We start from the raw sequence: 262,188 nt of genomic DNA, 5'->3' as shown, positions 1-262,188 counted from the left end.
TTTCTTTACTCATAATTCCTGTCGTACTTTTTTAATTTTATAAAACACTATTAGGCTTTGTTTTATTTTAAGTTACAGTGAAATTACCTTGACCAATGGTGGAAAAGGGAGGGGCGTAATTTCCCTCTTTGTTAGTATACCAAGTATAATCCATGAGAGACATACAGTTGGGCTGTTCTTCGTCTTGGATTACTTACGTTGTTTCCAGATCCACTGCGTAATAATATCTCGCGCTAAAGACTTTACCGTCGTCGCAAATAATCCCGATGTTATGAACGGGCGTGACGTCATAGTTCAAGGGCGCTCGCGGGCGTCCCTTGTACCAAATCTGAAACGCTAAAACAAGGGAAAAAAAACAAGCGATTGTTCATATAAATTGTATCACGTTTTCATGCCTGCTTTAACGAAATAAGACCGACACTGAATGTTGAAAAAAGCAAACACCCGCAGGGTAGTGACACCATCTCGTTTAATTTCTTTTGCAGTGTTCAAACGAAGATGCTGGAAAAAAACAAACAATAAAAAACATTCATCGATTGTTTGCCAATCTTTTTATCTTTATATTTATTTACTTTTAATTATTTATTTATTTATTTATTTATTTATTTACTATATATTTATATTTTTATTTTTATAACGTTTGACCTTTGACGTTGATTTTCAGATTTGACAGATGACATCAAGCAGATATGACGTCATCAGAATCTTTAAGGCTGAATGAGTTTAGCTCCAGAGCGGAAACGGAAGTGTCTTCTAGGAACTGATATGACGTCATAGGAAACGACGTAAGAACTGGGTCCTACGAGGAAATGGATTTTAAAATAAATTTCATTTACAATTGCAAAATGGTTTATAACCGTGTATTGCTTTCCCCGAGATTAAATATAGAGACCTCTGGAAGCAAAAGATGAAGCGTTACCACTTTGTTAGGCTTGCTGAAGAAAATATGAGAAGAAAAACGCTTTTTTTGATAAGTTTTTGCGCATTCTCGTGAAAAAAAGCGTTACAAAATCTGTCATTATTTTTTAATTTACGCGTGATGAATAGCCATAAATGAAACAATATCTCCTTTAAACATATAGTAAAATTCTTCTTAGAATCTATAACAATTATTTTGAAAACCGTCATTTAACCAAACTTTGAATGAAAAAGTAATTTTTAAGGTCAACCACGATTCCGGTATCCTACAGACGTACCTCATCAACGATATTGACGTTGAAAGTCCCGGTGATGACGTTGACGGGGTTGCCGTCAGTACACCGTATCGTTAACGTCAACGGCACGGCCTGGTCGTTGAAGTCGATGGCAGCTTCAGTCACGGTGCTAGAGATTTTGACTTCAAATTCTAGGAATTAAACAGCACAAAAAATCATTTGCTTGTGCGCATAACGAGAGTATTTCATCGAAAAAAGAGACATTAAAAAAATTACAAATAATCAAACTTGTCACACATACTTTCAATAGCTTATGAAAAACGAAGATTTTCAAAGATCGAAGCGTTTAATTGTTTCAATTACAGTATCATATTAAAAACAAATAATACTGGTATTATGTTTAATTCATGCACAGAGTATTAGCATCCTTAAAGTGATATAACTATTCTGACTTCCATTAAAGAGGAAATCGTCGTTCCGGATTAGCCCTTTTAGACTAGACAGGCTAATCAGGGGCGATTAATGCATCTAAAAAATAGGACAATACTTTAAGCACATGCCTAGTTGTTTCGTCAGACAAAAATTCACTTATTCTCCCTATCGAAACCTTTTTGGCGCTTCTATTTGGTAACGTACTCACGTCCCAAAAAAGCACAATGAAGTGACCGCTTAACAACACTACTAGAATTTATCAACTTTCAACAGCGATACTTTCGTAAATAGTAAATGGCTCCCAATAAGCAAGAGTTTTGTAAATTTATTATAGCTTAGTATCAGGAATATACTTGAGCATACTTAAGCCAATGATCTGACTCAACTTAGTGTTTTTCTTAATTAATGTATTATTTATTCATTCATTTTATTTTATTTATTTATTTAGTTATTTATTTATTAAGTATTGGTGTTCATAAAAGCTTTTTTGAGTTGCTAGTACGACTCAATCCTGAGTTTGCATAGAAATATGTGCGTATTCTTATCAAAGGGGGAAATCGCGTGATAGTGATGGCGAAGTCCATAGCGGCAAAAAATAAGTGTCTCGACAAGAACGTCGCCACTTTTACTATCAAGTGATTACCCCCTCTGTTATAGTTGGGATTATGAACGTCGCCACTTTTACTATCAAGTGATTACCCCCTCTGTTATAGCTGGGATTATGAACGTCGCCACTTTTACTATCAAGTGATTACCCCCTCTGTTATAGCTGGGATTATGAACGTCGTATCTTTTACTATCAAGTGATTATCTGTTTATCTGGGATTTGAGATTGTTCGTGAGCAGACCGACATTCTTCATACTCCGCTACGAGGAAACTTTATTCTTATCATTTTAGTTGTGCAAAAAAAGAGAAAAAAGCTTACATGCAAAACACGGAGCACTAATGTTTCTAATGATTATTCACCTGGTTGAGAAACATTCACCGGTGACGTCACATTTCTGATCTCATACACGGTGGTGGATGGTGACGTCACAGAACACGCCGTATCCGGGTCGGTAGTTGTAAACTTCCCGAGTAACATCTGTGTGACAGTGGAGTCAGAGACGTTAGGGGAACTTCCGGGGATCCCGGATACAAAACTCGGCGGCTGCCAAAACAGAAGGAGAATAAAAAAATCAATTTAACGGCCAGGCGTCCTTTTGGGGTTTTCGTTTGGTTAATATAAGCGCATTTATGTGAATATCTATTATTGAGGACTCTTGTACCGCGATGACTTCCGGTTCACATTTTGTTCCGGAATAACCACAAAGGCGGGAATATTTATTGTTGAGGCAACATTTGCCGGAATGATTTTTTAAAACCTTTTATTCAGAAATTCATATAAACATACACGGATTCATACTATTTATTAATATATCATAACAGTACCAATACATACTACAATAGAATATAGCATGTAATGAACAAAAGTACAATTGGTAGTTATATATTCGTGTAATCCTCATATACATTTCTTGAAAAAAAATGCACAGAAATGCAAGAAAAAAAGGATGAAAAGTTGCACGCAGAAAAAAACCTGGACAAAGAAACAAAACCATTTCGATTTACTCATCCTTAAATTTGTTTTCAGTGACAAATGTATAGTTTATATATATGATTTTTTGTTTTGTTATCATTTGGGTCTAGTATAACTACATTCATTTGAATATCTATTATTGAAGGCACATTAGCTGGGATGACTGTTTGGTATCGTTTGGTTTCGGTGTAACCACATTTACTTGAACATCTATTATTGAAGGCGTATATGCCGGAATGTTTGATCGGTTTACGGCTAATCCAGTTAATTTGCGCATGTTAGACAACCTACCGTATCAATCACTGGTTGTGTGAACGTCGCAGTGACGTCATTGTCGCCATCTGAGCAGTCGACGTTGATGACGTAAGGTCCGTTCGCTGCTCTTAGCGTTACCCCCGCCTTTACGTTAATTGTAAACCCTGAAAACGCTCTGGGATAACGGGGCTTAATGCATGTGCGTAAAGTGTCGTCCTATATTAGCATGTGCAGTCCAAACAAGCTAATCAGGGTCGACACCTTAGTTACAAAAGTTTAGGCAAAATGGCGGGCTAATCTGGGAAGACACTTTTACAATATGCATTTAACCCCCTTTTCCAAGCGCGCGTCCACACGCAGTGTTAAAAATGTTTTAATCTAAGAAAATTGCGTAAAAAAATCCTACTGCATCGACAAGAAACAACATTTATTTTATGCTTTCCGGTGGTTTATAGAGAAATATCAGTGCGTTAAACCTATAATTTCACTGTTTCAAACAGTAAATATTAACAGTGAAAACTATCGATAATTTTCACTGTTTACTGCGAAATGACGTCATTTTTTTTACAAAATGACGTCATTATCCCAGCGAAATTCATTAGTTAAACTCTTTAACAATGTATATAAACTTTAAAAAAAAAAGCATAAAATAAAAAGAAAATTTGTTGGATTCGGAGGAATATCGATTTTACTTCACTTGTGACCATAGAATGTTTTTTTTCACGAGTGGCGCACACTCGTGGCTGCGCCACTCGTGAAAATATTATTTTCTATGATCACTCGTGAATTAAAATCGATAATCCACCGAATCCAACAAATATCTTCTATTTAAATTAAACATTGAATAACAGATTTATTATAAGAAAGCATATGATTGCTTTTATTTTATTTTGTTCTTCGGTTTTTAGAAGACTGATCGACGTTTGCACGTATTTAACAGCAAACATATTTGTGGGTTTTTTAACCGATGTTCTTGATTTAAACTCACTTAATCCATAAATGTTCTGATTATTTGACACTCTTTTTTGGCAATTATCTCTATAAATGTTAGTTATTAGGGGTGATGCAGAAATCCAAGTAAAGACCCCTAAAGCACTAAGCGGACACTTAGCTGTACTGTATAATGCATGTGATGACGTCATCTTGTTAACATTTATAACGTCATTTAACGTTTACCTACAAGAACTAATCTTTACTAGAAGTAGATCTATAGATAATAATTTATTACTGCCCTTTTGCATTGCAATATATATCAGATCAGGCTTAAATAATAATATTATCTTTGGATATTCGAGCCAAGTATAATATTTTATAAAACAATAGGACAATAGCCTATTTTTCTGTGTATCATACATCCGTGAACACATTTTAAACAGATAATAAAATATAATCGCTAGAACGTTGATTTTTTAGGTAGAATATATATGTATTCATACCGTCATTAGCACTTGCGCTTTACATTTGTATGGTACGTTTTTTTTTCATGGCATTTGTGCTTAAAATATATTACATCTTAGTATCAAATAGTTGTTGTTTTTTGTTAAATTTGAATCGTTTTTACCTTTTTATTGAAACAGATGACTAAAAAGTTGATCCCTAGTATTATATTATTGATTATAAAACAACGCCTACTAGTAACTAACCGGATATAAAAATCATATCAGGCAACTTTAATATCAACATAACGATATGATTAAAAACGCTACTGTGATATCATACAGTAGAAAATGGCGCCTCGACGTGAACTGACTTAGCCAATGAAACATTAGTATCATATAAAACTTAAACTTCATGAGCCTCGTTCGTTGAAAACTAGGCTTAATGCATCTGCGTAGTGTCGTCCAGATTATCATGTGCAGTCGACACAGGCTAATCAGGGACGACATTTTCCGCTTAAGCTGGATTGTCGTGTAGAATCGACTTCATAAAAACAAAAACAACCTATAAAAGCGAAACGTGTCGTTCCTTTGTTGGCCTGGGTCCGCTCAGGGACGACATTCAGCGCATATGCATTAAACCCAGTTTTCAGGGACGACATTCAGCGCATATGCATTAAACACAGTTTCCCAAGAACGAGGATTAATGTTTTATTATTTTTTCCAGTTTATTACTTGATGCGACACCGGCAATCACTTCAAAAAGGGCGTTTTCCGGCACTCTTGCAGAGCAGTTAACGGCGTCGTCGCTATCGGTGACGCTGAACGTGTGAAGGGTCTCGGTGGCGTGCTTAAGACCGTCGAAAATGTTAGTTCCGGTCGCAGGCAGTGCGGTGAAAACCGGCGGCTGAAGTCAAATAATATAATCATTTCACAGGATATTACGTCATCACTTTGGAATAGTTTCTGTTACTAGTTGCCATTCGACACGGGTTTTCGGTGAATTTTAAGCGAGACAAAATTACACGTCAAGTCAATAATTGATATTAATATCCAAAGACCACATGCCCAATATATGAAACAAACATCTGGGAAAGCCGGAGCTTCCCAAGCAATCAGGAACGACACTTTCCGCCTATGCTAATATGGAATGACACTTTGCATTTAACCCGGTCTTCTCAGAGCGAGGCTCATTTTTTCAAACACAACGTTGTCAAACTCCAAAGCAAACAACATAAAAGGTGTGCCGGCAGGCTTACGCGCAATTGCGTGCATGGGTTCAAGTGAAAAACAATCGAGTCGAAGTGTCACTGTTTAAATAAACATATATAACGGTGTACAGCAGTTTTTGAAAGTGCATTTTAAACCATCAGGGCTGGTCGTTTTTCAAAGAGTTTTTAAATTTATACAAATAGTTTAGTGCTTTCCGAGCAATTCATCAGGATTCCCATACCCTATAATAACGTGAATTTAACTTACTGAGTCGACAATGTTGACGTTAAACGTCCCCGTGATGTCATTAAGAACGTTCCTGTCAGTGCACTTGATTGTTAACGTAAGGGAAACAGGCGGGTCCTTGAAGTCGATAGACGCCTGGGTAACGGCGTTACTGATCCACACTTCAAACTCTGTAAAACTATGGTTCTAGATTTCAGCCTTCACGCAATAATATTTCAAAGCGCAAAATGTCGTCTGAGCGTACGCGGAATGCACAGGCTTATCTGAGACGACCTTTTACGCAGATGCATTAAGCCCCGTTTTCCAAGAACGAAGCTCGTATGTGCTATGTTTACCTATGTGTCATGTTTACTTATGTGTTATGTTTAGTTATGTGTTATGTTAACTTATGCTTTATGTTTACATATGTGTTATGTTAACTTATGTGGTATGTGTACTTATGTGGAATGTTTACTTATGTGGTATGTTTGTTACGGCGCCTCCCTTAAAAAAACATTCAGCGAACCGCTCTGTGAAAATGGGGTTTAATGTGCGCAAAGTTTCTTCCCAGATAAGCCTGTGCAGTCTGCATAGGCTAATCCGGCAAACACTTTCCGCCTAAACTGGAATTTTTGCTAAGAAGAGACTTTTTTTAAACGAAAAATATCATAAAAGCGATAAGTGTCGTTTCTGATACATACTGCACAGGCTAATATGGGATGAAACTTTCCGCACATGCATTAAACCCCTTTCTCACAGAGCGCGGCCCATTTATTTTTTTCTAAATTGTTACCCGGTTTCTGGGGATCGGTCGGTGACGCCACTTTTCTGATCTCATAGACGGTTGTCACAGGTAACGTCACAGAACACGTGGTATCAGGGTCCGAAGTTGTGTCTGAGACGTCAGGGGAATTCCCAGGAATCCCAGATACAAATGTCGGCGGCTACTCGGAATAAAAGAAATAGAGGATATTTGGTGGATCTGGTAGAATATGGATTTTAATTCAGGCTTGATCACATAAACAAAACATGATCACGAGTGAATTTAAATCGATTTTCCAGCAAAGCAATTAAATTTTATTTTATGCTTACAAATGACTTTTATGGTATTTTACCTGGAGAATTACTCTAAAATAATGGCATCACGACATATAAACAATAACGTTATTTCACTGTTACTTTCACTGTTTTAAACAGTGCATTGTCAGTTTTAATTGACTGATATTTCTCTATAAACCACTGGAAAGCATAAAACCCTAAATGCAACATATGAATCACGCTCTGGGAAAATCCACTTAACGCACGTGCGTCGAGTGTCGTACAAGGCTAATCAAGGAAGACACTTTCCGCCTTTATTGTAATCTTCTTTAAAAATGCCGTCTCATCTGAGCAAAATTCCAGTTTGGGGCGAAAATGTAGTGCCCGATTAGCATGTGCGGACGGTAAAGGCTTATATGTGACGAAACTTTACGCACATGCATTAAATCACATTTTCCTAGATCTCGGCTCAAACATAAAACTTAGCGGGACCTAATTACAGCTCCACTAAGGAAATCGGCGGGTAGTAAAGTCAAGATATAAAGCGAATTTTAATATGAAACGTAAAACATTTTACTGATATGGCTGAATAGTGAGCGTCATTTAAAAAATAATTAATGTAATAAAGGGTATAAGACGCCAAAAAATAACTGTCTTGGCATGGACGTTGTCATCTTGACTATCACGTGATTACCTGCTCTGTATATGGTGGCTAAACATAAATCATAGTTTCATTTTATTGAGGCCTGAGAACAACTAGGTCCTGTTAATTTATAATATAGCTCATCTCCTGACAGTGTTGCGCATGAAATGTTTGTAAATCTTCATAACGTGTTTAAGGACTATCATATTTTCAGCTGGAAAAACATGCTCAGCAATGTAAGATATTTGTATTGTATTTTTGAAGATTTCGCGGAGAAAAAACAATATTTTTTGTAAATGTTCAAATTGGCATAACTTCACTAAAGTTTAACCAATTTTCAAATATGTTTCAGGTTTGTAATTCTTATGTAATTCTCTTAAATTTTATACCATTATCAATGGATACTCAATTTTGTTTTCGATACCACAACAACATTACGTACCTTATCAAGGACTGGCTGGGTAAACGTTGAACTGACGGCGGTTACGGCATCTGTGCAGTCAACGTTCATGACGTACGGACTGACAGCTGCAGCCAACGTCACTCCTGCTTTCACGCGGATACTGAACGCTGAAAAGAAAAGTGGTTTTATTTCATTTTCATTACAGACATTGTTTGTGAATATTATACGCATCATATATAGTAATCACGAATTTAACGAACTGTTTGAATCTGTGTTGAAAACGTTTGGCTTATATTTCAGTAGGAAAAGAGAGCATATTATTGCATACTGACATGGCAATCCAAGCAACTTTACATCACTAGACAAATGACTATAGAAAACACAACGGCGGCTCTGATCGACGTTTCTGTTAACTAGCAATTACTGTAAAATCATTTTTAAAGGTCAAATTCCGATTTTATAACGAAACCTTTAATAAATATCGATATCTAACCCGATTGGAATCATCTAGAGCAATGGCAAAAAATATTATGCTACTAAAAAAACGAAAATCTTGTTTTTCATAAACCGCTCGGGTATTTTTGCCACATTTTTGATAGAGACGTCATTTTTACACAACGCGCATGCCAAGGAAACTCATGAATTATCGTTGATTTCGTGGTTTGGTTACGAATATACGATTCCAGAGTCCGACTTATGTTTTTGTTTGGAAATTAAAAAGCCGCTCATTTTCATGTCGTTTTTTATACCACAAGAAATTTAATGCCGAAAATTTAAATTAGATAACTCTGTTAATAAAAAGCGATTAAAAGGTGGGGGGTTTTGTGAAACCATGAACCATGGCTAGTTGCGGCTACCACTTCAAAAGGTGGATTCCGGCGCTCGTATGGAGCACGTGACAACGTCGTCGCTGTCGGTGACGTTGAACGTATGGATGGTCGCCGCGGCCGCCTGCAAACCATCGTTGATGGAACTTCCGGTAGAGGGTAGTAAGGTATTCACTGGGGGCTGTAGTTAAACAATTAACTGTAATTTAATGGGCAATACGTATACGAGCCTTGCTCTGGGAAAACAGGGTTTAAAGCATCCGCGTCAATTGTCGTCACATATAAGCCTGCGCTATCCGCACTTACATATCAGAGATGATTACATTAATTCTCTTCTTAACGAGAATTATGTTTAGGCAGTAAGTAGCGTCCCTTTTAGCCTGTGCGAATTGCACAGTCTAATCTGGGAAAAGACTTCACAAACAAGCATTTAGTCCAGTTTCCCAGAACGATGCATATAATAAATAGAAGGGAAAGTGGACATCCTTGTGAAATTCCTTTTTTTACGTTAAAATATATCTTCTGACAAAATGACGATTGTTTGATAGTCATGACATTTGTTGATGATTTTGAAAGATAATATGGTTATTGTTCGTATAGATTTATTAAATGATTTTTTTTTCAAAGTGGCGAAATGAAGATTTAAAAATAAAATGAAAAAATAAACAAATTAAAAAAGCATTGATTCAAAAAATTCGTTTGCATACTATTCAAACAGGCAAGATATATCTCCCAACTTGATTAAAATAGTTAAAGTATATGTTTGTTTATTGATACAAGATATATCTCCCAACTTGATTAAAATAGTTAAAGTATATGTTTGTTTATTGATACAAGATATATCTCCCAACTTGATTAAAATGGTTAAAGTATATGTTTGTTTATTGATACAAGATATATCTCCCAACTTGATTAAAATAGTTAAAGTATATGTTTGTTTATTGATACAAGATATATCTCCGAACTTGATTAAAATAGTTAAAGTATATGTTGTTTATTGATACAAGATATATCTCCCAACTTGATTAAAATAGTTAAAGTATATGTTTGTTTATTGATACAAGATATATCTCCCAATTTGATTAAAATAGTTAAAGTATATGTTTGTTTATTGATACAAGATATATCTCCCAACTTGATTAAAATAGTTAAAGTATATGTTTGTTTATTGATACAAAAATTACAAAAAGTTTATATCGCTTTTAGTCGAAGCAAAACAATGTTTCACCGACATATGGTTTAAACTACGTTATACATGTAGTTTCACAAGTATTCGTGGTTCAGAAGTACAGAGTCAGTTTTTCCTTTATGTTCGATCCTTACGGCACGATCTTATTTGATCTCTTCCTTGTGTTTATGTTTTTAAACAGTTCAAGACCTTATAGTTTTGTTATTTATTCAATTTAATGATATTTTACGTTAATACAAAAATCTGTCAATAAGTCCATTAAAAATCTTAACAGAAATTTCATACCTATTAATTCATGCCTTTTACTTTTCATTTCTTAATTCATGTCGCTGATACTGTGCTCCGAAACGTTTCCGAAATTGCTCCTTTTACAAACCTACATTTGTCCAACTTTCAAAAGCATGAATTGTGTCCTTGACCTTTGACCTTGACACGTCACGTCTGTTATGTTAGTTTAAAATCCATTTATGTTAAATTACGTAGCGCCAATGAAAATGTTGTTGTTGTTTTTATAGAGTTGGTATTGAAAGGTATGCATAAATAGATATACATACGAACAATTTTCTTTTTAAAACAGTTTTATACAAACCTCGTCGACAATATTGACGTTAAACGTTCCCGTGATATCATTCGCGACGTATCCGTCAGTACATTTTATCGTTAACGGCAACGGAACGGTCTGGTCGTTGAAGTCGATAGATGCTTGAGTAACGGTGATTTTGATCCAAACTTCAAACTCTGTTAAACAAATATATGACGTCATACTATACACATATATGACACAACTCATAATGTACCAAAAAATTACGTCAAGCTGATCCACACTATTCACATATATGACGTTAACATGACTCATACTGAACACATACATGATGTCATATTGTACACATATATTACGTAATATTGTACACACTAATGACGTCATACTGCATTGTTAGACATAGCAAAAGAAGAAACTGTCAGATTAGATGGCCGTTTACAAGGAAATTTGAAAAGACTCAGTTGCGGCCGCGATTTAACCAAGCTTGTGATATTCGTGAGGAAACAATTACATACTAGAGTTGCGACACCTTAAGGGTTTCGCGGGATGGAATGAGTGGGAACTAAAAAAATGTGGGTTCGAAAATTTTTGGTAAGAAAATGTGGGAACACAAATTTTGGGTACTAAACAAATGTGGGTACGAACATTTTGGTTACGAAAAAAAATGTGGGTACGAAAATTGTGGGTACAATGGGTCAATGTTAAGGTTTTAGCATGGCGGACGCCGGACGGCGAAAAGACACGATACGACACGATGAGCTGGCTATGACAATACCTCAGGTATTCTCCGAAAACAGCCGAGCGCATATGCATAAGTCAGTGAGTAATACTCAACAAGACTATTGTCAAGCAAATTTGTCCCCTACCGGCTCCACCATTGTCAGAATTTATTTTATTTTTTATTTATTGCCATAGAAACCAGAATTTTTGACGTAGGAACAAAATGAAATCACGTGCATAATGTCCTTCTTGCCATCTATCCATGTTTCAAGTTTCATGAAAAAATATTAAGAACTTTTAAAGTTATCGCAGGATTCAGAAAAGTGTGAAAGACTGACTGACTGACGGACACACAGAGCACAAACCATAAATCCCCTCCGGTGAAACCGGTAGTGGACTAATAAAAGCTAGGCACGGCGTATAAAATCAGAACCACTGGGTCGAATCTGCTGAAACTTGGCCACATTATAGATTATAGTCCAAACAAGCTACAGAATGAGCGTTTTTGGACCTGACAGCGTAAAACATTAACCAATAATGGACAGCACAAAATGGGTCATTTTGTACAAAAAATGTAAACTTTGAGTGGCATTTAATGACCTTTAGACATCAGAAAGTTGCAAATTTTTAATATTCTGCACACTTCGACTTGTTTTTTTTTACAAATTTAGAAGCATTTATGCTTGGGATGTATATAAACCCTGTTATTCAGTGTCAAATTTGGCCAAAAATCACAATACAATCCCAAAAATGGCTAAGCAGCAATGCCCCTTTAACATTATTCCTTGTATTTAATCATAATGGCTCTGTATATCACACATGATAGGGCACTGCTGGGGCTTGAACCCAGAACTCATCTCACATTGTAAGATGCGTTTTTCAATTAAACTGGGCGTTAGTGAAAGTGAAAGTCTTTTTCCAGGTTTTCCCTGATTTCCAGGTTGGCTGGAAACCATGTTTAACTATGATAAAATGTTCTTTAGATGCCATGTGTATTAATATATAGGTCTATTTTTCTGAGATATTAATGAAAATGCCTTTGGGTATGTGGCGAATATTTAAAAAATCTGCAACTTGATATATGGTGCTAACACGGTAAAATTGTATGAGCCCAAATTATAATGGATGAATGCGTATTATGCGTATTATGCTTTTCTGCTAATACTATGACGACATGTTCATACAATGTCATTTTTATTAATATACATGTATATGCCAAATTTAATGAAAAAGACTTGAAAATGTGTGTCGCAAGATACCAAGTACGAAAAAAATCAGCATTTTTATGTAGGGTCATCACACGGTAAAATTATTTGTGCCCAAAATAATAATAGATGAATGCATATTAGGCTTCAATGTTGCTTATACTATGACTACTGGTTCATACGATGCCAATTTTATAAATATCTATGCCAAATTTAATGAAATAGACATGAAAATGTGTGTCGCCAGGTACCAAGTAAGAAAAAAATCAGCATTTTTATCTAGGGTCTTCACACGGTTAAATTATTTGTGCACAAATAATAATAGATGAATGCATATTAGGCTTCAATGTTGCTTATACTATGACTACTGGTTCATACGATGCCATTTTTGTAAATATCTATGCCAAATTTAATGAAATAGACTTGAAAATGTGTGTCGCCAGGTACCAAATAAGAAAAAAATCAGCATTTTTATATAGGGTCTTCACACAGTAAAATTATTTGTGCCCAATTAATAATAGATGAATGCATATTAGGCTTCAATGTTGCTTATACTATGACTACTGGTTCATACGATGCCAATTTTATAAATATCTATGCCAAATTTAATGAAATAGACTTGAAAATGTGTGTAGCCAGGTACCAAGTAAGAAAAAAATCAGCATTTTTATGTAGGGTCTCCACACAGTAAAATTATTTGTGCCCAAATAAGAATAGATGAATGCATATTAGGCTTCAATGTTGCTTATACTATGACTAATGGTTCATACGATACCATTTTTATAAATATCTATGCCAAATTTAATGAAATAGACTTGAAAATGTGATTCGCCAGGTACCAAGTAAGAAAAAAATCCGCATTTTTATGTAGGGTCTTCACACGGTAAAATTATTTGTTCCCAAATAATAATAGATGAATGCATATTAGGCTTCAATGTTGCTTATACTATGACTACTGGTTCATACGATGCCAGTTTTATAAATATCTATGCCAAATTTAATGAAATAGACTTGAAAATGTGTGTCGCCAGGTACCAAATAAGAAAAAAATCAGCATTTTTATGTAGGATCTTCACACGGTAAAATTGTTTGTGCCCAAATAATAATACATGTAGATGAATGCATATTAGGCTTCAATGTTGCTTATACTATGACTACTGGTTCATACGATGCCATTTTTTAAAATATCTATGCCAAATTTAATGAAAAAGACTTGAAAATGTGTGTCGCCAGGTACCAAGTAAGAAAAAAATCAGCATTTTTATGTAGCGTCTTCACACAGTAAAATTATTTGTGCCCAATTAATAATAGATGAATGCATTTTAGGCTTCAATGTTGCTTATACTATGACTACTGGTTCATACGATGCCATTTTTATAAATATCTATGCCAAATTTAATGAAAAAGACTTGAAAATGTGTGTCGCCAGGTACCAAGTAAGAAAAAAATCAGCATTTTTATGTAGGGTCTTCACACAGTAAAATTATTTGTGCCCAAATAATAATAGATAAATGCATATTAGGCTTCATTGCAGGGTTGGCATATTGACTGGTCAATTGAGTATTGACCGGGCCGGCGGTCAATACCTGGTTAAAACTGGTCAATACTGGTCATTACTGGTCGATTGAAAATTGTAGCATTTAAACATTACAAAGAATCCATTTTATATAAAATCAATAATTATTCTGTAATTGATAAACTTTTGTCTGAGTTATTTATTTTTAAAAAAATCTTTAAAGCTGTAAAAAGTTACTTCTTAATTATTTATGGAAACAGCCTCAAATACATAAGGACTAAGGCAATATCTTTATCTCAGTGTATCACATCTGTTACTAATTAGCCGGATTTTACATAAATTCCAGGTTGATAAACACAACAAGGTAAAGGTACCTTGTAGTCGGTGAGATATAATAGTAATACAGTTAGTAAGGCTCGTACCCTGGGTACTGTAAATATACTAAAACGTACGCGGAAATTTTAACACTTAATCGGTTGTTGTAGGCTATTTTGTAAAAATTAATTATGTTTACATTTATGTCAATTTTCTGTTAAATGGCATTTATATTATCAAAACTCATTGTTAAAATCAATAATGTGATTTAATTTTAAATCTTAAATTGTTCAAAGTCGCGTCATTGTATGACGTCGTCAAGTATAATATTTTCCGCGACATCGCAAGTTCACTTTTTACCGTCATAGATTTTTTTAAAGAAACATTATTTGGTTACCAAGGTCCGTTAAATGGGGAACACCATATTCGGTATTTATATTATGTTTTAACAATTAATTAATGCTGTGTAATAAATATTGTATAAGATATTTCGATATTTATTGAAAATGTTTCAAATTGTTATTTATGAAACCTCTTATTCTAATGAGTGTATGCTATTATATTATACTTTGAAAAGCATATCTGTTGTACTATAATCTTATTATTCATTTATTACTGTTAATTTCATTTATTGTAGAGAATCGTCAATGTTACATCTAGTCACCAATGCTTGTTGTCAGTGTTAGTCGTAAATGCTTGTGATCATTGTCGTCGATGTTAGTCGTCAATCCTTATCGTCATTATACATGAAGGAAATAAAAGCAGAAACAGAGACGTATTCTTGATTACTTGCTTATTCCTACGGCGTCCTCTCAACACTCATACTAAAAAGCATGTTGATGCAGATTTTTTAAAAGAGAAGTTTGTTTAAGGTAAACAATATTGTTTTACGTTAATCGGTAGCATGTTTAACGACATCGGATTTTTGGCGGATATAAAACTCGGATACAATCTAATATTTGCGGGTATGTTTAAGTTTATTTACCGTACCCAGGGTACATGTAACTAAAATTAAGAGTACCCGGGGTACATGTACCAGTAAGTAGTACCCGAGCCGAGAATGATCAATCGAGCCTCAGTAACTGAGTGATGGTATATGGGATAACATGCACTGAGGGTGAATATTTTTCACGAACAAGTAAATTGAAGGTGTTAGAGATGCATTGATCCATAAGATTTAAAAGGGTAATTAACCACGGGCTTATTAAAATTAAAATGATGACATTACATTGTACCAGCTGTTTATTGTTGTATACTGTAAGCTTGCAATATTTTAAATAATGTAAACAACTTACCTTGTATTAAGTTGGCACATTGTTCATACATGCCATAATTTGTTAGGTCCAAAGCGGGACATTCCATAAAAATTTGTCGGGACATTTGACCAAAAAGCGGGACACCTAAAACGATTTATCATTCCATCTTTACTGTAGTCAGTATAGTACTAACAAATACTCTTGATACTTTTATTCAAGACATAAAACATCTGATATGAAGCATGGAATCTAAAACATAACAATAACAGTTTTATAAAAATAATACAATAGCAAACAACGAGGATAATATTCATCTTTTAGAGTACAAATTCTGGAACATTACGACAACAATACTCATCTCATTATATTAAATTCAATGGCAAACATTAACGCAGGGGAGGCTATCCAGTACACTGAAAGTACGGGTTACAGTAAACTATCTACCGAACAGTTACATCAGTTACACACGGAATGCATGGCCGTACACATTTCCGAGGTAGGTTTTTGGTGCAAACCGTCTTTGTGTTCATTTTAACTCTCAACAACGCCTCAACCGTTTTTACACAAACAAAAACAAAAGGACAAAAGAAGTCTATGGATGCTTTACTCGAATTATTTATCTCTAATGTTAATAATCATATTTTGTTTTCTTCTTATATATACAGATTAAACTGAATTGTGAATTGTCAGGCGCTGTATTGGGGTAGTGTCAAACTGTCATGAATAACAACACGTTGTTTTTATTACAATAACACAAGACAATATGGGTACCACTTTTACTGTTTGTTGCGATGTTTTTTTAAGCATGTATCCATGGGCAGTTTGTTACTTGTCAATTGTCGCGGCTTAATTGGAGTAGGGTCAAACTGTCATGCATAGCACCTCGTTGTTTTTAGCTTAATTGGAGTAGGGTCAAACTGTCATGCATAGCACCTCGTTGTTTTTATTACAATTACACCCAATTACACTAGATAGGATGGGTATCACTTATTGGACTGTTTGTTGCGATTTTGGTATATTGCACATTCGGATTATCCCGCTATTTATGAACTGAACATTGAATGTAAAAGACTCATTAATGACGTAGCGTTAATTTTACAAAACAATTGTTTTGCAAACCGTTTCAAACAAATACAAAAATAAACACAATTTCAACATTTATTTCATTATAATACAACTATCGATAGCAATAAGCGACCACTATCTTGAAGACCACCATGGTGTGAATGCCTGATGAAATCAATAATTAGCCGATAAATCGCAGATAAGGTGTCATAAACAACACTGGTACACACGATAAGTAGAATCGGATTGTTAATTGGGGGCAATAAAGGGATTAGCGGGGGTAAGTGTTAGCGAAACAGAGCTTAAATAGCGAATTTTATTGGGAACCTATAGACCTTACATCGTTTTTTACGAATGTCGGGACAAATCGTCTCATATCGGGACGGCGGGACAAAGGGCCCAAAAGCGGGACTGTCCCGCCGAGATCGGGACGTATGGCATGTATGACATTGTTGTCAGGTGTAGAAACTTTTTATACTTATTTTTGTTAAGTTGCACTGGCTGAACCAAAAGAATTATGTAGTCGTTTCTAAATAATCACGAAACAACCTACTAATGCATATATGCTTGCCAGTAACTGAGTTTGTGCATTTCCATTCATTATATTATCGGCCTTGGCAAACAGCGTAGAATCAGATGAGACGCCGTGTGGTGTCTGCTATTTCGTTACGCTGAAGATTTCCATATCGGATTATCCGCGGGTGTTTTTCTGTCAAATGTTATGGTTTTTCAATAGATCGTATACTTATCTTCAAAACAGCGAATTAGCGTTCACTTTACATCATTTCTGATGATCTTATTTTGTAAATATTTTCTGAGTGTTAATTCCTACGTTGCTATGTCGTCAGCCATTCTGTTCTGTTCTGTGTTCTTCTTGAACCCCCTTTGTAGAGGAACCAAACAATCGTTTGTAGACAGTGAATAATCCTCCACCGAATATAAACACTATATTACACGTTCACACTATTCACTCCTAAAATCACACACCTTTCACTAGAAATAAGTCTATCCACTAATCGCGAATATATGCGACTTAGAACTGTACGCGCGATTTTTCATTAGTTGTTAAAATATTAAATGAGATAAAAATAAAAATAAATCATTAAATGAATTTACGGAAGGCCGGAGAGTGCTTCTGTACATACATTAGAATTGTATTGCCTTGAATAAAAATACCCAATAAACACTATTGCCAGTTTAATTAAGAATTATGCCCTTCTTTAGTTTGTTTTTTGTGTGTGTTTGGTACGGGGTGGTCGCTGGCTTGCATTGGTCACCAAGAGCAACTGACGTGTCCTGTCCAGACCGTACAACAACCGTCCACAATGCTTCTCAAACTCGTGAAATTCTGAAGACAAATGGGTTTTCAGGAAAGTCTTTAAAGTTGGCCAACTGTTGATGAGTATGTAGAGCTGTTCGTCTACGGGTAAAGTATTAAATGAAGTCTCTGTTATCGCCCCCCACTGTCGTTCTATGTCTACCATAATTGACTGTCTAACACTATGTAGGGCACTACACTTGAGCACAAAATGTTCTGCGGTTTCGTTCTCTTCACCACACATCTGACATGTTGGGTTTATGTCATACTGGTTAAAGTTCTTACGTTTTGTTTGGAGCATGTAAGTCCCTGTGAGTAACCGTACCTTTGTTTTTAACCGTTCTGACTCTCTGGCCGTATATTCCAATGAGAGCAAAGGGAGAATCTTACCAGGCACATACTTATCTTGTCTCAGGAAAAACAATGTAGAATATAAGGGTGTTAAACTGTCTATTTGATCACTCCAGTAGCTATGAACCGCCTTGAGTACACGTGTCTTCCATTTTCCCTTCTTGGGTGTGTTGTCAGCTAAGTCAGCAACAGTCCCCAACTCGTACTTCCACATTATATGCTGAACTTGTATGAACCAGGATGAGCTGTCAACTGATTTAAAGCTAATCTGACGTTCAAGTAGCGCCCACTCAATACTGTTTCTATCTTGCGAGCATATAGTATGTAAGAAGGTCAGTGCCTGTATGTGAATTTGTGCTTCGATCGGTAAAAGTCCGGATAGAAGATATACTGCCGCATTGGCTGTGTTGTCTGGTAGTCTAAGAATTTCTTTAACAAACTTTCTTTGGAATGCTTCGAGACAGTTTATAATGCGTTCAGGAGGTAATAACAGTTCCAATCCATATAAAAGCACGGGAAGAACATAAGATTTGTAAAGATGAATAATGGACAGTACATTTAGTCCCGCTTGCCCTTTGTAACCACTACCGAATATACTATATGCTTTCCTTCTTGCTTTTTTTAAATTTTCATCCACATTAGCTTTTTGGTTGTTCAGCATAGAGTCAGTTCGTATAATACCGAGATGTATAGCTCTTTGCACAGATGGAATTTCGTCATTGTTCATGAAGAGGGGAGTAGACACGCCCTTTTTACGTTGGTGACTAACATGGATATGCACGCTCTTGGTAGGCTGTAACAGGTATCGCTCCATATTGGCGAATTCTGCTGAAATGTTTAACAGTTCCTGCGCTACATTGGCCGTTTCGGCACATAAGCATATATCGTCCGCACAAGCACTGGCCGAACAGTTGACGTCACCAATAGTGGATCCCACCCTGGCTTCTTGTAGGCGATCAAGCAGCGGGTTAACGTAGACCTTGTATAGGTCGGTGCTCAGTACTCAACCCTGCCTAACGCCCTGCTGAACACTGAACTCAGCCGAGACACGCCCCTTCCACTTAACTGCACTAGTGGAGTCCCTATGGAAGCTATCGATTAGGGACCAATGTTTGTCGTATACTCCAATGTGACCCAGTCGTCGCATAAGGTGTTTGTGGTCTACTACATCAAACGCAGATCTCGCGTCCAGAAAGATCAAGTGCATTTCGGATCTATTGTCATGACATTCACGATACAGTTCTTCTACTATAAAAGCTGAATTTAGTGGTGAAGAGTTCTTAGTAAAGCCCCGTTGGAATATATTCTGGCTGCTCTTTATGTTTGGTGCTATCCTATCGCGCAGTATTGCTTCAATGACCTTGCCAATCACCGGTAGAATTGTTATGCCTCTATAGTTCCCTGAAACATTGGGTTCACCTTTGTTTTTGAAAATGGGAGTCACCACACCTCTCTTCAAAGCCGCAGGAAACAGTCCACTAGCAAATACATGGGATACAACCTTTAAAAGATACTCAAAGGTGCTGTCTTCACAGTTCCATAAATGTTCGACTGACATGTTGTAAACATCAGGCGCTTTACCAGTATTCAGACTTTTAACTGCTTTTTCAAGTTCAATTTTAGTTACAGGTTGGACGTATTGATTGCGGTTCATATTCACAGTCAGTTCGTATTCAATATTGACGATTTCATCATATACATTGTCGAAAAGTTCATTGGCAGCCTGTTGCCCAAGAGCTTCAAAATGATCATGAAAACCACATAAAATTTTATCTTCTTGGTACCGTTGGTTACCTACGTATAAATCAGTAATAAACCTGCCCTGCTTGTTACGTTGGCTATTCACTAGCTTATGAAATGTTCTAGAGTCATATTTCCTGCTTTCAATTATCTTCTGTTTTAGTTTTTAGTCTTTTTTCGCAATTGCCTGCCTAACACTGGATCGTAGTGCCCTCTTAGCCAAGTTCTTTTCAGTTAATAAACTACTCTCTCCACGCGGTCTATCCGCCCGCTTCCAAGCTTTGTATGCATTTTTCATGTTCATGACATTGTCTCTAATTTCTGGGTTCCACACCTTTAACTTAGGTTTAGAATTAAACGGTTTCCTTCTACTGGCAAGATTTGACGCAGATTCACTCATAAGCTCACAGAAATCTTTAACAACCTCCTCGACATTATCATCATCAATTTCAGTTTCTAGGGTTGCGAGACCGTCCTTGACCCTAATGGAATATACGTGTTTATCAATAGTTCTCCAGTTCACCCTAGTGCTTATTACGCTCTCTTCTGGCTTTATATTTAAAGTAAAATTACACAAAAGTTCAACCTTTATAGGATAGTGATCCGATGTATTTGTCCGCAGGTCATTAAGTACGACCTTTCTTGAAGTGATTAGCACTGATGGCACGTTGTACAGAAAAAAGTCTATCTCGGTGCACTCATTGCCTCGAGGGTCAAGGTATGTTTCCCCGGAATTCTCAAATTTAAGATCAAAGTCATTTACCAGTTCTTTCAAGTAATTAAGTCTTCTAGATCCATGAGCCCCTCCAAGATTTTCGTTAAAGTCGCCGCCCAAAAGGATATAATTGTCAGTGTTATATTTTAAAATGATTTCCCTTATCTGGTCCACACAATCGCAAAACTCGGTCACATTACCGCTCAACCCTCGACAGGGCATGTATACAGACACTATGACTAATCCCTTATTGTCCTTGAAGTTAGAAAGTTGCAGGCATTGAATTCTGTTTCCTCCGTCGTCAAGCACGGTCACTTTTGGATCAAGTTCTTTCTTCCATAAAACACCTACCCCGCCAAAACCTCGCGGAAGCTGTGTAGGCAATAATGGGTCATTGTAATCTGTACCTTTTCCAACAGAGTTTATGTTTTCGTGAACTTCACTTAAGAGATCAGTTTAAGACTGAAATAGTCAATGTTCTTGCACAAGTATAATATCGTTACGCTTAAAAATGTCCGCTATGGCGAGTGTACTAGTCACAATGTTCTTACAATTAAAAGAAGCTATCCCTAACGTTTTTGGAGACTCGCTACTAGGTTCAAAACTAACACTCGATTCCGACCGTTGCGCTATCTGGGAATGTTCCGATGTTTGACGTGGTACAAAAAAGGATGCTGATCAGGAAAGCTCCTTACACTAGTGCCCGCCGGTAGATACATCAACGGTTGACCATGGACATGTCCAGGCACTACTGACACACGTTCGCTATCACTGTCTATACTGTTGCGGTTCGGTACACTCTCTACTCTGTCGCTGTAGTGCATTGCTGTAGAAACCACACTTGTCGTTGACAACGTAACAGGGGGACAGCTGTTAATGTTCGTAAGGACCGGCGCAGCGCAAGCACTGGCGGCGGCTGTCGAAACCACCCTAGTCGTTGACCGTGTTACAGGGGGAACGCTGGTAATGTTCGTTATGTCTGGCATATCACAAACACTGGCGGCTGTCGAAACCACACTAGTCGTTGACCGAGTTACAGGGGGAACGCTGCTAATGATCATAAGGTCCGGCGTAGCACAAACACTGGCGGCGGCTGTCGAAACCACACTAGTCGATGACCTTGTTACAGGGGGAACGCTGTTAATGTTCGTTAGGTCCAGCATATCACAAACGCTGGCGGCTGTCGAAACCACACTAGTCGTTGACCGAGTTACAGGGGGAACGCTGCTAATGATCGTAAGGTCCGGCGTAGCACAAACTCTGGCGGCGGCTGTCGAGACCACACTAGTCGTTGACAGGGTTACAGGGGGAACGCTGTGAATGTTCGTAAGGACCGGCTTAGCACAAACACTGACGCCGGCTGTATGCACACCTATATCACTCGCGGCTTCTAGTACACGATTGCTTGAAACAATATGGCTCTTTTTGTGCCGAACAGGGATATTCTCGCACTCAGTATCATGCAAAAAATTGTCTTTAAATATAAACTGCTCAAGTTCATTTTCTATTTTGTCAAAAACAAAGTTAGTTAGTCTGTCTTGTAATTTAGTCAATCTAGCCTGTATCGTGCTATTAAAGCCAGTCTGCACTTTTTCTCGCGAAGACTCGTTAGGAATTGGATCGGCATCATGCCGCTTATCATTAACACATTCTCCCGCCTCAAGACGTTCAAGTCTCTTAGCAACCGTTTGCAGTGTAATTTGTAATTCTTCATTACGGGCTTCTAAACGTTTACAATAGGATTCTAATTTATTAAGGTCTTTAAGTTTTTCTTGGTTTTTAAGCTGGAGTATCTGAACCTCTTCTTCCTTTTTCTTTACTTTCAATTCACGTTCTCGTATATCACTCAACTTAGTTAAACAAGAACATTCTGCGCTGCTAACTTCAACACTCTGCACTAGCTTCTGCCTGGAGGTATCGTTACTACTTTTGCGCGACTCGACACTTACAGCACTAACAGTAGTGATTATCTCTGACTCTTGTAACTGACCACTGTCCATTTCATCGTGTAAGATATCGAGAGCCACCGTGCTCTCTGTTGCCTTGGTTACCTTTGGAATTTGTAAGCGCAAATTAGAGTCTGATTTAGATTTTGACATAAGTTTAGGTTGGTTCTTTTTGTCAATATGCGATGCAACACAGTATGTTTTTAAAGACGTTTGCTCATCAAGGCTAACACCAGTTTGTTCGCATTCATTTAGCGTTTTAGACGGTGTACTTGTGTCAGAAGTTTTACAAAATCTACAGCAAAACGACTCGTCGTGAGACGAAGCCAATTGTTCAATTTCATCTTTTTTAAGCTTTTGGCAATGATAATGGATCCAATGAGAACCTTTGGTACACAGCACACTATTTGTTTTGCATGCACGGTTACAACCTGGGCATTTATCAGAGTCTTCTCTACAGTTATTGATGGTTATCGCTGCACCAGCTGCAGACAGAGCATTTGTACTTTGTTTTGAAAGAAATTCGGTCAACTTTTCAACCAGCAGGTCATTAAACACTTTCAAATCTATATTGTTGCTTACGCACAGAAAGTCTACAATAGCATTTATATTTGGCATATCGTCTTCCAGAAATTCCATACAGTTTTTACCATTAAGGAGAAATCTACTTGTGGTTACATAAATGTTGAGCGTATACCTGACACCATCGGCTTTAATGACTCTATAGACCCTTTTGGTTCGATTGACTCCAGTATTGTCAAATGTGTCTGTGACTTTCACGTTACAATTTTGCTCAGACAGTTTATTAAAGTACTGAGAGAGTGCAATATCAATTAATTCAAACAGCACTGCGTCGGTTGAGAAGACTATATTGCCTTCACTGAGTTCGTATGATACGACATGAGCTCTTTGAGCGGCCTCAAGTTTGTTCCTTAGCAATTTGTCGATGTTCAGGGCATAGTTTTCAAACTTCTGTGTTTCTGCTTTCGGCAGAGGTTTCCTATTTCGAACTTCCAAGGCCATGCTTACCATACGACCACCCCTCACGTACCAATAATATGAATTAATCAAAGGATAAACAGTGATATTTTCAAGCTGGCTCTCACGACCTGCTATCAAGTGCAACAATGTTGCAATTAGAAAAAGATACACAATCATTAAGATAGCTTAAGAAGGGACAACAACAGTTTGCCTACAATAACCCATAGGGACGACAGTAAAGCTACTTGAAAAGTCGTAAAAGTGTCTAAATTTGAGGACACTAAACAGTGTTATTTCCACACCAGCACTCACGGCCTGTGACCACGTGCAATCGGTAAAAGTTACAAAATCATAAAAGCAGTTTACAAAACAACAAATTGTCTACAATAAAACATTGGGGCAGCGATAAAGCATCTTAGAATGTCATAATAGGGTCTGATTTGAGAACCCTAGGCAGTTTTCTTTTTTACACTGGCACTCACAATGCTGCAATCAGTTAAAGTTACAAGACCATTAGGATAGCTTGAAAAAAGAAAACAACAACAATGAATTGCCTTCAATAAAACATATGGATGATAATGAGGCTACTAAAATGTCATAAAAGGACTAAATTTAGACCCCTAGAAAATTTTCTTTTCACACCGGCACTCGCTACCTGCACCACGTGCAACAAAGTTATTCACAATAACAGTTTCAAAGACATAGAATAGCTTGGAAACTACGAACTATATACTAAAATGTCATAAGAGGGACTAGATTTAAGGACCATAGACAGTTTTCCTTTTCACAACGGCACTCGCGAACTGCACCACGTGCAACAAAGTTATTCACAATAAAAGTTGCAAAGTCATTAAAAAGCTTAAAAACTACGAATTATCTACAATAAAACATAAGCACGGCACTAAGACTACTAAAATTGTCATAACAGTGTCTATATTTAGGGTAAAAACAGTTTTAGAATGTCCAAAGTAAAAAAAAATCCAAGATGGCGGCCAATATCGATTTCCTTTGTCCACGTACACACGCAGTTATTTATCTACACCGAGCACACAAAAATTGGGAATTTGGGCAAATAACAAAAGTCCTGTCTTTCTCTTATAGCTGTTCCTAGTATTGCCGCATCTCCTCCACCCGAATAATAAGTTAAAAATCAGTTAAAAATTTAAAAATCTAAAAGCATAAAAAGCACGTCCTTCCACCACAACACCGCCACCAACCATTTTGACGGTTGGTTTGTTTACTTTCGGTTTCCACTACAAACGAAATTAATTGATTTGCTGCTCGCGTTTATTTATTGATTAAATAATAAATTATTAAACCCTAATAATGTAATTGTCTCAATATCATTTATATTCAAGATATTATCGGATAAATAGAATACCATTCTAATACCAGTGTGTACTTACATTTATCTCGGAAAGCCTAGCCGTGTAAACCTTTCTTCAACTCGTCGCACACAATACGTTGAATAACACATAGATTTATGTCATGTTTATTAAAAAACCACACTGTGCACAAAAGACATGCATGTGTACTTCCGATTGATATTCAAACACAATTATTACGTCTTTGTTTATCGATTAAACGCCTAACTTTATATTAAATTAATAACGCGTAACGTCAGTTTCTTTGTTTCGTAGCAAGATGGAAGCTAGCCTAAGCGCTTTTCATGACGTCATGCGCGCGTGCTCTTTCCCATAAAAAATATTTAAACGCAAAATACTCGAAAACTTGATTTTTCCCAGGTATAACGCCTACGCCAACAGGTAGATCGCATTCTTGCCATATACATGTCAAATTTCAGCAAAAGTTACCGACCAGTTTACAAGGCGCCCAAATCGCGACTATATGCCTCAACTTAATGAAACTTAGCCCCCTTTATCATTCGTTCGATTGAACGTCATCAATCATGACGTCCAATACATCACTCATTCCATATAATATAAAACGTTATCTGTGAAATGTCACGAATGTCGATGTTTAATTTGAAAGAATTGCCAGAATCAAAGCTCTGCTCTTTTACTAAAATGTGGTCGGGGATCGAACCCGGTACCGCGTCGCTATAAAAGCTAGCTCATAATGCAAGGCAGTATAAGTTCTTCTTATACCGAACCCTGCTACATTAAAATTGAAGGAGATATGTTTTATAATCTCACATACTAATGCAAAATAAATGCGATTAAAAGATGAATGAACGGACGGATCGACGATGAGACTTCTATTGGTTCAATTGCTTTGTCGGCTCAGTTACAATTTAGAAGTACCCTGTGTACTCTTAAGTACTCTTAAGTTCACTTAACTGTACCCCGTGTACAAAAAATACGCTTAAAGGCACCCGGTCATACCCTTAGGTACTTTCTTACTCAGTATGTATTTTCCGTACCACGGGTACTTTGTAGTATACTTATGAACATCCGGGTACTTTTAAGTACATATAGTTCCTGAACCGATGAACCGACAATGACCAATTGAACATTACTAAATGTACCCTTGTGGTGGTTCATGAGCCTTAAAATTGTAGGCGTTCACACTATGATCAATGATTTCTCTACCAGGTTGTTGAGGATTCGCCGGTGACGTCACTTTCCTGACCTCATATGCAGAGGCTACGGGTGACGTCACAGAGCAAGTTGTATCAGGGTCTGTAGTTGTGAATTTCCCGAGCAACGTCTGTGTGACAGTGGCGTCAGAGATGCTCGCAGAACTTCCGGGCATGCCGGAGACAAAAGTCGGCGGCTAAAGTGAAATACCAATGCAGTGGTAAACATAAACGTAATACATTATTGCGTGATAGAACGCTTCATTCATGATATAACAAAAGTCGGCGGCTAAAGTGAAATAGGTAACAGTTCACTTGTAAATAAACCCTTTGTTTGCGGGGGGGGGGGGGGTGGGGTTGGGGGTAACATAAAATTGGCTCACGTATTAATACAGGCTGGCTGTGTGAACGTGTGATTGACGGTGTTGACGCTGTCTGTACAATCCAGGTTGATGACGTGAGGTCCATCGGCGGCCGCTAACGTCGCCCCCGCTTTAACGCGGATATTGAACTCTGAAAACAAGCATAATTCGTCGGTCGGTTAAAAAAAATAACTCGCCGAAATAAGTAATTAAGAGCATTTGTTTGTTTACTGACTACTGGAGGAAAGGAGATTCTTACCGTAGCGGAGGGAGAAAGAAACTCGTGAAATGGTATACTTTAGACACTTGCTTGGTGAAATATGACCAGCCCTTTATCAAAAACGGGGCTTTTATGGAATTAAAAAAATAAATATTTAAGCTGAAAGTATCGTGGCTTATTAATCTATGCGAACTGCACAGGCTTATCAGAGAAGACAATTTACGCACATGCATTAAGCTCCGTTTTCCCAGAGCACGGCTCTTGAAGAGTTTAAGACAATTGGATCCTATCTAGATCTTACGAGAAAATTACTCCAGAAAACCAGATTTTAACTTGCAATCGTAACACGAGACTATGCGGTATTGACTTATAATTCATTTCAAATGTGTTTTACATATAAAGTAAAATTCATTTCTGTTTAGCCACTTTTGCAACATTGAAATTCGACGACAGACAACCTGGGCTAGTGGCGAGTACCACTTCAAAACGGGCGTTTTGCGGCGCTCTCACGGAGCAGTTTACGGCGTCATTGCTGTCTGTCACGCTGAACGTGTGGAGGATTGTGGCGACCGTCTGCAACCCGTCGTTGATAGCCGTTCCGATCGCCGGAAGTACTAATATCACCGGAGGCTAAAGTCGCCAAGAGAAAAACATGTGTAAAACCCGGCAAACCCCGTTGACTCTGCAACCTGTTACTGCATGTGCGTAAAGTGCAGTCTGCACAGGCTAATCAGGGACGACACTTTTCCACAAAATGAAGATTTTCGCGAAGAAGAGACTTCCGTTCAACGAAATGAAATCCACAAAAGCGGAAAGAGTCGTCCCTGAGTAGTATATGCGGATTGCACTGGCGAATATCCTTATGGGATGACACTTTACGCAGATGCACTGAACCCATAAAAACATCCAACATTGCTTTTTAAAACAGTTCCATACAAACCTCGTCGACAATATTGACGTTGAACGTTCCCGTGATGGCGGTGTTTCCATCCGTACACGTGATCGTCAACGGCAACGGAACCGCCTGGTCATTGAAGTCTATAGACGCTTGTGTAACGGCGGCACTGACCCACACTTAGAACTCAAGAATAAGACATGTTTGAAGGTAAAAAAAAATATATTGGTTGTTTAAAATTTATTTAAAATGGTGTGGTCTTTAAGGATCATGTTCACGATGTCACGCTTTTACAACAAAGCGTAACCTAGACTTTTGGAGTTAGGGCGGCGGATGTACACTCGACACGCTTCACTTGGTGACCGACGAACTTACAGTCGGAGTAAGATCGAATGCATGCGCTTAATCGCATACACCATTGAGACTTCTGTATCGAGCTTTTATCAAGCGTGCTCCACAAAATGACTTATTATTGAGAAGACTTAATCCGTTATTAAAAGACGCCATACCCGTCTTTTGAAGATCTGCCTGTGACGTCACGGGTCTGATCTCATACACTGACGTCAGCGATGACGTAATACTGCATGTCGTGTCGGGATCGGTAACGGTGAAGACACCGAGTGACGTCGCGGTGACGGTCGAGTCGGAAATAGACGGAGATGTGCCGGGAATTCCCGTAACGAACGTCGGAGGCTATAAAAAAATATAAAATACCATGATTTTTTTGTTACAGTAAAGACCTGTATTTTATTAGTAAAATCCGTGCAATATGTGATTATATAGATGGATGTTAAGCGTTCTACATAAAAACACAGTTAATGAAATATGAGGAGTATTTTAAAATGAATTGCTCAACTTTAAAAAATGAATTGCTAAAGTCAATGGTTAATATAAAACATGTATAGCATTCGTTTTCAAAATCTGAACTGTTAACTGAATGACATATAAATAAATAGATGATCAATAGTAGAAGTAGTATTTGTAGTAGTTGTTGTTGTTGTCGGTGTTGTCGTTGTTGTTATTGTTTTTGTTCTTGTATACAATTGATCAATTATAGTGTTCGATGTCTTTGACGTTCAAGTTCTTGACCAGTTGTGGAAGTCAATTTGACAAATGAAAAGCGACCGGCAAATTTCACTATACATTTTTCTGTCAGAAAGAAACTCTGTGTTAAATTCCAAAACATTTAATGTGTATACACGAAATACCGTGTCACCTAACAGAACAGGTGAAAAGATGTTTGTGTACAATAGTACCGCTGTGAACAAAATCAGCTTGAATGTGCAACATCGTTTGCTTAAAAATACAAGGATATGTTCAAAACCCATCAACACTCAAAATCAACGAATATTTCTTACAATATTTCGAAAAAAAAGTTAACACAAAAAAATTAAAGTTACATATAGCAATATCCTAAATTGCGAAATATGTGGTCGTTCTCATGATTACGACGCTGCCCGGAGCCAGTATCGAGTTCGCTGGTAAATATTCGGATATCGTGGCGTGAAATTAACATGGAATCTTTTGTCGCAAAAAAAGTAATAACGAGCATTTTGTATCTCATTAAATCTATGTTACCATACCATATATAGCGTTGAAAATTTCGCTATTGCTATAAGGAACACTGATTTCGTATGGTTTAACTTTATTTTACGAAATATTTTGCGAAATATTCGTTGAGTTTGAGTATTTATGTTACTATAAAAAAGGACATGTTAATTTTCAATTTTTGAGAAAAAAATGATCTTGAAAATACAGATGATTAAAATCACGTATGTATTAATTTTTGTGTCTAAAATATCAGGCTTTTAAAAAACAATATCACAATATAACGAATATGAAGATGTCACAGATTCGGATGGACAATATTTTTGTGAGCACTATAATATTGCGAGACAAATGAAGTACAATGATTATTATTTGTGATACATTAACCCATTTATGCGTATCGGACTCTCCCATCCTTCCAAATTGGATCAATTTATTTCCAAAATTAGGGATGTCTAGTATATTTATTTCTATAATTAGAATAGGTCTTACAAAAAATCATTTAAGCAAACAGCGCAGACCCTAGACGCCGCATCATGCGGCGTTTCATCTGGGTCAACGCTGTTTGCCAAGGCATTTTTTTCTACACGTTAGGCATAAATGGGTTAATGTTCGTTGATATTGTGGGTTTACCGATCCACGAATTTAACACAAAAACTTCGGAAAATGACCGACTTAATTTCAACATTTCTTCCTAAATTGAAAATCCACAAATTGACCTGCGTACGAAAATGTATTTTTAGGCAACAAAATATCATGGCCACAAATATAAAGAGAATATTATGTGAGTTTTGGATAAAGATCAAGTTTATCACGCGAGGCTTTGAACCATGTTAGCGCGAGGCGTGCCGAGCGCTACCATGGTTCGAGCCGAGCATGATAAACTTGATATTTATTCAAAACTCACATAATATTCTATTTATTATATTATTTCATCTCCTTTTCCATTAATAATTATAAAAACATCGCATTTTATGACGATTTTATCTTTTCGTAATTGACAAAAACGTATTCTCCATTTTTTGGAAAATCCCAAATCTGATCTAAAAATAGCGATAGTATAAAGCTTAAGTTTATAAGATCGTTGTTATAGTATCGTTTTTCATCTGGTTATAGGATAAAAATTATTTCGAAGTACCTTCTCAAGTAAGGGAGCAGTAAACGTTCTTTGAACAGTTAACCGCGTGATTGAGAACAAAGGAAGTCCACGAAAATTAGAGTAGACCGTATACTATGGACTTCGCAGTACTTCACAGATTAACGTGTCCAAGGAAAAGACATTTTTAAAACAAAATATCACGAAATTAATTCCGACAAATAAAATGGTTTGTATGGTACCTTATCAAGTAAGGGAACCGTGAACGTTTCGGTTATGATATTCGCCGGCGATCTGTCATCAACGCACTGAACGTTAACGAGGAGAGGTGACGTCGCCGCGTCCAACTTCACGCCGGCTTTCACCCAGATGGCAAATGTCGGCGCCGTGCCAGGAACCACGTTGAAGAAGCTGTCCTGTGGCGCCTGTGGCGTAAGGAGGCGATACCTGTACTTTTACACCTATTTATTGTTGCTCGAATGCATCGAGAATCTAACGGTTATTCAAACTCTATCGAGTCCGATTCCTGGTTAGATCCAGTACTTGGTGTCTTTTGGAGGATATAATGAGAACTCCTACATTGGGGATCGCACATATGAACGCCCTGTCGCTAGGCGGACACCATATCTATAACACCACGGCATTCTCACATAGAGGATAATTGGATGTATATTGGTTTCGGTTATTAATCGATTTTAAAGCACAATAAATAAGAAAGCTTCTTATTTGCACACATTACTGCGCCAATTGTGAAAAAACCGGTATTTATTTTTATGCAGTCATGAGTTGAACAAAAGAACACTATATCAACAAGTTTACTTTAAAGTTAATGCTTTTTCAAAGTTTTCTTACTGTCAAGTTCTTTTCCCATTTGCTTTTTTGTACTGGTATTTATATGTTTAGTCTCAATAGCAAAAGCTTTTTGTTGAAGTTTACATGTAAAAAAACACTTAAAAAACAAACAGCCCGTGGGCTTTTTTTCATTGTTTGTGTACTTGATGGGTGTATAAAAAGTAATAGTAATTATACAATTTACATACAAAATCTATTGTTGATATTTCCAGAATTTTACGATTATACTCAATATAACGATTTTTATATAGTAATCCCAGAAATTACTTACCTAAATTGAGCAAGTTATGAAACTCTGGTCGTTGGCGTCCGTGACGCTGAACGTGCGAAGTGACGCCCCGTCAGCAATCCGTCGGCACGCGCCGGCGACAGCGTAGCGGGAAGTCCGGTAAAAACCGGTTTCTAAAGCAATATGTAGGTTTATTGTGATCTTATAAATCTGGAAACTTTATTACCTGTTTGAAGCAATAGCGAAAACAGAAGAGTAACACATGACGTTCTAAAAATATGCAGGACCGCGACGTCAAACCATAGAATCATTTCTTTACAGGTTTTTAATAGAGAACGAATTTCATCTTCCAAGCTTCTGTGACATTTACATTTGACGTTTTTGCCTTAAAAATTAAGGGCGTCATATGTAACCAGCATACCCATTTTGATGATCGTAAGTCCAAGCGTTCTCTTGATATCAAATGGAAAAGAAATTGATTAGGGACCGACCGACCAACTTTGAATCATCAGGCGATTTATTGCATAAATTTATCTTACGGACGATTCTGGAAATAGTCCATGTATCACGATTGTTGAGATCTATCTAACCGAGAAATCCGGACAAAATCGATGTATCACTATTGCGACCGACCGACGTACTTTTCGAACAGTGGAATACCAATTACAACGGAATGAGTGCTAGAATGTATATTGAGAAAAATTATGACAGTGCAAAACACATGTTTTTTGTCAATAGTTTAAACGCTAAACGTTCACATCGACTTCAGTAAACAGTATTTACTAAATAATAAACGTTAAACGATTAACTTATTCGAAAACATGTTTTAACAAATGATTAAATCGTTTTTCAGTTATTCATTTTTATTATGCTTACGTCATCGGCTTTATTGATGGTCCTTGATGACGTCACAGTGTTGATAGAATCAGTGCACGTGACGGTGATCGTTTAACTCTTAGCAGAGTCTTAATCAAGCAGGGCAATCGTCTTGACGTCGAACCCTTTAAAAAAAGCACCTAATTAACCATGATGGCTTAGCAAAAGGTGTCACCGATATTTAAACCATTTTAGCATCTCTTTGACACTAGCATTAACAAAAATTCATCCACCTTCTCCTCATCATCATCAACATCCACCTCCTCCTCCTCCTCCTCCTACTCATCATTATCATCATCACTATAACATCATCATCATAAGCAGCAGCTGCTGCAGTATACTGATAATTATATTCCTACTCCTCATCAACAAAACCACTATAACAATCATCATGACCATATTAATGGATTCACCACTATCACAATCATCATCATCATTAAAATAACGTCACTAAACTTACGTATTACCGTCACCAAACTAACGTAACGACGTCTGCACATTAACGTAATGACGTCACCAAACTTACGTTGAGCTCCGGTAGCGGTATCCACCTTGGTGATGCCAAACTTTGCACTCTCCGGCGCGTTGATGGAACAGGAAATAGCGTCATCCTGGTCGGTAACGGTGAACTGATGTACGGAAGTGCCCACTGGCGATAGGTCACCCAGCGGACCGGAAGTACCGGCAAAATTGGTTAGAACGGGGGCCTTTAATGAAGATTTACTCTTTTTTTTCAATTTGAAAGTAAAGCATATGCCATATCTTAAGAATTATTTTTTATATAGAGAGGTAAAAAACAACTTGTGTAATGTATCCCATGATGTAGGCTATAATATCTAAGTCTACGCCCTTACAAACGGAATATATAGCTTATATCTATGTCCATAGTGTTTTCGCTCAGTTATATCCATTATTATTTTATTTTTGGAATCACTGTCACAACTTTAGAAAATCGTCAAATATATAAAAAGTTAGTTTTTTCAATGTTGTCCAAGCAATATCAGGCCATATTTTCTTAAAACAAACGCTTTTCTTTATTATACCGTTTGCTTCACATCGGGAACTATAATACACAACTTCTATGTCTAGAATCAAACGTTTCCTGTACCGCAATCCTCACGCCCCCCGCCCCGCCCTCCCCTTTCGCCCGCCACGCTTTGGCGATCCACAAATGTGAATTATTTCATATATCTGTCATTGCATTGGCCAAATGCAACCGTCCATAGCTTAGGGATGTATTGGACGCTGCTTTCCGGACACATCAACGGACCGACAGACCGAGCTACTCCGAAACACTGCGTTCATGCGGTCTTCCGATTGCGGTGCTCATGTAGGAGAGAATACCGGTGAATTCGATAAAGAAATGAGCCGCGCTGGGGTAAAACGGGGCTTAATGCATGTGCGTTAAGTGTCGCACCAGATTTATCTGTCTGGTCTGCAGAGGCTGATCAGGGACGACACTTTCCGCTTTAACAGGATTTGTTGATAAAAAAGAGAATTTCTTTAAAGCCTCTATAACGTTCAAAATCAAAGACGATTTCATAAAGTATTTCGTAAAATAAAGTTAACACCTAAGCAATCAGTGTTCCTTATAGCGATAGCCACAATTTCAACGCTAGATGTCATATGATAACATATATTTTTGTAGATAAAAAAATTGCTCGTTTTTATTTATTTGTGACACAATTAATTCCATTTTAATTTCCCGCAAACATATCTATTCATACGAAACACGAACACTAAAATGGTACCATGTTAGTGTTAATGTGTCGTATGAATACATATCGTTGCGGGAAACTAAAATGGAATTAAATATGCAAAACAATAATAAAAACGAGCATTTTGTGTCTACAAACATCTATTTTACCAGACCACATCTGGCGTTGAAATTTCGGCAATTGCCATTAGGAACACTGTTTTTTAATTGTTCAACTTTATGTTACGAAATATTGTACAAAATTTTCGTTGATTTTGAGTAATAATGGGGCTTTAAAAGTAAAATGCCGTACAAGCGGACTGCAGAGGCTAATCTCAGACGACACTGTACGCACTTGCATTAAGACCCGTTTTCCCAGAGCGCCGCTTAAATGTACACGTACCGCGTCCGAAATGTCCACCTTGTAACTGCTGGTGATTTGGTCCGTCCCGTCACTGCACGTGATCGTCATGGATTCTACAGCGGTGACGTCATGATTCAGCGTACTCGCTGACCCCGCCTTCAGCCAAAGTTCGTAGGCTGCAGATAAAACAAATTGCAAACTTTAACTAGTTGACAATAATACTGCAAGAACTAAAAATATAAATTATTGAATAAAATCAGAGTAATGTAATAAAAACGAAAATTATATGAAAATTATAATTATATAAATATAATAAGAAATAACACATATTTAACAAAAAAAATGAAGAAAATATAAATAATTCATTTAACATATTCAAATAAGTGCAAAAGTACATTTTTTTTAAATAAATTCAAAAAATGAAAACAGTGAAAACATAGTCAGCCTAAATATTTAAAGAAAATAAAAATAAAACTCACTATATGTATCAGTATGAACTATCCAAAGAGTTTGTTTATTGTTGGTCAGATGACTCGTTTAGAGAAAATAGAGCGTAATTCTTGTTCATTAAAAATAATCACATAGCAGCCTGTGCAGTCCGCACAGGCTTATTAGGGACGACACTTTCCGCCTTAATGGAAAGTTTCGTTTATAGGCATTTCCGAAACGAAACTCCAGTGCAGGCGGGGCGTACTTTTTTAAAGTTTTTTCTTATATTTGTAAATAATACGAACCTGATCCAACCGTTTTGATTTCAAACTTGGTGTTATCGACTGTGCACGTAATTGGGTTCGTGTCCGTGACGTCAAATGCATAGAGAGACCTAGCCGTTGTCGTGACGTCACTGATCGGGGTCAGGTGAACGGTCAGAAGAGAAACCGGAGCAAACACCGGGGCCCAGAGAGTAGAGGTCAATTAATTCAGAAAAATTCACTCATTAAGTAGTTGCATTACATAAACTCAACCAGAAACGATAAACGTTTTATATAATTTTCGAATCACTTTATTTATAGACTTCTTAAACCGCTAACAAAATGCTAAGTAGAAGATATCTGATACTTAAACATCTTAAGAGCAATTTATTAAATAAATACATTTATATGAGTATTGTCAAGTTGTTTAAGTAAATAATCGTTCACATTTGCCAAACTACTATAATTAGGTATACTTGCACTTATAATATGAAATCTTTAAATTGTATTAGATTTTGAATGTATGGCTTTCAATTATATCAAAAATATGTGATATATGTTTTCCTGTAGTTTATAGAGAAAAATATGCAATATAATTACTTATCTCGAACAGAAAAAAACTATTAATGAGACAAAAAGTGAATTCTTTCATTATTTTTTTACGATCAAATGACGGATGTATTATTCCCGCGAAGGTTTTAAGTTTAAACCTCTTAAAATGTTAATAAACTGTTAAAAAGAATTAAACAACAAGACAATAATTTTGTACATCCGCTTGTAGTGACATAGAAAATAAATATATTCACTCATTCATGAACATATTTTTTAATTAAATGGGACTGGGGATTTTTCTGAAATAATCACGTAATGACCTCAAAACGATATCATTTTAAAGAATAAAAAGTGAACATAAGCGAAAGTTTTCACTTTCATCAAAACAGTAGATTATCATATTAAAATCTCTGAGAATTTTTTCGATGCATTATTCCTTAAAAAGCATTAATAATATTAAGCAATAATTGAATTAATATTTCATATTTGGTTCACTGATATTCCCCAATAAATAAAAAGAAAAAATAAGGTAAGCTCGCACAATGTTTTACTCTGATAGATCTGGCATGCACCGAATTTAGCACCCACATAAGACTAGCTTATTATCGTCGACCAGGATTATAACTGAAATTAATCTTAAATCACAAGTCAACTTGTTTCGACGTCAGCGACACACTGTTCTTTACGTCACGCGAATTCTGACAGGTCACTGATGACGTAACACTTACTGTATTCGTAACGGTTACTGTAATTGTTCCGGTGGCGGTGTCGCCGCAGCGGTCGGTGGCAGTGATAGTCAGTGGATAACTTCCGGCACTCAAGGAGGCGCCGCTGCGAATATCATCTGAAAATTTGAATTCATATATATTGTTAAAGAATAAGGTATGGAGATAACCAGGGTTTTTCACTAGACAATGTCGTCTAGATTTTTTTATTTATTTGAAAACCCGTATCTATACATGTACTATGAACACTAAGTACTGGAGGACAACGGCATACACCTATGTACATAAAGTAGTTGCTACGTATGAAGAAGTTAAATACTGTTGAACAAGTTAAGTCATTGTAATGTTCACGTGCTGTCACTGTAAGTAACAAATGCCCCCAAAGAATTATTTTGACCCAAACGTGTGATATTGACCTTTTCTTTCTTGTTCTTTGAGATAGCAGCAAAGTTGTTGAATGCCATAATATAAATTCCTTCAAAGTTCATTAAGTTGGTTGGCAAAATTATGGATTAATAGTATAATGCATTGTTGTTGTTGTGTTTTTTTTTCCAATCAAAATCAAGTCTGGTAATCGGCCCCATTCCCAATGGAAAAAGGTATATTTTTTCGAAATAGGAGCTAAAAATTCCCAAAAGAAGGTTTGCAAAAAGAATTGATCTCAATATTTTGTCCATCTCTCATCCATATGAGCTCAACCTTAGTATATATAATACTGAAATCACTTATGTTCTCAATTATGAAGCATCTTTTAGCAAAACAATTACAACACTGATTCCCCAATTTAGGCAAAATGACGCAAATTTTCCCCATCCAAAGGGACACGGCCTTATTCCCAAAATGGTAAAGAAAAACACAGACTGTGTGTCAACTCTTGAAATCAAGAAAATTCATGTCCCACGTTCTCAAGAAAATTCATGTCCAACGATATCAAGAAAATTCATGTCCCACGAAATCAAGAAAAATCACGCCCCAAAAAATCAAGAAAAGTCATGTCCCACGAAATCAATAAAATTCATGTCCCACGAAATTAAGAAAATTCATGTCCCACAAATAATAATGAGTTTACAATATTCGAAGACCGGCTCATATCTATCATAGGCTGATCATATATTTCCTTGCTGAAAATAATCGTTTCAAGACGTACATCCCGTGGCAGTCTTAACCACCGAGAAAAGGGAACTTCCGGCAGTCTTCATGACGCTGAAACCGGAAGTAACCTCCACGAGATCGGTTGTGCCCGCATCCGTGACGTCAATGGTGAATATCGGCTGTGACGTCTTAGTGTCGCTGATTGTGACGCTATCGTCCACGATTACTGGATCCTCATCTGAATACGCATAATGAAATAAATGCGAGCTCATAACATAACTATTTACTGATAATACAAATTATTTTCGGTTTTGTTTTTGTTTATTGGTTTCTTCTTTGTATGTTTTTTCTTCTTTAAGACATACTCAGACTCGCAGCAATCGTATTGATTATATCGATAACGTCAATCACATCAAATCATATGAATCACTCAATCACACCAAACATAACAACCACATATATCACATCAATGGCCAAAAGAACTTTAAAAAAAGGACAAAGTGAGCGACGACCAAACCAAATGTTGATAGACGTACCCTTTTTTCAAACGATGTAAATATGTGAGAATCCCGTCGCTGGCGATATGCATAGACAACCGCTACTTACTGGCAGTCACAACCGCTCCGGCGGCGTAGGTATTGGCAGTATCCGGCGTCATCGCCCAGGGAACTTCCGTCCCAACGACCGGGGCCGCCAGCACCTGGTTCTGGGTGCTCGAACCCGCTGCGACGCTAGGAGGAATGAGCTCTGCACCGGATGTGTACCTGCGTAACAATAACAAATAGGGGGAATTCCACTTCGACCCGATTTCCCACGATTTGTCCCGATTTCCAATATTTTGAGGTCGGGGACATTCTTAGCTCAATCGGCAAAGGTCCTAACTCATTTGTAGTTAGTCGCGGGCCGATCGTAAGTTATTCCTTCAACTCGTGAGGTCCGGAAAAATCGTGGCCAGATTTTAATCGTGTTTAAAATTTGACCAAGACAGAATTTAATCGCAGTTGACTCGTAACAGCGTCGTAGTGCGTTCTTGGGCGTCGTGATAGATTCGTAGGTAATTCGTGACTCAATCGGGAAATCGGTGATCACGTGATCTGTCTACGAATCAGTTACGACTTTGTCAAGACTCTCAAGAGTTCACCCCGAGTGATTTGCGAGCCCGCTAAGATTCTCGCGATTTAGTTACGAAACAGTTACGATTTTGTTAAGAATGATTAAGAATTATTATTTTTCTATCATGTTTTTTGTCGAATAATGCGTAGGAATTAAATCACGAATGCGGAGAACGAGTGCTTTGATAACACGAATCTATACTCCTTACTGTCGGTTATTCGACAACAAGCCATCATATAAAAATATTATTCATATTCTAACACGATTCGGATTGATTTGGTTCAAGCTTTTGTACGTGAAGTATATTTTCCAATACTCTGCCCCTCTTAGTACAAAATTCACCATTTAGTGACGTCATTGAATTGTACAAACATATGACGTCGTTTTCATTCATAAATATTTTGCAAATTACATCACTTTCATTGAGAACAACACTAATAGAAACTAAATGAATACACGTGTATTAATTCTTTTAAAAAGCTGACATGCTATAAATGTTTTCTTAATTACGTTTCTTAAAATAAAAATTCTTTGCAGGCGTGGTCAAGCCACTTATCACTAAATATACAATTTGTTGTTTCATTACATTTATATACATGCTACATTTATTGCATTTCTTTTATAGCAGGATTTAGCACGTGCATTTTACTGCAATGTTTTCTTTATTTATTCGGAACTATTTTCGAAACATAAAGCTCCGCCCACAATTTATTGCAGAATAACCCACACTTGATTTCCTTCTATGTCAATAGAAAACAAGTCGCGTGCGGTGTTAGAATCAATATCAGTAGATATTGGCGCCGAATTAATGGGTGCGTTCGGTGAGGTCCTAGCTTAGTCGTGACCGATCTGCATCGTTCGTAGTACAGTCGCAGAAGATTCTTACACATCGTAGTGAAGTCGCGACCCTATTTGCAAGACTTCAACCGAACCCCACGATTCGTCGTAACTCAATCGTACCAGTGTCGTAACTGAATCGTAGACTGTCACGAGTCTTCCCGATTCAATAAATGTGATAAATCGTAGCGAATCTTGGGCTTGTTTTCGTGGTGGAATAGGGCCAAAAGACAGTCAACTGGTAACACTATTCACTTGTATGTATGTATTTATTTTGACCTTGCGGTCAAGGATAACCCATAAAAGTGCAAGCACTTATTTCCAATGGGGTCCTTTGGTTTTGCTGAAGAGACAGCAAGCAGAAGAGACAGTATTGGGATACAAGGAATCCGGGTGCGATACCCTAGCTCTTTGCGAATAGATACCTTGGTTCTTTTACGTGCTCAGTGTATAGCACCGATACACGCGAGAATTACCTGGGTATCATACCAGTACATCTCTAGTTGGGTGGGAAACACTTGAAGCATTTCTGAAATTTCCAGTGCCCCGGCCGGGATTTGAACCGGGGACATCTGGAATGGTAGACCAGAGTGTTACCACTCGACCACCGCACCACCACCACTTTTTACCGCGATAGCAGCACTAACATTCGCGGAAGGGCAGACCATCGGATACAATGTTTTCTATGAACCGGATGTGTATGAAGTGAATAGTGTTCATTTATTCACACACATATGAACTGTTTTATATATAGTATATAAATATAACAATCTTAAATCAAAAAACGGCCATGAACATGGAGTGATGTCACACATACCACCATATGACGTCATCGATTTCAACCTCTACTGTACCCGTCGACAAAGGAGTGTTTAGTCCGACGGCGGCTGAAAATAAGCGAATTTGTACATTTAAAATACAAAATAAAGAACGACAAACTATAAAGTAAATCATGTGGAAGTTCTTTATTTATTTTTTATGTTATTGCTGAGAATTTGTTCATTTTAAATACATTATTAGGACCGGAAAATTATTAAGAAAATCATGTGAACGTTCTTCGTTCTCTTCTGACAAACACTCAATATACATGTCTGATGTTCAATATTTTTCTGTGCCGTTTATGTAATCAGAATATCGGTGACTAAAATTGTGGCAACTGATTGTTTTAATTTATAACGAACATTTGTTAGGCGTAGGTGTATAACAGTGTACTTGTTCTATTCGTGAAAAAAATCAAAGTAAAACAAAATAATCGAAACGCCGAATGTCATTATTCCCTCTTTAATTTCAGTGTAAAGATATGCGGATTTTTTTTAATAACCTTCCGAGAATTAGCTTGTACTTTAGTGTGGAACTTGTTAAATAAAGTCAAGTTAAGTTTGTCTGATCTCCGTTACCTGTAAATGCTTGTTGCGCAATAAGTTCGTAACTTGATGTCGATGTCGGCCGCCATAGATGCATCGTGACGTCCCAAATTGACGTCACAAAGAATTTCCAGTTGTTGAGCGTTCCGCAGCAAGGCGACTTGGAAGACCCAATAAAAAATGTCAGCCCTAAAAGTGGAAAGAGTTCAGATAAAAAATTATGTGTTAATTTACGTGTTTGTTATCAATGACCGTTTACGTGTTTGTTATCAACGACCGTTTACGTGTTTGTTATCAATGACCGTTTACGTGTTTGGCATCAATGACCGTTAACGAGTTTGTTTTCAATGACCGTTTACTTGTTTGTTATCAATGACTGTTTACGTTTTGGTTATCATTGACTGTTTACGTGTTTGTTATCAATGACTGTTCACGTGTTTGTTATCAATGACCGTTTACGTGTTTGTCATCAATGACCGTTTACGTGTTTGGCATCAATGACCGTTTACGTGTATGTTATCAATTACATTGAGTTCACTTTGCCTATATAACAATAACGATAAAACGGAGGAAAATATGTCTAAAACGACCTACCGATACCAGTTCCGGTATTGGCAATGTGCGCTCCGGGGTTAGATGTCCCGATGTCGCCACATCCTTCTGTGAATGAGAAAACTTAGTGCTTTTAAACCTCGCAGCGCTTTGATAAACAAATAATGAAAGTTGTATCAATATTTGTTGGAGTACAGAAGTAGTCACTTAGTTACAGGAACAACAGCAACTTAATTTATATAATAAATTAATACTAATGGAAGTTTAAGTAAAAATGATGATGACCATCATCATCATAATCATAATCATCATCATCATCATCATCATCATCATCATCATCATCATCATCATCATCATCATCATCATCATCATCATCATCATCATCATCATCATCATCATCATCATCATCATCATCATCACAGTTATTTGTTTTTAAATTCAAATAAAAACAATTTACATTGAAGCTATTCCTAAAGTAAGAAGCAGTAGTAGTAGTAGTAGTTGTTGTTGTTTTTGATATTTCATGTAAAAGTAGTTCTTTCTGTTGCTGTTGTTGTTGTTCTAAAAGAAAATTTGTTTGCTGATGATGTCGTCGGTGTTTGTCAAGATGATGGAAGTGGTACCGATACAGTTACTATATTAATGTAATTATTAAGGTGGTGTTGTTGATGATAATGATGAAATTTGACGTCACAATAACAATTTATACTTATTACATGCACATAAAATTGTCTTCAGAATGAAAACACAACCGAAAAACCTTCTTCTTTCCAAAACCTGCATGCTTAGGTTCTTTGAACTTGTTTACAAATCCTTTAAGTCCCTCCCCCTTATAATATTTGTTCCCTTAAAGTCTTATTACTCTATCGAATGTTCCTTTGCTCGTGAAATAATTCCATTTGATGGATACGTTGTTTATTAATTGATAAAAGTTATGTAATTAAAAGTCCTGTATCTTTCTTGGTATAAAGCTCGTTTACTTCTCTACTATATTGCAACGCATGTAGAAAATCAGTTTATAACATTAGACGTCGATGACTTAAAACATTAGACGTAGATGATTTTAAAAAATAAACGTAGATGCGTATTTGCGAAATAAAATGTAACTGTTTACTAATACGCTATTTAATGTTGAACGTTCAAATTATTACAACTTATACAGCGGTGCATTTTAATCATATTAGAATTAAATTAAAATCAATCAATAAGAAAAGCCCACATCACTCTATCATCCATAAACTTGTTAATTTCTCATTGTTTACGTTTGACGCACGTCTTTAAACCTTTCATTTAAAAATCGCTCATATTTCATAGAATAAAACCTGATTCATTTTCAAATAGATGCTGTATACAAGCAATGTGGAGCCTTCTTACACTCAAAGTGAAAATCAATAACTGCAATAGAAAGTGTATTAATGGTTAAACTTATTATGATAATCTCTGATCCATTCAAAAGAAGTAGCATCAATACATGTTTATAATTGACACGACCAGACATTAAAATCATCGTAAACATTAAACATAAACAACCATTCATCAATGCTGTAAACAGATGGTTTAAATACGTAGACAGTCATAAATTGTGTTTACCTATTTTAATTACTTATGTGATCAATGAAATAAAATAAAATTGAATTAAATTAAATATGTTAATATGCTTTATACACTCATACATATGGACTGTGCTCCGTGAAAAAGCGGTTTAATGCATGTGCGTAAAGTGCCGTCCCAGATTAGCCTGTGCTGTTCGCATAGGCTTATCATTGACGACACTTTCCGCAAAATTTTGACTTTTGCTAAGAAGAGACTTTCTTGAAACGAAAATATCATGAAAGCGAAATGTCGTCCCTGATTAGCCTATGCGGACTGCACAGGCTGTTCTGGGACAACACTTTACGCACATGCATTGATCCCCGTGTTCACAGAGCAAAGCTCATCAAACCGAACGTGTCACAGTTTTGTTTGTTTGTTTGTTGTTAGATTTTCACTAATTTCTCTGTTTTCCACGATATGCATTCACGTCAAGGCGCTCACTTTACCAACTCTCACTTACCTTGGTTTGTTGGTTTAGCAGTTCTAACTGAACATACATTGGCCAGAAGCAACGGCCTTGGCGTTTAAAGATCGCTGTGTCGCAAAGGATATTGTGTCCGCCTAGCGATCGGGAGGTCACGGGTTTGATCCCCACTGTTTGAGCGTTGTTAAGTTCTCACCCATAGACAGCAAGTACTGGCTAGGCCCAGGCAACGGACTCAAGAGCGTTTCATATAAGCCTAAGACTTTCTATGCGATCGAGCTAAAAACATGGTTTTAAACTAATAGCTGCCTTATTTCAATGAGAGGTATGGGGAGGATGGCCGTAGAAAGGTTTAAATAACCAGCCCGCGCAATAGTAATGTGACCTGAGACCGGACCGAGGAACCGACTCGCGACTCTCATATTTGGTGCCAAGCACTCTACAAACTGCGCTAACCCGTCTTAGTAGGGACGAAACTTTCTCCCGGGGGTTGGTTCTCGGGAAATTCTTCCCATACCTCCAAATCAAGTAGGACATCAGTGCAGTTAGAACTGGTAAACCAGCTTACCAAGGGAAATTAGTCGCGTATGTTTTTCTTCCTGTCTGTGTTCGTCCGTCCGTACGATATGTAGCAAGTAGGGTACAATAATCATGTTACAATAATTCAATGTTCGAAGGGCAGGGGTCATAATTTTCGAAAACGTTTTAACGAAGCCTGATGCAGAATTGCACATGCGCATTTTTTTCATATAAGGTAAAGTGCATGCATGTATTATTGGTGTACCTTAAATAGTGTAGGAGTTATAATCGGCAATCGGCAAATTGTTTGTCTACGGACACACAGACGGTCAGACAGACAGACAGGAAGACGGACGGGCAAGGACAGGAAGTAAAACAGACATAAACACACACGAATATTGCGAATCCAGCATACCGTTATACTTTGGCTTGACTAAATCGATGGTTTTAATTAAATGTATAAGTATCCATTATTAGGCTGCAGCTTTGAATATTTTGAAATAGTTTACACAACTAAAGATAGACTTCAGGTGATCATAACATGCAACGTAGACGCTGTTTCGTGCGATTCGGAATAAAAACAAGAACACGCTTTTGTACCAATTCAGTTTTGTTTATTTTATATAAATATTAGATTGTGTTATTTTAATTTTAAACGTAAATAAAATATGAATTCATCGCAACAACTTTTTGTATAACATATAACATATTCAATACATATATACAAATATATTTACATAAACAACATATTAAATTATATATTCAAATATTAACATATTTAGCAACCATAAATAATAATAACAAAGGTACAACTTTGAACATTAAGCGATAAAAAGAATAATAAGAGCAGCGTTTTGGGAAAACTGGGTTTAATGCATGTTAACATGCAAATCAGGGACGACAGTCTCCGCTTTTATGGTATTTTTCGTTTAAAGAAAGTCTCTTCTTAGCGAGAATCCAGTTTGGGCGGAACATGTCGTCCCTGATAAGCCTGTGACTTATTAGATCTACCATAATTAACAAGCGTTGAAGCGAACACGTGTAAATATCGCTTGTCATTGATGTATGATATTAAATCGTTACGTATAACACACGAACTGTTTTATCAATACTTGTCATACATTCAAAAATGTGTGAATAGCATAACTTATACATCGATACCGCATTATTCGCATTTGTTCACACCAAAAATGTACGCTTAACAATTAAAACATTCACAGAAGACACACATGATGATTTTGGTACAAAATAAGTCGAATGAACAATATTACATTCAATACGGAAGCACACTGGCTATTTTCTCCCACAAAATCTAAACACATGTGTAATTGTATAAATTCCTCCAGACCTCTAAGTCAATAGATAGAACATTCGAATCAACGAAACGTATTTGTAACATCGTCACAACTAACGCATGCGTTTGTTCATTTCGTTGTCACAGACGAACAATTGATGCTTAGTCCATAGGGTATGCGAGCTTTTTCCGGATGCGACATCTGGATGCAAGCGCATTTTTTCGACGAGAGCCGGAAACCGCCAAATGTGATCACGAGATTACATGACGCTGCATCAATCCAGGAGGTCACTAGTTCTTTTATTGTCGGGACGTCGCCCGTTCCATACGCCGACGTTACGTGCTTCCGTCATTATAAACTCCTCGACGTCAATGCCGTAAAAAACTTCGATTTTGTCGAGGCTCATGCGCGAGGCGCCGTTGCTAGGCATGGTCTCCGTTGTTACGGCCGTCCGCGCATGCGCGCTGAGTGCCGCAGCGTCCAGTGGGCTTCCGAGGTAGTCCCGGTTGGCCAGCTCTAGGTTGCATTCCTCCGAGGTAGTCCCGGGTGGCCAGCTCTAGGTTGCATTCCTCCGAGGTAGTCCCGGGTGGCCAGCTCTAGGTTGCATTCCGGGAGAGCTGAAATGAAGACACAAACTCTTTGCTTACAGAATATACGTTATTTTATTAAGTCACTTTATACACCTTGCGAAATGTGTATTACTAAATTAAGTTTATTTGATCAGTAAGCTATTGCATGTTTCGGTGGGTTGTGTCTCATGAGTGGGTTGTGCGACAGTCCCGATGTCACAATCATAAACTATTATATTTATTATATGCATGTACCATATTATGGCCAAAAGCAACGTAACAAGCCATCAATCAAACAATGTTTTAATAACTCGATACAAAAAGGAGAATGTTTTAGAACAGCGCAAACACATAGCGCCATTAAGTTATTCGATAGTTAAAACCAATGAATACGGAAAATGATTTATCATCGTCAAACAAACGGGAAACCTGTCTTTTTTTTTCTATACTTTATTTGCACCAATGTTTGAATGTGAGTATATGTTGATAACTAATTTATGCCAACACGTATCTATGGATATGGGCCGTGCTCTGTGAAAAAGGGGTTTAATGCATGTGTGTAAAGTGTCGTCTCAGATTAGCCTTTGCAGTCCGCACAGGCTAATCAGGGACAACACTTTCCGCTTTTATGACATTTTTTGCCTCACAAAAGTCTCTTCTTAGCAAAAATCAAGTTTTAATGGAAGTTTCTCCCCTGGTTAGCCTGTGCGAACTGCCCAGGCCTATCTGGGACCCACATACATAAACCCCATTTTCGCAGAGCGCGGCTCATATATAATGAACACCACAGCGTACCTGTGGATATGTTATTAACACAACTATGAATCTATAGATATGTTGCCAACATGTACCTATAGATATGCAAATAAGGACAACACCTAAATATGTGTATATTTAATTATTTCCAGCACGTACCTCGGATGTGATTCAGCAGATGAAAGGTCGGAATGACAGACTGCGGGTCCGACGTGTGCAATTTCACGAACAGTGTGTTCATCGCCATGTTGTATTTCTCCTCTGTCACATGACCGCGGATTATTTTCTGCACCCATCCCATCGTCCAAGAGGGCTCCGTCATGCGCTCAATAATACGCTCCGCCCACTCCGGCCTGAAAGTAGTCCGTCGTTTTTTTTATTATAAATTCCCACATGGTCGACAAAACGACAAACATTCGAGGCATATTTTTTACTATTCCAACATATGAAATCCACGAAATTTCGTGTCCATGAAAAAGTTGTTTTTTTAACCACGAAATTTCTTTCCAACGAATGTAAATAATTAAACATGATTTAAAAAGACAGAGAACAAGCTTACCCATCATCGTCAATGAAGTCTTGCAAACTGATGTTCGTCCGTGCGTCTCTCACTACGGTCGGGTACAGAGCGCAGTACATGGAGAACCCTGGAGAAAACAACAGTAACAAATAAGTCCGGTCGGACTTTCGAGGTTTCAACAGTAGTAATATTACGGCGTTCAGCTCACTCTTTTCCTCGATTACCTGGTTTTCCAATGCTAAAATACTTAGTGATGCCAGTAAGGCTCGATTGGTCATTGTCGGCTCGGGCACTACTTACATATTCCCCGGGTATTCTTAAGTATATTTACATGAACCCCGGGTACGGTAAATATACTAAAAGGTTCCCCGGAAAATTAACGCTAAATCGGTCGTTCAGGGCTATTTTGTTGTACTTAATTATATTCACATTGTTGTCAATTTTCTGTTAAATGGCCTCTTTATAACCGAAACTCATACTCAAAAAGCATGTTGATGCAGTTTTTTTTAAAGAGAAGTTTGTTTAAGATAATCGGTAGCGCGTTTTACGACATCGGATTTCGGGCGGGAATACAACTCGGGTACAGTCTATTATGGGAGGCGGAAAACTACAACGGGCGAGGCATGGTCAGGGGTGATAACCCCAAAAAAAAGGTTAGTGTAAGGGTTAGGATTAGGGGTCGGGTTAGGGTTAGGGTTGGGTTCTCCCAATATGGGAGGCGGAAAACTACAACGGGCGAGGCATGGTCAGGGGTGATAACCCCAAAAAAAAGGTTAGTGTAAGGGTTAGGATTAGGGGTCGGGTTAGGGTTAGGGTTGGGTTTAGGCTAACCCAAACCCTAACCCGACCCCTAACACTAACCCAAACCCTAACCCTAACCCTCTAACCCCCCCTTGCGCAATACCATACCATGCCTCGCCCGTTGTAGTTTTCCGTCTCCCGTCTATTATCGACCGGGTACGATTGAGTATATTTACCGTACCCGTATGTAAGTATACTTATGAGTACCCGGGTTACATGCAAGTAGTACCCGCGCCCACAATGACCAAGCTAGCGCCAGTAAGCGATAACTACCCTGCGTGAATCAGAGGCAGGAGCAGAACATTGAAAGGTAATCGACCACATAACTATTTATTGTGTATATTAAAATTTAATCGGTATATCGTTCTCCTGTGTTTTTTGCGAATTACACAAGCTATAATATAGAGAACTTAATAAATATTCAATGATCAAATCAGTGCAAAATAAAGTTAAATATTATAGTTATGTTTTACTTTTTAATTTAATTTTTCTTTAGACTCAAAATAAAATTGAGGGTCAACGATATCCGGCCTAAGGTTTGTGAATGACGTCATTTTTAAGTGCTTGGTCACTTCTTATATTTATATACAGATACTTCTTTGTTAATAACCAATGGCATAAAGCAATATTTACCCAATTTCTTCCAATGTACAATAGTGTACAGTTCAGTCAGCACATTTTCCAAGTTATTCTTTACGATCATACAGTAAAACTTGTACGGATCCTCTCCTTTTGAAATGGCCTCGCAAATGACTGCAACCGCCAGGCTGTGAATCGGAAATCCCCGTAAATCTTCGTCGGTTATTCGGGGATCTTTCGTCACTTCTGGAAAAAAATACTTCGTGAACACTTGGGTGTAGTTTTATGCAGTTCAGCAACAGATCACGTGACTCTTGCGTCACTAAATTGACGCCATTTTTAAATAACGTCAATTATTGCAAAACGTCTAAAGTCAATCCATTATGTTTTGGTTTGCTTGGTCCGTAAAATAGTTTGAAACCTTTATCTTCATTTCTCTTCTTAATAACTGGACGTTTTACTGTCTTAAAAGAGGACAGTCTTTGTACTTCAACATTCAACCTGTTTGTGCTTTTCTCAACTCTGGAGTTACTTGCTTTTGACACTTTTGTAACCTCAGACAATGAAGTTACTCGCAAATAAGTAGTCTTTACTTTCGTGTTCTTGAATGTCGTTGCATTATATCTTGAGAAAATTGTAGATGTCTGAAAGATAAGGAGCGCTTATAGTAGTAGTCCAACAATGTATTTGAAGAATGCGGATAAATATAATTTTATTCAATTTAAGTGAACACAGCAAAATATAGTAATAGAGTAAATTGTCCATGACATTGCGCTTTGAAAACAATTAGTTTACAAAAATATTTACTTTTATTATATTATCATTGGCAATAGAACACTAAATAATGAACAATATATGCTATTAATATACCGCGCTGCCATTTCAAACATGTTGACATTATTTTTAATTTTCAAAGAGGCGTGCCTGACCCATGTGATATAATAAATGTGGGTCATATAGAATCTGTCGACATATTTCGCCTTCGTGCATCATGTGACGACGATATTAAACTAACATCTGTCGCAGTTATAGTACAATTGTTATTGCTATATATCCATAGTTGTGGTGAAGCTATATGCATCCTATTGTTAATTCGTTATTGTTTCTCATATTGCACTCGTAGTTCCGACATTCGTGCCGGAGGGTCTTATCATCAAATGCGTTAAAATAGCAGATATGCCCTTCTTCAAAGGGTGAACGTTGTTTGATATTGTCCGCAACATATAAAACCATTCTAAGAATTTGTGGAATGTGTCTAATTGTAAATAGTTTTATTGCATTGTTGAGTGCCGGCATGGAAATATCTGACATAGCTGTTCATTCATTAAAGGAAACTTTTCACAGATTGTGGCATGATTTATGGTTGTCATTAAATGCTGCTTTTTTAATAAATAGCTTAAGTACAAACAAGAATAAAATTAAAGAAAGAACAAAGGTAACCCACAACTGGGCTCAAACCATTGACCCTTGGTGTAAAAGTCTAGCGCTTTAACAGACAGACAGACAGACAGACAGACAGACAGACAGACAGACAGACAGACAGACAGACAGACAGACAGACAGACAGACAGTTTATTTAGACTTATACAAAAGTACATCGTCTTCATACACAAATATATACATTATTTTCTGCCACATAAATAGGTATTACAACATTACATTACATAACATAACATAGATGTTCATTTAAGAATACGAATATAAATAAGCATACTCAATTGCAAGACTACGTAAATTCCATCAAAGCGGTAATGAAATTTTTTAAACATAACATAACATAAATGGTCATTTAATAATATAAATAAACACAATCAATTGCAGGAATACATTAATTCCATCAAAGCGGTGTTTATAAATAAACATAATCAAGTGCAGGAATATGTAAATTCCAACAAAGCGGCAATGAATTTTTTAAACGTAACATAACATAAAAGGTCAATTAAGAATACAAAAATAAATAAACACAATCAATTGCAAGAATATGCAAATTTCATCAAAGCGGTAATGAAATTTTTAAACAATATTATTAAGAATTGTATTTCTTAAAGCAAGAGCTTCCTTCATATATTCACATACATTTGAGATAACTGATTTGTCACATGAAACTAATAACTTGTGGAATTTATATACAGATGGGTTTATATATAATTTACGGATTTTAAATGTTTTCCTTAAATCAGTGAAACATCGGCATATACATATAAAATGGTATTTATCTTCTAAATCCAAATCATTACAACATAAACAATGACGTTCATTTCGTTCGTGGTATGTTATTTTGGGCGTATCTTCCAGTTTGGATTCTCAAAGGATGTGCAGAGACTCTTAATCTTACAAAAAATAATTGCAGTTGTCTATAAAGTAAATCCAAATATGTTTCATATTCCAAACAGCTTTTAAAAACTTTATACATATATAAAACAGTACTATTATTCATTTTGGCGTACCATTCTTGTTTAAAATTGTCTACAACTCTACATTTGAACTCGCTAATAAAACTATTAACATGTACAACGTTTGGATTTTCAAAAACATAACCAAATCCAAAATTATTTAACATGTTCTTGATATTTGAGACCCAGTTTGTATAACCTTTATTACAATCGCTCAAGGCTTGTTTGTACACAGTGTTCATTATGATATTATCATTGTTCAGAACTTTAAACCAATATTTAATAATTTCAACAAACCTGTTTACATACAATGGATATCTACCCAATTCTCCGTAAACAGCAATATTACATGTATTTAGTTTGACTTGTAATAAGCGTTTGCAAAATTTTAAATGTATACGTTCTAAATCATCGGACTTCGTGAAACCCCATACTTCTGAAGCATAATTTAATATCGAACCCACAAAAGAGTCAAACAACTGGCAAAATATTTTCGGTTTTATGTCAAATTCGTTGCATTTAGACAATAATGTATTCATGGCCTTAAGGGCTTTACCAATCAAATGCTCGTGGTTTAGTTTAAAACTTCCAGTATAATTCAACACTGTGCCTAGATAGTTAAAGTTATCAACAACTTCAATAGCATTACCATTATATACCCATTTTTCGTTTTCTTTTAATCCCCCTCTCTTCCGAAATACCATTATTTTCGTTTTTTCAGTGTTAACATTTAACCCCCAAAATTGCAATATAAGTATAAATTATCTAAGTGAGTTTGAACTTCAGTCGGGGACTTGCCTAAAATAGCCATGTCATCAGCAAATAATAATCAGATCAACACAATATCATCTATATTCAGACCAGAGTTAATGCTATCTTGTAAGTAAAGTTCAAGGTCTTCAACAAATAAAGAAAACAAAATTGGCGACATTACCTCCCCTGTCCTCAGCCCAACAGCATAACTAAAATAATCTGAATAAGATGAGCATGATTTGACACGTGACTTAACATTTGCATACATATCTTTTACTATTCTAAGCAATTTACCTTGTATACCAGACTTAAACATTTTCAACCATAATGCATTGCGATAAATACTATCGAAACATTTTAACATATCGACGTATATAACATACAAACGTTTATTTTCATTTAAATAGTTTTGAACAATTGACATCAGTATAAAAATAGCATTTAACCACTCGGCCATCCTTCCTAACATAGTCTTTGACGTAGTAAATACTACATACTAGTATAAGCAATCCTTGTTATATCACAATATCTAACGATATCAACAGAACTCTCCAAATTATTCAATCGCTTCGCATTTGTAACGCTTGATTTTTTTTCAGTTTTTTTTCATCGTCAAGAGATGCATATAAAGGATTTTTCAGATCACGGTAAATGTCAGTATTACTGTTTCCTCGCAAATATTATGACTACAACAAAAAAAATGCAAATCTTATACATATTTTTTTTAGTTTGTCAATTTACCAAAAAATAGGAACCAGGAAATTAATGCATCTTTTTTTTAATTACTTTCATGCATTACTTTATTGTTTGTTTAAAATAGATAAACGTATAGTTTTTTTTATTTATGTATTTAATTTATAATTCATTAATCGCTTAATATTTTAACAAAAGTACTTACGATCGCATAAATCCGAACTGTTTTTATTCCGCCCACAGAATTCAATTCTCAATATCGACCAAAGGTATCTATATATTGATTTTAAAATCCAAATTTCAACTATAAAAATCGCAATACATACGAGACAGCCATGATTTTGACTGCCTTTAAGTATTTCATCGAAGTTAAATTTCAATATCACGCCATACATATCGTACTTATTCTATTTATATCTTAATTGGTATTTCTATCGTAATTCTACCACGATTTGTCCATATTGAAGAACATTTTTCTATTATACCGAGCAAGTCCACCTTTCGTATGATAACAAACGCCTATTGAGCAAAAGAGAGCGTGAAAATTTGAAACACAGGCCCGGTTGAATGGAATCTAAAACTTAAAAAGTCAGTTTTAAGTGATCACCGAAATTGGAACAAACTTGTCCCATTATTATATTGTGTTGCACTACGCCACACTTATGTTATACGTGTACTGTAAACTCGTTTATATTGGTAGGCGTGAAATTTAGCATTTTTCATGGACATGTAAAATCGTTTATTTTTGTTATGTGTGCTGTTTGTTCGGAGAAAAAAAAAACATGAGGGAATCGCGTCGTTCATTTCCTATTTATTTTTAATAAATGCGTGGATGATCGGTCAACCCTCGGAAACAACGAAAATTAATACTTTACGAATACTAATGATTTTACGATATTTCATTGTTTTCTGAAAAGTGCAAAATGGCGACAGCATCAAAGTTGTGTGACTAATGCGTGACATTTCGATGTAAATACTATGACAGGACTGCCTAACGGAATAGGCGTAATTACGGAGCTGAAACATGCAGGCGTGTTATCATAGTAGGTCAATTTACATAAGAAAGACCTATGTACAGAAAAAATATTATATACGTATATACTCGTGCTAGGACCATTGCGTTAACCAGCTCAAACAGGAAAGATAGTGTACGATCTATATACACACAGTATATTATCAGACAGTAAATATATTGCACTCTCTGTGAAAACTGGGTTAAATGCAATTGCGTTAAGTTAGCCGCACATGCTAATCAGGGGCGACACATTCCGTCTTAACTGAATTTTCTCTTACAAGACACTTCCTTTACAAGAAAAACACTGTAAATGCATGAAGTGTCGTTCTGGATTAGCCTGTGAAGTCCTACCTGGTCAATATTGGACGCGATTTTACGCATATGCATTAAGCCCCGTTTTCCCAATGCGCGATTTGTATGTTAGATTTATACTCGCTGTATGGTATCAGACAGTACATATAATTAGTTGCCTCAAACTAAACATGCGCAAGTGACATACGAACCAAATAGTCGAAATTAACTACTAATAAACATAATAATAATAATAATTATTATTATTATTTATTTAAAAAAATTATTATTATCATTACAATTATTATTATTATTATTATTTTATCATCATTATCATCATCATCATCATCATCATAGTTATTTAATTTTTATTATTGTTATTAACAGAAACAATCTTACCTCACCATTACGAAATCCAAATCTGTTACAGCATGGGCAAAAATTCAAAACATAAAATCTGGAAAGTTGCGTATGAAATAAATGAAACAGCTGGTTTCAGTATCGCTTTACTATGGTAAAAATAATCACGTATTTATCAGTGCATCAACTGTTCTGTAACTGTATCGCGTCAAAATGGTATTATTTGTTAAATATTGATAGTTGTCAGAATTTTTTAGTTAAAATACTTGTATGCATCTCGGAAAACAAATTATTTTCTCAACACCGAACTCTCAAGCATATAAGGGGACCAAGAAATTTTTGAGAAAATCATAGACGTGACTCGATGTTTTCACAGTTTAATTCAGACAGTGCAAACTTTCTTATTAATCCAATCGATTGCTTGACTTTTGATTTCTTTGATAAGTGTTGCATTAATACTACTACTACTACTACTACTACTACTACTACTACTAATAATAATAATAATGATAATAATAAAAATAACAGTTGTAATAATAATGATGATAATAATAATAATAATAATAATAATAATAAAATAAAAACAGGTTTTTTTCCCACTTTTTGGGAAGATAGCCCATGGCTTTGGAATTGGGAATTTTATCGGCATTTTCATGAAATTGGGAAAATAAATTCATTAGCCTTTTTTCCGCATGAAAAGTCCACTGATTAGGGAAATACTAAATTTGATATAACTCTTTATAATCATTCAAATTAAAAGAACAAAATCATATAATACTTTGTAAGATGTAATTGAATTGAAATTGAGATAAAATACGCATTAGACTTTTTTTTTTTTAAATAAAAATAATTTTTTTTTTTGGGGGGGGGGAAATTGGGAATTTTTTGCCACATTTTGGGAAAAGAGTATACTTTTTGGGATTGGGAACATAGCCGAATTTCGGCTATAAAATCGGGCCAAAAAAAACCCTGAAAAATAAATAATAATTATAATAATAATAATTATTATTATAAATAATGATAATAATAATAATAATAATGATAATAATAATAATAATAATAATAATAATAATAATAATAAGATAAAATAATAATAATAATTAGACACGCCCATGTCTCATCAAAGTATCTATCTATTTAATTCAACTATGTCAAATAATAAACTATAAATATAGTACTTGCTAAGACATTTTTTACACACATTGATTCACTATTTCAATCTTCAATGTTCTACTTTATTTACATAATTTTATACGAATTGGCTTTTAATACAAGTCATTGCCATCGTCACCGAAATCGTGATTGTAATTACTATCTTCGTGCCACGCCATTCTTTTGTGACCAACGTTATGTTCTTCAGACATCGCATCGTCATTGTTGACGTCATCAGCGACGTCTTCATTGTTGACGTCACTCTCAACGTCATTATTGAAGTCGTCCGCGACGCCACTCTCGACGTCCGTAACCGTAACGACATTACAAGTGCCGTCACGCTCCACAACAGCGTTGACGCCATCCACGACGTAACGCCCGACGCCCACATCTTCATACCCAGTGACGTCATTGGTAACGTCACAATCAACGACACCGGCTGTGGTTGAGTCAACGAAGTCAGCAGCGTTAGCGCATGTAGCTCCGATTATTCGCTTACGCTGCTTTCGTTTGTCTACCACAGAATAAAGCTGACCAAACGAAGCGGTCGTGGATTCCATGACGTCGTCGCCGTTTTCCGACGAGATTTCCTGCGACGCAACCATTCCTGAGCTACTCGGCGTCGGCGTCAAAGTATCGGTGACGTCAGCGTAGTCGTTCAACGAATAACGCAACTTGGAATAGTCGTCGTTTAGTGGTTTCTCCGTTTCTCCGATGATTACGTCGATGGATAACTTCGCGTAAGCTCTCGCCAGATCGTACGGATTTATTGGCGTTGACGATAACATGCTGATGTATCGTCGATGAAGCGACCGAGATTTCTCGACCTCTTTTATCGCGTACTTCGTTTGCGCCGCTTTGGCTAACCTATGTCGTACGAGAAACACGATAAGACAAACGCAGACGACAACAGCGACAACGCATGGTACGGTAATTTCAATAACCAAAATCAACGAATTATCGTTGTCGTCATTCTCCTTCGCTTGGGCTGTTGTCGATGGGAAAGTCGGCGGCGACGTGGGAAACTCGTGGAAAACACGTAACGTCAAAGGGACGCTGGCGTTCCTCTTCCGCTCGGACGATTCCGTTGCCTGAAATGCACAAGTTAATAAATAAGAGCAAAATCACTTTAGATATATTACTACTGCTACATCAACTACTGGTATACTGCCTCGATTGCTAATGATGCTATTGATGCTAATTATAATGATGATGATGATGATGATGATGATGATGATGATGATGATGATGATGATGATGATGGTGTTGGTGATGATGAGGGGGAGGAGGAGGAGGAGGAGGAGGAATCGGTGGAGGGGGAGGAGGAGGAGGATATACAGGATAATGAAGACTATAGTTGCGGAACATATATGGGCGCAGAATAAATAAAAAATAGCTTCAACTCAATTTAGACACCACTAATTCCTCTGAAGTTCTAACATCTGAATTACCAAGATTATCTTAATTTCATATTGCAATAAAGTTTGCATTGATGACGTTATAAGACAAAGTACATAATTTAGCCGCGCTCTGGGAAAACGGGGTTTAATGACTGCGCAGTCCGTACAGGCTATTAAAGGGCGACTCGGCTCTTATGGGATTATCGTTTAAAGAAATTCTCTTCTAAACTAAAATCCAGTCTAGGTGACAAGTGTCATCCCTGATTAGCCCGTGCGGACTGCGACACTTGGCGCATATTGCTCACATGAAACACCAATATCGCAAGTCAGATGATCACAATAAATGTTTTGTACCATTAATTTATAATTTTAATATTATTCTATATCAAATAAATTCATCCAATGGGCATTCTTCATATGTACTACGTGACCGTCCAATATATTCCGGTATTGCATCCAATAAGTCTGTATTTGTTCCATATTGGACAGTTGAGAAGTAGTGCACTATGCAATTGTTATATAACGATAAAAGCCGTTACCCAGAAAAAGTATCCGAATGTACAATAATCGATTCAAACAGGCGCTTTTATTGAAAAAAGCATACTAGATGCAATAAAAGCGTCTGTTTACTGGGATGCGTTTTGTTTATATGTTGTCATTAATATATGGAAGTGTATTAAGGTAAACATTACATCATTCGTGGTGAATATTTACATTATGAATGATGCTTATTCTAATATGTTTTATGACAATTCCAACCTGCTTGTTGTCTTTTTGTTTATACTTGATGATTGCTGCAACATTACATCATTCATGATAAAATTTTACATTATGCGTGATGTTTTTTCTAACATGTTTCATGAGAGTTCCAACATGCTTGTTCTCTATCGGTTATACTTGATGATTGTTGCAACATGCTTGGTGACTATCCAATGTTTGTGTGTTCATTGTTCCTGAAACCAGTCATAATCGGTTTTGCCACTAAGCGTCATTAACAACGGCAATAAGCAACAGGCAGTAAGCAGAATGCAACTATGCAGAATGCAAGTTACTAAATTATGACAACAGGTGGCGCGCATTTTTTTTACCTTATGTTGAATAAATTACTTTTCAGAAAAAAGCGAAAACATTTGAATCATATTGATTAGTAAACTGAATAAGCTGAATTAGTTCCCTTTGTTATATAATCTCCATTAAACTAAATACGTTTACTATTGCCATGAAGACCAGTAGGCCAACACAAAAGAATTGACTGCCGTGAATGTTTTTGATATGTGTAAGATGCAATTGGCACTCAAGAAATTATACATGTAATTTATTCAGGACATAACGGGGCTGATGTGTTGGAAGTGTGGCACATCCCTAGTCGGAATTTTCTCTTAACTTTGGAATTATTATCGTAACACGGCGACGCTTTCATTCAGCAAGCTCACGGATAGCGGAGCAGTCAAAATTATTAAAACGCTCTGCGGGCTTGATTTCACAGTTAAATAAAGAGTCTGACCATATAATCGACGAAGACATACATGCGTTTTCAATCTGACATAATTCGTCGCTCATTGTGCATGTATTTGTAAAGCGTCTGTACTTTCAGTTTCTATTAGGAACAGAACAGAACAGAACATATGTTTTATTTTGACTTGCACAATGTACATCGTCAGTATAACAAAAACCAAATCATGATTTAGATTCATGTCACGTTACTCATATAATACATAGTTTTAGAACATACGGTATACAATAAAGTACTTTACTTCATATAATATATTATTTCAGCACATACGGTGTGTAGCAAAGTACATACGGTATACCTGGTCTTTACTATAAAAATATAACATTTGAATATTTTAATCAAATAAATTGTGTTAGTTCAGAATTTTTAAGTTTCATTATTTAAGAGGATGAACTTACATTTAACAATGTGTTTCTTTTTTTTAATGCGTATTTAATAAAAATAGAAATTTTAATTAATTTAGTCTTGTTATCAATGCCCAACATTTCCGAAAATTTAAACATCCATGGGCGTTTGTAATAGTACTTTGGTACATATTTTTTGCGAATCTCATCTAAGAATGGACATATAAGCATGAAATGATATTCATCTTCAATATCTTGTGAATTTCAAAATAAACAGTAACGCTGATCCCTATCAATTCTATTTCTACAATATCTACTCGTTTGTATTCTTAGGGGGTGGACCGACAGTCTTAGTCTACAAAAGAACATTCTAAGGCTGCTTGGTAGTAAATCTAGGTATGATTCGTAGTTAAAAATGTTTTTAAAGAGGACATAATTAGTAAGAACATGTTTGTCTGCATGTTCTGGGACCATTCCTGAATGAAATTGTCTATGACACGTTGTTTGAAAATGATGATAAAAGATTTAAAATCGACATTGTCAGCATCTTCGAAGATCTAAGAGAAACCATAATTATTCAGCAATAACTTTACATTAGAAACCCAATTTGTAAAACCATTGTTACAATCTTCCTTGGCTTGCTCATAAACCTTTTTAATAATAATAGTATCCGTATGTATAATTTTACTCCAGTATTTAATAATTTTTAGATACCTAGAAATGAACAGAGGGTACCGACCTAATTCCCCATATACGCCCGCATTAGATGTATTAGTTTTAAGTTTTAAAATACGTTTGCAAAATTTAAGGTGAATTCTCTCTAGTTCTTTTGATTGTTTAAATCCCCATACCTCTGCTGAATAGTTAAGTATAGAACCAACAAATGAACCAAAGAGTTGGCACAATATCTTTGGCATCAGTTCGTACTTTTTACAATGTTGCAGTAGTATATTCAATGCCTTAATAGCTTTACCTGCAACCACCAATTCTTTCCCATCGAAGCTCCATTTTTCATTTGCTAACGGTCTGCCCAAAGACTTATCAATATCTTTGGTCTGCCCCTCGTTCTGAAAACCATAAAAAAAATTTCTGTGTTTACAATAAGTCCCCATGTTTTACAATATGAGTGCAAAAGATTTATATTGGTTTGTAATTCCTCGGGCGATTTCGCAAAAATTGCCATATCATCTGCAAAAAGTAAAACATTAACACAATATCGTCTATTAATACACCTGAATTAGGTTCATTTTGTAAATAAAGTTCAAGGTCATTAACAAAGAATGAAAACAAAATCGACAAGAGTACCTCACCTTGCCTCAGGCCAACTGCATATTCAAAAAAATCGGAATAGGTGCTACATGATTTTACACAAGATTTTACTTTCTGATACATATCTCTTATGATTCTTAACAATTTACCTTGAATTCCGGATTTGTACATTTTTAACCAAACGGCATTCCGGTAGATTGAGTCAAAGCATTTAAACATATCGACAAAAATAACATAAAGACGTTTATTTTGGTTAAGATATTTTTGAATGACCGACAAGAGTATAAAAACGGCATCAACTGTTGATCTTCCCTTCCGAAATCCGAACTGAGCGTCCGAAATACTATTATTTTCGTTACAAAAAGATTCAACGCGCTTGTTTATTACAGTTGTAAATAATTTAGCCAAACAGCTTACAAGTGTTACACCTCGGTAGTTACTAGCATTTTCCGTATCCCCCTTTTTTATGTATAGGTACAATTACCCCGTCGGTCCACTTATCGGGAAAATACCCAGAGTTTAAAAAAGCATTAAATATATCACACAAATGTGATCCTATGATATCAACGCTTTCCATGAAATACTCGTTAAGCAAATTATCATATCCACATGATTTGCGCGATTTCAAAAACATAACGGCATTTACAATTTCGTCAGTGGTGATTGGTTTATCAAGTTCCGGAAACGGGACATCACAGTTATTAAAATCATTTGTGCGACAAAATTGCTCAGCCTCGTCATTTGAGCATTGCGAAATATCATTACTTAGTGTAGAGAAATATTTAAAGAAATCATCATTAGAAATGTTGTTACTCTTTCTACTCTTATTGTTTTTAAAATGCTTCCAAAACTCTCGAGGTTTAGCGTGCTTTAATTTCTCTAACTCGCAAAGCTTATTATTTTCAAACAACCGTTTCTTTTTATTTATTAAAGATGTATAATTTGCTTTTTGTGCGCAAAGTAAATGCCTACTCTCTGTTGTTTTGCGCTTGTAAATATATATTTTTAGCTTGAACACATTCATTATCGAACCAGTCAGCATGCTTAACATGTGCTGCATCATTATAAGAAACATTCTTATGCGAGGAATGGTTTAAAAACAACGGATTGGCTACTTCACGTATAATTATTGTAAAAGAGTTATGCAGGGTATTTATATACTCCCTGTTTTGTAGATTACTACTATGACTACATGTCAAGTTATTAAGTTCGGTTAGTCGACTAATAATAGCACTTATGAATTTATCCCGTTTAGATACATCCCATTGTATTTTCACATAATTTTCACTTATCCCTTCCGGATAATCAAAATTGGCATGTAGCGAAAAACTAATTGGTGTATGGTCGCTATAAACGTTAAGATCTTCAACCGTAAAACTATTGATTCGTGAAAAATTGCTTTCTTTTGTGAGCAGATAATCAATTAGCGACGCGCCTTGTTGCGTTATAAATGTAAACTTGTCAGTGTCGGGCAATCTACCGTTAAGAATGCGTAAATTGACAAAGATCAATAAGTTTAACACCATGACTGTTTACAATATTATATCGGGTGAGCCCCGGTACAGTGGTTCATCTGGAATATAATCGTAATCATCAATGCAATCAGTCATTCTATCATGCATAATATAATCACATTTAGAGCCTACACGACTATTAAAATCTCCAACTATATAAACATATCACAATGAGTCGTATAAATTAATATCTGATTCTAAAACGTCAAATATATCAACATTAAAAATATTGTACGCTGGGGAATCTTCACCCCATACGTAAACACCACAAACATAAGCATCTTTGTCCATATGAAAAACATTTTTTTCAATTTAATCCATATAACAGTGTCCAAATAGTTACGAATAATTTCAACACCATTAGAAATATAATCTTTTATATAGATAACAGTTCCACCACTCGCGCGCTTCGCGTTTCGATGCTAGAATTTTCTGTAGAAATTAAACGATTTATAGCCGGGTATATCAACGACACTTGAGTCGGAAGTCCACGTTTCGTATAGAAAAATTATGTCATGTTTAGCAACACTATTAATAAAATCAACGCTGTCTCGTTTCAAAGCAGTAAGTCCATGTACGTTCCATTATAGTACGCGCAGCTCATCCCCGACGCACTCCTAGTCCCGAACTGGTTTCCCGTCGACAAACAGTGTGTCGTACGCAATCCATGCCTTTTTACCTTGGCTGCGGGCTTCCTTCATTCGTGGCACCAACTTTCTGCGTTTGTCGGACACTTCCTGTGGGAACTGCTCGTTCACGTAGAACGGGGTGCCCCTTGAGCTCGCTCCCCTGGTGTCGTACAAGCTCTCTCTCCTTAAACAGAGTAAACTTTGCCACAATACTCCTGGGTCTACTTTCACCTTCACGCTTAGGCCCCATTCTGTGCACTCTCTCCAATATTTGGTCACAGTGACCAATTTCTGGTCACAAGTGGAACGCCGCGGCTATATAAAGTGACCAAATTTTGGTATAAAAAAGTAAGATTAACATTAGCAATAGTAACTTTGGTATTGAACCATTGAATTTTGAGACATAAGTAATAGCTTATACTAAGTTCTTTTAAATATGGAGTAATTGAACTATTAAATCTAACTTTAACTACCGTATTACGTTTAGAGGGGCATCATTGAATTTTTGACATCCATTGTTTTCTATTATTTGACTACGCTACTTTGTCAAGACTGTTAAATCCGATGAATATTAAGTTTTATTGAATGTATCGGAAGTATGCATTTTGTTTATCAGTACTCAGTTATAACCGTTTATTGTGAATAAACCCGTTGAACATTTCGTATCGGAATTGCGTTGTGAATTTATAGTACCACGGAACGCACAATACTACAAAAACGAAAGAAGAGCTAAATGTCTAAAAAAAAAACTTAATTAATTAATTGGGGAAATTATTTGTGGATGCGGTGCCGTTTTATAAAAAATACACGGTTGACTAGAAGCCGATTCTTATCATCCGGGGATGACTAGAATCCGATTCATGTCACCCTGGGGTGACATAAACTTGATAAAGCCGATTGTAGTCACAAAGGGTGACTACCGTCGGCTTGAAGTCACCGCAGGGTGACATGAATCGGCTTTTAGTCACCCCCGGTTGACTTGTGGGCCTTTTCAGGTCGACAATGACACAATGAGCTCTAATTACATACATTCAATAACTGATACATGGGTTTCGCTGTTTTGATATATTCGGTTCTTAAATTTTGATACCTCACTGTCAATGGAAAACATCTTTTGTGTACATCATTGATTGGTTGTGAAATCATCAATTTTTTCTTCCTTTTTTACCAGTAAACAATCTAGTTTATATCAATATGGTACGTCGGCATTATTATTTATAAATCCGCAGTGAAATCTTTGTTTGATATATTATACATATGCCATTATTATTTGTGACCGGGTCGACTTTCTCCCGATTTGTTTAGTGTTTTATAACCCGTACTTATTATTTTAACATGATATTTTTGTGAGTGTAGTCACATGATCAAATCGGAGGAAAAAGCTGGCAGCCATTTGCCTGTTCTATAAAAAAAAACGAGTCCAAGTTCACTCTAGTGGTCAGTATTGGTTCTTGTGTTTGGATTTTATTGTATGTAATTGAAAAGGGTTGCAATGCATCGTTTTCTTTGTATTTCGTTTGAGGTTTGAACCAGAGGCGCTCGATGTCAATGACAATGTTTTGTTAAGGTTCATGTAAACATAGCTAAAGTAGGGTGTTCAGTCACTTTTTTTAAAGCGAATGGAATACATATTTTGTTTTAGATAATGAAACAACAGGGATAACAGATCAAAATACTTTTTATTTCATTGAAATCGGATAACCGGTTCAAAAGATATGCAACTTTAAAGTCTGCGGGTTTATACAAAATGTGTGACAAATTCTCTTATATAAGCATATATAGTACATGGCACCATTTTTTAATAAAATGTCATAAATTTAATTCATTTCTCAAAATAGGCACCTGGTAGTGTTTTAAAACTATGTAAATGTATACATTTTTGGAAAGGTTGTGACATTTCGCATTTTAATAAATTACTTTTAAGTTAATTTTGGCACGTGACAACAAAATGGCCGCCAAAATGGCTGCCAAGATGGCCGCAAAATAATACTGACACAACAATTAGGATGAGAACCAGGCACTTTAAACTAAACCTGTATACATTTTTCGAAAGGTCATGCTAGGAGGATTATGAAAAAATACTTAAATCGCTCATTTTGACATCTGGAAACAAAATGGCCGCCAAGATGGCCGCCGCCACATTATTCGTATATAAAATTTGAATTTGATCAAAGAAGTTTATACCTATATAAATGTATACATGTTTGTAAAGGTCATCTTATGGAGAGTAATAAGATGTGACTTCTTTGATCATTTTGACATGAGGAAACATAAAAATCAACATAATTCTTGTTGTCGTTCATTTTCAAATGACCCTGCAATGGATTCTGATTTATCAGTCAACACAAATTCAGATGCGGTCCTACTAAATACCACTAAGGACCACTAAGGACCGCTAAGGACCGCTAAGGACCACTAAGGACCGCTAAGGACCACTAAGGACCACTAAGGAGGTCCAAATGACCACTAAGGACTACTAAGGAGGTCCAAATGACCACTAAGAAGACATTTATGTCATTTGTAGTGATAAGGGGGTAATTAGGATATATATTTGTGTTTCTCTTGACCAGTTATTTAAAATAAAATTAAAAATTGTTGGTGGAAAAAATGTTATATTCTGAAAAACTGTTGTGTTAATAATTAAGTTTGTATTTCCTATTGTATAATTGAAATGTGATACTTTGAAGAAAAGAGTGATTCTGTGAGAATGACTTTCATTTTCAAACTGTGAAAACTATCAATTAGTTACCTTATTTAATCATGTTTAGAGAATGATCTTAATTTTCAAACTGTGAACAAATCAAACATTTTCATTCTTTAATCATGTTTACAGAAAATGAACTGTCGGTGTCATCAAAGGATGTTTATTTGTGGTATAAATTAAGCAATTAGGTAAGTATGTAATTATAAAATTATCACGGTCATTTTCAAATAAAAAATCAAAGGGAGGATAAAGACAAGGTTTTCACGGGTTATCGAGTAATCAAGGTAAGTGTTGTTGCTCAATTGTTAAAGTGTGTATATATGCTGGTGATTTTTTTGTATTGTATCATCTTTATGAAAACAAATCTGTGGAAATATATTTATATTCTATAACTGTTTCTAATCATTCAAAATGCCTTCAAGACCGCGAAAAAAAGCCAAAGGTGAAAGTTGGCCTTGTGCTGTGTGTAGTGTGAACTGTTCAATTGGATCTGTTCAATGTGACTCTTGCTCTAAATGGATACATGCCCAGTGTGAAGGATTAAATGAAAGTGACTTGCAATTTCTATCTGGAATATCATACATGTGTCGTATCTGTATCAGTGTTGAGGACAGAGATTCTTACAGTTACAACAGTGCTCTGTTCAGGCTGAGAGAGGTAAGTTACCTTATCAAACTGTTTTTATCTATGTACAAAGTTTATAAGATGAACAGTTTAGTGTTTATTATTTAATGTACAATGAGATCGGGTATCGGGTCCGTTCGCCCTAGTTACACGTTCGCCCTGGGTCCGTTCGCCCTGGGTTCGTTCGCCCTATATTATCATGTGCATATCGGGGTATGAACAGTTGATTGTTCACACATATAAGCAAATTTGAACCTTAAGTTTTCATTAATTAATATAGTAAGCAATCAGTGAAAATAACTGGCCTATGTTACAAACACGCTTACAAGTTAAAGAGCGCCGTTTTGATTTTTCACACATGTAAGCAAGTTTGTACCTTAGATTTCATCATTAATTAATATAATAAGCAATTAGGGAATATTACTGGCCTTTGTTACAAATACGCTTACAAGTTAAAGAGCTCCGTCTTTTATATTTCGGTAACACTTTTTTGTTTGATATGTTCGGAATAACCTAACTGTGAATTATCACGTTTGCGTTCTTGATTTGGTAAACAATTTAGATTGGAATTTGCTACTCGCTCTCTTAGCTTACTAAACTGTTTTATTATAGTACATCAATGTATTTTTCCATATGTTAGAATTTGTAGCTCACCTAGCACAAAAAGTATACCGATGTGGTTTTGTGAAAAATGGGCTTAATGCGTGATACGGACTGCGCAATTCCTTAAGTATTTCTAACAATATACAATAGTTATTCTAAACAATATGCAATAGTTATTTTAAACAATATGCACTAGTCATTTTAAACAATATGCAATAGTTACTTTAAAAAATATGCAATAATAATTATAAAATTTTGTTAATTGAAATTAAGTAAAATTTTATTAATTATGATTAATTAAAATTATTAAATAAGTTAAAATGGAAATTTAAATATTACAAATATGTACACAATATAAAGTGCATCATTCATTATTCTATATATAAGCTGTATATATTAAATTTATAAATTATTTGTACATTTATATGTGTAATATAGTCATTAAGATTATGAGATTTTGAGTGTAACTTCTTGCGTTGTTTATGGTTCTTTCATTCAGCAATATATAACCACCGTCTGTCGGATTATCTAAATTCTTGTATTCTTGTCGATCCCTGCATAGGCAAATAAATTAAAAATTCATATGAACATCATTATATCAAAAAAAACATCATCAATATTCAATTTACTAAACTGATCAACTTCCAATAATTCTCGCGTGTATTGCGCGGTGTGAAGTAGCAACCGGCCTTTATTGATCGGTGTCGATTAATTAAGAGATTATAGAGATAACGATCTGTGTTAATTGATTGATTGAGTGTCGTAATTACCTAATATAGTTAACATTGAGAACAATTACTAAATCATATAGAAATTAGTTATGTAGAATATGATTATTAAGTTGAAACTATTATCCTAAAGTGTATACTTAATATTGATGCATGCATAAATCATGTTTATAAAACAGAACTGTTATTATCATTTTTTTTAGAAATTATCTTTAATATGATTATTAGCGTATGATTAAGAAAATAAACATAAATTATGTAAATGAAACAAAGCGGTATATTTTAAATTGATGATTTTTTTTCAATAGATTTATGTTGCTGTCATTAATAATCCGTAATTAAAGAAAAATAAATTTTTTCATGTTTTTATTTTTTAAGCGTAAATTTAGACCGTATTACGAAAATTTAATAAAGACATACGTTTAGGAAATCTAGAGAACACAATTGCAACAATTTAAGTTTAAGGCTCACTATTTTTCATGTTGAACATTTCAATCGTGAATTAAGATGTTATTAAGAAAATTTATTATTATTTCAGGCAATAAACTTTGATTTGACATGAAAAACGTTATTTAAATAATAATATAAGAAAGTTGTAGACAAAAGCTGATATGTCCTTTTCAATAAAAAAGTATGACATCTTACACAGTTTTGCAAACGAATAACTCCTATACTTGTTCATTTAAATCACAAAATTCATTTCCGGCTAGATATTTTTGTATTAGCTTGAGAGCGATTTTTAAATACAAGATTCTGTGTGAAGGTGGATATTTAGAAATAAGATCCATTTTCGTATGACACTGCAAGTAGTCACTTTTTAATTCTAGCTTGCATTAGTTGCAATAATTTTATAAAGTGCGCGTGCTATTGAACGTTGAGTTAGGTGAGAGGTGCTGATATTATTATTCATCTTCTAAATAGTTTAGATTGCGTAAAGCGCACTTTCTTTCGATCCTGCTAATGATATGAAGTATTAATAGGCCAACTTCAGCATAAAGTGACATCGAATTTGTTGACAGTTTTACATTAAATAGTCTTTTACAGAACTTTCTGTGAATATTCGTTATATTCGCAGCGATATATAGAACAATTAGGTGGTATGCATATAACAACAACAACAACATCAACATTTATTAGCTTTTAAGCATACAATTGCTTTTTAGCCAAATGCATAATTTTACACAAGTGTGATGACACATGGATGATAATAATAATGAAAATTAGGTAATTATTACGAAAATTAGGTTATGGAAGAAGTTAATACAGATTTTACTAATTTATAAAATAATATATGTTCCTTTAACATCGATAATGACAGTTGTTAATAAAATAATGAGACAAAGAGTGCACTGTTCTACATAAGTAGTTTCACTTTAACGTTGATATAGAAAAATTTAAAAAAATATGACTTTAAATATGTTTTTCGAATATCTTTGTATAATGGACATATTAATAAGAAATGGTATTCACTTTCTACGACATTAAGATTACAAAATTTACATTTCCTGTTATCAAGAGAAATATTGTGATATCGACCTCGTTCTATTTCTAATCTTTGTGATGATAGGCGGAATTTAGTTAGTGCTATTTTAAATTGTTTTGTTGTAATTATATCCAGATATTGTTCTGTATTAAACGTATTCTTGATGCGGCAATATGTATTTAGTCTTGATGAATTGTTGATCTCACCAGTGTTGTTTGTAATGATCAAATAATCGTTGTTTTATTACAGTATACTATATTGATAACTGATACTGTTGCCACTGTTGCTACAGGTGTTATTAACAAGAATGCATCAATACACTCCAGGCCCATTGTTTGTATAACACCTTTATGACGCTGATTGGTGACACGCGTATTGGTTAGTGTATTGCATACGAATACGAATATACATACATACTAAGTGTTGTCTAACTTTGTGTATTGGACGAAGATTATAAGCTGAACGTTTTGATTTAGCTTTACTTTTCGGGTCTGAACTGGTCTTATAAAAACGTGTCTTTGTCTATTACAGGCGTCTGATGTTAGCCCTGACCATCTCCATGCAGTTTGTGTTCGGGAAAAAACTATGATGCCACCAAACTTACAACATCAAGAATCATTTGACAGATCACAACTAAGTGTCGACTTTACAGCACTTGCCATTCTTGAGTCTTGCCAGGATGATGTCCAGAATGATCACCATCCAATTCTTACCAGGGGTGATGGCAATTGCTTATTTAATGCACTGTCAATTAGTGTCTGTGGTAGTGAGCGTTTAACTGAAGAAATCCGTGTGCGCACATGTGTAGAAATGGTGTTGAACAAAGAGTATTATAATGCTCAGGAATATGCAAAAGACTTTTTCTTCGTGTCCGAATCGTATGACGACAGCTGTCGTCAGTGTGCTGCCCCTGGTCGTTGGACAAGTCCTTGGATAATACAGGCAGCATCAGATGCCTTGTGTAGAGATATATATTCCGTATATCCAAAAATGAATGGTAAATCTGACCAGACAGCAAAAATCCTTACTCGGGTATGTGTCTTCATTTTAATTGTCACACTTTTAAGCGAAAGTACATTTTTTAAACTAGTTGCTACTTTCTTTCTGAGAATAAAGCCCACTTGCGTATGCTATTTTTTATTAAAATCTTTTGCAAAAAATATGGTCTGTCACGTTAATGATTTACTGGTTTCTTTGGCGTTATTTCATTCCTGATTTCGAACGCTTAATAGTTGTTGCTTGTATAGCAATAGAATTAATTAGAACAATGGACTTATTTCTTTCACTTAAATACGTACATATTTTAGATTCTGTCTGTCTGTTTATTATCATTTCTGAATTTTATATCCTATTGCTATTGTATTGTTTTAATGTTGTTTGTGTTGATACATATATGATGCATTGAATTTTATTATTAAAAGTGATAAATATTTCAAGTTTTGTTAATAAAATCAGGGTTCATTTTACTCCAAAGTAATGAGCTAAATAGTTGTTGTGTTGTATACCAATATAATAAAATGGAACAATGGACTTCTTTTCACTTAATTAAGTAATTATTTCTGATTATTATATCCTATTGCTATTTTATTGTTTTAATTTTGTATGTGTTTATACATATATGATGCATTGAATTTTATTATTAAAAGTGATAAATATTTCCAGTTTTGTCCGTAAAATCAGGGTTCATTTTACTCCAAAGTGATAAGCTAAATAGTTGTTGTGTTGTATAGCATCTTTTTGCAGGCTAGAATTCTTAAATACCTCCTTAGTGGTCATTTGGACCTCCTTAGTGGTTCTTTAGAGGTCCTTAGTGGTACTTAGCGGTCCTTAGTGGTCCTTAGCGGTCCTTAGCGGTCCTTAGTGGTCCTTAGTGGTATTTAGTAGGACCCATTCAGATGATAGGTAGTCACCTAGACTCAGTTTTTTACTTTTGTTCTTCTTTAGTAATTTAACTTTTTCACAGCATTTTGAAATTTTTCTCCTTAGGCTATCCCTATTATTTGCGTTGAAGTTATATTTTTCTATGAGAATATTTGAACATTCCATATCGCTTTTACAATTCGCTCTCAACTGCATTAGTTTTTGTATCGTCAAATTTTTATCATTTTGAGGTTCCTCGAAGCATGGTTGTGCTTCTGCCATGGCTAATCTAAAATTGATAAATGTTCATCTGTAAAACTTTCATGCGATAATTAAAATTAAACAGAAAAAAAAATCGGTTACTTCATTATTTTTTAGGGGAAAGAATCAAGTGTCTTTATGATGATACTGTAATTACTACAATGCATCTTTTGATTTTCTTAAATTGTATTTACATAATTGTTGGTACAAGTAACAAGAGTGAAAACAAATTTCATTTTAGATTTAAATTAAGAAAAAATCCTGATTTTCGCTATGTAACATTCATGAAGAATAGTAATATTGGCCAGTGTGGGGGTCGAACCCACGTCTCCGCATTATTAATACGACACTCTAACCAACTGAGTTAACTGGCCGCATAATACATGAATCAATTTATTAGATTTTAAACGTTAAATGTTTCCCAGCAAAAATGAGAATATTTTCATTCACGATTATTAATTTATTAAACAATTTAAGGTAAAAAAACAGAACAAAATACAAACACAACAAACACAAACCTACCGTGTATGAATTCTGTGTATCCTTCTTGCAGCTCTCGAGTTTAAAATCAAACCGAATTCAACGTGGAAAAAACACCGTGAAACATGTGTAAAAACGGAAAGATTAATGCAAAGAAACATTTTTATTCTTGAAAAATGAACATTGAAAGCATGGCAAAATATACAGCATATAAGCAAGTCAAAATACAGATTGATTGTTGATATTATGCTATACTTAAACACTATCCGCAATCATGTCAGCTCTACTTTCACTTTCAGTATGTCCAAATTTCTATTACATTACATGGTTATAAAATAAGCTTTTTGCCAGTAAATTAGGTAGCACCGACATTATCAACACACAAGCAACAATAAAAAACACTTTATCCACACTGGCATACATCCGGAACAGTATCTGACGGTGACAATAATCTGTCATACCCTTTTTATTCGTCTCGAAGAATTGACAGTTACTTTATTAGTTTGTAAACAAACTACATAATGGATTTTTTTTTTAATCCGAGAATATTCGTCGAAATAAGGCAAGTTATAAATTTTGGGACATGATATTTACAACTTGTATGCGCATTAAATGTATTTAAAATCGTTACGATTCGGCCCAGTTAAATCGAAAATAAAGTTGCATTGTCAATACTGAAATAGCGCTGACGACATACGTCCGCCATGACATTACGCCGGGTGGGAAAATTTTCATACAGTGGTCTCATTTCGCCATGCTTCCGCTGATCATTTCAAGCGCAATTGGAATAATAACTATTGCAATCGATTCCTGAAAAGTTTACCTTTCTAATGATACCTGGCCGAAAAAGAAATTTACATGTTTTCTAGTCTAAATTCTCGACATTGTTTTTGTTTATGTTACATCTCTGCAGCCGCAGAACGCAGAAAATTCGGCCGACCACCATCATATAGATAATTTTGTAACGAATATTTTGATTGGATAATATCAACCAATCAAAAACGGAATCTCCGCGGAAAGCACTTATTAGCAAGGGTATCCTCCCGAAAAAGCACTGAATCGCGCGTCATCGACTCGCTCTCGATTCAATACTATTTTTGTCTCACTATTGACGTCACGTGACTGAACACCCTAGCTAAAGAAACTTAAGCGTACATGATTGTTACTGGTTGAGTCGTGGGTTCTGTTTGATTCGTGGGTAAAGAAATCGCCTGAAATCTCGCGATAGAATTTTCGCACATGATGCAGTTCGTTACGGAAAAATGTTTTGACACGGTCACCCTTTTTTTCCGATCAAAAATGCGTCCAAAACAAGTAAATAGTGTAATTCATCATAACTTGATAGATCGGTATGAAATATTTCCCCATTTATGTATTGTTCATATAGTGTTTTAAAGTAACACAAACTCGTTTATTTAGAAGTATTTACCATGCTACATCGTCTGTTGACATTTTTTCACAAGAAATTAACCTGTCCTGCAAGGTCAGTTTAAAGGCTATTTATAGTATGCAAATCTTGAAATTCTGGCAGCCAATCAGAACCCACGAATTAACCGGAAGCTTATTTTCATGATGGTTGTTTGACACTATCAACACAGTCGATTATTTTGATGATAAAAGACGATAAACATTTGGAAAAAAGCAACAAATCTTAAAGAAGAAAGGTTAATTATTATTTTCATAATGAGTCATGGTCATATATTTATAAAATATTTGTAATGTAACAACTTTATGAAAATTACCAACGACTCAACCAGACTATAGTATACAGTTTATATAGTATTGACAGACCTGTACGCTGAAGCTAACCCCGTATCGAAAGTCAACCAGAGTCGTAACATATTTATGTCATGCTATAAATCAAAGAAAGCTCATTTTCTTGGATACATTTTTACATATATTGGTGAATTAATATAAATTACTGCATCGGGGAATATCTTAAAGGATCAAATGTTTCGAATGCATCTTACAATAGAATAAAATAACTCTAATCAGTCTGAAATTCACAATTTTGACGCCATTGTCGCTTTGTCATGTGACGAGTTTTCATTTGGATACTTTCGGATCGACCTTGACATTTTATGCTGAAATGGTAAACAGACTTTCGTTTTCTGAAATCTATTATTTGTGATTAACAAATTAATCTGGTGGATTATAAGACTGATTTCATTGTGAATCAGGTACTTTAAAATAATATTCACGTTGAGTTTGTATTTACACTACAATTTGTTTACAAAACAAGCAAGAATAATCTTAAATACCGAAAAATGTCATTCTGAATTTGAAAACACCTGAGCACATGGTATGTTACTAAAAATAGAAATAACGTAATATGACCGTGAAATCTCGGGAGATTCGCATTTCAATGAATACGTTACATCGCTGTTTTTCTCGATATGTAAGAGCAAAATAGATAAATTTTAAATGTTTAAGATAGTATTTTGGGAAAGAATATATAATTTAAATGTGAAGAATGTCAATCTTTCCGATCAAGTGGTTGATTTGGACCAATAACTGCATTTAAAAGCTGTTTTGAACCGGTCTTTGTTAACTGTCAACTTTTCGGGAATTTCTGGTTGACTTTCCTAATGGGGTTGGTCCATAACTATAAAGTCATGCCAGTCAAAAATCATAAAAGCGACATTTAAAGTTATGGTAGCCAGAACTATGTAAACAGTAAAGTGTAAAAAGGCTTATTTTTCACATAGGAATAGTTCAATAAATATTATGGCAAATACTTCAATTTATATGTCAACGGGCATGTAAATACTTGTAGAACAGATAAGTAAATGCTAATAAAAAAAATATTATGCAAAATGTTGCTTTTGAAGAATTATACAGTGCATGCATGAAATTATCAAAATAACAAACGGAGTTAAATTGAACAAATTCCTTTGGTCAAAATATTGTATACACTTAATGTTAGGTACTACAAATGAAAAGTCCACACAACACACACCAACAATCCTAAAATATCCAAAAGAAAAACATCAAAGAATGTCAAAAGTTAACAAAATAATTGGGAAACTACTTTTAGTATGGTGGACTTTCCAGTGAACCTTTATTGTCAAATTTACTTATTTACTCGCAATACAGTACTCATTATAGTCACGAAATGACACTAATACAAAAAATAAACTATATTACCAAAAGGCATAAACGTGTATTGTTAATTTGAAATATATAAGACTCGGAAAGACGACTAATTTGCTACCTTAAAACAAATTACAACATGTTTATGTCACTGCTCGAACACCATACCTGTTCGTCAAACACGTGGGGCATAAAACATCCGGTTTAAAGGAAGCCTACATAACAATATTTTAATTAACGATCTAGGCATAATATTTATGGGATCGAAAAATTAATTATACAAATATTGGGCACACGTTACTCCTATAAATATGAGGTCGATTTACATCGACCTCATATCGTTTAACATTATTTTGCAATAGCATCGTTCCGACATGAATTCATGTCAGAAGCTTTAACGGCATCAAATTCATATAACAGCAGGGCTCGCACTGTCGTTCGCCATTTGAGCCATTTGCGAAAATATTGAGAAATTGGCTCAAGAAAATTCTGATTTGCGAAAATGTCAAAATCTTTCAAATCTTCATTGAAATTATCCGCCATTTAAATCCAGACTGGTTTTCTATAGTTTTCTCTTTGTTTCATTAAAAGTGTTCGCAAATTGAACAATAAACGAAAACCGTTCTGCACCAGAACATGAGACATCGGTTGACCTTTTTGTTATTGAAGTGCACGTGGTAGCTGGCCAATCAAAATTGAGTTCGCTCACACATAATATTGGGTCAATCATGCGTAGACACTTGAAATACACAGTTGATATTGTCGTCTGCCTACAATTTATCGGCCGATGGCAAACGTCGTATTTAAAGATAAACAAATGACAAGAGCAACAATAAATAATTTCTCAGCTGATCACTTTAGACCTGTCTACCGACTATCGATCTGAATTAAAGGATGATCATTAAATAATTAGTTCTATGTTGATGATGTTACACCTTTCTGACGATTATTGACGTTATCGTTTGAAATAAAAGGTGATAATTAAGTTGTTTTACCCAAAATCTATGCTATTGTAAAGAAAAATGTCAACCAAATGATATATTTATTACGTATTTGCTAGGCTACCAATTTTCATTTTCTGCAAACAAACGATATGCAAATTCTATTTCAAGTGCAGAACGCGTACAATTTTTCGGACTGTCGTTTTCGGATACACTATTTTTCGCAATCTCCACGCAAAGTTGTCGTTCCTTGCTCTCACATACAACTCTGCGAAATGCTCAGCTTGCCATTTTGTCTATAAAATAGGTGAAACCGAACAAACGCATTCAATGTATATTTGATTAGATATTTAAGATCGCATGCATTAAATTAAGAAATATGACTTTTAAATGTACGATAAATCGTGCAAAAACTTGTGAGTTTTAATGCAACTCTTTGGAACTAATTTATTGCCCATTTACGCAGATGAAATCATTCGACGCACTTCACAAATGTAAACAGTTGAACATATTTTTTTGAGTTACGTTAGGAATTGCTAGACGTGTGTATGTATGTTGGTTTCTTAACATAAAAAAAACATATCAATTTTATAATAATGAATTAAGACTGATATAAGATATCATGGTATGAGATGGTTTTCTTTAATGCAGTGAATGCAATGTAACCGTCGTGAAAGAGATTGTTTAGTATTCTGTAACCTCAATGATGAACGCTTAAAATGATCATGACATAAATGAGACGCTTTCATAACAATAGTTCGTTCTGAGCCCAACACAGAGGTGAATGTAATGTAACCATCGTGCAAGAGATTGTATTTTTCGCCGATTTAAATTTATTTTCGGAGTTCTTTATAGAAGAAATAGAATGCCGAATACACATGCGGTAATACAGACGATATGGTTTATATTATTTCGAATTGTATTCACTTGAAATTGCAATTGGAAAGACTATAATAAAGAACAATTTGTAAGTCTCTGGGTGGGGTATGGGGCTTTGCCCTTTATTCCTGTTGGGTTCCTGGTTCTAAGACCCCCGGCCTAATTTTCAGGATTTCAAATTCGGGACAACTTACTCCACTGTTAAGTGTACATGTAAAAATTAAATTATGTTAGTACTTTGAAAAGCACCATAATAATTACTTCTATATTGAAAACTGCATGTTATATTATATGTGATATGCCCTTGTTGTCATAAAAAGAAATATGAACAAGTTGATTATATATATTATTATTCTAACACCACTTTTCGCTCGCCGAAAAACGAAATTTGGTTGGCTCAAAGAAATTTTGGGCCAGCGCTAGCCCTGTAACAGCACAGAATAATCATGCAATAAATTATTAAACATAAAATATAAACATTATTTTACTAATTGCACTAGAAGAATGTTTATACAAACTTACAAGTAATGATAGTCCAGACCTTAAAACACTACCACTGTTCAAATTCCATATTGTTGCCATATAGCACTGTGTAAATTGAAAGTTGCATAATGTTACCTCATTGGTCGGTTATAAATACATTGTTTCTCTATATAAAGTATTCGATTTAGACGAAAATAATAATTTACGTGGAATGTCACATTAGTTTACCATTAAAACTTTGATCTTGCCGTGTGTGTTAATGGACGTTATTAATTATGTTATACTTATTTTTGTATTTCATTAAGAATTAGAACGTATAGCCCTTTTTGTTAACTGTTTTAAGCAAACGATTAGCGGCTTATTAAGTTAAGACACGCAAAATAGTTAAAGCGACACTTTCATTTAAAGGTTTAATGTGAACAATATTAAATGAAACCTTTTTTGGTATTAATGTATTTTATTGACATGTTAAATTCGATACTTAAATTAAAAAGGTGTTTAGTCTTTAAAAAGATGTCGCTGATATTGTTAATTTCAATAACTGTTAATATTCTCAATGTCGTATAAGAAATTGAATAGTGTCACTGAGTTGTATTCCCGCCTAAAATCCGATATCGTAAAACGCGCAACGGTTAAGAATAAGGTCTGAATACGTTTAAGTATTCAGATCTGAATATCAGCAGCTGTGCCAGCTGGGAAGCCCTGTATGGATTTAACAACCGCAAGCGAAACAACATCCTTTTTTTATGTCCCCCACTATAGTAGTGGGGACATATTGTTTTTGCCCTGTCTGTTGGTCTGTTTGCAATAACTTTTGCTAAATTGAAGATAGCAACTTCATATTTGGCTTGCATGTGTATCTCATAAAGCTGCACATTTTGAGTGGTGAAAGGTCAAGGTCATCCTTCAAGGTCAGAGGTCAAATATATATGGCCAAAATCACTCATTTTATGCATACTTTTGCAATATTGAAGATAGCAACTTGATATTTGGCATGCATGTGTATCTCATAGAGCTGCACATTTTGAGTGGTGAAAGGTCAAGGTCATCCTTCACAAGGTCAAGGTCATCCTTCAAGGTCAAACATCATATAGGGGGACATTGTGTTTCACAAACACATCTTGTTAAGTCTTGCACTTCGACTTCATGATCACAGAAATAACATTGAAATCCCCAAACCAAGATAATATTTGCATTTAGAGTAAGAAGTATGCACAAGAGTTAAATTGGTTGATAGAACGAGAAAGGGTAAGTTATCTTAAGGATTTAAGTATAGTGTATGTCCATTAATACAGTGTCGGAGACTTTTTTCGCTTTTAATGAACTATTCGATTATCAATATTATGTTTCGATGATTATTATGTCTCACTCATAATGAGCTTCTCCACCTTTATTCATGATTTAAATTTTGTTCATGTACGTTTATGTATGTTTTGTTTACTTGTGAGTGTGTGAGTGTGAGCATAGGGCTGGTGTGTATTTCTGCAATTTTGTTTTCTTTTTGTTGACTTCTTATGAAAATATGTTGTTCTCGTGGGCCCCATATGGCGTATTACAGCGTTTTTTATCCTTCTTTAACTAGTACCGGGGAACGGTACCTTTCCCAAAGCCTACAGGAGGCTTCCCAATTTTAGCACCGGACCTTTCCCAATCTCGATATCTACCGTTCCGAACGATTTTAGGTGCCGTTCCCAATAGCCAGTGCCTTTTATTTTCGCTGGAAATATCTTTTGATATTGTCGAGCCTTTCATTTTCGGCCATTTATTTTCGCCGGACATTGTTGCGTAGAAAGTAAACAAAACTTTTCAAATGGGGCGCAACTCTAACCACTGTGTAAAATGTGAATGGATTACATAACCGCGACGAGTGATCGATATTTCCCGTGAAAGAATTCCATCGCTAAGACCAGTCTTCCTTACATCAATAAACTTTCTCAACACTAATTTTTCGTTGACATTAAAAAAAAACATAACCGTATTGAGTTAAATGCGCATATTACTTCTATGTATAGTTTTTTAAGTGTCAAATCCGGACAGTAACTATTCGGATACGGATATAAACAAATAAAAGTTTAACATAAAATTAAAAATAATGAGACATGGGTGTAAAATCCTATAGTTATTTACAACATATACATAAGCATTTAATGGCAGATGATCTTTATATCTTATTTGATGATTTGAAAAAAAATCAAAACAAAATATAAGACTTACCTTTGCAAATTATTGTTAAAGCATTCCACTCTAAAAAACTCATTTTGGTTACGTGTGACTATTCTCACTGTCTATTGTTAAAAGATGTCAAACCAGTACAAAATCGATTGTTGTTGTTTTTGTTTAGTTTTTAAGTTTTTAATTTAACTCACATGAAACTTTGCAGGGCTTGTAAGACTTTTAAGGGCTAAAACAAAATTATTAATATTATTTTTTATGCAACCTCAGTGCTTATGCCTATCACTGGAAGATATTTTTTTCCAATTGACGGGCACATTCTAACTGAAGTGGCAATAACACAATTTTCACATGACATGATACGATAGTCATTATGTCAAAATATCATAACTGTACTGTTGTTTTTCTGTCAAAACCTAGAGTTTAAAATGCTTTGTGATGCAGAATATAGCCCCTAATGATAGATTACATGCATTTTAAAGGTTCCCAATTCATTGATTTCACGACTCGTTTTTTCCCAATTTGAAGATTTCACGACTCGAAAAATTCCCAATTGTAGGGGTACAGGTACCTTTCCGCTTTGGGGAAAAAAACGCTGTATTAGATCGAAATAAACACCTATCATATATTCTTTAAAAAAATGTTTTATTAACCCTTTCCTTGACAGGTACGCGTTTCTACGACCCTATCGATTCCCTGTCAAATACGCGTATCTACGCCTGTATCGATTCCATGTTATCTACGCATTTCTACTACCCTATCTATTACTTGATATATACGCGTTTTTACGCTGCACGATTTAATTTGCTATTTAAATGCTTAAAATGACGTTTTAAGTGTAACAGAAATGCATATACACCTGCGTTCATCATTTTTCTAAACTGTCGAGTAAACATCCGGTAATGTTGCTATTTAAAGTTCTGATGCAATTGGCGACCAATCAAGACGAGGGTTTACCATTTGACATGCGTAAATCACGTTCCGGGATGTGCGCGCTTTGGGCATTTCGTAATGTCCTAAAATAGCTGCTATTCTTGAACCGTATTTAATTTGGACATTTTCCGAAAACGTATTAATAACTGGGTTTAAATCGATTTCATTCTTATTGTTTGATTCCATTATATCGTAAATGTTTGTTTCCGAGATCATATACGAGAATTACATCGATATGTTAAATGGCAAGACTCAAATGTTTTTACAAACGACACGTGCTTATCTAAAGTTTGTGTTTCGTAATACACAGGATATTGGATTATCTGTGCTTGATTGGGCAATAAAACAAAGACGCAGTCGGCAGTCTTTAATATGCCTTTGAACTGACCAACATAATAATTAATAGCGCACGTGCTAATCTAACATTTAGGGATAAGAAACACGGGTTCTAGACACTTTGAATAAACATGTTTACCGGACGCAGCAGTAGTCTTCAGATGACGTTGGCGCGCGTGCCATGTTACCTCGGCGTTTTGTAATTTGGTACACGAATACACGGGTTTGTCGGCGACTTCCGGGTTATAAAGTTATATGTCGGCGATCAGATTATAAACTGGAGTATTTGATAATAAAGTAGCCGCTTAAAATTGGAATTTTGCAAATAAATACACGAACTGAAAACTTATTGAAGACGCCGACATTGCCGGATTTAGATCGGTAATAAAATGCAAAATGCAAATTAATTATATGAATATTCATGGCACATTATGCAACATCCAATTAAATTGTTACCGGTATCTATAAATGTTTATAAATCATTTGGTGAATTAATGTAATAGAAATACCAAGTATTGTACGAATTTTATAAGAAATAATACAATTGATTTTGAAAATGCACGAAGTTGTTTAAGAAACTCTGTGTTTTTCTATAGTTATTTATAAGAATTTACATGAATATTGAGGCTTGCAGAATGAATTTATAAACTAAAAAAATCTTCAAGAAAGAAGAATTGTAGTTTGGAAAGTAAGAAAAAAAATTAATATTCCAAAATATAATTATTTGTATTTGATTGAACACACCAACTTCGCAAAGTTTCTATTTGAGCTGGAAAGAGATTTGCATTTAAACCCAGTAAAACACACAATTGTCAACTTTGCATGACTATAATTGACCAATAGATTAAGGTAGAAACATACAGTTAACACCACAGGAAAGGAAATTTTATAAGCTTAAACTTTCATATGTGTATTTTTCAATAATATTTCAATTTTTATGAGAATATCAGGTTCAAAAGCAATGAGGGTCATAAAACAGCGTTTTTCCAATAATGCCCGTAAAGATGGGGTACTGATATTGATAAGATGGCTATCAGCCACTGGTCAGCAGGCAGCTAGGTCTTGTGGTAACTGGAGAGGCTTATATTGGCTAAATGGCTGTCAAGGAAAGTGTTAAAGGGGCCTTTTCACAGATTTTTGGCGTGTTTTGAAGTTTGTCATTAAATGCTTTATATTGATAAATATAAACATTAGATCTTAAAAGCTCCAGTAAACAATCAAGAATAAAATTTAAAAAAAGGGAAAAAAAAAAGTAGCCCTGGAGGCCTGGAGTAAAAACCAATTAGACCGCTCGGCCATCCTTCCAAATATATATAAGCGACCTATTTTAAGCTTTATATAAGCAATCTTCGTAGTTTTACAAAATTAAACGACAAAAACAGAATTCTCCAAATTATTCAATCGTTTGGCGTTGCAACACTTTATAATTTTCTGGTTTTTAAATCGCCAAAAGATGCATATAATGGCTATATTAGACCATGGTACAGGCTTTTTCCGCCCCATGCCACGGGTCCGAAATTCGGCCCCATTCCCAATGCAAATCTGGTAGTTTTTTTCCCAATTGAAAAAAAAATATTCCCAATTCCCAAAAAAAAAAAAAAAAAAAAAATTTTTTTTTTTTTTTTTACCTTAAAATATATAAGTTAACCTGATCCGGTGTAGAAAATAGAAAGTGTTGCATAATTTAAGAATCTGTTGCCTTGAATTTGTTTTAAAGACTGTAAAATATGTTATTATTATTTAAGACTTTCCTTATTTTCCTCAAAATCCGGCGCTTCGCACGATTTTTTTCAACTCAAAAAAGGCCAGGCCTTTTCCCCAAATTCAGATTAAAAAACCTGCAGTTATCTCACATGTTCATAATACTTTGTAAAATTTTAATAATAAGTTATCAAAATAGTCGTTATTTACCAGTTAACGGCTTCTTTGAAATATAAGAAACACTATTTACATGCGATAATTTTTCCCAATTGAGCCAATTTTGCGAATAATTTTTTTCCCAAAATGGGGGTTTTCACGACGCGAAATTCCCAAAATTTCAGTGTGTCGTTTTCCCAAAATGGAGCGGAAAAAGCCTGTGGTAAATGTTCAGTATAACTGTTTCCTCACAAAAAATCATAACTAAAATGAAAATTTGCGAATCTGAAACAACTTTTTTCAATTTTGTCAATTTACCAAAACGTAAAAAGATCCCTTTTAGTATTATGCCGTGTTTGCTGTCAAACACATTTTTATTAAAGAATACATTTCATAACGTTGCGCAACAATTAATGATGCATACAACTGGTAGTTTAAACACACACATAAAGGTTTCATTTAATTTAAGAGTACAGAAAGCTAAAAAGTGATGTGGTTTGTTGTACAACAACAATTGGTTATGTGTAACCTATTCAAAAAATAATTTCGTTCAAGATAATTCAATGTATTTCTATAAATGACAAACACACTTGGTGTTGTGTATATTTATTATGTCCCCCACTATAGTAGTGGGGGACATATTGTTTTTGCCCTGTCTGTCTGTTGGTCCGTTGGTCTGTTTGCGCCAACTTTAACATTTTGCAATATATTTTGCTATATTGAAGATAGCAACTTCATATTTGGCATGCATATGTATCTTATGAAGCTGCACATTTTGAGTGGTGAAAGGTCAAGGTCATCCTTCAAGGTCAGAGGTCAAATATATGTGGCCAAAATCGCTTATTTTATTAATACCTTTGCAATATTGAAGATAGCAACTTGATATTTGGCATGCATGTGTATCTCATGGAGCTGCACATTTTGAGTGGTGAAAGGTCAAGGTCATCCTTCAAGGTCAGAGGTCAAATATATGTGGCCCAAATCGCTTATTTTATAAATACTTTTGCAATATTGAAGATAGCAACTTGATATTTGGCATGCATGTGCATCTCATGGAGCTGCACATTTTACACAAGGCAGGGTCTTCCCCAGGCCATTTAAGCGCCCCTTGCCGGGGCGCTTGAATTTCGAAATTAGAGTCCCCGGGGCGCTTGAAATTTTCCGATCAGTGTATTCTTCAGTAAAAGAAAGTGGAGATTGTCAAAAAAAATCGAGGTTTCCCTATCAGTGTATCAATATTCCCTGTTTTAAAAGAGCACTCGGTACCTACTTTCACAAGTAATCGCCATAAACACCACATGGGGTAATGGATAATCCACTGATAAGAGAATTGCATGACGCGCGTATCGATTATTCTAGCCACATTACACGGTCATTTAAATGCTGACAAGGACGTATCTGGTAACTTTCCAGTCGTCAAACTGTGAAGTTCATCGTCCAATCGGTAACGCGAATGCTTATTAGGGCGGGGTTAACTATCGACCATTATTTTTGATTGACGTCGGGCATGACGTACGAGTTTATCGCAGCTTGATTAGCAAGAAGTCGTACCATTTGAGTAATATAAAACCGGTTATTAGTACAGTACAGAACATTAAAGACGGTTTCGGGCATCATCATCACACCTTTTTACTGTAAACAAGTGTTACCTATGACTCATAATACGAGAAATTAATTGCAAGTGGTAAACAATTAATTATTATAGCGAGTAAGTTGTGCAAATGACTCCCGGTTACAATTATGTGATAACAATTTATTTAATTCCAGTACATGTATATTTCAACATGTCCATTTATAGAACTGATTCACCTCGTTTTTCTGACATTTATTCGACACGTAATGCGCTTTAACAAATTTTCGTTGAATTAATAAAGCACACTTGTAAATGTTTCGTCCGATAATCGATAGTTAGAAGACTGATGATGGCAACCGGTCGTGATCCTCGTGGACAACGTGAATTTCATGCATAATTCCGTCAAAACATTTATTCGACTCGTAAAGTGTGTAAACAAATTATCGTTGAATTTATAACGCAACGGTTAATATTTGTTGAAATCTCAAATGAGAATAATTAAATTTGTAATCCGAAACTCATTACCGTAGGTCGATGTTAACGCGTTTTTAATCCGAAACACACTTCCGAATGTAAATGTTACCGCAACGTTAAATATTTTTGCTTCAAATTAGCAGTGCAAATTTATTTTGTGTCGAATCTTTTTTTCAATTAAAAAGAGCGCGAAAATTATGTAGCATGTACAACGTCGCGTCTATTGCATACAAATGGTGTGTATTGAGCGTTTTAACAAGCACGTGCTACCGTCGTTTTCCTATAGCAAATTGAGTTCAACTTAAACTTCAGTTTTTCTTGTTAAATCTTTGCTTATGCATAAAATTATCATTAATTAGACATAAATGTGAGCGATTACCTCTTAAATGTGTAAAAATTGTGCTTTTAAACCACTTATGTAAATTTTTAAAAATAAACGTACACACCACACGAAGTGTGTTTGTCGTTTATAGAATTACATTGAATTATCTTGAACGAAATTATTTTTTGAATAACAAACCACATCACTTTTGAGCTTTCTGTATTTTTTAATTAAATGAAACCTATATGTGTGTGTTAAAACTACCAGTTGTATCACGGAGTGTATATTGATAGGAGATGATTCGAGTATTTGACCCTTACTGTAGTAAATTCAATCTTATGCAAAAACTATTCATTCGATTTTATTGGTTTATACGTTATCTTGTTGCTTATTAATTCCTCTTTCAAAAAATATACGTGTTAGTATACTCCCGTTGCTATTAATGGATTTATAGCGAGATAAACACAAGAAATACACATTTTATGTTTTACGACAGCGCGTTTTACCGTGTTGTGGCTATCGATCTTGTACAATTAGCGTAAAGCGAAGCGCCGAGGTTATACATTTTGATGTACCCACTCACGTCTTTTGTTGAATTATAGTTTCATTTCTCGGCCGATTTTGACAAATTATATATCATTAGAAAGCTTACGTTCCGTAGTAAACAGATATATAAAGTATATATTAAGTGTTTCTTCTGATTTCGACAGCCCGGCGAGTTATAACTTTAACTTTTGCAAATATCATACCGTATTGGAGTTTTAGAATCTAGATTTACGGTTGACATGTTCGTACTTAATACCAATTTGTAGCGTTTATATTTGGAGTTCAGTTTTAAAAATTACATCTTGCTTAGGAGAATAGAATTCTGTATACGATAGAAAAAAATTGTTTAAAAAACGAAAGTAATTAAGGAATGAAGGCGGAAGAAAGTAGCGCGCGTTCCTAACGCACTGAACTGATGCTACGATCTTGGCGATTATGCTTTGGCTTAGAAACCGGCCATTGAATTTCCTTTGCCATGATTATTATATTTTTGATGGAATATATTGTGGTATTTTGTTCACGAAACATATCAATAAAGCTTATTATAAATAAATCTTAACAAATTAACGATTTCAGCTCTTGTTTATAACACAGAAAGGGTGATAACTTTATGATGAAACAGCTTTTATAGTGGATCCTCTCGATTTTATTCGGCTTTGCATGCATACTTGAAATAAAATGGGTGTCAAAAACATTCATCGTTTGCTGTTAATTATCAACGAGGGACTTATGTATAATTATATGAAATGTTATTTACCTTAAATTATCAATTTATTAAAGATTCTTGAATATCACGGTCGGTGTTACGCATTTCGTATTTTGACATTAGGGCATCATGTCCAACTATTCAAAATCATATTTTTTTTCACTGGGACGGTGACGGCTTAGATTTAGACAGGCAGACAGATAGTTTATTCAGACTTATACAACAGTACATCGTCTTCAACTCAAATATATAAATTATTTTTAGACGAATTGTTAGGTGATTACACATATAGCAGTGATGATTCTGAGAATGTTGCCATGTTTCTTATCCGTGTAATCTAGAGTCCGCGGTTTGAGCATTTTTATCGCGGTGTTCAATAAAAGATATCTCAATAATCTTGTTTATCGATAGATCTGTGGTTTTATTGCCCCTGTGTTCAGCACAAACCAATTATCTCTTTATGATCAGATACTGTGCCGACCAATACTAAATAGCACTATGGTGTCATACGCCACAGCAGGGACCTATACTTGTGATCATGGAGTCTTAGTGCAAGACTGAAAAAAGTATGTTGTTTCGCTTGCGGTTGTTAAAGCTAAAACGGGGCTTCCCAGCTGGCACAGCTGCAGATATTCGGATTTGAATACCTAAACTTATTCAGACCTTATTCTTAACCGTTGCGCGTTTTACAATATCGGATTTTAGGCGGGAATACAACTCAGTGAAACTATTCAATTTCTTATACAACATTAAGCATATTAACAGTTATTGAAATTAACAATATCAGCGACATCTTTTTAAAGACTAAACACCTTTTCAAGTATCGAATTTAACATGTCAATAAAATATATTAAGGCCCAAAAAAAAAATAGTCTTGGTTCAGGGAACCCGACCGACCCTATTTTTTGCCCCCGACCCTAACGATTTTTTGGTCCATGGAAAAAAATCTGATGGCGAAAATGCTAAAATCTCGTAAATTTCATTGAAAACAGCCACCATTTAAACCTGGATTGGTTTTCTATATTTTTCTCTTTGTTTCAATGAAAGTGTTCGCAATTTGAACAGTGAACAAAAACCGGTCTGCACCTGTATACGAGACATTGCTTGACCTTATTGTTATTGAAGTGCGCATGCTAGCTGGCCAATCAACATTGAGCTCGCTTACACATGAAATAACGTTGTTGAACTAGAAATGGCGCGGCAGAGGCCGACGCGTATCCCCACGCCGAATGTTTGACCTAGGTGTGCCCCAGGGTTGGTAATGGGGCCATGCATAGCTGAGATTGACCGTATTGTCATAAGAGAAGTTCATCATCAATTAGAAGTGAATTGGTGTAGAAATGAAGAAGTTATAGTAAAAGGCAATTTTGGGTGGGTGTGACACATGTGGGTATGGCGCCCGAGGGTTGGTAATTGTGCCATGCATAGTTGAGATTGACCGTATTGTCATAAGAGAAGTTCAGTATCAATTTTTTTAAGTGAATCTGTGTAGAAATGAAGAAATTATAGTAAAAGGCAATTTTGGGTGGGTGTGGTCTATGTGGGCGGGGCCCCAGGGTTGGTTATGGGGCCATGCATAGTTGAGATTGACCGTATTGTCATAAGAGAGGTTCAGTATCAATTTGAAGTGAATCGGTGTAGAAATAAAGAAATTATAGTAAAAGGCAATTTTTACTATAAAAAATAAAATAAAAATACCTTTGACCTTGAAGGATGACCTTGACCTTGACCTTTCACCACTCAAAATGTGCAGCTCCATGAGATACACATAGATGCACAATATCTTCAAAATTGCAAAAGTAATGGGCAATGTAAGTATTCTGACAGACGGACAGACAGACAGACTGACTGACGAACAGACAGACAGACAGACTGACGCACAGTTCAAAAACTATATGCTACCCTTCAGGGGAATAAAAAAGTTTTGGCGAATGTTTAAGTTTTCGGACAGACGGACAGATGCCATATATCTGACATTTGACCTTGAAGGATGACCTTGACCTTTCACCTTTCAAAATGTTTAGCTCCATGAGATACACATGCATGCCAAATATCAAGTTGCTATCTTCATTATTGAAAAAGTTAATGCCAATGTTAAAGTTTTCAGACTGACCGACAGACGCCATATATTTGACATTTGACTTTGAAGAATGACCTCGACCTTAAATCACTTTTCACCACTCAAAATGTTCAGCTCCATGACATGCACATGCATGCCAAATATCAAGTTGCTATCTTCAATATTGAAAGTTATGGCCAATGTTAAAGTTTTCTGACAGACAAACAGACCCAATATATTTGACATTCGACCTTGAAGGATGACCTTCACCTTCACCTTTCACCACTCAAAATGTGCAGCTCCATGAGTTACACATGCATGCCAATATCAAGTTGCTATGTTCAATAATGAACAAGAGCACCTTATAATGGGTTCGGCGCTCGGCTGCGGGTACATTATTGAATAAATGAAAGCTTGTAGGAATTTGTTTTTTGGAGGTCAAAGTGAACTTTACCTTTTACTGTATGACCCCAACATTTTTGTGGCGTGTAGAACTCAAGGTGCATGTACATATGAAGTTTCAAAGTTGTAGGTTAAAGCACTTTGATTTTAGAGCCAATGTTAAAAAAATTTACAAAATTTAAAGGTTTGCCGACGGCCGACGACACGACGATCTGGCTATGACAAAACCTCGGGATTTGTCCGAAAACAACAAAGCTAAAAATACGTTATATTTAACAAAAAAAGGCAAAGTGTGACGGAAAGACGGACGGACAGTCCGATCACTATATGCCCTTCTTCGCGGGCATAAAAAATATTTAGTAAATCTGGTTGTCGGTCCTTTTAAGTATGATAACTTACATACAATTTTGTCTGTTTGGGTTTCATGTCCTGGATGTAAATGAATGTTTTAGTTTAAATCAAGTACATTACAAGCAATAAACTGTTTGTTAGAAATACAGAAATGAAGACATAACATATTAACATTAGCATTTATTGTACATTTTTATACATCAATAAATCATTCTGATCGGATTTCAATCATTATTTTGTTTCCCTTTTTCTTCTGGTTCTTCTGTGACATCTGCAGTTGCATTATTATTCGCATCAGATGTATTGTTGTTAGGTTCTTCAGAAAATTGCACCAGCATCTCATCATCACAATCATCAAAGATATCGGTCTAAAAAACACATTATAATACACAATAATAGGAATGTTATTACACCAGGTTTGCCACAAAACAGATAAATGAAATGATGATGTATAAATGCTACAGAATTTCTGTATGACATGTCAATGTTTTCCCAACATGAATTGTTTAGTCCAATAGTAATTGTAGCAGATTAATAGTTTTTTTTTATTTTGAGAAAAATAAATAAAAATTGTAAGGGTATGAGGTATTTCACAGCATATAATAAAAATGTCATATATATACCTGGGTGTTCAATGATGTGCTCGTGCATGGCGATTCCCTTGCCTTTTTAGGTGAATACATTTGTACATAACAAGTATCCGGTACTTTCCTTTTTAGAGCATGCTTCATTTGCTGTTGTCTTATTTCATCTATTTGTTTATGCCTTTGTAGGCAATTTGCAACAGATTTAACATCTGTTGCCGCCCTGTCCAATAATGGTAGTATTTCCTGTGTTACAAAATTGCTACTAGCAGGAGGCAGTGACTTAATTAATTTTGTAAGTTTATAACCCATTGCGCAAAGATTAGTTTCCGCATTGTTCAATTTTGTAATGTTATTAGCATTCATTTGTGTATCTTAATAGCTTAGTGTCCAAGTTAGAAGTGACCAGTACACAAAGGAAAGGGTGGGAAATCACTGGTCAATTCTGACTGAACAATTACATAAACTGGACTGTTCCTCATGGACTTCATGTTTATTGGGCATTTGTTCCTCATGGATTTCATGATGTTTACCGGTCATCACTTGGAGGCCCATACATGAATAATATTAAATTTGGTGTTAATAGTATGGTGTAAAATTGTTATGTGTTAAGGCAAGGCCTCTATTTTACTTTTAATAAATGAAATTCTCATGGCATCTATTGTATAAAACAGTTTAAAAGCCACTGTGTAGGCTGAAAAATGTCTATCATTTAATCATGTTTGTGCAATTCCATTTTCGAACGATACTCTTTTAAATTGTTATACGTCGCGAGTAGACTGAACTCCATTTTGCAAAAACTGTTTTCCGCGACACACATTAACTGTGCATATTTGAAAACAAAATATGTTTTGGTTGTTTCTAAAATGTAGTCTTTATCATTGACAATAACTTTTAATTATTCCTATCAATCTATATGATGTCAGTCGTTTAATCGATCGCTATTTGACATTTTCATACTTACTTTTCACTTCACAAAGCCAAAGGTGCCGATTGCAACCGAATCAGCAAAGTAATACGAAACAAATTAGAAAAAAAAGAATGTTATTGGACAATTGACAATCGTCATCCAATGACATGGCTCATTTCAAAAATGCTTTGGCAGAATGTAGCAGTGTAATATACGGATATATTTATTGGGCTGCGGGGATTTCGGGCCGGGTAAGAAAGCCCTGCTGAAATGATAAAGGTTATATAAATGTTATAAAAGTGTTTGTACTCAAAGGATTATGCAAACCGGTAGCATATGAGATATCCTCTTGAACCTGAATGAAATGCCAACTTTACATTGACTGTATATAATTTGTAAAGAGGCTTCAGTATACAATGTTTAGTAAATTATCTTCAGGCTTTAATATGAAGTGCTATTGTAAACGATAAAATGGAGACCATTGAAAGCCAAAACTCACAAAGCCAAAGGCCCCATTTGCAACTGATTCAACAAAGTAATAAAAAAAAAAAAAAAAAAGTTATTGGACGATTGAGAAACGTCATCCAATGACATCGCTCGTTTCAAAAATGCTTTGGCATAATGTAGAAGTGTAATATGCGAATATATTTATTGGGCCGCGGGTATTTCGGGCCGCGTTAGAAAGCCCTAATGAAATGATAAAGCTTATATATAAATGTTAGAAAAGTGATCAAAATTTTTGTGTGTATGGAAAGGCCTTGTCCATATACACATGCATAGCAAATATGAAGGTTATATGTCAAGGGAAATAGAAGTTATGCGACATTTTCAAAACCTAAACGCAGATTTCGAAACCTAAACGCGGAACCCTAAGTTCAATGTGAAGGTCACAGGGGTAAAAATTAGTGTGCGTATGGAAAGGCCTTGTCCATATACACATGCATAGCAAATATGAAGGTTATATGTCAAGGGACATAGAAGTTATGAGGAATTTTCGAAACCTAAACGCAGATTTCGAAACCTAAACACGGACCCTAAGTTCAATGTGAAGGTCACAGGGGTCAAACATTTTGTGCGTATGGAAAGGCCTTGTCCATATACAAATGCATAGCAAATATGAAGGTTATATGTCAAAAGGGACATAGAAGTTATGAGGAATTTTCGAAACCTAAACGCAGATTTTTAAACGTTAACGCGGATCCTAAGTTCAACGTGAAGGTCACAGGGGTCAACATTTTGTGCGTATGGAAAGGCCTTGTCCATATACACATGCATAGCAAATATTAAGGTTATATGTCAAGGGACATAGAAGTTATGAAGAATTGTTTAAACCTAAACGCAAAGTGTGACGGAAGGACAGACAGACGGATGGACAGTCTGATCACTTTATGCCCTCCTTTGGGGGCATAAAAAGAAAATCAGTAGAAATGTGTGTAAAGCATTATATCAAGAAATAACCATATCATATATATATTTATTATCAAGATGTGTAATCACAAACGTCACATTCATTAGGTTTGTCTGTAGTGTTTATTCTCTATGTGCCTTCAAATATCCACTCCTTGTTTTCTCTGTATATGGCTGACTTGCCTATATTCATTAAATCCCTCACTTTACAATTTAAATAAAAAAAGTCTATGTTACAAAATAAAATGGTTTCATCTCAGTGTCTAGCTAAAAGACGGTCCAGGGACTTCTTTGTTTCCACTGATCGCACTTCTGTTCCTATCAGGGAATACGCCGTCATAGTGATTCCCATTGGTATGATGTAGATAAAACATACCATGGATTGGGAGACCATCAACTGCTGGATCCTGTGGATGAAGTTGAACCTTCTGGATTTCAATCCATTGCCAGTTTTGGGATCCTTGTGGGTACTGTTCTGTATATTCCCAAATGGAAGTGTCAAAGAATGTTGCCACTGCCAGAAGTTCAAGTTCCGTTCCCCATGTTCGTTGGCGGCGCATCTTCCCGATGTGGCGCTTTAACCCCTCTTGTCCCTCACCATGCCAGTCAACGAATGTATTTGGATGTGACTCCTCAAAATTGCAGATAACCTGCCGTAAACAAAGATGGTACTTTTCAGTCCCCAGTAGCTGTTTTGAAATGGCCCTAAAAAAACAGTTTCCATCTGGTTCTGTTGCATCAATAATACATGGACATGTTTTTTTGCGCAAATTCCTCAGATATCCCCTGTATCTTATGTCAAAGAGCTCTCTGTTCACTACTGGATCGTGAAAAACTGGAACACCAAATGCGTTGGCAACTAGTGAAGAGTCCTCATCAGTTGGCAGAGTGAAACCTGTTATCACTTGTGAGGTGATATCATGACCTGTTATCTCAAGGTCATCGGAGACTTCTGCAGTATGTCGAGTGAGGACTCTTATTGGCTGTTTAGTGTGGACCTTCTTCTTTTTCTCCCTTTCAGGCTTAATGAGAGTTGGTGTTTGAGACACAGTGTGTTTCTTGCTCCTCAACTTATGAAGATCATCCATGTCACCTGGAGTGGGTAAAACACAGAAAACAGCATTGTGGTCTGTAAAGTAGCATGGAAGTGTGCCACATTGAAGCATTGGCGAGGTGACATTTGTGTAGATGTGGTCTAAAATTGACCCACTTGTATATGTTGGATCAATGATCAGCTGGTGGATGTTGTTTTCAGTGAATACTTGCTTCAGTTGGATAATTTTGTCAGAAATGTCACTCTGCATATTGAAGTCACCAGTTATAACACACCTGCCACCCATATCCTGAACATACAGCACAAACTGTATCAACTCCTCCAGAAGCTGACTGAACTTTGTGTGTACTGGCCGATAGACAATGCCTAGGAATAGTTTGTTGTCAGATTTTGAAATTTCATAATACATTGTCTCACACTGGTGGATAGAGAACTGAGGCAGAGATGTTACATTCAGATCCTTTTTGATGTACAAACCTATACCACCTTTGTCATTACATTTTTCACAAGAATCATCTTTGCATGAATGGCCTTTATAACACTGTTTTCTGTCCCTTCTATGAAAGTTGAATCCTGGAAGGTCTACTGATAAGCTTGTGTCATTTGGTTTAAGCCATGTCTCAGTAACTGCGATAATGTCTGATGTCAAAAGAGCTTGGTTTGCTGATAGATCTTTGATGTGCATTGGGAGCGACCTTACATTAATATGGCTTACTTTAGTCCAGTTTTTGCTTGGTAGGCCTTCTAATGGTGACTGTACCACTTCTTTAGCTTTGTGGTACTTCATCCGTTCCATCTCACGTTTAACTTCAGAGTCTGCTAATACTTTTGACTTTTCAAAAGAATGAAGATGGAGTCCTTTCAGAGTTTTAGCTCTACTCATAGCAACATAGGCCTGGCCACATCTAAAGGTGCGCTCAAAGGAAACAACAATGTTGTCTAATGACAACCCTTGTACCTTGTGTATAGTTGTGGCAAAAGCAAGATTTAGAGGGAACTGCTTTCTGGTAACTTCTATGGCACCTTTCCCATCAAGATTGAAAGTTGCCTCTGCCTTTGTTATGCCAACTGCTCCAAAAATTGGAGTGGGGAAGGTCTTCATTGTATGTATTCCTACTACAGGATCATCAAATTTAACAAGGACACAAATAATTGGGCAAGTAGGGTCATTATTTTGGTGAACAAATCCAACAACTTCTCCCTGGGCTCCATTTACAAGTTTATCAGCCACATCTATATTCTTTAGCAACATGATCCTAGCCCCAACTGCCAGTTCAAGGGTTTCAGTTAAACCACCTGTGTCAGATACTGTTCTTTTTGCTGTGCTGACCTTTGCTTTCTGTGTACCCAGATCTCTTTTACTGTCAATGGCAGGTATCACCTTAACATCTTTGGTCATTTGCTTCAGTTTTTTCGCATTGTGTTTATCAACATCATCATTTGTTGCAAATACATGTAAAGCACCATGTGGGTAGTTTTCATCTTCACTTGCTATGATTCTTGACTGTAGTAACTTCTCATCTTCATGTGTCATATGGCTTTGGCCTAGTCGTACACGGTTTAACAGTTCAGCAAATAGTGCATCTCCTTTTTGTCGTTGAATTTCAGTTAGTTCTATAATTTCAAAATAGTCTTTCCATAGATGGTTAGGGTTCAACCTTGCATGTGGATCTGTTGGAGCTTCATAAACTGCCCTCTGTTTTACAGGTTTTAATTGGTAAAAATCCCCTACAGCTAGAACACAAATTCCACCAAACACTGTTTCTGGATTTGCAACTCCTTTTATTTGGTTCAGTCGTTTGTTTATCCAATGGAATAACTTATCACCAACCATAGAAATCTCATCAATGATGATGACTGTTAAATTTTCTAAAGCCTCTCGTAGCACTGCTAGTCTCTCATGACTGATTGGGGGGTCTTCTGCCATGTTACCTCGAGTAGGAAGAGCAAGTGCATGGTGAATTGTCATGCCATCAATGTTTGCAGCTGCTATCCCTGTAGGAGCAGTCAACAGAACAGTGGTTTTTTCTGGCGAATCACAAATTGGTCTTAGCTCCCTCTCAATCATACTGACCAGAGCTCTAATAAGATGACTCTTTCCTGTGCCTGCACCACCTGTTAAGAATGTGTAGAAGGGTGCATGAGTTGCAGCTTTCTTTGTGGCATGTACCTCGTCTCTGCACCACTTCAACACACTTTCAAAAAGTTGTCTTTGGCGTTCATTCAAGGATGATACAAGTCCAAAATATTCTTTGGTAGACAGCATCTTTGTTTGGTACTCAACACGAAATGACTCTTCAGTTTTCTGTCTTTTAGGTTTGCCTAACTCAGGAATGTTTTGAAGGGATCCTATAAATTCATCAGCTTCAACATCTTCTGAGAACTTTCCTTCCTTCTTATCTTCTTCTTCATGTTGTTGGCCTGATGCTAGCTCATCCCACAAATTTTCAGACAATTTGCCAATATTGTCCATGGCCATATCCAGTGCCTCAGCATTATGTTCAAACACTGTCTGGTTTTTGGAAACAGTTTCACTTACTGTTTCATGGAAATCTTTGAATGATTCTTTGTCACCTTTCAAATCTGTATCCTCATTGCGCCACGGGTAGTACAGCATCAGGAGGGAATGGTAATGTCTGTCAGGTGATTTCACTGCTGAGAATCTAGGCATTCGTAGAATTGCTCTTCTAGTCTTCCTCAGCATTATACCCATGTTGTTTTTCAACTTTATCTCCCCTTCTTCTCCACTATCAACCTCTGGTATCTCTAATATCTCATCTTCGTTGTTTTCATTCTTGTCTTCTGACTGTTTTTCAGATGAACCTTTCAGACAATACATTGTTGCAAAGTCTGCTAAACATATGTTTTCCATATGATTTGGCCGAGCTGCATACCTTTCAATCATGTTGCTTTCAAATATGTTTTCTGAGTCTGGTGGTAGGGCTTGTAGCTTTTTCAGTGACTTCAATATTCTGATCCTCTCATCTGGCAGTCCACTGTTGACGAAAACCGTAGCTCTGCTACTCCTCTTCAATGGCATTGAAGTAACTCTGTAAACCGCTTCCTGGGCACTAAGCTCTCGATGTGTAAGAAACACATTTCCCAGTTTCTTCAGTTGTTGTCGTATTGTGTCATCCTTTGTACACTCTTTTGATGCTGTCTTTAACAGTTCTCCCATCTGCCTTTCTCCTTTGCTGACATAAGACAGGATATACATTGCACAAGCATATGCATTGGTCACGTACTGCACATCATGGTTGGCTGACCAAATCTTCAATAAATCCGGATTGTAGTTATTGATTCGCGTCTCCCATGGGCACCTGCGCAACATGATTGTTGGATTTCTAGGGGCGACCTTCAGTTTCTGCATGTAGCTTTCTTTGCTCACATTGACTGCAGTAAGGATATCATCCAGTGTTCTGTTATTATCTTCAACAACAGCATCCTGTACAAGCTTGAGCACCTCAGCATTCTTTTCTCTCTGCTTGCATCTCACGTTGGGTTCAGTTTCATCATCTTCAGGTGGTCCTGCTATCATAGTCTCATCTGTAGGTGGCTTTGGAAAATGGTATCTACAATTACTGGTGTGAGACTTACAGGAGCTGGAGTGACTGTGAGTCTGCAAACTGTTTACCAGGTCATGCAGGGGAATATCATCTTTACATGGCAGTTCTGCTGTTACATATCTATCGATGAAGTCACATATATCTTTCTCTGTGTCTTTTCCAATCTTTGGAGCATCTTGGACCCAAAACAGGCAGTGAATATGTGGGCTACCACGTTGCTGAAACTCTGTTCGGTAGAAGAAATCTACTATTTTGCCTAATGGATGAGCATCAGTCAGAAGAACTTCTTTGAAGAATTTCTGTACTCTGAAGTCAAAATGTCTTGCTGCTGTTACTGGATTACGGCGTAACCACAAGCACTTCTGCTGCCAATCCATGTTCTCTACATCAGTGACACTCAATGTTACTCCATACTGCTTGGCAATAATCTGTATCGTTTCAGGCCATTTCAAATCTGCAGCTGAAAATGAGCAGAACCAGGTTGGAATGTCGAGTTGTCTCACCATTGCATTCAGGTCATGGAGTGTTTTCACCCAGTATGGATAGGACCCCCGAACATTTTGAAGAAACCTATATCCATCATTGTGTGCCAGGTCATCTTGTAAAGTGTCTGTGTGACAAAGGTAACCTGCTGTCAGCTTCTTTCCACCTGTACAATTGCCTTTTCTCATAGCAATGCTTATGTTATCTAGTATCTGTCTTGCTTCACAAAGGTATTGAGAGAAGAACAAATACTCGATATTCTGGGCAAATCTGGCATCAACATTAAGCATCCTCTGATTAAAATACCGCCTCATGGATAAGTTGACGACTCTTTGACAACTAAAACCAAACTTTCCAGATGGGAATAGTGTTGGGAAACCCAGAACCTCACATTCAGGGTCAGAAAAAAAACTGATTGGCTGCTGGCCTTCACCTGGAGCTAGAGAGTAGATCTCTTTGCCAGAATATGGGAGTGTTGACGGTTGGAGGCATGTATTGTAAGGAACACCTCGTAGTTTCATGATGTTATCTTCCTCATCTTCACTCTCGCTTTCTTCTCCTTTCTCAACATGTTCTGTATCATGTTTCAAATCAGCACAGTGATCATTGTCTTCATCTTCTGAGTCATTGGAATCACTGTCCTCACATGCATCAATGAGCTTTCTATCAAGTTCAGATGCTTGTTCTAACCAGGTGGTGTTGACAATGACATCTTCATATTTTTCATTATTATCTTTCAGGTATTGTAGTGCTGACATGACATTGGCTGGTCGTATCGACTGGTGCATTACATGACCTTTGTATTTTAATTTTCTCTTGAGTTTAATGCCAACCAAACCACAATCAGATGGCAGCCTGGGAAGCAGAGACATTACATCATCCAATGAAGATGGAACATTGACTGCTGGTCCTTTTATTCCCTTTTGACCCCCTCTGGGTAAGCTCACTATTTGCATAAATGGAATTCTCCTAGACAATAGACGTTCTTCCAATGGATTAAGGTCACACAAGTCAAATGGCTGTTCTTCAACAAGCAGATCATTCGCCTGTGCTTGTGAAGGCATTCTCCCTTGTTTTAGGGCTTTGTGACATGTGCTACATATCCACTCGCATATATCCTTGTAGCCACTAACAAAACCAGTCAAACACTGCTGAACAATTTGTCTATTTGTACCATATTTTGCATATTTATCACCTGGTACATGTACAACAGACTTTCTGTATAAAAGACGTTTACAGCAGGTGCACACAAACACTGGTCCTTGCTGTATTGATTTCTTGAATTGTGCACCAACATATGACATGTCACTTTTCAGTTCTTTCATTTGCACTTTCTTCTTTCCTTTTAGTTTTTGTTCTCGTAGTCTTTCATTACGTTTCTTTACTGGATCTGATCTATACAATTGTTTGCTTTTATTTTCTGCTACACTTTCTTTTTTTCTATAATCACTATCTGATCTTAGAGCTCTCTTTCGTTTAACATCTGCAACATTTTCTTTTTCTTTATTTACACTATCTGATCTTAGAGCTCTCTTTCGTTTAGCTTCTGCAACATTTTCTTTTTCTTTATGTACACTATCTGATCTTAGAGCTCTCTTTCGTTTAACATCTGCAACATTTTCTTTTTCTTTATTTACACTATCTGATCTTAGAGCTCTCTTTCGTTTAACATCTGCAACATTTTCTTTTTCTTTATTTACACTATCTGATCTTAGAGCTCTCTTTCGTTTAGCTTCTGCAATATTTTCTTTTTCTTTATGTACACTATCTGATCTTAGAGCTCTCTTTCGTTTAACATCTGCAACATTTTCTTTTTCTTTATTTACACTATCTGATCTTAGAGCTCTCTTTCGTTTAGCTTCTGCAACATTTTCTTTTTCTCTTTTTTCAGTGTCTAATCTTAAAACTCTTTTTCTGAAAGTGTCTGCTTCCTTCTCTTTCTTGTTTTTATTACTTTTTGATCTTGATAAACGTTTACGTTTAACATCAGCCTCATTGTCTTCTTTTTTTGTTTCACTCTGTGACCTCTGAGTTATTTTTCTTTCAGCTTCAGACCTTTTTATAGCATCAATATGATCTTCCTCCAAAGACAGCCTTTTCTCTTTTTCTTCTTTATACTTGGACAGTCTTTTGGCTTTCTGTTTCCAGTTAGTTATGGATTTCTTCTGTTTCTTTGGACCAGGATTTTGCTCCAAGCCCGCTCTGATGAGTAGTAATTCAATCAAAAGTCTGGCCATGGCTACTCAGGATCTGACCATGACCTTGACCTAGTGACATAAATATTGGTGTTGCATTTAAACCTCAACAAGTTGCATCTACATATCAACCCCTGTGAAACAGGGTCATGAACTTCATGAATTTATTCATGAAATTATTAATGAATCAATTCATGAACAAGATATTCATGAAAAGCAAAATTTAGGTTTCAAAAACATTTATAAATCATGAACTTATTCATGAACAAATTCATGAACTCAAAAAGGTTAATGAATATCTTGAAAATATTCATGAATAAATTCATGAACAAAATATTCACGAAACAAGAGATGTGTTTGTCAGAAACACAATTCCCCCTACTGCGCCGCTTTGAAAAAAAAGACCTTTAACCTTGAAGGATGACCTTGACCTTGAACTTTCACCACTCAAAATGTGCAGCTCCATGAGATGCACATGCATTTTTTTTTTTTTTTTTTTTTACCTTGGATTACCTTCACCTTACCCACTCAAAATGTGCAGCTTCATGAGATACACATGCATGCCAAATATCAAGTTGCTATCTTCAATATTGCAAAAGTTATGACCAACGTTAAAGTTTTCAGACAGACACACAGACGGACGGACAGACGGACGGTCCATATACACATGCATACCAAATATGAAGGTAATATCTCAAGGGACATAGAAGTTATGAGCATTTTTCAAATCCTAAACGTAGATTTCGAAACCTAAACGCAGACCCTTACTTCAAGGTCAATGTCACAGGGGTCAAAATTTGTGTGCGTATGGAAAGGTCCTGTCCATATACATGTACACATGCATACCAAATATGAAGGTTATATCTCAAGGGACATAGAAGTTATGAGCATTTTTCGAAACCTAAACGCAGATTTTTAAACCTAAACGCAGATTTTGAAACCTAAACGCAGACCCTTACTTCAAGGTCAAGGTCCCAGGGGTCCAAATTTGTGTGCGTATGGAAAGGCCTTGTCCATATACACATGCATACCAAATATGAAGGTTATATCTCAAGGGACATAGAAGTTATGACCATTTTTCGAAACCTAAACGCAAGTGTGACGGAATTTCAGAAGGACAGACGGACAGTGCGATCACTATATGCCACCCTACCGGGGGCATAAAAAGCAAAATGCATGTTTCATGAACGTCAGGAAGTTATTCATGAACATATTCATGAACTCTGAAACAAAAAAGTTCATGAACTTTATGAATTTGTTCATGAACAGGTTTCACAAAGATATATATAGAACTGTTAAAATACAAGTTGATTAATATTTAAACAGGACAGGGGTCGACAATTTTTATTTCAGCAACTTGCCCTGCAGGGCGAGTAGCTTAGAATTTCCACTTGCCCTGCTAAAATATGTTCATGCCGGGCAATTTATTGAAAAAATGCAATAAATCAGTAACTAATATGTTTAATTGTGATTTTCTATGGGTCATCAAATAGAACTGTTAGTGTTAACTCATGAACTTCAATAAAGTTTATAAACTGTAATAACACACTTTTAAATTGTTTGTTTTTCATTTTGTCCTCATGGTCACGATCATTATGATTACACTTAAGGAGCATTGGAGATTCCGAAAGGCATTTTGTTATAGTCAAACAAGCTTCTGTGTGTACAAAAAGGCGGTTTTCTCTTTGTCTTTTTCGTCCATTAAAACTTGCCAAAATCCGCTCTTTAAATCTAAAGATGTGAAGAATTTAGACGAATTAATTGGCAGTATTAAAAGACCGTATATCATACTGTATTATAGTATAGGACACATTCACAGAACATACCGGTATCAGCGCTTAACGGGAACATGACTAATTTTAGGGCAGTGTGCAATAATCAACATCTGGTTAATTTCGCAGATTAAACGTTGTTTTGTTTGGCAAAAATGTTTTAAAGCTTTAAATTGTAATCTTTTCGGCCAGAAATGCCACTCGCCATGCAGGATGAGCGCTGCCGGAATATTCACTCGTCAGGAGCCGATTTCTACTCGTAATTACGAGCGGGCAAGTGGATTTGTCGATCCCTGACAAACAATTGAACTATGATAATAACAGAAAAATATTATTTTATTCCCAGTTTAATATTTTCATTAACATATAAAAATATGATTGGAGGATCTTCATTTAAAAGAGGAAGACGAAGAATAACACCACAAACAGACATGGAGAAAGCCTGTCGGCCATTGCCGACGAACATTTAACAATGGACAAAATTGTCACAAAACCAGGTTTTCAATTTGAAAAACAAGATGTGTTTGTGAAACACTATGTCCACTTTTGAGCGATTTTGACCCATAAATTTGACCTTTGACCTTGAAGGATGACCTTGACCTTTGACCACTCAAAATGTGCAGCTCCATGAGATACACATGCATGCCAAATATCAAGTTGCTATCTTCAATATTGAAAAAGTTATGGCCAATGTTAAAGTTGGCGCAAACCAACAGACAGACCAACAGACAGACAGGGCAAAAACAATATGTCCCCCAGTATATACTGGTGGACATAACAAGTCTGATAAAGGGAGACAATTCAAAATGTGAATTGTTACCCCCCTTGTGTAAGATTCAATATATTTTTACTCATGGCGACCTTGATTTCATTTAGAAAAAAAACAAGACATGTGTTTGTCAGAAACACAATGCCCCCTACTGCGCCGCTTTGAAAAAAAAAATAAAAAAAAAATGACCTTTTACCTTGAAGGATAACCTTGACCTTTCACCACTCAAAATGTGCAGCTCCATGACATGCACATGCATTTTTTATTTATTTTTACCTTTGGCCTTGAAGGATGACCTTGACCTTTCACCACTCGAAATGTGCAGCTTCATGAGATACACATGCATGCCAAATATCAAGTTGCTATCTTCAATATTGATAAAGTTATGACCAACGTTAAAGTTTTCGGACAGACACACATACAGACAGATGGTCAAAATTTGTGTGCGTATGGAAAGGCCCTGTCCATATACACATGCATACCAAATATGAAGGTTATATCTCAAGGGATATAGAAGTTATGAGCATTTTTCGAAACCTAAACGCAGATTTTGAAACCTAATCGCAGACCCATACTTGAAGGTCAAGGTCACAGGGGTCAAAATTTGTGTCCGTATGGAAAAGCCTTGTCCATATACACATGCATACCAAATATGTAGGTTATATCTCAAGGGACATAGAAGTTATGAGCATTTTTCTTAACCTAAACACAGATTTTAAAACCTAAATGCAGACCCTTACTTCAAGGTCAAGGTCACAGGGGTCAAAATATTTGTGCGTATGGAAAGGCCTTGTCCATATACACATGCATACCAAATATGAAGGTTATATCTCAAGGGACATAGAAGTTATGAGCATTTTTCGAATCCTTAACGCAGATTTTGAAACCTTAACGCAGACCCATACTTCAAGGTCAAGGTCCCAGGGGTCAAAATTTGTGTGCGTATGGAAAGGCCTTGTCCATATACACATGCATACCAAATATGAAGGCTATATCTCAAGGGACATAGAAGTTATGAGCATTTTTCGAAACCTAAATGCAAAGTGTGACAGAATTTCAGAAGGACAGACGGATAGTGCGATCACTATATGCCACCCTACCGGGGGCATAAAAAGTATGATAAAGGGAGACCAACTCAACATGTGCATTGTTACTGATTGTTCAAAGTAACCCCCCTTGTTTCAAAATCAATCTATTTTTAGTCGTGGCGACCTTGACCTTGGAGATATTGACGTAATTATTTCGCGCAACACACCATCCAATGGTGGCGAACAAATGTGCAAAATGATTTTAAAATCTCACAATGAATGACATAGTTATGGCCCGGACAAGCTCATTTATGACCATTTTTTTCCTTTGAACTCAAAGTGTGACCTTGACCTTGGAGATATCGACGTAATTCTTTCAGGCGACACACCGTCTAATGATGGTGAACAAATGTGCCACATGATTTTAATATCTGACAATGAACGACAAAGTTATGGCCCAGACAAGCTTGTTCCGCCCGCCAGCCCACCCGCCCTCCGACTTTCGCCAATGTCATTACCAGCTTTTTCCTTTGGAAAACCTGGTTCACAAGAGCTGTCAGAGGACAGCGCGCTCAACTATTCGAGTGCTTGACAGTATAACTTAAGCCATCATTGAGAGGGGGGGGGTATAATGTGGGTGTGTGGTCATTTAATAGATGATCTTTCAAAAAAAAGGGAAAAAAAAAAAATGGGGGGGGGATTATGGGGTGGGGCAGGGGGGATGGTTTGGGTGGAGTGCATTGTGGTATGTCAGGTAAGTGTTGTTTTGTCAAAGTATGAATCAAATGTGATCATTAATAAAGAAGTTATGGCAATATAAGCAAAATGTTCAATTATTAGTATAAAAGGGGCCATAATTATGTCAAAATGCTTGATACAGTTGTCTGCTCTTGTTTATAGTTTGGGATCATGTTGGTAAAGAAGTATGCAAAATATGAAAGCAATATGTCAAAGGACATAGAAAATATTTGAGGTGGTACGCAAACTTTTACATAGATTTATCAATAATATGCATATTCTAAGTATCAAAGGGGCCATTATTCTTACAAAATGCTTGAGACAGTTGTCTGCTCTTGTTTATAGATTGGGGTCATGTTGGTAAAGAAGTATGCAAAATGTAAAAGCAATATGTCAAAAGGACATAAGAAATATTTGGGGTAGTACACACTGTAACATTTGCACGCTAACGCTAGCGGGAAACGGGAACGGCGATGCCGGGGTGAGTAGGATAGCTCCACTACATATATTTAATATATAATAGTCGAGCTAAAAATGATTTAACTGACATAACAAAATAATATTGAACGCAACAAGCCTAACGACTGAATAACGACCGATTGTGTCACGTAAACAAGAGCTGTCAGAGGACAGCACGCTCGACTATTCCGAGTGCTTGACAGCATAACGAAAGCCGTCATGGGGAAATTGTTCATATTCAATAAGGTCAAGGTAATATGGTCATATTCTAACTGAAAGAGGACCATAATTGAAACATTTTAATCACTTATGTTTTAAAGAAGTGGTACATTTTAGACAATTCAGAGTTCAGGTATATTTTCCATGTAATCTATTGAACATTTGTAAATACATAAAACAAACAAGGGCTGATTGTAAAACATGCATGCCCCCATATGGGCTGTCAGTTGTAGTGGCAGCCATTGTGTGAATACGTTTTTTGTAACCTTGACCTTTGACCTAGTGACCTGAAAATCAATAGGGGTCATCTGGCAGTCATGATCAATGTACCTATGAAGTTTCATGACCTAGGCCTAATTATTCTTGGGTTATCATCAGGAAACCAAATTTTCGGTTTCGAGTCTATGTGACCTTTGATCTAGTGACCTGAAAATTAATAGGGGTCATCTGCCATTCATGATCAATATACCTATAAAATTTCATGATCCTAGGCCTAAGCATTCTTGAGTTATCATCCGGAAACCATTTTACTGTTTCGAGTCACTGTGACCTTGACCTAGTGCCCTGAAAATCAATAGGGGTCATCTGCCAGTCATGATCAATGTTCCTATGAAGTTTCATGATCCTAGGCGTAAGCATTCTTGAGATATCATCCACAAACCATATTAGTATTTCGAGTCACTGTGACCTTGACCTTTGACCTAGTGACCTTAAAATCAATAGAGGTCATCTGCCCGTCATGATCAATGTACCTATGAAGTTTCATGATCCTAGGTGTAAGCATTCTTGAGTTATCATCTGGAAACCATTTTACTATTTAATTTAGAGTTACTGTGACCTTGACCTTGACCTAGTGATCTGAAAATCAATAGGGGTCATCTGCCAGTCATGATCAATGTACCTATGAAGTTTCATGATCCTAGGCCTTAGCATTCTTGAGTTATCATCCGGAAACCATTTTACGATTTCGAGTCACTGTGACCTTGAAGTTTCATGATCCTAGGCCTTAGCGTTCTTGAGTTATCATCCCGAAACCATCTGTCGGACGGACTGACCGACCGACCGACATGTGCAAAACAATATACCCCCTCTTCTTCGTAAGGGGGGGCATAACTAATAAGATAATATTTCAAGTTTGATAGCAATAGCTTTGGTGGGATGGTTGGCCACAGTCTTTCAAAAATAAAATAATAACAATAAATATGTGTTTTTTTAACCATGTTTCAAAAAAAAATCTTATTGGGTAGGGGGCGGGACGGAGAGGGTGAATAATGTGGGGGTGTGGTCATTTATTAGATGATCTTTCAAAAATAAGAAAAACAAGGGACAAAATTGTCACAAAACCAGGTTTTCATTGTGAAAAAAAAATCTGATAAAGGGAGAAAACTCAAACTGAACTTTTGAAATGACCAAACAAAATTAACCCCCTTTGTAATTTTTTTTTTTTTAAGTCTATTTTTAGTCGTGGCGACCTTGACATTGGAGATATTGACGTGATTCTTTCGTGGGACACACCGTCCCATGATGGTGAACAAATGTGCCAAATGATTTTAAAATCTCACAATGAATGACATAGTTATGGCCAGGACAAGCTCATTTATGGCCATTTTTGACCTTTGAACTCAAAGTGTGACCTTGACCTTGGAGATATCGACGTAATTATTTCGCGCGACACACCGTCCAATGATGGTGAACAAATGTGCCAAATGATTTTAAAATCTGACGATGAACGACATAGTTATGGCTCGGACAAGCTCATTTATGGCCATTTTTGACCTTTGAACTCAAAGTGTGACCTTGACCTTGGAGATATCGACGTAATTATTTCGCGCGACACACCGTCCAATGATGGTGAACAAATGTGCCAAATGATTTTAAAATCTGACAATGAACGACATAGTTATGGCCCGGACAAGCTTATTCCGCCAGCCCGCCAGCCAGCCAGCCAGCCAGCCAGCCAGCCAGCCAGCCAGCCCGCCAGCCAGCCAGCCAGCCAGCCCGCCCGCATTCGCCAATCTAATAACCAGTTTTTTCCTTCGGAAAACCTGGTTAAAAAGGGAAACAAAAATGGGAGATCTGGGGTGGGGCATGGTGAATGGTTTGGGTTGAGTCCATTGTGGTTTGTCAGGTAAGAGTTGTTTTGTCAAAGTATGATTAAACAAGGGACAAAATTGTCACAAAACCAGGTTTTCATTGTGAAAAAAAAATCTGATAAAGGGAGAAAACTCAAACTGAACTTTTGAAATGACCCAAAAAAATTAACCCCCTTTGTAATTTTTTTTTTTTTTTTAAATCTATTTTTAGTCGTGGCGACCTTGACATTGGAGATATTGACGTGATTCTTTCGTGTGACACACCGTCCCATGATGGTGAACAAATGTGCCAAATCATTGTAAAATCTCACAATGAATGATATAGTTATGGCCCAGACAAGCTCATTTATTGCAAATTTTGACCTTTGAACTCAAAGTGTGACCTTGACCTTGGAGATATCGACGTAATTATTTCGCGCGACACACCGTCCAATGATGGTGAACAAATGTGCCAAATGATTTTAAAATCTGACAATGAACGACATAGTTATGGCCCGGACAAGCTTATTCCGCCAGCCAGCCAGCCTGCCCGCATTCGCCAATCTAATAACCAGTTTTTTCCTTCGGAAAACCTGGTTAAAAACCTGGTTAAAAATGATCATAAATAAAGAAGTTATGGCAATTTTAGCCAAATTTAATAATTTGACCTTGAGAGTCAAGGTAATTCAAAGGTTAAGGTCAAATTCAACTTGCCAGGTACAGTACCCTCATGATAATATGAAAGTATTTGAAGTTTAAAAGCAATAGCCTTGATAATTTAGAAGTTAAGTGGATCTAAGCACAAAATTTAACAAAATAGTCACAAGTCAAAAAAAGGGCCATAATTACGTCAAAATGCCAAATAGAGTTATGCAACTTGTCTGGTACAGTCCCCTCATGATAGTTAGCGAATGATCCAATTCTGAAAGCAATAGCTATGATACTTAAGGAGTAAAAAGGACCAAAACACAAAACTTAACCAAATTTTCAATTTTCTAAATATAAAAGGGGCCATAATTATGTCAAAATGCCAGTCAGAGTTACATAACTAAGCCTGCACAGTCCCCATATTATAGTTAGTAAGTGTTGCAAGTATGAAAGCAATAGCTTTGCTACTTTAGGAACAAGAAACCGTCGGAAACGGGTGATGCTCCCCAAAGTTTTTTTTGTCACATTATTGCACTATATATTCAGATAAAAGGAAACGTCTTGAGGGGCATTACTTTGGACAAAATAGAACGATGGATGGTTAAGCAACTTAAAAATTTCATAGGGCCATAACTCTCTAAATAAATCATCTAACCAGAACCCACTTATAACATGCGCATCTCCTCAAGGTAGTTAAGCTTTCCATAAAGCTTCAATAAATTCCAGTCAGTAGTTGGGGAGAAATAGCCCTGACAAGAATTGCACTATATGTACAGTTTATAGAAAATTTCAAAAGGTCATAACTCTGTGAAAAATCATCCGACCATAACCGGCTGATAATATGCACATCTCCTGTTGGTAGTAAAGCTTCCCATAAAGTTTCATTGAATTCCCGTAATAAGTTGCTGAAAAATAGCTCTGACAGGAATTGCACTATATGTACAATGGAAAATTTCAAAGGGCTGTTACTCTGTGAAAAATCATCAGACCATAACCGGCTGATAAAATGCACATCTCCTGTTGGTAGTGAAGCTTCCCATAAAGTTTCATTGAATTCCCGTAATAAGTTCCTGAGAAATAGCTCAGACAAGAATTGCACTAAATGTACAATGGAAAATTCCAAAGGGCCATAAGTCTGTGAAAAATCATCCGACCAGAAACGGCTGGTAGTGAAGCTTACCATAAAGTTTCATTGAATTGTGGTCATTAGTTGCTGAAAAAATAGCCCGGACAAGAATTGCACTATATGTACAGTTAAATGAAAATTTAAAAGGGCCATTACTCTGTGAAAAATCATCCGACCAGAACTGGCTGATAATATGCACATCTCCTCTTGGTAGTTAAGCTTCCCATAAAGTTTCATTGAAGTCCGGTCATTAGTTGCTGAGAAATAGCCGGGACAAGAATTGCACTTTATGCACAGTTAATGGTAAATTTCAAAGGGCCATAACTCTGTGAAAAATCACCCGACCAGAACCCGCTGATAATATGCACATCTCCTCTTGGTAGTGAAGCTTCCCAAAAAGTTTCATTGAATTCCGGTCATAAGTTGCTGAGAAATAGCACGGACAAAAATCTGGATGGACACACACACACACACACGAAGCGGCGACTATATGCTTCCCCCAAATATTTTGGGGGAGCATAAAAAAGTGGACCTAAACACAAAACTTAAGCAAATTTTAAATTTTCTAAGTATAAAAAGGGGACAAAATTCTAACAAAATTCTTGATACAGTTGTCTGCTCTTGTTTATAGATTAGGATCATGTTGGTTAAGCAGTATGCAAAATATGAAAGCAATATGTCAAGGGACATGGAAAATATATGAGGTGGTACGGAAACTTTTAACATAGGTTCATCAATAATATGCATATTCTAAGTGGAACAAGATGTGTTTGTGAAACACTATGTCCACTTTTGAGCGATTTTGACCCATAAATTTGACCTTTGACCTTGAAGGATGACCTTGACCTTTGACCACTCAAAATGTGCAGCTCCATGAGATACACATGCATGCCAAATATCAAGTTGCTATCTTCAATATTGAAAAAGTTATGGCCAATGTTAAAGTTGGCGCAAACCAACAGACAGACCAACAGACCAACAGACAGGCAGACAGGGCAAAAACAATATGTCCCCCAGTATATACTGGTGGACATAAAAAGAGCCATAATTCTTACAAAATGCTTATTATAGTTGTCTGCTGTTGTTTATAGATTGGGGTCATGTTGGTAAAGAAGTATGCAAAATATAAAAGCAATATGTCAAGGGACATAGACAATATTTGAGGTGGTACGCAAACTTAATCATTCCAACGCTCACGGGCACGCTAACGCCGACGCAGGGGTGAGTAGGATAGCTCCACTATATATATTTCATATATAATAGTCGAGCTAAACATAGTTCCACATTAAACCGTTCCTTTTTGTAATTGTTATATTTTTGTTGCTAGAAAGTGGGAAAAAAATGCAACAGCAAAACAAAAACTCAATTGCATTTCATAATGTAGTTGAAAACAAGAGCACCGCCTTGCGGGTGCAGACCGCTCATCTATTTTCTTTTTAAAGGTGAAGGGACTCTCATTTTCAATCACAAAGGAGGGAGGGGTGGAGTGAAGAGCGGTGCATTGTGTGGGGGTGTGGACATTTATTACATTTTTTTCCAAAATTGCGAAAAAAAGGAAAAAAAAAAATCGGGGGGGGGGGTGGGGGGGGGGGGACTCTTGGGTGCGATGGTTGGACGGTATTTCAAACATAAAATAATAAAAATTAATATTTGTGTTTTTTAACCGTTTCATAAAAAAAATAAAAAAATAGGGGGGGGTGAGGGTGGGGGGGGGTATAGTGTGAGGGTGTGGTGGTAATTTGTGAGATGATCTTAAAAAAAAAAAAAAAATAGGGGGGGGGGGGATTTGGGTGGGGGGAGGGGGGGGGGTGGGGGGGGGATTCTTGGGTGCGATGGTTGGACGGTATTTCAAACATAAAATAATCAAAATAAATAGTTTTGTTTTTTAACCGTTTAAAAAAAAAATTGGGGAGGGGGTGGGGGGGGTATAGTGTGAGGGTGTGGTGGTCATTTGTGAGATGATCTTAAAAAAAAAAAAAAAAAAAAAAAAAAAAAAAATAGGGGGGGGGGGGTTGGGGGGGGGGGGGCACGGGCGATGGTTTGGGTGGAGTCTATTGTGGTATGTCAGGTAAGAGTAGTTTTGTCAAAGTATCAATCAAATCTAATCATAAATAAAGAAGTTATGGCAATTTTAGAGAAATTTAATAATTTGACCTTGAGAGTCAAGGTCATTCAAAGGTCAAGGTAAAATTCAACTTGCCAGGTACAGTAACCTCATGATAGCATGAAAGTATTTGAAGTTTGAAAGCAATAGCCTTGATACTTAAGAAGTAAAGTGGATCGAAACACAAAATTTAACCATATATTCAAAGTTACTAAGTCAAAAAAGGGCCATAATTCCGTAAAAATGACATCCAGAGTTATGCAACTTGTCCTTTTACTGTACCCTTATGATAGTTTGCGAGTGTTCCAAGTATGATAGCAATATCTATGATACTTTAGGGGTAAAGTGGACCAAAACACAAAACGTAACCAAACTTTCAATTTTCTAAGTATAAAGGGCCCATAATTCCGTCCAAATGCCAGTCAGAGTTACATAACTTTGCCTGCACAGTCCCCTTACGGTAGTTAGTAAGTGTTGCAAGTATGAAAGCAATAGCTTTGATACTTAAGGAATAAAATGGACCTTAACACAAAACTTAACCAAAATTTTCAATTTTCTAAGTATAAAAAGGGCACATAATTCTGTCAAAATGCACGCCAGAGTTATCTAACTTTGCGTGCCCAGTCCCCTCATGATAGTTAGTAAGTGTACCAAGTTTGAATGCAATAGCATTGATACTTTCTGAAAAAAGTGGACCTAAACGCAAAACTTAACCAAAATTTTCAATTTTCTAAGTATAAAAAGGGCACATAATTCAGTCAAAATGCATGCCAGAGTTATCTAACTTTGCCTGCCCAGTCCCCTCATGATAGTAAGTAAGTGTACCAAGTTTGAATGCAATAGCATTGATACTTTCTGAGAAAAGTGCACCTAAACGCAAAACTTAACCGGACGCCGACGCCGACGCCAAGGTGATGACAATAGCTCATAATTTTTTTTCAAAAAATAGATGAGCTAAAAATGGCGTGCACATTCAGTCTAAGTACACGGATATAAATGAAATTGATTAAAAAAGTGGGCAATAAATGTGAATTTTTTGCCTGGCAGTAATTTTACTCGCCACGGGCGATCGGCCGTGTGCTATGTTCGAAAACTGCAATATGATAACTACTACTTGCAATGTGACGAGTTACCGCATTTGCTTGTAGGTAATTATCAGCAGTTAAGTTACATATTACTTATTTGTTTGTCATATTTAATAATTGTTTAATTAGTCATGAACGTGATAACTCTAGCAGCAATGATGTATTTATATATATTATTACAGCATTTGTTTTGTTATTAATACTTACATGTTTCTGGTGTCCAATATAACTTGTTTTTTGAAGCTCTTCTATCCTTGGTAGCAGTCTATTTCGATATGCACTGAATAATTGGGCATTTGTTCCTCATGGACTTCATGATGTTTACTGGTCATCAATATGAGGCCCATACATATAATACATTTGGTGTAAAGAGAATGGTGTAAAATTGTTATCATGTGTTTTAATGTATAAAGTTAAGGCAGGGCCTCTATTTTACTTTTAATACATGAAATTCTCATGGGATCCATTAGACTGAAAAATGTCTGTCACTTGATTTTCATGGAGAGCATTGAAAGCCAAAACTCCCCTGATCAAGAAACATGTTTATCATGCTTTTGTTACATTCAATGTGAAAATAAACAAGAAATGTGTCCACAGGACACGGATGCCCCCAACTGTAACTTTGTCACTACATAAAAGTAGTGCCAAAAAATAGTTATTATTTAAATTATTTTATCTATTTGCTTCCTATCCAGTTGCCAATAGTTATTATTTAAATGACAGGAGTGTTTCTTTAAGGGGAAGTTGAAATTAAAGTTTGTTGTTGTTACTATTATTATAACTATTCAGTATACATATATTATTATTAATTTCTCATAACAAATTCAACACTGAACTGATAAACATATATGTTGGATGTTTAATACAGGATTAAAGTCTTAATGCAAAATTCAGATGTGCAGCAGTCTCTACAAATGGGTTCAGTAGCCTACACCCAGTTTGTTCCCTTGCTTGAAGGGACGTAATAAATGAATTGAGTTTTCTCCCTAGTTTCAAAGGAACGTAATAACTATTAAGTTTGTTCCCTTTGTTCCAATGGACGTAATAGAAATATTGATTTTTTTTTATCTGGCATGACCCATATTCGAACTTGGCCTAGATTTTGTCTAGATACAACTTCTGGGTTAGTTTGTTGAAGATCGAATGAAAACTATATGAATTAGAGAGCGGACACGAAGAGTGTGACGGACACACCATACTAAATCCTTAAAATGCACTAAGTGAACCCGTGACATAGTTTTTGACCTGACATGACCCATATTCAAACTTGACCTAGACACAACTTCTGACCAAATTTGGTGGAGACCGGATGAAAACTACTTCAATTTAGAGAGCGGACAGCATGCTAAATCCTTAAAATGCACTAAGTGACCCCATGACCTAGTTTTTGACCCGGCATTACCCATATTCAAACTTGACCTAGATATTGTCTGGATACAACTTCTGACCAAGTTTGGTAAAGATCGAATGAAAACTATTTGAATTAGAGAGCAGACACGAAAAGTGTGACAGACCAACAGCCTGACGGCCTGACAGCCTGACGGACAGTGCGAAAACTATTTACCCCCTTTTCTTCGAAAGGGGGCATAAAAATGGTTGTTAACCAGTCATTGTGAAAATAAAATAAATGGTTGTTAACCAGTCATTGTTTTCAATGTTAACATCACCACTAGATGTCTGGAAATCTGTACCTTGGATAAATATGTTTTACAACTCAAAATGTGCAGGTCAATGAGATACACATGCATTGCAAATATAAAGTTGCCATCTTCAGTATTAAAAAATATATGACCAAACTTTAACAAATGGTAAAGTTTAAGGAAAGAAAAAAAGAGATAATTGACCTTGGAGGATGACCTTGACTTTGACTATTCACCACTCAAATGACTATTCACCACTCAAAATGTGGAGCTCCATGAGATACACATGGATGGCAAATTAACAAGTTGCTATCTTCAATATTGCAAAAGTTATCAAACATTAAGCAAGGTTAAAGTTTTGGGACAGAATGACATAGAGGCCAAAAACAGTATACCCCCTTTTTCGAAGAAGAGGGGGCATTAATAGAAAAAAGAAATGAAACAAAAAATAATAACCTGTATATCAGCTACCATTAAATGTCCAAAAATCGGCGTCCATTAAAAGTATAAAAATGCGCGAGTTTGCTTTAAGTTGTAAAAAATTATTGTGACGATGCATGCTTAGCTTTTCAAAAACGTGGATGGCAAATGAACAACTTGCTATCTTCAATATTGCAAAAGTTATCAAACTTTAAGCAAGGTTAAAGTTTTGGGACAGAATGACAAAGAGGCCAAAAACAGTATACCCCCTTCTTCGACGAAGAGGGGGCGTTAATAGAAAAAAGAAATTAAACGAAAAATAATTACCTGTATATCAGCTTCCATTAAATGTCCAAAAATTGGCGTCCATTAAAAGTATAAAAATGCGCGAGTTTGCTTTAAGTTGCAAAAATAATTGTGACGATGCGTGCTTAGCTTTTCAAAAAGCGGATGGCAAATGAACAAGTTGCTATTTTCAATATTGCAAAAGTTATCAAACTTTAAGCAAGGTTAAATTTTTTGTACAGAATGACAGAGAGGCCAAAAACAGTATACCCCCTTCTTCGAAGAAGAGGGGGCATTAATAGAAAAAGAAATGAAACGAAAAATAATTACCTGTATATCAGCTACCATTAAATGTCCAAAAATCAGCGTCCATTAAAAGTATAAAAATGCGCGAGTTTGCTTTAAGTTGTAAAAAATTATTGTGAAGATGCGTGCTTAGCTTTTCAAAAAGCGTGGGGATAACATGAGATAAGTTTTTCAGAAACACAACGACCCCTAATGAGCCGGTTTGATATAAAAAAAATTATATCACTTTGGATTATATCATTTGGCAGGCACAGATCATTTTCACAAGGGAAATAATTTGATATTTCTTCCCTTGTGAAAATGATCTATACCTGCCAAATGATAAATAGAAATTATCTCCCTTTAAAGCTTGTTACTTCCCTTTACTTTGTTTTTTTAACTTTGACCTTGAAGGATGACCTTGACCTTTCATCACTCAAAATGTGCAGCTCCATGAGATACATATGTATGCCAAATATCAAGTTGCTATCTTTAATATTGCCAATATTAAAGTTTTCGGATGGACGGACAGATGGACAGACAGTTCAAATGCTATATGCCACCCTTCTGGGGGCATAAATATATGACAATGAATGACATTGTTATGACCCGGACAGGATGATTTATGGCCATATTTGACTTTTGACCTTGACCTTGGAGATATTGACGTTATTATTTCCAATGATGGGGAACAAATGTGCCAAATGATTTTACAATCCCACAATGAACGACATAGTTATGGCCCTGACAAGATCATTTATGGCTCCCCAGGGTTGGTAATAGTTGAGATTGACCATATTGTCATAAGAGAAGTTCAGTATCAATTTGAAGTGAATCGGTGTAGAAAAGAAGAAATTATAGTAAAAGGCAATTTTGGGTGGGTGTGGTCTATGTTGGCGGGGCCCCAGGGTTGGTAATGGGGCCATGCATAGTTGAGATTGACCGTATTGTCATAAGAGAGGTTCAGTATCAATTTGAAGTGAATCGGTGTAGAAATGAAGAAATTATAGTAAAAGGCAATTTTGGGTGGGTGTGGTCTATGTGGGCGGGGCGCCCCAGGGTTGGTAATGGGGCCATGCATAGTTGAGATTGACTGTATTGTCATAAGAGAAGTTCAATATCAATACTGGTGGACATAAAAAGAGCCATAATTCTTACAAAATGCTTATTATAGTTGTCTGCTGTTGTTTATAGATTGGGGTCATGTTGGTAAAGAAGTATGCAAAATATAAAAGCAATATGTCAAGGGACATAGACAATATTTGAGGTGGTACGCAAACTTAATCATTCCAACGCTCACGGGCACGCTAACGCCGACGCAGGGGTGAGTAGGATAGCTCCACTATATATATTTCATATATAATAGTCGAGCTAAACATAGTTCCACATTAAACCGTTCCTTTTTGTAATTGTTATATTTTTGTTGCTAGAAAGTGGGAAAAAAATGCAACAGCAAAACAAAAACTCAATTGCATTTCATAATGTAGTTGAAAACAAGAGCACCGCCTTGCGGGTGCAGACCGCTCATCTATTTTCTTTTTAAAGGTGAAGGGACTCTCATTTTCAATCACAAAGGAGGGAGGGGTGGAGTGAAGAGCGGTGCATTGTGTGGGGGTGTGGACATTTATTACATTTTTTTCCAAAATTGCGAAAAAAAGGAAAAAAAAAATCGGGGGGGGGGGTGGGGGGGGGACTCTTGGGTGCGATGGTTGGACGGTATTTCAAACATAAAATAATAAAAATTAATATTTGTGTTTTTTAACCGTTTCATAAAAAAATAAAAAAATAGGGGGGGGGGGGATTTGGGTGGGGGGAGGGGGGGGTGGGGGGGGGATTCTTGGGTGCGATGGTTGGACGGTATTTCAAACATAAAATAATCAAAATAAATAGTTTTGTTTTTTAACCGTTTAAAAAAAAATTGGGGAGGGGGTGGGGGGGGGGTATAGTGTGAGGGTGTGGTGGTCATTTGTGAGATGATCTTAAAAAAAAAAAAAAAAAAAAAAAAAAAAAATAGGGGGGGGGGGTTGGGGGGGGGGGGGGGGGGGGGCACGGGCGATGGTTTGGGTGGAGTCTATTGTGGTATGTCAGGTAAGAGTAGTTTTGTCAAAGTATCAATCAAATCTAATCATAAATAAAGAAGTTATGGCAATTTTAGAGAAATTTAATAATTTGACCTTGAGAGTCAAGGTCATTCAAAGGTCAAGGTAAAATTCAACTTGCCAGGTACAGTAACCTCATGATAGCATGAAAGTATTTGAAGTTTGAAAGCAATAGCCTTGATACTTAAGAAGTAAAGTGGATCGAAACACAAAATTTAACCATATATTCAAAGTTACTAAGTCAAAAAAGGGCCATAATTCCGTAAAAATGACATCCAGAGTTATGCAACTTGTCCTTTTACTGTACCCTTATGATAGTTTGCGAGTGTTCCAAGTATGATAGCAATATCTATGATACTTTAGGGGTAAAGTGGACCAAAACACAAAACGTAACCAAACTTTCAATTTTCTAAGTATAAAGGGCCCATAATTCCGTCCAAATGCCAGTCAGAGTTACATAACTTTGCCTGCACAGTCCCCTTACGGTAGTTAGTAAGTGTTGCAAGTATGAAAGCAATAGCTTTGATACTTAAGGAATAAAATGGACCTTAACACAAAACTTAACCAAAATTTTCAATTTTCTAAGTATAAAAAGGGCACATAATTCTGTCAAAATGCACGCCAGAGTTATCTAACTTTGCGTGCCCAGTCCCCTCATGATAGTTAGTAAGTGTACCAAGTTTGAATGCAATAGCATTGATACTTTCTGAAAAAAGTGGACCTAAACGCAAAACTTAACCAAAATTTTCAATTTTCTAAGTATAAAAAGGGCACATAATTCAGTCAAAATGCATGCCAGAGTTATCTAACTTTGCCTGCCCAGTCCCCTCATGATAGTAAGTAAGTGTACCAAGTTTGAATGCAATAGCATTGATACTTTCTGAGAAAAGTGCACCTAAACGCAAAACTTAACCGGACGCCGACGCCGACGCCAAGGTGATGACAATAGCTCATAATTTTTTTTCAAAAAATAGATGAGCTAAAAATGGCGTGCACATTCAGTCTAAGTACACGGATATAAATGAAATTGATTAAAAAAGTGGGCAATAAATGTGAATTTTTTGCCTGGCAGTAATTTTACTCGCCACGGGCGATCGGCCGTGTGCTATGTTCGAAAACTGCAATATGATAACTACTACTTGCAATGTGACGAGTTACCGCATTTGCTTGTAGGTAATTATCAGCAGTTAAGTTACATATTACTTATTTGTTTGTCATATTTAATAATTGTTTAATTAGTCATGAACGTGATAACTCTAGCAGCAATGATGTATTTATATATTATTACAGCATTTGTTTTGTTATTAATACTTACATGTTTCTGGTGTCCAATATAACTTGTTTTTTGAAGCTCTTCTATCCTTGGTAGCAGTCTATTTCGATATGCACTGAATAATTGGGCATTTGTTCCTCATGGACTTCATGATGTTTACTGGTCATCAATATGAGGCCCATACATATAATACATTTGGTGTAAAGAGAATGGTGTAAAATTGTTATCATGTGTTTTAATGTATAAAGTTAAGGCAGGGCCTCTATTTTACTTTTAATACATGAAATTCTCATGGGATCCATTAGACTGAAAAATGTCTGTCACTTGATTTTCATGGAGAGCATTGAAAGCCAAAACTCCCCTGATCAAGAAACATGTTTATCATGCTTTTGTTACATTCAATGTGAAAATAAACAAGAAATGTGTCCACAGGACACGGATGCCCCCAACTGTAACTTTGTCACTACATAAAAGTAGTGCCAAAAAATAGTTATTATTTAAATTATTTTATCTATTTGCTTCCTATCCAGTTGCCAATAGTTATTATTTAAATGACAGGAGTGTTTCTTTAAGGGGAAGTTGAAATTAAAGTTTGTTGTTGTTACTATTATTATAACTATTCAGTATACATATATTATTATTAATTTCTCATAACAAATTCAACACTGAACTGATAAACATATATGTTGGATGTTTAATACAGGATTAAAGTCTTAATGCAAAATTCAGATGTGCAGCAGTCTCTACAAATGGGTTCAGTAGCCTACACCCAGTTTGTTCCCTTGCTTGAAGGGACGTAATAAATGAATTGAGTTTTCTCCCTAGTTTCAAAGGAACGTAATAACTATTAAGTTTGTTCCCTTTGTTCCAATGGACGTAATAGAAATATTGATTTTTTTTTTATCTGGCATGACCCATATTCGAACTTGGCCTAGATTTTGTCTAGATACAACTTCTGGGTTAGTTTGTTGAAGATCGAATGAAAACTATATGAATTAGAGAGCGGACACGAAGAGTGTGACGGACACACCATACTAAATCCTTAAAATGCACTAAGTGAACCCGTGACATAGTTTTTGACCTGACATGACCCATATTCAAACTTGACCTAGACACAACTTCTGACCAAATTTGGTGGAGACCGGATGAAAACTACTTCAATTTAGAGAGCGGACAGCATGCTAAATCCTTAAAATGCACTAAGTGACCCCATGACCTAGTTTTTGACCCGGCATTACCCATATTCAAACTTGACCTAGATATTGTCTGGATACAACTTCTGACCAAGTTTGGTAAAGATCGAATGAAAACTATTTGAATTAGAGAGCAGACACGAAAAGTGTGACAGACCAACAGCCTGACGGCCTGACAGCCTGACGGACAGTGCGAAAACTATTTACCCCCTTTTCTTCGAAAGGGGGCATAAAAAATGGTTGTTAACCAGTCATTGTGAAAATAAAATAAATGGTTGTTAACCAGTCATTGTTTTCAATGTTAACATCACCACTAGATGTCTGGAAATCTGTACCTTGGATAAATATGTTTTACAACTCAAAATGTGCAGGTCAATGAGATACACATGCATTGCAAATATAAAGTTGCCATCTTCAGTATTAAAAAATATATGACCAAACTTTAACAAATGGTAAAGTTTAAGGAAAGAAAAAAAGAGATAATTGACCTTGGAGGATGACCTTGACTTTGACTATTCACCACTCAAATGACTATTCACCACTCAAAATGTGGAGCTCCATGAGATACACATGGATGGCAAATTAACAAGTTGCTATCTTCAATATTGCAAAAGTTATCAAACATTAAGCAAGGTTAAAGTTTTGGGACAGAATGACATAGAGGCCAAAAACAGTATACCCCCTTTTTCGAAGAAGAGGGGGCATTAATAGAAAAAAGAAATGAAACAAAAAATAATAACCTGTATATCAGCTACCATTAAATGTCCAAAAATCGGCGTCCATTAAAAGTATAAAAATGCGCGAGTTTGCTTTAAGTTGTAAAAAATTATTGTGACGATGCATGCTTAGCTTTTCAAAAACGTGGATGGCAAATGAACAACTTGCTATCTTCAATATTGCAAAAGTTATCAAACTTTAAGCAAGGTTAAAGTTTTGGGACAGAATGACAAAGAGGCCAAAAACAGTATACCCCCTTCTTCGACGAAGAGGGGGCGTTAATAGAAAAAAGAAATTAAACGAAAAATAATTACCTGTATATCAGCTTCCATTAAATGTCCAAAAATTGGCGTCCATTAAAAGTATAAAAATGCGCGAGTTTGCTTTAAGTTGCAAAAATAATTGTGACGATGCGTGCTTAGCTTTTCAAAAAGCGGATGGCAAATGAACAAGTTGCTATTTTCAATATTGCAAAAGTTATCAAACTTTAAGCAAGGTTAAATTTTTTGTACAGAATGACAGAGAGGCCAAAAACAGTATACCCCCTTCTTCGAAGAAGAGGGGGCATTAATAGAAAAAGAAATGAAACGAAAAATAATTACCTGTATATCAGCTACCATTAAATGTCCAAAAATCAGCGTCCATTAAAAGTATAAAAATGCGCGAGTTTGCTTTAAGTTGTAAAAAATTATTGTGAAGATGCGTGCTTAGCTTTTCAAAAAGCGTGGGGATAACATGAGATAAGTTTTTCAGAAACACAACGACCCCTAATGAGCCGGTTTGATATAAAAAAAATTATATCACTTTGGATTATATCATTTGGCAGGCACAGATCATTTTCACAAGGGAAATAATTTGATATTTCTTCCCTTGTGAAAATGATCTATACCTGCCAAATGATAAATAGAAATTATCTCCCTTTAAAGCTTGTTACTTCCCTTTACTTTGTTTTTTTAACTTTGACCTTGAAGGATGACCTTGACCTTTCATCACTCAAAATGTGCAGCTCCATGAGATACATATGTATGCCAAATATCAAGTTGCTATCTTTAATATTGCCAATATTAAAGTTTTCGGATGGACGGACAGATGGACAGACAGTTCAAATGCTATATGCCACCCTTCTGGGGGCATAAATATATGACAATGAATGACATTGTTATGACCCGGACAGGATGATTTATGGCCATATTTGACTTTTGACCTTGACCTTGGAGATATTGACGTTATTATTTCCAATGATGGGGAACAAATGTGCCAAATGATTTTACAATCCCACAATGAACGACATAGTTATGGCCCTGACAAGATCATTTATGGCTCCCCAGGGTTGGTAATAGTTGAGATTGACCATATTGTCATAAGAGAAGTTCAGTATCAATTTGAAGTGAATCGGTGTAGAAAAGAAGAAATTATAGTAAAAGGCAATTTTGGGTGGGTGTGGTCTATGTTGGCGGGGCCCCAGGGTTGGTAATGGGGCCATGCATAGTTGAGATTGACCGTATTGTCATAAGAGAGGTTCAGTATCAATTTGAAGTGAATCGGTGTAGAAATGAAGAAATTATAGTAAAAGGCAATTTTGGGTGGGTGTGGTCTATGTGGGCGGGGCGCCCCAGGGTTGGTAATGGGGCCATGCATAGTTGAGATTGACTGTATTGTCATAAGAGAAGTTCAATATCAATTTGAAGTGAATCGGTGTAGAAATGAAGAAATTATAGTAAAGGCAATTTTTGGTGGGTGTGGTCTATGTGGGCGGGGCCCCAGGGTTGGTTATGGGGCCATGCATAGTTGAGATTGACCCTAATGTCATAACAAAAGTTCAGTATCAATTTGAAGTGAATCCGTGTAGAAATGAAAAAATTATAGTAAATGGAATTTTTTGCTGGGTGTGGCCTATGTGGGCGGGCGCCCCAGGGTTGGGATTGGGGCCATGCATAGTTGAGATTGACCCTAATGTCATAACAAAAGTTCAGTATCAATTTGAAGTGAATCCGTGTAGAAATGAAAAAATTATAGTAAATGGAAATTTTTGGTGGGTGTGGCCTATGTGGGCGGGGCGCCCCAGGGTTGGGAATGGGGCCATGCATGGTTGAGATTGACCGTATTGTTATAAGAGAGGTCCAGTATCAATTTGAAGTGAATCGGTGTAGAAATAAAGAAGTAAATGTAAAATAACCTAAAAAAATGAGTGATAATTTCTGACGCGGCCCCACCCCAACCGCTATAACTTTTGACCCAGGGGTCAGATCAAAATTCCAAATAGTGCACAGTCGCACATATGCTCATAGCTACCATGTGTGTAAGTTTCAAGGTTCTAGTGCTTTTAGTGTAGGAGGAGATAGTGGCCAGGACGGACGGACAGACGGACAGACGGACGGACAGACGGACGGACGGCGGAGATAACCACAATATCCCCACCTTTTTTTCAAAAAGCGTGGGGATAATGAAATGTAAAAATGGGTGGAGCTATGGAGTAATATTCGGTAATTCATGCGCAGACACTGTGCACTTTGAATACACAGTTAAAATTGTCGTCTGCAAACAAAATAGCGGCCGGTCGCAAATGTCGTATTATTAAAGATTAAAAATGAAAAGAAGCGTGACAATAATTTAATTATTTCCAAGCTGTCTATTGATCTGAATTTAAAAGTGATAATTAAATAATTAGTTCTATGTCGATGATGTTACAACTTTCTGTCAATTTCCAATCAAATGAAAAGATGATAATTAATTAATTTGTTTGTTTTACTCGCACACTATGCTAACTGACAGCAGCGTATTTTAATCAAATGAAAATGTGAAAAACACGCGCGGTTTAATTGTAATTAAAGTTTCGTATTTTTAACACATAGGAAGAGTCATTCATCTAGTCTACTATAAAAATGGAATTAACCACTTTGTCTCTACAGTCGCTAACATGGCGTCTTTAACCTTAAAGCGTCTTTGGACGAAAAAGAGTCATAAAAAAAATAAATTAAAACACAAAACACTAGAGCATTCCAAGAGTCATGGAAACTTGACAACATTTTTAATTGGCTTCGCTTTGATAATGAATCAAAATCAATGTACTGTGACGCCCTTAGCCTGTACAAACCAATAGCAACATTCAAATTTATGTACACTGCTCACTTCCTGTGCGATGCGCTCAAACCCATTGCCATTTTATAAAAAAATGTACCAGAAGAAAGACTTGTGCTATTCTGAGGTTACCCTCCTTTTGACAGCCACTATTCAGACTCTTGAGCACCTGTCGGAGACTAGGTCAGGTCTCATGATGAAAAAAATTCTGAAGGTCACACCCCAAACACCAGAGACTGATAAAGATGGCTTGTTCACTTTTGAATATGAAGGTCACACTATTACAGACAGACAAACAAAAAATGGTTGGCTCAAAGAAATTTTGGGCCAGCGCTAGCCCTGAAGAAGTGCATAAAGAGCTAGGAATATTGAATAATATACAACGACTAAATACCACATGTGCAATGTTAATCATTTGGTCAGTGTTTAAACAATCATGGGTGCATTAACTGACCCTTTTTCACCCTGAAATCAGTCGACTGGTAAAAAAAAAAAAAAAAAAAAAAAAAGAAAAACCTACCTACCCTCCTACATTTTTCTGGCCATGTTCCCTGAACCAAGACTATTTTTTTATTTGGCCTAATACCAAAAAAGGCTTCATTTAATATTGTTCACATTAAACCTTTAAATGAAAGTGTCGCTTTAACCATTTTCGGTGTCTTATTTAGCCGGGAATCGTTTGCTAAAAACAGTTAACAAAAAGGGCTACACGTTCTAATTCTTAATGAAATACAAAAATAAGTATAACATAATTAATAACGTCCATAAACACACACGGCAAGATCAAAGTTTTAATGGAAAACTAATATGACGTATTCCACGTAAATTATTATTTTCGTCTAAATCGAATACTATATATAGAGAAACAATGTATTTATAACCGACCAATGAGGTAACATTATGCAACTTTCAATTTACACAGTGCTATATGGCAACAATATGGAATTTGAACAGTGGTAGTGTTTTAAGGTCTGGACTATCATTACTTGTAAGTTTGTATAAACATTTTTTTAATGCAATTAGTAAAATAATGTTTATATTTTATGTTTAATAATTTATTGCATGATTATTCTGTGCTGTTATATGAATTTGATGCCGTTAAAGCTTCCGACATGAATTCATGTCGGAACAATGCTATTGCAAAATAACGTTAAACGATACGCGACCTCATATTTATAGGAGTAACAACAGGTCAGGGGATTGACGCATATTCCAGGGTTCGCCAAAACCGTCGGTCCGCCGGTCCTGACCGGCAAATTTTTCTCAGGACCGACAAGTTATTTAAGATAATCGGTCCGACTGACCGACACAATCGGATGAAAAATGGTTTCAAAAAGATCACTCAAATTGTATAATGTGCTATTGGATTAATATAAGGTAAATGCTTTTTGTTCAACTTCTGTCAAAATCCTTTTTTTCTTACCTTCATTTTGATGTTTAAAGTTGGATTAGAATTGACTATCACATCCGAGTTCAAAATCAATGGTCTATGTTAAAAAAAACAACCGAGTGCGTCCGCCATTTTGTTTGTTCCATTTAATTTCTCCGCAACAAAAACCGCATGAACACTTGTTTCAACAGGCATTTGTGAGCATTTCTGTTAAATAGTTTCATTATTATATTGATATATTTTTATTTACATACCAACAATTTCTGAATCAAAATTAGATTTTTCACCCGATGTACTATATTTCGGATATTTTAAAATTCGGACATAGGGATATTTATGTGTTGATTTGTTGTTGATAGTTTGTAGCAATATGTTTTGGGTTATTTCAGACAACAAGAATGAATGGTGGTAATTATCATGGGCTTTTCTATCAAGAAATAGGTGTGAAATGCATTAATTTTATTGAACCTGGAAATCAACCACCTCAGCTAAGAGAAAATATTTTAACAATAGGTGTTGTTTTAGACCTTGTGAATTGGCTAATAAACAGAAATTGAAGTCATCCAAAGTAGTGTGAATGGCTGTGCGCATTTAAGTCAAACTTGATTGGATGTCACCCTAACTTTTCAAGAACACGGATTTGTAGAGCTGTGGAGGTTAAAAAACAGTTTGACAAAAAGAAGTCTAAAAAGTATGCCTGTGGTTTATTATTAATATAATAATTGTTTAATAATATAGACATTGGACATGGTTTGAACTTTTATTGTATTTTAATGTGATCAAAACCAATAAACATCTTAAAGGTACTTCTTTTGTTGTGATTTGCTGTTATAGTTTAGTCGGACAGTGGGACTGACAGAAACTGTTTCGGACTGACAAAAAATTCAAGTCTGTCAGTCCGAATGACTGACAGATTTTTCAAGTTTTGGCGAACCCTGTAGATTCTATTCAGAGGCAATATTTCATCAAATCTATAAATAGTCACTTAAAAAATGGCAAGGTTTGTGTTAAAGAAATAACTGAAAGCTTTTATCGTAAATATTTACCAGAAAGAGATTGATAAAAACGGAATAAACGGGATTATCAGGTAATAAAAAGAAACTTGAAAAATAGTAAGTATACAGTAATAGAGTCGGGTTGAAACGGATGTATTGGGGAATCGTTTGAGTCGGGATTATACTATCTGTGCGGAAAAGTTTTAAAACAATTAAACAATATTAAAAAATTTTTTTTTTTAAATGACTGGGGGATTTTTTTGAAGAGTCATAGCGCACCAAATGACGTCTTTTGACGCTGTTTTTAACCAGGTTTTCCGAAGGAAAAAACTGGTTATTAGATTGGCGAATGCGGGCGGGCTGGCTGGCGGGCTGGCGGAATAAGCTTGTCCGGGCCATAACTATGTCGTTCATTGTCAGATTTTAAAATCATTTGGCACATTTGTTCACCATCATTGGACGGTGTGTCGCGCGAAATAATTACGTCGATATCTCCAAGGTCAAGGTCACACTTTGAGTTCAAAGGTCAAAAATGGCCATAAATGAGCTTGTCCGAGCCATAACTATGTCGTTCATCGTCAGATTTCAAAATCATTTGGCACATTTGTTCACCATCATTGGACGGTGTGTCGCGCGAAATAATTACGTCGATATCTCCAAGGTCAAGGTCACACTTTGAGTTCAAAGGTCAAAAATGGCCATAAATGAGCTTGTCCTGGCCATAACTATGTCATTCATTGTGAGATTTTAAAATCATTTGGCACATTTGTTCACCATCATGGGACGGTGTGTCCCACGAAAGAATCACGTCAATATCTCCAATGTCAAGGTCGCCACGACTAAAAATAGATTAAAAAAAAAACAAACTTACAAAGGGGGTTAATTTTTTTTGGTCATTTCAAAAGTTCAGTTTGAGTTTTCTCCCTTTATCAGATTTTTTTTTCACAATGAAAACCTGGTTTTGTGACAATTTTGTCCCTTGTTCTTTGAGTTATAACGCACCACAGAACGTGAATTGACACGTTAAATTTTAAAAAAATCAACGTCGGTAGGGGACACCCCTCCCGAACCCAACCCCGGTCGGCCTTGGGGCGCCTGAACAAATTCCTGGGGAAGGCACTGCAAGGTCAAGGCCATCCTTCAAGGTCAAACGTCATATTGGGGGACATTGTGTTTCACAAACATATCTTGTTGAACTCATTTTTCATCTGATTGTGTCGGTCAGTCAGACCGATTATCTTAAATCACTTGTCGGTCCCGAGAAAAAATTGCCGGTCTGGACTGGCAGACCGACAGTTTTGGCGAACCCTGATTGTCATTGACATCCAGAGCCTTTTTTAATGTTCAACTCACATGATTTCGCGAATGACAGCAAAGAAATAAATTCACTTTTAGAAAGCAACTTATACACTGAGTTGAAACACCATAATATCTGTTTGCATGCTCGAATTTACAGCACCAGCAGGTTAAAAGAGGAGAGACTGAAGTGAAAGAGAAAGGGACTCAATTCCATAAATTGGTAAGAATTGTAGAAATTGTATCAATGTGTTGAATGATATATTTTTAACTCATTATTATGCCCCCCCTTTGAAGAAGAGGGGGTATATTGTTTTGCACATGTCGGTCCGTCCGTATGTCCTTCCGTCCGTCCACCAGATGGTTTCCGGATGATAACGCAAGAAAGCTTACGCCTAGGATCATGAAACTTCATAGGTACATTGATCATGACTTGCAGATGACCCCTATTGATTTTCAGGTCACTAGGTCAAAGGTCAAGGTCACAGTGCCAAAGAACGTATTCACACAATGGCTGCCACTACAACTGACAGCCCATATGGGGGGCATGCATGTTTTACAAACATCCCTTGTTTTTAAGGTTTTTGATGCTGCGTTTGTGTATTTATGATTATTTTTGTCATTTTTGTAACTAAATCTTATTTGAGTAGTTGAGTCATATAAAATAAATGTTAAGGCCACTAGAACAGAACTATTGTTTTATTGTTAAGCATTTTATTGTTTTATATATTTCAGATCCTGATTTATACTGTAGGATTAACTGCTATTTGAATTTTCGTCTGCATGTATTTCATAAAGGACTGAAAAGCATTCCTACATTATTAAAAGAAGTGAACTGTGAACTATCTTATTTATGATTTCTTGTTTATTGGGATACAACACAGCCGTAACCATCGGGGTTACAGTATTATAGACTATTTTAACAGAATTATACTTCAACTACATGTACTTAAACATGTAAAACTTCATACACTAAAGTATCAAAATTGGCGACAGGTTCATTTCTTATGTTTTGAAACGTTGGCCTATGGTTGAAAAGTTTTATCGCACATCTTGTGTTTGAATTTATCTGTGTTTCAGTGTTAATTTTAACTTCTAAGGTTGATAAACTTTTGGAACTAGCTTTATTTCTTTCATATTTCACAAGAAATATACTTGAACGATTTGAACAAAAAGGTTTTAACATTATAAACAGTAACAAAATGGCAACAGGTTCATTGTCTTCGGTTCCAAAACGTTTGCGTATGGTTGAAGACTTTTCTTGCACACGTTGTTTAGAGCAGAATCTTACGGAATCTGCAGACATTTATTGTGAAAAATGTTTAAGGTTTTATTGTAATAAATGTGTTATCCTGCATAGTCAGTTTTTTACAAAACATATGACATGTGGAAGGGAGGATATTAAGAAATGGCCAGTTTCTAAGGCAGTGGAAGATTTTCTCAGGAAGTGTGAGGTGCATGAGGATGAAACACTGACACAGTTTTGCCATGACCACAGTCAGCTGTGCTGCTCTGCATGTGTTGGAATAATTCACAGGTATCTCACACATTATATTCCGTTAGTTATTAATAATTAACAGCGCTTTCGCTAGCTTTTTAAAGTTGGAAGTCCTGACTACCAAACCATAAATTTTGGACGTCCCAAACATAAATTTTGAAATCCCACTTTTATTTCATAATTTTAATAGACCCTACCGATTGTGATTTCAATGAATACAAACATGTTCCTTAAATCTATAAATAAACATATAATATTGATAGATCTTTGCATATTCCAACTCTATCCATTACCGGATAATCCAGTATTATTACGATTTATATTTTCAATACCAAAATACAGCCAATATTGACAATGAATGTGTCAAAGAATTTCATAAACTCAAATGTCCGCCATTTTACACGAGTGCATATACAAATTGAATTGTGGGATGGGGGAATTCCCATTGAACATTTGTGAATCAGGTGACGCAATTTGAGAGCATCGAGAACAGTGAATTTTTTTAACCGTGAGTCCTGCGTTCTGGACTCATAAAAATATCTGGGGATGCAAAGTTTTGAGTTATGTGAGTCCCAAAAATGCATAGAATTTTCATAAAAAAATAATAAAGTTTAATACTTGGACTCACAGTCGCAGGGGTTTTCAGCCTTTTATATCATGAGCCTATTAAAGGGCCCTTCCCAATTGAAAATTTCATTAAAATCATGCAGTTTTTCCAAAGAGCCTTACTGACACCAGCATTTTCATTTCCCAAAGCAGTAATTTTAGCGAGAATTCTTCCCAAAATCCATAGGCTAGGGCCTCTTTCCAATGAAGCGAGGAAAACCCGACTCCTTATTTCGATTCAGGGACTCATCGATTTGCAGGTTATGGAGTCCCAGGACTCAGACGAGAAAAATTGTAAAAAATCACTGCGAGGACCGATCATCAGGGATTTCAATAGATTTTAAACCAGGAGTCATCAATGCCCCTGGACTGAAATTGGGGTCAATTTTGAAGCGCGTTTATTGTGTTTTTGTCTGAATTATTCATTTTTTTAAATAAAAATATGCTCTAAGAGTAACACAATATCTTAAAAAGTTATATTGCTTTATTAAATAAAAATACCATGATAAATAACACAACATATTTTAATGAATTGGTACACAAAGATAAGGACAAAATATCAATAATTTGTGTGAAAAAAATCGACTGAGGACTTTTAAGATTTAAAAAACAAAACAAGTTCATTTTACAAATTTTTATTATTTCTATCACTATACTATGTAAAAACAATAAATGCTCATTAAATCTACTTCTTAATTACACATTTAAGTCTTTAACACATTTAAGTAATTTAAGATATGTACCGGTAGCAACGTTCCATCACATATTTATCCTCATTATATTATCATCATCCCTATGATAGCTTTTGTACAAAAAACACATCTAAATGCATGGAACATCTAGTATATCTATTACTGTTTATCCGATTATTATACATGTCCGAAATATATCAGTTTAAGAATGCCTTACCAGTAGTAGTTTAACTTAAATAATCCGAATTGTCCTTGTTGTTATCTGGTTTAACAAACCTTACCAAATGTTTGTGACATCCAGTTAATGCTTTCTCCATTATTAGATCACCATTACTTGTAATTTGAATCACCATTTTTGAATTGAACGCAGGTTAAATGTTAATTTACATTGAATACATCCGCCATTTACAATGTCAATGGTCATGACGTAGCAATTTAATTCTACATTTATGCATGTTTGCACTATATTCATTTCTTTTTTTTATAATTAAGTATGTTTGACAATTTTAAATTGAAATAGAATTGAGATATAATAATCATGAGAAACATCTTAAAAATATATATATATATATAAATTGTTGTGTTTAAATCGGGGAATTTCCCCCCCCCCCCCCTCCCCCCTCCAAATTCTTCTTTGGGGAAAAATGGACTACTATTTGATTGCTGAATAAAAACTTCGTAGCGCAGAGGTCTCTACTATCTTTTATTTATTTAATGTGGAAAAATTTTCTCTAACTAAAAAACTACTTAATGACCCTTCATCTACAGCGCTACATTCGTTGAGATTTGTCAGTATTGATCTGCGAACAAATGTAAACTTATTGCATAGCTTCACATGGTTTTGGCGTGTATTCGGCCGCCTGTGCGCTGATTGGCTAATACGCTTACCAAGAAGAATTTGAATGAGAGCTGGAAAAATCAATATTGGCCACTCGCTGAGAAATTCATTGAAAACAGTAGCTCTTAGGCGGAGTAAACGGACTGAATGACCCGATTTACTGTTGACATTTGTAGGTTTTGTGTATTTGAAAATAGCGTTTGTGTTTAGATCCACTTTATTCCTACAGTATCAAAGCTATTGCTTTCATACTTGCAACACTTATTAACTATCATAAGGGCACTGTGCAGGCAAAGTTATGTAACTCTGACTGGCATTTGGACGGAATTATGGGCCCTTTATACTTAGAAAATTGAAAATTTGGTTAAGTTTTGTGTTTTGGTCCACTTTACCCCTAAAGTATCATAGAAAATGCTGTCATACTTGGAACACTCGCAAACTATCATAAGGGTACAGTAAAGGGACAAGTTGCATAACTCTGGTTGTCATTTTTACGGAATTATGGCCCTTTTTTGACTTAGTAACTTTGAATATATGGTTAAATTTTGTGTTTCGATCCACTTTACTACTAAAGTATCAAGGCTATTGCTTTCAAACTTAAAATACTTTCATGCTATCAGAAGGGAATTTTTTTTTGCATTTTTTTTTGCATTTTTGGAAGATAATGTAATAAATGTCCACACCCCACACTTTACACCCATCTTCACTCCACCCCTCCCTCCTTTGTGATTAAAATTGAGAGTCCCTTCACCTTTAAAAAGAAAATAGATGAGCGGTCTGCACCCGCAAGATGGTGCTCTTGTTTTTTTAAAGTTGTCATTTTTCTTATTTCGCTTAGTATAAAGTAAATTGCAAAATATTATTCATATATTCCCAATTTTTAAAAATCATTGGCTCTAGGCTTGCTTAAGTATGAAATTTCAATATCACATATAAATAAACAATAGGCCAATGTCTTGGATCCTTCTTTAAAACATGAAACAATGGCGTCTTCTTTTCCACAAATAGATCATGTGACAACAACAAAAGCAAAATAATTGCAATAGGTTAAATAACGACAAAACATATTTGGCAATACATGTAGTAGACCAGGTGGCATGTTATAAGCCGCTCATCACAGGCTAGATTGTTCATACTGAGACTATTAAGAAATCAAGGACCTCTTCTAAGATGCGGAGTTATTTTGATTTGCATCTGTCCTTTGGTCTGTTTGTCGGTTGGTCAGTAGACCAATCGTTTCCACAGGATATCTAGAGAATGCTTTGACCTACAGGCATGCAAAATGCTTTATGTTTACATCTAGGAAGATTAAGAGGTCAATCTGTTTTGAGGTCAATAGGTAAAAGGTCACAGAAGCTTATAACATGAAATTATAAATGTTTAGAAGTCAGTTTTAGAACCTGTAATACTCATTATAACAATCTTTGAAGTAGATTATTAATTATAATATAACACTGTAAGACATTGGACATTGTACAGATATATTACAGTAATGCCATCAGTAAATGCATTTAATAATTAAATTTCAATACACTTAAAGCATGTGTTTGCAAAAATCAGTTCAAGTCAGTTTATTGAACAATATATTGATTTTCATCGCTGGCTTATTTAAGAATTGAATAGCATTTTTCTGCATTTCATCTGTGTATGAACTGTCGGGAAAATTACGCCTAATTTGCATAAACTTAGATGGCGTTTATTATTAATAAGGCGTATTTTCCTGACAGTTCATACCCCGATAAAATGCAGAAAAATGCTATTCAATTCTTATAATTACAACAATTCTATCGTGGCAAGGGCCATACAAGTCCTTTTTAACCTAGCGTATGAATCTATTTTCAGTTTCGGTTTCATCTCCATCAACCGTGAATATCGTTGAAGTTCGTGCAAAAAATATAACGTCATTCGTTATTGACCAATAAAAAGCAACATCATTAAGGCCAGAGTTTTTTTTATAAAATGATTTTCAGATTTTTTTCCAAAAAGTGTCCAGTAGGAGGACGGGGAAAAAAAAAGAAAAAAAAAGATGGTGACCAAAAATGCACTATGCTAAAAATGTTATGGTATGAAGTTCTTTTAGATTTCATGACCAAAATAATAAATGTCAATGAAATTTATTATGTTCTAAACATTCTCATACAAATATTTAGCAATAAACACATTTATTAACAGACCTGCATTTCATACGAATATAATTATAGTTGCATAATTTTCTTTAAATCGAAACAGTTTCTGTTACAAATGAAAATGCACAAACACGCAAATATGTCTTTTGCAAGCAATTCCTTTTAAGACAAAATGAACATCTGTATTAAAAAAAACTCTGGCAAAGTCAATCTTCAAATTAAAAAATCTTAATCTGTTTTCCAATCCCCTATGTCACTGCCTAGGCACTTTAATATTCCTCTATTAAAACAACATCTTTTATATGTAATTCAAAAATGAAACACGCCAAGTGTTGCTTGAGTATTAAAAGAAAATACAAACCAAAATCTATTAGTTACAAAATTAACAAGATTAAGCTTGTAATGGTTATTTAAAATTGTAAAACACAAAGCTGTACAAGTTTCCCACTACAATCTTATAGCAAAGATGAATTATGTAGAGATAGAATAACACATTTTTTTACAATATATGCAGTATGAAACTAAATTAAAATGAATACTATCAACTTATAAAAATACGCAGAAAACATGCACACAGCATAGCATGGAATTATTATTATCATCATCTTACAATGTTATTACCAAACAATGGTTAACATAGTCATGATCATGACACAAGTACAAATCAATTTTAATAGGCCAATGGGGGAAATTTTGCACACATATGCAAAGAAACAATATATTGAAAACGCATTATAGAGTACACAGTATATGTCTCTGTAACGAGCTCTTAATCTGCAGTAAATATCGGGTGTGATTTTTCCGCGGATTTCCGCGGATCGGTTTGTCCTGTATGTCACTTCTAAGATTTGCGTAAATTCGTTTTAAAAAATGTGGGGGAGAGGGGCTACCACCGATTCCGCGAACGTATTTCATAAGCGACCCGAAATATCCGCGGCCCGCGAAATCTCTCCGCATTTTACACTGGTAGATTCTACCTAAGCATTTTTAAAACGAGCCATATAATTGGCTGTCGTTTCCCAATCTTCCAATTAAAATCGTGTTCTTAAAATGCGCTCTGTGGTTTGTTTGCAAATGGCGCCATTGTGAAGAGAAAATTAAGATTATTGAAATAAAAAATAGCAATCGAATAAACGACTGACATCACCTAGTCTGATAGGAATAATGAAATGTGTTTGTCAAAAAAAAGACTACGTTTTAGATACAAGCAACACATATTTTGTTAAGAAATGTGCCCACTGAATTTGTGTCACGGAAACCAGTGTTTGCAAATTGGAGTGTAGTCTACTCGCGAAGTAAAACAATTTAGAGAGTATTGTTCGAACATGGAAATAGACAAACATGATTTGATTTTTATATGTCTGTGGGTCTGTGTATAATCAGATTCATATGCATATTCTGCTTTATTATGTTTGTCACGCTGTTCAGTTAACTGAAATAGCTTTGAACTGAGTGAAGATGTGAAATGCAAGATATTGAAAGGTAAACAAATTAAATATATTAATTTAACTCAGTTAATTCATCATTAACACCAGAAGAACACTCAAATGTCAGTGATTTTTTTTGATTTTTTTTCTTACAGCCTGTGCCTTTTGGATTGGGAAAATTAGCGCGATAAACCATGAAATTGGGAAAAATAGCGCAATAAACCATGAAATTGGGAAACATTTTAAATATGATTAGAAGAACAGAATTAAAATTATTAAAGTATGTTTGACAGCATTTTTACACTACGCGTCCCGCGATTTTTGCCTAAATCACCGACACGCAGTGGTCATTATTTATTTTGTGTGAAAAATCAACGCGATCTTGCGCGTTTCATCACGCTAGGTCGAGCATGATCACCGTGTATGCTATAAATATCATCTCCGCGGTGATTCACCGCGATTCACAGCGCTCATGGTCAACGCGGTGAAGAACGATTTTCCTACGTTACATGTGCGTGTCTAATCTTCACAGAGATTATAGCAATATGGGATTATTAGCATTGTTGGCAGATATAAGAGAGTAGCCTTTTTAAAATGTCAACATGTATTTCACACCCATGTCCCTTACAGGTTATTTTTGTCTTTTTAAATGCTGCGTATAAGACAAAACAGTGTTCGCACCTATGGGTATGATACCGCAACTGGAGGAGTGATAATTGCGTTTTTGATTATGCAATTAACAGTTTGAAGCCATGGAGAACTCATAACTGATTGTAATGTAATCATCGTATTTTCCCCGAGTCTCTCGATTCCCCGATGAATACGTTTCAACTGTCTCAATCACATACATGCAACTTCTTCCGTCTTTATCCATTGCTCGATAATCCCACATATGCCCGATTTCCATTTTAAAAGCGAATTCTGGTTAATATTGACGATAAGAGTCCTAAAGAATGTCATACACGCTGTATTGTAACCGTTACGCTGTTTCAGTTCCTTCATTATTAAACAATTATTGTATTGTATACTGACTACACACTTAAATGTCATGTACAGTTCATAATCTTCTTCAACGACCAATAAACATCTTAATTTATATTTAGATTTTATGCAACATGTACACATCATTTTCTAGGAATCGAGAAAGTGAGTTTATTTTGTGAAAATAAACCAATATCTGTTTATTGAATTTGTCAAACTTTTTTATATATATATATATTAGCAATTCTTATGAAAATAAATATCGTTATTTTAAATGTTTTAAGCAATTTAAGTCTTTTTCTGAGAGCATATATGGGAATTAACTGTGTGAGCTACTTCAAAATGTTAACAGCCATACAATCATTGTTTTGACAGACGACGCGTGCTTATCTTAAGTTTGTTTCTGGTAATACACCGGATATTGGATGTTTGGGGCTTGATTGGATAATAAAACAAAGACGCAGTCGGCGGTTTTCAGTAGAACTTTTGTACAAACGGTTAACCAACTTAATCAACAGTGCACATGCTTATCTAACATTTAGGGATCATCAACACGGGCCCAAGCAACTTGCATGGACCATAATACACAGTCCGATAGTTACATTTAGTAGCACATGTGGTCAGAAACTAACAAGTTCGAGTAATAAAGCACAGAGATTATGATCTGAAAAATTGCATGGGGTCCGAAATGAAACAAAATGCCACCAAATCAAACGATTCACCGCCTAATTTTAAGTGTAACAAACTATGTTTGAAACATTTAAAATAACGATAATTCCGAACGCTCACAGCTTCCATTTTCAAAAGTATATGCTGTTCAACATTGCTCGAGAAATTGTTAAGACAAACGTTTACTAATGTTCCATTAAATTAATTTTACACGCTACTATTTTATTAAATAGATCTAGCAGCCCAAAGCATGGCGATTGGAGACGCGTACATTAACTGAAGCAATGTGTAAATTTAAATTTAGATGCACATTTAAGTCATTTTCTGTAAATCGGGACGAAGTGAAAGTATTTATTTTACAAATAAACCAACATTTGATTTTATTCAAATGGTCGACATTATTTATATTTGTGTCGTCTGTGTACTTTAGCAACTCTTAAGCAAATAGATATCTTTTATTTCGACGTTTAAAGCAAGTCTCATTTCCGATATTAAACTATGTAAATTTCTTCGGTATGGTTAATGACCTACACAATCATTGACAGATGACATCCGATGGTAGTTGTATGAAGTATGCAGAGAAGCTGACGAAATGTTAAAACAATCGCGTAAAAGTAAAAATATCAGGTTATTATCTGTACCTGTTTCTTTCGGAGTGAATACTCGTTGTGGCTGCAGAGAAACTTCCAGAACAAAAGAATCTGTAGCTGCGAACTTTGTTGGTTTTGTGTGAGCCGTACTGTACAATTGTCATTTCAACAAATAAAGATATTGTTTGGAAATCAGGATTCGACATTCAACAAGTACGGTGTTTACTTTCATATTTGAATACATTTTCGCGATCCAATGTGATCTAAGTCTAGTAGTCACCGCGATTTGCGGTGTTTCGCAATGATTCTACAGCTGATCTTTATCGCCAGATGGTCGCAGTGAAATCACGGCGGAATCACCGTGAATCAACCACAGAGTGGATTCACAGCGATTTGCGGCGAATCACTGCGACTTGCCACGTTGGCCCAAACGCGGTGGTCGGTGATTTAGGCAAAAATCGCGGGGCGCATAGTGTATATTATAAAGTGCTAATTTAATGTGTTCTTACAATGAAGACAATGTTAAGTTAATATCCTTCCACATTCATATTGAACTTGCAATAATCTATATAGATTCTTAAATATACCATTTAATTATAACCTCTTTAACAGTAAGAATTTAATTCAGTATTCTTTTAAATTAAATATCATATGGTGAAAACATTAACAAATATTTATAAAAAAAACGCTTTAGTGGTCTTGCTATGTCAATGATGTATTAAATAGAGTTAAAATAATGTATTTCATTTCTTTACCATTCAACATCTTCATGATCTTGCACTTCAATGCTATTTCAGTAAACTGTAAAGCGTGACAAACATAATAAAGCAGAATATGCATATGAATCTGATTTTACACAGATCCACTAACATATAAATCATATCATGTTTGTCTCTTTCCATTTTCGAACGATAGTCTACTCATCTTAAATGCATTAACTTTGTGAGTAACGGTAGACTAACTCCAATTTCCCAACACTGATTTCCGTGATGCACATTCACTGTGAAGATTTGTAATAAATATTTGATGTTTTTATCTCAAACGTTGTATTTTGCGTTAATTGACACACGCATTAAATTATTCCGTAATAACCATATGATATCCGTTGTTAATTTGAATGTTATTTATCATTTTCGCCGCTCATTGTAAATTTCTCGTCTGCTTGCCGCCATCTTTGGCTTGTGTAAAAACAGGCGTTTACAATCGGGATGCATTGACTATCGTCGGTATCCTCCGCAATATAGAGAGAGATGTGGATAGCAACGTAAAATCGTATTGGGCTAAATTCGCAAAAAATAAGTAAGTCAGTTGTTGTTCGGCGACGACTCGGCAACTCGATCGGCACTCGTTCGAAATTATTGCTAAATAACATTGTAATCTTATTTGCTTTATTGGGAAAATTTTGTCTTTTTTTGGGAAATTTTAATCAAATTTTTAGGAAAAAACGTCATCTTTTGCAATTGGGAAGCAGCCGAATATCGGCTGTAATTTCTGGCAAAAAAAATCCCTGAATGTGATTGTTTATATTTAGTCTATTAAAGGGATCTTTTCACGCTTTGGTAAATTGACAAAATTGAAAAAAGTTGTTTCAGATTCGTAAGTTTTCGTTTTAGTTATGATATTTGTGAGGAAACAGTAATACTGAACATTTACCATGCTCTAATATAGCCATTATATGCATCTTTTGACGATTTTAAAACCTAAAAATTATAAAGCGTTGCAACGCGAAACGATTGAATAATTTGGAGAGTTCTGTTTTTGTCGTTAAATTTTGTGAAACTACGAAGATTGCTTATATAAGGTATAAAATACGTCAACAATGCGTACTCGGCGGAATAGCTCAGTAGGCTAAAGCGTTTTTACTTCAGGACTCTGGCAGGACTCCAGGGGTCACTGGTTCGAAACCTGCTCCGGGCAATGTTCTTTTCCTTTTTTTAATTTTTTTCTTGATTTTTTACTGGAGCTTTTACGATCCAATGTTTACATTTATCAATATAAAACATTTAATGAATAAGTTAAAAAAATGCCAAAATCTGTGAAAAGGCCCCTTTAACTGTCATTCAATACATTAAAAACTGCTGCTATTTCTTACAATAAATACTTGCTTCACTGTTTACTTTGCATCCTCAGTATGATTAATGTGAAGTTTAACAGGTTTTTATAAAGAAATATTGTTATGAATACAAAAAGTTGTTTATTTTAATGTCTGTTTTTATGTTTGTCATTGTGTTATGCGCGCCATTCGCGTAGTCAAAATCAGTAAACAGAATTTTCCTCCCCTCTGACTTTGCCTCAATCACACCCCTGAATATTTACATTATAACTGAACAAGAATATCTGGATTTATTAAATGGGGGAGCGTTCTCATTATCTCCTCCATAGACACCAAGTACTGGTTCTTCCCAAGAAACGGACTCGATAATGTCCATATCTGCCTATAATGCTTGAAAGGTTGATTGACAGTATAAATAGATAGATAGTTCACTCGTGATGGAAAGTGTACGGCAAATCTACACTTCATGGTTATGACACATGAGTTCAATTTAATACATTGTACCTTGAAAAAAGTGGCTACAGTATGTCCTTCAATGTTACATTTTGATGAAGAACAGATCTTTTAAAAGTCACTATTAAAGTCAAATATACCACCTTGCCAAGACTATCAAAACAGATTTGTATTTTATCAATTATAAAGCAATTAACCCTTTGCATGCTTGGAAATTTGTAGTCTGCTTAAATGGCGTCTGCTGAATTGCTACAATTTAATAGCATTTTCTTCGATTTTTTTTCAAAGAATACTATCAGAATAGCAAACAGTTTGGATCCTGATGAGACGCCACGTTCTGTGGCGTCTCATCTGGATCCAATTTGTTTGCAAAGGCCTTCACAATTCGTTTCTCACACTGAAAGGGTTAATATAAAAAATAAATAAAATCATTACTTTTGGTCAGCCTGCTAATTGCAATGACAGGTTTGCCAAATAATGAATATATTGCATATATTAAAGACGGTATATACGATTTTTTATATGTGTTTAATTGTAATATATTGATAAAATATGTTACAATAACACAAAATAGGCAAGAAAAAATATACATTAAAGCCGAATTTCATAAAATGTAGCAAAGACAAATTAGCGCCATGAGCCGATAGTGACGTACATATTTTCCTACAATAACCGAAGCATTCGTCTTTGTATTAGGATCGGAGATAGTGTTCATGTGTCGTATGAATAGATATCGTTGCAGGAATTCAAAAAAAACGTTAAACTAAGTTTATATGCACATCGCACATGTATGGTATACATGGTGGCGAATTTGGCTGTACAGCCGTTTTCAATTTCAGATATCTGGCTTATTTCGCATTTTTCGACACATGTTCTTCATCACTTTTATTTTAATTTATATTGAAATATATATATAATAATTTTTTTACACATTTTATATAAATTCATAAATATTTGACAAAATCGTATATACCCGCTTAAAATTGTAAAATTTCTTAAATACTTTACATATGGTTTACCTGGCAGATGGAAGGTAGCAGTAATTCCTCCTCATCGCCTTTAGGACATCAAATGCATTTTCTTTTATAATACTACGATCCTGTGGGGTTTGGTACTTTAAAATAGCATGTATGCATTTCAATTCGCTCTCGACCAAAACATTCACTGGCATAGATGGGTCACACTTAACCTTATCTGTGTCAATCATTGACTTAGACGCTTCAAGTGAAGCGAGTTCGTCGTGTTCGTTAACAACATGTTTGCGCACAACATTGCCAATTGTTTGGCCACTTGTGGCTTTGATAAATTGTTTTGTTGTTGTAGCATCCCGGTAAATAACAAGTCCAAACCAGTATAAAGTCATCGTGGTCTCGCCACCATTTTGCATGTTTTCAGTAAAAATGATCGTTGTTACAAAAGCGCTTATGATACATTTAAATGCGATATCGGTAAACGCTTTAAATAAATTACTTCTCTAAAACCCGACACGCGTTTTGTGTCTAAAACCTGGCTTTTGGCACCCGAAAAAAAATCCGAGATTGAAATTATATAAATTTTTTTTTTTTTTTTTTGGTTTCGTCAAAAATAAGAGTCGGCGGGTCCGAAAATCATTTTATTTAAAAACTCTGGCCTATGTTTCGCGCAAAACATTACGTCAATTCGGCAACTTGTTTATGATCAAAAAGTAGCGCTATGAGATTCATGTTTTAATTTGAATACGATGTGGGTTCATCAGAAAATGAAAAAACGGTCACATGAACAAATTATCCAATCATAATGCAGCATTCATATGAATGTAACACGAGTTGTAATTATTTAAAAATATTGGGAATAGACTTTAATAATAAGTCATGCCTGTTTTTTGTGGGGTGGGGGAGCATTAATGATCTTTTTTCGCTTGTTCAACGTTAACAATACTAGCTGTAAAAACAATATAAGCAACTAGAAATTTGTTCTTAGTACATGGATACCTCTACAATCCAAATTGTTTCACTACTACCTTAATGTTTAACAATTATTAACAAAAATATGGAGTTGTATGAGTTTACCTGATGATAAATATGTTCCTGAATGTAATCAATCTATCCTATCAAAAATCCTTTTTGAGCTACGCTTCTCACAATTAACAAAATAAAATATTTTGCCTATAGGGCCATTACTCTCCTTATGTTAAACAAAATTTAACATAAATATCAAGGTGCGGTATTTCACATGGTGTTTAATATTTTTTATAAAATTTCATCTCACTATCAGCTGTACTCTTTGAGTTTCTCACAACACAATTAAAAAATTTGATTTCTTTGCTAAAAAGGGGGCATAACTCTGGGCATGTTAAAAAGAAACATATCAAAATATGCAGGTGTGCAAAATATATCAACACAATGGTAATAATTTATGGAAAGTTTCAGTCGACACATATTTTAAAATGTAAGTTTTGTATAAATTATGTTGAAAAAAAACAGAACCAAAATATAGAGGTGCGCAAACTCGCATGCCTGTTTACTGTTCTCATAAAGTTGTAGGAATAGGTGTTATATAAGTTATATGTAACAGAAAAGTCACGAAGATGGAAGAACTAAGGGAAAAGGGAAAATCTATATACCTCCAGCCTTAGAAAAAAGCTTTCATTTATTTTCCTTGTTTGTTTTTATTTGACAATGTATACTTGTTTGAAGCATTACATAATATCACTGACTATTCCTTGGTATGTACATGTATTAATTGTTTATTTTAGCAAGTGCAGTAAAATGACCCCGATTTCAGAGCTGACCAACACGCAGCCCACAGACCTACAGGGACTGTCAGTGGAGCTGGAAACTGTCATGGGGGGAATCAAAAGCCTACAGATAAATCAGGAGGCCAGTGTTCAGTCATTGCAGAGAACATACAAGGAACATGGGGCAGTCATGATAGAACAATTGCATGGCAATTTAAGTACTAATATAGATAAGTGTTTTAATAGTTCTGTGGGTACATCGGGCAATAATTTAAAAGAAGAAATGTGTTGGAGTGTTCTTTCTATTTTGAATGAATTTGATAATATTACTGTGAAGGAACTAAATGACATAAAAGAGGAAGTTATAAGCATAAAAGGGTCAGTTACAAGTTCTATTTATAAATGCACCAGTCTTCACAATGACTTGTCACAATTCCATGAAATTGTTCAGAAAATTGGAGATAATAAGGAGCTCTGCCTTATAGCCAGCATAAAATGTAAGCATATAATACAGCAGGCACTGACTCTGCTGTGGAAGTCAGGCAAGGTGTTTAATGTCCAGAGTATTACTAAGCATAATGTGAGAATACCAAGTGATAAAGGTGTATGTCATATCAGAGGCATATGTGTTCTTCCCGATGGGCAGGTACTGGTTGTAGACTGGAATAATGACAATGTCAAGCTGCTGAACCAGCAGTACCAGGTGGTGAGCCACTGGGATGTGAATGCTTGGCCATTTGACATTTGTTTGATCACACCCAGTGAGGTTGCAGTGGCTGTGTATAACCATGATAGCAACATACATGAGGTCCAGTTTATCACTGTCAACCAGGGAAAGCTTGTTTCTGGCAGGAAGTTTCAGTTACAACATGAATGTACATTTATTACCCATCACCAAGGAGACCTTTTTGTCACCTCTGGTCAAGAACTGTACAAATACTCACTGAATGGCAAACTGATCTGCAGACTCTACCAAGATAGATCAGGTGATTTGCCAGGTAAGAATCATGGTGAATCCATCCTGATAACATGTGTATTATGTACAGGGATTTGTCTAACCATTGTGGACAAAGGAGTCTAGTCAAATTGTGTTATTTTAAATCCATACAATGACAAATTTGGGAATTTTTATTGACTAAATGAACCGAGTTGGGATTTATTTTTTAATCAACAAATATTGACCCATTAGGCCTTTATCTTGTTATTTTGAAAAAATAATAATATAAATTATAGTTACATACTTTGTGAGATGATAATAAAATAAAATTCAGATGTAATAGCAGAAAACCTGCTGATGTATTATAAAAAAATTGTTCTATAATTCATATGTGCCCTTTGAATGCTACAGTACATTGTAGCCCAAACAAGATTCAGAAATATTGATTTATAAACATGAGTAATGAAGTATTTTGACTGTCACTACATGACATGTCTATAAATAGAAACTGAGTTCCTGGGAGAGAGACACTTTCTGACCCTGTCTTAATTTTGTGTTTGTTAAATGATTGTACATGAACAATATGTTTACCTGTTGATAGAACTGTGCAATTGTTTTAGTATGTGTAATTCTTTCCATCTGTGTAATTTTGCTCTAATTCATATCTTACTCACCAGTCGCATTTAAACTTGTCAAACGTAAACACAATAGCTCTGCTACTGAAGTTTATTGTCACACTTAACTATTAAATCATTGAAATGTATGCATATATTTTAGATGTGTAAAGGCCTCTTTATAGCAACATATGCGTAATACAATATCACTGCAGTATGTTTTATAAGATTATTTAACATTAACAGTAATTCAATATCTTGATGTTACTCTGTTTTGCAGGATACAAGTGTGCTGTGAGTCCCACAGGAGACAGGCTGTACATCACCAGCTACGGGCCGCAGAACAAGCTTCTCACCCTGGCCAGGGATGGCACACTCCTGGCTACATACTCAGACCCAGCACTAGTGGGCCCATGTGGTCTACATGTGACCCCTGCAGGCCAGGTGCTGGTCTGTGGAGGCACTGTACTACAGGTGGGCTGGGAGGGAAAGAGTAAGCTGGCTACGCTGGCTACTAAGGAGGATGAAGTGTGGAGGCCAGTGTCAGTCTGCTACAGCAGCACCACATCATCCATCATTGTGGGACAGAAGTGGGACGACACCATCCTGGTGTTCAGAGTGGAATAGTGTGTACATGTATGTATTAGTTGTTGTAATTAGTGATAAGTATTTCAATGACAATGTGTTGTTTAGCATACGAACATAGAAGTGTGTGATGTTACAATACAACATTAGTGTGTAGTTAAAGATACAAATAATTTATGTACACATATTCTTAGCTGATTACACATTGTGAGGGGTTTTGTTTGAACATTAGATTTTTTGCATATTATGTTGTTGGCATAACATTTTTTTCATTATGGTCCTAAATTTTAGTTCTTGTAAACTTTGCATGAAAAAACAAAGCATTTCAAATGAAAATCTAATATTTGTACATAGATACACATGTACATAGCAACGGGGCTATTTTTAGACTTTCATTTCTATAAATACCATGCCATGTAAGAAATGTAAATGGATGAATACTGTTATTTATAAAGTATGAAATTGTTTAAGTAATCTTTCGAGTAGAATATATTGATACTTTTCGCAATATTTACAGAAAGGTTACACTTTTTATGCACCCTTTCGAAGAAGAGGGGGTATATTGTTGTGCACATATGTCCGTACGTCCGTCCGTCCACCAGATGGTTTCCGGATGATAACTCAAGAACGCTTAGGTCTAGGATCATGAAACTTCATAGGTACATTGATCATGACATGCAGATGACCCCTATTGATTTTCAGGTCACTTGGTCAAAGGTCAAGGTCACGGTGACTCAACTTAGAAAAATGGTTTCTGGATGATAACTGAAGAACGCTTACGCAGTAGGATCATGAAACTTTGTAGGTACATTGATCATGACTCGCAGATGACCACTATAGACTTTCAGATCACTAGGTCAAAGGTCAAGGTCACAGTGACTTGAAATATTTAAACGGTTTCCAGAGGATAACTCAAGAACGCTTATGCCTAGGATCATGAAACTTCATAGGTACATTGATCATTACTTGCAGATGACCCCTATTGATTTTCAGGTCACTTGGTCAAAGGTCAAGGTCACGGTGACCCGAAATAGTAAAATGGTTTTTGGATGATAACTCAAGAACGCTTATGCCTTGGATCATGAAATATCATATGTACATTGATCATGACTCACAGATGACACCAATTGATTTTCAGGTCATTAGGTCAAAGGTCAAGGTCACGGTGACTCAACTTAGAAAAATGGTTTCCGAATGATACATGTAACTCAAGAACGCCTATGCCTAGGATCATGAATTTTCATAGGTACATTGATTAGGACTTGCAGATGACCCCTATTGATTTTCAGGTCACTAGGTTAAAGGTTACAGTGCCAAAAAATGTATTCACATGATGGCTGCCACTGCAACTGACAGCCCATATGGGGGCATGCATGTTTTACAAACAGACCTTGTCAAATGTGAGATTTATTAATGTGTCGTCAGCGTTCGACACTAACGGAAGTCCGGGAGTCCGAGACACCTTAAAAGGAGACTCGGACTCCTTGTTTTTGCGTCATGGGAGTCCGTTGGACTCCTTTAAAATCTTTGAATTTTTACAAAAAATCAGTTGATTACCTTATTTGTTTGGCAAGATCAGAATGTCCGAACTTTTGTGATCCGAAAAATGTGCCACAAATCATTCTGCTTGAACACATGAACAAAAACAAAAAATTCCAAAACTATTTATTTTGGTTCCCTGTCAATGTCTGTGCGTGTAGTAATAGAGGAACATGCAAACTATGAAACGGTCGTGGCCGTTCTTTTTCACTGATATTTTTGCTGTAGTAAATTAGCTTCGCCAAACAGTTTTTCGTTACTATAAAAATCAACAAATACCCGATTTTTTCGGCGTAGCTGTTTAACGTCACTTTTGACCTTAGGTGACCTTTAGGTTACATTCATAAAAATGCCTGCGGCTACCCACGAATGAATATACTTCATTTAGTCTGATTTGAGAATACTGCCAGAACATTGGAAACATGGCCGCGTCTTTCTTACACTGTTTTACTACGTGTTCAGCATGAAACAATTTTATTTCTTATGAAAAGGCATGATAGATAGAACAGTTTCACACTCAACTCTTCACATCAATATAATTTGTGCGTAGATTCTACACCTTTGTCAGTTCGCGGTTAGTGTGTGTTAATGTCAGAGTTTATATACAGGTCTTCGCTGCGTCTTCACGACTACATTATGTGCTGACCGGACCATGATAAATATTATTTTTAATTAATTTAACAAGAATTATTACACCATACTGACTAATGTATTAAGCATGAGCGCGACGATTCTCGATACTGTTAATACTCGAATCAAATACCAATGCCCGACAAACCACTAAAACAGGTTTGTTCAAAGAATGCGCGTATAAATATTTAAAATATGTACGGATACTTCGCGTATGGGCGGTTGACTCATATGTTTTAATGTCACTTCCATTATTCTTTTGGTTGTCTGTTTTGTATCTATAGGTTTATGAACAGCAATATGTAATAATGTAAAATAAGCCACAAAAACTCCGCGTAACATCCCGTACTGCCTGTTATGCAGCTAAGAACTGCACAGAAAAAGACATTCGCTATCCTTGATCTCATTCATTGAACTTTTTACCTTTCATAAACTCCAACCACAATCAACGCCGTATATCTTTTTTGAAGATATTCCTTGTTACACATTGTACGTTTTATGGCCCCAAGGTACTGAAGATGGGACCGGCTGCGAATCATTTGAGCGTGAATGCCCCGTGCACTATCGATTGATGATTTCAGTGGTTTATTGCAGTTTGTAGGCATTGTCATACCAACCACACTAACCAGTTCCTACCATGCTCACCTTCATGATAAAATATCGTGGCAAGTTACTTAAGAGACTGATGATGGCAACAGGGTGTAATCCTCGTGGATATTGTGCTTTGCATGCAAAATATTGTCTAAACATGTTTTCATGGTGTAAAAACCTAATGCTGAAATTACAATAAATTTAGAATTATATTGCGTTTCCAAATTTCCATGTTCTTGGAAATATTATAAGGAATATATATAAAGCAATGACAAATATAGAGCTGTAACACCCTTACGATGGGATTTAGTAACTATTACACTAACAAAACAGAAGGCTCCGATGTTTTTTAACCCGAATATCGAGGTTATACAAGCAATCATAATGCATAATAGAAGTTAGTATTTGTTGAAATCTTACAATGATTCAGTAAATTATTAACTTAAATATCATTTGAATGCGTTAAATATTTGCAATTTGATGTAACAAATATTAAACAGCAATCACTTACAACTTTAATCTTAAAACAAACATACCATAAAAATTTAACATTTCATGGATTTACATGTGTTAATGGCCGAAAATATGATATAAACAAGTGTGTTAATTGTTGGACTCCTTGAAATTTGTCTGGACTCCTAAATTTCAAAAGTTAGGGGTCCTTGGACTCCTTACTCAGATTAGTAAGTGTCGAACACTGGTCGTATTTTATGCTGTTGAACATTTGTTATTGATTTTATATAAATACAATAAATACATCAATCTATTCTGCTTCTCCAGTGGCTGTTGAGTCAGGACAACAATGATGAGGATGTGGTGGACAAGAATGGCCTGAGAACGCAGAAGGTAAAATAGACGTTTTAATTGTCAGGCCTTTTCTTGGCCACTTTGGGAAAAAAATGCAATTTTGGGATTTTGACATTTTTTGTGTGAAAAGTCCATTGATTTCAGCAAAACTAATATAATATAACTCTTTGTAATACTTCAAATTATAAAAATAAAATCATAGTATGATAGTAATATACTTTTCTAGTTTTTATTGAAATATAATTGAGATATATTAATCATAAGGCACTTATTAAAAAAAGAAAAACGCTATTTGTATGGGTCCGTTTCACTTACCCATAGATATACAAGGAAAAGGCATGCTTGTTTATTTCCTATGTATTAAGAATGCAAAACAGATGAGGTGGAAAAGAACAGTATGAATTTACATAAGGTAAACTATCCTCTTTAATTGTTTGTAAACTGTAAACCATTTATATTTGTCTGCATGAAATTTCCTTGTTGAAAAGACTTTCGTGGACACAGTAGTTAATGCGTGGATTGCTCAGTTTGGACAAATAAATGAGGAATTTGTGTCAGTGTGTTTGTGTTAAATTTGTGGATCTGTAAAGCCTTACAATCAATACACAATAATGTCCCAATAATAATAATGATTTGACTGTGTACCTCCCTATTAAGAATAATAAAGATGAATTGGAAAATACTGATATGATTTCACAAAAGGTAAAATGACTTATTTTATTTGAGGATCAAACCCTTCTTCAGATCGGAGCTTTCCAAACCTGAGTAACAGAGAATTTCAAAATGGGATTCAAAGTAAGCATTGTTCTGTGAAAAGGGGGCTTAATGCATTCAAATTAATTCAGGGACAATATTTTCCGCTTTTGATGAATTTTTGTTTAAAGGAAATTTCTTCTAAATAAAAATCAAATCTACGCGATAATTGTCGTCTCAGGTTAGCCTGTGAGGACAGCACAGGCTTATATGGAACGACACTATGTGCACATGAATTAAGCCCAATTTTCCCAGAACAAGGCTCATGTTCTTAAGTCGAAATTTATTTGAAAAAAATGCAATAATGCATGTAAAATAAAAAATGTATGAAGAGAACCTACATGTATTCATATATAAGGACTTGTTCACTGATTAGTAGAAGGGCAATTTTTTACATAATTATAATATTCAGCCATTAATATTTAGATTGTATTAAAACTAAGGAATACACCTGACTGACAAAACAATATATATGTATATATATATATATATATATTTATATTTATATATATATAAATTAAAAATAAATAAAATAAAGCATTTCAAACACTTTTTGCAGAAAATGTTATGTATGAATTTTAAAATCGCTTTTATTTGTGGGACATTAATAAATGTTCATTTCATAGACTTACTGATACACAAATTAAATTCACAAACATAACAAAAAATCAAGTACAGATTCCTTTGTTTTACAAAATAAAAAATCCACAAATTTACTTAAAGACGTTTGTAACAGAATTTTACTCCCAGGCAAATGTGGACAGCCATTTATTTCCTTCTGTATAAAGTACACGTTCAAGGCATTGGCTTATACGCTTGCGGGCTAATTGGCACTGACACTGCAGATTAGCAAAAACGCATATATAATAATAATTTGATGGGTTTGTGCAATTAAGTTTTATGCAATGAAAACAACCCATTATTTCCAAATTTTAAAAAAATCTAAGAATTTTGCAAGTGTCATTAACAATCTCCGTAATTACAGTAATTATTCCTAATTGATGTCATAAGGGGACTTGAGCCAATTTGACCCAAAACATTCGCTGGCGTTTTACTTACGTACTATATGTAGTTCAAAAGGCTGACTAGGCCAACATATTTTATATTGGTTTCCTCCACATTACAGCAACTGCTCAGCACAGAAGATGACTGTCTGACGAAAGACTCTGCCGTATCACAGTCCAGTGATGTGGGGGGATGATGCGGTTGTTCCATGTCTTAAGATCGCATCATGAAAGACATTTTAGCTGACACTTGGAAGGGAGAGAACTGAAGATCTGCAACAGCAGTGAGTTTTTTACCTCAAGTCACTGTTTAATTAATTAATTTAGCTGACATTAACAAGGGAGAGAACTTTTGATCTGCACCAACAATAAGTTGTTGCCCTTGTTGCTTTTAAGTTTATGAAGCTGACACTAACAAGGGATATAACTGTAGATCTGCACAAGCAGTGAGTTGTTGCCCTTTAGTTGCCTTCTAATTATGTCTACCACTGTTTGTTGATTTACTTTTGAATGTTTGTCTATTGAAACATATATCTAAAATAAAACACCTTTGGGGCATTTTAAAAGCTAAGTGATTTATTGAATAAGTACAATTAGACAACATTACATTTTCCATAATAATTGTGTTGTTATGCAGGACAGAACTGGCAAACAAAAATAAATGAGCCGTGCTGTGGGAAAATGGGGCTTAATGCATGTACTCGAATTGTAATTCCATATTTGTCTGCGCAGTGCGCAGACTAAGGGACAACACTTTCCTCTTCAAAGGTATTTTTTGTTGAAAGGAATTGTCCTTTTTATAAAAATCCAGTCTAGTCGGAAAGTGTCCTACCTGATTAGCTTATGTGGACTTGACATGCTTATCTGAGAGGACAACATTTAATATTAATGAGCTGCATATTGGTTTTCGAAATAACATCTCTTCAAGTTGTGAAAAAAATCGTTATTATGAATTTACAGGTTAATAAAACATTGACCAACACTTTGAATGTTTTAATACGAAATAGTTTGATTGAATAAATGAATTATTTGGGCAAGGAACCAATGAAATGCCTGATTAAAAATTGATAAGAATGAAATGTATCTGTTGAAAACCTTCACATCCTATCCAATAAAGAGGCATAGTTTGTTATAGAGTGTTATATGAACTTTTTTGTTAATGCTTCATATCACCCATGGTGCTGTTGATTTCAGGTGAGCATGAGCATTGTTATCGAGTTGACGTGGCAACAGCACCAGTCGGACACCCCAGGAGCCTCAGTCCAGGACAACCCTTCCCCTCCCATGACCCATAGCTCCACCCCTTTGACCTCCTGCCTCAAAGCTTTGTTGAACAATACCATTCTGCTGGAATGTCTGAGCATGTTGAGTTTTCACACCTGCCATCTCCATGTCGATCCTTAAGCACTCGAGCCTGAGTAGTTTGTTAAGCTCCAGTGCCAAAAAATAAAAAGTTGGATAACTTGTTACATGCTTTGTGGGACTAACAGAGCAACAGCGAATAATGGGAGAATATCAAGAAACAGTTGAAGAGTTAAAAATCAAAGCATAAGCTATCCACGGGGGCTACTTCTGATTTTAATAGTAGTAGCATAATGGACCATCCTGATTTGTCCTCTAATGCGTCCAAAATGTTCAAAACAAACGTGCTTTTTACACAGTTGCTGACAAAAAAACTTTGTTATGAACACTCATAGCATGATGAATACATCGGGTGTGGTTCAGGCAAAAAATCTGCCAATCATGTTAACAAGGTGCTTAAGGTGCACCCATCAGGGTTTGTTAGGAGCACTTCACACTCCAAGACAAAACAGTCTCGCATTGAATAGACACTTGATAAAGCGTTGAAAAATGACAGCAGTTTTGCTGTGTGGTCAAGTATGCCCTTTTACTCTCAACCCGACATTAGGTAGAACTCAAACTCGGCCCTCAGCAATATCAGCGAGGCTAGCAGTTTTGTTGTGTGGTCCAGTAGGCCCTTTGACTCAACCCGACATTAGGTAGAACTCAAACTTGATCCTCAGCAATATCAGCGAGGCCAGCGTGTCATCTCGCCTTCTTCAGCCTCAGGTGAGACCTTACAGTTTTATTTATTTTGAAAATTAGGGCTGATTATTCAGTCCCATTTCTAATCTAAAAACGTCGATATTTTAACATGATTACTGGCTAAAATTCCCAATTGACAGTTTGTTATAAAAAAAGGACACTTTTCACAGAGCTAGCCCCTAGTTCTAGCACATGTCTGAGTTTTTTAGAAGAATTACTGGCTTAATATTCTTATTTCACTAAATTATTACTATTTTGAAGTTATAGATGTTTATAAAATTGTTTATGTTGATTATTTCACAAAAACTGCAACCATTATTCGTCAGCTCGAAATTGTGTGTTGAAGAAAAATGACTATTTCATCAGCTCTTCAATTTATTAATTTATGATTAAACAAAATTAACACAATTTTGTCAGTAAATACCCGGTTTGTTTGTAATACATTTCCGCGATAAATTGCGGTGGGAAAAATGGGAAAACCCTTGAGAGTAACTTGCAGGAGGTAGACCATGTTTAGCACATGTAAATTAACTAGTCTTTTATTATGAGGTTAACTTTTTTTTGCTATTGGTGACTGTAGTTACTGGCCCTTCCTTACTGTATGCCATTAACTAGTTCATTGTTATGAATTAAGCTGATTGGTGGGACTGAATAACTGTTAACATACCATTTTTAGCTCATCTATTTTTTGAAAAAAAATTATGAGCTATTGTCATCACCTTGGCGTCGGCGTTGGCGTTGGCGTCGGCTTCCGGTTAAGTTTTGCGTTTAGGTCCACTTTTCTCAGAAAGTATCAATGCTATTGCATTCAAACTTGGTACACTTACTTACTATCATGAGGGGACTGGGCAGGCAAAGTTAGATAACTCTGGCGTGCATTTTGACAGAATTATGTGCCCTTTTTATACTTAAAAAATTGAAAATTTTGGTTAAGTTTTGCGTTTAGTTCCACTTTTCTCAGTAAGTATCAATGCTATTGCATTCAAACTTGGTACACTTACTTACTATCATGAGGGGACTGGGCAGGCAAAGTGAGATAACTCTGGCATGCATTTTGACAGAATTATGTGCCCTTTTTATACTTAGAAAATTGACAATTTTGGTTAAGTTTTGTGTTTAGGTCCATTTTATTCCTTAAGCATCAAAGCTATTGCTTTCATACTTGCAACACTTACTAACTATCATAAGGGGACTGTGCAGGCAAAATAATGTAACTCTGACTGGCATTTTGACAGAATTATGTGCCCTTTTTATACTTAGAGAATTGAAAATTTGATTAAGTTTTGTGTTTAGGTCCACTTTATTCCTACAGTATCAAAGCTATTGCTTTCATACTTGCAAGATTTATGAACTATCATAAGGGGACGGTGCAGGCAAAGTTATGTAACTCTGACTGGCATTTGGACGGAATTATGGGCCCTTTATACTTAGAAAATTGAAAATTTGGTTAAGATTTATGTTTTGGTCCACTTTACCCCTAAAGTATCATAGATATTGCTTTCATACTTGGAACACTCACAAACTATCATAAGGGTACAGTAAAAGGACAAGTTGCATAACTCTGGTTGTCATTGTTACGGAATTATGGCCCTTTTTTGACTTAGTAACTTTTAATATATGGTTAAATTTTGTGTTTCGATCCACTCAAAGTATCAAGGCTATTGCTTTCAAACTTCAAATACTTACATGCTATCATGAGGTTACTGTACCTGGCAACTTGAATTTTACTTTGACCTTTGAATGACCTTGACTCTCAAGGTCAAATTATTAAATTTTGCTAAAATTGCCATAACTTCTTTATTTATGATTAGATTTGATTGATACTTTGATGAAACTACTCTTACCTGACATACCACAATAGACTTCACCCAAACCATCCCCCGTGCCCTCTCCCCCCTCCCCCCCCCCCCTCCTAATTTTTTTTTTTTTTTTTTTAAGATCATCTCACAAATGACCACCACACCCTCACACTATAACCCCCCACCCCCCCCCCCAATTTTTTTTTTTTTTTTTTTTTAAGATCATCTCACAAATTATCACCACACCCTCACACTATACCCCCCCCCCATTTTTTTTTTAAAACGGTTATGTTTGAAATACCATCCAACCATCGCACCCAAACCCCCCCCCCCCCGATTTTTTTTTTTTTTTTTCGCTCTTTTGGAAGATAATGTAATAAATGTCCACAACCCCACACTATACACCCCTCTTCACTCCACTCCTCCCTCCTTTGTGATTGAAAATGAGAGTCCCTTCACCTTTAAAATAGAAAATAGATGAGCGGTCTGCACCCACAAGGCGGTGCTCTTGTTCTAATATTAATATATATCCTATCATTGAATATAATTTATGGCAATTCATGACAGAATGTTTAACTACATGTATATCAGACAATAATGTCAATGAATTAAACAAATTTGAATTGATACACAAACATTAGATAATAGGAAATGTAGGTAAACGCAAACAATCAAACACACATTAATACGTGTTTTATTTCTTTGTAATTAAAATTCAGAATGTATATCAGTCAGTTGTTGATCATAAAGCGTTATTGTCTTTGATCCAGATCCCCCCATTGCCTGCAATACCCTGAAAAACACACAACGGATCATACAGTTGTAAACAATTTGCACTTATCATTACTATTGTACCTTAGTGAAGTCAATGTTTTCAATACAGCTTTTGGATTGTAATTGGATTTGATTATTATTTAAATCAGAGCCCAGATGTTTGCGAGAAACAATGGCGCTATATTGCTTTTATATCCTAATGCACACAATTTCAACACTAGAAGTGAAACTTTAAATCAAAGGTGTGTCCTACAAAAATATGCCATATAATGTAGATACACTGTATAACTGCATGTAGTATCTATTCAATATCGGTACGTATGTAGTTATGAAAATGTTGATTGTAGAATTGGTTTGCAATTACATGTATTACTATTCAAATATGTAGCAGCGCCGTATATAAAATTAAAACATTGGGAAATTTGACAAATTAACCGCAATAAAATAAAGTTAGACATTTCTAGAGTTATATTGCGCGCTGGATATATCGCGCTCGTGACCCCACCAACCGCGATATATCGGCGTTGCAGTGTAGTCTTGTTAGATATGTATCTATTCAATCCAATGCCTTGGTTGTATAGAGCCTGTTTGCGAGGAGGTGTTTAGTTCATAGTGGGTTTACAGTGTTGTTGTTTTTTGTCAAAAGTCGGGTCCAAAATTGACCCCATTCCCAATCCCAAAACTATGTATTTTTCTCAAAACGATATCCTTAAATTCCCAATTGAAGATAAAGAAAACGAAATTTATCACAATATCAAGTTCATCATCCTATACAGCTCTAGAACTTGAACCTTAGTAAATGTAATATTAAAAAAACACGTGTTCTCCATTGTATAATATTGGTTAGCAAAGAAGTCCGCACAGGCAAATCAGGGACAACACTTTCCGCTTTTATTGAATATATCCTATAAGAAATATATCTTGTAAACGAAAATTCTGGTTAGGCAAAAAGTGTTGTTCCTGATTAGCCTGTGCTGCTGTACGTGCTAATCTAGGAATACTCTTAGGGCAACATGTATTAAGCCCTGTTATCTCATAATGAGGCTCAAAGTAAGTCTGCCTACAATCTGTTACAGTAAGCCCTGTTATCTCATAATGAGGCTCAAAGTAAGTCTGCCTACAATCTGTTACAGTAAGCCCTGTTATCTCATAATGAGGCTCAAAATAAGTCTGCCTACAATCTGTTACAGTAAGTCCTGTTATCTCATAATGAGGCTTAAAGCAAGTCTGCCTACAATCTGTTACAGTAAGCCCTGTTATCTCATAATGAGGCTCAAAGTAAGTCTGCCTACAATCTGTTACAGTAAGCCCTGTTATCTCATAATGAGGCTCAAAGTAAGTCTGCCTACAATCTGTTACAGTAAGCCCTGTTATCTCATAATGAGGCTCAAAATAAGTCTGCCTACAATCTGTTACAGTAAGTCCTGTTATCTCATAATGAGGCTTAAAGTAAGTCTGCCTACAATCTGTTACAGTAAGTCCTGTTATCTCATAATGAAGCTCAAAGTAAGTCTGCCTACAATCTGTTACAGTAAGCCCTGTTATTTCATAATGAGGTTCAAAGTAAGTCTGCCTACAATCTGTTACAGTTAGCCCTGTTATCTCATAATGAGCCTCAAAGTAAGTCTGCCTACAATCTGTTACAGTAAGCCCTGTTATCTCATAATGAGGTTCAAATTAAGTCTGCCTACAATCTGTTACAGTTAGCCCTGTTATTCATGTTATGTGCCATCCAAAGATTGGCTTATCAGGGACAAAACATTCCGCTGTTGAGGGACTTTTTGTAAAAAGGAAATTTCTTCTAAACCAAAATCAAGTCTTGGCAAAAAGTGTTGTGTTTGGTTAGCCTGTCAGGACTGCACAGACTAATGCACATTAGTAAAGCCCATTTTTCCCAGAACGAGGCTTAAGTTAATTCTGTTTCCAGTTTGTGTAAGAGTCTTATACAAAATTCTGATGAGAACAAACATGGTATAACCAACAGTGGTTATTAAGACAATGACGTGCATGTATATGCCAATTAAAAATAGTTGTTAAGCAATCTTATTTTAATAAACAGAGCTACAATAGTTGTTAAGCCATTTAATTTTATAATTTACAGAGCTACATTAGTTGTTAAGCAATCTTATTTTATAATTTACAGAGCTACAATAGTTGTTATGCAATCTTATTTTATAATTTACAGAGCTACAATAGTTGTTAAGCAATCTTATTTTATAATTTACAGAGCTAACATAATTACATTGCAGGGTTCTAATGCTTTGTTAACCTTTTATCAAAGCCATGAAAATAAATCAGTATTCAAGCTAGGACACTTATTCTTATTAGAGTGTGGACTCAAAATTTATTTTAATCAAGAGAGAAATTTATTTAAATAAAGACAGCCAGAACAAATGCAATAATACAATAAAACATGTATGGAGAGAACCTATTTGGACTTGTTCAAAAATAAGCATAATATGAACTTTCTAAAACTTATAACATATTCAGCAGTTAATATTGACATTGTATTACAACTAAGGATAGTTGTCTTTTTTGTGAATCAAGTAAATCTGATAAGATTTTGTTGGGGGGGGGGGGGGGGGTAGGCCATGTGTCCAGCATTGCCGACACACAAAATACGATCGATTCCAGTCTATTTTCAATTTTTAGTGTTCATAATTAAACATTTATAGTAATTCTTTAAGTTAAGAGTGTATGCTTAATAAACAAAATTAATAGATTAAATGACTGAATAAAGTTATTGTACATGTACAAACATAAACATTGTTTGTTTTCCATGGTAATGTTAAGTAAGCTGCAAGAATTACTGTCAACATATGTTGGTCTTATACTTGAGGATAGCTTCCTATTTGCAAATCATTTTGCTATCCTTTAGGAGCTTCCGGGGGCCTTCAGCCCTGCGGCCCCCAGCTAAAATATTTCCTTATTTTCCTTTTTTTTTTTACTTTCACCCATGTATACAGCTTGTTACATGTTACATGTTTATTTACTTTTGATTTTTTGTCTTTTGTGAATTTTAATAGATTTTAACATTCAAAGATCTGTAAAGACATGGTAAAAATGTATGAATATTTTTGCAACTTTAGGAAGACATTAATGTCAAATGTTTGCCTCCCATGTATTGAAACATATATTTACAGTAAAACATCTGTGAAAGCATTGTAAAAGTAAAGTGATTAATAGAATGAGAACCAATAAAAACATTTTATTTTTTGCTCTCATTTTTTCGACGAAATGACGTAATAAATCCAACGAAACTATCCAGTTTAATTCTTGTGCAATATAAATAAGCGGTGAAAAAAGCATAAAATAAAAAGAAAATGTGTTGGATTCAATGGAATATCGGCTTTAATTCACTCGTGATCATAAAAAATACATATTTTCACTCGTGGCAGTGCCACTTGTGAAAATATTATTTTATATGATCACTCGTGAAATAAAATTGATATCCCATAGAATCCAACAAATATCCTCTATATATTTTGTTCAAGTTGATGTTCCCTTTTTTGTTATGCAGGTAAGGAGCTGCTAAAAGATTAATAAGCTGTGTTGTGGGAAAATGTGGCTAAATGCATGTGCTTAAATTGTTGTCCCAGATTAGCCTGTGCAGTCTTTAAGGCTAATCAGGGATAACACTGACTCTTTCAAAGTATTTTTTGTTGAAAGGTAGTCTCCTCTTTATGAAAATCAAGTCTAGTCGGAAAGTGTCCTCCTTGATTAGCTTATGTGAAATTTGTGTGAGTTTTGAATATTTATGAGCCACATATTGGCTTATGAAATTAAATCTCTGCAAGTTTACATTTTTTTTAATGAATTTACAGGTTTATATAGCATTTGCCAACACTTTTAATGTTTAAATATATAATGGTCTGATTTGATTCATGTGTATGCTATTTTGGACATGGAACCTGCAAAGATATGCCAGATTAAAAATTCATACGAATGAAGATTTGCTGTTCAAAAAATTCACATCCAATCAAAATGCATAGGTTTTTAGCTCATCTATTTTTTGAAAAAAAATTATGAGCTATTGTCATCACCTTGGCGTCGGCGTCTGCGTTGGCATTGGCGTCCGGTTAAGTTTTGCGTTTAGGTCCACTTTTCTCAGAAAGTATCAATGCTATTGCATTCAAACTTGGTACACTTACTTACTATCATGAGAGGGCTGGGCAGGCAAAGTAAGATAACTCTGGCGTGCATTTTGACAGAATTATGTGCCCTTTTTATACTTAGAAAATTGAAAATTTTGGTTAAGTTTTGCGTTTAGGTCCACTTTTCTCAGAAAGTATCAATGCTATTGCATTCAAACTTGGTACACTTACTAACTATCATAAGGGGACTGGGCAGGCAAAGTTAGATAACTCTGGCGTGCATTTTGACAGAATTATGTGCCCTTTTTATACTTAGAAAATTGAACATTTTTGTTAAGTTTTGTGTTTAGGTCCATTTTATTCCTACAGTATCAAAGTTATTGCTTTCATACTTGCAACACTTATTAACTTTCATAAGGGGACTGTGCAGGCAAAGTAATGTAACTCTGACTGGCATTCTGACAGAATTATGTGCCCTTTTTATACTTAGAACATTTAAAATTTGTTTAAGTTTTGTGTTTAGGTCCACTTTATTCCTACAGTATCAAAGCTATTGCTTTCATACTTGCAACACTTATTAACTATCATGAGGGGACTGTGCAGGCAAAGTTATGTAACTCTGACTGGCAATTGGACGGAATTATGGGCCCTTTATACTTAGAAAATTGAAAATTTGGTTAAGTTTTGTGTTTTGGTCCACTTTACCCCTAAAGTATCATAGATATTGCTTTCATACTTGGAACACTTGCAAACTATCATAAGAGTACAGTAAAAGGACAAGTTGCATAACTCTGGTTGTCATTTTTACGGAATTTTGGCCCTTTTTTGACTTAGTAACTTTGAATATATGGTTAAATTTTGTGTTTCGATCCACTTTACTTCTTAAGTATCAAGGCTATTGCTTTCAAACTTCAAATACTTTCATGCTATCATGAGGTTACTGTACCTGGCAAGTTGAATTTTACCTTGACCTTTGAATGACCTTGACTCTCAAGGTCAAATTATTAAATTTTGCTAAAATTGCCATAACTTCTTTATTTATGATTACATTTGATTGATACTTTGACAAAACTACTCTTACCTGACATACCACAATAGACTACCCAAACCATCCCCGTGCCCTCCCCCCCCACCCGAATCCCCCCCCCTAAATTTTTTTTTCTTAATCATCTCACAAATGACCACCACACCCTCACACTATGCCCCACCCCACCCCACCCACTCCAATTTTTTTTTGAACGGTTAAAAAACACATTTTTTTTTTTTTATTTTATGTTTGAAATACCGTCCAACCATCGCACCCAAGAATCCCCCCCCCTCCCTCCACCCGAATCCCCCCCTAATTTTTTTTTTTTTTCTTAAGATCATCCCACAAATGACCACCACACCCTCACACTATACCCCCCCCCCCTGAATTTTATATAAAAAATGCATTTTTTTGGCATTTTTGAAATAATGTAATAAATGTCCACACCCTCACCCCACCCCTCCCTCCTTTGTGATTGAAAATGAGAGTCCCTTCACCTTTAAAAAGAAAATAGATGAGCGGTATGCACGCGCAAGGCGGTGCTCTTGTTTATAAATTGAAATACAAACCTTTGTTTCAAGTTCATATCAATTATTGTGTTGTTTTCAGAAGAGCACCATCGATATTGATTTGGCGCGGCAACAGCACCAGTCCAGCCCGCATGAGCCTCAGTCAAGGACGAACCTTCCCCTCCACCTGACCCTAGCAGCCTCAGTCCACGACGACCCTCCACTCGACCTGACCCTAGCGCCTCCACCTTGACCTACGGCCTCAAAAGGTCAGCTTTGTTGAACGATTCCATTCTTCTGCAGGAAATTCTGAGCACGTTGAGTTCTCGTGCACTGTTCTCAACAACTGCAATGTCCTTGTTGAGTGATCCACACTCGAGCCTGAGTTAGTTCAGCTTGAGAGCCAGAATAGGAACAAGTGTTCAAGACACGAGGAGTTATAGCAAAAGTTATGTTAAAGCTAACAATCAGTTCTCGCTGTTGGACACCAGAAAGAATATCAAAACAATAAAAAGTTGGATAACCTGTACAAAGGCAGTAACGACTTCGTTTTGAACACTCATGGTACATCCCTGGGCATGCCTCAGGCGTGAATTCTGACATCTGAAACGAGGTGCTAAAGGGTTTGTTACTTTGCACTCCAAGCCCAATTGGCCACACATTGAATTGGCAATAGACAAGGTGTAAAAAAATGACAGCAGTTTGGATGTGTAAACCAGTATGCCCTTCGACTCTCAACTTGGCCATAAGCAATATCAATTAGGCTTGCATGTCATCTCAGCTTCTTGAGTATCTGGTATGACCTTAAAGAGTTATTTATACTGTCAAAGTTGGGGCAACAATTCAGCCCAATTCCTAATCTTAAAAAGTCTATTCCAAATTTTTCCATAAATACTGTCTTAAGTTCACAATTGACGGTTGGCTAAAACAATTTTTTTATTTTAATAGGTTGTAACATCTATAAGTTGAACGTTAATATTAAATTTACAATAGTAATGCACTTTATATTGATAGCACTAAATCTTAATTTTTAGCTCGGCGTTTTCGGAGAAAACTATAGGTATTGTCATAGCCAGCTCGTCGTCCGCCGGCGTCATGCTAAAACCTTCACATTTTGCTCTTAAATCAAAGTTCTTCCACCTACAACTTTGAAACCTCATATGTAGATGCACCTTGATGAGGTCTACATGCCACACCCATTTTTGGGTCACTAGGTCAAAGGTCAAGGTCACTGTAACCTATAAAATAATAATAATTTCTGACAAGCTTTCATTTATTCAAAACTATACCCTAGCCGAGCGTTTGCACTCGTTATGCGTAGCTCTTGTTAAGTATTTCTTAGCAAAAAGTTGTATTGTGTAACATTTAAAGTGGTATAGTCTCACATTTTTGAAGTTATGTTAGTTTAAAAAAAGATAATTATGGCAAATTGCTACAACATTTCAAGTGGGTTCACGTTATTCATTTAAACAATGCTATTATGAGTGCTAATTTGCACAAAAATCATTTCGCTATCCTAAATATCAATTATAGAAACAATGTTTTGCATTAAACAAACAGGTGTGTTAAGTAAGGTGTTACAGCATATATACATTGTACATGTATTCAAGACGTATTCGTTTGTTACTAAAAACACTCTATTTTTATTTTACTTGCCATTTCCTTTTCAGATAACATTATTATCCAAGAAGAAGAACATTGTTGAAGTAAATGTTGAAAACAGTCCAAACCCCTTCTCGCACAAATACTATAAGTCGCTCAAGACATTCAGCACGCCACCTATGAACATCTCGCACAAAAACTACAATTCGCTCAAGAAATTCAGCACGCCACCTATGAACATCTCGCACAAATACTACAAGTCGCTCAAGAAATTCAGCATGCCACCTATGAACATCTCCCACAAATACTACAAGTCGTTCGAGAAATTCATCACGCCACCTATGAACATCTCCCACAAATACTATAAGTCGCTCAAGAAATTCAGCATGCCACCTATGAACATCTCCCACAAATACTATAAGTCGCTCAAGAAATTCAGCACGCCACCTATGAACATCTCGCACAAATACTACAAGTTGCTCAAGAAATTCAGCACGCCACCTTTGAAAATCTCCCACAAATACTACAAGTCGCTCAAGAAATTCAGCATGCCACCTATGACCATCTAGCACAAATACTACATGTCGGTCAAGAAATTCTGCATGCCACCTTTGAACATCTCGCACAAATACTACAAGTCGCTCAAGAAATTCAGAACGCCACCTATGAAAATCTCCCACAAATACTACAAGTCGCTCAAGAAATTCAGCACGCCACCTATGAACATCTCCCAATACTACAAGTCGCTCAAGAAATTCAGCATGCCACCTATGACCATCTCGCACAAATACTACATGTCGGTCAAGAAATTCTGCACGCCACCTATGAACATCTCGCACAAAATACTACAAGTCGCTCAAGAAATTCAGCACGCCACCTATGAAAATCTCCCACAAATACCACAAGTCGTTCAAGAAATTCAGCACGCCACGTATGAACATCTCCCACAAATACTACAAGTCGTTCAAGAAATTCAGCACGCCACCTATGAACATCTCACAAATACTACAAGTCACTCAAGAAATTCAGCACGCCATCTATGAACATCTCCCACAAATAATACAAGTTGTTCAAGAAATTCAGCCCGCCACGTATGATCATCCCCTTGAAATACTACAAGTCTTCAACAAATTCAGCACGTCACCTATGAACATCTCACAAATACTACAAGTCGCTCAAGAAAATCAGCACTCCAGGTATTAACATCTTGCACAAATACTACAAGTCGCTCAAGCAATTCAGCGTGTCACCTATGAACATCTTGCATGGTGGCTTGGTGAGTCTGACTTCTGTCTTGACAAGTCACTCAAGATAAAATAACCGAATCTAACAGACAGAGCAGGTGCTGAGTGACTCGTCTGTTAACTTGACTGACCTCGATACGTTGCTCTCGAATAATGAGAACCTGACGCACGAGGAACAGTGCTGTCCAACATTCCCAGTTTTTGGTTGGCGACTTCACTGTCTGGACTCACACAATCACTGCCTATAGCCCTGCTGCAGCAGAAGCAGCAACAAAAACAGGTAGTATATTAGCTGCGCTCTGAAAAAACAGTGCTAAAGTGTTGTCCCAGATAAGTGTGTTAGGTCTGCTCAGGCTTATTAGTGACCACGTGTTCTGAATATGCCTTTAAAACAAAAAACTCCATTAAAGTGGAAAGTGTCGTGGCTGTTTGTGCAGACAGCACAGTCTAATCTGGAACGACTCTTTTTATTAACTGGTCAAACTGAGTAAATAAATACTTATAAGTGTTGATTTGATATCAGTGTTAATCTCAAAAGGTCAGGGCATATTTTCATACATTTTTGTGCCAAAATTCAGCCTCTAAACCAAAAGTTGTTTCTTTGTTTTCACTTGTATATTACAAATAATCCCCTTTCATAAATTAAACATGATACTTATTAAATGTTGTTTAAGATAAGTTAAACAATTATTGAAATGCAGTAAACATTCTATGAAATAATTATCTGCATTTATTTTAAATAAGAATATCTATAAACTACACTTTACCACCTGTCCAGGTTTTCAGTATACAGATATGCAACTGGAGTGATGATATGCCCTGAAGATATTTATTAATTAAACCCCCTGTTAATTGGGGTGTATAGGAATCCCTTTGGACGGACGTCTATCTGTCTGTCTTTCCATCTGTCTGTGGGCGATCACTTAACAATTCAACGTTCAGCTTTCAAACTTTCAGGTATTGTTCCTTCTCATATGAGGTTGTGTATATACATTATATCATTCTACACTAAAAATTACAAAACTGAGACATTCTATAACATCATGCTACATATTCTGACTTGCAGCATTGGGGGATATTCTACGTCACAATTGTTACAAATTCGTGTTTGACTAGACAGCAATTACACTTTTTTATAGATGATTTAGCATTTTCAGTTATATGTAAATTAAAATTTATTTTAATAGGATTAGAATATGTTGTTTTCTTTAAACAATTTTGAAAAAGCAATATTTTGGGATTGTGTCATCCACATAACTTGTTAATTGAATGGTCATGAAAAAAATTATATGACCATTCTCTCTCTTATTCTGGTACGGCAGTTGTCATTTGCCGGCATCAGTATATGCGCTTAAATAAGCCAGGAACAGAATAGCTAACTGACCCCATTACTGTGACTGAAATGTATTTTTATGTGTAGGGGTCTATACAAAACTGAAAACATAACTGGAATCTAATTTTTCTAGTTCTTACAGGACCCCATACAATCACAGTTTGGTACTCAGCTGAATTACATGCTCTCTGGTGAGCTGGAGCTGGACGCCCAAGGACAATTCCTGAGTATAGGCGTCGAGCTCCTGGGCCAGGAATTCGGGGCAAAGCTCAACGAGTCCTACCCCTAGGGTACAGCCACTCTAACCTTGGGGCTCCACACTTTCCTGCTCAGGGGCAGAGATTATCTCATCTACAAGGTAGGTTGTAATGCAAAACGTTTCACAGTCATTCAAATAATTTTTGGTAGACTACGGATATATTGATGTTTCCACTATATGAGGTAAGGAGGGTATAACGATTTACCCTTATTCGTGATTGTGTCCATCCTTTCATCCGTTCTTTGATCCCATACTCTTGTGTGGCCGCCCTAACTAAAAACGTATTGTGCTAAAGGGATTCAATCTTTGCATTTATTTAACAATGCATGTGAACTTGTGAAAGTTCATATTTTTATTAGATTTTTCTGACATAGTTGGAGATATAACCCCCTTTTTTAAATCATGTAGCGGTTAACTTGAACTTTTCGCTACTAGAGACCTGAAACTTTCGATGAATTTTGGAAACTTTGGAATCCACAGTCCATCCGTTGGCGACGTGTTTGTGTTCGTCTGTCAACGTTTTCGTTAAAGGACATTTCCTCCTGAACCACTGAACATAATTTAATGAAACCTCACAGGAATAATCCTTGGGTGTTCGAATTATTCATCTTTTTATGCTTTTTATCTGGTATATAGTTTTAGCACTGTCCGTCTATCAGTCTGTCTGTCACACTTTTCCTGTCCGCTCTCTAATTTAAATAGTTTTCATCCGATCTTTACCAAACTTGGTTAGAAGTTGTATATAGACAATATCTAGGCCAAGTTCGAATATGGGTCATGCAGGCTCAAAAACTAGGTCACGGGGTCGAAAAAACAAATTCAAGAAAGTAATAAGCTTTAAATGGACATACTTATCTGACCTGCCAATTTATATATTTTTGTTAAATAAATCAAAGCGGCGCAAACACATCTTGGTAAAAGGTCAAGGTCATCCTTCAAGGTCTAAGGTCAAACAAACAAATCCAAGGGAAGTAATAAGGTTTAAAGGGAGATAATTATTAAATATTGAACATAGCAACTTGATATTTGGCATACATGTGTATCTCATGGAGCTGCACATTTTGAGTGGTGAATCTACAGTCATGGTAGGGGCTTTTATTAATTGCTACTAAAATAGAGATTTGTTAGAGAAAATTATTTTTAAGGGAAGTAATTTATATAATTATAAATGTCAGATTATATATTTCCTTACCAACAATTTAAGTTCTTTTCACAGTTACTGTACAGATTTTTTATTTTGATTATTTATAACTTAAATGATTGATTTGTCAAAGTTTTTTTAAATGATATAATTATCATGTCTTTCCTGTACTTATGTGTGAATGGTATGGTTCATTACATACCTGTGGACTTATGTCCATAGATACATGATGAACTCTGGCTATGGTCTCTTTGATAAAACACAGCCTTGGTTGTCAGTGATGTCTGACTTGGTCATATGTGACAGTCTACAGACCCCCCCCCAGGTTGGATTGGGCAAAATCCAAGGGAAGTAAAAAGCTTGAAATGGATATGATTTCTATACCTGCCAAATGATAAATATACATTTTATTTCAAAGCGGCGCAGTAGGGAGCATTGTGTTTCTGACGAACACATCTCTTATTTGAAACTGCATAGCCAAGAGATTTAATGTTTGGTGTGCAACAGTGTAAAGTGAGTCATCGACAAATGTTTCCAAATAATGTGTTTTGGTCAAAACTGGCTTACCCCCAGGATTTCCCAGTTTTACAAGGATTTTATATTTGATATGGAGCATAATCTAGAGGTCCCTTACACAGTTTGTTAACCAGGTTTTCCGAAGGAAAAAAACTGGTTATTAGATTGGCGAATGCGGGCGGGCTGGCTGGCTAGCTGGCTGTCTGGCTGGCTGGCTGGCGGGCTGGCGGGCGGGCGGAACAAGCTTGTCCGGGCCATTACTATGTCGTTCATTGTCAGATTTTAAAATCATTTGGCACATTTGTTCACCATCATTGGACGGTGTGTCGCGCGAAATAATTACGTCGATATCTCCAAGGTCAAGGTCACACTTTGAGTTCAAAGGTCAAAAATGGCCATAAATGAGCTTGTCCTGGCCATAACTATGTCATTTATTGTGAGATTTTAAAATCATTTGGCACATTTGTTCACCATCATGGGACGGTGTGTCGCACGAAAGAATCACGTCAATATCTCCAATGTCATGGTCGCCACGACTAAAAATAGATTTTTTTTAAAAACAAACTTACAAAGGGGGTTTATTTTGTTTGTTCATTTCAAAAGTTCAGTTTGAGTTTTCTCCCTTTATCAGATTTTTTTTTCACAATGAAAACCTGGTTTTGTGACAATTTTGTCCCTTGTTTTATTAATAAACTAGGTCCTAGTGATCATTGACTGATCCTGGTAAAACCGTCATATAAACATTGTGTTTACAGCAAAGCCCCAAGTGTTCATATTTGGTCCATGTAAATGATGACATTTCTGAATTCATTGAATATATTTTTATGTCCCCCGCTATAGTAGTGGGGGACATATTCTTTTTTGCCCTGTCTGTTGGTTGGTTGGTTGGTCTGTTGGTTGGTCTGTTTGCGCCAACTTAAACATTTTGCAATAACTTGCTATATTGAATAAAGCAACTTGATATTTGGCATGCATGTGTATCTCATGGAGCTGCACATTTTGAGTGGTGAAAGGTCAAGGTCAATGTCATCCTTCAAGGTCAGAGGTCAAATATATGTGGCCAAAATCGCTCATTTTATGAATACTTTTGCAATATTGAATAGTGTTTTATCCAGGCCGTTTTAGCGTGGCGCGGCGCCACGCCGCTTTTTTGAAGCGCCTCGCTGCCCCTTTCAAAGCAAATCAGCGCCACGCTGCCCTTTTCAAAGGCCGCCGCCCTGTTTTCCGCCGTGCGCGACCTTATTGATAACATCTTAATTGCGTCTTAACCAAGCTTCTAAGCCGACTATTATCAGCAAAGATTCGCGCGGTTGTGAATACGTCATGCGTGAATAACCATGTGTCAATATCAATCGATAATTTCAGTGGCTTTGTAACACTAATTGGTCCGGATACAATCGTGCACAGTTACTTAGGAGACTTGATGAAAACCTCGATGTTATTCACGTGGAAATTGTGCATTTCATGCATAATTCAGTTATATCAAAACATTTATTTTTACGCGTAATTAAATTTAAAAAAAAACACCAGTTGTATCTGAAAAATATTGATTTGATTTCAATTGAATGCACAACAGTTTTAAGTTAATAAAAATTAATTTTACAGGGGTTGCACTAAGCAGCGTACGGCCGTTTATTACGTCCGATAATTGTTTCCATACGCCGATTACAAAACCCCATGACGTCCACTGTACTTCCTGAAAATTGGCCATACGCCGAAAATAGCAACCCGTGACATATTAAAGCTGTCGATTAAAATAACGCGCCACCTTCTATCCAATACAATTGACGCAGGCTAATATTAAAGCTGTTGATTAAAATAACGCCCCGCCTCCTATCCAATACAATTGGCGCAGGCTCACAGTAGATGTGTGTTGATGAATTGTAGCAGACGACAATCTTAACACGTTTGCTGTTCACGGTTAGGCAGACCGCGCTTAATTGGAGCACTTGCTTGTTTATTGTCACGATGTTTTGATTACAATAACGTGTGAATGTCGGCAAAGAAGTTCATACCCCGTCTTGGACCCTGTTTGGCCAAAAGTTGTTAATTATTGTAACAGTAGTAGGCCTGCACCATTGGTTAAATTAAGAACATTATGACCCGTTTGTAACTTGTCAAAATATGTTAATTGGCAAACACAGATATGAATTTTACAAAAATATTGAACTTGTACCACTTATCATTCGTGTTTAGAATGCGCAACGTACGCTTTTCGATTTTGGCATTCCACTTTCGACGAAACGTAAATTAGAAATTGATGCAAATTGCTTTGTAAGCAAAACAAGTTTATATCGGAGACCAATTAACGTGTATTGAATTTATTGACAATGAACAAAAGACAGTACGGCGCCATTCCTAGTTACACTTTTTGCGAAATAAAATGTACACAATACAACACGTGGTCATGAAAACAATGTCATTACGCAGAACTTTCTGACTATTCAACAAAGTGTTAGTGTTTGTGAATCTCCATTTAAGATGCATATAAAGGACTTGTTTGTGCAATGTGTGTAACGTTTTAAATATAAATAATTGTTTAAGAGGGTAACTCATTTAACAGTATTCTAAGACTTCTTTGAAAAGCTATAGTTTGTATAAGATATATATCCTATGGCGTTTAATCTTGTTTTTTGTTACTACATGAAAATATAAAACACATAATAAAATATACATTCTGGATTTTGTTGTTTTAATTATGCAACAATAAATCTCAAAACTATACATACAATGTTTGTGTGTAACAAAGCTTGTTATTAAGTCACTATACAGATATATGTGTGCCCTTTTTATGGTTGTCGCGCGCTAAAGTGCCCTTTTTTGAAATTTTGCACCACGCCCTTTTTCCTTCCTGTATAAAACACTAATTGAATATGGCAACTTGATATTTGGCATGCATGTGTATCTCATGGAGCTGCACATTTTGAGTGGTGAAAGGTCAAGGTCATCCTTCAAGGTCAGAGGTCAAATATATGTGGCCCAAATCGCTTATTTTATGAATACTTTTGCAATATGGAAGATAGCAACTTGATATTTGGCATGCATGTGTATCTCATGGAGCTGCACATTGTGAGTGGTGAAAGGTCAAGGTCATCCTTCAAGGTCAAATATATGGGTCGAAATTGCTCATGTAATGTCACTTCTGCAATATTGAAGCTAGCAATTTTATATTTGAAATGCGTGTGTATCTCATGGAGCTGCACATTTTGAGTGGTGAAAGGTCAAGGTCAATGTCATCCTTCAAGGTCAGAGGTCAAATATATGTGGCCAAAATCGCTCATTTTATGAATACTTTTGCAATATTGAATATGGCAACTTGATATTTGGCATGCATGTGTATCTCATGGAGCTTCACATTTTGAGTGGTGAAACGTCAAGGTCATCCTTCAAGGTCAGAGGTCAAATATATGTGGCCCAAATCGCTTATTTTATGAATACTTTTGCAATATTGAAGATAGCAACTTGATATTTGGCATGCATGTGTATCTCATGGAGCTGCACATTTTGAGTGGTGAAAGGTCAAGGTCATCCTTCAAGGTCAAATATATGGGTCGAAATTGCTCATGTAATGTCACTTCTGCAATATTGAAGCTAGCAATTTTATATTTTAAATGCGTTTGTATCTCATGGAGCTGCACATTTTGAGTGGTGAAGGGTCAAGGTCATCCTTCAAGGTCAAACGTCATATACGGGGACATTGTGTTTCACAAACGCATCTTGTTGGGATTTGTTAAGATATTTCTTTATGTTTATAGGGTCCTTATCCTCACAAGTTCAGGCCCAGGAAACCATGCTTCTCAACTGCACCCAGCCACTTCATCTCAACAGTAATAGTTTGTTTCACCACTTTTAGAATGGGGCTTGGACTCTTTGTATTTCGAACAAGAAATATCTTTCAAAAAGATATACGGCGTTGATTGTGTTTGTGGTTGATGAAAGATAAAGAGTTATATTAATGAGACAGCAAATTCCTTTTTCTACGCAGTTCTATAGCAGCATCACATGCAAATCAATAACCTTGCGCCAGATTTTGTGGCTTACTTCGCATTATTAGATATTGTTGACCATATATCTATAGTTTAAACCTATTTATTTAAGCTTGATTGCATAGAAAGCCTTAGGCTTATATAAACGCTCTCGATTCTATTGATAAAGAACAAAAATATACAAGAAGAATATAAATTAAATGATTATATACGAGTATATGGCCAAACCGTACATATTTGAAATATTAATACACGGGTTCTTCGAACAGACAGGTATTGTTGTAGTGGTTTTTCGGACACAGTTATTTGATTCGATTGTTAATAGTATCGTGAATTATTGGGCTCATGCTTAGTAAATTGGTTGCTATGGTGGAATAATTCTTATTAAATTAATCAAAGCTAGTACATATCATGGAATTATTGAAAAACAATCCTTTATTGACATACCATAATTATATCGCTGAATATCTGCAATGAAGATATTTCCGGTCATGTTTACCGGGTTAACGCGATAGAGTTTATATAACGAGTCTTGTACTGACCGCGAACTGAACTTTATACCTTGTGAGATGGAATGCAATGCGTTAAAGTGAGGTCACGTTTTATACTGCCGGAACGACGGTTTGTTTAAAGCTTTATACTTTTGCATATTATTTTTGATGTTTCGAAAACAATTTAACATATTTTGGTCAAAGCAAATATCAGGATATGAAACAACAATATTTATATGATCTAAAATATACGTGATCACAGAATGCAATACGGTAGTAATAACTAAATATGAGAACGCAGCCTTTAAAAACAAATGCTATGGCGCTGACAATCATCTGGAAATAAAAGGTGCATGCACAAACCGTATTGATGTCAAGAGTTGAGTGTAAAACTGTTCTATCTATCAAGCCTTTTCATGAGAGATACAGTTGTTTCATGCTGAACACGCAGTAAAACAGTGTTAAAAAGACGCGGACATGTTTTCAATGTTTTGGTTGTATGTTAAAATCAGCCAATAGAATAAATGAAGTGTATTCATTTGTGTCTAGCCGCGGTCAGGTCAGGTAAGTTCAAAAGTGGCTTTAAACAGCTACGCCAAAAAAACTGTGTTGTTATTATCCCCTGCCACAGGCGAAGGGATATTGTTTTGGCGGTGTCAGTCCGTCCGTCTATCTGTCCGGCCGGCACTTTTATGTCCGGAGCCATATCTTGGAAGTGCTTTGGTGGATTTCATTGAAACTTGGTATGAGTATATATATGGATAAGATGATGATGCACACCAAATGGCATTGTACAACATCTGTTAATAATGGAGTTATGGCCCTTTGTATCTTGAAAAAAAAAGTAAGCTTAGAGCTTTATCTCCATTAACACATGAGCCAGAGCCATAAAACTTGCCATGTTGTTCTCAATCATCTGGGTTGCTTCACATTCAACACCCATAATCTTAGGTGTTAAGCTCAAGGTCATACATTGAGGTCAAAGGTCACAAATTTGATGAATTATTCATTATTTAGTCATTCCTTTACTATGCATTAAACGAATTCTGTAATAACTTTCCATAGTAAATTGATTCATGAAAAATATGCTATCTGCATTTAATTGTCTGCAAACCCATCACAGGTACAAATGAGTTAAAAACAATAATTGACAAAAGGCACAACAATTCATTTATACCTTTTCTTTTTGTTCTACACCCATCACTAAACAAAATTTATTTGATGGGGGATATCAATTCAACAAATTTGCTTGTTTTAAGTAAAGTTGAGAAATAGGTGTTGTGGTTGTTTTTGCTAACAAATACTTTAATATTGAGGATAAAAGTTTGTTCAATATTACATTTACTATGGTTTAACTTGAACTGAAAATGGCATATATTTTTCTTTGTTTTGGAAACCTTCACTTGTTAATTTCAATCTGTATTTTTGGAAAAATGGATATTTTGTTACATTTGGAATGGGACCGAACAACAGCCCAAAATATTAAAATAAAAAAATAAAACTGAAGTAAGTTCCCTTATCATTGGAAAAGGGATAACTGTGGCACAGTTGTGAGCACCTAACACAATGTCCTGTCTTAAAATGCCAAGGTAGTCTCTTCTGAATGAAAATCCTGTCTTGGTCGAAAAAAATTCCCTGATTAGCCTGTGCCTGTGCACATGCATTAAGCCAAATTTTCCCTAAATGCGGCTTTTATAAGCCTGAGACTTTTAATGCAATCAAGCTTTAACAAATTGGTTAAACCAAAATGCACACAAAACTGGGTTTCCTGCTCTTCAATAAATTGACACGAAAAACTGATTCATTTAAGGGTTAAAAGTGAAACTAGTGCATCTTCGATACAAATGTTAATAATATAGACAGCTTCACGCTCAACCCTAAAATTATGGGTTATATTGAACATCCAGAGCTTTATTTCAAAAACGTCAATAGCATGCAAATTATCTGTAGGTACCAACCAAACTGACTTTTTAACTCTTTACCAAAATCACGTTCTATATCAAATGTAATGATCGTAATGAAATTGCCATTTCTATATAAAAGGTGTCAATGTTGTTTGTGCCTTTGTGTTAGATGGGTGTTATATTTGCGGAGATCTGGATAGCAATTTTAATCACCAATACTGTGATTGTAATTGTAATTATATGCAATTGATAGTAGTAGTATAAGAAGCGTTGTTTTGACTACATCAGGAATGTGCCTTATGGCTATAGCCCCCATTAGAATTGTTAGTGATATGTGGTACATATTTACACATTTAAAGATCTTTTTCAAGCTTACTTGAGCAGAAAATGCTCTGGTAAGAAATTGTGATAACCTTATGTCAATCAATGTGCTGTGTGCGTGTGGTCAACTTTTGGCTCGTTAACACTCTAGATGCCTTATTTGTTGATCCGATCCTCATGAAACTTGGCCAAAAGCTAGGAAACCATGTCACCAGATCAAATCTTTCAAAACCCCATGCCACTATAGGGGCAACATGTATGACTCAATATCGATAAAAACTTAGTAAGCATGCTTATCTTGACAATGTCTAAGCCAATTTGGAATTAAGGTCACCAGTTAGAAAAGCCTTCTTACCACTCCAGAGGACACATTTATGACTCAATTTGATGAAACTTGGTCAAACTGCTTATCTTTCAATTTTCAAGTCTGAGTTTGAATCTATGTCACATGTACCCAAAAACTAGGTCACCAGATACAATCTTTCTTCTCACTCAAAATCGATCAAACTTGGTCAGAATGTTGATCTTGAATGCTGCATATTGAAATCACATCATGTGCGTTCAAAAACTGGGTAACTAGGTAAAATGTTCTAAATATCATGTTACCACTCTACAGGTTGCATTGACGACTCAATCTTGATAAAACTTCATCTTTTGTATTTTGTCTAGACCAATTTTGAAATTCGGTCACATCTTTCCATAAACTAGGTCTTTAAATTAAATCTCAGACCACTCTAGAAGCCACATTTATGACTCAGTCATGTTTAAACTGGGGCATAATGTTTATCTTGACAATATCATCTAATAATCAATGCCATTTTCGAAACTCGCTTAATTGAGGTCAAAAACTATGTCAAAAGGGCAAGTCTTCAACCAAAGTTTTAAGTCGAACTAAGGTAAGTCTTCAGGGCCATCCTGACCCTTTTGTTACAATAAGCAGGATTCAGATATTTGTCAAAGAACGATATTTTGCATTGTTTTAAATTAAAGAACTTATAGATTGCATTTAAAGAAAATCGTTACATTTAAGGAATATTGTGTTTTTTTGTTCAGTGTACTTAAAATACTTACATGTGTATCGCATTTAAATTCAGACTAAAATGCATGTTATGTTTTCATTCTATGTTCAAAGATATTTGTCAGTTGGAGGGAGAAAGAAAGAGATGTTTAAATAGCAGAACATGCACACATTGCTGCTTCAGCCTCAATATGAAATGCAGCGGCAGCGGCAGAAGCAACAACGCTCACAATTCAACAATAAACAGTTCCATTGACGAGCGCTTTTAAATGTATGAGACTTGAAAATACTCATTATCGAGACTCACCTGTGCTGAATGTTTTCTTTATTCTTTTACTGGGTAATTACAGTTGAGCCTAGCTGTGAGATAAGGCATGTGCCTTAAGTGTTGTCCTTGCAGGCTTATCTGGGAAGACACTTTCTGCTAAAATGGTGTTTTATGCCTCCGGATCGAATATAACCTTGTTTCTAAAATAGCTGCTGTTCGGCTGCAAAGCACAGTAAGGGGCATTGTGTTTCACAATCACAGCTCTTATGTTTGTATAAAGAAAGTCTCTTCTTGGAAAAAATCTAGTTTAGGCGGAGTGTCGTCAGCGATTAGCCTGCAAGGACTTCACAGGCCTATTTGAGACGATACTTTAAACACATACATTTCACCATTTTCACAGAGTGAGGCGCAATTTTGTGAATTGTTATAAATATAACATTGATATGCTGTCCATGTGACCTTTTCATAACTTGATGAGCCCACTATATCTACAAATTGATTGTTTAATGTTTATGCCTTGTTATTGTTCCATTCCCTTGTTGCAATAGCACATTATTGTTTTGCTGTAAGTGCGCTGTCGAGAGGTTTGCACACACTATTGCGTCTGCTCTCTATTTCAAAACATCTGATCATCATGAAATATGTTGATAATGTTTTTGATCATAATATCTAGACCAAATTTAGTGACCAACCAGATCTCATGTAGCACCTCCAACATATGTTTTTGTTTAATGAAGAAAAATTGACCAAATTAAACGTGTCTGCCATTTCACTCACAATCAATATAACCCAGTCTTCTTAGCAGGTGTATTGTTGGCATTCTTGTTTATTCGATGTTTGAACTGTCTGAAAACTGTGTAGATGTGACAAATAGAATGATCTCCTGCTGATGCAACTGAAGTTACATTTGTTGATATTTTATTTCACAGGACAACATGTCAATGAACCAGGCACCTTTTTCTGAAAACCTCGCCGAGCTAATGAACAGTGCAACTGCGCCATATGTGACCCTTCAGAGAATGGAATTCCTAGCCAAATATCTAATCGGTGCCAATCTGGGCTCCAGCAGCAGCCTCAGCCATGGGGGACAGGTTTATGAAGCAATCTGGGCTCCAGGAGCAGCCTCAGCAGTGGGGGACAGGTTTATGAAGCAATCTGGGCTCCAGGAGCAGCCTCAGCCATGGGGGACAGGTTTATGAAGCAATCTGGGCTCCAGCAGCAGCCTCAGCCATGGGGGACAGGTTTATGAAGCAAGCTGGGCTCCAGCAGCAGCCTCAGCCGTGGGGGACAGGTTTATGAAGCAATCTGGGCTCCAGCAGCAGCCTCAGCCATGGGGGACAAGTTTATGAAGCAGGGCTCTAGCAGCAGCCTCAGCCGTGGGGGACACCCTGAACTTCTCAATCTCACAGCAACAGTAGATCAACATGACCTCCAGCAGCAGCCTCAGCCGTGGGGGACAGGTTAATGAAGCAGGGCTCTAGCAGCAGCCTCAGCCATGGGGGACAGGTTTATGAAGCAGGGCTCTAGCAGCAGCCTCAGCCATGGGGGACAGGTTTATGAAGCTTCCTGAACTTCTCAATCTCACAGCAACAGTAGATCAACATGACCTGAAAGGTGGGGATAAGAACTTCTCAATCTCACAGCAACAGTAGATCAACATGACCTCGAGCAGCAGCCTCAGCCATGGCGGACAGGTTTATGAAGCAGGGCTCTAGCAGCAGCCTCAGCCGTGGGGGACAGGTTTATGAAGCACCCTGAACTTCTCAATCTCACAGCAACAGTAGATCAACATGACCTCTAGCAGCAGCCTCAGCCGTGGGGGACAGGTTTATGAAGCAGGGCTCCAGCAGCAGCCTCTTCCATGGGGGACAGGTTTATGAAGCACCCTGATCTTCTCAATCTCACAGCAACAGTAGATCAACATGACCTCCAGCAGCAGCCTCAGCCATGGGGGATAGGTTTATGAAGCAATCTGAACTTCTCAATCTCACATCAACAGTAGATCAACATGACCTCTAGCAGCAGCCTCAGCCGTGGGGGACAGGTTTATGAAGCAGGGCTCCAGCAGCAGCCTCAGCCGTGGGGGACAGGTTTATGAAGCAGGGCTCCAGCAGCAACCTCAGCCATGGGGGACAGGTTTATGAAGCACCCTGATCTCACAGCAACAGTAGATCAACATGACCTGAAAGGTGGGGATGAGAACTAATGATAATTAAACCCCACACACTAAGTTTTGGAGATAGTTTATTTGAGTCAATGTCTGTAAGTTGTTCAGTCAGAGGGGCTTTTTGTCTGCATTAAATGTAAACATATTTGTATCAAACCAAATCTACATTTCTCAAGGGATTTTATTATATCTTCAACTGTGTGAACCCCATGAAGTGCGGGTTGAGGTATGGTAATCATTTTGTGACAAAGTTCTAAGTTATCATTGGCCAAGTCACTCTCTTGCACAATATTAATGTACTGACTCTGTATCTCACCATACATGGGAATTCAGAGGCTGTGTAACTTATATTGTATTCAGAGTTATTTACTAACATTTTGACCACAGAACTGTGTAAATAGCTTTGTTTAAAACAAAGGAAGCATAGTCACTAGAATCACTTGAGATAAAAAATTGTCAATGCAGGAACCATTGTGAATTAGTATATTATATTATGACACATTTACCAGAATATATTTTTCTTTCAGCGGTTTGTGTTCAGTGTCTAACAGTAGTCTAATGACCAAGCCACGTCAGCAAAGCAGCAATAACAGCAGTCAAGTAAGTTGTCTTCAACATTTAAGAGTACCAAGGGTCGCAGTCTTTTGCTCAATATGGATTGTTTAAAAAAATACTAATGTAGTTATTGAAAATATTTGTTGATTTCCGTGTAAGATGGAAATGTTTTATAGCACAATACATCAACACCACAAATGCATATGAATGATAACTAATAGAATTATTAATGCCAAAAATCAAAACATAAATTTCTTTATATTTTTCTTCAAAAAATGTATGAAGAACTTATTAAGTTTGTTTCAAAATATATCTGAACAATATATGTTTCAAAATATATATCTAAACATATTGATGTTTTAGACTTCGCTTTGATTTATTTTCCCTATGATTTCTCATCTCCTAAACAGGTCGAGGATCACCCAAAACCACTTGGTGCCTAGGGATGATTTTTCTGCTACCAACTTGACCTGATTATTGTACTCACGTGGGAGTCAGGTTTAAGGTCACATAAGGTTTAAAGGCTTAAATCAGCATATATGGTCATGGTAGTTAGAAAATTTAAGATAATAAAGGGACTTGTTAACCAACTTGATGACCAAGTTATTTAATATTGTTCCAAATGTATCTTTTAAGGAAATGACTGCAATACAGGGAATCATAAGAAAATCTACATACTTTCCCCTTTAAATGTGTAAAATTAACAATAAACAAAATGACTACACAACGGGCATTTACAAGAACATCGTTGAACATTTTCCTTTAAATATTGCTCAATAATTCTCAGTGAACAAAATGTATGCAGAAAGAAAAACTTTGTCTCTATAAAGATTGCTCAATATGTTTTTACTGCAAACGGATTTATTACAGAACAGGAATGTATTTTTTAACATTATCGTTGAAATTTCTCAACCATTTGCAGTTAACAACATGACTGCACAATATGGCATCAATGGCAAAGCAGAAGTGATCAGAGAGGGTTATAACGTGCAAGTCAAGAAGGCGACGTCCATGACGAGACTGGTATGGTTCGCTGTTTTATACTAATTATTACTTTTATTAATTTTGAAATGCGGTAAGAAAGTGATGCTCGTTTGTTTCGTATTGATATACACATATATCTCGACTTTACTCTCTACAAATTTGTTTAGCAGGATCTGTAATTTTGTTTCCCCGCTAAAACATTTTGTAGAGAGTAGAGATATAGAGCGAGTATTAATACAAAATAATGCTTATTACTCAGCCCGGACGCAACCATCTTGACTATCAAGTAATTATCCCCTCTCTTTGATTGTCCCAAACTTATGTCAATCAACTTTCTCAAATTGTGTTGCATTTCGTGAATCATCAACTATGTATACCACTTTTGTCACAAAAAAGTATATTCAACCTGTGTCTGCGCCACTTGTTTTTATATAAATACTTTGCAGACAATTTGGTCATTACCAACAAATAAAATACTAATTTATAAAATTTAGTCTTGATTGCATTGACTGTAGATTAAGTTTTAAGAGGCTTTCAACTCTAGAACATCGTGGACAAAAGGCTTTAGATAAGCCTGATTATTTTACGTGTATGACTTATTAAGGGACTCAACACGAGTGACCGGTTGAAAAAGTTGAACCATTCCTGGGAGTCTTGAAGAATGTCAAAGTCAAGCTAGCATTGCCTTCAAAAATGTGTCTTGTTTGACACATGACTGACTTTATTTCCAGAAAACCCTGATTACAAAATGCAGAGTCTGCTCCCGAAGCATTTGCAGACACAGAACATGAACCCGCTGCAGTCATCGTCTTCAGATTATATCATCTCTATGGTGCAGGACCCTCAGTCTGTGAACACAGGGAACCTTCGGTGAGTTAACGAGTCATGCACATGCTTTTTGCATGGCCCCAATTTAAGAGTTAGGTGGGTAAATATAGATTTACCCTTGTCCGTCCATATGTCGTTCCCTGCAACTCTCGTATTTTTTGTCTACTGTAACCTCGAAAATTATTGCTTCCTGTGTGATGAAACCAAACATATGTACCATCATATGAACTTGCCTTGCTGTGTATTATGGTTCATTTTTGTTTGACGTCAGTTGAGTTTTGTGACACAAGAAAAATGTGGGTGCATCCGTGACCATGGTCACCAACATTTTCCTACTTCACCAAAGAGATATATATTTCTTAGAAAAACTCTTGCCCAATGAATGTTTTAGGGGCCATCAGCTAGTAAACCCTTGCCTATTTTCATTAATCATTAGGTACTATTTTTCCAATGCCAAAAACGAATCTTTATTAAATCCAATCCCAACGTATTAGTAGATAAAGAGGTTATATTTCACCTTTAATATGTATTATCGATGCTTATTTCATCAATAGTTTCAGGACCATTATTTCCTCTGTGGATTCAAATCAGAAAAGTTGTAACACTCTATGACAGTGCGGTTCATGTTCTTTTTGTCATTGGTATCAAAAATAATATGAAAAACCAAAATTTACTCGTATGCATTTTTCTTGTTTTTCAGACGCCAATGACGAAATCAAACCATCCAATCAGAAACACATCCTGTTGCAGCAGTTATTACCATATTGACCCCAGTCAAACAAAAGAAGCTCAGAGATAAATACTGTTTATGGAGTTCTAGTCTCTCATTACCTTGTGGTATGTTGAGCACGTACTCTGACAGGTTCTATCTTATAATTGTTTGACTGGTGGAAAATAAATGACCTTGTTCAAGTCGAAATGTCAGAATAACAATTCATAATTCAAATGCCGAAAAGTCATATCAACAGCCACATTTGTTATGTGACCAGCAAAGTTGTATTCAAAGAGACACAATAGTTTACTTGATATTTTCTTGTGACCAACCAAGTTGTATTTAATGAAAAACAATAGTTTATGTTTTATGGGAATTATGATGCTGTTAGTCATGTTATGTTGGACGTTTTAGTTAAATATAGTATGTTACAAAATGTATTATTTGAAGCACACATATTGCAGGTATATCCAATGTCTGTGTCTGTATTATGAACCTTTCACTTCAGATTTTGATCCGGATATGGTAAATTTAAGGGAAATACAATCATAACAAAGTTATTTTAAGATTATCAAAGCTGTTTAAATGTTTATGGTAACTTGGACACAATTGAAAATATATTGGCGTATTGTCCATGTTTCAGTTTTCTGTTTTACCAGTTATATAGATGTGCTCATTAAAATAATGCTTCAAAGAGGTTGAGAGTTATGAAAGTTCAGCTTTTCTGTATATCAATCTTTCTGAACACAATACTTGTCAATTTGCTCATTCGGGTCGGTATTTGATCCAAAATCTTGTTAAGTAGCATACTATTTCAAGGGAATATAAATTAATTCTGGGAAAAAGTGTTTAATCTACTTAAATTTATTGATTTTTTGTTACCACCAGTACTTTGTTGATTTCAATTGCTATGGTTTGCTAAATAATTAAAGCATGACTGTTGTTTTATTTGGAAAGCTTTTAATAAAACTCAGAATTAAAAACAATATTTAAAAAAAAGATGAGTTTTATGAAAAATGGCACATTTAATGTTTGTTAATTTGTGTTGTAAGATCATACACTTACATGCTCATAAGTGTTAACATTCGATTTTGGATGTTAAAGTTTATAATGCTTTATATATGCATATGTAGATTTACACAACCAGATTGTACCTTCTTAAATCAGTGAGTAATTTAACCCAGATTTCTTGATAACTGTTTATAGGTATATTTTGCCATTTATACATAGAACAACTGCAAAGCGATTGTATTTTCGATGTAAATCATACATTTAGTGTTGCCATTGTTTAAACTCACTGTTTACATTTATTTGTACACACCATTGTTATAAAACAACATTGCTTGTGTAAATGCACATATATGTATAAAAACTGTTTAATAATGCAGCATTAAATATTCTGAAGAGAAAAGGATATTTACGGCAATAGAAACACCTTGTTATATGCTATGCTTTTAATCGAATGAATTTGAGCAACTATTAAAATGAATTTATTTCTTCTTTAATTTTAACTAAATACAACGATAGTACCTTGAAATTAGAAATGAGTCAATTACAAAATAAGGGAGAGTGATGTCATATGTTAACAATTGTCAGGCATAGCAATTGCCTCTATTGGTAATATAACAGAGCAATATTATTTGCTTAAACAATACAAATTAAGATGTCTTTTTTTGTTAGATAATAATTGTGTTTACAACTTGATATAACGAGTAAATACATACAGAATTTCAAATTATTTCGCAATATATACTCGGCAATAAGTGAAAGTCTAAAAGGATTTTGTGGAATAAACAATTTGCAAATTATTTGCTTGTTTCATGAAGTAATAGTTAAGGTAAAATGTGGTACTTATTGTTACACAAACACAATGTGTAATAACAAAATGCATCAGTAATGACATTTATTAAAATTCCTTAAATTTGCATGACTACTCAGTGCTTTGAGTTTTGTTATTGTGACGATTATAAGTGAATATTCTGCAAAAAATACCTCTATACGAAATGTGTATATTTCAATAATAATGGTATACTTGTATGCAAAGTACTTGAATAGTTTTGATGTATTGCTGATAAAGAATTGTGTAATTGTACTAGTCCTATTCCAGTTTGTGTAACGTTGACCGTTCAACATAAGCTGTCAGTGGAGTGAATTCACTGGGGCCAGTTTCTGTAAATCTTCCGATTTAAAACTGCAGCATACACGTATGTCTTAAATCCAGATTTACATAACAGTGTGGTTGTTTATCTTGAATTTGTATTGAATGCATAAAACATGTTTGTTCTGTTGTTGAACAACTGAAGATAGCTTTAAATGTGTACATTGTGTTTCATTTTTAGATATATCAAATTGATACATAGAAAACAAAATACAAAATGTGCAATAATTGGTGTGCATGTTTAGCCCAAAAAATGTTATCATACAAGCATATAAGTATTGGACTATATGATTCTGTAAGATGAAATGTTTAAATCACGTCATGATGTGTTCATCTACTTTAAATAAACATTTTTCATAAGTAGATATTGGTTGTATAAACTCTATTGAAACTGCCCCCAATTCATTTTAATTGCTTTTGTAAATATATTCAATATGTAACATTATTGTTAATGGTATGTTTATAGTTAAAGTGTAAGTGTTTCTCTAAACTGTAACCGGGTGTCTGTTTAATTTATTGAGATGTGTTTATATTGTCCGGCTTATTAAATTAAATATTGTGCAAATTGTCGCATTGTGGTTGTTGTGATAAAAACAAAGCACTTTCCACTACTCATGTTTGTTTTGGTTCACTATTTTTATAACCAGTGTTTTGTCAGTATACTAAATATTTTAGTTTTGCAATTTCTTTTCACTTAAACAGCCAACACCATTTATTGGATGACGTAGTTGTATGCATAGGAATTTAAGCTTAATAAACGTCTATAACAAAACTTAAAAGTACATTTAGACTATATCGATAAACAAGACATATCATTTAAAAAGAAATTCGGCGTATATCCTGACTTTGAAATACAGGTAGAAAATTGACGTGTGTGTGTTATTTAATTAAAAACAAAGGTTTATGTATTTTTGTGTTTTCTATTCACTTTAAAGTCGCATATCCACCGCATGAAATGTTTGAAGTGCAGGTATATTACATCAGAAAACAGTGTTCGTAGATAGGGATTTTACTACAGGAGATCACATCATATGTGTCCTCACATGGTTAATTATAAATATATTCCTTTGTAATCAAAACATGTTTTTGTTTGATTAAGACACCGTTTTATTTCCATACATTAAAATAACACTGTTACATCAGCGCCATGCGTATATTGGTCGTATGGCATAAGCAGCCAGCGTAGCTCAAGTCAAGCATGTGTACTTGTGCAGTCGTGTCAGGGGCTACGCTTTCCGCTATAAAACACACACAAGGTTTCGTGGTATCTCTGGAGTAGCCTATTCAGTATGCATGTCCTGACAAGACTGTGCTTATGCACAGGCTGAACTGGAGCAACGCATGCCGCATAGTGCATAAGTCCCATTTTTGCAAAACGCAGGTCTTTTAAAAATCAAATTGCGTCTCGTAAATTGTACATCAAACAACGATACTTCTAGGTAGAAAATAGAGGTCATACGGTGTTATTTTTAGCAAACTGGCAAATGTCGGTAGGCCTCATCGACAACATCGTTAATGAATATAAATCAATAAATATTGATAAAATTATAAAGCCTTACAAACTTAAAACCATAGTAACGAGTAATAAGTGTGACTGATTATGTTCTCGTTCCCGCCACGGTCAATCTTCTTCTGTCTTTTTGTTCTTAAATTATGTTCGTGTCGTTTAAACGTAGCTCTACAGTCCTGTGTTTAAAAGTCAGCAATTGAGCGAATTGACTAACACTGCTCTGTGAATAAGTTCCTGTAACGAATTGAGTTTTACATAAGCCGTGATTTCAGCAATACCATCATGATCTCTTTTTAAATGCATTGCATTGCATCACGCACGAAATCACTATCAATGCGCGGGGCAGCCTGTTAGGAAATCGTCATTTGAACGCTTTCGTGTTAAGGCGAAACTTTAAATATTTCTTGACCATATATCTATTTAAAAAAAAGATATTTGTCGTATCCAATAACATGGCGAGTACATAATACAGTCTTAATGTGTTTACAATGAACGATAACGTTTGGTATTGATTAAATTACAATTATTCCATCAACTCACGGATTCTAGATTACAATATACACTCCGTGATCAACTTCACCATTTTATTTAGGACTCTTTGATATGGGTTTTATGCAGTTAAAAACTGCGCAGGGACAACAATCATCCGCGATATTTGATCTAATGGATATAGCTGATTCTATTTCACAGACATGCACAAATTGTATGACCGCATATCGGTGTTTAAAGATGTGTGTGTTTAACAGTGAGCAAATAAAGATACATGCTGTTCTTGTTGATGTATCTGTTATTTAACCCCAAATGCATGAATGAAGCTGACTAAAAAACAGCCTTGATCCGTCTCCTATCGACATTTTTGTCCGTTTTGAGATTTTTGGTCGCCAATATGACCGTTCTAGTGGATCTCGTGCAGACTGTATCTCGCTTCGCCGGCGTAAGTCTTTAAAATCGATTGCTGCGGAAACGAGGCCAATTGCTACTGGATACCGGTAAATGTGGAACACACTTTTTCGTTATTGAAGTGCCACATAAATTTTTTCAAGATTTTATATCTCTTCTTACTTCCAAAGTATGACGTCCTTTCTAGCGTCTCAAGTATTAACCGTAAGTTTAAGAGTAAACATACTGACTACCAATACATTGAGCCAAAAAAAGAGGTTTCTTTTCTGTGCGTAACAATAACTAAGTGTTGACAAAGACCCTTCAAGCGCTTAATTTCGTATGGATCGAACTCACGACCTCAATACGTATGGATGACACCATTACACCACTGCGACATCTCAGAATCCTGATAAATGAAAATTAAATAAATAATTATTAGTTACGCATATATTAGCTAAGGCTTGAAAATATGTTGTGGATAAAATACGTTCTGTATTAATTGGACAATAGAATTATGTTTTATACAATTAGAGCTTTTTCTACTCTTATCTCACATCGGGAAAAGGGAGTGTTTATAACTGGGAATTCTCAAGCCTAGGCCATGCAGAATAAAGTATAAATATACTTATTAAAGAGCTCAAAAGCGCGCGTGTATTGAGACGCATTGAAGTTCAAGAATAACCAGAACTAGTCGTCTTTTGAGAAATTTTATCTCACCGCAAAACATGTAAATTGGTAGGGGTTGAACTCAAAACATCTTGACCCCTAGGCAGACACCATATCAACTAAACCACTTGATGTCGCAAAAGTTTTTAACACATTTTCAAAACGTCGTGGAATATAATTATTAATAATTATAAAACTATGACACCTTAGCTCGCTCTTCAAAAGAGGAAACATGTCAAGAGCAATATCCATTATTTGTTAGTTAATAATATTAGCGTAAAGATACTTTAAAGATATTAAATAATTTTATAAATAGTTTTATTTATATATTGAACCAGTGCGGTAGTTTAAGGTTATGATCAAGACGAAAGAGAAAAAACCCGGATGAAATACAACATATACAGATTAAACGATAGCACATTATAATAGACGACAGATGATGATTATTTTTTACTTGAACCCGTTTAGTAAACTGTGAAGAAATCCCCACGTTATTGGAACACTTCTGTGTAGAGACGTATTGTTAGGAAAGTAATAAGAACGATCTCCGATCAACTACACCACTGAAATTGTAAGTCGCTCGCTAAAATTATACATGTATATACAATATAGGTAAAATAACATTGTGTTCGTCACATGTTTGTAGTGTGAGCTGTTTGTTCCGTTGTTTGGCATTCGTACAGACGAAAGGGCGCTGACGCATATGCAGGGGGAAATTTTATGAATTTCCCTGATCGAACCAACATTGACAAAATGTTATACAAGCAATGTGGCAGACACGGCTATTTTTCTGTTGATTGGAGTGAATGCATGACAAAGCAAACGACACACTACTTGCGGCTTTGAAAACCACCGACTTTGCCAATCGCAAAACCAGTTTGTATATATGGAATCAAAAATACAGGTAAAGAAAAAGTTTAAGTAATAGGAAAGTTAAGATGTTTTAATGTGAAAGTTGGAACGCGATCGTTATTTCACAATTTATCCTCAACGAAATGAACTAGCCGTGAAATGTCATGTATTGCATCTCCTATGTTTCATAACGTAGTTTACATGCTTTACACTTACATATGTATCATGTTAATATTGATATGTTTCTATCCTGATTTACTTGAAGACCCCAATATCAACGAATAAAAAAACACCATGACATCTGTACTTTAGGTTTCGTCTGCAGAAATTCTCTTTATGGACCACAAGCAATCTTTTCATCATGAGCAAGTCAGATGACCGAATGAAGACATCAATATGAGCTCTACACCGACTAGCTCTACTCGGTACCGACACAAACGGATTATTATAATCTCGGGAACATGATGATGATATACAAGATGATGTACATGTATGATGATAATAAGGACAAAAACGACGATGAGGGCTATGATGTTGACATCAATTATGTTTATGCTGATGATGGTGGTGATCGCATGCGGATGATGATGTTGGTGATACGTGGGGATACTGATGTTGGTGATACGTAGGAGGATGGTATTTGTGCTATCTAAGCACTTTTTTCAGATATGGCATGGCACAACAATAAGACTATTTCAGACTTCGCCTACAACACATGGTCGAAGTGTCATAGAAAATCGAACAATTATGCATGGATTCTGTATTGTGAAGATATTTGTATCGATGAGTTTAAAACGTAACGTGTCATTTCACATTATTTAATTTAAATTATTAGTAATATTGACACGTTTTTGCAGACTTCATGTTGTTCTTCATGACTTTAATATTGTTGCATTGCTAAGGTGAAAACATTTAGTTTTGATTAATAAATGACCAAACAAGCAGCGATGAAAAATTGCATGTTTTCATCTTGAAGATTGCAAATGTACGGAAGTATATGTAATATAGCAAGGGTTGTAATCACAGTGCATTTTTACCAAAAGTATGATTGGGTTGCCTTTCTTGTTGATATTAGCACAGGTCATTGTGAAACGTGAAAGAAGCAGTGTAACAAAATCTCTAATATCGAATTCGCATGAGATCCTGGTAAGTACGATGTTCACTGAAAAGCAAATACATGCAAACTATTGAAGTTTTACATGGATGTAAAGTGTATTATTTGATGTTAATGTTTTCAGTAGAGCACCTCAATAACAATTTTATGCTCGGTGCTGATATGCAAATCATATGACACTTCTCCGTCATATTAAATTACTTCAAATTATTTATTTTTTAATTTAAATTTTAATTTTTAAATTCTTATTTAACAACATTTTTCCGGTCCGTTGAAATGTAGACGCCCAAAAGAGGAAATAACGAATGCAAATACAAGTCTTAAATGTTTACAAATTTATTGTAACATTTATGCTGATACAAGTATGTACATGTATTTTGAAGAGCGAAAACTATGTTTAAGCGGATGTTGCTAGAAAAATCATCAACATTCTAGGAATTGGAAGATGCATGAATCATATGAGCTAGAATAATATAATACATTTAATGATGATTTACATTAAATAGGATTAACTAGATCAATATTAAGAGCGATTTCGTCAATAAGTTTAATTTATATAATATTTCACATTTTTGTTAATCTGCTTTCTTAAGAACAAACTGTGTCCATTATTGACGGAAGAACATTTTCATAAATTAGGGTATTCCGAACCATATAGTTCGATGTGATTTAACGCAATGACGACATACATATTAATTACGTTCAAATGAAACGAAGGCATCAGTTATATATGATGTATTTAAAGCGGCATTAAAACAATGAGCAAATTGTTAGTAAATAAATTATATTATCGCGTAAACTGCTATTTAACATACCACAAAACTGCATAATATGTCCAATCATACAATCTAGATCATTAAATGCAAATATTACTACAATCCATACCGAGTACTGTGAACAGTTTTTTTAATAAGCAAAATATAATAGTTAGTTAAATACCACAAAGGAATTCTTGAATTCTATGATTACACTATCGTCACTGCATATGAATAAACTGCTCTGAATGGACATAGCTTGGGACCGTTTTAAATAGTGTCGTTTGTAAAACCGATGTCTGAGAAGTAGTATCTATATGTAAGAAAGAAATATTATAATCATCTATATCAAAATCATAAAATAACAATTATATTTCAAGTGTATTTAGATTATATATTTATTTGAAAAAAATATAATGGTAATCAAAGTTGTTTGTAAAAATATTCACGGAAATAAACGAAACCAAACAAATACCATGTGTGTACAATATGCTGGCTCCGCAACTAAAACAACAACAAGATTCAACACATTGCAACCAACACATGCGTCAGAAGCGGGGATTGACTAAGGGTCGCTCATGTGAGATGCTGTTGTGCACACCACTGCGCTAACCGAACAGCCGTTTTAGTAGAGCACCAAGAGCGCTCCATGTCGCGGGATATACTAGTACTTTGTACTAAAACCCAAGGTTCTCTTACTGGTTACGTCTTGGTAACTACAATGCAATAGAGTGCAACACTACACCGACGGGAAGCATACCCTCGAGAGTTTCCGTGGAGCCGCACAGAAATGGTTCGTTGATCGCTTGAGACTAAACGTAAACCGTAACGCACTCCGTCGATTGGGTAAACTGACGTGCCTTTAGCTGGCTTATGTGGTTGCAGCCTTTTTGTAGACGTTTGTCTAAGTTTTCTGACTATAAAGCATAACCACTACTCCGTTCAACGTTCATTGCGTTGATCTCGGTGTTTCTTCATATTGCGCAGTAAGACCGATTAATCAAATAAAATCAGTTAAGTGAAAGTTCCTATAATATCCCCCCAAATATCGTGTTCGCAGGTTTTCCTAGCTTTATTTCGTGAAGTTTTATTATACGCGAGTCTATACGCATGGCTGATTCCTTATTGTGGTGTGGTGATTTGAGTGCCTCTAAAGCTATACCAGCGGGAGTCTAATCTTCTAAGTAGGCTTCTCAAGCTTGACAAGTTGGAGAGTAGTGGTCAGACTTGTATCACCCACCTCTGCTCTGGGCCAATAGGTCAATCAGATCGGAAAACCAAGGACGGGAGACGCGCTAAAGCATTGGCTGGTTTGTCTCATACGACAAGAACAATATGAAAAATAAACAACAGCTCACAACGGATGCACGGGGCCAAAGTCCACATAACGATGGTGCAACGCTTTCTACTCCAATTATGGCAACAATAGATTGTTGTATGATGGTGTCCTGCGTATGCCAGATCTTTGAGTAATCGACAATAAGAATAGTATACGCGAGGTATTTCCTGATTAAATAAAATATGTAAAAATAAAACAGAAATCGTAAAAATATGTTTTCCATATTTCTCTCTATATTTGTGAACGCTTAGTAAATATGATCGAAAGTCGACCTCTTGCTCGAAAACTTAAACTGAAATAGCACAAACAATTTTAGAGTAGGCATAACAAAGGGTCAGGTGGGGTCGTGGTATAAATTGTGTTCTCCTTATTTATTTTAACAAGCAATATATCGACGTTAAGCGCATATAACGTGGTTATGGAGCATTAATGTTAAGAATGTAGGTTTTTACTCTGATTGTATGCTTATATAGTGATATTATGTATAGAAAAAAGTAACACGTCGAGCAAAATTTTCCATAATGATTTGAAGAACATTTCACAAGTTATAGTTCCACTCTTAATACCTACGTTTGAAAGTACGATAGTGATAGAAGTCCTAGACATTAGAAGATTATTTATATGCCTATGGTAGCAGTAAAAAATAGGATAGCTGGTGTTCTGCTTTACTTTCCTTCTGTCTTTTAACTATCAAGCTCTTCTTACTTTACTGTCCCTCATTCTTTATTCTTATTCTTTCACCACCCGTCGCATAATAATCATGCGTGATTGCAGCGATGTACAATGTAGATGTAGATGTAGATGTAGGATTGTAAAAGGAGAAGACGTGACAATTATTGTGTACATTTCAGTACTTATACGGCAAATTATATTGTTTTTTGAAAATGTTTTCTAAGCATTTCACTATTATTTGCAAGGGCGTTGCAATTACGCTGTTACTGAGCAACTTATATAAAAAGAAAATTACCTCAATGATATTGGAACGAAATGTGGGGGCACGAATTGATAAAAACTGCTACTTTCACGACAACATAAAAATATTGATACTTAAGTCTTAAGAGCGTGACATCACAACGAGGGAAAATTGCGTCTAACTTACAAAAATGTCCTTTCTGTAACCAACACGATATACACTGAGGTAGGCCCTTTTAAACACAAGCTTATATTATTTGTTGTCCGTGTATTTATTTATAAATCATTACATTTTACTACAGTATGACAATGTGGTGATTCGCCCCATGGTTATTTCGATCCCGATTGCAGAGCCTTATCTACAAAACTTCAGTTTACAGGTTGTATATAGGTTGTATATTTCATTGACCCCCTGCTGAGATTTATTAACTCAACTTATGGTTTCTGTAATAACGTTTTAGTTCAATTACTCTTTCTCCAGAAAGTTCATTAGACCTGTTAGCGGAAAATAATAAGTGTTAGCTCATGAGCCCGGGGCGATTATATTGGGTCCATACAATTACCAAAATGCACCGAAAAACACAGAAAAACATTCAATTTCTCTATATATACACATGAAAGTAAGCTATAAGGGCCGTTTTTAATGGATTTCAAAGATGTATGTATTTTGTCAATAATGACTTCATTAAATATTGATTTACGTTTAAATATAAAGCACAATAGTATTTTTAGGCCACCGAAAAGCACTCCCACATCAGCACAGAATCACCTAAAAGCACTCAATTTCTTTCTCTATATATGAGGTGGTTTTCCAACATAATGAAATGTTGCCACCTCTTGTAACATAAACATATGCAAAGAAGGTAGTAAAGTTACATAATTCAAGATTAAAAAAACTAAAAACCAGGTATGATTACCATTAAAATTTATAAAGAAATATACAAGACGGGGCATTTAACTAGTGTTTCATTTATTTCATGATAGAAATATAAACAGAATGCACAGATAAACTATCAGCGGAGTTATACTTACACCACAACTGATTGAAGGTGTTAATGCTGTTATCTTATCAGCGGGGTAAAATTGCCTCCACAGGGTTTTTTAGTGCCCGATTTTACAGCGGAAATTCGGCTATATTCCCAATCGCAAAAAGTATACTTTTTCCCCAAAATTTGCCAAACAATTCCCAACTGGAAAAAAACCGCTTATGACATCAGCAATTTCGCTTTTTAACAAAGCGTAGTCCGATCCGATCCGGTCTCGGGTTTTATACTATACCTCAATTTGGAGAAGGTCGGCATTATTTGTGTGCACGCTATTCTCCGTGTTGCTAAGGCACTTATTATATTTGCGATGAAATTCAAGCATTTTGTGATTCGGCTGAATGGAAAACAAAGATGTTGCACAATTCGAAATATTACGTGAAAAAAATTCCTAATAAAAAACCTGGTGGCTTAACAAAAACTGTTGACTTTTTTAAGCAAGCGTCATTAAATAAACAAACGTCGTCAAAAAGTTAAAGTCCTCCCATTGAAACTCCTTCCATTGTTAATGATAGTAATTTAATAACAAGTGACTCATTTGCATCGTCATCATTAATTTCCGAAAGCAAAGTGCTGACTGATATTCAACATTTTGAAAGCAGTCGTTCTTCAGAAGAAGATGATGCGCCTCCTAATAAAATGGTGCCTGATGTGAATGAAGACTTTGTGTGAACTTATTATGTGGAAAACTGTCAGTGCTCACGCTGCTGCCAGACATTATCGCCAATGGCGATTATTTTATCCACCTGGCCATTATTTCTTAAAATTGTCTAGATAAAATGGCGATTATTTTATCCGCCTACATCAAAAAACAAATTGCCTCTAAATGTTGTCCGGATAATGCGAAATGCCTGCAAATCGGGCCATCAAGCAGGAAAAATCGATAACGAGATTACCTGTGTACACACTCGACCCAGTGTATTGTCATACACGCGTCAATAACTTTTGCGACATTGTGGCCTAGAGCGTTTTTCTCAATCAGTGTCCGACATCAGTGATATATTTCGGGAAAAAAGTTTTTAATCTCCCCGTGCTTTACCAATTATCGGTAACTGTTAGATCTTTGTTAATTTTTCGCCAATTATTATTTAATCGTCATGAAATCGCCGCTTATATTGTCGGCTGGTTTTGTTTTTCACGCCGTTTTTTCTGCAATTAGATTACGTTGAACATTGCTTGATAAAATAATTATTTAATCGCCATCAACTAATTATCCCCGTAATTACTGCTGTTTGTCGTCTGCTTTAACATAATGATTTCAATTTTTAACCAGGTAACCTGGTTTTCCCAATTCAAAGGGACCCTGCATATGCCATGGCCAGCTAATTTTAACGGAACACGTGTTTGGAATTACACTGAGGTGGTGTATTTTAACTCACGCGATGTGACGTTAATTGATGTAAATATGATCGGCATTGCGAAAGTGTTATTTTTGGAATAAATCATTTACAATTGCTATTGGCCTCTGCCTACAATATTGCGGCCGATGGCAAACGTCGTATAAAGAGATAAAGTAGTCGAACGATATGCACATTTTAGATTATGCATATTAATATTTTATATTATGCATATTTCATGTGCGAAACGCGTACAATTTTTCGGATTACCGTTTTCGGATACTGTATTTTTTCGTCGATTATGATTTATTTTCGAAGTTCATAATAGCCAAAATAGAATGACGAATACACATGCGGTGATACGGAAGGTGTGGTTTATAATATTTCGAGTTGTATTCAACAAAAATTGCAATTGGAAAAACTATAAAAAATAGTATAATTAGTAAGGCTCTGGGTGGGTTGGGGCCTCTGCCCTTAATTCTTATGTGTACCGGTATGTAACTGTAGCTGAGATCTGGTTTGTTTAGTCACAAACACAATATTGATTGTATTCTTTATTGTAAAGCCATGATAATATTTTATAAGAAAATGACACACTGATATTATGCTTGTTTAAAAAAAAATATATATAAAGTCGTATATATTATAACTAAAACATACATTTAATAAAACATAGATAAAATGAGATGCATTGTTTTTTCTTTCTTTTTGCCTTCAGTACCGTTTTGCGGAAAAGTCCGCATATGTTTTGGCTATTATTTGTTTAAGGAAAAAAACTATGGCTTTTATTTTCTGTAGGCCAGAGTGAGCACTGACTGTTGATCATGATGTTTTTGTGGTGTTTGTGATTAAAGATGTTAAACTCATTCATGTGGTTTTAAATCCCATTTTATTTTCCCAATTTCTTGAAAATGCCGATAAAATTCCCAATTTCAAAGCCATGGGCTATCTTCCCAATACGCTGAAAAAAACACTGCTTCGATTGGTGATAATCTGATTACCCACTGCGCACATGCGTCAATATGATAAAAATCCTTTTGCTACATGTACATGTGTACTGGTACACATCCGAGCATAGAATGTATCATAACAAGTTGTTAAGAATGTGCAGCGACTTTTTCTTACAATAAATAATGCATATATAACAATTTAACAATTACAGTGTGTGTTTAGGAAGTTATTAGCCAGGGCTCTTAATTGAAACTTGCACAATGCAAGTAACAAAATCAGTTTTGCAAAAACTGTATGATGCTTCTTACAAACCATTGCGAGTAAAAAATTGACTTATCACTAAACAACTCCGTTATACATCGCAACCTGTCATTTCAGAAATAGATTGTAACCTTTCATTTTTTAAATTTTGTCACCTATTTGAAAGAGAGATAAACATGAATGTGAACAAGTTAGCAGCCCCAAGTCAATCTGATCCTATTGGAAACATTTCATATTTAATAGACTAGTGAACCTCAATATGTGTACAAACTGTATGCCCTAGCTGTTTTTACATATATTTCAACAATCGCATTAATTTATTAGCAGTATTAGCAAAGTTTACCAACATGTTCTTTTCTTACGTTATTTTGCTGTTTGGGTCTTATGCTGGTTGATTTGGTTATGAAATATGGGGCTGTAAAGACTAGGTATATCACATATATGCAGGGTCTTCCCCAGGCCATTTAAGCGCCCCTTTCCGGGGCGCTTGAATTTCGAAATCAGAGTCCCCGGGGCGCTTGAAATTTTCCGATCAGTGTATTCTTCAGTAAAAGAAAGTGGAGATTGTCCAAAAAAATCAAGGTTTCCCTATCAGTGTATCAATATTCCCTGTTTTAAAAGAGCACTCGGTACCTACTTTCACAAGTAATCGCCATAAACACCACATGGGGTAATGGATAATCCACTGATAAGAGAATAGCATGACGCGCGTTCGATTATTCTAGCCACATTACACGGTCATTTAAATGCTGACAAGGATGTATCTGGTAACTTTCCAGTTGTCAAACTGTGAAGTTAATCGTCCAATCGGTTACGCGAATGCTTATGAGGGCGGGGTTAACTATCGACCATTATTTTTGATTGACGTCGGGCATGAAGAAAGAGTTTATCGCAGCTTGATTAGCAAGTAGCATTTGAGTAATATAAAACCGGTAATTAGTACAGTACAGAACATTAAAGACGGTTTCGGGCATCATCATCACACCTTTTTACTATAAACAAGTGTTACCTATGACTCATCATTAATACGAGAAATTAATTGCAAGTGGTAAACAATTAAATATTATAGCGGTTACAATTATGTGATAACAATTTATTTAATTCCAGTACATGTATATTTCAACATTTCCATTTATAGAACTGATTCACCTCGTTTTTCTGACATTTATTCGACACGTAATGCGCATTAACAAATTTTCGTTGAATTAATTACGCACACTTGTAAATGTTTCGTCCGATAATCGATAGTTAGAAGACTGATGATGGCAACCGGCCGTGATCCTCGTGGACAACGTGAATTTCATGCATAATTCCGTCAAAACATTTATTCGACTCGTAAAGTGTGTAAACAAATTATCGTTGAATTTATAACGCAACGGTTAATATTTGTTGGAATCTCATATGGGAATAATTAAATTTGTAATCCGGAACCCATTACCGTAAGTAGATTTTAACGCGTTTTTAATCCGAAACACACTTTCGAATGTAAATGTTACCGCAACGTTAAATATTTTTGCTTCAAATTAGCAGTGCAAATTTATTTTGTGTTGAATCTTTTTCGAAATTAAAAAGAGCGCGAAAATTATGCAGCATGTACAACGTCGCGTCTATTGCATACAAATGGCGTGTATTGAGCGTTTTAACCTGCACACAACAGGTCAGGGGATTGACGCATATTCAGAGGCAATATTTCATCAAATCTATAAATAGTCACTTAAAAAATGGCAAGGTTTGCGTTAAAGAAATAACTAAAAGCTTTTATCGTAAATATTTACCAGAAAGAGATTTATAAAAACGGAATAAACGGGATTATCGGGTAATAAATAGAAACTTGAAAAATAGTAAGTATACAGTAATAGAATCGGGTTGAAAGGGATGTATTGGGGAATCGTTCGAGTCGGGATTTTACTATATGTGCGGAAAAGTTTTAAAACAATTAAGCAATATAAAAAAATATATTTTTAAATGACTGGGGGATTTTTTTTGAAGAGTCATAGCGCACCAAATGACGTCTTTTGACGCTGTTTTTCTTTGAGTTATAACGCACCACAGAACGTGAATTGACACGTTAAATTAAAAAAAAATCAACGTCGGGAGGGGACACCCCTCCCGAACCCATCCCCGGGGCGCCTGAACAAATTCCTGGGGAAGGCACTGATATGACTTGTGGCTGTTGTTGAGACTCTTCTACATTTAATAATAAGTATACTACAGTACACTCCACGTGTTTTCCCCAATTTCCCTCCATACGCCGCGTGCAGTAACGCCGAGGGAGATTAAGAAAATTTCGCGATACGCGCTTGCATGATTTGGGACGCTGCCTTGTACAATCAGCAAAATTGATAAGCTGACGCGGCTGCCCTCGGCGTTGGCAGCTCGAGGAAACTCTGTGTTTTACGAGATAACGATCAATTTAACTTTGTTTGACTTCCTGATTTTCAAATAAAATCACATTTATTACTCGGTGATTTTTTTTGCCCAAAATTACCGCCAATATTCCGCTGCTTCCCAATTGCAAAAAATGACGTTTTTTCCCAAAAATCTGACCAAAATTTCCCCAAAAATGACAAAATTTTCCCAATAAAGCCAATAAGATAACAATGTCATTTTGCGTTAATTTCGTACCACGAGTGCCGATCGAGCTTGACTAGTTGTCGCCGAACGACAACTGACTTACGTATTGTTTGCGAATGTAGCTGAATACGATTTTCGTTGCTATCCACACATCTCTCTCTATATTGCGGAGGATACTGATGATAGTCAATGTATCCTGATTCTGCACATGTTCAAGATGGCGGCAAGCAGATGAGAAAATTGCAATGAGCAGCGAAAATGATAAATAACATTCAAATTAACTACGGATATCATATGGTTATTAGGTAATAAGTTCATGCGTGTGTCATTTAACGCAACATACGACATTTGAGATAAAAAAACAAATATTTATTAGAATTTAAGAAATCTTCACAGTGAATGTGCGAAAATCAGTGTTGGGAAATTGGAGTTAGTCTACTCACAAAGTTAAAGCATTTAAGATTAGTAGCGTTCGAAAAGGAAAAGAGACAAACATGATTTGATTGATGTTTTTGGATCTTTGTATAATCAGATTCATATGCATATTCTGCTTTATTATGTTTGTCAAGCTGTACAATTTGCTAAAATAGCATGGAACTGATGATGTCAAGTGCAAGATATTGAAAGGTAAACAAATGAAATATATTATTTTAACTCTATTTAATACATCATTTACACAGCAAGAACACTTAAGTGTGTTTGTTAATATTTGCAAATGTTTTCACCATTATATATCAACAAAGTCGACCTTTGCTTGGGCGACGAATAGCCTCTCCAAAGTTAGAGAATCAGAATGGGAACGTCAATATATTTAAAAAAAAATGCTGAATTAAATTCATACTCTTAAAGAGGTTATGCTTAAATGGTATATTTAAGAATTTATAGATTATTGCAAGTTTAATATGCATGCGGAAGCATATTAACTAACTTGTATTCATTGTAAGAAAACATTAAGGTAGCGCACCTCTAATGATTTCCCGCGATTTCTATGAAGGTTGAAGAGCCTACTATTAGGTACCGTAGCCTAGTGGTTAAGGCGATAGACTAGAAATCTTTTGGGATATTCCCGCGCAGGTTTGAATCCTGCCGACGACGTATACTTTTTTGCGACGCGTTTTAAATATTTTCTAACGTAATTTGATTTAATATGGCATATAAGCTATATTTATTGTTAAATATGTTGCAATTTTTATGCACATTCTTCAATTATTAAAATTAAAACAACGTTATGGCGAAATTGGGTGATTTACTGTTGAAAATACGAACCATGCATGTTGCATTTTTATTTTTATTTCTAAAAGTAAACGGTAAATCTGTCTAGTTCTTGGTGTTTTTGCTGTATATAGTGTTTCTATAAAAACTAAGTTTAAAATATGACTTAAATGATACTATTTTGAATTTTATGACACTTTGTTTTTAACCGACCCAATTTTTACTTGGCTGAAATCACTTACATTTCATGGCGCTTTTCCATAGATAAAAATTTGTAAAAAATAAATGTCTGTAAAAGAATACTTATTTCATCTTGTTTAAACTTTAATCACCTTTACAGCATCTGTACACACCAACTGCATGCCCATATTTGGAAATTTGAATGAATTATGGAACTTTTATATACCCCAGGGGTGAAAATAAACTGGACAAAAGCCGAGTGTGGGGGTGGTTTTGAAAAAATCGGTATATTTTTTTAAAAAGCATGGAAAGCCTACCTACAAATTTGCATGTAGTTCAGTGAAATGATGCTGATTAAGAAAATAATTAATTAGATTATATTTGGATATGTGCCCATTAGAGGAGCGCTACCTTAAAGCAACTTTTTATAATATAAAAATGCTGTCAAACATGAACTTTGCAACTTTAATTTTGTTCTTATAATCATATTTATAATGTTTCCCAATTTCATGGTTTATCGCGCTAATTTTCCCAATCCAAATGACACAGGCTGTAACAAAAAAAAAATAAAAAAATCACTGAATACAGGTGTGAAAATAGCATATGTTTCATTTATGTGCTATCGATCTTTTGAATCATTGACAGCTTTGAACAGTTTTACGATACATGTTTCATTTCATTGTTATAATTATTATGTAGGCAATATGAATTTTAATATTGTTTGCTTAAATGCAATTGAAAACATTACAGGCAAAGAGAAATTAAACAAGACTATTGTCAAGCAATATAAGTCCCCTACCTGCTCCACCATTGTCAGAAATTCCAAATTTTTGTATATATATATTTGTTGCCATAACAACCAAATTTTTTTATTTGAGAACAAAATGAAATGACGTGCATAATGTCCATATTGCCATCTATCCATGTTTCAAGTTTCATGAAAAAATATTAAGAACTTTTAAAGTTATTGCAGGATCCAGAAATCCACCATTTTCAGCAGTATTTCTAGTCTATTTGTTGCCATAGCAACCAGAATTTTTTACGTCAGAACGAAATGAAATGACGTGCATAATGTCCATATTGCCATCTATCCATGTTTCAAGTCACATGAAAAAATATTAAGAACTTTAAAAGTTATCGCAGGATCCAGAAAACCACCATTTTCAGCAGTATGTCTAGTCTATTTGTTGCCATAGCAACCAAAATGTTTTACGTCAGAACGGAATGAAATGACGTGCATAATGTCCATATTGCCATCTATCCATGCTTCAAGTTTCATGAAAAAATATTAAGAGCTTTAAAAGTTATGGCAGGATCCAGAAAAAACACCATTTTCAGCAGTATTTCTAGTCTATTTGTTGCCATAGCAACCAGAATTTTTTACGTAGGAACGAAATGAAATGACATGCATAATGTCCATATTGCCATCTATCCATGTTCCAAGTTTCATGAAAAAATATTAAGAACTTTTAAAGTTATCGCAGGATCCAGAAAAGTGTGACGGACGGACGGAGACAAAACCATAAGTCTCCTCCGGTGAAACCGGTAGGGGACTAATAAGCAATGAAGAATATTAGTTCCATCCGTACGTAGGGTAATTGTTTACAGCAAAGCACTATCATTTTGGGTGAGTTTAAGGAAATCCCAGGGAAGCAGTTTTTTTTGCATTACTGAGTATGGCGCACTAAAACATTGCTTTGTATTCTATTGCATTCAATCTCATTTAAACTCATTCGTTCATTGGTTGTTACGATTAAATCTGAACAGTGCCCTATAAAATGGCTGTCGCATAATGCACTGTTCATTTTACACTTCGGAACTTGGCATATGTTTGTGTTTATGAAATTCTTAAGCACATATATCGTTTTAAATGGCCAGAATTATTTATTTATTTTGATGTAGTAATTATATACTAGGATACTCGGATATACCGGTATATGCACATTAGAAAAGCGGTATGTACAGTGTATACAGTTATCGCTACGGTAGGGTTGATATTTTGCATGTATTGGCCATGACAACACAACCTGGTTGCAATAATTCAACTCTCAGCTGTATAACCTAAAGGGTTGCTTAGCTGTCACAGCAAAAATTATCAAAGGCTCTGGGAGTCCGTTTATATGGACTACACACAACCTTTACATAATGTATGAATGTTCAGAACATATAATGAGAATATGTTTATAACTCTGGCTTTGACTTGGACGCTGTCATCCGCGTTATATTGTAACAGTGTATAAACATGTGGTCCTGTAGACTATGACTAAAAAGAATGATGTGGCTAATAACTTAATGAGTTTAAGATCATGTTATTACGTTTAAAAATGTGAACATTGGTGTGGAAATTTAATACAATTTTGCAAATGTACGATGGCTAATAAGTAGTGTGTGCTTTAAAGCCTTATTCCTTTAGGGGAACACCCTGTACCTTTTGTATTCCAGATTTTGTCTTAGATTTAAAGTCCGCAATATAAATTTCATAATTGCTCAATGTGCTCATGCACAGCTCTACTGCTCACATATACATTTGCTGAGTAGTTTTATATTAAGTATGTGATATATGTCATTTCCAAACAAGCATCGAAAAATGTTACTAGAGCTTTATGCAAACGTGTTTGATCCATTTAAATTTTAATGTACTTTTTAGCTCGGCTGTTTTCGGAGAAAACCAGAGTTATTGTCATTGCCAGCTTGTCTTCCGTTGTCGTGCTAAAACCTTTACATTTTGTTAACCTTTTGAACATTGGCTCTAAAATCAAAGTGCTTCCACCTACAACTTTGAAACTTCATATGTAGATGCACCTTCATGAGTTCTACATACCACACCCATTTTGGGGTTACTAGGTCAAAGGTCAAGGTCACTGTGACCTCTAAAAAAAAATAATCTGACAAGCTTTCATTTATTCAAAACTGCCCTGAAGCGGAGCGTTTGCACCCATTATGCGGTGTTCTTGTTCTTTTTTGTGATCTAATGAAAATAAAAATGTCTTTTTGCCAATCTGTGGAGCAGTGCATTTAAAGTAACATTATTACTTATGTACATATTACTAATTGAAATGATTTAATTGAGTAGATTTTTAAAGCATCAGTTCACCAAATATAATTCAGTGCTAAATGAAAGTTGTTATGCAAAACAATTTTGTTAATTTCACTGGAAACTATTGCATTGTGAGAGGTGCCTTTAATTATGTTGGTATTCCAAAACTATTTATGCAGTTAGAATATTGACTTTGTACTTGGTTTAAATTCATTGTACTTAGATTTGTGTAATTATAATACATTTTTGTATTATAATTGTTTTTCTGATTGCTGAATACCCCCCATAGTAATTTATGTTATACATTCCACCCCAGTAAAAAGTTGACTGGGTACATTAAATCACAATTGACCTCTTTCCGTCTGTCTGTAGACTCTAACCTTACAACATATAACATTCATTAATTGTTCTTGGGTGTATGAAGTTTTTCATGTTTGATTTTTATTGTCAGGTATGTAAAAAATTACAACAGTCATGCCCCATTTTCTGTTATTTCAGTAACATAATGATTATGATAAACGTTATTAGCAAAACGTACATCTCTGGAACCACACATATTATGTATTGTAGCATTGTTTAGCGGCTGTTTACTATGTTTCAATAAATCATGACCCCAGGGCTTATGTAACATGGTTTAGTGGCTGTCTATTAATTATGTTTCAATAAATTTTGATTGGGTCTTCTGTTACATTGTTTAGCGGCTGTCTACTATGTATCAATAAAGCATGACCGTAGGGCGTATGTACATGTAACATGGTTTAGTGGCTGTCTACTAATAATTGTTTCAATAAATCATTATCCTGGGTCTTATGTAACATGGTTTAGTAGCTGTTTACTATGTATCAATAAATCATTACCCTGGGGCGTATATATAAGATGGTTAAGAGGTTGTCTTCTATGTTTCAATAAATCTTGAACCTGAGGGCTTATGTAACATGGTTTAGTGGCTGTCTACTATGTTTTAATAAATCATGACCCTGGAGCGTATGTAATAGGTTTAGTGGCTGTCTACTATGTTTCAATAAATCATGACCCTGGTGCGTAAGTAACATGGTTTAGTGGGTGTCTACCATGTTTCAATAAATCATGACCCTGGGGCTTATTTAACATGGTTTAGTTGCTGTCTACCTGTTTGCTTAAATGCAATTGAAAACATTACAGGCAAAGAGAAATTAAACAAGACTATTGTCAAGCAATATAAGTCCCCTACCGGCTCCACCATTGTCAGAAATTCCAGATTTTTGTATATATATATTTGTTGCCATAACAACCAAATTTTTTTATTTAGGAACAAAATGAAATGACGTGCATAATGTCCATATTGCCATCCATCCATGTTTCAAGTTTCACGAAAAAATATTAAGAACTTTAAAAAGTTATTGCAGGATCCAGAAATCCACCATTTTCAGCAGTATTTCTAGTCTATTTTTTGCCATAGCAACCAGAAATTTTGACGTCAGATCGAAATGAAATGACATGCATAATGTCCATATTGCCATCTATCCATGTTTCAAGTTACATGAAAAAATATAAAGAACTTTAAAAGTTATCACAGGATCCAAAAAACCACCATTTTCAGCAGTATGTCTAGTCTATTTGTTGCCATAGCAACCAGAATGTGTTACGTCGGAACGGAATGAAATGACCCTGGGGCGTATGTAACATGGTTTAGTGGCTGTCTACTATGTTTCAATAAATCATGACCCTGGTGCGTAAGTAACATGGTTTAGTGGGTGTCTACCATGTTTCAATAAATCATGACCCTGGGGCTTATTTAACATGGTTTAGCGGCTATCTTTAATGTTTCAATAAATCATAACCCTGGGGAGTATGATACATGGTTTAGTGGCTTTTGGTCGAAAATCAAAATCGATTTTGATTTGTGTAAAGTTCTTTCTTGGTTTGAACTTGACATATCTTTTTTAATGCTTAAATTGTGAAATAAGTGTTGTTGTTAGCTATAAAATAAAAAAAAATGCTTAAAATTAGGAATAGAAGTGTTTTCAGTATTATTTTACTAAGGTTCCAATGACTTATATGAATGGATGGAAGATGAGCAAGATGTTGAAATAAAAAAAACATGTTTTTTTGAAACCTTCATTTGTGAATTTGTAGGTCCCCTTTATTGGAAAAATATATACTTTTTATATGAATGATTGGGGGTATATTGTTTTTGGTATGTCTGTCTGTCATTGTATGTGTGTGTCTGTCCCAAAACTTAAAGGTTGTTCATAACTTTTGCAATATTGAAGATAGCAATTTGATATTTTGCATGCATGTGAGCTGCACATTTTGAGAACGTCAAGGTCAACCTTCAAGGTCAGATGTCATTTTTTCTAAAATAGCTGCCAAGCGGCCTTAAGCCGCAGTAGGGGGCATGATGTTTCACAAACACAGCTCTTGTTCCATTCGGAATGGGGCCAAATACCGGACCCGATTATCGAAAAAGACACTGCTTAAGTATTGGAAAAATATTTTTAAAAGTACGTCCTCCATCCAGCCTTAACCATTCATAAAGAATATCTCAAAAAAAAATTATTAAAAAAAAATGCCTTTTGTTAAAACTTAAAAAAATTCCCATTGAGCATTGATATTTTTTACAACATAATAACAAGTGGACCTCTGCCATGATTGCTGTAATTTGGGCTCTGAGATCATTCAGTGACAAGGCATAATTTTATTATTTAAACAATGGATCATATCTCTTTAAACTGACTGAATGTAAGAGCCATAATTAAATAACAAAAGCACTTGTTACCAACACTGGTCTATTATCATAATGGTCTCTGGTTTATCTTTAGCATCTTTGACCCTGTCTGTTGAAAACAATTCAAGCAGTGACAAATACATCTTTATAAATGTTATATTGTTCTATGATAATATACAAAGATTCAAAAGGTTTGAAAAGAATCGGCAGACATCAGTGTGTACAAGAAGATTTAAGGCTCTATTATAAAACCTCTCCTATTTCAATCAAAGTTTGTTAATTGATTGAATGATCGTATCAGAAAATCCAAAATGTTTAAAGGGGCATATGAAAAGAATTCACCCATAACAATGCATATTCTTTGTTTTCAAAAAGGTATTTATCTAAAAAAAATGTTTTATTTTTTGTTTTACATACCCCTTGCAAAAAGTTAACCCACTTTCATACCAAAACACACTTAAACCAACATAAAACTGTGTTTTTTCTAAGTTTTTCTGAGCGGAAGTTGGTTTTTGCTAATAAAAGCGAGTTTTATGTGAGCTAAACTGTGCTTAACTGAGTTTAAAGTTGGTTTTTTAAAGTAGATGTGTGTTAAAGCGAGTTTTTTTGCTGTAAGAAGTTGGTTTTTTATGTGTCAAAAGTGAGTCTTTTTATTTATGAGTTGGTTTATGTGTGTTTAAGTGTGTCTTTTTGTTTCATAAGCGAGTCTTTTACAACAGAAGTGGGTCTTTGTATAAACATAAGTGGGTTAAAGCGAGTTTAAGTTGGTCTTTTTATAAATAATTTGAAAGCCGCAACAAGGCTAAAAGACTCACTTTAACACACTTATCAATAAGTTGGTCTTTTGTTTATTAACATAACTCAACAATAAAACAATAATTCTTCAACTAGGTCTTTGTTTCATGTTTATAGCCATATATTATCAAGGTGAATTGTAAAGGGGCTTTTTTACAGCTTGTTTGCCATTGCACCTTTTGTACATTTATGGGCTCCCCATAATTTTAAGGAAACATTGGATAAAAATTGCTCTTTCAGAACATCACAGGTTCACAGATACTATAAAAATGTTAAAATGTTCAAACTTAGTTTTATACCTGAATATGAAATTGTTTGTCTTTCACTTTGAATCAATACATAAGTATTAAATATATTATAAGAACAATCACACATCTATAAAAATGTGAATACTTCCATTTAATTCATGTTCTTTGGAGAATTCAATAGACTTACAGTGTGTTTTTTTATTCATTTTTTGAGGGGGAGAGTGACACTGTTTCTATAATAAATAAAACTAGTTTCAGTGTGAAAGTGTTGATTAATATATGGAAACTTATGTGGGCTTGCCAGCATCAATTATATCTCCTCAACATAAAAACAATAACTATTTTAACTTTCTTATACTGATATTTAACCCCAATACAATTAATGCCTACCACATTGACCTTTAACATACAATTTAAAAGGCAATAAAAATAAATAATATTTATACTATTAATATTATTTGCTAACACCATTCAGCATGTTTTTTTAAATATTCACAATTAAATATAATATGCTAAGGGTGCTGTGTATTATTCAATAAATACATATATGTTGGTGTTGAAATCAGTAGATATTTCTCAGATTTAGTAATTGGCTGACACACATAAGAGATTAGCCCTCCCCCCCCCCCGATTAAATCATAAACATTGATTCTTATCACAGTATCAGTGCTCCATCTATAAGCCTAACAAAGGGGTGTTGATAGACTTTTGATTGGCTGAGCCACCATCTATTTGAAAACAAGCGACTTTGATTGGCTGGAGACAGGAAGTTATGTTTTGAAAACAAAGGGGGTTTTCATCAACTGACTTTGAGCTTTAAGGTATAATTGAGTAACATTAAGACTTATAATTCTAGTTTAAAATGTCTTGAATAACTTTCAGCATGAAGTATTGTGTGGTGAAAACAATGTGTATGTACTACAATGTGTACATCAACAATAAGTTTGTTGCAAAGGAGATTCAAAGTGGATGGTTAAAGTGATATGGTCTCATAATTCATCAACTGCCTGTTATCTTGGAATACTGAAGAACAGTTGTTTTAGGTTTGTATTTTCATTTTTACATCACTTTTTTATTTAGTTTTATATTGAATTAATTATGATCATTATCATATTTATGTATTGTCACTGGGAAATGTAAATGGATAAGTATAAATGTAATGCAATTATAAGGAAAAACAACACCATTTGAATAATTATGGCAGTATTTTATGATTATTGTCATCTTAAATGTTATTTATACCTATTTCTGGTCATTAATGAACAGATTTCTTTCCCACATATTCAATGAAAACTTTTATATTTTAAATTTGAAGGTTAGACTCCCAAGGTGAAATTTACATTGATTGGAAGATTCTTTGGATAGAATATTCCTGCCAAAAGACAGCAGAAGGGGGACTAACTGATGTATGGATTTTGACACCAGATTTTACCCTGCACGAGCAGCCCAACTTGAGTAGATCAGGAGTGGGAAAACCGAGCCCTGTCCTTGACCAAGGAAAGTTGGATTTGTTGAGAGGTAAAACTATACAGGTTTTAGCATTTGAAAGGCGTCACACTTCCGACCAGTCCACACAGCCAAATGAGACCACATATCTTGGTACATTTTCAAACAGTATTTTCTACCACACGTAATTTCTTTTAATTATTTATGACAAGCGTTAAGTCACATGTGATCACAGGATTTAAATTGCCAAAAATAAACAAACAAAAACAACAAGCAAACAAACTTGTTTTGATTTAAATTAATAATATTTATAGTAACAAGATATACCATAACAGCAATATTTATCACTTACATTATAAAATATCTTTCAGGACCTGATCTCAAATGAGATCATGCACAAGACGCACCTCGCAAAGGCCATGACAGTATAGTTTTCAGACCTGATCAGCTGGTGACTGCTCTATGAAGTGCTGTTGAACCTCCCCTAAGGGGGAGATTCGAGAGGGTCTCCTGATTGCTGAACACTACGCCATGGTTGGTATGATTCTTTTTTTATAGGGAAAAAGGGGATTTAAATATTTAGGTGTTCTACTGCCTCCATATTAATTTTGAAACAAACATAATGCAATTGATTCAAATTTGACTCCAGCACATAATCTGTCTTGCGTTAATTTAATACTACTGCTAAAATTTAAGAGTTACTAAAAATTGTGTTTGTGTATAAAAGTTTTGAGAATTTAACACATAGGCAGACAAAAATAACCTCAGTATAAAGTTAACGATCAAGCTCTAATTTTGAACGATATAAAAAATTCAAGCAACAGTAATTTGCCTCCTTGTTTGAAAAACCTCTTTTGAAATCCTTCTAATGTAGATGATGTTAAAATGGGATATCTGAACTGATGATATTGATGTAAAAGTTTATTCCACCAAAATCAAGTCATTCAGATCAGACTTGATTTGGGTGGAATAAACTTCTACATGTTTTTTTAATGCTGTAATGTACAGTAAAATCCTGCATTGATTGTTCATATACATTTCAGTTGTCATCTCCAAAAAGTTTGCCCTGCCCATATCAACAGTGGAAGAGAACATGAGATGGGCCTTGAGGAGGCTTCGTGTCATGTACTGCGGGGAGAATATATAAACTGTTTAGTGCTGAGCAATATGTTCCTTTGTTCATAGGTGTAAATATGTGTAAAGGGCTATTCCAGGAAAAGATAGGATGAAGGATTCCTTAATGTTGTCATTTTATAAATCCGGTACCACCAACACAGTTAAAAAACAATTATTATTAATTTTATCCTCTGTATCACCCCTCACTAACTGAAACTGTATATAATCATGGTTCATACCCTTCCTCCCATTTTTACCTGTGGTAGCCCAAAGAGGAGAATGTTATTTATTTTAATTTATTATGTTAAATGTGCTCGCATATTGTGATAATGTATCTTGGGTAGATGTTTTCCTGGTTTTGTTAAAAATGCACTGTAAAAATGTTCACATTATTTGTTTTTTTAATATAAACATTGTTTTTTGCAAATTGTGTGTGTCTTTTATTTATAATCACATGGGGCTTGTAATGATCTGTTGTGATTTTATCTCAAATAACCTTTTTACCATTAAGGTGTAAATATTTTTTTTACTAAGGTTACAGGTCAAACAAGCAAAATTTTATGATCCCTTAAGCGAACAAAAGACTCACAAAAACCAACTTAAACACACTATTGTAGACAGAAGTGTGTTTAAGTTGGTTTTTTGTGAGTTTTGGTATGTTGGTTTTTTGTGAGTTTTGGTATGTTGGTTTTTTTTGTGGGTTTTGGTATGTTGGTTTTTTGTGAGTTTTGGTATGTTGGTTTTTGTGAGTTTTTTCTGTGTTTAACTCAGTTTTAACCAAGTTGGTAAAAAAAACAACTTTAAACACAGAAAAAACCAACATACCAAAACTCACAAAAAACCAACATACCGAAACTCACAAAAAACCAACATACCAAAACTCACAAAAAACCAACTTACCAAAGCCCACATTTATGTAACAAGTGAGTTTTTTATGTGTTTAACTCAGTTCTAACCAAGTTGGTAAAAATACCCACTTTAAACACAGAAAAAACCAACTTACCAAAACTCGCAAAAAACCAACATACCGAAACTCACAAAAAACCAACTTACCAAAACTCACAAAAAACCAACTTACCAAAGCCCACATTTATGTAACAAGTGAGTTTTTTCTGTGTTTAACTCAGTTTTAACCAAGTTGGTAAAAATACCCACTTTAAACACAGAAAAAACCAACTTACCAAAACTCACAAAAACCAACATACCAAAACCCACTAAAAACCAACTGCCAATACCGCTTGGTTTAACACGGATAAAACTCGTGTTTAACTCGAGTTTTACACACTTATTTGGGAAGGGACATGCCTTTAGTGGGATTCGAACTGATGCCTACACAAAACCTACTTTCATGAAATTGTAACTTCACTAAAGTCCTCTTATTAATAGTGTGCATGTGCATGTGTATAGTGGAACTTAATGTACATTATATATTATTAATATACTACTACCAATTGTCCAATGCATACTAAAATTCCCATGGCAACAATTTTTAGCTCGACTATTATATATGAAATATATATAGTGGAGCTATCCTACTCACCCCTGTGTCAGCGTTAGCGTGAGCTTTGGATTGTTAAAGTTTGCGTACCACCTCAAATATTTTCTATGTCCCTTGACATATTGCTTTCATATATTGCATACTTCTTGACCAACATGACCCCAATATATAAACAAGAGCAGACAACTGTATCAAGCATTTTGTAAGAATTATGTCCCTTTTTGCACTAAGAATATGCATATTATCGATAAATCTATGTTAAAGTGTGCATACCAGCTCAAATATTTTCTATGTCCCTTGACATATTGCTTTTATATTTTGCATACTTCTTTACCAACATGACCCCAATCTATAAACAAGACCAGACAATTATATCAAGCATTTGTAAGAATTATGTCCCTTTTTCCACTTAGAATATGCATATTATTGATAAATATATGTTAAAGTTTGCGTAAGAGCTTAAATATTTTCTATGTCCCTTTACATATTGCTTTTATATTTTGCATACTTCTTTGCCAACATGCCAAAATATATAACAGAGCTCCAGATAAAGATTTGTGAAATTTGTAACGGTACTGCCACTGACAGAAAGAAAAGGAGTAACGTTGAAAATCAATAAGTACCTGTACTTCCATATCCAAAAATACAGGTAGTACTGTACTACCCGTGTTCTTGTATATTGAAATGTATATAACTGACTTTATAGAAACATTTGCAGCAATTATATTAGATATATTTAGCTTCTTAAACAGTTACTTTATTAGGTTTTCCATTCTGCATTATTATACAAATCAAACTACACATTAAAACGCATGACTCAATACTATTTCTTCATTTTTCTTGACAAGAAAACACAAGCCAACTAGAAAGCTAAGTAAATGAACACTAATGTCACTGTATCTATTCAAAAGAATCGTTGCTTAAGCAGTTAACTGTCAAAGTTGCAAAGTAGCCACCGATGCAATCAAATTGTTTAATATCGGGGCGACAATTTCTTTTTCTGGGTTGACATATTGAATATCAGGATAGTTAGACGACCGTATGTAGCCATTATATTACAACAAAGTGTTGTTGTTTTTTTAAACCGAAAGTTAGCTGGCCTTCCCTTGCGCGCATACATATTGTTTTTGACGGGTTTACAAGTTACTGGAAATCACAAGACATAATAGACAATAATATCGGAACCCAGTGTACAACTTTCCGGTAATTTAAATAAACAAAAAGCGCCGATAGGTTAGAGACCATTATAGTGCTGCAACAATACGCCAAAAACCATATTGCAATATATTGTCAGTTCAAAAACCCGTATTGCAATATATCGCAATATATTGCTAACTTGTACCAAAATTATAACTTGCCAATTACCCGATAATCCGGTATATTCCAGTTTTAAAGCAAATTTTAGTAAATATTTACTATATACCAGTAAATGTGCTCAAGAATAACAAGAAACACAAACATTCGCAACTTTTCTTAAGTATCAAATACGTTTTGGCATTTGTTACTATTTAAAGATGTGATGAAATAACATCCAACCCGGGCGTTTTTTTCCACTGAACACGCGTAATTCACCTGACGTGATGTTCCAGTTTTTATACAACACAAAATACACCCATACTTTCCATGCGACGTCCTACATGTCTGTATAATTTTCGCGCGCTTTTTATTGAGACAAAGGATAAAGCGCTTTTTATTTGACGCTATAATTTTTTATTGTCGCATTAGCATTAAAATTTTGAAGCGTATTTCCGAAATTTGGATTACAAATTTAATAATGCTCAATTCAGAATCGAACGAAACATGTACAGCTGTGCGCAATTAATTCAACGATAATCTGTTCAAAAGCATCAAACGAATGCTCCGATGTAACACCGCTACTCCGTATAATATACTTTTCAGAATGCTATTTTTACGAAAAAAAATATTTACACTGCTTTGTTTTGTTTACCTTGTTATCATTATTTCGGATGGCTTTTCTGGACGAAATGTGAATGAATTTTTGTAAAATTTTCGTACCGGTTTGATGAAAATCGTATCGCAATACAATGCGCGGATTGGGTATTGCGATATATACTGATATACCGGTATATTGTTGCAGCACTAGAGACCAACAAATCACGCCGTGCTGATGCGGAGGTATCGGTACGGCCAGATTGTTTTCTTTAATGCGTAAAAGGGATATTAAAGACGTAATTGTCAGTCTAGTTTATAAAAATAAATGCGTAAACCTTCATGAAAAAGCCGTATTTACGGCTGTACGGCCCTTATCTGGAGCTCTGTATAAACAAATGCAGACAACTGAATCAAGCATTTTGTAAGAATTCTGTTCCCTTTTTATACTTACTAACTATCATAAGGGGACTGTACAGGCAAAGTTATGTAACTCTGACTGGCATTTTGACAGAATTGTGGCCCCTTTTAAAGTTTTATACTTATATAATTGAACATTTGGTTAAGTTTTATGTTGTGGTCCATTTTACTCCTAAAGTATCATAGCCATGGCTTTTAGCATACATGCCAGAATTTTTTAGGTCCAAAGCGGGACATTCCATAAAAAATTGTCGGGACATTTGACCAAAAAAGCAGGACACCTAAAACGATCTATCATTCCAACTTAACTGTAGTCAGTATAGTACTAACAAAAACTCTTGATACTTTTATTCAAGACATAAAACATCTGATATGAAGCATGAAATCTAAAACATAACAATAACAGTTTTATTAAATAAGACAATAGCAAACAACGAAGATAATATTCATCTTTTTAGAGTACAAAATCTGGAACATTATGACAACAATACTCATTATATTACTTTCAATGGCAAACATTAACGCAGGGGAGGCTATCCATTACACTGAAAGTACGGGTTACAGTAAACTATCTACCGAACAGTTACATCATCTTGACACGGAATTCGCGGCCATACACATTTCCAAGGTAGGCGCTGTATTGGGGTAGTGTCAACCTGTCATGAATAACAACACGTTGTTTTTATAACAATAACACAAGACAAGATGGATACCACTTTGACTGTTTGTTGCAATGTTTTTTTAAGCATGTATCCACGGCATTTTGTTACTTGTCAATTGTCGCGGCTTAATTGGAGTAGGGTCAAACTGTCATGCATAGCACCTGGAGTAGGGTCAAACTGTCATGCATTGAACCTCATTGTTTTTATTACAATTACACCCAATTACACTAGACAGGATGGGTATCACTTATTGGACTGTTTGTTGCGATTTTGGTATATTGCACATTCGGATTATCCCGCTATTTTGGAACTAAACATTGAATGTAAAAGACTCATTAAGAAATCTTTTGTAACCTTTGAATTTTAAAATTCAGCAATTTATTTCAAAGGGAGATAAACATGAATGTGAACTGGTTACCAGCCCCAAGTCAATCTGATCCTATTGGAAACTTGTCATATTTAATAGTGAATGTCATTAAGTGTACAAACTGTTTTCCCTAGCTGTTTTTACACATACTTCAACAATCGCATGAATTAATTAGCAGGTTGAACAAAGTTTACCAACATGTTCTTTTCTTACGTTATTTTGCTGTTTGGGTCTTATGCTGGTTGATTTGGTTAATGATGTATATGGAGCCATAACAACTAGGAATGTAACATATATGGGTTGTCCTGACTAGTGGCTGTTGTTGAGACTCTTCTACAGTTAAAAGTAGGTCTTCTATATTAAACGTATATATAGAGAATAATAGGTTAGTGTTGATTATAGATCAGGTTTATCATGCGAGGCTAAGAAAACAAAAAGCACGAGCCTTGGCGAGTGCTTTTTCGTTTTTGTGCCGAGCATGATAAACCTGATCTATAATAAACACTAACCTATTATTCTATATATCCCACTTTTTATTCAGTAAACTTTTTTTTTATTTAAACAAAATTAGTTTTCATGAGTGTTTTTCGTACTTTGATAATGACTGTAGTGTAACCAAGGTCAGTGTATTACTCCACGCTCCAAAAATAACCGCTGATCAAATAATCATTTTTTAAAATCAGAATTTCGTTCTGTAACAAAGAGTCGAGCGTTATTAATTACAATTTAAATCATATTGGATTGCAAATCTTAAAGTTGTATAATTATCAATATGACATTTAGTTGTTATATTCAAGGAACTACATTTGTTTACAACGTAGCCCAACACCACACACAATTCACGTTTGATATCAAACTATCAAGTCGATCACGAGGTGCACAATATTTGCTTCTTTGTTATAATATGTGGTTATATCGTGACGAAATAACAAAGATTACTTGGATTTAAGCTAATTATATACATTAACATTTTGAATGTGGAAAGTGGCACCAAAGAATTGTTAGGCAAAGTTGTTCGAACTAGAGAAAGACATTTGCTGGTGAAGTGACTGGGTGGGGAGAACATTAAGATCAACTTGTTCGACGGTAGACAGTGGTTGACTAGGCTGCATTTCGGCCATAGTTTCAGTGCATGAAGGTGAACAAGAGGAATCTGTTGGATTGTTACATTTACTGGACTGAGCAAGAATGTATGAACACTTTTGCTGCTGTTCAACAGATATGTTGGAATAATTGGTTATGGACTGGATATTTTTGTGCCCTGTTATGGCCATGGTTTCAGTGGGTGGAATGTTTGCATTTCAAAGTTTTTGGACAAGGAATTTGCAAACTGAGTGGTTCGTTATTCTTTTGTGCTTGAGAAAGCCGGCGTCCTTTGCCATGGCCTTCAGCATCTGACCTAGCTTGTTGGCACCCAATTGTTGACGCAAGAACCACTGGGATGCAGTGTCATTTGTGCGTATTGCCAGGTAGAAAGGGTGCTAACTTGAAGAAAAATCAGATGGACGCATATCCGAGTACAGCTTGTAAATGAACACAGGATTTCTTGGTCCAGACGATTGTTTTCTACGGTCAAAGGGGAGCAACTCGAACTGACTTCTTCAAAGGGGAGCAACAACAACTGAACCTTTTTGCAACATAGTGTTAAATTTACCTATACTAGAGGTTTTAATGACAATAAATGACAAAAAACACCTTTTTTTCCCTACTTTTCTTTGTTTTAAGGTCATTAAGATTGACAAACATTTGAGATTTTTTTAATTATTGATGCACTTGGCAAATACAGGTGACGAGGTGCGTGGGAAAAAAGTAGTCCCGGTTCGGCAGTTGATGACGTCATTTCGTGCCATTGATTATAGCCTTGCCGTTGATTATAGATGAAAGTTAATAAACGGGGCTTTAATCAACCGAAATCGCTGTAAAAGTGGGATAAAATAGAATTACATTTAATTACTGTAAGAACACGTTTTAACAACAATAAAGGTTCCAGCGCCATTTAGAAGAGTTTGCTTATAATTAATGTAAAGCTAGTAGAACCTCACTTTAACCAATTAAGAAATAAGTCGCTTGCAAACAATTTTCCCAGAAGGTAGAACCCTGGTAACTTATAAATATGCTTATATAAAAACAAGAAATATCTTTAAAAAAGATATACGGCGTTGATTGTGGTCGATGTTTATGAACGATCAAAAGTTATCTCCATGAGATAAAAAGTAGCGGATGCCTTTTTTCTGCCCAGTTCTTAGCTACATCATAAGCAAATCAATTACGGGGTGTTGCGCCAGATTTCGTGGCTTATTTTGCTTTATGTGATATTATTGCTCAGATATCTATATTTACAGAATAGAAAAACACAACATGAAAATAAACGAATGCATATAGGTCAGCCGGCAATACTCGAATCTTATTTAATTTAATAATTATAGTAAAGTGAATTATTGTGCTCATGCTTAATAAACTGGTCTAAATGGATAAAAATTTCTAATTAATTTTATCAAAATTGGTCCTTATCATGCAAATGTTGAAACCATATTAAAAATCGATGATTGACATACCACAATAATATCGCCGAATATCTTTTTTTAGTATCTTTCTGATCAAAACAGACTTCAAGTGCACAAAGTTTACGAGACGGCGTTTATATAAAGATTTCTGCAACTGACCGCAAACTGACCTTGATACCTTGCGGATTGAATGCAATGCATTACAGTCACTACGTTATTGTCAGTAAGTCCGGTGTAACACAATGATCGCAACCCCTTCTGCGAACTCCGGTGATGAACTGTATATAAACTCTGACTTTCACAAATGGCCGCTTTTGCGCTGGTAATTCTCTGAAAATAAAAGGTGAACGCACAAACTGTATTTATTTGGAAAATTGATTGTAAAACTGTTCTATCTATTGAGCCTTTTCATTAGAGATAAAATTGTTTCATGCAGTAAAACAGTGTTACAAAGACGCGGATATGTTTCCAATGTTCTGGTGTTATACTCAAATCAGCCAATGGAATAAATGAAGTGTATTCATTCGTACTTAGCCGCGGGAAATTTTATTTGAGTATTATTGGACACTTACAAAGGTCAAGTCAGGGTGAAAAGCTGGCTTAATACAGCTTACGCCGAAAAATACCCTTTACAGCAGTGTGAGTCAAAAAAATCCAACTCAATAAGAATGGCACAATTAAAACATTAAAAAACATAAAAATAAATTATTGCCTTATAGTTCACACAATAAGGTCCACCACTGCCAAATTTAACAGAAAATGTATAAATGCAGTCTGGATACAAAACATACAGAATGTTAAATCAATGATTGTGCCTAGGAGTAGTTTTAAGTGAGTTTTAAGGACCACCATTCTGACAGTTCAGCTATTATTTCTTTAAAATGTGTTATTAGTACAAAGTTGCATGCCTGGGTAGATACTATTTTAGATAAGTATTTCAGAAAAGGTACACCCTGTGAGAAGCTAGTTCCCTGAACTGAGACTTTTCATGATAGACAGAAAAATGCATTCTTTGGTTTGATCTATTTGGTTACACTACGCGACCCGTGATTTTTGCCGCGATTCTCACATCACCGCAATCGATGCAACGTGACAAATTGCGGTAATTCCGAGCGACAAGAAAATTTGCGTGATGTCTCGGCGACCGTCGCGCGATGTATCTCGCTGTTAGGCAATCAGCGCGAATCACCGCAAATGACCGCGAACCGCCGTGGTTCACCTTTTTAAGAGATTTACATTAAGGGTTACACTACATTAAATGTACATGTAACATATATGTTTACACTTACATTATACATTGCAATAATAAAGCTTTTGTTGTTGTTGTATGCAATGGGCGTATTAGCTAAAATACTCCCGTTCCGACATGAACGTGATGAAGTAATGTCGGAAGCTTTAACGGCTCCAAATTAATATAACAGCGCAGAAGGATGATCATGCAATAATTATTTAACATAACATGTAAACATTATTTAACTAATTGCATTAGCAGAATGTTTATTAAAACTTACAATCAATTATATTCCAGGCCCGAATGCACTATCACTGTTCAAATTCCATATTGTTGCAATATACATGTAGCGTAGCACTGTGTAAATTGAAAGTTGCATAGTGTTTCGTCATTGGTCGGTTATAAATACCTTGTTTCTCTACATGGTATTTGATTTCGACGAAACTAATAATTTGGTAATTTACGAGAAATATAAGTTTTCCATTTAAACATTGATCTTACCGTGTGTGTTAATTGACGTTATTAATTATGTTAATTCTTATTTTTGCATTTCATTAAGAATTATAACGTGTAGATCTAGCCCTTTTGTTAACACTGTTTAGCAAAATATTCGCGCCTTAAGACACGGGAAATTGTTTAAGTAACGCTTTCATTTAAAGGTTAAATGTAATCGGTAGATTACATCTAATTATTTGGACTAAAATATGCTATACTTATGTATTTCCTGTTTCAGGCTCCAATGCGGATAACTCGTGTTACTCGCATTACTTTCCGAGCGTTGTACATACATTCACAATGCTTGATAAGCCGGAAATCTGAAATACATTACTGTTCTATTTTTAAGTTCATGTTATTATGACATCGTGGTAAATAATTTGTTGTTATTACATCATTGCCTATATATTAAAGCCGTTAAACATTGTGTTTGTTTTGCTGAAAAAACACGAGTATATTAACGTAGCACTTAGCGTTCGCAGAGTTCAATAAATTTATGATGATGTATAATGTACATGCATTTCTCTGGGTTTTCACGCCAAAAACAAAAAACCCTCAACATTTGATTATTTAGTGTGTACTGTCCAGCGGGTGATAGTGTTTGTTCAAGTGTCTAATTGGCACTCTTTGTACGTGTTCAAACTGTGAAAAGATGTGACAATCACAGAAACAACAGGATGGCCCTGCCAATTAAGTGCGATAATGGATCAAAGGGCATTGACAAAAAATAACAGTTTGGATTTTTTTTTTCGGCGTTTACTCAGATGGTCTCTCACAACAAAAAAACTATACAAGAAAAGTTATTATGTTTTACTTCTATCAGTAACGATACGGATACGGCGTGTTTGATTTGAATTGACTTTAAAAGAAATATCAAATTGTTGGCGATATAACTGTTTTAAAAATACCAAAGAAACATTTAACTGAAATCAACAGAATTCAATGTTCTCTGCGCTACGCAGTTTGTATAAAAAATCAATACTTGCACACTCGTATACCTTGACCTTGTACATTGCCGCATAATTTTCGCGCTCTTTTGTCGGGAAATATACATGGTGACTATATTGAAAGCATTTGTAACGTCGTGTTAACATTAAAACATTGGAAGTGTGTTTCGGATTATAAATTTTTATTCTCATTTGGGAATTTAACGGAGCATTTATACTTATGGTATATTTGTTTTGAATTGTATATTAATTTGTTACAACGCTTTACGTGTGAAAAAAAATGTTTTGATAATATTATGCATTAATAGCACAATTTCCAGAAGGAAAACGTTTTTTACATGAAGGCGTATGACGCAATAAAACGTTTTTTTGTAAGATCGTATTGTATCAATCTAAATTTAAATACGCTCGTCCAATGAAAGCTGTGTCCCACATTATGCGCTGTACTCTTTACACTTCTGAAAAATGGCGTAGTCATATGGTTGTTTTTATGAAATTCTCAAACATATTTACCGACATAAATGTTCAAGATTATTTTTTTGATGTTGGATTATCCGATAATTGTGAACATTAGAAGCGTTATGTACAAAGTTATCGATACGATTCGGTTTCTATGCATGAATTGGCGAGTCATCGTTGTCACTGCAATCACGGCGAATTGCGGCGTATCGCAGCGAATCACCACAACATTGAGGGGATTTAGCGCGAAGATTATCTTGCTCTCGCGCAACGTCGGAGTGACGAGTCACGTGAAATCGCGGTGATTTTCCGGCCAAAATGCCCGCCTTGACTTCGCAAATTATGCAAAAATCACGGGTCGCGTAGTGTAAGTTTCATGAGCTTATTCTCTCTAAAAATGGACACATATTTTGTCTTTAACACTAACATGAATATCCTCTCTGTAAACTTAAGCATAAACTTGTAAAAAATCAAATGAGGTGCATGTCTAGTCAGTTCTATAACATTCCTTTAATGAATAGTGCAAGTATTACAGGGTTTATGGTGTACAAAAAAGTAAATGGCTATTTGCAAGGTCAATGTCATAATAAGAAGTCAAATTAATAGGAATCGACCACTATTTAAGTATATCTTGAATAACAATCTTGTGAAACCTTGACAAGTTTGTTGTGCACAGGAACCACACCACTGTCTTAAAAGTCATTTTTGACCCCTGTGACCTTAACCTTGAACTTAGGGTCCGCGTTTAGGTTTCGAAATCTGCGTTTCGGTTTCGAAACATGCTCATAACTGCTATCAATGCGTTTATAGGGGGCATATGTCATCCTATGGTGACAGATCTTGTTTCAGCGAATTTAAGAGCAATTATTTGGTATATTCCCAATAGCAAAACCTAATTTTTTTACCACTCCTGAGTCAGAGAATCCCAGATTGATAGTATCAGTTTTGAAAGTGTATAAGTAATGAGTTTTCAGCGTAAAAAGGACTTGTAATTAAGTTAAGTGGCCACTTCTCCTGATTGGCTTTCCTTCACATATACTATTTTCTCAAATTGGGGTAAATTGACGCTTAGTTTCTTATTTTAAATGGTAAAGGTCATGTTCCCAAAGTTGTGAAAAAAGCCAACAAATCATATTATGCCAATGATCAATACCATTAGCATTATAAACTGTCGGAAAATAACTCACAAGGAGCTTTTTTAATATTTGACATTTTTACAAAATGTTTGCATTTAAGTTCAAAATTTAGTACCGTCATTACTCTATGTTTTTGGACACCCCTTTTTTAGCAAAAATAATTATTTTTTGTGACTCAATTTTCGGACACACAAGTTTTCGTCCATAATTAATGTCTCTAAGTTTTCGGACAGTATTTTTTACAGCGCTATTTTACCAAATTTCGGTCCTGTTTTCGATATTTAATGATACTTCAATCATGGGGTTTAACAACCAGATTAACAGCATTAAACCTGGCAGGTTCATGCTGAGGGCAACGGACCATTACATTCGCTTTATTGGGTAAATAACCTTGTACACCGGTGTAAAGCAATGGTTTTGCCCGAAAGCATTTGTATTGATGCTGTTTTAAGGAAGCAGTATGTTTAAGGTTATATATCTTTGTTCCATATAATTTCAGGTAAGAAAGCGTTAATTACAGGTTCATACTAGCAAGTATCGGTACATCACATGCTCATCTTTGAACTCGTTGGTCAATTTAAAAGCTTGTAGTAACTTTCTTTAAAATAAATTAAGCATTTAAAGTTATTTAAAATGCATTGCAAACATATATAAATGTAACTAATATATCCTATACGGCATGGTATTTTACAAGCAAATGCTATTACCTGTAGTCGTTGATACAATTGACACTATTTTTTGACATTTCAGTGTTCGACTCTAAGTTTTGGGACACCTGTATTTTGTAAATATTTTTCGAACACAATTTAAAAAAAAAAATTTTAAGTGTCCGAAAACATAGAGTTATTACGGTAATACATGTATGTACATGAAATTAGGGTTGACACCAATGGCCTTTGAGCAGAATGTCTAATGTTTATTTCACACTTCATGGTACTTAAATGAAATATATATGTATATAGTTCAGAAGACGTTGATTTGTTTTCAGAGGTACTGATAATTTTCTTTCTGGTGGATTTTCATCACAGAATGACGTCACAACCGGCAAAGGGACACAACTCTGACAGTAGTTAATGCGAATAACTAAAAGGATATAAAATATACCATATTTCCTTCAAGGTGATAGTAAAATAGTTATGTGCAGGAAATGGCAATATGTATATTGTGTACGAACTCATTTGTAAGGATTAAATTGGTTTGGGACTCAATACATAAAAGCTTTTTTAAGATAATATCATTTTAGTGTTTGGCCATCAGTATTCCTGATTTTTCAGATAAAATTTTTAGAACATTGTCATAAAGATACATATCGAGTCAGGTTTTGATGATAATTGGTGTGGATTTCTTGATAAACACAATCAATTGGTAGGATCACGTCTTAAGATCTCAATCCTGTAAAGCATTGAATAGGCACAACTCCTGTTTGAGTGTTTGTTAAATTGCTATTTAGGTACAATAACCTTCGTGAAGTTGTTTAGTTAATGAGGCATATTTAACTTCCATAAATAGGTGTTAACCAGATTGCTCTCTGTATCAAGCCGGCACATCACATTAACCATTGTGTAAGGTGCACATCAATGTGTAGCTCATTTCCTTGTCATTGTCAATGTCTGATTGATTCCATAGATACAACAAGACTTGTTAGCTTGGTTAAGACTCAACTTAATGCCAGCTACTTTTTTTAAGCCCTCACACTAATTTGGATGTACAAGTTTGCCAATGGTATTTTTATTTTATCGTTTTTCAATAACGTGTAAATGCAGATGTACTATGTACTGATTAATTTTTTTACAATGACTAATATATCACAAACAGTCCATGGATCCCATTAATTTTGTTTCCATTAAGTTTTACCGAACTCCACTCCTTGTTACAGTTTGATTGTGTATACGGCGCATTGCCTAGATGTCATTGTTCAAGGTCACTGCAAGTAAATACAGAGAAAAAGTGTCTGCTAAAAATCATAGCGTATTTTTCTTGTGGGATATTTTTCAAATAAAAAAGAACACTAAATTAATTGATAGCTAAAATAACTCACCCTTTATACAAACAGTTTGGTTTTGGAAAAAAGTCTGAAATTCTTCAAAGATCAAGAACAATCGTGTTATGGCTGGTCTGGAGTGTCGTTAGGTTGATGTGAAAACAGCATTGAAGTCCATCAACATGTTTAAAAAAGTGTACAATAAGAATGTAGTTCAATTTACTAACTTTCAGTGAACCGTTAGCCCATTTGTATTTACTTGATAATCTAGTGACATATTACATTTGTTTTACAACCTGATGACAGTCGTTACATTTGCGTTATTCAGGTAAAAAGGAATATAAACCAGTAAACAGCGTATTATGTAAAGTTGGATGACATCAATCTTGGAATGGCTGCGTTAACTGCAATAATCTGGTTTACAACACACAGTGATTCAAATCCATTGCATAGACACATTTTTCGGCGTTTGCTGTATACGCCAGCTTTTCACCTTACCTGACCTTTGTAACTGTCCAATAAAATTCAATTAAAATTTCCCGCGGCTAGTTCAGAATGAATACACTTCAGTTATCCCATAGGCTGATATGAGCATACCATCAGAACATTGGAAACATGTCCGCGTCTTTGTAACACTGTTTTACTGCGTGTTCAGCATGAAACAATTTTATCTCTAATTAAAAGGCTTAATAGATAGAACAATTTTACACTCAATCTCGACATCAATACAGTTTGTGCGTCCACCTATTATTTTCAGAGGCAACAGCGTTTTTACTTAAAGGCTATGTTTTCATTTTAGTACTGATTTTCATATTCCTATCAACATGTTAACATGTAAAAGTATAAAAAGCAGTGGAAGCGTGGCCTCACTTTAATGCATTGCATTTCAACCCCCAAGTTATCAGGGTTTATTTACAGGTCATCGCTGCATCAGAAGACGCTTATGTGCTGACCTGAGTTCGTGGCCAGTTTGTTATATATTATAGACCCTATCCGTGAACTAGGTGAACTGAGATTTTCTTTAGACCACAAAAGATGTTAAATGAAGATATTCAGCGATATAATTATGGTATGTCAATAATAGAGTCTTTATGTGTTTTCAACAATACCATGATAAATATTATTTTTAATTAATTTAACAAGAATTATTCCACCATGTTGCCTAATGTAATAAGCATGAGCGCGATGATTCTCAATACTGTAAATAATCGAATCAAAAAGCAATGCCCGACAAACCACTAAAACAGGTTTGTTTGAAGAACGCGCGTATAAATATTGAAAATATGTACGGATACTTCGCGTGTGGCCGGTTGACTCATATGTTTAAATTTCACTTCCATTCTTCATTTGGTTTTCTGTTTTGTATCTATAGGTTTATGACCAGCATTATGTAATTATGTAAAATAAGCCGCGAAAACTCCGCGTAACATCCCGTATTGCGTGTGATCCAGCTAAGAACTGCACAGAAAAAGACATTCGCTATCCTTGGTCTCATTTTTTGAACTCTTTACCTTTCACAAACTCAAACCACAATCAAAGCCGTATATCTTTTTTAAAGATATTTCTTGTTCAATTAACCACTGACTGCATACCGAGTCATCTCAATTTCAGTAATTTCAATGATCTACTAAATCAGCGACATTGATTTTCCAGAATGAGAATTTGGTATCACTGACTTTCTCATCCAACAACAATTAATCGATTTTATTCCATCATTTTTACATTGACATATGGGTCATGCTGGGTCAAAAACTAGGTCATGGGGTCACTAAGTGCGTTTTAAACATTTAGCATGTTGTCCGCTCTCTAATTCAAGTAGTTTTCATCCGATCTTCACCATACATGGTCAGAAGTTGTATCTAGATGATGTCTAGGTTGAGTTTGAATATGGGTCATGCCGGGTAAAAAACTAGGTCAAGGGGTCACTTAGTGCATTTTAAACATTGAGCATGGTGTCTGCTTACTAATTCAAGTAGTTTTCATCACAGCTTCACCGAACTTGGTCAGAAGTTGTATCTTGATGATGTGTAGGTCAAGTTCGAACATGGGCCATGCTAGGTCACAAACTAGGTCACGGGGTCACTTAGTGCGTTTTAAACATTGAGCATGGTGTCCTCTTACTAATTCAAGTAGTTTTTATCAAAGCTTCACCGAACTTGGACAGAAGTTGTATCTTGATGATGTGTAGGTCAAGTTCGAACATGGGCCATGCTAGGTCACAAACTAGGTCACAGGGTCACTTTGCGTTTTAAACCTTGAGCATGGCATCTGCTTTTTTTAAGACAACATGCAAAATATTCTGTGTCAATGCGGCATGTGGGGGTATTCGTCACGTCTGTGATAAAGCTCTAGTTTACAATAACAATGATTTAACAGAAGTGCATGCATTTGTAACAACTATAAACTTATTTAACTGGCTAAATCGCACTAATATTAAAGATTAACTCTTATGGTCAGTTTTGATGCAAACAATCTTGTGTCAAGGTCCTGTTGGGAGGGGAGGGGAGGGGGGGCATTTGTCTGCTACTGCGGAGCTCTTTTTTCTTTTAGTGAATTTTTTGCATTTTAATATACTGTTTACCCATCTAAAATTGAAATACAAAATTGTTGTCACTTGAATACATTTTATGAACATATAAGACCCAGTGCGTGTGAGGGATAATGGTTTTTTGAAGATTATTCATGATTATTTTAACTTTTCCCTAGTGTGTAACACTAAATGAAACATATTCAGATTTTAATAGAAAACTGTCCATGCATGCATTTTAATCATTGTGTGTTGTTAACCAGATTATTTTACTGAACAAAGCCATTTCAAAATTATTCCATATTCACATCATACACTGTTAGTGTAAGATGATGGCTTTATCAGGTAATTTATTAATAAATCAAGCTTAAACATTAAATCACTATATTAAGAATCGTTTTGTTTGTATGGATTTATCTTTAGCATAATAACTTTTGTCAAATCCTTGGTAAAATTTGGCCATGCCCCATTTCACAGGTGAGCGATAAAGGGCATTCCTTGCGCTCTTGTCTACAAAATATAATAATGTTCCTTTATAAATGTCTGCTTGAAAAGAGAGAATATGTATTGCTCAAATAGTGTTTAATATGGTAAATTGAAAATATTGTTGTTATACCCCTTTAAGCTACTGTAATCCTTGAGTTGAAAAACAACTCAAAGAGCTGTATGGGTACAAAATTAATGTTTTTGGTCCAACACATTTTTATGATGTCTGAAAACTAATCAGAAGTTCAGCAAATGAGATACTCGTCTAAAGAAGATTCCTTTGTGTGAAATACATGTAGACATGTTGAGATTTCCACAACCATTATGTATCCTAAAATGAACAATTTTCAATATAATATTAAGCAAATTAGCCATTGGTTTATTTAACCCATTCCAGTAAGCATTTGAAACTTATCTGCATATCATTTGTATTATTTTTTGTGCAATTTTCATGTCAGATTTGTTTGAAATAGTATTTTTGATGTTGACATTCTTGAATTACTTTAATTTAGATCATACTTTAATACACAACTTGTAAAATCAATGCTATTAAGTTCCTATATATGTAGTAAAGTTTGGCTCGATTAGTCATTGTCGGCTCAGGTACTGCTTACATGTACCCTTAGTACTCATAAGTATACTAAAATGTACCCGGGGTACGGAATGTATACAAATAATACATACCTTACTATATATAGTAACAAATTTGTACAGTTGTTCATGCCATTATCACCGTTGCGGGGTCATTATAAATATTCCGCCCTAGGGCCGATTATTTATATTCGGCCCTCAGAATGTGTGCGCGTGACGTTCAACTGGAAAAAAATGGCATCCACATCCAGTCTTAGCCATAAAAAAGTAAAAAATCTAGGTTATTGTTCTACTCACCGAAGTTGTGTAATAACCATGTTTATTTTCGTAAAGTTTAATTTGCTTCCATGACGAGTTGAAATTTTGGACACATTTCTTGATCGCCATTCACCTTTTCCATTTTAAAGCACAGGATGTAGGCAGGCAATTCTTTGTGGATAGACATTCTTTGATCGACTGACAAAGGAACGAATTATTCATCAAAGAAATTACCCTTCTAATTCAACATCGAATACCTTCCAACAGTTAAAGAACAATTCACTTACATTTTTCTTAAATTTAATCCATCAATAATTCAACAAAACATTGCGTTATTCGACATTTTAATGAAATTGAAAATGCAATCTCACCAGTTTCATTCCAGTTTTATATCCCAACACTGTTATTCACATTTATAATATTATATCCATCGTTAACACACACACTAATCGTTCAATGCTTAAAAAATATTTAACTGTTAAATAAATACACTCTAAATCCGATTTGTTGTTGTCCTTAAATCCAAAGCGTCTGGCTAGATTCGTCATTTAAATTACGTCACATGAGATACGTCATAAATTGCGTAATCAATTCAATGAAAATATATGTATGGAAAGCTGGTTCTTCATAAATTTTATTGAAGGACCAAAATACTATGATTTTATGACTCAAAACCTGTGCCCATCTATAATTTAGTATAAAAGTGAGATATATATTATAGACGTTAATACACGGCTGAGCCGGGCCGGGCAGTGATAATTGGCCCCAGGTCGTAAATGGTCCTCGGGCTTAAGCCCTCAGGCCGTTATGCTCCCTGCGGGCCGATAATCTCTGCCCGGCCCGGCTCAGCCGTGTATTATCCTCTAAACACGTACCCGGTCAATTTAGACTTCATACAAGTTTTATTTAAAATGCTTTTTGAACATACTTAATTTGAAAAAAAGCCGACAACGACCAATTTAGCATTATAATTCATGGGTACGTTTCAGTATATTTTCCATACCTGGGGTACATTTAAGTATACTTAGGATTATCCGGTGAACATTTAAGCAGTACCCGAGCTGACAATGACCAAACAAGCTTAAGTTTCCCTTTGAATAATTGGCTTGTATATAGCTATGCACATGCCCACTGTGGGTTGGTCAGTTGGTCGGTATGTAGACTATTTTGTTGTGCTTGATATCTAGTGAATGCATTGGTGTGGAATCTTGGAAATTGGTATGATGGTTATTTGTGAAAAACTTAATACACCTGTAAATAATGAGGGTTACAGGTCAAATGTCAATGTTACAAGGTTGTGTGATTTCTTTGGTGGAAAGTAATAAACAATCCATTTTAAACAATGTTGTCCTATAAAGAAAGCAGAATGTTTTCTGTTCTTAATCGTTATTGTTATATATCGTTTAAGACAAGAGTTAGCCAATTAAGCTGTTGAAGTTGTATTTAATTTGCAAGCAGAAACAGAAGAGTTTTAAATTGACGAGAACATTATTGAGCATTGATTTACTGCATTTATGTCAATATAATAATAATTTTCAGACATCTTAGTTTTGTCTCTTAATGTTTCGGACACCTTTAATTATTGAATATTTGTCGTACCCAAATTCTCGGACATGAAAACAAATATTATTTTAAAGTGTATGAAAAACTTACAGTAATTGCTGTAATCAGAGAACGCGTTCATGTTAGCAAATATTGAACAATTTTGTGATGTAATCAGACCGCGTTCATGTTAGCAAATATTGAACATTATGTGTGATGTTATCATAGAACACGTTCATGTTGGAAAATATGGAACAATATTTGTGATGTAATCAGAGAACGTGTTCATATTATGAAATATTGAACACTATTTATGATGTTATCAAATAACGCGTTCAAGTTTGAAAATATTGAACAATATCTGTGATGTAATCAAAGAACGAGTTTATGTAAGCAAATATTGAACAGTATTTGTGATGTAATCAGAGAACGCCTTCATGTTATTAGAAATACATGTATTGAACACTAGTGCTGCAACAATATACTGGTAAATCGGTATATATCGCAATACGCAATCCGCGTATTGTATTGCGATACGATTTTCATCATACCGTTATGAAAATTTTACAAAAATGCATCCACATTTCGTCCAGAAAAGCCATCCGAAATAATGATATCAAGGTAAACAAAACAAAGCGGTGTTTAGTATAAACAAATTTTTACGTAAACATAGCATTATAAAAAGTTTATTATACAGAGTAGCGTTGTTACATGGGAGCATTCGTTCGATGCTTTTGAACAAATTATTGTTGAATTAATTACACACAACTGGAACTGTTTCGTTTGATTATGAAATGAGCATTATTAAATTTGTAATCCAAATTTCGGAAACACGCTTCCGAATTTCAATGCTAACGCGACAATAAAAAATTATAGCATCAAATAAAAATGCTTTATCCTTTGTGTTAATAAATAGCGCGCGAAAATTATGCAGACATGTAGAACGTCTCATGGAAAGTGTGGGTGTATTTTGTGTTGTATACAAACGGGAACATCACGTCAGGCGATTTGCGCGTGGTCAGTGAAAAAAAACGCCCCGATTGGACTTTATTTCATCACATCTTTAAAAAGTAACAAATGCCAAAATGCATTTGATGTTTAACAAAATTAGGGAATGTTTGTGTTTCTTGTAATTCTTGAGCACTTTTATAGTAGATATTTACCAGAATTTGCTTTAAAACTGGAATATACAGGATTATGGGGTAATTGCCAAGTTATAATTCTGGTACAAGTTAGCAATATATTGCGATATATTGCAATAAGGGTTTTTATGTCCCCCACTATAGTAGTGGGGGACATATTGTTTTTGCCCTGTCTGTTGGTCCGTTGGTCTGTTGGTTGGTCTGTTTGCGCCAACTTTAACATTTTGCAATAACTTTTGCTATATTGAAGATAGCAACTTCATATTTGGCATGCATGCGTATCTCATGAAGCTGCACATTTTGAGTGGTGAAAGGTCAAGGTCATCCTTCAAGGTCAGAGGTCAAATATATGTGGCCAAAATCACGCATTTTATGAATACTTTTGCAATATTGAAGATAGCAACTTGATATTTGGCATCCATGTGTATCTTATGGAGCTGCACATTTTGAATGGTGAAAGGTCAAGGTCAAGATCATCCTTCAAGGTCAGAGGTCAAATATATGTGGCCCAAATCGCTTATTTTATAAATACTTTTGCAATATTGAAGATAGCAACTTGATATTTGGCATGCATGTGCATCTCATGGAGCTGCACATTTTGAGTGGTGAAAGGTCAAGGTCAGGGTCATCCTTCAAGGTCAGAGGTCAAATATATGTGGCCCAAATCGCTTATTTTATGAATACTTTTGCAATATTGAAGATAGCAACTTGATATTTGGCATGCATGTGTATCTCATAGAGCTGCACATTTTGAGTGGTGAAAGGTCAAGGTCAAGGTCATCCTTCACAAGGTCAAGGTCATCCTTCAAGGTCAAACATCATATAGGGGGACATTGTGTTTCACAAACACATCTTGTTGAACTTAGAATATATTGCAATATGCTTTTGGCGTATTGTTGCAGCACTATTGAACACTATTCGTGATGTAATCAGAGAACGCGTTCATGTTAGAACATATTGAACAATATTTGTGATGTAATGAGATAATGCATTCATGTTAGAACATATTGAACAATATTTGTGATGTAATCAAAGAACGAGTTTATGTTAGCAAATATTGAACAATATTTGTGATGTAATCAGAGAACGCGTTCATGTTAGAACATATTGAACAATATTTGTGATGTAATCAGAGAACGCGTTCATGTTATTAGAAATATTTAACACTATTTGTGATGTAATCATAAAATGCATTCATATTAGAAAATATTGAACAATATTAGTAATGTAATCAGAGAATGCGCTCATGTTTCCACATTTTGAACATTAGATTTGTGATGTAATCAGTTTTTCTATCACAGCCTTCCCAACATGACATGTGTAAGTTACTTAGCGTTTACCACTTTACTACCAGAATAATAGCATTAAAATATATGTCATGCTAAGTTTATCATGAACCTATATATAAATCTTCCTTTGAGAGAGCTATGTTGACAATTATCTATTCTTACTTTCAGACGTATTTGTTTATCCCATATATTTAAACCAGATTCCCATATATGTCATTTGAGATCACTTTTTATAGATCAACATGTGTGTTCAAACAGGACTGATATGCCAACTAGGTTTTCAATTGGTTGTATATTTAAGCGGCAATTGAAATAGTATTGGTTATGTAATATTTACAAACTATAATTACCTAATAAGATAATATGTATAATGATTTATTTGCACTGGGTCTTGATTTTTTAATGCTGTGTCCTCTGTATATTTCTTGCTCTCTATAAACCACAAAACTTGGAAACTAAAAACCAAGATGTCTTCTGTCCTGATTTTTGCACTTAAGGTTCAATTCACAAAATATTACATTCTCGCAGACTCTATATTTCATATACCATACATTTGTTTTAGTGTAAAATCATGAAACAGACTGTCACACACATGCATTGGCTACCGTGGCGACCGCCTCATCAGAGTCATGTTCTTATCCAACATATTTCTTCAATTTAAACCCCCAATGCTTTGAACTGTCCGTTTCAAGGCGGTGACCCCAGCTTTATTCTTTTAATGGTGTTTATGTTTCGTATTGTGCTGTTTCGCACTGTTGTGATGACATAATTTATATTGACTCTTAATAATAGATAACTGTACAGATATACTCCCAAACCACAAGGTCAGGCATTGTATATGTGTTGCATATCATAATATATAAAGCTTAATCAGTAGTTAATCAGATTATGCCCATTCTGTAAAAACTGGCTGAGCCTAATTACAGTTGGGATAAAATCCATTTGTTGCCTGCAACAGCAATGACTCTAAAGTCTTAGGTCAAAGTCACAAATGACACACTGAGTCTATCACTTCATTGTAACTCAAGTTTGTGAACAGCAATGATATAGCAATATTGCATTGGATGTGGTGTAACCCTAGCCATAAGGCAGTCTTGGGTCGAACTTCACTCTGGAAGTCTTTTCATTATCTACTCCCATGGCACCGAGGACTAGTTCAGAAAACAGACTCTAGGGTGTCTTAATTAAACCTTGGACTTTTCAGCAATCAAGCTAAAATATATGTGTTGTAATTTATAGTGTTAAACATAATTTCTAACCATTTTTCATTTATCTTGATAAAAACAAATTGAAAGGCCTTTACCTCTAAGAGAAAACCTAAGTTGTGCTAGTCCCCTACAGGGATCTATATTATAGGAATGCCCATTGTCCCTCTGCAATAAGTCACACCATTAGTATGTCTGTAATAAGTGTGTAAAACTTGCCTCAAATGATGTGCAGAAGCCATGAGTCATTGATGCTGACTCAAGGTCAGGGTCGTACTTGAAGGTTTAAGGTGTGCGCCTACATTTATTTTCTGCTCAGTATGTCCTATACTTTTTGGTGGATTTTCATGAAGGTTATTGGCTTCAATATTTATGTCTTTTAGATTATGTGCAGAAGGCATTAGTCATTCGCTTCAACTCTATATCAAGGTCAAAAGTTAGATCCTCTATTTTCAAGTTTGATCAATATCTCCTATACCCATGTAAGGCTTTTTATTAGCTTGGCTACAATTTTTAGATGGTCGCTTTAGCGACCGTCTAAAGTGCTTAGTGTAAAATTCAGGTTGGTACGGCCTAGGTACGAGGAGCCCAATTCCCGCTTACTACGCGTACCCGCGCAAGAAAGAGTTGTATAATTTATGCAAGAGGTTTGAGTTCTCCAATTATGTTTATTCACAAATGGAAACATTATATTAATATCGTGTTAAATGCAATGAGTTTCGAATGGTGTTTTATATAAAAGAATAAAAAAACAATGATCGCATTGTACGTGTCGAGGAGGAAATTGTTTATGAATGATTAAAATAGTCCACTTTCTGCTGCGTCTGCGTGACGTAGTATTTTCGCTCATCTTATTCATAAATCTGAGGCTTGCGATATTTCATTTCGCGGCGAGAACAAAGTCCAAAGTCTATTGTTGGCAGTCTATTATGTTATATAGTGTTAAAAGCGGTTGATGAGGTGGAATCGATGATCTCCAAGCCCAAACATTGCGGACTCAAGCAAAAACAAATCTTGGCATGGAAAAATGACTATCATTGGTTACAGATTGAAGGCTCAGATCCATGCCGATATTCATTTGAAATGTTATTCGTGTATTTAACACAATGTGGCGTCTGGGTGAGAGAGGGCTTTTAAATCCAGAAAGAGACCGGTATGCACACAGTAGCTCATGCAAAGATCTATGGATTTAAAAGTTTAGTTTTTTATTATATATTTTTCATTGTAATAAAAAAAACTTATTGAAAATGATGAATTTTGGGGAAAAAAAGTAATTGCAAAAAAATTTTTGTAGTGAAAAGTAATTGACCCGAAACTTTATCTGGAGCACTGTGGTCATGACCGGCAGATGATCCAAATTGACTTTGAGATCACTATGTCAAAGTTCAAGGTCACAGTAACTCGAAATAGTAAAATGGTTTCCGGATGATAACTCAAGAACGCTAAAGCCTGGGATCAGGAAATTTCATAAGGACATTGGTCATGACCGGCAGATGATCCAAATTGACTTTGAGTTCACTAGGTCAAAGTTCAAGGTCACAGTAACTCGAAACAGTAAAATCGTTTCCAGATGATAACTCAAGAATGCTAAAGGCCTTAAGTTCCAAAAGGGTGGCCATGTGTAGTCATTGTCTGTCGGTCATTTTATCCTGGATGATAACATATGAATGCTTTTGCAGACAATTATGGTCAGATTGTTTATAAACTGGCAAGAAATACATGTAAATATATTATTTATTCTCTTTCTAGTTTTGCTTACACAAATAAACAACAGACTCTCATCAGCAACTCCATGAGTCACGCCAGCAATTCTTGTTTAAATTGCCAATCATACTCTAACGTATTCACACAATGGCTCATTTGGGGGGCATGCATGTTTTACAAACAGTCCTGTTTAAAGTGTGGGATGTACTGCATAATAACTGTTAGTATTTAACAAACTTTAAAGTTAATTATTATAAATACATGAATCAGTTTAAGAAAAACACAATGGTAGTCAGATAATCTGGTATTTAATTGTTTGGAGCAATTATAGTAACAATGCTTCTCTAAATTGATTCGTTAACTGCTTTTTTAACAGTACTTGTTTGGTCATTCCTGATCAAGAGCTTTGTAAAAGTACCGAAAGTGGGCAGTATGTATTATTTTCACTGTATCTTCACTTCATCAAGGTGCACTGGTAGGTTACTCACAAATTTAATTACTTTAGCACCATATTTTGATTATTCCAAACCTTTCGCGTAAGCATGCGGTCTAAGTGTGTTTGGTCTTAAAACATTCATAAAGGCATTTATATTGACTCCCTGGTGTTTTAGATAAAATTATGCATTAGTTGTCATGATTGTTCATGGATAGGCAGGTTTTGTTTCATGTGGTTTGCTAGTTTATTTTGAAATATTCCCATTGCATGTTTAGATCTCTATCATGTGAAGCTTTGAAATAAATCATCCTGCTGTGGTGTTTGTTAAATCAGGATAATGATACATAACTGCCCTGCATTTGTATTTTGTGTAATAATAATATCTTTTGAATCTATTTTTCAAAACATGTGTTTGATCAGCTCGTTCACTCTGAAGGCTCTTAAGACGGATACATATTTGTCTTTAGCACCAACCTGTGTATCCATTCCAAAAACAATAACTATTCAAATAATCACAGTGACATGCTAGGTCAACATGCAGGTTTTGATTCCATATTGTTATATTCAAGGTCTAGGTCAAATTGTTGGTAGTAAGAAATCAAATGAGGCACCACTGTGCCTAGTCTATAACATGCCTAAGATTAATGAAAAGTGTCAGTATAAGAGGGTGTATGGTGCACAGAAAACCAAAATGGCTATCTAAGTATCTTAAAGGTCAATGTCATAATAAGAGGTCAAATAAATAGGGCTAGACCACTGTTTAAGTATATCTTGCATACAAAATATTTTGAGACCTTAACACTATTGTTGTGCACAGGAACCATAATTATCATTGTATTAAAAGTCATATTTGATCATCAAGTCAAAAACAGCACTTATGTAAAAGCCTAGGCATTTGTGTATACAAGGTATACAGCACTTTCAGTGAAAGCTTCATTTCATCTTGTATAGCTAGGTTCAAATTAGTTTGGGGGCACTTTCAGTGCTATACGTGATTGATAATGTGTCTGCAATTGATTAGTTTGGTGGCACTTTCAGTGCTACACGTGATTGATAATGTGTCTGCAATTGATTAGTTTGGTGGCACTTTCAGTGCTATAGAAAGTGCTATACATGATTGATAATGTGTCTGCAATTGATAAGTTTGGTGGCACTTTCAGTGCTATACATGATTGATAATGTGTCTGCAATTGATTAGTTTGGTGGCACTTTTAGTGCTGTACGTGATTGATAATGTGTTTGCAATTGATTAGTTTGGTGGCACTTTCAGTGCTGTACCGTACAGGGTTCGCCAAAACCGCCGGTCCTGACCGGCAAATTTTTCTCAGGACCGACAAGTGATTTAAGATAATCGGTCCGACTGACCGACACGATCAGATGAAAAATGGTTTTAAAAAGATCACTCAAATTGTATAATGTGCTATTGGATTAATAGAAGGTAAATGCTTTTTGTTCAACTTCTGTCAAAATCCTTTTTTTCTTACCTTCATTTTGATGTTTAATGTTGGATTAGAATTGACTATCACATCCGAGTTCAAAATCAATGGTCTTTGTTAAAAAAAGCAACCGAGTGCGTCCGCCATTTTGTTTGTTCCATTTAATTTCTCAACAACAAAAACCGCATGAAAACTTGTTTCAACTGGTATTTGTGAGCATTTCTGTTAAATAGTTTCATTATTATATTGTCCTGGGGATATATTTTAATTTACATACCAACAATTTCTTTTATCAAAATTAGATTTTTCACCCGATGTTCTATATTTCGGATAATCAAAAATTCTGACATTTATGTGTTGATTATTTGTTGATAGTTTGTAGCAATATGTTTTGTGTTATTTCAGACAACAAGAATGAATGGTGGTAATTATCATGGGCCTTTCTATCAAGAAATAGGTGTGAAATACATTCATTTAATTGAAGCTGGAAATCAACCACATCAGCTAAGAGAAAATATTTTAACAATAGGTGTTGTTTTAGACCTTGTGAATTGGCTAATAAACAGAAATTGAAAGCATCAGAAGTAGTGTGAATGGGTGTGTACAATTAAGTCAAACTTGATTGGATGTCACCCTAACTTTTCAAGAACACGAATTTGTAGAGCTGTGGAGGCTAAAAAACAGTTTGACATAAAGAAGTCTAAAAAGTATGCCTTTGGTTTATATGTGGTTTATTATTAATGTTATAATTGTTTAATTATATCGACATTGGACATGTTTTTATTGTATTTAAATGTGATCAAAACCAATAAACATCTAAAAGGTACTTCTTTTGTTGTGATTTGCTGTTATAGTTTAGTCGGACAGTGGGACTGACAGAAACTGTTTCGGACTGACAAAAATTTCAAGTCTGTCAGTCCGAATGACTGACCGATTTTTCAAGTTTTTGCGAACCCTGGTATAATGATTAATAATGTGTCTGCAATTGATTTGTTTGGTTGCACTTTCAGTGCTATACGTGATTGATAATGTGTTTGCAATTGATTAGTTTGGTGGCACTTTCAGTGCTATACATGATTGATAATGTGTCTGCAATTGATAGTTTTATGGCACTTTCAGTGCTGTACATGATTAATAATGTGTCTGCAATTGATTAGTTTGGTGGCACTTTCAGTGCTATACGTGATTGATAATGTGTCTGCAATTGATTAGTTTGGTGGCACTTTCAGTGCTATACATAAAGCAATTCGTTGGTTACACTTTCAGTCTATACGTGAAGCAATATGTTTGGTGGCACTTTTTGTGATTGATAATGTGGCTGCAATTGTAATAAGTAAAACAAATAACTGTGAACATATTTTTATTCAACGTTAAAGTAAATGGGTTCCTCTTTAACAAAATCTGTTGTTTCCACTAATGGCTTATTACCAAAAATCATAGCCCGCTTGTTCATTGCTATAATATGATTGTGCACCGAAGTGCGGCATTATTTATGTACAGTTATGATTCATATTGGTAAGCGAGATGAACACCGCGGCGAGTGGTGTTTGTACTGTAATGATATCTTTATTTTGTCAAGAATGGGATGGGCTATCATTGCAAATGTCTGGTTATTTTATGTTGTTATATTGTATGCTAATAAGTACAATTTTGCATGTTAAACACTAGTAACACACATATTTTTATGCCCCCCTTCGAAAAAGAAGGGGGTACATTGCTTTGCTCATGTCGGTCTGTCGGTCTGTCCGTCCACCAGGTGGTTGTCAGACGATAACTCAAGAACGCTTGGGCCTAGGATCATGAAACTTCATAGGTACATTGATCATTACTCGCAGATGACCCCTATTGATTTTGAGGTCACTAGGTCAAAGGTCAAGGTTACGGTGACCAGAAATAGTAAAATGGTTTTTGAATGATAACTCAAGAACGCATACGCCTTGGATCATGAAACTAAATGGGTAGATTGATCATGACATGCAAATGACCCCTATTGATTTTGAGGTCACTAGTTTAAATTTCAGTTATTAAATCAAACAGCTTCTGGTTTCAGTGGTTTGATTATTTTTAACAAATAAAAATATGCATATTTTTCACACAATACAGTGATTTTTTTGCTCAAATTTACAGCCGAATTTCGGCTGCTTCCCAATCGCAAAAATACACGTTTTTTCCCAAAATTCTGACCAAAATTTCCCAAAAAAAGCCCAACTTCAAAAAAAAAAAAAAAAAAATTTTTTTTTTTTTTTTTTTTTTTAGAAAGAAGTCTCATATAAATTAATTATGATTTCTTAAATCTAGGTCTCAACTTTATTTTTTAAACATCCAGGGGTGTCAATTTTCCGGATTATTCCGGAAATCCGGATTTGAGCCGTCCAGGGTTGATTTTGAGGTGAATGTAAATCCGATGAGTTTGTTTAAGGCGGATGGGGGTAGGGACAAAATTCTTTTAGTGCGGGATCATTTCAGAACGAATATTGTTATAGCATCGTCGGCATTCCTGACATTTGCGCTTGGTACCGATTTTATTTATTGATTTCTGATTGGTAACAGCTTGCACTGACATGAGCAGTAACTGGCAAAGTAAAGCACTGCAATATCATATTTTAAAACATGTTAATCAAATTATATATTGACTGTGTATTTGCTAGGTTACTGGTGACTGGTTTTCATTTTCTGCAGTCAAACAATATGCATATTTTATTTCATTTGGAAATGATGTATCGCGACATGTTTTCGGACAGTCGTTTTCGGATACGCTGGTTTGTCGATTTTAATTTAATTTCGAAGTTCTTAATATCATTTGTTTAGAATGACAAATACACCTGTGGTGTTACGGATGATTTGGTTTGTAATATTTCGCATTGTACTCATCAGAAATTGCACCTAGAAAGACTATAAAAAAAGAACAATAAGCTAGGGCTCGGGGGGGGGGGGCTGGGCCCTCTCTACCCTTTATCCTACGGCTTAATTTTCCGGATTTCAAATTTGGGACAATTGACACCCCTGACATCTTACAAAATATATAACTTGGATTTAGTCATTTTTGTCCATAAATCATTCCCAAACTTGCCACTTTTATTGATTAAAAAAAAACAATTTCACCAGACTCCTTTTCTAGAAAACTCCCTGAACATGCACTTAAAAACAATATCACTTCTGTTACTTATAATCCTATTTATAATGCTTAATTTTTCCCAATTTTATGGTTTATCGCGCTATTTTTCCCAATTTCACTGTTTATCGCGCTAATTTTCCCAATTCAAAAGGCACAGGCTGTAACAAATTAAAGCAAAAAAAATCACTGCAATAAAGGAATCCTTAGTCTTATTTTACAGATAAATTTTAATAGAGCAGACAATATAATTTCCAAATTCTTACCTTGAAACTACTTATTCTGTTATTATTCTGATTCTGTAAATTCTGTTTCAACCAAAATGTTAAATTACAAGGACTAATTATGTCATCAATGATGTCATAAGTGATGTCATATTATATATTATTATCATATGTTCAGATTGTTACTTCCCTTACACTATAATGTGTATTTACATTTTCAGTGCAAAATGGTCGCAACTGCAGATACGACCGTTTTGCAATGAAAATAATTTCATTTTCAGATACGACCTTTTGCCAAATGATGGTTTTGGGTGTTTAAAGCAGAATTTAGCTTTAATATTTTTTCAGATGATTAAGATTGACATTATATAATAAAATATGTAAAAAATCCATTTTTGTAAAAAAAGTCACTTACGACCGTTTTGCACTAAGCCCGCGAATTATACTCTCATTATTGTTGACAATTCATGGAAAAGAAAATTGTTGGTATTAAGTTTAGAAAGATTGTATGGTGTGGATAAGCAAATAAGCAGGTGAGAATTATAATTATTTTGACACACAGTGTTTTCATTTTTATGCCCCCTTTCGAAGAAGAGGGGGTATATTGCTTTGCTCATGTCGGTCTGTCGGTCGGTCCGTCCACCAGGTGGTTGTCAGACGATAACTCAAGAACGCTTGGGCCTAGGATCATGAAACTTCATAGGTACATTGATCATGACTCGCAGATGACCCCTATTGATTTTGAGGTCACTAGGTCAAAAGTCAAGGTCACGGTGACCCGAAATAGTAAAATGGTTTTTGAATGATAACTCAAGAACGCATAAGCCTAGGATCATGAAACTTCATGGGTAGATTGATCATGACTCGCAGATGAACCCTATTGATTTTGAGGTCACTAGGTCAAAGGTCAAGGTCGCGGTGACCCGAAATAGTAAAATGGTTTCCGGATGATAACTCAAGAATGCATACGCCTAGGATCATGAAACTTCATGGGTAGATTGATCATGACTCGCAGATGATCCCTATTGATTTTGAGGTCACTAGGTCAAAGGTCAAGGTCACGGTGACCCGAAATAGTAAAATGGTTTTCGGATGATAACTCAAGAAGGCATATGACTAGGATCATGAAACTTTACAGGTAGATTGATCATGACTAGCAGAAGACCCCTTTTGATTTTGAGGTCACAAGGTCAAAGGTCAAGGTCACGGTGACCAGAAATAGTAAAATAATTTTCGGATCATAACTCAAGAACCCTTTTGCCTAGGATCATGACACTTCATAGGTACATTGATCGTGACTCACAGATGACCCCTATTGATTTTCAGGTCACTAGGTCAAAGGTCAAGGTCACAGTGACAAAAAACGTATCACACAATGGCTGCCACTACAACGGACAGCCCATATGGGGGGCATGCATGTTTTACAAACAGCCCTTGTTCTTATAATGTCTTCCGCAAGTGTTTTTTAAATACGGTAAATTAAACGTTGGTCATCTGGATTCTTTGTCTACAGATCAAATGTAAAGGAAATATCATTCATCGTCTGTATTGGGATAATTTTCAAACACCACTGCAACTAGTGGTCTATCCTTTACTGAACTAAACCTCTAATTCTACATAGGCGGAGAGCTAATTTATATCAGTATTCTTGAAAGGATTTCTGTGTCATAGCACATACCAAATTTGATTTCACTATAAGCTTAAGTGATCGCCAAGACGAGTCAGAACTGTCAGTTGTTGATTTGTATTTTATAATGTAACTCACAAATGCAAAATGGTTATTCTAATAGAATAGTATTGCAATAGTTTTTCATATAGCGATGATATAGCCAGGTCTTGAATTGAATTACTTTAGCTTGAATTTTGAGTTGTCCACTCTGAAGTCACTGTATAGCTACAGTATAGCCAGGTCTTGAACTGAATGACTTTAGCTTGAATTTTGAGTTGTCCACTCTGAAGTCACTGTATAGCTACAGTATAGCCAGGTCTTGAACTGAATGACTTTAGCTTGAATTTTGAGTTGTCCACTCTGAAGTCACTGTATAGCTATGGTATAGCCAGGTCTTGAACTGAATGACTTTAGCTTGAATTTTGAGTTGTCCACTCTGAAGTCTCTGTATAGCTACAGTAAAGCCAGGTCTTGAACTGAATGACTTAAGCTTGAATTTTGAGTTGTCCACTCTGAAGTCACTGTTTAGCTACAGTATAGCCAGGTCTTGAACTGAATGACTTAAGCTTGAATTTTGAGTTGTCCACTCTGAAGTCACTGTATAGCTACAGTATAGCCAGGTCTTGAACTGAATGACTTTAGCTTGAATTTTGAGTTGTCCACTCTGAAGTCACTGTATAGCTATGGTATAGCCAGGTCTTGAACTGAATGACTTTAGCTTGAATTTTGAGTTGTCCACTCTGAAGTCTCTGTATAGCTACAGTAAAGCCAGGTCTTGAACTGAATGACTTAAGCTTGAATTTTGAGTTGTCCACTCTGAAGTCACTGTTTAGCTACAGTATAGCCAGGTCTTGAACTGAATGACTTAAGCTTGAATTTTGAGTTGTCCACTCTGAAGTCACTGTATAGCTACAGTATAGCCAGGTCTTGAACTGAATGACTTAAGCTTGAATTTTGAGTTATCCTCTCTGAAGTCACTGTTTAGCTGCAGTATAGCCAGATCATGAAACTCACTGCCAGCAGACTTTGAGAAAAATCCAGTAATGTCAGTGAATTATGTATGATGCAGACTGTATTTCCAGTATGTTTTTGTTGTATGTCTAGTGTGATGACTGTATGTCCAGTATGCCATTGTATGTCTTATGTGATGACTGTATATCCAGTATGTCATTGTATGTCTAGTGTGATGACTGTATGTCAATGTATGTCTTGTGTGATGACTGTATGTCCAGTATGCCATTGTATGCCTAGTGTGATTACTGTATTTCCAGTATGTCTTTGTTTGTCCAGTGTGATGACTGTATGTCCAGTATTTCATTGTATTTCTAGTGTGATGACTGTATGTCCAGTAAGTCATTGTATGTCTAGTGTGATGACTGTATTTCCAGTATGTCTTTGTTTGTCCAGTGTGATGACTGTATGTCCAGTATGCCATTGTATGTCTAGTGTGATGACTGTATGTCCACAATGTCATTGTATGTCTAGTGTGATGACTGTATGTCCAAGATGTCATTGTATGTCTTATGTGATGACTGTATGTCCAGTATGCCTTTGTATGTCTAGTGTGATGACTGTATTTCCAGTATGTCATTGTATGTCTAGTGTGATGACTGTATGTCCAGTATGCCATTGTATGTCTAGTGTGATGACTGTAGGTCCAGTATGTCATTGTATGTCTAGTGTGATGACTGTATGTCCAAAATGTTATTGTATGTCTTATGTGATGACTGTATGTCCAGTATGCCATTGTATGTCTAGTGTGATGACTGTATGTCCAGTATGTCATTGTATGTCTAGTGTGATGACTGTATTTCCAGTGACGTAGGTCATTGTATGTCCAGTGGGATGTCATTTAACTGTCATCAATACACATGTGGTGAGGAAATTCAAGTCAATTACCATTTCAAATAATTGTACATAAATAAACACTTTGTGAACTAGTTTGTAAAGGAAGGGTTTAATGCAAGACTATTGTATCTTGAATATAATTATTAAGTGAAAACTGCGGTTCACGCTCAACTATCAAAATCAATACACTTTTAGTGTTCCAGTTTATGTGTAAACAAATTGTCAATGAACCTGAGCCTTTACTCTTAGAGGCTGTGTTCTCCTATTAAACAACAGTTTCTTGTTTCATTTGATGCACTAACATGTTTGATATTATACGTTTGTACTTACTAGATTGACTACATTGAACTACTTCTTATTATACATTATCTTTTGTTGAGCATTGGTCTCAGCTGTCATGCACTTATGACAATTATGTATACATATTATATGTGGATACATTGAATCATTTTGAAGTATTGTATTTTATGTTCAGTCCAACCTGACTTAGCGTTAACTTGAATTAATTTGTCATCTGGCATTAGAGGTAAGTTTATATAACCACATTGAAAAAAAATATTTAATACTCCTGAGTTTTTTTCTACTATTAAAAAAAGTCTGTAAAACGGACCAGATCCCAAAAGCAATGAGTGTCTAATGATTATTATATCTCAATTTTATTTCATAAACAACTAACATAGAATTATTTGCAAGTTGAATCCCTTTTACAAACACTCGTTCTATGACATTCAATACATACATTTGTAAGAAAAATATGTTGTATCCAAAACGTATTATCTGTGACACACGCTTTTCATTCATACATCCTTTTTTATGATTTCAGTCATTCATTGGATTGTTGTTTTTATTTAATTTTTGCTGAATAGTGTTATTTCTTGTTTATTGTCTTTCATCTAAAAATCATGTTTGCCTGCAGAAAGAGCGTTGATGCATGCTGACAAACACTGGTTTAAAGACATTGTCATTATTTTAAAAACGCGTAAAAGTTTTTAAGCAATAATAACAAATCAACAACAAATTTGTTCTTGACAGGTTGGACCTTACACAATTGTACAGGCCATATTTCGCGGTGACTGAAACAAGCAATCATAGTGGTTCATTTGATTGGCGTTTTGCCAAAAATTGTTAAATAAGTGCATAGCAGGTGTTATTTGAAATAAAGAAATATTTAGAGAACACTTGTACTTAAAATCATTACCATTGGTATGTTGTTGGGAGAAAAGGAAGATAAATATTGATTTCAGGGTAATTAGGTCACAAGTATTTAAAAAAAACACAAATAAATTGAGACCAGGGGCAGGGTACAAGAACCATAACTCTGTATGTACTGTTATTAGGGTTATTGCCGTTTGCTTGTTCTTTTGATGAGCATAACTACAAATTGTAAAACAAATAACTGAAGAAATTAATGTTTACTTCCTTATGCTTCAGATAGCATAGTGCAAAAGGTGTCATTTTAGTGCAGGGATATGCAGTTTTTGTTTCATGTGGTTAGCTAGTCCATATTGAAATATTCAGATTGCATGTCTAGATTTCTATCATTTGAAACTTTGCAAAACACGCATACAAAACTTCCTGTTTGAGTGTTTGTTAAATCACAAAACAAAACACAACATCCCTGTTTTCGATGTATTATTTTTGAATACAAATGAATTCTCTTACTGGGTGTTTTTTCGAAATTGCTATCAGAGTAGCACATCACATTAACCATTGTGTGAAATACTCAACAATTCATAGCTGATTTCCTTGTCATTGTTAATTATGTCTGATTTGAATGAAAGATAAAACAAGAGCACAGTAAAACAATCCCATCTGTCGAACACTTCTATTTTAACAAACTCTTGGTTCAAAGCCGTGACTCAGTTAGTGCAGACTCGTAGAATCATATCTTATAAATCTATTTTTCAGATATTCACCGTAAGGCAAAAACATATTTGTCCAAAGCACGTGTTAGTGTATTCATTCCTTCAATTTATAACAATTCAAATAGTCACAGTTACAGTCCGATGTTGAATTAACAAGCAAATTCGTTGAATTGATATCCCCGGCCAATATCATCTTCTGGACACAAAAGTATTATATTTGACACCCAAAAAAGGATTTTCAAGATACAAAGGGCAATAACTCCATTATCAACAGATGGTGTACAATGCCATTTGGCTTGCATCATCCTCTTATTCATATATATATACTCATACCAAGTTTCAATGAAATCCGCAAAAGCACTTCCAAGATATGGCTCCGGACGGACGGAAGGACAAAGCCAAAACAATATCCCTCCACCTATGGCGGGGGATAATAAGATTACTAAGTATAAATGTGACATGTTGACATATGTAAACAAGTTGTTAAATGAGGACATATGGCAAGTTGGAGCATTTATTACTTACCCAACGCTTACGCTAGCAACATCTATTGCTCATGTTTTGTCCTGGTAAAAAGCGCGCGAAAATTAGCGTGGGTGTATAATTATACTCTGTCGAAGGAAAACTTTGTAGCGAGGTGAATGCTGTATGTTTGACGTCACGCTCTTTCAGGTAGTTTAGTATTGAAACAGATAATGTACTGTGTACTGATTTACCGGAAAATCTGGTCAATACTGGATTTAATTTTGGTTATTGTGAAAACATGATCAGCAGTGTTAAGACTGCAATGTTTTGACAAATGTGCACGTTTTCGATTGTTCAACATCATGTTTAGATATGATTTACTGTGACGCAGTTGTGTAGGTTTATATACATGAACTAGTATTGTGTAACATTCCATCCCCTATTGCAAACTCTCAAGCAATACAGGTCAACAGTTTGTTTCTAATCAGCAACTTACTCGTTAATTGTTTCTAAGCGACAACAAACTGTTGAAGTGTGTTTCTCGACAGTCTGCATTCGAAAGTTTGCATCTGACTGCACACCTGAAACTCCAGTGTTTAAATGTACTTGCTCGCATACTACACCTGTTAGTTACGTGACGCTTGACAGACGCTGCATACATGCATGGTGTGAAATGAAAACAAAGGCAGTCAATTGAGCGTGTCTGTCAAAATCGTCGATACGATGCGTATCCTTGGAGATTTATGACATTCTTTGCTGGAATACAGTGTGGATTATAGTGTGCAAAAGAAAATTGTCTATTAAATTAACCGAAATACGCCATATTTCCTATCAGAATATGTGGAGTTTTTACAACTGGAAGATATACAAATGGTTTGGTGTTTTCAATTTCTATTCAATTAACCGAATTATTTGATTATCCGATATTCAATTAAGTGGAATCTACTGTATGTCCCCTTTTTATACTTAGAAAGTTGAACATTTGGTTAAGTTGTGTGTTTAGGTCCCTTTTATTCCTAAAGTACAAAGCATTTGCTTTCATACTTGCAACACTTACTTACTATAATATGAGGACTGTGCACGCAAAGTTATGGAACTCTGACTGGAATTTTGACAGAATGATGGCCCCTTTTATATTTACAATTTGGTTAAGTTTTGTATTTTGGTCCATTTTACTCATTTAGTAGCATAGCTATTGCATTAATACTTGGAACACTCGATAACTATTTTATAAGGGAACTGTACTGGAAAAGTTGCATAACTCTGGTTGGCATTTTGAGGGAATTATGGCCCTTTTTGACTTGGTAACATTAAATATTTTGTTATATGTTGTGTTTAAATCCACTTTACGTATACAGTATCAATGCTATTGCTTTCAAACTTCAAATACTATCATGAATGTACTGTACCTGGCAAGTTGAATTTGACCTTGACCTTTACATGACCTTTCCTCTCAAGGAAAAATTATTAAATTTTTCTAAAATTGCCATAACTTCTTTATTTATGATCGGATTTGATTAATACTTTGACAAAACAACACTTACCTGACATACCACAATGGGCTCTACCCAAACCATCCCCCAAGCCCAACCGCAGAATCCCGCCTCCCCCCCCAAAAAAAAAACAACAAATATTTATTTGTATTATTTTATTTTTGAAAGACCGTGCAACCATTCCACCCAAGCTATTGCTATTAAACTTGAAATAAAATCTTATTAATTTGTGTTATGCTCTATAATGTACAACTTCTTTAAAACATAAGCTGTCGATATGTTTCAATTATTGTCCTCTTCCACTTAGAATATGACTATATTACCTTGACCTAATTGAATATGAACAATTTCCCCATGATGGCGTACGTTATACTGTCAAGCACTCGAATAGTCGAGCGCTCTGTCTTCTGACAGCTCTTGTTAAATGCTGTATTTAAATAACATTTTTATTTTTGTCATTTTTAAAATACATGTAAGTAATATAGCAGCTAACATATACTTGTCATAAAGAAGCCAGTTTGTTTAACCCTCATGTCTTAAAAAAAAGTCAACAATTTAAGTTGTACTAATACACCTTAGACTCATTCTGTGGTCCACTTGACAATAATGGAGTTTGAAAACAGTCAGTAACACTATACAAATAGCTTGAGAATTGACCCCTTAATGGTGAATGTCTTCGTTCCAGTGGTTCAGATTTGTTATTCATTCTAGCGTATTGCTGAAATATCAGTGTCAGTTTTACCGTACTTGGATACTCATAGTCTTAAAACTATATGAAGAAGTCAAATGGTAATATGTGCCTTACAAACATTATATGGTCCTCTTAAAAATGAATTTCTGGAGCTTTAGGGGTCTTCTTCCCCCTCCCCCCCCCCTATGCCCCACAGCATCAGGGGTGTGACCCACCCAGCAAAATTGTCAGGTTTTCAGACATTTTCAAGACATGTAGATCAAAACTTTTAGACTGTGGCAAAATTAGACACATTTGACAACAAGTAGCAGCGTTATTGAAACTGTGCTGAAATCTTGATGTGACCTTCAACTTACAATGTCACACAGGCCTCTTGCGCCCTATGCCAAGCAACAAGTAGCAGCGTTATTGAAACTGTGCTGAAATCTTGATGTGACCTTCAGCTTACAATGTCACACAGGCCTCTTGCGCCCTATGCCACGCAACAAGTAGCAGCGTTATTGAAACTGTGCTGAAATCTTGATGTGACCTTCAACTTACAATGTCACACAGGCCTCTTGCGCCCTATGCCACACAACAAGTAGCATCGTTATTGAAATTGTGCTGAAATCTTGATGTGACCTTCAACTTACAATGTCACACAGGCCTCTTGCGCCCTATGCCAAACAACAACAAGTAGCAGCGTTATTGAAACTGTGCTGAAATCTTGATGTGACCTTCAACTTACAATGTCAAACAGGCCTTTTCCGCCCTATGCCACACAACAAGTAGCAGCGTTATTGAAACTGTGTTGAAATCTTGATGTGACCTTCAACTTACAATGTCACACAGGCCTTTTCCGCCCTATGCCTTGGGGCTGAATTTCGGCCCCATTCCCAATGCAAATCTGGTTGTTTTTTTCCAAATTGAAAAAAAATATTCCCAATTCCAATGTTTTTATTTATTTTTTTAACTTTTAAATATATAAGTTAACCTGATCCAGTGTAGAATCTGTTGCCTTGATTTGTTTAAAAAAAAGCAGTAAAATATGTTAAATTGATTAATTAAGACTTTCCTTTTTTCGCCTCAATAAAGGCCACGCCCTTACCCCAAAATCAGATAAAAATATGTATTCAAAATAATCGTTATTTACCAGTTAACGGCTTCTTTGAAATATAAGAAAAACTATTTACATGCGATTATTTTTCCCAATTGAGCCAGTTTTGCGATTTTTTTCCCAAAAATGGGTTTTTTCACGATACCAAATTCACAAAACTTCAGAGTGGCGTTTTCCCAAAATGGAGCAGAAAAGGCCTTCACAAGCCACATGCAGTATTTCATAATTTTTCATGTTAATTGTCACAAATTAAAATAACTGTATTCAATATATTCAATCAAATGAAATTACTCCCACAACTGTATTACTAAAGTAGTGGTTCAATTACAAGTATCCTGTTTAATGTTTAAGCCTGAATGGCTGACTTATTATGCTTCATATGCTGTGAGTGACTCTGGGCAGTGTTTTGTCACCATTTTGGGAATGGGGCAGGGGCCCATTTGGATCATTGGGAAATTGCGTTGTTTTGGATCAAACTGGGAAAATGCGTTGTTTTGGATCAAACTCGGAAATTGTTGTTAAATGTTGTGGGTTTTTTTTGCTTACAAATACTTTAACATGGATATTATTTGGATTGAGAATTGCGTTGGTTTGGCTTAAACTTGGAAATTGTTGTTTGTTAGTTTTTTTGCTTACAAATACTTTAACATGGAGATTTTTGTCAATATTATAATATATAAGGTTCCACTAATAAGTCTGAATAGTGATGTAAACTACTTACAGGCCCAAACCCAGGCACTGGGCCCAGGGGCCCGGGCCCCCCCCAGCTGGCTGTCCAGTTATGATTTTTTAATAATGGGCCTACTGCAAATTTTCTCACATGAAAGGGCCCACAGTACACTTCCCTGCAATACAAATGTGCATATGTCTTTTATTGCCCCTGATACACAAGAGGATTAGCGCTAATTTACTCGCCAGTGGAGATAAGCCCCTAGGCATTGTTTTCTTATCACCTTGTACACACATCCCCGATCTGTCAATTACCCATTGTGCTCAATGCTTTATCTTTTGATTGTGGGTGTAAAATGTCTTTTGATTGGACAAGGAAAGAGAAACAGCGAATGGATGGAACTGATACAGGTCGTAGGATTGAACGATAATAGTGTTTTCTCTTTTGAATTTAAACCTCCTCTAGAGTCATAGCCAGGGTTCCCGCTGTCGATCGCCATTGGCGCCAATTGCGACAAAATAAAAAATCTGGCGACAAAATTTTGTAAATGGCGATTTAAAAAAAAATCGGCATTTTTCTGCGTTCATACTTTCTTAAAATGACAAAAGACGCTGTGTTTACCAGCCGCTTTACGGCAGTCGTAATAATATAGATGTCCATGATGTAAGCGATACAGCTGTAATCAATGGAGCGTGGTGCTGACTGCAGACTACCGCAAAGTGGCATGCAATGGTGAGAATTGCGATTATCTGGGGTGTTGTTACTAGTTATCTTAATTGGTCGGCAGTTTTATGGCTTCAGAGATAAGACAACATTGAAATAAACCTACCGACTTTATGCTTAAATGTGAAGTGTTTGTCACAGTGTTCGAAGCCGATTCCAAGACCGTTACATTGACAACCATGTGACACTCAAAAAGGTAAGTATCGATTGTGTTTAGAAAAATCGGTGAAATTATAGAAAATAATTAAACATTATATTGATTCTATTTACATGTAAACGGTGACATTTCTGTTTTACTCGTCAACATGGCAAGTTCAGAGTGTATAACGACTTTTAGAAAGTGAACATTAGATTCTGATAATTATGAGACTCATTCAAAAATGCAAATGTTTCCCCGCTAACATTCAACAGCTAGCAAACAAAACCCAAACAAAGATAGTTGTTAAACAGAATTTCATTTCCTTCAATTTGATTTCCAACACACAATATATGCTGTATGAACTCTATATACCCTCAAAACTAATAAATTAATTAACTACTGGATGTTCTGTTTAAAAAAGGTAAACATCGTTAAGCACATGAAAATCCATTTGACACACACGAAAATCTATTTGACACACAATTTAATATACATGTACACAAATGCTTATTTTATTTTACTGTTGTGCTATATCGAGCTTTATGTAGTAGGTCATGTGCTAGCACACATTTATATTATTTATATACTACACATTAGTTGATTATTATTAGTAGTATATTAATATTATTTTTCCCTTTTTGTATTTTCAGATTACCAGAAAGCTGCTGAAGCAACCAAGCTGTGGCAACATATTCAGGCTGCTAAGAAGGTGTCAATCAACAAGACTTACAACTGATTGAATGTGCCTTTATTTAATGAACAATCTTCAATGTGTTGTTATTCTTAATAATACTGTTATGAAATCAATTCCTTTAACATACTGTTCAATGCTCAGTTTTTGTTTGTATTACAATGACATGATCTTCATTGCCCAAATGTAGCCCCAGTGTGGACTTTTTAAATTTGGCGAAAGTGAGTGGCGACAACTTTTTAAAGCCCAGAGGGAACCCTGATAGCTTATTAAACATTTCTGTGAAAACTGTCTTGTAGATGATAAACATTTTATAATGAATTTACTTTGAAATTTTATATAGAGGAGGTTTGATTTTAAAGAGAAAATACTAGTAGGTTATATGTCAGTTACTGACATATAACCATAGTAGTATTTTCTCTTTGAAATCAAACCTCCTCTACAGTCATACTTTATGTTACATTTCATAATAAAGGTTTTTTAGTTTCAAAGGTTGCTTTAACTTCTTTAAAAAGTGTACCGTAAAAACGCAGTCATAAGTCGAGATTTTTTACCTCCAAAATTTGATTAAAAAACCAGTATCGACTTATGAGGTGGTCCATGAAAAAAATAATGAAATTCCATGAAAAAAATAATGAAATTCGATGAAGATTGATCCCCGCGGCAATCGTTGTTGTTGTTGTATATAAAAAAAAATCGTTGATTTACGAATAACAAAATGTCGTATTTTTACTGATACTTACCAATTAATATAATCACAGTTTGCAATTACTCTTGTTTTTATTTTGATAATTTAATCCAATGTCTTCATGTAAGCAGGTGTTGTTTTTTTACTGTTCATGTAAACAAAGAATCAAGGACATCATTTAAAGTCTCGCGAAAATTCGCAATATGTGTGAATCGACAGTTTGACTTCATCACAGGAAAGCCGTTTCCTGTCAAGAAGCCATAAAGAACACCTTTCTCCAAAATTGGATTCCTTTGTTTAGAGAAGCGATATGCTTAACCAATCGCGTGTTTGTTACTTGCTTGCAATCGTCCCATTATGCTTGAGCACGTGTATAGCTCCGCATTTGAAACTGTTTCAGAGAAAAAGGTGGAGTTAGCGGTCTCTTGGGTATGCCAATCATTGTTATAAAAACCTGTTTACCGAGACACTAATCAATTGTTTTGACAGTCAGATTAAAAGTACAAAGATTGGATTACAGTGATAATATTGTTTCATCGGATTAAAAGCGGAAAATAGTTTGTGGATAATTACTAGCGTGGATTATTGAGTGCAACCATTTATTAATTAGATAAACAAAACCACAACTGGACTTACGATAAATCTTTGAAAATGCCTGGCAATCGCAAACGCCAGGCTTATGACAATGCATTTAAAATACGTGTGATAGAGTTTGCGGAGAAGTTAAATAACAACAGTGCTGCTGAACGTGAGTTTGGTATAAGTGAGAAACTAGTGCGTGATTGGCGTAAGAATAAGGACACAATTGTAAGTGGACCTAACAAACAGAAACGGCGTCCGTTTATGAAATTCGTAAACAGAAAATTTCTGACTCGACTTATGAAGCTAACATACTCAAAATCTCAAATTTTGGTACCAAAGTATATATACCCCCCGACTTATGAGCCGGGTAGACTTATGACTGGGTTTTTACGGGAATACATTTCTGACATCTAAAGATTTAAACATGTGTGAGAATTTCACACCAAGGGATAGTTAATAAAGCATGTCACGCTTTTTTTACCATTTTTACCCCGGGATGTCACAAACTGTTACAAAATCTTGGACCCCCTTCCCTAAAGTACGTCACAAACTCACACTTTCGAACATTTTTTTAAATTAATACTTAATTTAAATTTAATCTAAAACTCAATTCACTATTAAACGTATTAAAATTTCACTTACCGGTAAAAGAACTTTCACATTACAGGCTAAAATTTATAACTGTAGGGTTGTTACGATGAGCAGTATGAATATTTATCCACGTGTTAATCTCTAATAAAAACGAAATTATAATTTAGATTTTCTTTCAACCCTTTACTAACTAAAAATGGAACAGTCCAATTATTTTGTCATTGAAATCTGTGTGGAGGTTTTGCCTATTGAATAAGCCGGCCCAGCCAAGTTGCCTATTAGACATTCGAACAACAGAATCAGCAGATACGCAATTCGTCTTATTTTGACATAAAACTAATTCAAATATTTCACAAATTTTTGAAAATTATTTTTAAATTCTACTAAAGAAATAATAAATAAAAATACATTTTTTTAAATAAATGTGTGACATCACACATGGCCTGACTCCCCTCCCCCATGTCACAAACTGTCACTTTCTTACTCACCCTCCCCCCACCTGGAGCGTGACATACTTTATGGACGGCCCGTAATGATTAAAGCTTTAGACTTCAGAAAGGTGCTGATTTACTTGTTATATATCCATAAATTTATAACACAACATATGTTTCTATATGCATTAAAATTCACCTTGAACAGTGCCTAATAAAAAAAATCTATTCGGGAGGGGCAACCCCTCCCGCACCCTCCCCGTTTGGGCCCCCCCAGTCAACATTTTGTGGGTACAGCCCTGACTTAAGTTGAGGTTTATTTTTTGTTAATTGAATTTTTTATTATATTTATGGGAACCTTCAAAATGGAATTTTAGGTAATCATTTACAAAAAAACATATTTGATCAGGAATCCCAAAATTGACCCCAAAACACACTGCTAGGTGCATGAAAAACAATACAGACATGTTCAACTTTTGCTGTATACGTATATTACAGTTGGATAAGATTATTGATTTATATTTAATTATGATATGATTGTGTTTGAACTTAGTTCTCAACAAAGTTAAAATCCTAGTAAAAAGAGTGAGGAATTGAAGGGGTGCTGGCATGTTAGCGGGATCATACAAGTGTTTTTGTGTCAATATGTCTGTTTGTTTTTTACCAATCTGGATAAAATTATGATCTTGCAAGCAAGCATAGGGACCTAGGTTGGGATTTTATTGGATGCCTGAGTGGGGTCAAAGTCACTGTTACTAAAATTATTATAGGTGGTTTGTTTGGTAAATAACTTCAGTTTGCTTATACCAATCTTTATGAACTTTATACACAGCTTACATGGAGACCTAGGTTGGCATTGTATTGGATGCTAGTTAATTTGCATGAACCTATCTTGATGGAGTTTATATATATATATATATATATATATATATATATATATATATATATATATATATATATATATATATATATATATATATATATATATATATATAGCAGCAGCTGCCTTGCATAGATACCTAACCTGAGATTGCATGTGAGGCCTGTAAGGTCAAGGGCGAGACCAATGCTATTGAATATAGAAACAAGAAATATCTTTAAAAAAGATATACGGCGTCAGGCCTTGAAGAATTTTTCCAGAGCCACTCACCTTGCAGGACGAGTAGGCCTGACAATCCCCTTGCCCGTCACTTAAATCTACTCGCCCTGCATTAAAAAAATATATATATTTATAGTTTTGATCAACCATAACCTGTTTAACCTACGTAACATAATCACTAAACTGTAAACAAATTAACTACATTATCTGATGGATTTTATTTGCTTTCCGTACGTTTTATGCACTGTTTTCTTTTCTCAATACTTTCCACTTCTCGTTTTGATGACCTTTCTTTCTGTTCCCTTTCTCCACCAGCTTGCAGATATTTTAAAATAGAACCCTTTTCCATGCTGAGTTTTAATATTTCAGACGAACTTTTACTGAAAGACACTCTTGATTGACAAATGGTTACAATATGGTAAATTTTTGCTAAGGCTTCTGATCACGAATTATTCTGTTTATTAATTATTATTGTTTCTGTTTATTTTTTATTAAATATAAGAAGAATTATAATTAACCAATTATGTATTATTTTTGTATGGATATTAACATTAAAATGAAATTTTATTCTTCACGGAATAACCAATATATTTAACTGTTTTTTTCACTTTTAATCGATAAGCTAAGAGCACTGACACCTATGAAAACAGCTCAGCCAATTTTGAGAATTATTTTTACTGAGCCCGTGACGTCATTTTTCATTGTCAAAACAAAAGTGCAGTTTCTTTGTGTACTACACCTATTTTTTGTTTGTTGGATTTTTTTTTCGCAATTTGTATCAATGTGGCATGAGTTTTGGAACTGAATTTATATTTCTCGACTTGAAAAACAGCACTCGCCTGGTCGGTCGAGTATTGAACATATTTTACTCGCCCGACCGTCAACTTCACTTGCTTTTGTTAGCGGTCAAGTGGGTTCTTCAAGGCCTGGACGTTGATAGTTCAATGAATGAGATCAAGGATAGCGAATGTCTTTTTGTGCGCAGTTCTTAGCTGCATCACACGCAGTACGGGAGGTTACGCGGAGTTTCGCGGCTTATTTTACATTATTACATATTGCTGGTCATAAACCTATAGATACAAAAAAAAAAGAAGAATGGAAGTGATATTAAAACATACGAGTCAACCGGCCACACGCGAAGTATCCGTATTTATAGGCGCGTTCTTCGAACAAACCTGTTTTAGTGGTTTGTCGGGCATTGCTATTTGATTCGATTATTAACAGTATCGAGAATCAGCGCGCTCATTCTCAATACATTAGTCAGTATGGTGAAATAATTATTGTTAAATTAATCAAAAATAATATGTATCAACTCAACAAGAAGAGCTTGGATGGAATATTGGTATTTTGTGTGTATGTAGCATACACGCAGACCTAACTTGAGGTTCTATGTGGGGCCAGTTGATCAAGGTAAAGGTCACTGTTTCTAATTTAAAAAATAGAAAAATGGTTTCCAATCAATAACATGTGTTTGGTTGCATGTAATGCACTTAAATTTTGTGTGAATGTATTTTACATGAATACCCTAGCATTGGATTGCTCAATGATTTAAATTAAACAAATAACTTAAACGTTTAAAATCTGGTTTTGAGGCATGGCAATTTTCTTTTTTTTGATAATTTGATAATAAGAAAAATTAAGCCAGACTTTTTTCCCCTTTATAAGTGACAACCAGGATATATTCAACTTTTTATGCCCCTGGTAGGGTGGCATATAGCAGTTGAACTGTCCGTCAGTCAGTATGTCAGTATGTGTGTATGTCAGTCCTTCGTCCGTCCGAAAAAAAACTTAACGTTGGCCATAACTTTTGCATTATCGAAGATGGAAACTTGATATTTGGCATGCATGTGCATCTCACGGAGCTGCATATTTTGAGTGGTGAAAAGTAAAGGTCAAGGTCATCCTTCAAGGTCAAATGTCTCATATATGTCGTCTGTCCGTCCAAAAACTATAACATTGGCCATAACTTTTTCACTATTGAAGATAGCAACTTGATATTTGGCATGCATGTGTATCTCATGAAGCTGAACATTTTTAGTTGTGAAAGGTGAAGGTCAATGTCATCCTTCAAGGTCAAATGTTAAATATATGGCGTCTGTCTGTCCGAAAACTTTAGCAACTTGATATTTGGCATGCTTGTGTATCTCATGAAGCTGCACATTTTGAGTGGTGGAAGTTCAAGGTCAATGTCATCCTTCAAGGTCAATCATCAAAAAAATCATTCAAAGCGGCGTTCTCATGAAGCGGCACATTGTGAGTGGTGGAAGTTCAAGGTCAAGGTCATCCTTCAAGGTCAAAGGTAAAAAATAATAATTTCAAAGCGGCGTTCTCATGAAGTTGTACATTTTGAGTGGTGGAAGTTCAAGGTCATCCTCTAAGGTCAAAGGTCACACAAACATAATATTTTTTTATTTCAAAGCGGCGCAATAGGGGGCATTGTGTTTCTTACGAACACATCTCTTGTTAAGGATTAAGAAGAATAAAACATTTCAAAATATTTGAAATACTCTGTGTGATTAGTGATCAGATTTAAAAAGAGTTTGATAACATGTACTGTGGCACAGTCTTGGTTGTAAAAATACAACATATTGAATTTCCTTTTATGTCTGTTTTACTTACCGGGTAATGAGGCATTTAAGTCTTAAATTGTTTCATGCTTGTTGCATGTTTTGTGTATAATTGGTGTCAAACAAAGCCCACGAGATCAGCTTGACTAAGTTTTCACAATCGCATTTCAAATTTACACAATGATATTCAATGTGCCTTCACAATGGTCTGTACTTTATTGTCCAGGCTTTTAATTTATCATTTGGAAATGTTGCACCATTGCCATGTATGCAACAAGTGTTAACCATGTGTTAAGTTTCTCAGATGAATATATAATTTTGTAGTTGTCAGTAATGTTTGTTACACCAGCTTCTTCAGCCCTGACAGTTCTGCCTTCCTTGGAATATGTAATGGCTTTATTGTGGGTTTCCAGCTCATACATTTGTTTACTGCTCTTTCTTTATTGAGAGCAAGTTTGAAGTGGAAGTAATGTGTTGTAAACAAATAAAAAAAAACAATGTTCACACTCTACATGTAGTTGTTACAAATCAAGCCTCCCATTTAAAATGAAATATGCTCTAAACATTGATTCTTTCAAAGCCAATATGTTATTGTTACCAGTGACAATCAATGGGTAGAGATAATATGTAAGTAAAAATATAGCAGTATTTGTTTAATATAGTGTCATCCCTCTGAATAAGGGGCCAGCCAGTTTTGACTAACGAAATACCTTTATGCATGAAGTAAATACTCCCTATCCCATCTTTGATGCCCGAGCAGCAAGGACATCATTAATAAACCCTCAATTAACTAGCTTTATTGTTAGGCAACTGGTCAGGTAAGAAATTGCCTGAGTAACAACTAAAACCTTCAACATCTGGCATCAAAAGCTAACGCACCAACCACTGGGTCATGGGTCTACATGTATTTTTGTTGATAAATGAACATTAAACTGGCTTAGCTTTTGATGGTCAAATTTTGGTCTTTTTATGTCCATATGTTTTATTAAATATGTGATCTACAACTTGGTTAAGGATAAAAAATAATGGTTAGATTACATTCTAACTGTTGTTTATGTATAAAAATATCTGGTTTCTTCAGATATGTATGCCCCCCTTCGAAGAAGAGGGGGTATATTGTTTTGCTCATGTCAGTCAGTCCGTCCATCCGTCCACCAGATGGTTTCCGGATGATTACTCAAGAATGCTTAGGCCTAGGATCATGAAACTTCATACATAGATTGATCATGACTGGCAGATGATTAGACTCCTATTGATTTTCAGGTCACTAGGTCAGAGGTCAAGGTCACAGTGACTCTAAACAGTAAAATGGTTTCTTGATGATAACTGAAGAATGCTTATGCCTAGGATAATCAAACTTCATAGGTACATTGATCATGACTGGCACATGACCCTTATTGATTTTCAGTTAGCTAGGTCAAAGATCAAGGTCACAGTGACTCTAAACAGTAAAATGGTTTCCGGATGATAACTCAAGAATGCTTACGCCTAGGATCATGAAACTTTAAAGGAACATTGTTCATTACTGGCAGACGACCCCTAATGATTTTCAGGTCACTAGGTCAAAGGTCAAGGTAACAGTGACTCGAAATAGTAAAATGATTTCCGGATGATAACTCAAGAATGCTTATGCCTAGGATCATGAAACTTCATAGATCCATTGATCATCACTGGCAGATGTCCCCTATTAATTTCAGGTCACTATGTCAAAGGTCAAGGTTACAGTTACTCGAAACAATAAAATGGTTTCCTGATGATAACTCAAGAATAATTATGCCTAGAACTATGAAATTTCATAGGTATATTTATCATGACTGGCAGATGACACTTATTGATTTTCAAGTCACTAGATCAAAGGTCAAGGTCAGTGACAAAAAACTTATTCACACAATGGCTGCCAGTACAACTGACAGCCCATATGGGGGGCATGCATGTTTTACAAACGTACAGCCCTTGTTTAGGAAGCTTTTGTTTTAAGTTGAGAACATTCTTCTTAATTACAATGCAGGTATGGTACCTAATAAATATTCTGGCATGTATTTCCATCTGTTCTCAATCGTATTTGACATGTTCACTCTAATGCATAAATTATTGCTTAAAAGGTTATAACCCTGTTGGTGATTTATAGTTATTGGCAAGGCTAACTTATTAGCCTCTAAATATAAAGGAATTCAATCTTCTACTGAGACGTTACAATACAAATTTGACAGAAACATGGCGCACAAAACTTGAAAAACCGTGCATTGCAATGCATTCTGTCATTTAAAACTACTCTTTCCAAGTCCACACAATATGAAGACTAAACATATATTTTAAGCATTATAAGGAACATTGATGGGAACTCCGTAGGGGAGATCTACTACCTTTAAGAAATAAGTACAATCTCTTTTGCTGTCTATGTGTACGTAAACTGCCTTCACATACAATAAAACCTGCTTTATACAATCTCTCTCGCTGTCTATGTGGTTTACATAAACTGCCTTCACATACAATAAAGCCTGCTTTATACAATGAAAGGCCGTTGAGTTCTCTGGCTATTTTGTTAACAAAAAACATTGTCGCATAGAAACTTCAAAATGTTGAATGATAGAATGATAGTGGTTTTATAATAAAGTCAAATGCTGTTGCACAGAAATATCAATAAATACTGATTTTGAATGATGTAACTCGATGACTATGTTTTATAAGCAAAAATGTAAAACAGCACACCCATTTTGACATTTCTGATGATGAAATAAACAGGTACTTTATTATTTATAACATAATGTTATGGATTATGAATGGATCAACTGATGGTATATTTGTTGAAATTCTTAATAAACCACATGACCTCTTAGTAACCTGAAGTTTGGTCAGCAACTGTTAAGTATGTTATTAAGTTAAATGAAAATTGCAAACCATAACCGTATTGTTTCATTGCAACTTTGAAATTTTGTTTACAAATGTTAAAGTTTGCAAAGATGACGTTACACAACGCAATTAGGACAGACAAAGAAATACAAGTCCATGCTTACTTGAAATACAACCCTACATAATGTCACTTTGCCCTAACAAATAATAAATGAATGTTTATATTAAGTCCTTGACACTGTTTAAGGAGAGACCGCTCAACGTGTTTTTCTAAACCTTCATTGTTTCTGTAGGACAAAAATCAAATGAATCCGGCTACTATTTCAGCTTTAGTTGTTTTGTCATTGTTTTCTAAAGAAAGAGTAAAAGCTTCACTGATTTTATTTTCTAACAAACAATGTGTTCATGAATCTATGGTCAATCTTCAGTGAGTTTACACTTGCTTTCTTGTTCGATTTGAAAGTGGGTTTGTCAGAGTTTATTAGATTTAGTTTGAGTCCCTCGCATTACATTACAATCAAAATAGTTTGATATAACATAAAATGCTATCATTAATGAAAACACTTACATATTGAAAATGAAAACAACCGTTAATAATGTTAGACCATCTAAATAACCTTCTGTTGAGTTTATTGATTACTGGCTAATTAATACAACTTTTTACCATTAAAGACTGCTTACTCATGTATAGTTTTGTTTAATTCTTACAAACTTCTGTCAGCAGTGGATTTAATATTCCTATGCATTTTTATGCCGCCGGTACGGAGGCATATAGCACTTGCACTATCCGTCCATCTGTCCGTCCGTTTGTCTTGCATGTGGTGTCCGGAGTGTTTTTCCTTAAAGCTTGCAGATATTTACCTGATTGTGTATGTGTGAGTCTACGCATTTTACTTACAGATTCAGTTTGAGTTTTGTTCTTGTCAATTGCTTTTTATGCCCCCGAACGAATGATCGGGGGTATATTGTTTTGGGCCTATATGTCTGTCTGCCTGTCTGTCTGTCTGTCTGTCTGTCTGTCTGTCTGTCTGTCTGTCTGTCTGTCTGTCTGTCTGTCTGTCTGTCTGTCTGTCTGTCTGTCTGTCTGTCTGTCTGTCTGTCTGTCTGTCTGTCGGTCTGTCTGTCGGTCTGTCTGTCATTGTATGTGTCTTTCTCAAGGCTAGGGTCATTCTTCAAGGTCAACGGTCAAATATATGACTCCAAAGCGGCGCAATAGGGGATATTGTGTTTCTGACAACACATCTCTTGTTGATAAAGTTACGGATTTAAAAAAAATCTTTCACATATCATTTTTCAAATACCCTATAAGATACTGACCTAATTTTTGGTGTGTGAGTCAACCTGCTTGACTTACAGAGCAAGTTTGAGTTTCTTTCCGGTCCATTGATTTTTGGCGTAGTAACATGTATTTGACTTTGAAATTTTCTCTAGAATGACAGTTTTCTGGACTTTTCCCTACAGGCTTGCAGATATTGACCGGATTTGTTGTGTGTGAGTCTACTTACAGTACAGCTAACGCGGCACAAACATAATCCGCGACTACGCCACGGCCAGATTATTAGTACGCGGTGGCCAAATCGTGTGTTCACGCGGCGTATCGCCGTGGCACTCGGCATCGATCTGCGCAACAACGCCGAGTCTATGTTAACCTCGTGTACTTTCGCGGAGTAAATCCGCCGCATACGTACGCGGCGGATCGAGTGAAAAGATATCCACCTACATGTACATACATGTATGTGTAGCGCAGAATTAATAACACGCAACTGTTAATGTTTCGTTTGATTATCATTATCATTATTAAATTATTAATCCGAAACACACTTCCGAATTTTAATGCTAACGCGACCTTTGATAAATTCTAGCTTCAAATAAACAGTGCTAAAATATCCTTTGTTTCATAAAAAGCGCGCGAAAATTATGCAGACGTGTAGAATGTCGTTTGGAAAGTTTGGGTGTATTTTCTGTTGTATAAATACATGAACATCACGTCAGGCGTAAACCGCGTGTTCAGTGGAAAAAAAACGCCCCGATTAGACGTTATTTCATCATCTCTATAAATAGTAACCAATGCCAAAATGTATTTGATACTTAAGGAAATATCGAGAATGTTTGTGTATCGTAAATATTAACCAGCATTTGCTTTAAGACTGGAATATACGGGATTATCGGGTAATTAGTAGCGATATTAACTTATATCGTATAATATGAACAAAATAAAACGTGTTTATATACGCATATTCAAACAATAGTTTTAATAAGCTGATAATTAACAAAACAACAAATACGTCGTCACCGTCTTGATTATTGATGTGGCTTCAAACTGCTAATTTTCTCAGCTTAAATTTAATAGCAAAATCAACATGCAATTAATTTATAAATCCACCATATGCTGGAGCCTTGACCACTTGTATGTGCGAAAACATCATTACGTGACCTTGTTTATGTGTGAAATACATACACTACGGGCGGGAAACAAACTTAATTGGCCAGACACATTAACTATGCTTACATGTATATGCTAATACAATCCGCGCACAATAAATTTATTATGATTTTAATTATTATTATAATTGTTCTTTCAAAAGTTGTTAACTACATGTAACTAATAATTTTAAAAAAGATTTTTATTTCATGATGCGCATCGACTCGGCATCATGTCGCGGATAGCGGCATGCCTTGGCGGACAGATGCGAAGTTTCGCGGCGTAATGCGACTTGCCGCCGCATACTGACGCGGCTTCAATGACTGACGCGGCATCGACTCGTTTCGCCTTGCCGCCGCGGATTGCGAAATACGTTTGTTCCGCTTTGGCTGTACTGTACATGACTTACAGATCAAAAATGATTGTTGTTGTTCCGATAATGACCTTATGTTTTGTATGTGAGTCCTGTGACCTACAAGACTGACGGATCAAGTTTAAGTATTGTTTTTTCTTTCAACTGACCCTCAGTCGGTCCGTCTGTCTGTCTGTCCGTCAGTCCGAAAACTTTACCATTGGTCATAACGTTTGCAATATTAAAGATAGCAACTTGATATTTGGCATGTGTATCTCATGGAGCTTCACATTTTGAGTGGTGAATGGTCAAGGTAGTCTTCAAATATATGGCTTCAAAGCGGTGCAAAAGGGGACATTGTGTTTCTGACAAACACATATCTTGTTCAAAAATACAAACATATGTGAACACATCTCGTTAAGTAAATGTTACGCAATTTGCAGATTTGCTATACAGTATACCAGACACCTGCAAAATAAATTATTTTGGGTTCTTTTAATTTAGATAACATTGTAGGCAAACAAAATTATGAATTGCAATGAACATGAAGAACTTAATCAGATTAACAACTTTATTTACAAAAAGTGTTTTGTATTACAAGACATTTGAAAACGCTTGGTACTAATACTTTATTGAATATATGCAGAATTGCTTTTAGAAACCGTCACCAACTGTTGCAATTAGTGATATTGTGAAACATATCTACTTTATCTGTTGTTTTCTTGTGACATTTAGTAATTGGATTGTTATTTTTTCATCAAAAGCAATATTATTGCTTATGGTCACAATATACCAAACGATTTCCTACACAAATTCAATGTAAAAGCAATAACTTTAACAAAAACATAAAGTCAAACTTTTGCGCATAGAGACCCCCATAACCATACCTTTTCTTAAAGAGCATTCCAAGCCGCAATGATTAAAACAATAAAAAAGATAGGTCATGCGTAATGCAAGAAAGAACTCGACGCGAATCAGCGGTCACTGTTTTATGGCCATCTATTTACCAGCTTCGTACCAGTGAATGAGGGTTTCCCGCCATCTGTCAAAGTCTCATGTAGTCTCCAATCTAAAAGCAACAATTTGTAGTATACAACAATGTTTTCCCTACTACATGCACACTCACATAAATATTTAAAAATAAAGTCATGGCAAGTGCCCATACTGAGAATTGTGCCTTCAAATAAATGACATTCCATTTTTAAGAGGGTATATAGAATTGCAATCCAAAAAGATTTAGTATATTGTAACCTTATAACTTATTATTTATTTATTCGCTTTGGTCAGTGAATATACAATTAAGACATGTAGGCAGATCTAGCTGATCTATTCAGTTATCACGATAGTATCCCGATACCACATACGTATATCTGGATACAAATTATGGCATCTGTTAAGATCCTTTTTATGTCCCCCACTATAGTAGTGGGGGACATATTGTTTTTGCCCTGTCTGTCTGTTGGTCTGTTGGTCCGTTGGTCTGTTGGTCTGTTTGCGCCAACTTTAACATTTTGCAATAACTTTTGCTATATTAAAGATAGCAACTTCATATTTGGCATGCATATGTATCTCATGAAGCTGCACATTTTGAGTGGTGAAAGGTCAAGGTCAAGGTCATTCTTCAAGGTCAGAGGTCAAATATATGTGGCCCAAATCGCTCATTTTATGATTACTTTTGCAATATTGAAGATAGCAACTTGATATTTGGCATGCATGTGTATCTCATGGAGCTGCACATTTTGAGTGGTGAAAGGTCAAGGTCATCCTTCAAGGTCAGAGGTCAAATATATGTGGCCCAAATCGCTTATTTTAAAAATACTTTTGCAATATTGAAGATAGCAACTTGATATTTGGCATGCATGTGCATCTCATGGAGCTGCACATTTTGAGTGGTGAAAGGTCAAGGTCATCCTTCAAGGTCAGAGGTCAAATATATGTGGCCCAAATCGCTTATTTTATGAATTCTTTTGCAATATTGAAGATAGCAACTTGATATTTGGCATGCATGTGTAGCTCATGGAGCTGCACATTTTGAGTGGTGAAAGGTCAAGGTCATCCATCACACGGTCAAGGTCATCCTTCAAGGTCAAACATCATATAGGGGGACATTGTGTTTCACAAACGCATCTTGTTAGTAAAACGTTTTCAGCTCAATTAACTCCTTTGAAACAAAATAAGCTTATTTATAATTTATTGAAAAGTTAAAATGAAAATTTGGAAGCCTTATATCATGGTTTATATACTGAATTAATATTGGTTTGATGGCAGGATTCAAGGTCTATGTGATAGTCATGTAAGAATAAATAATACACCAATGGTTTGAGTCCAATAAATTGAGATTGATATCATAATGGCAGTTTGCATTGCACTTGGTGTTTGTTTTGCAATTCAAAATGACTGTAGTAAAAATATGGTTTCCGCTCAATAGCTTTTAATATGAAATTATATTGTCTATATGAATTGTGAATGCATTATTGGTTCAACATTTTATCTATTGTTTAACAAGTATAGCTTTTCATACCGTACTATTTAAAGGTACCGTTTTGTAACTGTTAATGACTTTGCAGTTTGAAATTCCATTTAAAAAGAAATGTCAGCATACAAAACGCTGTAATTAGCGTACAAGCACCTTGTTATTCAATAGGTTTATTATACAAAGCACTCATTTTTTATTTGTTCCTGTCATTGATAAACAAACACATTAACTTATTGAGAGTCGTTACGCCTCAAAAAGATTAAACATGATATCCCTCCCCAGTGAATTTGGTTCAGCTAAATGGTCATGCAAGCTCAATAGAAGATATGTTATATCTATTGAAAATATCTTAGGAGGCATATGGCAGTCCCATGTTTAATGGAAAATTAGTGTTGTTGTTTTGCTTAAAAATGCTTTAAAATTGAGAAGACACGTGTTTTCAGTATTATATTTACCAAGGATAAACTAATATGGAAGTGAGTTGAACAAAATATTGAGATTTGAAAAAAAACACCTTCCATTGGGAATTTTTGGCTCCTATTTGTTAAAAATATATACTTTTTTCCATTGGAAATGGGGAATAGTACCAGGCCTGATTTTGAATGAAAAAAAACAACTGCAAAGCATTTTAAAAAAGCGAAGTAAATAACACTATTAAATGCTATAATAATTCTATTATACATTGAAAACATTTGATTTCACAGTGAATGACTTTAATGAACAATTATTATTATACAAGTGGAAAAAACAACATGTGTGGTGCAAATTAAAAGATATTTAATTCTCTTAATAAGTGATTATGAGTGATAAATATACAGCATTGTATGTCATACATCCTGATTGTTTTGATTTTTTGAAACATTATTTAATGTGGCCAAAACACAAATTCTTGATAAAATATGTTTTCCTTACACTACCATTTCCTCTGTGTCTTTCTGGGGATCTTAAAAGTGCTCCTACATTTGGGATCAAACCCATTATAGTGCCCCAGATAATTATTTGGGAAATAGGGTTTTCACCCATTGGTTTTAAAAAATAGGGTGATTTCAGTATGGAAATAGGGTGAAATGAGTTATAAAAATTTGTACCTTAAAATCTTTACTGCTTTCCCCGTTGAATAAAAGCCAATCTTCCAGGTCACATCAACATATCCATTCAGATTCAGATTACTTCTGTTGAAGCTGCACACTTTTATTGATTCAATAAAACTGTAAACTGTTATAATTAACTGTCATAAACCGATGTTTCATAACATCTTTAGTTCTTGAAACTGTGCATAATATAAACATCAAACTTAAAAAATCAATAACACGAATGATTTGTTACTTAATGGCTCTTGCTTTCTTGGTTCAAAAAGTTTTCGATCGATTGATATTTTGGCGCAACAATCGCGGACGTCTTTCGACCTCTCTTCGACATTTTTATTTCGCATCGTTGTAGAAACTGAAAGTACAGACGCTTTACAAAATACATGCACAAAGAGCGACAGATTAAATCAGATTGAAAATGCATGTTTGCCATAAATAATTTGGTCAGATGCTGTAATTAACTATGAAATCTAGTACGCAGAGCGTTTGAATAACTGTGATTGTTTTCCTGCTCCTTCATCCAGACGTTTGCTGAATAAAAGCGACGTCGCGTTAAGATAATTTGCAAAGAGGATATACCGAAAATGAGCAAAGAACTTTTTATTGAGGCTTTTGTATCGTACGCATTGAATTTTAGGAATGTGCGTAAAAGTCAAATTGGTTGCGTTTTCAATACGCATGATATTGTATTTCTTTGCGTTTTTAAACATTTTAATAGGGTGAAAGATGCATATACGCAGCTTATCTGGTGCACTGCCATTAATTGCCTTCAACAACCATGTCTTTTAAGTCCTTGGTAAAAGTCACAAATGACACATTGTGTCTATCACACCAGCATTACTCAAGTTCTCGCTCTTCAAACGCAGATGTTCACTATGCAAAACTAGGCATGGTTGTTACGGAACAGCATATATTACTGACAGTGAATGTGTGTCATTCAGGTGTTATTATCAGAACACAGTGAGTGCTCTTCTATAAGCAAGTGTACATGTTTAAATAGCTCATTTACATTTATTACATTATCAAATTATGTGGAAAATAGCAATAAGGTGCAAATATTGTATTGGATGTGGTACCTAGTTTAACTCTTTCAGTGCTGGAACCGAATTTTGAAGGCCTCTGCAAACAGTTTGGATCCAGATGAGACGCCTCAGAAAATGGCGTCTCATCTGGATCCAAACTGTTTGCTATTCTGATAGTATTCTTTGAAAAAAAAAAGAAGAAAATGCTTATTTTAGAAATTCAGCAGACGACATTTTAGCAGACGACAAATTTCCCAGCATGCAAAGGGTTAAAGGCAGTCTTGTGTCTGTGGAAAATAGCACTAAGGTGCCAATATTGTATTGGATGTGGTACCTAGATATAAGGCAGTCAATAAGGTTCCAATATTGTATTGGATGTGGTACCTAGTTATAAGGCAGTCTTGGGCCAATATTGTATTGGATTTGGTACCTAGTTATAAGGCAGTCAATAAGGTGCCAATATTGTATTGGATGTGGTACCTAGTTATAAGGCAGTCAATAAGGTGCCAATATTGTAGTGGATGTGGTACCTAGTTATAATGCAGTCTTGTGTCGACCTTTATCGTTTATCGGGGGCATATGGCATCCTTATATGATGGAGACAGCTCCTGCTTCCATTCGGAATGGGTCCCTCTACCGGACCCAAATTTGAACGAAAAAAACAACACTGGTTTTTGTTGATGAAATTCTTTAACACCTTTAGCGTCATAAATGATCAGAATAATTTATTGATTGTTAAGTTGTTATTAATAAGGATAATCGGATATATATATGCACATTAGAAAAGCGTTATGTATACAGTTATCGCTATGGTAGGATTTATATGCATGTACAGTGAACCCACGTTTATCCGGAATTCGATAGTCCGGAAAACTTGCAATCCAGACGAAAGTCAAGGAAAACGGATTTATTATGCAGTATTTTTATCCTCGTTAAGTCCGGAATATCGCGGATCCGGACATATATTTCGCGACACCAATCTGTGTATTTAGCTGTAATTATGTCTCGTTTATCGAGATGCTTCCCAACATGGGGGCTTCATCAAACTCAGCTGAATAAACAAAAGCGCGTTCACCGAGGTGTGAAGTATTGTTGTTTTAGGCTTAATGGCCAACCTGTCGTTAAAACAAAAGCGCGATCACCGAGGCATGAAATATTACTGTGTTTAGGAGGGATAGCTAATAGTAGTAACTCAACATGATTCGACTCCGACTTAACTAAAACTTAAATTGATGTCAGCATTACACAAATCATCTTAAATGACACACTTGGTTTGATTGTGATTTTCTGTAATGTCTTTAATGAGCTGACCATGCGATCAATTAAGACGCTGATTATCATTACAAAACGGTTAAACACTTAAAGTGACATGCTTATGAAATTCATATGCTTGAAAAGTTGTGCTAGGATTATTTAAACAACCCGTTAAAAACTTTTCACTACGATTTTTGATATGTCGCTATTTTAATCATTTTAACATTCTGACACGGGTTATAAATAAAGATCATAAAACAGTGTCACAGTTTGATGTTTTATTATGCCCCCCTTCGAAGAAGAGGGGGTATATTGCTTTGCTCATGTCGGTCTGTCGGTCGGT

The 262,188-nt window shown here is 35.5% G+C and overlaps 5 protein-coding genes, 3 long non-coding RNA genes and 1 other non-coding gene across 43 annotated transcripts; 3 read left to right on the top strand and 6 right to left on the bottom strand.

The window, feature by feature from the left end:
- Nucleotides 1–228: 228 nt before the first annotated feature.
- Nucleotides 229–9,159, bottom strand: LOC127865195 (uncharacterized). The gene is made up of 9 exons (XM_052405179.1): nucleotides 9,150–9,159; nucleotides 8,358–8,485; nucleotides 6,277–6,390; nucleotides 5,533–5,704; nucleotides 3,458–3,585; nucleotides 2,554–2,737; nucleotides 1,197–1,345; nucleotides 646–799; nucleotides 229–336 (listed from the first exon to the last, which is right to left on the bottom strand). The coding sequence occupies exons 1-8, from the start codon at nucleotides 9,157–9,159 to the stop codon at nucleotides 680–682; spliced, it is 1,005 nt and encodes a 334-aa protein (XP_052261139.1). The 3' UTR covers nucleotides 229–336; nucleotides 646–679.
- A 19,408-nt stretch (nucleotides 9,160–28,567) lies between these two features.
- Nucleotides 28,568–31,914, bottom strand: LOC127864315 (uncharacterized). The gene is made up of 3 exons (XR_008041752.1): nucleotides 31,787–31,914; nucleotides 30,906–31,088; nucleotides 28,568–28,712 (listed from the first exon to the last, which is right to left on the bottom strand). It is a non-coding gene; the product is annotated as an uncharacterized LOC127864315 (long non-coding RNA).
- A 4,651-nt stretch (nucleotides 31,915–36,565) lies between these two features.
- Nucleotides 36,566–41,144, bottom strand: LOC127865187 (uncharacterized). The gene is made up of 4 exons (XM_052405166.1): nucleotides 41,089–41,144; nucleotides 38,348–38,505; nucleotides 37,797–37,979; nucleotides 36,566–36,768 (listed from the first exon to the last, which is right to left on the bottom strand). Exons 1-4 carry the CDS (start codon nucleotides 41,142–41,144, stop codon nucleotides 36,566–36,568), a joined length of 600 nt encoding a protein of 199 aa, XP_052261126.1.
- A 3,887-nt stretch (nucleotides 41,145–45,031) lies between these two features.
- On the bottom strand, nucleotides 45,032–52,971 carry LOC127864306 (uncharacterized). Of its 2 annotated transcripts, none has more exons than XM_052403969.1 (5): nucleotides 52,829–52,971; nucleotides 48,718–49,307; nucleotides 47,323–47,410; nucleotides 46,923–47,116; nucleotides 45,032–46,055 (listed from the first exon to the last, which is right to left on the bottom strand). In XM_052403969.1, exons 2-5 carry the CDS (start codon nucleotides 48,785–48,787, stop codon nucleotides 45,955–45,957), a joined length of 453 nt encoding a protein of 150 aa, XP_052259929.1. In that variant the 5' UTR covers nucleotides 48,788–49,307; nucleotides 52,829–52,971; the 3' UTR covers nucleotides 45,032–45,954. The 2 variants fall into 2 exon arrangements, with proteins under 2 accessions (XP_052259929.1, XP_052259930.1); XM_052403970.1 differs by lacking the exon at nucleotides 52,829–52,971 and adding an exon at nucleotides 52,708–52,798.
- Nucleotides 52,972–63,330: 10,359 nt separating this feature from the next.
- LOC127865175 (uncharacterized) lies at nucleotides 63,331–140,479 on the top strand. Its single transcript, XM_052405141.1, has 5 exons — nucleotides 63,331–63,426; nucleotides 124,910–124,972; nucleotides 125,485–126,286; nucleotides 139,417–140,396; nucleotides 140,445–140,479. Exons 3-5 carry the CDS (start codon nucleotides 125,952–125,954, stop codon nucleotides 140,477–140,479), a joined length of 1,350 nt encoding a protein of 449 aa, XP_052261101.1. The 5' UTR covers nucleotides 63,331–63,426; nucleotides 124,910–124,972; nucleotides 125,485–125,951.
- On the bottom strand, nucleotides 70,554–70,626 carry Trnai-aau (transfer RNA isoleucine (anticodon AAU)). Its single transcript has one exon. It is a non-coding gene; the product is annotated as a tRNA-Ile (tRNA).
- On the bottom strand, nucleotides 91,024–98,100 carry LOC127865179 (uncharacterized). Its single transcript, XM_052405153.1, has one exon. It carries the CDS (start codon nucleotides 98,098–98,100, stop codon nucleotides 91,024–91,026), a length of 7,077 nt encoding a protein of 2,358 aa, XP_052261113.1.
- A 941-nt stretch (nucleotides 140,480–141,420) lies between the features above and the next one.
- LOC127864307 (uncharacterized) lies at nucleotides 141,421–179,164 on the top strand. Of its 33 annotated transcripts, XR_008041729.1 has the most exons (16): nucleotides 141,422–141,585; nucleotides 145,075–145,140; nucleotides 146,981–147,142; nucleotides 148,053–148,928; nucleotides 157,208–157,376; nucleotides 158,778–160,233; nucleotides 161,420–161,644; nucleotides 166,958–171,193; nucleotides 172,120–172,281; nucleotides 172,332–172,381; nucleotides 172,432–172,742; nucleotides 172,885–173,379; nucleotides 173,885–173,957; nucleotides 174,323–174,935; nucleotides 175,628–175,766; nucleotides 176,425–179,164. It is a non-coding gene; the product is annotated as an uncharacterized LOC127864307 (long non-coding RNA). The 33 variants fall into 33 exon arrangements; XR_008041733.1 differs by having other exon boundaries at nucleotides 141,421–141,585; nucleotides 172,120–172,742; nucleotides 172,885–173,016; nucleotides 173,235–173,379; XR_008041728.1 differs by lacking the exon at nucleotides 172,332–172,381.
- A 22,736-nt stretch (nucleotides 179,165–201,900) lies between these two features.
- Nucleotides 201,901–203,693, top strand: LOC127864314 (uncharacterized). 2 transcript variants are annotated; one of them, XR_008041751.1, is made up of 4 exons: nucleotides 201,901–202,012; nucleotides 202,285–202,487; nucleotides 202,787–202,953; nucleotides 203,459–203,693. It is a non-coding gene; the product is annotated as an uncharacterized LOC127864314 (long non-coding RNA). The 2 variants fall into 2 exon arrangements; XR_008041750.1 differs by having other exon boundaries at nucleotides 201,907–202,487; nucleotides 202,787–202,949.
- The last annotated feature ends 58,495 nt before the right edge of the window (nucleotides 203,694–262,188 follow it).

This window comes from Dreissena polymorpha, chromosome 1 (assembly GCF_020536995.1).
Source record: "Dreissena polymorpha isolate Duluth1 chromosome 1, UMN_Dpol_1.0, whole genome shotgun sequence".
NCBI lineage: Eukaryota > Metazoa > Mollusca > Bivalvia > Myida > Dreissenidae > Dreissena > Dreissena polymorpha.
This window is presented reverse-complemented; position numbering and strand designations above follow the sequence as displayed.

Bases quoted from the DNA above. Each gene is read 5' to 3' on its own strand.
- LOC127864306 (XM_052403969.1), bottom strand. From the start codon at position 48,787: ATGATCGTAAAGAATAACTTGGAAAATGTGCTGACTGAACTGTACACT. The intron at 47,117-47,322 runs GTAAGCTTGTTC...GACTACTTTCAG, and splicing joins GACTTCATTGACGATGATGG to GCCGGAGTGGGCGGAGCGTA. The intron at 46,056-46,922 runs GTACGTGCTGGA...TCTTCATTTCAG, and splicing joins TCTGCTGAATCACATCCGAG to CTCTCCCGGAATGCAACCTA.
- LOC127865179 (XM_052405153.1), bottom strand. From the start codon at position 98,100: ATGGCCAGACTTTTGATTGAATTACTACTCATCAGAGCGGGCTTGGAG.
- LOC127865195 (XM_052405179.1), bottom strand. The intron at 2,738-3,457 runs GTAGGTTGTCTA...CTGTTTTGGCAG, and splicing joins CACAACCAGTGATTGATACG to CCGCCGAGTTTTGTATCCGG. The intron at 800-1,196 runs GTACGTCTGTAG...ATTTCCTCGTAG, and splicing joins ACGTCAATATCGTTGATGAG to GACCCAGTTCTTACGTCGTT.
- LOC127865187 (XM_052405166.1), bottom strand. From the start codon at position 41,144: ATGGCGGCCGACATCGACATCAAGTTACGAACTTATTGCGCAACAAGC. The intron at 38,506-41,088 runs GTAACGGAGATC...ATTGTTACGCAG, and splicing joins TGCGCAACAAGCATTTACAG to GTACACATCCGGTGCAGAGC. The intron at 36,769-37,796 runs GTACGTCTTGAA...TCAAATTTTCAG, and splicing joins GGTTAAGACTGCCACGGGAT to ATGATATTCGCAGCGGCGCC.
- LOC127865175 (XM_052405141.1), top strand. From the start codon at position 125,952: ATGGCAACAGGTTCATTGTCTTCGGTTCCAAAACGTTTGCGTATGGTT. The intron at 126,287-139,416 runs GTATCTCACACA...TGTTTATTTTAG, and splicing joins TGTGTTGGAATAATTCACAG to CAAGTGCAGTAAAATGACCC. The intron at 140,397-140,444 runs GTAAGAATCATG...TATTATGTACAG, and splicing joins TAGATCAGGTGATTTGCCAG to GGATTTGTCTAACCATTGTG.